Source organism: Rhinatrema bivittatum, unplaced genomic scaffold (assembly GCF_901001135.1).
Source record: "Rhinatrema bivittatum unplaced genomic scaffold, aRhiBiv1.1, whole genome shotgun sequence".
NCBI classification, from domain to species: Eukaryota; Metazoa; Chordata; class Amphibia; order Gymnophiona; family Rhinatrematidae; genus Rhinatrema; species Rhinatrema bivittatum.
The window spans coordinates 12,139-278,492 of record NW_021820707.1 but is presented as its reverse complement, the minus strand read 5'-3'; the positions used below and the strand labels follow the sequence as shown (position 1 = coordinate 278,492).

Genomic DNA, 266,354 nt, shown 5'->3' with positions numbered 1-266,354 from the left:
ATGAGCACTCTGCGGATTGGTCAGAACCAACCCCTTTTTTTCCAAAAGATCCTCTCGCTGTAGAAGAGGACCTTTCTGATGACCAGTGGGCACCCTCGGAGGCCGATGAAACTTAACCAGAATCCAGTCAGGCTCACCCGGATCCTCCTCCTTCCACCTACTTTCCATTGGAGTGAAAAAAATACATAATGCCATAGCAATAGGTAAAGTAGACCCTCCCCAAAAGAAAGAAAGAACATCTTGGCGATGGGAACTTCAAAGATCCGCCCCAGGGGAAAAGACTCCCCAAAGAATTTGTGAAGCCGTACACTGAGCGTCTCCTCCCTTTCAGATACCTGGAATACCTCTCTAGCCTCTGATGAATTTTTTTTCCTTCAGGGAAGACCCCAGGGAACAGCTCTGTCCCATAGCGGAGAATCTGCAGGGAAGGGGAGGTATAAATAGCTCCAGCAAATTTTAGAGTGAGGCCAAAGGAAACAACTGGCGCACTGAAGGAAAAAAACTGAAGCACAACCCAAACAAGGGGTGCTGGCCAGAAAGAAGTCAGAAGAACACCAGGAAAAATAAACATATTAACAATGAGAGACAATCACCAGAGGAATCTGATTTAGTGTCCTGGACACTCTGGAAAAATCCACCTGGCAGGCGGAAGCCATAGGTTGGCAGCACATGTTATCTTGCCGCATTGCTTCCAGGTTTCGACATCTATCATATGCTTCTGCTGTAGCTAAAGAGGTGGGTCCAAAGGCCCTATTGGCAGCCACCTACACAAGGGGAGAGGCAGTTCTCCTTTTGCATCTGAGACTGCAGTAAAAAGGATGATGGCAGGGAAAATTCAGATCAGGGGCACAGTCCAGCAGCTTTAAACCCTTGAAAGTGCCTGGAACAAGGGTAGTACTGCCAAAAGTACCACCCTATCTCCTGGATGACATATTGCAGCCACACTTAAGGAATCTAGGAGAGATTATGTCTGAAATCTCCTAATTCCTTTAGGCATAAGGAAGTAGGACTGAAGTATTTAAAAATCTTTTAATTGCTGGGTTATTATCAACATTCCTGAAGGAAGGCAAGAAGGAAAGGGGTTGTTTAGAGTTTGGGTTTTTCTGCATGCCACCCCTCACAAGGTTTAGTACACTGCGGGCATTGACTGTTAAACAGGTGTTATCATTGCCATCAAATAGGGCACACCAAACGGTGGTGCCCTAAGATAAAATTACCTGCCCCACTTGCCCCTGCCTCACGGTTAAAAAATGCCTCAGCCTTTGCCCCACAATAACTAATGGCGTGACTGCAGGTCATCTGAGTCTGAGAGGATCCAATTTCAAAGAACAACTTTAATCCTCTCCCTATCCCCCAAAAGAAAAATCCCAAAATTTAGTGCCCACAAGGATAACAGACAGATAACTGTAGAATCGGTAAGGAAAAAAAAAAACAATCACAAAGGGGCCCCCACCCCAGGAAGGCATCAAGAAAAACTCAGGGAACAGAAGAGCAGGTCCAACTGAGGATTTTTCCCCCTTGATCTTCCCTTCTAGGATGTTGGTAAAACTAAGAAAGTAAAATAGTGATGAGAGGTGCAACACAGAAGATTGGCCCTCGCATTGAGAATCACACAGGGAAAGGGCCATCCCCCCATCCCTTTGCAGGAAGTGACAGACAAATCACCCTCTTTTCCCAGACTTGTTCTACTATCTCCCCTGGCAAGTCTAAACCAAGGGTGAAGAAGAAGAGGATGAAGTAATAGTTCACGCTTATCCAGCATAGGCTTCTCTGCTACAACGGCAGGGGAAGAAAGAAAAACAAACCACTAAGGGCTGCATAACATAGTCCTGGGTAAATAAATAGTATGGGTGTAGCTTGCTTATTGCGGCGGTTACTACCCCTAACTAATCAAGCTTGATATTTCACTTAGATGCAGCTCCATCACTTGCTCTATGCATCATGGTGGGGTTGTGAAAGGGAAATAGAACCAAAGGTTACTAGGAGCCAAGAGAAACGATAAGTATGAGAAAAAAGAAGTGTGAGGCTTGCTGGGCAGCCTGGATGGGCCGATGGTCTTCTTCTGCCGTCATTTCTATGTTTCTATGTTTCTATACGTACAGGAAATCAGAAACCGAGCTGTTATAAATGCAGACTTTGAAGCCCTTGTCCTTTACATCAGAACCTTTTCCTCCCCCTGTAAAGCACAGAAAGTGGGAGGCAGGGGGGTGATGAGCTAGAGAAGGAGCTAGAGTAGAGCCCTCATTGCCTCATGGCAAGCGGGAGAATCTCGTGAAGAAAGCAACTCTAGAAAATAGAACCTTCCCCGGGTGCAGGATGCTGAGCCATTGGGAAAGGCCAGTGCTACTTCCTTGGGAGGCACAGGTCTCTATCCCTCTTTTCTGCATAAACAGTTAAAACCATAGACTAAGAACATGCCATACTGGATCAGACCAAGGGTCCATCAAGCCCAGCATCCTGTCTCCAACAGTGGCCAATCCAGGCCATAAGAACCTGGCAAGTACCCAAAAACTAAGTCTATTTCATGTTACTGCTGCTAGTAATAGCAGTGGCTATTTTCTAAGTCAACTTAATTAATAGCAGGTAATGGACTTCTCCAAGAACTTCTCCAATCCTTTTTTAAACACAGCTACACTAACTGCATTAACCACTGTATTAACCACTGTATTAACCACTGCATTAACCACTGCATTAACCACTGTCTCGGCCTAAATAATACAGAAAAATGCATTATTTATTTAATGATTTGTTTCTGGTACAAGTATCAGGAAAATAGTTTATTGTAGGGGTTTTTTAAAGACCTTTAGAAGAATGTTTGTCATTCTAACAGAATTCAGATTCTGTTTTTCTGTAAAAGTCTGAATTTGGAATGTGCAGGACCTAGGCTATCCAAATCTACCAACTTATTTTAGCAAGTCTCCAACTGGCTAAGACTTGATTTGAAGGATGTTTGTTTATGGGTAGGTTCCAAGTGAGCTATTTGTTCCAATAAGGCTAATCTATTTTTATCCTTTTGTTTCTTAGTATAAGAGCCTCTAGCAATTAATTTACCAATTAATTTACAGTCCCATAATACTATTGGGGACATATCATTTGTATCATTAATGCTCAAATAATCCTCAATTTCTGTCCATAATTGTGCAACAAAGTCCTCATCCTCCAATAAACTGTTATTAAGCCTCCAAAAAAGTTGCCCCTTATCATAGTTAATAAAATTCAGGGATAACCAGGTGGGAGTGTGATCGGACCAGGTTATAGGATCAATATACACCTCTAAAATTCTATTAGCTAGACCTTTATCAACCGCGGTATATAAAAAACGATAAATAAATAAAATAAATAAATAAAATAAGAATACCCACTCCAGTGTACTTTTGCCTCTTTAGAACATGCAGCCCAATATTGAGAGGTATATATATATCAGAACACATGAGATGTTCATATCTGCTTTTGAGATGTGTCTCTTGTAGCATTGCAATTGAGTTCTGCGATCGATTTAGATCTGAAAGTATTAAATGTCTTTTATGATAGGTATTTAGCCCTTTGACATTCGGAGAGAATATTTTAATGTTTGTCATGCAATAAAAATGTAAGTGAAAGTAATCAACATATAAGCCCCTTGATATACTGAGAAAATATACCTCATTTTAGGGAAAGTGGCAATATTTTTTACAGACTCAGAAGTATAAATTAACCTATTAATGTTATCTCTATATCAAATATTAATGATGAAGCAACCATAAAATAAACTAAATAAACTAAGTAGGCTGTACCGCAATCCACTATACCCTCCCCCCCTCCCAAATGCATCTGACAAGATAAGCTTGCAGAACCATTGCACTGGAGGACTGCTCACCAAAGCCGTCAGACTTTCAGTCCCCCGGGTAATTATAGTACTTACTAGCAATGTATGTTATACTAACAAAATAATATTAGTAAATGTGAAAGCATGAAACGGTAGATCACATAAAATAACAGTAGTTAGCCCAACTATAATGCAAAGAACTGTCACCGCAACAGGAATCAAAAAGAAAAACAATTATAAGCGGCAGGCAGTGTCATGTATTATCTTGTGTAGGAAGGGCTCCTTTGGAGTTCTACGGAGTTGACAGCCTCCAGTACTGACCCTTTGCCAGCGCGGAACTTCTTCCTATTGGTGGATCGCCACCTGAGGCCATTGCACGCTTTCGATGATTTTAAAACCCGCTTCGGTCAGGATCGCTATTGCCTCCTGGAAAGAGTGTGCCCATGAGATCTTCCGTTTATAGAGAAACCAAGTCCAAATGGATGAAGCCAGCGATATCGAAGATTTTCTCTACAGAGAAGGTCAGTTATAGATCACATTTCTTGTCACCTCCAGAGAGTTATTGGAGAAAGATCAGCATATATCATGCCCTTCCCACTGCGAAAGCGGGTGCTTCCTGGCCATGTTAAAGATTTTATCTTTTACAGCATAGCTGTGAAAACATGCAATTATGTCCTGCCTTCTATTTGCACATTTTTGACCAAGGGCACGGTGAGCTCTTTCAATGATGGCTTTGACTGACTGCGAAGGCTCATGGCAATCTGGTGAAAGCGATGAAGTCAGCAAATTCTAACAAATTCTCATGACTCCCCCCGCACAGTCTTGATACTCTGGGGTCTCCGGGGTCCCAGCAAATCCAGCATTCCCCAACCTCTGTTGCAGCACTGGCTTCCTGATACTGGGGCAATCGGTGCAAGGAGTGGAGCACCCCAGGGCCTGCTAGGAGCGTGCACTCGCCAGTGAAGAGGCCCTGCATTTGTTTAATGGAAGATTTTATTGTGGCAGAGAGGAGACCTCGAAGAAGAAAGAGCTGCAGGCCTGGGTGGCAGCAGCATCAGCGCCTTTCAAAGTTTGGCACCAGAAGCACTTGCCCACGTTGCCTATGCCTAAATCTGGGATTGGGTGAGGCCCCCCTAATAACTGCACTGGCTGTTTTCTCCTTCCCATACCTCCCAAGGTATCGCTGCTATTGTTTTCGCCTGTGACCACATCTAGCACCTCCTAGGATGTATTCCAATGTTCTTTCATCTCCATCTTTCCTGCCTTTTCCACTTCAAGTTCCAGCAGCAAAAGCAGGGCTTAATTTGTCAGGGAATGCCCTGGAACATAGTTCTGGCACTTCTTTTCAGAGTTAACAGGCAGATCAGCAGGGATGTTCTGCTCCAGTCCCTCCCATGCAGGCAGTCTACAGGGAAAAGGAAAGGAAAGCAGAAAACAGTCACTCTGCAGCCCCCCCCCCCCCCCCAATTGTTCCTCCCTCCCTTCCTGCTCTGAAGGGAACAGGAGAGAAAGGGGTGATCCAGATACAAAAAGAAGTTGAATTAACACACTTAAAATCTGTGAGCAGTGGCGCCAACTGTCAAAGCTTCAACCTTGGCCTAGATAAATGGCACCAGTGCTCACAACGGTAAGCCTTGTGCTAAATTAATTTCTGGCAGAACGACCAACAACTACATTATGCAACCTTTTTTTCCAGCACCCTTGGAAGAAGTGTAGAGCTCACAAGGTAAAACAGTTCCTGCACCAGGGCTTTATTTGTGGGGGAACGGCCTGGAATGCCGTTCCCCCACTTCTTTTCAGTCTTAAGAGGCAAAACAAGAGGGGTGTTCTGTTCCAGCCCCATCCCTCTAGGCTGCCTGCAGGGACAAAGAGGGTGAGCCTGCAGCAGACAGCAGAGAACAGCCACTCTGGACCTGTTGTTCCGCCTCATCCCCTCCCCTTCTGTTCTGCAGAGAACAGGAGGGAGAGTGTAGTCCTAAAGCAGACACTGCAGCACCTAGAACAGACAAAAAAGGGGTTAAATAAAATGAGTGCAAGTTTAAACGTATGAGCAGTAATGCCAATTGCAAAGACTTCAACCTGGATACTATGCTACTGCTCACAAGTTTCAGACTGGTGCTATTTTGACTCCTTTTTGTGGCTGCTACCTAGGACTAAATTTCTAGTGGAACCAGCTAGAACAGTTTCCTGCCACTTTTTTTCTGGGATCTGAGGTAGTGGAACAGAGTCAATAGTATAAATCAGTTCTGGTGGGTGAAGGAAGGCTGGAGGTTGAACGCTGGAGTGGGCTGAGGATGGAGGATCACTGGGGTAAGGCAGAGGAAGTGTTTGAGAGAGAGTTCCTGGCCTCACCCCCTTATACAAGTCACACCTGGTCTGCTCTTTGCACCGTTACCCCCACCCCCACCCTCACCTCTCCTGTTCCACAGTTCCATTTCTTTTTTGTGTACAAATTAAGCCCTGTCTGACATGGATCATTTCTGCCCCCCTCTCCCCCTCCCCAGCCCCTGAATGAAGCAGATCTGAGCAAGAGTGGCGTAGGTGCTCACTCCCAGACCAAGGCACATGAGGGAATGTGGGAGACAAAAAAGTGAGCGAGCAGATCAGAGGCGCTGTGGAAGGGGGGGGGGGGGAGAGAGTGAGTGAGGTAGGTGCTGCAGGCTGTGAGTGAGGGAATTGGACTAAGGTGGGAATGAGATGATGAGAGTTGGGGGGGGAGTCTGTGAGTGAGGCGATTGGAGGGTCAAGGAGGGAGTGCAGGGAGGGGATAAAGGGGTGAGCGAGGATTGCATGCAGTGCTGCTGCCTTCCTTTCTGTCTCGAGGAGGCAAAAAAAGCAGGCCACGCTTTTGAATTTTAGCTCTCCCTATCAACCCAGTCCGAGGTATTTATGTCATTTTATTTATTTATGTCGTTCATTGTACACCATTTGTTTTTTAGCTGCAAGAGGAATGTTGTTAATACATATGGAAATAAATACAGCAGATAGTACGCATTAGTCTATTCTCATACACGCATGGCAGAGGACAGCCTGCTGATTCTGGCTCAGAGAAAAGGCCTGTGACTTTCTGGCTAAGAAGGGAGAGGAGGAGAGAAGAGGGTAATTTTCCGGGAGGGGGTTCGAGGACTGCCTGGGATTAATAGTGAGTCTTGGGGGCCCTAGTAGGACCACTGGGGAGGGGAGAGGCGGGAATGGAGAACCAGGATCCCCAGGGCAGAAAGACAGGGCTCCATTATTTCTACCCTTCTCCTCATCACCTCGGTGCTGCTCCATTCCCAGCCTTCCAGCGGTGCTCAACCCCCCGCCGTCCTCGCCATCAATGCTCATCAAGCAAAGAATGGCTGGGGGTTGAGCACTAATGGGCACCAGGATAGAAGATCACTGGGATAAGGAAGAAGAGTGTGTGTATGTGAGAGAGGGAGTTCACATCCAGCCCTGGCCCCAGCCCCTCACACAGGAGACACCTGGCCGTGCGCCACCTCCCCTCCCCTCCCCCTTTCAGTTCACTTCTTTTTTTGTCTACAAAATACAACAGTAACCGTGTGGCAGCACAAGAGCCGTTAGCACATGCTTCAGTTCTTTGCATTTACATCTCTTACATGGACTTCCTGTTTACAGTGGAGATGTAATGTGGAGAAGGAGGGGCTGCTGCAGGCCCCATGAGCTCCTGCTCTCTCAGTCCACATGCTGCCAAATTCCTTCAGAACTCCTACAAAGTATATCCTATCTATCCAAGATAACATAAACCAGCTCCACATCCCATTAGAATTACTAGGAAGAAGAAATATGAATACGAACGTACACCATTCTTATGTGTTCTTTGTGTAACAAAAGGCATTAAGGGGAACTCACATCCATTTCTGTTGTGCTCTCACAATGCATTCAGAGCTTCTGTCTGTGCCTTCAGAAAAAAAAAGTAGATCCGTAGAGGTTTGGCTAAGCATTTAGAAACTGAATGCAGCTGTAGGTGTACTTTGTTCACCTACCACTTATTTTCCCCTTGTTTATGTGGGCAGACCTTCCCAGTCTGGCCACCAGATGTCACTGTCCCTGTACAGATCACTTCTTCGAACACACTTTGGGGCCAATGAACATGATTCTTTTTCTTTCTCTTTTTAAGAGTAGATTAATTTTGTACATTTGTTACTTTGATTGTTATACCTGTTTTGCATACCTTTTTATTCTTTTATTTTATTTATTTTATTTATTTAAGGTTTTTATATACCGGCAATCATGAAAACATATCTTGCTGGTTTACATAGAACAGGAGTGCAGTAAATACATCAAACTGGAACAGGGGTGCCCTTTTAATTTGATTTCTTATTTTAATAATATCTCTGTGAACCATTTTGATAAACATTTTTATTTGTAAAAACAGTACAGAAATACTTTAAAATAAATAAATAAATTTTTGTGCAGAAAATGGCGCTGAACAGTCAACACCCGCTTTTTAATGAGCCCCTACCCCCCCCCCCCCCCCCCCCCGTGCATTAATTTTTGAACTGGCTACCATTCACTTATGCGCAATGCTCTGAAGAACGTTAACAAGAAGGCTGCTCTGAACAAAAGAACTTCATATTCAGACCATCAAATACACTCCGAGTACCTTGCCATTTCAACCAAATCCTTGTATCTAATAGGTCTCCTCCTACCTCCCCCCCCCTCGTTCCCTACGCCACCCTGATAAAACTTACTTCACTCTGAAACTTAGCTTCTGAAAGAATGTGAAACCTGCAAGGTGTGCTTTTACCTTGGACAAGGAATATTGGTTAGACTTAGCCCCTGTGATGTATTGCACCACTAAATGATCCCCCGCTGGCCCTCCTGCCCAACCCCTACCCAGCAGAAATCTTGTTATCTCCAGATTTCCGGCCATATATGCTGCCCACGTCGACGGGGCTACCGACTTTTTTTATAAGCAGCCACTCTTCTTCATCCCTAAAGTCCACAGATATTCTGGACACTTCGCCATCATGTCCGCATCAGGAGCCAGCAATCTGAAGACCTTCCACTTAAAATGAGAAAGAGCAACCGCTATAACATTTTCGACTCCTGGAATGTGCTTAGCTGTTACCCTAACATTCCTCCTCAAACAAAGACCTACCAACTCTCTTAATAACACCGAAACCATCAAACATTTAGCAGACAACCAATTGATTACCTGCACTACTCCCAGGTTATCACATCGAAAAGCCACTTGCTTGTTCGCCAGCTCTTCGCCCCAAATAGCCAATGCCACCACAATGGGAAATAACTCCAAAAACGTTATGTTCTTTGTGATATCCTCAGGTACCCAATCAACCGGCTATGGCTCAGCGCACCATTTGCCTTGAAAAAACACCCCGAAACCTGATGCCCCTGCCGCATCCAAAAACAATTCCAGCTCATCATTTGTTATTTCCTTATCTGGCATTATACACACCCTATTAAATCCTTCCAAAAAAACTTCCCACACTTTTAATTCGTCTCTGATTGCCCGCGTTATTCGAATAAAATGATGCGTTGCCCTGATCCCCGCCGTGGCCGAGGATAGCCTCCTGATAAAAGCCCTACCCATTGGGATTACCCTTCCTGCAAAATTTAATGCCCCAATCAGGGGTTGCATTGTTCTCAAAGTAATCTTTTTTGCTCGACTTACGTCTCGCACAAGGTCTCTTAACCTGTTGACCTTGTCCATCGGCAGCCTGGACTCGAGTGCAATTGTGTCCAACTCATTCCTTGGAAAAGTTAACGTTGTGATCGGCCCTTCAGTCTTATCCTGCGCTATCGGTACACCCAGTCTATCTGCCACCTTTAAAAAACCTTCTAACTGTTTAATTCACTGGTCAGAGTTCCCTTGCCCTATGAATAGGAAATCATATTTAAACACTAAAAGCCTCAAAGTAGGCGCATGATATCGCACAACCCATAGGCAAACACTTGTCCACGAAGTACTCACCTTCGAAGGTGAGCCCCAGTAAATGCAAACTACTAGGGTGAATCGGAAGTAACCTAAAAGCCAATTCAATGTCTGCCTTAGCTAACAGCGCTCCCCTACCTGCTGTTTTGACCAACTTTAACACAAGATTGAACGACGTATACTTTACCGAACAATTGCTCCTAGGGATAAAATCATTAACAAATACACCTTTAGGGTAAGACAAGTTCAATATAAGTCTGAATTTCCCTGGAATCTTTTTTGGAATTACAGCCAGTGGGGATAAATGCATTTTTTTAAAAGGTGGGACAAAGAATGGCCCAGCTATGCACCCTAAAGCTATTTCCTCTTTCAATTTATTTGATGTAACCTCTCTCAATCTCGCTACGGACCTAGCATTTTTCATATTGCCCCCCGCCCCTGGCCCTGTATAAGATATTTGAAACCCTTACTTAGTAATCCTCCTACTTTTTTATCTGGGTAAACGCTTAAACTTTTTGAAAGTTCTTCCAAAATTATGGGCAAAAAAGCCTTATCTAAACGCACCTCATTGTTTGCTGCCTCTGCGTGAGGTAGCGCTAATGCTCGCTCTGCATTTGGAGGATGGGTGCCCACCGCTGCAAACTGCGCAAGTGTGCCAGAACTTACATTCTGGAAATAAGCAAGTGGCTTTATTATACCGCCAACAGACGTCCCCTCCACCCCCCGCTGGCTTACTTGTTGCCCCACCTTTTGCCACGATTTCTTGGCTCCGAAGGAACCAATACTTCCACCTGCACTACTCGACCCTCCCCACCACCTACACTTTTTTACCCACTAGCACACTTATTTGTCATTTGGGTAAGCCACAGATTAATATCCTGCGTGCCTCAGGACATGTACCGATTACCCTCCATTTTATCACGGAAGTACTTGTTGTAGTTGAGCCAAGCCCAACCTTCGTAATCCTTAAATGCCCCCAGGATGCTGTAGGCATACACCAACAAAGCCTCATACTGTTGCGGCTGGAAATGGCCAATGATGCTATCCAGCCGCAAAGAAAACCTTACCCAGTTCAATATATTTTTGGACACTTTGGGTCCTGCCTCTCCCTCCTTATTCTTCTTTTTATCCTTCCTTCTACCCTCTAATAACTTGAATATATTAACATATTTGCATTTCCTAATCCTCCGCCTCAGCCGTCTGGGCACTTCCTCCCAAAGCTCAGTTAAAGACGCTAAAGCAGGGTGGCTCATATCCTGCATTGGGCCCAACCTATAACTAGATCTCTTCTCCCTCTCCGAATCGCTTGACGAGGAGCTAGAAGATTCATCCGAACTGCTATCACAATCCGTGCTGGAGTTCCTATCCCTCCTTCTTCTTTTCCTTTTGCCCTTTTTAACTTGAATGCCCTGCGGATCCAACTCACCTGCATCACCACTGTGCAAAGACAATCCTGGCTCCTCTAGGTCAGGAACTCTCGCCCTCCATCTTCCCGCCTCCTGTCGAACTTCCGAACAGGCAAAAGCTCTGTCCCTCCATGCTTTCTGCTTAGAAGTGATACCTCATATGATATTTGAGCCTCTCACAATTTCAATGCAAGTGCTCGCTCCAAAAGTGTCAATAAGTACAGCGTTAACCAAATTGTCAAGAGGTGGTTTAACGCAGACGCAGCGTTAACCAAAATGCTGAAAAATGGTTTAATGCAAACTGACCTTATATTATAATCATTGGTATCAACATTCAGGATTTTTTTACAATTTTTTTGTTTTTGAATATTATAATCGTTAGTTATGAAGACAGATCACTTATCCTTATGCGCAGCGTAGAACGGTGACAGCTTTTTTCTTATAAAACCAGCTAAGACCCGACATGTCTGTGTTTCGTGGACTTCTTCAGGGGTATAAAGTTAAAGCGGTGTCTACGATAAAAAATCAAACAGAATTACTTGCAATCTATATTCACCATTATTGATAATGACCAAAAATCACCAGCGCTGTAGGCATACATTTTAAAGTCTGTCCCAAAGGTATAACGCTATAACGTGATCACAGCTTTAAAAATTAAGCAGGACCCGCCATTAAAACCGCACTTTATTTAGAGGTACTTCAGATATCAACAGACCAATGAAAAGTAAGCAAGAATTGAATACGCCAATCGGCAGCTAGAATAATGATGACCACTCAATGCTGTCATTAAGACCTGCTGGAGTTTCTGTTGCCAGGGTGAAAATCCACCATTGCTCGTGATAGTTGAGGTGACTCATGACGTCACCTCCCCTTTTATTTGTTTGCACCTGTCCCAATACTGTCCACTGAAGTTGATCAAAAGTGTGTGATTGTTGAAGACAATATTTAACAATGGGCGCTTCAATACTGGCAGTGTTGATGCGGCTTCTATGTTCCCGTAACCTAACTTTAATTTGTCTTTTAGTGCGGCCCACATAGAGGATTTTAAAGTACAAGCACAAATTTTGGCAAGAAGAGTTTTTGAGCGAGGATACCCTTATCCAGTTGTATACAAAGCTTATAAACGGGCATACTACTCTCCCCGAGAATCCTTACTTCAATACCGCTCTAGAACACCTGTTACAGCCAATATTTATGTCTTACCACATACTGAAAAATCGCATCTCATTGTACAAAGCATAAAAAACCATTCGCACATTCTTCAACTTCACCCTTCTTTTTCAGACTCACCTTTAATTTCTTATCAACGAAGTAAAAATATTAAGGATTATGTGGTACATGCGTCTGTATCCACTGGTGGATTCCATATTACCAACGGAACCCATAGCAAATGTGGCAAATGTGACATGTGCAACTTGACAATTGAAGGGCATGAATGGCAACATCCCAAGTCATTAAAAATATATACAAAAAATGCCCATACCACTTGTGAATCTACACAAGTGATCTATCTTATTCAGTGTCCATGCCCTCTCCTCTATGTGGGCCGCACTAAAAGACAAATTAAAGTTAGGTTACGGGAACATAGAAGCCGCATCAACACTGCCAGTATTGAAGTGCCCATTGTTAAACATTGTCTTCAACAATCACACACTTTTGATCAACTTCAGTGGACAGTATTGGGACAGGTGCAAACAAATAAAAAGGGGGGGGGGGGGTGACGTCATGAGTCACCTCAACTATCGCGAGCAATGGTGGATTTTCACCCTTGCAACAGAAACTCCAGCAGGTCTTAATGACAGCATTGAGTGGTCATCATTATTCTAGCTGCCGATTGGCGTATTCAGTTCTTGCTTACTTTTCATTGGTCTGTTGATATCTGAAGTACCTCTTTAAATAAAGCGCGGTTTTAATGGCGGGTCCTGCTTAATTTTTAAAGCTGTGATCACGTTATAGCGTTATACCTTTGGGGCAGACTTTAAAATGTATGCCTACAGCGCTGGTGATTTTTGGTCATTATCATTAATGGTGAATATAGATTGCAAGTAATTCTGTTTGATTTTTTATCGTAGACACCGCTTTAACTTTATACCCCTGAAGAAGTCCACGAAACACGGACGTGTCGGGTCTTGGCTGGTGTTATAAGAAAAAAGCTGTCACCGTTCTACGCTGCGCATAAGGATAAGTGATCTGTCTTCATAACTAACGATTATAATATTCAAAAACAAAAAAATTGTAAAAAAAATCCTGAATGTTGATACCAATGATTATAATATAAGGTCAGTTTGCGTTAAACCATTTTTCAGCATTTTGGTTAACGCTGCGTCTGCGTTAAACCACCTCTTGACACTTTGGTTAACGCTGTACTTATTGACACTTTTGGAGCGAGCACTTGCATTGAAATTGTGAGAGGCTCGAATATCATATGAGGTATCACATTCTTACTATACAGCTATTCATTTATGATGTTCCCATGAGTCTATTATTTTGACTATTACATCATATCTATACAGTTCTCATTTATATTTCCTGCTTAGAAGTGTCTGGATAGTCTCCACTCTCTACCTCTGTAGGAAAAACAGAAAAGCCAGGAGCATTGCCTGGATACCTACATTGCGCAGACCCTGCCCAACCTGTTCCCCCTGGAACAGTGCTCATCCTCCTTCTTCATACGTCTTCCATCTTTTCACTGATTCCCCAGTCTGTATTTATCCTGCTCCCCGGCCTGGCAGGGATAACGTCCCTCTCCTCAGAGAACCTGCCCAGAGACTCAAAGGTCTGTGCACCTGTAACACTGCTCTTACACACTCTCTGTCCTTCATGACCTGCCCTGCAAGGAGCCATAATTAGCTCACTCTTGGGAAGATAACTTTCATCCCGAAATCCCGCATACCTGGGCACAACAGCACTAGGCTGAGGATCTGCCTCCCTCACCCTGCTCCACCCTACTGCTCCTGCCTCCCCAGCCTTTATAACAGCCGACCGCTTCTTGCCTCTAAGAGCACTCTGATGTAGCTCTGCATCTGTATCAACTCCCCTCCCAGATACAGGAGGCTCGACTTGCAGCTGAAAACAAACTTTCCTGCTTTTCGCCTGAGCTCTATCCCCAGGGTTTGAACCGCGCACTGCTGGTAACTGACGCACCCTCCCACCACTTGCAACGATCCTAGGCTGCCCCTTCAACACACCTTTCTTATTCCCCTTAGGAGTGCTAACTCCAGACACCTTCCCCCCCCCCCCCCCCAAACATTCAAAGAAATGTCCGGAGGGTCTAGATACTCAGGACTGATGTGCAATGGTGGGGAAGGGGAAGGCCCCGCCTCAGGCTCACTCTCTCCGGAGGCAGAACAGGGGTGGAAGGTGGGGAATGGGAGGGAGTATCAAATACTGCATCAGGACTTGCCTGCTGGGAAGAACCTCTGACCACCGGGGCCTCCGCCTGAGGAAACCGCTGATGAAAGTCGCCCCCTTCAGGACCCTGGTCATCTGCCCGTGCTCTAGACTCACATCCTTTGCGCTGCATAGTGCTGCCGTGAGGAGCCGCGGATGGGCCTGCCTGGAATCTGACTGCAAGTTCGAACAACTTTTTTTTTTTTTTAACACACACCGCTTGCAAACAACGGGAATGAATAATAAAGAAGATAAATTTAAACCCCGAGGCCGAACGCGATGCCAAAACCCTGCTCAGATCGCGCGCCCTCCCTCACTCGTATACCGCACTGACTGCTTCCTGCCGTTATTAACCTAGCCAATAGCAGCGCCGCGATTTGAATCACTGGCTACTTGCTATTGGCTCCCGCCTTCCTACTCGTTCCCCCTCCCAAACCCGGCCTGCGCGTGCCTCTCCCTTTGTTACAGCTAGCGGCGCAGGACAAGCCTGCACCGCTGCTCACATCCATTGACAAGAAAATGTGATGTGGGTTGTATTCTTATCTAAATAATCCTGTGTTGATTTTACTAAGATGTATTGTATTCTTAGTACTGTTGACTTATTTAAAATGTAGTCCTGTTCTACATTTTACCTAGTTTAGTCCGGTCATTGATGGATATCAGATTTAGTCCTTATTGAAGTCTCTTTCAGTCTAGAACTGTATGTTACTGTATGTTGTACCCTGCCTTGGGTGAATTTCTTATATAAAAAAAAAGGTGCGGGTAATAAATCCAAATAAATAATATAACACTAGGGATGGGGCTGTGGGAGAGGGGAAGGGGAGAGGACAGGAGGCACAGCACTCAGGAAGGGGCCATTGGGGAGGAAAACACTTGGGAAGGGACCATGAAGGAAAGGCAGGAGAGAGGAAGTAGCACAGGGAGGACTAGGGAAGGGGACACAGGATGGAGAGGACAGAAGGGAAGGGGCTATGGGTGGGACAAGCAAGGCAGGAGGAAAGGCATGGGGAGGGGAGAGGGCAGGAGGGAAATCACTCAGAAAGGGGTCACATGAGAAAAGTAGGAATGACAGAACCAGAGAAGGAGCTACAGGGAGGAAAAAGCAGGCGGGAGGAAGGGTCTGTAGATAGAGGGAAACAGGACAATAGGGAAGGCACTTGGGAAGGAGCTATGGTGGGGGTGGGGAATAGCACTCATGAAGGGGCCATAAAGAGAGGGCAGTTTATATCAGAAACCATTCCTTGTTTAATATTAAGTTTTATACATTATAGATAATTCTGTTGTCCATATTATTATGTATTACATTAATCAGTTTTCCATATGGCATTTAACTGCATGTAAAAATTAGATACATGTGGGATCCTCAAAAGATTTGGAGGTTGAAAAGGGTCCACACTCCCCAAAAGGTTGGGAACCCTGCCTATATATAATACTTTCTGTAATGTCTATTGCTTTAGAATATCCTTAACATTTTTAGTAGTTTCTTACTGTTTTAGCATCTGCAATACAGTATGTATTTATTTATTTATATGAGTGTTTTATATACCGGAATTCAATGTGAGAATCACTAGGTCACTATGGTGTACAGGTTTAACACTCACAGACAAAGGATGAGTTACAAAGGCAGGCATACATACAGGCAAACATTCATGGTAAACATTCCAAATTTAAGGGTGTACTTCAAAGACAGACATATAAGATGCATTTGTAGATGCTATGTCTCCTCAATGTTACAGTTTATGTTGAAATCAGGATTACCAACTCACAAAAAGAAACAAACCAACATTTTTACTGATCACCAAGCTGGCAGTAGAAATTTGTTTTCAGAGGCTGGCTAACCTGTCTAGCAGACACTGTGGAGTAGGGGGTTAGGGGGGTGCTCCTATTTATGATCAGGACTGCTGGGATGATGGGTCCCTTTCCAAAAGTGAGGCCTCTCCTGGAGGACCTTTCTTCTTCTCCTCTGGTTGTGGTCTGATTTAAATTGAAGTGCAAGGGCTCCATCAGCACTTCCAGCTCCTGATGTCATCAGAGAGAGCCAGAGGAATTAGGTAGTTGAGTTGTTGTAGCCTGCACTTTTCACTGTGGACCCGGAGGGAGAGCCAGAAGACAGGATTTATAGGCAACCTAACCTAAAATTAATTATATAGGTTCTTTTTTTTTACTTTACCAGCAACCAGCAGAATTATAAGCAGTTTACAAACCTGGCTGAAATCCAGACCAGGCTTTTCCATCTTTCCTGCTGGAAAAGGCTGCAGCTTGGATAGGTGTGCGGCTTGCAGGGTGGAGTAGACTGCTCCCAGATAGGGTTGCCAACTATCCTGTTTTCTGTACTGTACAGATTTTTGGGGTCCAGTATGGAAAAAGAGGGAGGGTTAAAATGTTCAGCAATGTCCTGATTTTAGCCCTCCAGCTGCAGGTTAGCATCCAATCCTCCCCTGCAATTGATATAATATGGTGTTCACTTTGGTAGCTACTCTGCATTCACTATGTGTTGGATACATTTATTTTGTGTCACTTACATTGAAGTCAGTCCATAGTTTAATCTACGGCCTAAATTTTATTTACAAAACAGGTGTCCCCCCCCCCCCCCCCCACACACACACACACACACCACTCCCAGGCTGGTAAAAGCAAATCTTTTTCAGAGTAAAGAAGTTGGAGAACTCCAAATGGGTGGTAGTAGTCTCAGGAGTAACATCAGAAAATATTTCTTCACAGAAAGGATGGTGGATGCATGGAACAGTCTACAGGGGAGGTGATAAAGGAAAAACAATAACAGTTCAAGAAAGTACAGAAATACTACAGAGGTTCATTAATTGCAATGAAGTGAAGGGAAAGTCAGAGATCAAATGGGGTCTATGGCAGTACAGCAGCAGGAAGTAAACTTGGCAGACTAGATGATCCTTATTTATTATATTCTATGGTTCTGTGTTTCACTAATGCTGAAGTGTAGCAATAAACGTTGCATGTGCGAAAACCCCCATCAGGGAAGATATTAAACAGCATCTCACAGTGTTGCAAACTTTGACGGCTGAAGCTAGGCCACCCTACTCCCAGACAGAGCTGCCAATTTCACTTATTGCAAACAGGATAGGGCTTTTGGAATTTGCAGGACATTTTTGCCTGTGGTGGGGATCCTCGGCTTTACCATCGCCTCAGACCCTCTCTATTTAAAGCTGGCTTTGCCCGCCACTGCCTCAAATCTGCAGCTGTTGCTGTCACAGCTCATCAGCCAATCAGCGCACGCCTCTCTGCAACCATAGGACTACATTTCCCACTATTCCTATCCGAAGAAACGGGCATGGTGAGGCTGTGTCTCGGCATTGCAGGTCACGTGATATCTCCTCTTCTCCCTTAGAAAGAGGTTGGGCTTGTTTTATAACTCAGAGCTGTTTCTCTCCACCTTCCTTCAGTTGAAATAATCACGTCAGAGGGAACGTAGAACCTGCAGATGTGAGCCTGAATCTGAGTTTATAGTAAGTGGTTCTGTTATGAAGTGGCTATCTTTATTCCTGCTTTCTGTTGCTATCTAAGACTTGTGTAAATACAGCTTGAATAGTAAACTGGTGTGTCTGGTTTGTGCTATCCTTGTCCAGCCCAGGTGTTCGCGAGGTCTGTGTATAACTTACTGTAATCTGCAGGTTACTGAATAGGGTCTCTTAATACTCTACACATTGTGCAGAATTTGTTAGAGCCTGTGTAACGTTTTGGTAGTCTGTGGTTACTATTTTAGGCACTGGAAAAGGGTAGTCTATTCAGTGATAGAGGTAAAGTCTCTGTTTAGCTCCATCATATATATCTATCTTATGGGGGGGTATGCTATGATATTTATTTTGCAATCTAAGTGTGTACAACAGGCAGTGGAGGATAAAATGACTTGCTTAAGGTCGCAAGGAGAGGCAGTGGTGAATGAACCCTGGCTTCCTTGATTTGTAGCTAGCTGCTCTAACCACATGGTGACTCCAGGCCACGGTTTTCCACCTTCCCTGCTGGAACAGGCTGAGCTTGGATAGCAGCCTGCAGGGTGGAGCAGACTGCTCCAACCTCAGATAATCCAGGAATTTAAAGCCTGATCTAGTGCCTAAAGGTCAGAACTGCAGAGCCCATAGACCTGAACCTGATAATCAGGGTAAATAGGGTGGTTCTGCCCCTTGTAACTTCGGTTCTTTTAAAGCAGTGGTTTTTGCAATAAATGTTTTGGTAGCTTCCATGTGTGGCCGTGAGCTCTTGCTGATGGCTGCATTTACAATTTTTATTAAAATCATTGGATATTTTCTGCCAGGTTGTTGACCTGAAACCTCTTTGAACTTGCTTCCCTTTTTTCTATTGGAGTGCATGTGGAGGCCACATTGACTCTGACCTGGTATTTTTTTAAGAACATAAGAACATGCCATACTGGGTCAGACCAAGGGTCCATCAAGCCCAGCATCCTGTTTCAACAGTGGCCAATCCAGGCCATAAGAACCTGGCAAGTACCCAAAAACTAAGTCTATTCCATGTTACCATTGCTAGTAATAGCAGTGGTTATTTTTCTAAGTCAACTTAATTAATAGCAGGTAATGGACTTCTCCTCCAAGAACTTATGCAATCCTTTTTTAAACACAGCTATACTAACTGCACTAACCACATCCTCTGGCAACAATTCCAGAGTTTAATTGTGTGTTGAATAAAAAAAGAACTTTCTCCGATTAGTTTTAACTGTGCCACATGCTTACTTCATGGAGTTGCCCCCTAGTCTTTCTGTTATCCAAAGAGTAAATAACCGATTCACATCTACCCGTTCTAGACCTCTCATGATTTTAAACACCTCTATCATATCCCCCCTCAGCCGTCTCTTCTCCAAGCTGAAAAGTCCTAACCTCTTTAGTCTTTCCTCATAGGGGAGCTGTTCCATTCCCCTTATCATTTTGGTAACCCTTCTTTATACCTTCTTCATCACAATTATATCTTTTTTGAGATGCGGCAACCAGAATTGTACACAGTATTCAAGTTGCGATACAGAGGCATTATGACATTTTCAGTTTTATTCGGCCATTCCCTTTCTAATAATTCCCAACATTCTGTTTGCTTTTTTGACTGCGCAGCACACTGAACCGACGATTTCAATGTGTTGTCCACTATGATGCCTAGATCTCTTTCTTGGGTTGTAGCACCTAATATGGAACCTAACCTAACTATAGCATGGGTTATTTTTTCCCTATATGCATCACCTTGCACTTATCCACATTAAATTTCATCTGCCATTTTGATGCCCAATTTTCCATTCTCACAAGGTCCTTCCTGCAATTTATCACAATCTGCTTGTGATTTAATTACTCTGAACAATTTTGTATCATCTGCAAATTTGATTATCTCACTCATCGTATTTCTTTCCAGATCATTTATAAATATATCGAAAAGTAAGGGTCCCAATACAGATCCCTGAGGCACTCCACTGCCCACTCCTTTCCACTGAGAAAATTGTCCATTTAATCCTACTCTGTATCTTTTAGCCAGTTTGCAATCCATGAAAGGACATCGCCACCTATCCCATGACTTTTTACTTTTCCTAGAAGCCTCTCATGAGGAACTTTGTCAAACGCCTTCTGAAAATTCAAGTATACTACATCTACAGGTTCACCTTTTATCCACGTGTTTATTAACTCCTTCAAAAAAGTGAAGCATATTTGTGAGACAAGACTTGCCTTGGGTAAAGCCATGCTGACTTTGTTCCATTAAACCATGTCTTTCTATATGTTCTGTGATTATGATGTCAGATCGCCCCTGGAGCCCTTTTTATATATCGGGGTTACATTAGCTATCTTCCAGTCTTCAGGTACAATGGATGATTTTAATGATAGGTTACAAATTTTTATTAATAGGTTTGAAATTTCATTTTTTAGTTCCTTCAGAACTCTGGGGTATATACCATCTGGTCCAGGTGATTTACTTCTCTTCAGTTTTTGGGTTAGAAAATTATTACAGCCGAAACTATTTCTTGGGCCAGTCTGGAGGGACCTGTGTTCATTTCTCAGCCAGGCCTTCCACTCTTGGGGTTGCCTGGGGCAGCTTTCACAGCCCCGGAAGGGCAGGACTGTCCTGGGGGGGGGGGGGGGGGAGTAGGGGAATAGAAGTGACCACCTTAGGCCCTGTACTTTGGGGAGGCCCTTGCTCTGTCATGGTAGCCCCGGCCTTATAATTTTGAGTGTTCCATTGCTGTTGATTCACCATGGGCCCTGTGCCCTCCTAGGGATGGCTCTGGGAGAGGGAATGGTGACATTTAGTGATTGGATTTGGGGCTCAAGATTGCAAGGTTCTCAAAGGGGACCTGATATAAGGTCCCTGCTGTTGCCAACATGACTGAACTAAATAAAATTGGGAGGGAAAATGTCCCTGGGTAGCTGCAAATAACAGCACTTGGCTTCTGATTTGAGCTGGGAGTCCAAAAAGAGCAGGAGAAAATTTATGGTGTAAAAAAAAAAAACCTCCTCCTTCCCTCCCTGCTCTCTTCTCTTTCCCTGCTTCTTCTTTGCTATTCAAATGGTCTCTAGCAACAGGAGGCAGGTCTTTCTGTAATGCTCTTCCTCCCAGTGGCCCTGCACCAGTAGGAAAGCATGAGGTGTGAAGAAACAGCCTCTACGTGGATGAGAAGCAGGGCTGGCTCCTGCTGTTCTCAAATCCACTCTTCTTGTGGTGCTGCGTCTGCTACTCCTGCTGATTCTGTGTGAGCTGGCTCTTTCTGGTAGAGGTCACAAAACAATCCAGTGGCAACTGCATCTGAGAAATTTCTGAAGCTGAAGTAACTTAGTAAATATCAGCAGAAAAACATCAATTGGTCTGTCTAGTCTACCCAGCAATCTTTCATTTAAGATTTTGTTCTTAGGGTAATTGTCTCTCTGTGCAAGTTATCCCAGTCAGCACAGATTTTCCTTTTCTTTGTCTCCATTATTTAGCCACTAGGAATTAAACCTTTTTTGGTGGGAAAAAAACCTGTAGAAAAAGGGGTCATAATATGAAGCTCCAAGGGGGTCAAGACAGGACCAATGTCAGGAAATATTTCTTCACAGAAAGGGTGGTGGAAGCATGGAATGCCCTCCCAGAAGAGGTAGTGAGGACAAAGATGGTAATGGTATTCATAAGCCATGCAAAATTAAAAAAAAAAAACAAAAACCCCTTCACATCAACATCTATAAATAAACGTTATTCAATAGGATGTCATCCAAAAGGAGGAAAAAAAAAACCCTCCGAGCCTCTCTCCCTGTTCTCAACAGAACAATATGGTATTCAAGAGGTTGTGTCCATCACAGGTCTTTAAAAAAAACCTCCAGCCACCTAATTTACTTTTATTATTTCTAACATTTTATCATGTTAATTACTTTTTTGTTTTCTAAAATTTTTTTTGAAAACTTCAACACTGATGCTTGAATATATAAACCCGTTGGGGTGTCACATACTTTGTGAATAACTCAATATGTCATCAACAGTTCTTCCAACAAGTGTATCCAACAGCAAAATTATTTAAAAAAAAATAAATTTTCACTTATCTGAAACTTGATGTTAAATGAGTCCATCTTCTTTTAAACTCAAAGAGATCTATTGCCCATGTTGATCTTAATGATAGATATATAAACCAAATAGGTGACCAGTAAGGGGCTTGCACCGACTCAAAAGCCCAGGGGACTTTGTTCAGAAAAGAAGCTGACGTCAGCTGAGCGTTTCACCATGCAAGCTGTGTCAAGGCTCAAACTTAATTATGGATGCAGAGATTCCCTGTTAAAGTTTGAGCCTTGACACAGCCTGCATGGTGAAACGCTCAGCTGACGTCTGCTTCTTTTCTGAACAAAGTCCCCTGGGCTTTTGAGTCGGTGCAAGCCCCTTACTGGTCACCTATTTGGTTTATATATCTATCATTAAGATCAACATGGGCTATATATCTCTTTGAGTTTAAAAGAAGATGGACTCATTTAACATCAAGTTTCAGATAAGTGAAAATTTATTTTTTTTTAAATAATTTTGCTGTTGGATACACTTGTTGGAAGAACTGTTGATGACATATTGAGTTATTCACAAAGTATGTGACACCCCAACGGGTTTATATATTCAAGCATCAGTGTTGAAGTTTTCAAAAAAAATTTTAGAAAACAAAAAAGTAATTAACATGATAAAATGTTAGAAATAATAAAAGTAAATTAGGTGGCTGGAGGTTTTTTTTAAAGACCTGTGATGGACACAACCTCTTGAATACCATATTGTTCTGTTGAGAACAGGGAGAGAGGCTCTGATTTTTTTTTTTTCCTCCTTTTGGTTGACATCCTATTGAATAACATTTATTTATAGATGTTGATGTGAAGTTTTTTTTTATTTTGCATGGTTTGCTGTATCTTCACATTTGCCTGCATATCAATGGAATTCATAAGGATATGGGATAAAGAGAAGACACCTGAAAGGTATTAATAATGCTCAGGAATCTAAAAGTCTGTATTTCACCCCTGTCTCTCCTATCCTCCAGTGTATGCATATTTAGGTCCTTCAAGCTCATCTTGTAACTCTCTTTTTTTTTTTTTTTTTTTTTGGTGTGGACCCCATACCATTTTGGTTGTCTTTCTCTGGACCACGTCCATCCTGTCTCTCTCCTTTTTGTGATACGGTCTCCAGAACTTAACACAGTACTCCAGATGATGCCTCGCCAATGATCGGTACAGGGGCATTATAAAGTCCTTTTACCTGCTTTGTGCAGCCCAGCATCCCTCTGGCCTTAGCTACTGCATGGTCACACTGCTTTGCTACTTTCATTTGGGCTGATTCAGTAAAGTCCGCGGGAGAGTGGGCGCTATTAGGTTCAGCGGGTTGGATGCGCGTTTTCGGCCCCTTACTGAATAACGGGTAAGGGAAACGTGCGTCCAATGGCAGGTTAACAATGTGCTCCGTTGGAGTGCACTGTACTGTATCAGCCTGATTGTGAATTATCCCTTTAAGTTTACCTGCAGTGCATAAGTCGAGAAGTGTTCAGTTTGCCTTCCTAATAAAACCTCTATTGCAACATTATCTTGTGTGCATGTGCTGATATAGCTCAGATCAAGGAGCATCAAGTCACCCTCCAATCATGGTCAGCCAGGGAAGGAGACCAACCGCCATCTTCCAGTTCTCATTTCATTAGACCACTCATACTCTACAATAATAGCAGCTTTCTAACAGAGGTGGCCAGAAGGAAAGGCTTTGAGCAAAAGTGCTACAGAAGCTACAGGTGAAACCTGGGCCTAGCTTTTGCTGTATCTTAAGCCTAACTCCCCATCATCCCTGGTTTGGAGGGAGAGAGGGTCCAGCCCTTTCTCGAAAAATGAATGAAGATTACCAAGGACTAGGGGGAGGGCAATAAAGATTGTGGAGTGTGGCTACTGCTTATTGTGACTCTTGCTTCCATACAACTCAGAGCTCTTCAGTTTTCAATTCAGACCTGTTTGTCTGCCTGACTTCCCCATGATGCAGTTGAACTTAAGAGGGCTACAATGGGGTCCCTGATACCAGTGGGATAGTTTTATCCCATTACATATCCATGATGGCTGAAATGAAATCATCCCTGCAGTGGTAGTTGAAACCATTAATCTTGAATGTGGACTTTCCTCTGTGAGTTGCACCTCCATCTCCACTGACCCTTCCTATAGAGCTGCTCATTCTGTTATGGCTCAAACTCAGGGGACATGGTCCTTTTTAGAAGAGAATCCTTTTCAGATCAACCTACTAGAACTGCTTGCCATTCACTATGCATTGAAGGCTTTCTCTCACCTTTTGGCAAGGAGAATCTTGATCCAGACAGATAATCAGGTGACTATGTTCTACATAAACAAGGGGGCACAGGTACATTCACCCTCTGCCAGGAGGCTGTCTGAATCTGAGCATTGGCTCTCAGTCATAGAGCTCACCTGCAAGTGACCTGTCTGGTTCACAAGAGAGTCAACTACCTTGCTAAAAGGTTAAGCTCATCCTGCAGTTTACAGGTAAGCAAACTTGGTTTCCTGCTTGATGTTTGCAGCTAATTACAGCATTTCTAGAACTGAAAAACAAATAAACTTGTGTCTCTACATGTATGTTATGGATACAGAAGTGATTCCAATTAGCAACTGTACTCTAAAATCAGATAGGGATCTCTTTTAAAGCCATTGCTTTATCTTCAGTTAATACTCCATAGTGATTCTGTATCTTCACCTAAATCAATTAACGTTTCTGTCATACTCTAGTCCTAAATGTGTTTTAAAAATGTGAAAAGCAGCCATCTGTCACTACCCATTAAACTTTAATGGGAACCCTCCAGCAGCTGCTTTGGGACACACTCCTATAGTTAAACTGCTCAGCTCTTCTCCCACGAAGCTGGTTCTTGCATTTTATATTACAGGGCTTAGGGACTTAACAAGAATTTTAATTGGATAAGACAGATTCCATGCAATTAATGTTTGTAAGTTGTGATTGGCTGGACCAAACAGCTAGCGGTCCGTATTTTGAGGGTATGAGGTAAAATGATTGACGGTTCTAGTTAGCCAATTTAATCATTTCAGCAGGATTACTCATAGTACACACTTCTCCCACTACAGTTTAACTTTGGCATTCCTCTTTCCCAGTTAAATTTTAAAACGTTTCTGAGAATCAAAAACCACATAACAAATTGAGGGAAAATACTTTACGTGCAGCTACAGTTTTGTTTCCTGAAAGGAAAGGTGTATAAAACCTCCTGTTGAATAGTTGTTCACACTATACAAAAGTAGTATGGTTGCTGTTTCAGCAAAATCAAGTGGACTATGTTTGCACTCTTATAAAGAAACAAGAGTGAAGAGACCAATCAGTGGCCAGTGCACCATGAATAAAATTAATGTCAGTCTAGCTGAGAGCTGTACCAGCATAAACAGCAGCTTGGCAAGAGGAGGTAAGCTGTTTTCTTCCCTCAGACTGAGGTTCCCTGTAATCGAGGGAGGTGGGGGGGAAAGGGTAGGGAATTCAAGTCGCTCAGGCCATGCCCTCTTTTTTTTTTTTTATTTTATTTTATTTTTTTTTTTAATATATTTTGTCTCTCACTTCTTTCATTGGTAGCAAATACTTCATCTGTCCCTCAAGGGCTTACAATTTAACTTCTAGACTTGAAGGAATGGAGGGTTAAGTAACTTGCCCAATGTCTGTCAGAGCATTGGTGGACTTTGAATTCTGGCCTTCCCAGTTCTCAGCCTGATGATCTAACCACAAAACTACTTCACTCCATATTTGGGTGTGAGGTTGGTGGGAGGGAGTAGGGATCATGCCCCACTAGCCATTTCCATGTAGCTTCTCTTCCAAGGGAAGTTTTAACTTCTGGGTCAGAATAGGAGTTAATTTCCAGGCCAACACATGCTCCTACTCCACACCTCTATTGGGTAGTTCCTCGGGAGGAGGAAAATACCACCTCTTCCTTGGGCTTCTGGCCTCTCCATTTCGCCACCCCAGTAAGCTCCTCAGGGTGGGGGGAGGAAACAGCTTCTTTCTCAGTACTAATTCATCAAAGCTCTGCACATCAAAGGATATCTCTGGGCACTCCAATTTTGTGAACTCGCTTCAATTCTATACTTTTCTACAGGGTCAGGCATAGCCAATGTAGGCATGTGGCTTGCGTGCCAAATTCTGAAGGTGCCCAAAAACTTGGACTCTCTCTGCTTTCCAGGGGGAGGGGAAGGAGCAAATCCTTTAAGTCCTCTGCATGTGGGTGCCCTTATCTAAAATCTGGCCCTGCTTCTCTTCCTTGCTGCATGGTTGATCCCCTGGTGGGGAGGGGGTGGGAGGGAGAAGACCCCCCCCCACACACACACACATATACACACTCTGTAGTCAATATCTAGTGCTTCTCCAGTCCAAAGTCCACGAAGGAGGTGGAATCCTCTCCAATTCTTGGCCTCAGGCCTCTCCCCTTGAGGGGAAGAGCCCCTGCAGGGTTCCACTCCCCTTGGAGGGTCCCTGGGCCTCCCAGCCTGTCAATCACACAGCGGGAGGCAACTTATCCCCACCCTGTATAGGGGAGGAAAGGGCAAAACACCAAAACTTTCCCCCTTTATACCGCCCACTTCTTTCAGCAACCAATAAGGGAATGCATAAACATTTTTCCCAAATCACATTATCAACTGTCTTAGTGTTCACACATCCAGCTTGCCATCCTGTGATCTTTAGTGGTATTGCAGCAAATGGAACATTTTTCTTAAACTTCTTTATGCCCCCAGACTCCAAAAAAAGGCAGAAATAGAGGTGGGGGGGGGGGGGGGCATTTTACATGTGTATCCCTGGCCTAAAGTGCTCTTGGTGGGTGTAGAAGGAGAAACGGAAAAGTAAGGAAGAGGGAAGCTGAGAACTGAACTAGAGCTAGTCCAAAAAAGCTTGTGAAAATAAAATCAACTCAAAATACCAAGCAAGAGGATTGTGCCATCAAACTAAAAATACACTAAAAAAATATAACACAAATTTAAGAAAATATAATTAAGCCCCAACCATACAATCTCCCTGTGTAAGGGACATCTTGCATGCAGTGGAACAGAAACCAAGATTGGGTTTGTGACTAGGAGGGGGAGCCTTGCCTGGTGAGGAGAAGGAAAGACATGTAGGTGTGGGAAGAGGGTAGGATTATTTATAGCTGAAGAGGGAAAGTGCACTTTTCTGATTCATATAAATTGCCTTACTGGGTCAGACCAAGGGTCCATCAAGCCAGGCTTCCTGTCTCCAACAGTGGCCAATCCAGGCTACAAGTATCTGGCAAGTACCCAAACACTAAGTAGATCCCATGCTACTGATGCCAGTAATAGCAGTGGCTATTCCCTAAGTCAACTTTATTTATTTATTTATTTATTTATTTGGGGTTTTTTATATACCGAAGTATAGCGTTTTGCCTTCACTCCGGTTTACAGGATAACAACGTAATACATACAAATATCTTATAACTATCTTTAATATTCAAAGAGTAGAACCTTATTTAACATATTAAATGAGAAAATTATATACAGGAGATAATCTATACGAAGATATAATATATGATATTCATTAGCTATTATGTGGAACAAATAGCAATCTGAGCAGGGGAGGGTTAATGTATGAAATGGGTCTGGGAAGGAGCTCGGGGTATGTTAGGTGATTTCAGGTAAAGACTTGATAAGGTTGTATGAGGGACGAGGGCGATGAAAGGGGAGGTGAGAGGGAAAGAAGCGGGTAGGGGGGGAGGGGAGAAAGTGTTTAATAGAAGGGGATCGTCGAAGGAATGGGAGCGTCAATGTGTAATGGTTCGAAAGGGGGTGGATTTCTTATCCCACGCCATCTCTAAAAGTTTGACTGAATAACCATGTCTTTAGTTCTTTTTTGAATGCTTTGATGTCATGAATTGAGCTTAAATGTTGTGGAATGTTGTTCCATAAGTTTGGGCCTGCTATGGAGAAAGCTCTGTTCCTGGTGTTGGTGAGTTTGGCTTGAGGAAGTGATGGAATTTCAAGTTGAAGTTTATTGGCAGATCTGGTCATTCTTTGAGGTTTGTGTGTTATGATAAGTTAATTGAGAGCTGTGTTGTCCGTTGAATGTATTGCATTGTGAACTATTGTTCACAATGCAATACATTCTCTGGTTTTTCTCTGGTCTATTGGGAGCCAGTGAAGTGATTTAAGAACTGGGGTGATATGGTCAGACTTTTTTTTCCCGGTTAGTATTCTTGCTGCGGCGTTTTGTAATAGTTGCAGAGGTTTTAAGGTGGTTTTTGGTAGTCCAATCAGGAGGGAGTTACAGTAGTCGATGCTGTTGAAGATGAGTGATTGTAGAATTGTTCGGAAATCGTGTTGGTGAAGTAGCGGTTTAAGATGCTTGAGGACGTGCAGTTTGTGGAAACCTTCTTTGGTTTTGAAAGCAATGTTCTGTTTTAGGTTGAGTTCGTTGTCGATCCAGATTCCTAGGTCTCTTGTTGAATTTTTTAGTTGGATGTTGATGTTTTCTATTTGTAGAGAGAGGGAAGTGGAGGATTGTGTAGTGTTGTTTCTTCCTATTAGTATGCATTCTGTTTTTTTCATGTTGAGGCATAACTTTAGGTGGTTCAGCATGTCTCTGATGGTGCTTAGGTGTTTGGCTGCGGTGCTTAATGTTTCTTCTATTGTGGATGTTATTCGGAAGAGGAGTTGGATGTCATCGGCGTACATGTAGAAAGTAACTCCGATGGTTGATAGGAGGTGGCATAGAGGGAGTAGATATATGTTAAAGAGGGTCGCCGAGAGTGCTGATCCCTGTGGTACGCCGGTTTCGAGTGGGAGAGGATTTGAAGATTGGTTATTAATGGTAACCTTGAAGAATCTGTCTTTCAGGAATGATTTGAACCAGTTGAGGGTTTTGCCTGTGAGTCCAATGCTGGCTAATCTCGACAGTAGGCATGTGTGGTCTACGGTATCGAAGGCTGCGGATAGATCAAGTAGGATGAGGATGTGGCTTAGGTTGTTGTCGAAGCCCCTGATTATCTTGTTTGTTAGGTTGACGAGGAGAGTTTCTGTGCTGCGGTTTTTCCTGAATCCATGTTGGGCGTCGTGGGGAATGTTGTTGTCCTCAAGGTGTTCGTTGAGTTGTGTGAGAGCTGCTTTCTCGGTCATTTTTGCGATTAGGGGGAGGTTTGAGATTGGTCTGTAGTTTAGGTCTGTGGGATCTAGGTTCTTCTTTTTTAGTATGGGGGTGATAGTTGCGGTTTTTAGTTCTGCTGGTAGCTCTCCTTCTTCAAGGGATTTGTTAATGATGGCGGCGATTGTTGGAGCGATAATGTGTGCTATTTCTTTCATACTTCGTGTTGGGATAGTATCAAGGTCATGGCGAGCAGGGTTGGTTTTTTTTAGCATTTTTTCTGTTTCCAAGTTTGATATGGGCTTGAATTCTGACCACGGGGATATGGCATTTGTTCCGAGTTTGTCTTCTGTGGATGTGTTGTTTTGAAAGTTGTTTGTTGTTTTGCTTATTTTGTTTTTAAAGAATGTAGCTAGGTCGTGGCTTAGGTTGTTTGAGGAATTTGTGTTGGTGTTGCTGTTTTCTTCAGTGAGGTTTCTGACGATATTGAATAATGCATTAGTTATTTGTTGCGTTCTTTATCTTTTGGCTGTAGTAGTCGCGCTTGGTGTTTGTGATTGATTTTTTGTATATGGCGAGTTGAGTGCGGTGTCGTTGAGCATTTTGTTTTCTTCCACTCTTTTTCCAGTCTTCTGAGGCTAGATTTCAGCGATTTGAGTTGTGTGTTGAACCAAGGGTTTTTCTTATCTCTGGTTTTTCTTAGTAGTTTTGTTTTTTTGAGGTTTATGTTATTAGCTGTTTGTTCTGTTAGGTGTATCCAGGATTGTATTGCTCTGTTGCTGGTGGAGAGGTCCAGGTTATTGAGTTGTTTTCCTAGCTCTTGTTTTAATAGGTTTAGTTGAAAGGGAGGTCTGTAAGTAAATGAGGTGATATTGTTATCATTTGACGGTGTGTTGTCTTGTTTGGTTGTTCTGCATCGTAGTAGGAGGTGGTCTGACCATGGGATTGGGTTGGCTGAGACGGATGTGTCATAAAAGTGGTGACTGGTGAAGATTAGGTCCAAGGTGTGTCCTGCCTTGTGAGTGGGGAAGTTTACTTGTTGCATCATACGAAGGCTGGCAAGCATGTCTATTAGGGTTTGGCTGTTTTGTGATCTGGGGTTGTCATCTATGTGGAGGTTGAAGTCTCCTAGGATTATTGTGGGTTTCTTTGTGTTGATGTTTGTGATTAGGTATTCCAGTAGTGGGGAAATATCATTTTCTAGTAGCTTGGGGGACAGTAGATCAGGTAAATCTGTAGGCATTCTGAGTCGAAGAGAGCGATTTCGTATTTATTGGGAAGGTTGTTGTTGATCCTAATCATTGCGAGGTTCTTTTTTATTATTAAGAGAAGTCCTCCTCCTCTGCGTGTCTTACGAGGGATTGAGAATAAGTTGTAGTCGTTGTTGGTGATCTGATTCAGTATCACTTGATCAGTGTTTTTAAACCAAGTTTCTGTAATTGCTATGAAGTTGGGGTTTGTGTCTTGTATCAGGTCAGATATTAGCATGAATTTTTTTGTCAGAGACTGTGCGTTTAGAAGGAAGAAGGTGAGGTAGATTAGGTTTTTGATATTTTTTTTGATAGGGATGCTTATGAGGTGTCTGAATCCTGTTTGTGGAGGCATCTTGTTGTTTGTGGAGTTGTTTAGAGGTTGTTTGTAGTTCTGGTGTTCTTCCGTGTTCTTGCTTATTTGTTTGGTTTTGTTGGTTTGTAGGCTTTACGTTTAAGTGAGGGAGAGGTGAAGGATGATCGCTTTTTTTGAAACGTCTTGATGGGAGTTTGTGCTGTGTGTTATGAGATGATTGTGTGGTTGCTTGAAAGGTTTCGAAAGAGGTTTTGTTTGGAATTTGTTTGGTCTAGGATAGAGTATGTTTGTTGTGCTGACTGCAAAGGGTTCCTCTGAGGTTTTAGTTTTGGGAGGGTGGCAGGAGGGCACGTTTGTTGTGGTTAGTTCGTCAGAAGAAAGGAGGGATTGAGGGATGGACTGTTATTAGCGTTTCTTGCGTTGGAAGCTCGGTGCGATTTAGAAATTTGATGATGATCAAGAGATTCCAAAACCTGGTTTTAGGTGGTCTGTCGGGCCGCTCTACAGGGCTGCACTAAGGGGCGCACAAAGGGGCAGGCCCCTTTGTCGCGCTCCTTATGCGCGCGACGCCAGGCGCATGACGCCTGGAGACTTGATTAATAGCAGTTAATGGACTTCTCCAAGATTTTATCCAAACCTTTTTTTTAAACCCAGCTGCACTAACCACATCTTCTGCAACAAATTCCAGAGCTTAATTGTGCATGGAGTGAGAGCATTTTCTCCAATTAGTTTTAAATGTGCTACTTGCTAACTTAATGCGTGCCCCCTAGTCCTGTTATCTGAAAGAGAGTAAATTTAACTGGGTAAATGTCATTCTAGACTTCTTATGATCTTAAAGACCTCTATCATATCCTCCCTCAGCTGTCTCTTCTCCAAGCTGAACAGCCCTAACCTCTTTTGCCTTTCCTCATAGGGGAGCTGTTCCATCCCCTTTATCATTTTGGTTACCCTTCTCTGGTCCTTCTGCAGTGCAACTATATCTCTTTTGAGATGGGGCGACCAGCATTGTACACAGTACTCAAGGTGCGGTCTCACCATGGAGCAATAGAGGCATTATGACAATATCTGTTTTCACCAGAATGTTAGGAATTATTAGGAAGGGAATGGTTAATAGAACGGAAAATGTTATAATGCCTCTATATCGCTGTTCACTTGGAGAAGAGACAGCTGAGGGGGGATATGATAGAGGTCTTTAAGATCATGAGAGGTCTTGAACGAGTAGATGTGACTCAGTTATTTACACTTTCAAATAATAGGACTAGGGGGCATTCCATGAAGTTAACAAGTAGCACATTTAAGACTAATCGGAGAAAATTATTTTTCACTCAACGCACAATACGGCTCTGGAATTTGTTGCCAGAGGATGTGGTTAGTGTAGCTGGGTTCAAAAAAGGTTTGGATAAGTTCTTGGAGGAGAAGTCAATTAATGGCTATTAATCAAGTTTACTTACAGGCCGATACAGTACAGTGCGCTCGGGAGCGCACTGTTAGCCTGCTCTTGGGCGCGTATTTTCCCTTACCCCTTATTCAGTAAGGGGAGGAAAACGCGCGTCCAACCCGCGGTACCTAATAGGGCCCTCAACATGCAAATGCATGTTGATGGCCCTATTAGGTATGCGCACAGGATACAGAAAGTAAAATGTGCAGCCAAGCCGCACATTTTACTTTCAGAAATTAGCGCGGACCCAAAGGTCCGCGCTAATTTCTTCCAGTGCCGGAAAAGTACACAGAAAAGCAGTTTTTACTGCTTTTCTGTGCAACCCCCCCCCCCCCCCCCCCCCCGAAAAGTAAAAAAAAAAAATAAAAAATTTTGAATTCGGCCCGCGGTTGTCGGGCCGAAAACCAGATGCTCAATTTTGCCGGCATCCGGTTTCCGAGCCCGTGGCTGTCGGCGGGCTCGAGAACCGATGCAGTCAAACCCGCTGACAGCCGCCATTCCTGTCAAAAGGAGGCGCTAGGGACCTAACATCGTGTAACTACAGCAACGGTTATTTTTCCCTATATGCAACACCTTGCACTTGTCCACATTAAATTTCATCTGCCATTTGGATGCCCAATCTTCCAGTCTCGCAAGGTCCTCCTGCAGTTTATCACAATCTGCTTGTGATTTAACTGCTCCAAATAACTTTGTATCATCTGCAAATTTGATTACCTCACTCATTGCATTCCTTTCCAGATCGTTTATAAATATTAAAAAGCACGGGTCCAAGTACAGATCCCTGATGCACTCCACTGTTTACAACCCCGAATTGCCAAATATTACTGGTAAATGTTCTTGCTATCTTGGAGAAATGTATATAGTTGCATGGCCTGAGACTACTAACCACACGTAGATAAGTGCTGTTTGCTAATAGGATGTCAATGTACATAGTCATGTAGAAATGGATATGCTTATATAGTCTAATAAACCTGTATATATTTGCACATACAGCCAGCCTTGTTCACAGTCCCATTTTGTTTCCTGGGGTGAAGGGGGGGGGAATCCCACCCACTAACACCTTCTTCCCCAGGTAGAGGCACGAAGAACGTGAGGACCGACGGAGTCTGCCCTGGGGTGGGGGGCTTCTGCCAGGCTGGTCCCAGACCCAGGAATGCCCCGCAAGGTAAGCAGTCAAGGGGGTGTTACATGTAGCTTCCTCTTCTTTGTCATTTATCTACTCATTTATGCTTTTTTAAAATCATCTGATTTTTTTTTTTCCCCCCCCTAGGAGTTTGGTAGTAACATAAATCAGAATATTTGTCATTGGAGATGCTGTTACTACATTAATATAATTTATTCTCTGTAATGATAAATTATAAACTGTCCTACCAGCAGGAGTTCACTTTTTCTTTCCTTGGGCTTTATCCAGGGGTGGAAAAATATTTAGAAAAGTTAGACACTGGCCCAAAGTTTTTAGGAGGAAACACAATTTTATTTTTTGGGGTTTATTTTTATTTTATCTTTTTTATTTCTTATGATACCTGTTTTTTTTTTTTGCTTTTCTGTTCCCTCTCCTTCTAAGCACTTCCCATTCCTTTTCTTGCTCTCTTTACAAGCATTTTTTCCTCCCTCTAGTATCTCTTCTAGGAGGTACAGAGGTAGAGGCCAGTCCCAGGTCGCAGTCTTTCTCCTTGGACCCACTGGTGGTGTAACCGTCTCTAATCTCAGAAAGGAGGCCCAGACAACTGATCCGTAAAGATAGACTTTTATTGCCAGCAAGATGCAGCTAAGACAAAGGCTTAGTACAACTGCATGCCCCTCCCCTTCAGGAGCAGACTCTTATGCACTTTACAGTTCTTATCTTTTACACATGCGTTCTAAGCATTGCTGAGCAAGCATATTCCGGCTGAAGGGGCTACTGACCCCCTCCCTAGACACCCTGGAACTTTCGTGAAACTTCTCCCATGTTCTGCAGGAGAGGCTGCTGGGACTTGCAGTTCTGGAAAGGAATTTGCGAGTCTGCAGCAATACAGCCCGTCACATAATACATCCATTGTTCTAATCTAGGTTACAGCAGTGAAAGCTTATCAGAGAATAAGAACAGCGAAGCCAAAAAAATGAAAATGTGCAATGTGCTGACAGAGTTTCTCAATGTCCTAATTACAGCTGTATTGCAGACTGTAAGTAAACCCGTCATGAAGCAGGGAATTCTGGTACATGAAGTCCTGTTTGGCAGGAGTTTCAGGTTGGCCTTTGTTAAGTTGTAGCCTTCAGACCCCTTCATTCCCCCCTTTGATACTTATCATTCTCTATGAAAAGTATCACACCATCACAACGCAGCAGTGGAGCTAAAAGAAACAGAAACAAGAAAAATTAGCAATTTGAGTTCTCGGAGGGCCCTAATTTCCCAAACAGTCTGATGGTTTCTTCACGGGTTTGAGACGGATGGGCCCTATTGGTTCCACCCCCCTTTGTAGCCCGAACTTGTCATGTATGGGAAGATGGCCCAGGATAAAACATGAGGATGGTTAAACAGGTTCTATAGGTTCAGAGGAATACATGTACAGTGACAGGAGCTGCGTGGCTGTTTTGCGTTCAGCAATGTCCTTCATCACCCGACGAAGGCGGTTTGAGCAAGAAAGGAATAATTCAGGGTCCTAAAAGACAAAACAGAATTAAACTGGCTGGGATAACAAACAAGCTCTTAAATCCACCGATCATGGAAAACCAACCACGGAATCCATTGGTCCAGTCCCAAGCACTATTCCACTGCTGGACAGGGACGTGTGCCATCTTGACCATGCGATCAGTGATGTCTTGGATAACCTTGTTTTGGTCATCTACCTGTAAACAACAATTGGAGAGGTTAAATGTTCCACAAACCCTCCTTCCTGGGCCAGAGGGTAATCTAAAACCAATCTATTCTGGTACACTGCAGTCATAATTTTGGTATTTTGTTTTGCCCAGAGTTTAAGAGCGAAAGCAGTCGTTGGTGATGAGCTCCAGGACTGCCTGAAGCCTGATGATTCGATGCAATTAATACTGCTTGGAAGGGTTCCCGAGTTGCCCCTTTTTGCTGCTTCATCTGCTCTCTGATTTCCTTGACAATAGGGTTTGATTTCCTGGTGTGTGCTTTGCAATGCATTACAGCCACCTTGCGAGGTAGCCAAACTGCGTCTAGTAATTCACGTACTTCTGATGCATTGTTCAATTGTTTTCCCTCTATAATGCTCCATGCACTTGAATTGTAAGGAAGGCATATTTAGAGTCTGTATAGATATTTACAGTTTGTCCTTCTGCCAACTGCAGAGCTCGAGTAAGGGCAATTAGTTCAGCTTTTTGTGCAGACGTTCCTGGGGGAAGAGGTTGAGCCTCAATGATTTCATCTTCGGATACAACAGCATATCCAGCAGAACGTATCTCATGAATGATTTGGCTGCTCCCATCAGTGAATAAAGTCCAAGCTCCTTGCCAGGATTGATCCCTCAGGTCTGGTCTACTGGAATGTATTGTAGTCATGACTTCTTCACAATCATGGGCAACTGGTTCAGGTGCCGGCATAAGAGTGGCCGGGTTCAAGTTTTTGCTGTCTTGTATTTGAATTTCAGGTGTTTCACACAGTAAGGCTTGATACTTGACGAGACGTGAATTAGTCATCCATTTTGGTCCATGAGTTTCAAGTAGTCCTTGAATAGTATGAGGTGTTGTCACTTGCAGAGTTTGTCCAAATGTTAATTTAACGGCTTCAGGTATTAATAAGCATGCGGCAGCAATGCTTCGAAGACAGCCAGGCCATCCTTTAGCAACATTGTCCATTCCTTTTGACAAATATGCCACAGGTCGTTCCCATGATCCTAAAGTTTGAATCAATACCCCAATGGCCATGCCTTTTTTCTCATCTATGAACAAATGGAATGGTTTCATTACATCAGGTAACCCCAGAGCAGGGGGTGAAATCAAAGCTTCTTTCAATTGGTGCAAATTTGCTAGTTTGTGTTTTTCCATTGGAAGGGCTGTGATTCTGCTTCTTTGCCTCGTAGTTTGTCATATAATGGTTGGGCCAAAATTGCATAGTTTGCAATCCAAAGTCTACAATATCCTGCGGCTCCTAGGAATGCACGAAGTTCTTTCTTGCAGGTAGGTACAGGTTGATCTCTTATAGAACTAGTATGAGAAATTGCAAGTCGTCGAGTGCCTTCTCTCAGACGAAAACCCAAATATTCTACTTCTATTTCACAAATTTGCGCTTTCTTTTTGCTCGCACGATACCCCTTCGAGTACAAAGTCTTCAACAAGTGTAGGGTTGATACCGCACATTCATGGTATGCTTCCCTAAATATCAAAAGATCATCCACATATTGTACAACTGGCCCATGTGTGACCCGGTACATCTTCAGGTCTTTGGCCAGTTGTTCTGAGAACAGAGTAGGGTAGGCAAGTCCAAGTATATTGCTGCTTTTCTCCAGTTTGCGCATTTTCCCATGTGAAGGCAAAAATTTTCTGACATTCCTCCGCTATTGGAACGGAGAAGAAAGCATCCTTGAGATCAATGATACTGTACCACTTGGAGCTGGAAGAAACTTGAGCCAGGATTGAGTACGGATTTGGCACGAGTGCCACCAAATCTGCCACTTGAGTATTCACTTTTCTTAAATCTTGTACAGGTCGATAGTCATTAGTACCAGGTTTCTTTACTGGTAACAAAGGCGTGTTCCACTCAGGTCTGGTTGCTTCCAGGACTCCCTGCTTATTTAACTACTGTAAAGTGCATAAGAGTCTGCTCCTGAAGGGGAGGGGCATGCAGTTGTACTAAGCCTTTGTCTTAGCTGCATCTTGCTGGCAATAAAAGTCTATCTTTACGGATCAGTTGTCTGGGCCTTCTTTCTGAGATTAGAGACGGTTACAGTGGCAGTGGCAGTAGCCATGTCTGTCCCAAGGCTTTGCCAGCAGTGGCAGCAGCTGTCTTTCTCCCCTGGCTCGACCTGCAGTGTCTTGTACCTAATTTCACATGCCAGAGATGTATCCCGCCCTGGATAACATTCCTTTCTGTCAATACAGTTTCTTTACCTTCTTTATGACGCGTACTTTGTTTTATTAACTCCACTTTCCTTGTACTATGTAATGCTGGTGGAATCCACAAGAGGATGCTGTAGATCTAATTACTATTTACTATTTTTATGCTTGCTTATTGCATCTGGTTTACAATGCAGGCTTCTGTTGAGGTAACTTTTAAGCTTACTATAAAAAATATATAGTGGAGAAAGATGGTTGTTTGCATCTGCATTTTCCCCTTTTTTAATATTTCTGTATTTTTTTAAATTGATGTTATCTACTATGAACCAAGGACCATTTGGCCCACCTAGTCTGCCTGGTTGCTCCTGCATACCCTCTTCTAGCTTAGGATATCTTCCAGCTTTTAGCTGTACAAGATAGACCACTTGAAAGATATCACTCCTTCTCCCTAGCCAGGAACTGTATCTATATCCAGCATACAGCCTTTTAGAAAACTGGCCTACTTCACCTCAAAAATTATTATTATTTTTTTAAATGGGGAGAAATGTCAGAGCCTTCCTGCAGTTTCATGTTTGTTAATCTTGGGGCTCTCAAGATGGGCAAGATGGACAACTGTTCAAGATTCCAGGCCTGGGGGGGGCGGGCATCTCGTCTCAGAAACCAGTGCTCCCTGCTGCCACTCTAGTGGCAGGAGCTCTACAGAGCAGTTACACGGCCACAGAGGCCTAGTTGACTTAGCCATCTCCACCTCTTCTTGGAAACTTGATGCAGCTATACTGTTGCTTTGTGCTTTGTCTCTGCAATTTGAGGGTTAATAATATCATAATTCTTGTCTAGAGTAAACTCCTGTACCTAGGGATTTCAAGCTGTTACTGGTAACTGGTCAATCTGGTGGTGAATATTAATTGCTGCAAGGTTGACCAAACCTCTTTGTGGATGGGGTTATCACTTTTTTTTTTTTTTTTTTTTTTTTTTTTTAAGAATGCCAGCTGTTTATATAAACTGATGACAAATGCTCATTAGCAGGAACCTAATATAGTTAAGTCCACTGAGCTGTGGTCCAAAAATTGATCTGTCTTATTTACAGAGGAAAAAATATTTAAAAGTCCATTCCACAGGAAATGTCACATTAAATTGTAATATGTATTCTGAGCTCAAACAGAACTGGCAACAATCCATAATTGGTCATTGAGGCAATCTTTCTAGGGGACTTGACCAGTTTTAAAAGACAAACTCAAAATCACTTCATGGGCATGTACAGCAGTATATTGAGTTTGTTTCCATGAATTGACTTTAGAAAGGACCAGAAGATTTCAACTTAAGGATCCAAACTCCCTCTCTGTATCTAGTTTGCAAAAATTGCTTAATCCAGAAATGCTTCCTGGAAGGAAGAGATTCGGCACTGCATCTTCTTCCCAGGGGCCTTAAGCTTAGGGCTGGGCTGGCTAGCTGGAATCTTCCAAAGCTGAGGCAAAGAAACTTATGGTACAGTTGCTGTCAACTATCTTCTACATAAAACTAGCTGTAGCTCTGACCAATGTGTTTCATGGAAGATGTGTGCACGCACATGAAAAGAAAAATAGAATGGTGTTTCAAAGAACACTGTGTACATATCTGTATACTATGTTGCACATTATTATTATTATTTTTTTTTAATGCCTGCAACTCATTAAAAAAAAAAAAATAGAGAATGTAAATTCTGAGGTATGAGACCTCTAGGGCCGAGGTTCCCACCATTTCAGGGAACACTGACCCATTTTCAGTTTCCAAAGCTTTCACCGATCCCACCCCACCACACACTTTGTAATTTCTGCATGCTATAACAAAAGAAATAATGATATGCGCTCCAGAATCCTTGATTTAATGTATGGAATTCAATCTAAACTGAATATGGAAGGAGGGCAATTTCCAAAGCTATTTGAAAAGTGCCCTCATAATTGAAGGTTGGCTTTCCAGCTGCAAAGGGGAAAGGGAAGCAAGTTCCAAAAAAGGTCCTGGTTGGCAAATTGGAATGGCCTGGCAGAAAATCAGCACTGGTACTTGTAATCCTGCAATCTAATTTTCAAAGGGAAACTGCCCGCAGCGTTTCCCATTTGAAAACTTGGGCTAGCCAGTGCTTTTGTTCCTGCGTATGTTTTACCTGCTCTGAAGCAGGAGCAAAGTACATGTGTGAAAGTATGCACAAGGATTTCAGAATGAACTCTCTGCATGTATTTACTCTTCTCCAACCTAGGCCTGCTCCTTTTTTCCCCTTGCAGGTAAGTCTTCCTGCTGCTCACAGCATAGGTACTCTTGCACTCGGTGGCAGGGAATAGCAATTTTCCAAGGTCCTTTTACATGGATACAGATGTTTACACACATGGTTTTGAAACTTGCCCTCCCTGAAAATTGACACTCCCCCCCCCCCCCCCCCCCACACACACACACACTTTTAGCTTGCTTTTTTGTTATACTTTATTTTCTTTTGTGATTCTTACAAGCACGTACAGATTAAGTCACAAAATTTAAATTTTAGAAAAAGCAAATCAGCCTTTTTTTGTGTGGGTTTTTTTTTTCTTTGATTCCTTCACTGGGTCCCTCTCGGTGCTTTCCCGTAGTGTCTAATCCAGGGTTTTCGGCGTTACCCCCCCCATAGTGGCAGTGCTTTGGTGCCCACTGACAATAGACGCCTGCTGCCTTTGCTTTCGAATTTGCAGCCATTTTGTTTCACCTATCATGGCCATGTCCAGTTTTCACTGGTGCCTGAGGGAAAATATCTATCACTAATCTTCATGAAGTATGTATCCTCTGCCTGGGGGCATTGCATGATGTCCGGGGTTGCCGCATATGCTTCAACTTGACAAGATGGATCAGCTCTTCGGATCGAGGAAACCCGAGCCATCTGCATCAAGGCACCTTTGGAGCCGCACCGATGGACACCACGCCATCAACATCAGCGGGATCGTTGGTTCCGTCGATGCAGCGGGAGGATAGACCACGGTTGATACAGAGGTGTGAGCTTGCAAATCTGTGTTGGTTACTAATAATAAACAGGCCTGAGGAGTTTCTCCAAATTTCCTTATGGGGGTTACGAGCACATTTGTACCCAATGAATCTGAAATTAAAATTAAAATAACATCTGCTGTTCTCAAGCCAATCATTTACAGATGAGGGTCCATAGCAACAGCAGTCTCTATCTGTCAGAGGTCCGATAATGAATATGTCTTGCACATATTTTTTCCTAGGCTTCATTCTCACCAAAGCAAATGAGCACTGCACGTTTTGGACTGCAATCGAGCCTTAGCCTTCTATCTGGAGTGGACAGATGCCCATAGATGGGCCACCCAACTTTTTGTTTCTTTTGATAAGAATAGGATGGGTGTTGCCTTTGCCAGACAATATTCAATTGACTAGCAGGTTGCATCTCCTTCTGTTATGCCCAGGCAGGACTGCATCTTGGGGTCATGTCAAGGCTCATTCATTCTGTCAGAGCCATGGCAGTGTCAGTGGTCCACTTGTAAGCACTTCCCATGCAGAAGATCTGCAAGGCTGTAAATGGAGTTCTTTCCACATATTCACATCACATTACTGTCTGGATAGGGATGGCTGACGTGACAGTAAGTTCGACTAGTCTGTCCTTTGGAACCTGTTTGAGGTGTAGAGGCCAACTCTCCCAACCTAGGGCCCATTGTTTGGGTTCAAGCTGTCTCTCTCTTTGTTACCACAGCACCAGTGTTGTGCCTGTTGGCACCTGGTTAGGTGTCTGTTGTCCCCTTTTGTGTTGGGGAGCAGGCTTTGGCTAGGTATTCACCCATGTGTGAGTTCTACCATCCTGCTTGTCCTCTGAGAAAGTTGAGCTCCTTACTTGTAAGAGGTGTGTTCTCAGAGGACAGCAGGATGTTGGTCCTCATGAAACCTGCTTGCCGCCCCACAGAGTTAGGTTTCTCCTATTTTTTTTTTATTTTTAATCTTAATTCTATGTTACAAGACTGAAAAGGGACCTCGCGTGGATGCATATTTTGTAGGGCATGCTTAGGGTGCCTAGCCAAAGTTCTAGAAATTTTGACATGTTTTCCCCCATCGGGGCTCCATCTGATGTCACCCATGTGTGCGAACTAACCTCCTGCTGTCCTCTGAGAACATCTGTTACAGGTAAGCAACTCTACTTTATCCAAACCTGGCTGTTGTCTTGTCCTCCCTTCTTGATTCTTGGTGGTCATATTTCCTTTCTTCCCTTCTGGACCATGGTGGCCCTCTGTCGTCCTCCTCTCTCCTTCTGTCCAGCATGATTCTTGGGGGTCCTCTCCCCGATAAGCTATCACCCACTCACACCCTTTAACCAGGACAGTCATGGATTCATGTCCCTTCTTTATCCTCAGTTTCTTCGTTCCTGTCTCATTCGTACTCCCTTTTTCCCCTCCATACTATCAATCCCAGTTCTATGTCCTTCTTTCTTCCTTTGAGCCATTCTACTCTCTATTTTGGTACAGATCTTCTCTCTCTCTCTCTCTCTCTCTCTCTCTCTCTCTCCCTCTCCAGTAGTGGGGAAACATTTCACAATGATGTGATACCCCCAACTTTCCTCCATGTACAGCAGAGGTTGAAAAGGTTTAGACAGCTGCAATTGATCATATTCGCATATATACATGGAGGAAAGTTGGGGGTATCACATCATTGTGAAATGTTTCCCCACTACTGGAGAGAGAGAAGATCTGTACCAAAATAGAGTAGAATGGCTCAAAGGAAGAAAGAAGGACATAGAACTGGGATTGACAGTATGGAGGGGAAAAAGGATAGAGGATATCCATATCCATTAGAAGCAAACTACACTACTGCATGTTTAGCGGAGGTGAAGAATAGAGGCATAAATGATAAATCTCACCGCTGCACATGCAGCAGTGTAGTTTGCTTCTAATGGGTGTGAATGGCCCTTCGCTGTCCTTCCTTCTCATCTGTAACTATGTGGGGCTGAACGTTTTGGGGCCATAATCGACTCTATCACTCTCCTAGCCTGTGGCAGCAGCTCAGGTAATCATAGGTAGGCACACCTGGCAGATGATGGTCACATACATAAAACACTGAACACATGACATCATAGGGTTAAATGTAAGCATCCACAGGAATCTCCTCCCTTCCTTCTCATTCTCCCTTTCCCTCCTCTCTCCCCCTCTCCTACTCTTCTTTCCTTCCTCCTCCCCTCCCCCCAACAGTGAGTGCAAAGCAGAAATAGGACATTTCCTTGTACTACTCACTATACAAAAAAGATTCAGACAAGTGGGATTCATCCCCTCTACCAGCAGATGGAGGCAGTGTGCATCAGTAGACTCTCTGCCCAAGCTGAAGGATATGGCGGCTTCTGAAACTTGACAAAAAAATATTGTGAATGGTATTCATATGTCAGATCCCTAATTAGGAAAACAGGAATGAGCATAATCTCTGCTCCCAGTCCTGTTGTGTCATGTTTTGTGGCCCTTAGGTGAAAAGAGAGAATGCTGATGCAATTGCTTCTTTAATCCATCTAGCAATCGATGCTTTTAAGGCCACTTTCCCTCTGCATGTCCCTGCAAGTAATACAAAGAGTCTGAATATGCATCTCCTTACATCCAGAAATCTAAGATCCTTCTTGTGTCCCTGACCTTGGTCCTTTCTGAGCCCCAGTAAAATATCCCCTTAGTTTACATAGAATTCTGACACTTCTTGTAGGAAGGATGGGACTGTCTTCATCAGGACTTCCTCTTTTTGGAAAAAGACAGGTAAGGGTCTCTGCAGGAAGGGACCTGTAACTCTGAGATTCTTCTTGCTGAATATGTGGCTACTAATAGCACAGTCTTTAATGTTAAGTCATTTATGGTAGATCTTTTAAGTAGTTTGAAAAGAGCTTTTTTTGTAAAATTCCTCATGACAAAGTTACTAGTACCATGGTGGTACCAGTAGTCTTACCGGTGATCTAATATGGCCTACTCCCTTCAAGAAGTGAGCCAGATTTGGATGAGATACAAGGAGGACCCCCTGTAACGTGATATAGCTGCTAGCTGTAATGAGTTCACTTCTAGTCTCTTATCCAATCCATCAGGATAGAGGATAATTGTGCCTTTTTTGGAGTCATTCCACTGTTTCTGCTCCATGTCTTGAGGATTTTCCAAATTCTTGCATTCACTATGGAGGTTGACTTCTTTCCATTCAGCAAGATCATTACCTGTTTTGAGTACACTCTTCTGTCAAAATTTCTCCTTTTAAGAGCCATGTGGTAAGACAGAATTGAGCTGGATTTTTAATGGTCACTGGTCCCTGTCATAGTAGACCTTCAGTCTGAGTAAATCTTAGTGGTTCTTGCTGCATGAGCCTTACCAGTTCTGCATATCATGGTGCTACTAAGACGACTAAACCTGGATGATTCACGATTTTTCTCAGAATATTCCCCACCATGGTGGGAACATGGACATTAATGCTTTTCTGGGCCAACTCTGTTAGGGCATCTCTCCCTCTATTTGCTTCGAATGAAGTACTTTGCCTTATTCTTTTGCATTGCCATTAGATTTCAATGAGAGATCCCCCATCTGATCACAATTTGGTTGAAGGCTGCCTCTGCCAGCTCCCATTCTCTTGAGTCCAATCTCTGGCAGCTTAAGAAATCTGCTTTCTGGTTGAGTGCTCTGGCTATGTGTGTAGCTGTAGCTGATATATCTAGGCTGAGGAATGCCTGGAACAGTCTTCCTGTTTCAGCCCCTCAGGAAACACTGCTTCCAGTGGCCCTGGAGCTCTTTGATAGCTGTTCTAACCGGTACCATGTTTGTTTTGGTGTTATCACAGCTCTTGCTACAGTGTGAGGGTGTCCTACCACCTTAGGTGGTGAAGTCATTATCCCTCTCTTCCCCCCCCCCCCTCCTCACTCATACACACACACACACACACCCCGCAGTGCCTGCAGCTCCAGAGTTCCATTCCACAATGTTGTTCACCTCTGCCACCCAGCGCACGATTCATTCCCTCTTAAAAATGCTGCCCTGATGTCTAACCAAGGCATCCCGTCCACTTCCAGTGCCCTAGGCAGCTGCCTATTCCACCTAATGCCACCTGCCAGCCCTGGCTGGCTACAGTAGGGACACGGTGGGCCCCATACCAATTGCATTTCCTCCCATGCTCCTTACCTTACTTCATGTGATGAGTAAGGGGTGGTGCTCCTGGAGCAGCTGGAACTTCTGGCCATGTCACTGTCACAGGCCTCGGATCACTAACTGTTATTGTGGTGGTACTTTTTTTTTTTTTCTTTCCTTTCCCTTTGTGCTGTTTTCCCTCAACTTTTCAAGGGGAAGTGTTGTCTTTTCCACCCTTCAAGGGAAATCTTGTACCCTGATTGCCCTAGGGGGAGGGAAGAACAGTCATCGCAGCCCCCTGCTTGGCCAAGCTCTCCCTGGGGAAAGCAGCCTATTTAGGAGACTTGCCGCAGGAGCCTGCTTCCTCATTTCCTGCTGTTCTGGACTTCATCTGCTATCTGCTGGAGACAGAACTACTGATGCCTTCTCTGCTGCATCAGGCTATATAAGGAGGAACAATACAAAGGTTTGTGCTCTGTCTTCATCTGCTGGTAGGAGATGAATCCCTCTTGTCTGGACTGGTCTGCAGGATGAGGAGGAATAAAAGTTCAATTAAAAATAAATAAATTGCCTTTTATATTTTGTTTTAATTAACTTGATACATTTCTTGACTACCTTTCAAGAGCTAATAGTCTGCTATATTGGTAGTGTCAACGTTTTGCTCATTTGAATTCTGACTTGAAGAAAGTATTTGCACACATTTTTTTTTCTTTGTATTTCTTGCCCCAAATTTAAATCTGGTCTCTAGTACATAGAGTGCGAAATCTTCTCATTCAGTGAATACATGTTCCAGGTAGCAGGGTGTATCTAGATTGTTATATTTCTTTGTTGCATAGACTGGATTGAACTGCTTTGGGGAACAGAAGCTGAACACAGAAGTGTGGAGTTTTTGGTTTTTTTTTTTCCAGTTGTCTTGCCACATGGGCTAGATTAAGGTGTTCTTTGTTTTTACATCAGCATTTTGTCTTTTCCAGATGGCAACACAGTTGTTTGAAGGAAAAGAGCATGCATCCTTGTATCAGAAGTACAGGCTCCCTCCACCTGATGAGATCCTTAAACTGATCTTCTCTTACCTGGAGGAGAAGGTAAGGGAGAATTACAGTAAATCCCTAACAGGAGAGTGGAGGGGCCAACCAGAGTTAGACCTGGATAAACTTGTGACCTTGCTACAGGAATTCATAATCTGTTCCAAGCCATTTAATTAAAATATTGAGGACTATGTGGAAATGCTTATGTACAAGACGTGTCAAAAGGTCAATGGGTTTTATCCACAAATCAGACATGATCTGACAAGGGTGCCAGGTTTGTAAAATGTGATAGTGACCTGCTCCATTATCTCTCAGTCTTCCTTCCTAACCCCTGGGTGGCATGAGGATATTACCTTGCATAGCCTCCTCTCTACTGTTCATTTCCAGTTTGGCTGCATGGCTCATGTAGTTCTGGTAGGTCCTGCAAAGAATAGCATGAGCTCTGTGCAGGTCATTCAGCCAGACTGGAACCACACAGTAGAGCAGCGAAGGGCAGATGAGATTGTGAAGTGCAGTAGTTCCATTTTCTACCTCCTGGCCAGAGGGTGGCAGTGAGAAGAGGAGCAGCAGTGACCAGAGATTGACAAGGTAATGTGAATGAGGACTGGAAATCAGTGTGGGGAGGTAGATTTAGCAGATATGTGGTGGTGGACTATATATATATATATATATTTTTTTTTTTTTCTTCTGCTGGCTCTGTGTGAACCAGTCCTTCTGTGCTGCTTCACCACCTCCTGCAGATCTGAGCCTGCCTCACTAATTATTGGTGGAGCACAGCTTCTACCAGCCCATATTACTTGCTGACTATGAACATGAGAAAATTCTCCCATCTTCTAGTCAAGCAAAATTCTTGTGGAATCTAATTAAAACATGTGGCTATCTTTTATTTAAAACTTATGAGTCATCTATGCTTAACACACTAGATGTACAAAGACATTTACATAAACTTCGATACAGAATAGCTTAAAACAAAAAGAAAATAACTGCCATGTAAACCACCTCAAAGTGCTACATTACTCAAAAGTAGGCCCGTTGAAAGAGAAGGGTCTTCAATAATGATTTTAAAGTCTTAATGCAATGCTTCAGAGAAATCCAGAATGTAAAAGCAACGATGGAGAAAGCACAACTCTAGTTTCTGTGAGCCGTGCATGTTGAAAGGGTATGTCCAGTAAACCTCTTTGAGACATCTCAATGAATGAGTAGGACAGTAAATATTTCCATTTATTAAACTTATTAAACGCCTAACACAAAGGTCTAGGAGATTTACAACATACATACATAATATTAAAACAACAACATGACAAACGTATCAAAAACATAAATCATCAAGTTTCATAGAAACCACAATCTCAACAATATTATGTAAACACATAATACAAATGTAATCAGACAAAGATAAATCCTAAATTATACCTAACAAAAAGGTATAAAAATCTGTCATGGTCATAAATTCTAGAAAATACTAAAGACCAGATGGAGCAGAAAATCTTTCAAAAGCCTCTTAAATTTCTTTACATTGTCCAAAGAATGCAGCTCAAGAGGAATGAGATTCCATAAAGATGGAGCAACAATTGAAAATGATGTCTCTCTTCTATAGAATAGACAAGCTTGCCGCACAGAAGGAATATCGAGCAAGTTTAGTTGAGATGATCTCAAACTCTAGTTGGTTTATAAATACGTAGCAATGCACTTGCCCAGTGAGAACCATCCAGACTGAGAAGCTTAAACATGATCATTACAATTTTTAAATTCAATGCATTCACGCACAGGTAACCAATTCAATTTACAAAGGATTGGTGAAATATGTTCGGTCTGTTTTGTATGAGAAACCAGCCAGGCAGCAGCATAGCTTAATGATATCAATTTAAAGACAATCATGCATATTTTATATTGGGCTCTTTGATAGACAGGGAGCCACTGTAGATCAATGAGAGTAGAATAAATGTGCAATGAGACGTGCGGTTGACTTAATCAGTAATTGCAAAGTTTAAGGGTCACTGCTGGAAGCCCTAGATATACTGCATTGTGATAATCTACCATAGTTAGAATTGAGGCATACTACTATTTTATGCAAAAGTCATCTTTATGAAATTGTTTTAGGCCGCATAGGATTCTTAGCTTATGAAACCCAGCCTTTATAATAGGTTTAACATGATGGTAAAAGGAAAGATTGAGATCAATCCAGATGCCTACATGGAGAAATATGAAAAGACAGGTCATCAATGGTGGAGTTCTAGAATAAGGACCTCTGTACTAATAAAAACTGTCTTAGGGATTTGAGGTTAATTTGTTGTAAAGAGCCATTTCCTGATTGTGCCTATGCAGATTTTTACATCCTTAACTGTAGATCAAGAAGGTCTGATAGATGAAAAATGGTATATCTGTGTATAGTGCTTATCCTTAAGAGATCAGCAAGGATTTTAGATAGAGGCTAAATATAGATGTTTAATAGCCTAGATGATAAAGCTGAGGCCCTTACATTTTTATGTTGGGACCATTGTGTGCACCTATTATTAATTTACCTGTTATGTTCGTTGAGAAAGATATGATTCAGACCATGCCGGGACAGTCTCTGCTATCCCATAATCTTTTAAATGATACTGCAGGTTCTCATGATCCAGTGTGTCAAAAGCTGACTAGATATAAAGGAAAATACAGCTGTTGGTCCCCATTTAGGCCTCTCTGAAGATGCCCAGAAGAGAGACAATCAGTAATTCTTAACTTAAGATTTCCTAAAACCAAACTGATGGGGATCACGTATCTGTTTGTCTTTGACAAAAATCGTTAATTGTCTTAAACACTATGGTTTCAGAAAGTTGTTAAATATCTGATTCCTTCTTACTGGAGAAAGGGTTGCTTAGGACAGTGGATTTTCAACCAGAAACATGAATACCCCCTAGTTTTCAGGATAACCACAATGCATATGGATGAGATTCATTTTGGTTATCCTGAAAACCTGACTAGCTGAGGGGTACTTGGGACTAGGTTGAAAACTACTGGCCTAGGAGATAGGATACATGGGTATGTGTGCACTCGTGTGGAAATCATTCTTGGGTGGGAGTTAGCTACCTCCTTCCTTTTTTTTTTTTTTTTTTTTTTTTTTTTTTTTTTGTGCTCCCCTCTGCTTTTTGTATTTAGTTTTGTGCTCATGTATCTTGTAATGTCAGTAATATCTGGATCTCAGGGAATGATTAATCCACTCCATGGATGTGGATGTACTTAAACTAGTTGTCAACTTCCCAAGTGCAAGTATTATATTTGTGTAACCCTTAGCGAGATTTTAACCTCAAGGGCACACACAATTTTTTATCTTCAGGGAATACTTCGACTAACAAGTTCCAGGGGGGGATCCTTTTGTAATAGGACCCAGAAGACTAAATAATAAATACTTGGCGAGAAGGAGGCAGACCCATTTTTTTTTTCTTCTTTGTTGCTGCAGTCCCATGGATGAGGCCTGGATGACCTGGGGGGCCAATGTTGCCAGGAAAGATGTCTCAGGAGAGAGAGAGAGAGGTGATGGGTAGCTGTGGCAGTTGTAGTGCTGATTGGAGGAGTGCTGCAATGGTTTGGGGCTAAGTGAAGGAGAGGCCAGAGATTGAAAGGTGCCATGCTGAGTGGGGAAGGCAGTGTCACAACATTGCTGAGGCTCAAGCTCTTTTCTGGTGCATCTGCCACGAAGGCCACCACTGCTCATTTCTCTTGCTGCCGCCAGAGATGAGATGAGAAAAACATGGGAGCAATCAGCTAGCTGGCAGCGAATGGAGGTAATTGTGGACACTATATTGCTGCAGGTGGCGGCATCCTCCCGCACCTGAGCTGCTCGTTGGCTGCTGGCCCCGCTGCCTGCTGGGCCCACCCTTACCAATCCTGCTTGCTGCATGCCGATATCACTGCCGTTTGTCTCTGCACCTCCTGACCCGATGTGTGTGGCCACTGATTCCTGCTGAGACCTGTGATTGGTTAAGTGCTCTTTTTTTTTTTCCTTCTGCCACCGACGTGCTTTCTAATTTAGTAATGGGAGAAGTGGCACTGGGGCCTTGGAGAAACTCTGACACTGCAATTCAGGATGGCAGGCCTACTCGAGGACATCGGTGGGATACCCCTCGACTCGCGAGGAGCATTCATTTTTAATTTAAAAAAAAAAAAAAGTAATATTTAAATACAATATGGGAAAAATAAGTGGTGGCCAGGTAAGGAGATCCTGGTAACTTGACCAACCCCACCCCCACCTCCTAACTTCTAGAAACATTTTAAAAATCATTGTGAGCTCTGATGGGGAAACCTGCCTAATTTGGGGTTTAAAACCACTCTAGGACTTCCGGTGATGCCTGCCTACTGAAGTTGCACTTGGAAGAGCTTTGTGAGGTCTGACTTCATTTTGGCAATTTTTGTGTCCTCTGTTGAATTTGTTTTCTAAATCGTGGAAGACTTTGCCATTATAAACACTGATGGTGGTCTGTTAGTTGGAATGTCTGTGAAATACAATGAGATTGGCAAAAAAATTGAAGCTCTTGGAAGGTAATATGGTGTCCGAACTTGAGAGGAATCTCTGATATGATAGATCTGGTACGCAATATTTCAAAGCTGGTATCAGCAAATTTTGGAGGATCTAAATTGCAATCATCTTTAGATGAGATCAAGGAGGGAATGCAGAAGCACTTTGAATCCTTAAATTGTTCTGAGGCTAACTGCTCTCCAAAAAGACCATGCAATGTTACAAGATATGAACTCGGAAGACCAAGAGAACAGAGCATGATGCAATAATCTACGGGTCATTGACTTGCCGGAACAGGTGAAAGATGATTAACTTGAACATATTTTTCCAAGTTTGGCTGCTTGAGGCCTTGGGTTTGTCCATGGAAAATGAACCAGTCATAGTGGAGCATGCCCATCATATTGACCTGGTGTGAGAGAATACACTATGAGCAAGACCGGTCGTAGCTTGCATACTTAATTTTGTCATCAAGGCTGTTTAAATTCAAGCATATCAAAAGAAGAGGATTCTTGAATATGAGGATCAGAAACTGATCCTGTTTTAATGATTTTTCACAAAGTATCTGAAGTGCATAAATAGATGGCGCCAACTTGTTCAGAACTCTACCAGCAGGGGCATTGTCCTTTTCTGTTTCCAGCTACAATAAAATTATTCAATGGACTTGACATAGTAATGTTTAAAACAAAAGAGCAAGTGCAGAAATACTTTGGTAACAGGTCATGCCTGAGTTTAATTTTTTTTTTATTCCTCTTCTCTGACTCTCTTCCACCAGTATTATTTTGTCTTATGTTTTCACTGGTAAGAAACATTAGAATTGATAGAGAAACTGCTGTATTTAATCACTGAGGCTCTACGCATCTCAGTCGGAGAAAGCTGCTGATATTCCTAAGTTCATTATTCAAAAGCTCCTCTGTGGTCTTTCTATAGGAAGATGGATATCTTCATATGAAGATCGTATAATGTTTTGGGAAAAATCAGGAGAGTTCTATGCTGAATACAGTTTATCACCTCTCAGGGAGTTTAAATTTACCGGGTTTTCATTTTTTATGACTTTGCTTGTCAATTTCATTTTGCAAGGGAATGGAAAATTAATCAGTACCAGTTCTGTACACCAGATATGGTTGACTAAGTTTTGTCTCCTCTTTTTCCTCATAAGCTGCTTTGCATTCACCAAACTCTGATATTCATATGAAATTCCAAACTTATCCCTTATTCCAAAGTGTTCGTACTGCTTGGAAATTTTTAAATTCATGGTGGGGATCAGATTATAAAGTCTCTGGCTATTTATCATTTGTTGGAAATCCTGGATTTGAACTGGGCATGCAAACTAGAGTATTTTTAACCTGGAGTAATAAACAGCTTACAAATGTTTCAGACATTTTCTCTAAAGCAGATAATTACATTTTCTCTTTTGAACAATTTCAAAGATACAAATTGCCTGCTTCAAATTTTTATGCCTATTTTCAAGCTTGATATTTCTTTATAGTTTGTGCCAGAAACAACATCTTTTTGAAGTTACATCAATACATTCTGTGTTTTGGGGGTTGGCAAAAGTAGGAATAAAACTTCTTACTGGTACAAATTAAGACTGGAGAAGTCATCTCTAGAAGTACAGTGACCAAATTAACTAATCAATGGTTTATTGAATTGGGGACTAAGGTAACCAGTGACCAATTTAAAGATTTTAAAGAAATGAAGGTGACAGTCAATACTAAACTGCAGGAACTACAATTCAGTATTCTGCATAGAAGCTATTGCACTGTGACAAAACTTTATCAGATGGGCTTGTTATCCTTCCCTCAATGCATGAAATGTGTGATCTCCCAGGCCAATTTGATTCATAGCTTCCTATTATGGCTTAAGAGTATTTTCTTTCTGGTCTGCGGTACTAGATAAAATAAGTCATAATTGAGTGGCTACCATTCCTGGGGGAAGTATTACTGTTGGCTGATGTCACTTGTGCTATTTCTATACCTCAAGGTTAAAACAAATTTGCACAAATGTTGGCTAAATAAGTAATATTAGATAAATACCTAATTATCCCCTATCTTAGTGTGGATCAACCAAATGAGAGAATGGAAATCCATTGAAGATTTAGATGCCAAGAGGTAGATTTTAAAAAGATTACAGGCAGCAAAACTGGGAGATATGCACAAGTTGCATGGATTTTAAAAGATCCACAGCCATGCACGTACCTCCTGGTACACAGATAAAGGATTTTTGGAAAAGGGGTGGGCTGGTACTGTAGCATGCAGTCAGTTAAGCACACTAACACGTGCCGGGATCCCGCTACCATGTAACTTGCTTCTGCTACGGGCTGCCTGTAAGTAGGAAAAAAGAGTAGTAGCAGGGTTTTAAGGGTCGGAGTTAGTAGGGTAAAAGGGAGGCTAGCTAGGGAGTTTAGGAAGTCCTTTTGTTTACTGGGGCGAACTGGGAGGGAACTAGGAGAAAGGTCTATTGCGTCACCACACACATCTACTAAAATTTGCCTCCACTTGTGCGCTCGAGACAGCATTCGCACTCACATAGATATAAAATTGTGCATATGTGAGCATCAGGTAGCCGATTTTAAAACATGAATGTTATGAAATTGGTTAGTGCACACGTGTAACTTTGAAAATTACCGCTAAAATTGGGGCATAGAGTTGAATGCACACGTATTAGCCTGGGAACAGTCCATGGAACTTACAACTTTTATAAATGATGAAGCTTGGGTGAGAAGTACATCCTGAAGATGGATGAAAGGTGTGTCAATGATTCTGTCTTGTACTGTTAAAGCAATTTTGTTCATAAATATACAAAATAGTAATGCACAGTGAAACTTATCTTTAATGTGATCATTCTTGTGTATCATATTCTTGTGCATTACTATAATAAATATACTTTAAAAAAAAAAAAACTAAAAAAAAACTAAATCCTCCTAAAAGCAGGGAATTTCAGTGATGGGCACCAGAGAAGACGCCTGAGACTTCAACCTAGGTAGCATTTAAAAGATGGGAACAGAGAATTTTAAATATCTACTATCAGCTGTAAAATGTCTTCTTTAAGAAGAAAAGACCTACATAATTGTCCCAGTCTTATAAAAACTATTTTGATAATGTTGGGGGGGGGGGGGGGGGGGGGGGACATGTCTGGACATCTGTAGTGAGAACAAAATTAATATTTTAAGACCAGGGTTAGTGTCCAATCACCTCTAATCAATAGGTGGGCCAAAACATCCCAGAAAACCCTGCAGTCTTAGAAATTCCAAAGCCATATCTGGGGATTCATGATCACGACTTCGCTAGCAACTGGTAAACAGGTCAGAGTAGCAATACTAGAACAATTAAAAGCACTAATCCATTATAAAATATCAGACATTGCTGGACTAAATTAAAATAGAAAAATTCTAGAAATTTAATTTAGGTGCCCCAAGGATTTGAACAAGCTGACCAGTGCTAATTGAAGAAAAACCAAGCTTATATATTAAAAGCCTGATGACATGGTGCCGGGATCTTGGAAAATCAGTTTAGTTTCATCAGAGGAGAGGCTGAACTTCACCGGAGCAGAAGCGCTGTCATAGTGCTCTGTTCAAAAGGCCTAAAAAGGGATAAACAAATTAAATAAAATTAGAGGGGGGGGAAGGAGAACAATGACTTACATATAATTGGGAGTGAATGAAATAGTACACTGTATCCAGTACAGGAAAGGACAGGATAGTTACTATTAATTCTAATGCTGCAATGCAGAAACATTTAGTGGCATAATTTAAGCTAGTGGAAAGGCTGAAAGTGTATGCTGGAGAGAAATATCCAACTTGTTCAGGGGACAAAACAATATTAATATATAGACATAAACTATCTTCCACTGGGTTTGAGAGAATGCATACCTAAAGATTAATTTAAGAGAGTATAGTATATCTCATATATGGATATTCTATTAGTCATATAAATGGAATTTCCAATCCACGATCCAGATGGCGTATATTATTTGAATCATGTAACCGAAAACTTATTGGCACCTACTAGCTAATTTATAATCCTAACCAGACTTATTTATGTGCCTATCTGTAAACTGTTGTGATGGTATACTACTAAACGACGGTATAGAAAAGTTTTTAAATAAATGTCTCCTGATAGCTACAAAACACAGCCGCGTGCATATTAACAGGCACACGCAGAAAGGAACACATCACACCCATTCTCAAACAACTTCACTGGCTCCCTATCTCCTCAAGAATACAATTCAAGACTCTTACCCTCATTCACAAAGCCATACACAATCCAAATATGCTCTGGTTCACAGACACGCTGCATATCCGTCCCACTAGAACGCCATACGTAGCAACTATACACACACTCTCTCGCTCCAAAACTTTCAACTCACAGCCACCAAACAACGCTCTCTCTCATTAGCTGGACCTTCCTTGTGGAACCCAATGCCTACCCAGCTACGCCTTGAGACTTGCCCAAAGAAATTCAGACAAACTTAAGACTTGGCTATTCACACATGCCTATGCTTAACATCCTCACCGCTCCCCCCTCCTCCTAGTCCTCTCCCACATATTTGCATTGAATGCACCGCTTATCCCCCACCTCGCTTTATCCCCCCCTTCTCCTTTTCACCCCTCGCTCCTCTGCTGTATATCTACTCCCATCCTCCTAATGCCGCCGCTCCTTGTCCCCTCCCCTCGCTCCCCCCTTGTACATTGATCGTATATAATTTTGTTGTCATGTATCTAATCTTGTTTTTTGCATTTATTTTCTGTTCACAAATTCCTTTGTCTATCCCTACCCCTTCCCCCCCCCCCCCCCCCCCCCCCGCCACCTTCCCTAGTTCTCATATCAGTTACATTGTAAAGCCACTTTGGCTGAATTCTCGTTGTAGGGAAACAGACGTGATGGTTTTTCTTAACGAATGTCGGTATATAAAAAACTATAAATAAATAAATCTTCTGGAAATTCCCCTTGATGTATGTATTTCCTTGTTTTCACATGGACCTTTGTAATTGATTTTGCAACACCTGTTGGATTCAATTCATTTATAGGCATGAACAGTTTTATATTGGGTATTGTGCAGACTGGTAAAATCCCTTTTTATTAAGTCCATCATTTAGCTATGTATAATGTCACCCTACTCTGAATGCTTGAGTAGCAAAATGGCCCTGGTTGCAGGCAGTGATGGACATACCTTGGCTGCATGCATGCAGTGTTAATTTTGTTCTTCAATGTATTGCATGAGCACTTTAGACAGGAAGTAGTAAGAATGTTCCTGATTAGAAAAAGGGTAAGAGTAAGCTTAAGGCATTTTTAATTATTCATAAGGACAGGATATGATGGAGCAAGTTAAAGTTCCTGGTTACTGTATCTTCATTTATTTAATACCCGCTCAGTAATTTGAGAATAAATTGGGTTATTTTTCTCCATGTTTTTAAAAAGTTCTTTGAGCCAGTCTGGTGGCTCAGTGGGGTTGATTCCCAGATCAAATCTTGTGTGCCCCAGGTTGACTGGAGCTGGGGATGCTGCGGAGGCAGCTTTCATAGCCTCTGACCAGTAAGGGGAAGAAATCAGACATTGTTATGGATGACGTCTAATGATTTTGAGTCCATGATACAGGGTTCTGGAAGGATCCCTGGTTCATAGTTCCCTGTCTCAGGATCGTTGCTATAATGACCAGAGTAGGAACAATGGGAGGGAGAGTATTCAAATAGGGGAAAAAATACCTGGGTGGTTGTGAGTGAAGACGCATGGGACTAGGATACCAGCACTGGGTTTTGATTTGAGCTGGAAGGGGAAAAAAAAAAGGAATTTACGGGCCAAAATAATTCTAGAGTAAAACACTTTTTTTTTTTTTTTTTTTTAAATTTAAAAAAAAAAAATCTTCGATGTGAAATGAGGACATTACATTTTCTATTGCAATTTAATTTTTAACTGTTCTGTGGAAATCTGATTAGTTGTTAGGTACTAGTTAATTTATTTCTGCATTAATTCATTTTTTGATGTATATCTTATTTTACTGAATTATATCAATAACTACTCCATAATTGCATAATATGATAAATTTTGATGTGAGTGACCTGTCTGTCTTCTTGGCTACATCTTTCTTGCACAGAAAGGGAAGCCCTTTGGCCTGGCAGTGGATATTGGCTGTGGGACAGGACAGAGCACTCGTGCTCTGGCACCGCATTTTGAGCGAGTGGTAGGAACTGACATAAGTAAAGCTCAAATCGAAGAGGCCAAACAAGCTTCATGTACAGCAAACACTTCCTACTGGTAAGGGGCTGCTTTCCAAATGGATTTATTAAATTATCAGCCAGAGACAATATCAGGTGATTGAGAACAGTCTGAACTACTCCTGTTTCTCTTGGAGAAATTATAACTGCACATCTATATATGTAATACCAGGACTAGATCTGCTTGACCTTGATGACCTGGGGCTATTTTGTTACCTTTATATTCCACCTCTATTCAGTAACACTGGTATAGAAATTTTTGGAAGTAGTCTGCTTCAGCAATGATATTGATGTTGACTTTCTGAATTCACATATGACAAACAAGCTGATTTTGGCTACTGTTTCCATAATATTTAAGTTTTTACCTTTTACATCTGTCATTTCCATAGTGCGTAAGTAGAATTTTAATCATAAATTGTAAACTTGGGCCTTTTTGATTATTTATAGTTGCATAACATTTCACCTGTCCTATTTATGTAACACTTTTAAACATTAAATAAGTAAAAGGATTATATAAATAACATTTACTGTGAAACAAAAGGCTAAAATCTATTGTGTGTGTATAGTTTAGTCCTTTTTTAGTGTCTACTCTGCTCTTCTTGGCTTGTCTCTCTTCTATTCATTAAATGGAACGTCTCTTGTCACTGTCCAGCAATAGTCTGTAAGCATTGATGGGCTTCATTTGCTCTGATACAGTTTTTCCATTGCTGCAATGTCCTGTGAAATCACTTTGCTTTTGCTCATCACTCGATGTTCCACAGTTTTTAGTGGGAAAAAGTCTAGATGAGAGTCAAAAAAAATGTCTTTAGTGACATGTTGCAGCCATCTTTAAAGATGGCGCTGGGCAGCCAGTGCTCCTACCATGTGACAGGGGCCGGCCAATGGCACGGATACCCTGTCACATGGTAAGGGCAAAGGGCCATCGGCGCCATCTTTATGATTGGCAGCCAACGGCCGAGAACGGGAGATCGCTCCCGGAACCACCACTAGAGCACCAGGTAATTTAAAAATGTTTTTGGGGGATTGTGAGGGTGAGAGAAGCTAAGGGGTCATCTTTAAAGGGTTGAGTGGGCTTTTTTTAATCGGGCCATCTGCGCCATTTTTGAGTGGCAGCCAAAATGGCGCCGATGGCCCGAGAGCGGAAGATCGGTCCCCGCGCCCCCATTGGACCACCAGGTACTCGTAAAAGGTTTTGGGGGGGTTCGGGGGGGTGGGGGAAGGTAAGGGATTAGTTTTATAGGGTCGGGGTGGGTTTAGGGGTTGTTTTGGTGTGCCAGTTTTCCCGCCCTCCCCCCAAATAACTCCCGATAGTGGACACTAACGGGAGTAACTATTTTTCACGATACAATAGAAATTTTCACGATTTATCGCACACTGTACCAATTTTTGACAATTTAAAAAATATCGGACAATTTTTTTAAATCGTCAAAGATTCACATCCCTAGAAGGCATCTATGATCCTGTTCAGACAGAAATCAATCAAACACTGACAAATGGCACTATATGATTTATAGAGCTGATCTAAACCAACTTGTTAAGCAGAGTGATATAAACTGAGTTATGAATGCATTATCCATTCATATGTATGACACAATATGAGCTTCAGATTGCAGCATTCATTGTTGTGCCCAAAAAGCAAATTCTATCCAAACCCAGTCATAGATTTACTCATATATTTAATCAAAGATGATTAATAGTCATTCTAGTTTAATCTGAGATCCTTTCCCTTAACTCACTTTGACTGGGAATTGCAGAGTATAAGGTCATATGTACTGACCTAGTGGTGTATCATGAAAACTAAAGCCAATCAATTTTAAGCATTTTCATTCTCTGTGGTCCAGATTTAGTAAAGTTGGACTATGTTCATTTCAGAAGCATTTTGGCTGTAGACCAGTGTAATAGACATGGGCTTGCAATGAATTTAAAATCCTAAAGTGAATTTAAAATTCCTAAAGTGAGGGTCTCAGTATTCTAGTACTTAATGGTGAGACCTTTTTTATTGGACTAATTATACAAGTCTTGGCTAGTCTGACAGCCATTTAAAATCTTTCAGTTCTGTCATGAAAAAATTGGCATGCAGAGGTGCCATCCTGGTGACATAGCAGTATCCTTAATCTATGATGTTGTATTGAAGCTGAAATAGTTGTGTGTCATGTATAGATCTTTTCATGGCAGAACTAGAAGCAATATTTTTGAATGGATTTAGACTGTCTTTCAAATACTTCTGCTATATTTGATGATATTTGGATGAGACTCAAAACAGTTTCACAATTCTTCTAATGTTTTCCATAATTCAATCAGGTTAAAAATGGATGGCTCCACAGAAAGTTAACATTTTGGATACCACAGTTCCAATGGACAGTGGCCATCTACAAACATCTGTATACTGAAATCCGGTTGGCAGTTATAGCCATTACCACAATTCCAGCTTCTACCCATCATATACATAAAAGTCCATTATACAGAGCCAAGTCGCACTGTATCGCCATATATGTTCTGACCCAAAACACAAGGACAGACCTCTCAAAGTCCTGACTGAATCCTTTAAAGATAGGCCACAACACCAGAATAGTCTCAGGAAGAAAATGCCTGGTCTCTTTCCTCGCTTAAGTGAGCTTGGCAGATTCAGAGTCTCTAATCCTTTTATTAAGAGAACACAGATTTTGATGGTGTGTATAGCCTTAAGATGGCGCATAAACAAGGTGTTTTGGTATTATTAATTGGTTTATGTATGAGCACCAAAGTCTTATATTTTATCCTGGCTCAAATGGCATTTCTTAAAACAATCAGAAATAAACCACAGCCCTTGGATTACTCGAAATTTAAATGGGCCGTTGGTAAATAAATCAAGAACTATAACAAGAATACCAATGTGTCCAATGTATTATCTATTCACCAAAAAACTGTGAAAGTTATGACCATCATAATAGGCTTCATCGTATAGCATTGAAATCCAATTTCACAATCTGCCTTATATTTAATCATTGGTCATGTTAAGTACATTTTTGTTTGATTTTTTTATTTTTCTGATGTGCAAAATATATTGTGATCCTAAAATAACTGCACTACTTATCTTTGCAGTATCTCATATCTAGAAGCCAACCGCTCTGAATTGCAGTATACCTGCTGACTCTGCCCGACACGGACAGTGTTTAGGATATCAAACAATCCTTTTTCAGGGGCTTAATTGCTGTAATAAACAAGGTTCAGTTTAACAAACAGTGTTGACAAACTTAAAACATTTGTAAACTGATGTGAACAAAACAGTCTCTCTTAGCCACGATTTCAACACTTACTTTTTAGGATGATTTTTTTAACATGGCGTGGTAAGTATAATGGGGTCCATTTCCAGTATCCGCGGAAAAGGTGCCATTTTGTAACATATTTAAAGGGCTGAAAACGTCAATCAATGAGGACAATGTGATAAAGGACTATTGGTAGTACCCTAGTATCCTTTCACTGAAAGAATGCGACTCAATTGGGGACTTGTCGGCCATCTTGTTACCAAACACCGCTGATATGAGTATTCACGGTGACACCTTACATTTCAAACATTTGCAGTGATTTGAATTTTGAAAAAAAATTTTGAATTCGACACTTTGCAATTCATTATTTTGTAAAGAATTATTAAAAGAAATTATTGTGGAAGACTGTTATTAATTATTCTTGAAAAAATACAGAGTAAAAACTACACTTTTGTTTCTCAAAATATGCCTAATATTGAACTGTTGTCATAGTTCATAGAATAATTATGTAATACCAGTTCAATGCACTTAATTCACATTGTAGAAGACATCTTGGGGCGGATTTTCAGAGCCCTGCTCGCCTAAATCCGCCCAAAACCGGGCGGATTTAGGCGAGCAGGGCCCTGCGCGCCGGTGAGCCTATTTTACATAGGCCTACCGGCGCGCGCAGAGCCCCGGGACTCGCGTAAGTCCCGGGGTTCTCCGAGGGGGCGTGTCGGGGGGCGGGCCCGGCCGTTGCAGCGTTTCGGGGGCGGGTATGGGGGCGTGGCTATGGCCCGGGGCGGTCCGGGGGCGTGGCTGTGCCCTCCGTACCCGCCCCCAGGTCGCGGCCCGGCGCGCAGGAGGCCCGCTCGCGCGTGGGGATTTACTTCTCCCTCCGGGAGGTGTAAATCCCCGGAGAAAGGTAAGGGGGGGGTGTAGACAGGGCCGGGCGGGTGGGTTAGGTAGAGGAAGGGAGGGGAAGGTGAGGGGAGGGCATTAGAGGATTCCCTCCAAGGCCGCTCCGATTTCGGAGCGGCCTTGGAGGGAACGGGGGTAGGCTGCTCGGCACGCGCCGGCTATACAAAATCGATAGCCTTGCGCACGCTGATCCAGGTTTTTAGCAGATACGCGCGGCTCCGCGCGTATCTACTAAAATCCAGCGTACTTTTGTTTGCGCCTGGAGCGCAAACAAAAGTAGGCTTATTCGCGGAGTCTGAAAATCCACCCCCTTGTGAACACTTTCATTAAAAAAAAATAAAAAATCTCAATGTCAATTAAAAACCTTTTGGAGCAAGCCTATTAATTTTTTTACTCCTGAATAATGGTATTTTGAAGGAATAAAAAGAACATAGTACGTATTCTCTGACTTGCAGTATGGAACACATAGATAATCTGTTTCTTCCATGGCCTTCCACCTTTCATCATGTTCTAGTGTCTGTCCTGCTGAGGAGCTTCCATTTGAAGATGGCTCAGTGGATCTAATTACTGCTGCAGCAGCTGCTCACTGGTTCAACATTGAAAAGTTCTTGAAGGAGGCAAATCGAATTCTTAAACCTAATGGCTGCATGGCTTTGTACAGCTACCATGCATACATGGAAGTTCACTACAAGGACTGTTCTGAAATGCTGACAGCTAACTTTACTGAGGTAAGAGCAAAAAAAAAAACCCCGTAGAATTCTATAAATAAACAGCAAGAAACATAGAACATGATTGCTGACAAAGACCATACAGCCCATCCAGACTGCCCATCCACATCACCTGCTCAGCTTGATAGTTCTTTTCTCTCCCTCAGATGTCCTCTGTGCTTGTCCCATGTGTGGGTTGTTGCGTTTTGTTGTTTTTTTAATTCTAATCTGGTCTTTGTCTCTACCACTTTCATAGGGCGGCTGGTCCCTGTGTCCATGACCCATTCTGTAAAGAAGTATTTCATTAGATTACTCCTCAATCTGTAAAATATACCTATAAGGGACCCTTTACAAGATATATGCTTTTGTTTTCTATGTATTTTATTTTGCCTTTCTAAGCTTAAAGACTGACTCTGTTTCATGGAGACAGGCAATTCTGGTCCTTTACAGATATATACTGTGAGATAGGAACACACACACTGGCATTTCCTAGCTCAGAAGTTAGAAGAAAAGCATAAAACTGAAGGGGAAGGGTGGAATGGCTCAGTAAAATGAATCCTAGTTTAGCTGTGTTAGCACACAAAAAAATATATTATAGCAGGGTATAACTTGCTAGTATGGAGCAGACAAGAACAAGGGTCCTGTTCAAGAATTCTGCACAGCACGGGAAGATGTCCGAACAAGTAACTGCAGATACAAAACTGAGGACCTTTTTTGTTAAATCAGCCTTGACTGCAATTAAAGTCTAAAACTGACAGCCTTGTGATCACGCACGAAGCGTTCATACGATGGGACAAGCTTTCAACACTACACCGCTGAAAATTTAAAACCCCTGAAGAAGTCCATGAAACACGGACGTGTCTGGTTTATGTCGGTATTCTTCAGAAAAGCTGTCACCCTTGCACGCTCAGCATATAATAAGTGATTGTTTTCCATTTTATCTTTAACCCTAGATGAAAAATTTATTTAAAAAAAAAAAAATTGCAAAAGTATTGTTCAAAATCAAGGGACTGTTGATACCAGTGATTATAAACAAGTCTACACAGCGTATAACTTTGCTTACATGTTGCAGTTAACGCTTGAAATATGACTTCATGAGAGCACCCTCTGAGAAATATTGAGAGGCTCTAGACATATATGAGGTATCACAGCCTGAATACAGCTTCACTTGGGATGTTCCTGTTGAATTAAGTATCATTATATACATCACCATTTTACAGTTTGTTTTGGATAATCATCCTATCAGATTTGACATGACTTGCAACATTGCAGTGTCCCTCTGATTGTCAACATTGCAGTGTCCCTCTGATTGTCAGAAGGTTCAGTCATACCTAATGAGGTATTTGGAAGGCTAATTAGCTAAGTTCAGACATCTGATTAATCAATGAAAGAGGCCTAGCACCAGATAGCCACGTATGAGCCAGATGCTTAAGATAACCAGCTAAGCTCTGTCTACAATGACTGCATATAAAATGATCAGCACAGAAATCTAAACTAAGAAGATCACAACAGACAACAGGAAGTGCTGGAAGCATAAGACATTGCAGAGAGTCCTAGCAGCACAACAGCACACCCTGCTAAAGACTTCAATTTGGCAAGATTTCTGAAGTAGCTAAACTTCAGGTGATTATAAATCTTAGATGGGGAGGGGATACCTTTTTTAGGTAGTAAGCTTTTCATAAATTTTGGGTGAATTCCTATTCAAATGATAGCCCAGAGCTGGTTGAAATATTAGGGTAGAGTTACATAGCCTATAATTGGTTTGTATATAGTTTATGGTTTATGACTTTATTTTTCTATACCATCACAACTGCTTGGTCTTCACAACAGTTAACAATCAGTTAAGAGAAATACATTAATATAATAAAGAAATTAACAGCTAAAAATTAAAAAGATAAAAGTACAGAAATCATGTTAGCTATTAAAAGTTTAAAAATATAAATATAATACATCACTCTTCGTAAAAGCAAATATTAAGAATGCTTAAAAAAACATTACTAATTCAAAAAACAATATTTAACTCTAGTAAAAGGCAGAAAAGTTAAGCCAAAACGTAACTAATACTCATGCTCTGAATAGGCACATTTAAACAGCCAAGTTTTTAACTCTGCTTTAAATTTTTTCTTATCTACTTGAAGTCTTAATTGAGTTGGTAAAGTATTCCACACTCACTTTGGGTGTTAGATGTCTTCAGGATGCTTCTGACATCAGAAATGGCTTTCAGAGGTCAATTTTTTTTTTATACTGGTCCAAGTAAAGGAGAAGAAGGCTTTGAAAGTATCTATTGCCAGATGGATTAAGTAGGTGTGAGCATCGGCCTATATTTCTATGGGTTCACAGGTTCTGGTGGGTCCTTGAACCTTATTTCTTTATTTCTATTCACTTTTCTTCAGTGATTCAAAGTGGATTACATTCAGGAACTGTAGGTATTTCCCTATTCCCAGAGGGCTTACAATCTAAGTCGCAATTGGCTTTATGATCTGAACCTTGTCTAGTTTTGATGCACGAGATTTATAGAGCAGCAAGTAATTCATTTTTTACACAGTTGGCAAACATTTTAGACTCTATGGCCAGACTCTAGATATGTTCGTTTTTATAGATAGTGTTTTATGAGCAGGTCTTTCAGGTTCCCACCTCTGGGTATGGAAGCTTTGATACATCCAATTTGTCTGGACTAATCAGGATGATGAGGAAGGGAAAATTTAGGTTCTTACCTTGATAAATTGCTTTCCTGTAGTCCCACAGATCAGTCCAGAATCCCACCCAGGGTTTCTGAAGACTGCTTTATCTTTCCAGCTGTTCTGTATGTAGATAATTTAAATCTTTATGGTGGTTCAAGATGCTTGCTAGGCTCAGCTTGCCCCAGTTGGGGTTTCAAGTTCCTAGAAACTTCATGCTCTTCTGCTCATAGTTTCAAAGGGACCTATAATGCTAGTTGCAATCAAGCTAAGGAAAAACATGTTATATTGAGCAACTGCAGGCAGCACACTGTCTTATGTACAGAAGTAATGTGAAGTGTTTCATCTGTCTCCATCTGCTGATAGAAGAGAAAAACCCAGTTGTCTGGACTGATCTGTGAGACTAAAGCCGTGGCATAGCCAGAACTGATTGGGTGGGCTGTAGGCATGCAGGTCTGAGACCTACTAGTTGTATTCTTATTGATAAATAATGTCATATACTACATCCTACACTGGCTTTCTAAATAGCTTGCAACAGCCATTATGCATCATATGTGAAACTTCAAAACACTTTACCTCAATTGTGTCAAACACTTACCAGAATTAAAAATTCCTTATTAATTTGTAAAAATTTTTTGTATTTATTGCAGTTTATAAAGTGAAGAAAACACAGATCCAATCAATCATGTAATAAAACAAAAATATATTCTTTCATGAATCCTCTTTGCAGAAAGTCAGAAATCATCATAACTACAATAAAATGTCTAGAACCTTGCCATACCATACAGTCACAGCACTGACTCTCAGGATTCAAATTACAGCAACATTTATGAAAAGCAGCAATGCAAATACTACACCAGGCCCTAGAAAATTAATATATCACCTACTGGCATAAACAGAACAAGCTGGACTGTTAGAGAAACTATATGCTAGCAGAAATACTGTACTTCAATCACACACAGGCAAAACATAGACCGATCCTTACCCAATATAAACATAAGAGACTACAAATTTGAAACAAACAAACATACAAATAAAACCAAAATATCCTGAGAAACTAGACTCTGAGTAGTGGAATATTGAAGAAAGTGCAAAATATCAAAATATAAGAAATGCACATTCCCAAGATAGCATATTCAAATTGCTAAAATCTCAAAATAGGCTTTTTTTTTTTCTTCCCCCCCCCCCCCCCCCACATTTTTCCCTTATCGCTTATTTTCTTATTCCTTTATAGTCTCTCTTTTCCTACTCTCTCACACAAGTTCACATTCTCTACACACACGCTCCCATTCTTATACACACAGATGCACATCCAGGCTCCCATTCTCACACCCACACATGCTGGACCTTTTCATTAGGCACAGCCAAAGTCCTACTTGCGCCACTGCAGGGATGGGCTCCCGCGACAGCATTGCATCTCTGGCCATCCTCTTCGCCTTCACGGGAATGGGATCCCATGGTGGCCTTGCTTCTTCTGAGGCTGCCCTCTTTGCCGTCACGGGGATGGGATCCCATGATGGCATTGCTCCAACAGGCCTCTTCCAGTTGGGTGGGCCATGGCTACGCCATTAGACTAAAGGAAAGAAAATTTTCAAGGTAAGAACCTAATTTTCTTGTGTTTTACATACATGCAAAAGAGGAAGCTGCCATTCCAATTTGTATATGCTGCAGACATTCCTCTCAAAATGCAGAGGAGAGCTGGTGGCCTGTACTTGTATGAGTGACTGCTTCTCTTCCTCACATGTACCGAAACAGCAATCTTTCTGAGAACCCACAGCTATAGGTCTGCTGTCAGATTTCAGCTTCTTTTTATTCTGATTTTGGGCTTGGTGTTTGGGAAAGTAAGGAGGTTTGGAAGGAAGCTTCTTTCTATGTAACGCATACCCTGAAGTTAACTTTTTTCAAAATGTTTTGGAACATGCCAAGGTAGGTTTTTCCAGACCTGTCCTGGGAACCTCGCAGCCAGTCGAGTTTTCAGGATATCCACAATGAATGTGCATGAGAAATTTACATATACTGGGCCTCCATGGTATGCACATTTATATCATGCAAATGCATTGTGGATATCCTGAAAACCTGATTGAGTATGGGGTCCCCAGAACAGGTTTGGGAAGCCCTGCACGAAGGTGTGGAAAGGACCAACTTTGGAATAATTTTGAGTGAGTGAAATTGTGGCTCAGCACAAAATTGCCATTTATAATCAAAATGGTGAAATCGCTATCATGCTGCTAAAAATTTGCCCACTGGGCAAAGAAAAGTCTGACAAAGTTAAATTCAATTTGAATATTCCTTCTTGTATTTTCTTTGCAGTACTATGATTCTCTGACTAAATATGCAAGTAAACATACTGAAACTGTTCATTCTGAGTATGAAGAAATATTTAATGCCATCCCTTATCCAGACAAGCAGAGGTGAGTCTCTCTCTCATTCTCTCTCTCTCATTCTCTCTCTCTCTCTCTCATTCTCTCTCTCTCTCTCTCTCTCATATGGAGGACAGAGTTCTGATGTTGGCTTAGAGAAGCAGTGGCCACATCCTCCATTTTTTAATTTTCAGCAGGTTGTAGCTAGTTAAAATGTATTGTCCTTTAGTCAAATGGCTTTTAAAAATGTGGAAGAATGTGTCTTTATGTAAGACATGATAGAAGTTAAATCTGATTACTTTTACATACACCCCAGAGTTGCTTTAGAAGGTGTAATCTTCTCTGGTAATGAACATGTTTAATGCATCCTGTGCACTGTGTAGATTTTATATAATAAATTTAAGTTGAGGGAAGGCCAGTGCTACTTTAAATTGGTAAGATTATACTGTAAATCAAATCATCAGTATGTTATTGCAGCTGTAGGACACCCAATAGATAGAGCTATCAGTGATGTCATCTTAGGGAAATTAGAACATTTTCTTTGCATACAGTAGGGCAGAACCAGATCAAGGACTTTTAGGTGATTTTGAGATCTTTGGAAACCATTTCAGTAGAAGTGACTTCTAAATATTGACCTTTGTGGCTGCTGTCTTTTCTGACTAACAGAACATTTTGGGTACCGTCTTTTGATAGGCCAGAAGAAATAATTTTAGTAGTCCTTATGGACATTTGAAATACCCTATATTAATAGGATTCAATTCATCTATTTCACCACTGGAAAGCACCTGTGGAAAGCAGGAATTAAAATATTTGTTGTTCAGGAAGGTGATTTGGACAAAATGGAGCATTTAATGAATCTGGGGCTTGTCAGGCTCTGAGCCATGGAATGCATTAGCTACCTCTTTATTTTCCTATGCTTCAGCCTCCTCATCCTTTTTCAGACATACAAAGTCACTCCAAGATCTCTTGTCTGTTTTGGGGGGGAATGAGAAAATCATACCGAGGCATGCTCCTACCATTATGTCAGTGTGATTATAAAAGTGGGAAGCCCGGAGGGAGAACTGAGAAGAGGGAGCATTGTGCTATCTGCCCAGAGACTTTGAGACCTGTTGCCTGCTGGTGTGGACGGCATGCTACTCTGGGCCACGCTCTCCTACCTGCCGTGATATCAGCTGGACATATAAGGGCTGCTGCAGTGGCGAGTAAGTTGGGGGATAGCTGTGAGGAGAAGGAGAGAGAGAGTATCTGCCCAGAGACTTTGAGGCCTGTTGGTGTGGGCAGCGTGCTGCTCCAGGCTTCCCTTCTCCGCCCATTGTGATGACATCAGCTGGACCCAGCTCAACATATAAGTGCTGCTGCAACAGAGTGCAGCTGAAGCCACAAGACAGAGGGGTGCCGCTTATAGCCGACGAGAAGGGGGGGAAATAAAAGGAAAAGTAAGACACTTGCTTATTCTACATCAGGAACTATCAAAGACCAATGGATGCACATGTACAGCATGCGGGTGAGTCACCTCTTTTGGACCGTTAGTATTGAAACCTCTTCTTTAGAGGTTTCCTTAAGTCCTGGCATTGTCCAGCCTCCCCCACAACCAACAGGGTCCACCCCTCTGGATTCTAGGCAACCCAATGCTACTCTAGGTGGTATTGCTCAGGCTTCTAGATTTGAGCAAGCTGTAGCTTTGGACTTGGATTCCTCCTTGAATACATCTGACAGAGTTGCAGCCTCTTCTTTCAATGTGACTCTTTGAGTTCCTCTTCCAGCATTTTTTTTCTTTACTGCTTGAGAGTTCTAGAGTTTTTGAGGAACCCAATGTAGTAACTTTGAAAGACATTTGGAAGATTGTGGCTAAATTGGATCAAACCCTTACTTAGACTGTATGCTAGTTAACTAATTTCTCTATTGAAACTAGAGCAAAACTTGAACAAGGTAAATGTTTGAGTTCTTTAGGAAGTAAGTTGCCTCTCTTAATACTACTATTTCCTAGCGTGTAGCAGATTGACTCGGGACCAATGGGTAGAGTGTATTACTGATAGCAGTTGGAGACTGATCAGATTTCAATCTGACGTCAGCCCTAGTACATAAACCCCTGCAGGAAGTGCAGCTCTTCAGTATTTTCCGTCTCCATAGCAGTTAGGGACTACTTGCACGCTCTCACAGCATTAGAGTAAATTTACTGGAGAAAACCCAAAATAAGAAGAAATTTTACCTCCACAGATGAGCCCCGCTCTCCTGCGGTGACACCCTCGGGTCCCTCCCCCAGTTGAGAATTCCTGAGGTGATTTCCACGATCCTTCAGAGGTAAGCCTCGGTCCGGCGGCTGACCCTCGGCAGGGACCTAGCCCCCAATTTCGGCTGCGACTGAGAGGCAGTGGGTGCAACCTCGAGCACGGCGGTGAAGGTATTTTCCCTCTTTCCCCCCGCAGCCGGAAACCGCCCAAAACGAAAGCAGGAAGCGCAGAGACAAGGTAAGGTAGAAATCTTCTTTAAAGACTCCGGTCTCCGAAGCTCGAGGAGTTGCACAGGTCGCCGGTTGGGACCAGTGCCATTGTGTTAATCCGCCCTAGCAGGGCTAGACCCTGGTTTGATCCAAGGGTCCTCCCACGTGGAGACCCCTGTGGTGGTCGCCATATTGTCCGCATGGTCCTCAACTCATGCATATTTCGCATTTTTTGCACATCAGCACGGACTATGTACCCTCATATCACAATTTAGTCCACCCCTTCAATTTTTCTAGATATTTATTCTCGCTTTAAACATGCCGAACATTTACCCACGTCCTGTTGACGAGTTATTATTATTATTATCTATGTAATATTTAATTCTTATTATTATTTATACATATATGTTATGTTATATGCCATATGTTATACGTTATATGTTAAAAAAAAAAAAAAAACGTTCAATGTAACGCCTTTGTTGCGAAAGTTTTGTTATATGTAAACCGACCTGATACGATAATTGTATTGAGAATGTCGGTATATAAAAATCCGAAATAAATAAATAAATAAATGGTCGCAGGCACCATTTTGATCTGCTCGCCACCCGGTCCGCCGCTTCGATCCATGCGCACAAATTCCTTGTGTGCACAACGTCGCACGCTCAAGTACCGTGCGCACAAGATACGCGCGTAACATGCACTTACTGTGCCGGGTGCATAACTGCGATTTGTACACACACCAGCGCGCACAACTTCGATGCACCGGAGCACATAACAGATTTTACGCGCCTATACCCATAGCACCACCGGAAAAGGAGCTAAAGGCTGAGGGCCTCTGCCCAGTATGCCGCATCAGAGCCGCACAACACGAAGAGGCCAATGCCCTGTGTATCCAGTGCGAGGAGGCCCTGGGGGATCCAGCCCAGGGCCAGCCCCAGCCGGGACTGGGTTCTAGCTCCTCAATAAGTACACCAGACCTAGCGAATCCCAGAGGGACCCCCCTCAAACGGGACCCCCCCAGGGACACAGCGCCTCCTAGCTTGGACCCAGCGTCTATCTCCTGGATGGAATTCTTCAAAGGCCTGCACACCTTCGTTCACATGCAGACGGAGCCTCCAATAACACTGCCACAGCCTCCACCAGAGGACCTCTACGCCCCGGGACCCTCTACGCCCAGAGAAGTGAATCCACCACCCAGAAGCCCCACCTATGGGGACACGGACAACTCAGAGGAGGAATCAGAGCCCCTGAAGGAGGGGGAACTCCCTCCGGGGACAGAGCCTCACCGGATCATGAGGTGCTTCTTCACCAAGGATGAGCTTCCAGACCTGGTCACCCACAGCCTGAAGGAGCTTGCTATCCTGGGCACAAGTGCCTCGGGGGAACCTAAGACGAATCCTCTCCTAGAGGGAAATAGCGGGAGGTCTGAAGGAGTCCCTCTGTTACAAGCCGTCCAACAGATAATTGACCAGGAATGGGATGCCCCAGAGTCTACATTCAAAGGGGGACGGGCTCAAGCAGCCGTGTACCCTCTGGACCCGGCGGCCAAAGACCTTCTGACATGCCCAAAAGTGGATGCCATGGTCTGCGCGGTCTCGAAGCGCACTACTATCCCAGTGGAGGGAGGAGCAGCACTGAAAGATGATCAAGACAGACGTCTGGAATCCATCCTCAAACAGTCCTTTGACATCGCCGCTATGTCCCTACAGATAGCGGCCTGCTGCACCGTGGTGACACGTGCCTGCCTATCACAGACCAGGAGCAACACTTCTGGGGAAGCCATGGAACCAGCAGTATCATTCCTCGCGGATGCTGCTTCGATCTGGTGCGCACCGCAGCTAGAGGAGTGTCATCAGCCAGGAGGAAACTCTGGCTCCGAAGCTGGTCGGCCGACGCATCTTCCAAAATGAGACTAACGAGGATGCCCTTCAAGGGATCCCTCCTTTTCGGAAGAAAACTAGAGAAACTTGCTAACAAATGGGGCGAGTCCCCACTGCCGCGGCTACTGGGGGACAGGAATAAGAGAAACCAGTGACTCTTCCCCCAGACTTCTAGGGGCAGAGGTTCACAGCGCTTCAACCCATACAGAAACACTTATCAAGCGCCTCGTCCTACAGGCAGGAACCAGTCCTTTCGGAACAAGCACAACAAAAGGGGAACCAGCTCGGGACCAGGCCCCAACCGCACCCCACAAAGAGAATCAGCTGACCTGTCCAAAGGAAGAAGCCATAGGGGGCAGACTTGCCCTATTCTACCAAAGATGGGTCAAGAACTTCGGACAAGTGGGTCCTAACCATCATTCGAGAGGGGTATTACCTAGATTTCCTCCGAACCCCTCCGGACAAGTTTGTGGAATCCCACTGCCACAACCCCTCCAAGAGGGCAGCAGTGGAAGCTACACTGACCAGATTGCTAGCCCTAGAGGCCATATCACCAATGCCTCCACAACAAATAAATACTGGGCATTATTCCATCTATTTTATCATCCCCAAGAAAGAGGGAATGTTCAGACCCATCCTGGACCTCAAGTCGGTCAACCGTCACCTGAAGATTCCCCGCTTCCGCATGGAAACCCTACGCTCTGTAATAAGGGCGATACAACTTGGAGAGTTCCTCGCATCCCTGGATCTGTCGGAAGCCTACTTACACATTCCGATCCATCACGAACATCAGCGCCTCCTAAACTTCAAAATCCTATACTGTCACTACCAGTTCTGGGCATTACCCTTCGGGTTAGCCACAGCACCCCAGACGATCACCAAAATCATAGAGGTGGTGGTGGCAACACTGAGGAAGGAAGGAATCCTTGTGCACCCTTACCTAGACATTGGCTGATCAGGGCAAAATCCCCAGAGGAAAGTCACCAGGCAACCAACAGTTAAACTCTACTGGAGAGTCTCGAATGGGTGGTCAACACAAACAAGAGCTGTCTGCAGCCCTCAGTCTCTAGAATACTTGGGAGTATGATTCGAAATCAAACAAGACAAGGTCATCCTGACACCAGCAAGGAGATCAAAACTGATGAACCAGTTGCAAACCCTGCTGAGCGAACCTCGCCCCACAGCATGGGATTACCTACAAGTCCTTTGTCTCATGGCATCCACACTGGAAGTAGTGCCATGGGCACGAGCTGACATGAGACCTCTACAGCACTCACTTCTATCGCGATAGAATCCACTGTCCCAGGACTACACCATACGGCTTCAGCTCCCGGGCAGAGTTCGGACCCAACTGCGATGGTGGCTACAAGACTGCCACCTCAGCCAGGGAACAAGACTATCCTCACTGACCTGGATCCTACTCACCACGGATGCCAGCCTATGAGGATGGGGAGCACACTGCGAAGAGCTAACCGCCCAAGGGCAATGGAACATCAATCGCCTAGAAGCCCAGGCAGTTAGACTAGCCTGCCTACAGTTCGGTCACAGACTCCGAGACAAAGCAGTCAGAGTAATGTCGGACAACACCACAACAGTGGCCTACATCAACCGTCAGGGAGGAACCAGAAGCCAACAAGTGTCTCTGGAAATAGACCTCCTAATGTCGTGGGCGGAAGTGGATCTCGGCCATCCACATTGCCAGGAAAGACAACATCACTGCGGATTACCTCAGCAGAGAAAGTCTAGACCCAGGAGAATGGAAGCTGTCGACCGCAGCTTTCCAACTGATAGTGAACCGTTGGGGAACACCAACCATGGACCTTCTGGCAAACCAGTCCAACGCCCAAGTGCCCAGTTTCTTCAGCCACAGGCGGGAACCTCAGTCCAGGGAATCGATACCCTGGTACAGACCTGGTCACAGGAGACTCTGTTATATGCCTTTCTGCTGTGGCCCCTCTTGGGCGCAATCATTCACAAGATAGAGCACCACAGGGGACCAGTACTTCTTGTGCCCCTGGACTGGCCAAGAAGACCGTGGTATGCAGACATGCGAAGACTACTGACAGGGACCCCCCTGCCAATACCTCCACACACAGACCTGCTCCAACAAGGACCAATCCTCAACGAGGATCCAGCTCAATTCTCTCTTATGGTCTGGCCATTGAGAGGACTTGCCTGAGGAAGAGCAGATACTCGGGGGCTGTAATTGACACCTACTCCGAGCACGCACTTTCTCCACATCTCTAACATACATAAGGATTTGGAGAGTATTCGAAGCCTGGTGCGAGGACCATGACATCATACCACGCTCAGGCAAAATTCCTGCGGTCTTGGAATTCCTACAGAATGGCCTACAGAAGGGATTGTCCCTCAACTCCATCAAGGTACAGGTGGCCGCATTGTCATGCTACGGAACCAAGAGTGAGAGCAACAGCATAGCCTCTCACCCGGATGTCTCCCGCTTCCTGAAAGGAGTCAAGCACATCAGACCACCCCTAAAGTGGCCGGTACCCCTTTGGAACCTCAACCTGGTCCTAGATTTCTTAGCAGGAGCCTCCTTCAAGCCTCTCCGCAGCCTGTCTCTCTGACTATTAACATTGAAGACGGCCTTCCTGCTGGCAGTTTGTTCAGCCCGTCGTATATCCGAACTACAAGCACTGTCCTATCATGAGCCGTTCTTCAGGCTCACCCTGGGAACCATCCAGTTACGCACAGTTCCGTCGTTCCTCCCCAAGTGGTGTCTCACTTCCATCTCAACCAAACCATCTCGCTACCATCACCAGATGAGCATAAGAATTTGGAAGAGGCTCGAAGTCTACGCTACCTCAACGTCTGCAGACTCCTATCCAGATACCTGGAAATGTCGGAACCCATATGAAAAACAGACCAGCTATTTGTCCTTCACAGCGGGAAGAGGCAAGGGGAAGCAGCCTCGCAAGCAACCATAGCCCGCTGGATCAAAGAAGTCATTAAGGCGGCCTATGTAGAAGCAGGCAAGCCGCCGCCTCTACAAGTCGAGGCCCATTCGACTAGAGCCCAGGCAGTGTCCTGGGCGGAAACCAGGATGCTGTCACCCGCCAAAATCTGTCTGGCGGCAACATGGTCCTCCATCCACACCTTCTCCAGATTTTACCGCCTGGATGTTCAGGCTCGGGAGGACACAGCATTCGCAAGGGCAGTACTAAGTGGGTCACGGGCAGCCTCCCACCCTGTTCGGGAGTAGCTTTTATACATCCCATTGATCCTGAGTCCATCTGCTACACGCTAGGAAATGGAGAAATTACTTTCCTGATAATTTCGTTTTCCTTAGTGTAGACAGATGGGCTCAGCATCCTGCCCACGGCTGCCAAGCGAGTGATTCACGGGTAAGCCATGCTTTCCTCCAACAAGGACACCCATCCTATCGGGTGTCGACGTTTCTCGGGTGAGGGCACTGGTGGTCTCCAGCTATATCCAATTCAACTGGTCCAAATTGATTAAGTTAACCAAGTTAAACAAGTTTTATCAAGTTATTCAGTCATACATATATCCACAATGCTTTTCGAGGAGAATTCTGAAGAGCTGCACTTCCTGCAGGGGTATATGCACTAGGGCTGACGTCAGATTGAAATCTGATCCGTCTCCAACTGCTATCAGGAGTACATTATATCCATTGGTCCTGAGTCCATCTGTCTACACTAAGAAAAATGAAATTATCAGGTAAGTAATTTCTCCATTACTTCAGTATAAAATGCTGGGTTATCTTCCATAAATGCTAGCTTGAGTATCCATAATCGCTTGGAAACTTTGGAAAATTATTTTACAATCAAAAAACTGAGCACTGCACAGTTTGGATTACAAGCCTTAGCCTTCTCTCTAGAGTAGACAGAAGCCCATAGACAGTGCATCCAACTTTATTTCTTTTGATAGCAATAGTTTGGGAGTTGCCATTGCCAAACAGACACTATTCAGTTGGCTAGCAGATTGCATTTCCTCTTGTTATGCCCTGGCAGGACTGCATCTTGAGGGTCATGTCAAAGCTCGTTCTGTCAGAGCCATGGCAATGTCTGTGGCCTACTTGCAAGCAGTTCCCATGGAAGAGATCTGCAAAACTGCGACATAAGAGTTCTCGCCACACATTCACATCTCTCTATTGTCTGGATAGAGATGGCTGACATAACAGTAGGTTCCGCCAGTCTGTTCTTTGGAATCTCTTTTGAGGTGTAGATCCCAACTCTCCTTGCCTAGGACCCATTGTTTGGGTTCACGCTGTCTCCCCCTCTGATTCCAACAGCCATGGTGTTGTGCCCATTGGTGTCTGTTGGTCCCCTTTTTTGTTGGGGAACTGCCTGTAGCTCGGGATTCACCAACGTATAAGGACTACCATCCTGCTTGTACTTGGAGAAAGCAGAGTTGCTTATCTGTAACAGGCATTTAAAACTGTGTGATATTGTGCGTTATGGCTTCGCAAAGTGTGAAGCCAGCCCACTTTTTTGGAAATCCTGCCCCGGACTCCTCCCCAATCCCTCCCCTTTTAAAAATTTGCATCGCACCGTGCATTATGGCATGTATCGCGTGCGTTAACATGTTTTTGCATGCAAAAATTCCATAATGCGATTTGAACAATGGCCCTATTAGATTGGGAGCCCTCTGAGGACAGAGAAATAACTACAGTACCTGAATGTAATCCACTTTGAAGACTCAAAGCGGAATATAAAAATCTAATAAATAAAAATAAATAGATTTAAATAAATAAATGTCTGCTTCCCCCTATCCTGAACGCAGGATGTCCCGCTGCAGCCTCTGAATTAGAAATGGCCTTGCAAGATTTAGGTCAATCTGGAAAACATCCAATAAAGGACATTCTCTAGTGGACTGAGTCCTACCAGTAGAAAGAATTACTCCAGGAAAAGAATACTTACTATGGCAACACATGGTGGACTCATCAGCAATGCATGTGGATTATCAGTCTTATATATGCCAGATTTACTGGAGTTGGCAGGTGGAGCCATATGGGGTTTTGCTCCTTGTCCCTCTTTGTCCTGGAGGAACAACTGCAAGGATGTGATTTGAGAGGCAGCAAGGTGCTACTTTCTCCTTCAGTCACGCAATATGAATTCCTGGTGCCTGCATTTTTATGTCTAGTGCCATCCCTAGAGTGATACATTATCAGCATTTAAAGAGCCCACATTGGGCTGTGCTGCTTATGCACAGTTGAGGGGCATTTGTGCTCTTTGATTCTAAACAGCAAGCTTTAGAGAAAAAAAGGTAGTGGCAACAGTCTTATTTCAGCCTCCAAATATGTCAATTTGTATATAGCAATTTTCTTTCATGAGTACTGATGCGCATCCCTGTTCAGAGGAGGAAGTATGTAGGGATTCCTCATTTAGAAGGCACTAGGCCAGCCAGTGTGTATCATACAAGCACCTTCTGCAGCAGTCATGTTGAATGTATGAATGCAGAATCACATCTATTATAGTATAACTGCTGGAGATGTAGGGTGTGGGTTAGTGGTGGAGCCTGTGTGACAGATAAGTCTTCAACAGTGTATACCCTTGAATTGCTGACCTATATAGGAGATTGAGGTCATGACAGCAATACAGAGTTTGAGGTTCATATGGTATGCAAAAAAAAAAAAAAAGTATGTAGCTATTGGCCTGTGAATGCTATCCCTACATGGACAGAACACATGTGAATGAAAGACTGACTAAAGATTTTGCAATTGGTAAGAAGTATAATTTTTTATTCAATGTGGTATATTCTGGCCTTGCATGCCAGCAATTTCTTATGCTCTGCAGCTTAAGGCACTAGCAATGTTTTCTGAGAGGCCTGGAGTTTTCCCTATTGATTCCTCAGGAACTGGGGTGAATAAGTGTTTCAGAAAGTATATAAACATGGTGGTTTGACAATAAAAGTCCAGACAAGCATTTTGGATTGCTCGGATATCACAGCCCAGGCAAGCTCATTGTAGTTTCCTTGCCTTTTTTTTTTTTCTTTTTCTTTTCTAGGAGACTAACATCACCAGAGTGACTTTGCATGCCCAAAAAGGGATAGCTAGGCTCATGCATAGGGAAATGAGGCACATAATACATTTTGCAGCTTGGAGACCAGCAGGCCCTAAATATCTCCATTTAATGCTCACTTTTCTCTATTTTCAGTCCCATGCAGCCTCTACTACAGCTTTGAATAAAAACTTTCACTCTCTCCAAATGCTGGCATCAAAATAAGGGAATTAACCCTTGATAATAGGTAGTATGGATATAGAATAGTAAAACTATATTTATATATATATTTTTTTTTTCGCCTCTTGCTCTTTCTGTTCTTATCTTACTCTGTTTATCTCTCACTCTCATCTCCAAGTTCATCAGTTTTCCTTTATCTTTCTTTTGCTTTTCATGCTGTTATATTTCTCTTCTGATTATAACTTTTTCCTGTATAGTTTTCAAATTGACATTTATTTGGCCAGTCTCAGACGTTCCAGTGTGCTTTCATTTATCATTCTTGTAGCAGGACACTACATGAATTAGATTTGACATTTTAGACAATAGCAGTGCATGTAATAAAAAGAAAGTATGACTGACATGAGGTGTGAGATAGCCAGCACTATGATCAATCACTCTTCAAAGCCAAGAGATGACAGATTTATCTGAAAAATTCCGTTCTTGTTCTTAGCATTTGACTGTATTTCATGAAGTCCATAATTTTTAACAAGGCTTGTCATCATGAGTACTTTCCATGTAAAAACATAATTATAATTGTTCTGTTGTGTTACTCTTAATGCATTTCTTGTTTGCTACCCCACCATCATTCCCTCCAGGGCCCAGTTGAAAAAGAAGCTTTTGCTTAATCTGACTTTCTTAGTACATTACGTGTATATGCATGGATTTTTTTTGTTTAGTTTTGTCACATTAGTTTCCCTTCCTGGAAAGGACTAACACACCTCCCTGCTCACACCCATATTCCTGTCACCAGTGTTCTAACTCTTCTCAGTATAATATGTACTTTGCTCAAACACAAATAATCTTGTCACCCAGATGTGTAAATTGCAATAAGCTAGCTATACTTAAATGAATAAAAGTGTTTAAGTTTCTAGTCATTTTTATTTATTATTTAATCGTCTTTACATACCAATAGCCGTTTTTACATCGTATCGGTTTACAGGGAAAAGGGAAACAAAGCGCCTAAATATATGGCAAAACAATTACATGGAAAAGCATAACACATAAACAAATAACTTTATCACATAACTTCATTACATATGACATGAAGTTATTTATTTATTAAGTAGGGCCCCTGGTGTCCCATGATTCTGTGGCTATGGGAAAGACTGAAAGATCTGGGCCTTCCCAGGAATTGCCCATTCGCCACCAGTGGAGGCAGTGGTAGCAGGCCTGTATGTCTTCCCCCCCCCCCCCCCCCCCAACGCAATCCTAGCTTGTTTGCAACAATGCGACAGGTTGTTTCCCCCTACGCACATGTACACAACTCTTGCTGCTGGGCGTGGAGTGTTGTGCTTTGCTCCAGCAGAAGAGCAAAACAGTGCAGCCTGAGGTGCCAGAAGTTGAGATGTGGATCCCTTGCTCCTGGCAGGGGAGGAGAGGGGTGGTGCAACATTTCAGCACTGTGAGTGGGTGGGGGAAAGAGGGCAGCTTACTTTGAATATTTGGCAAAAATCTGGGTAGGGGATTTGGCCTACAAACCAGGGACGTCTACTATATTATGACAGGGGGTGCAGGAATTATTGGCCAGACAGGGCCATGTAAGATGTTTTAAAGGAGGCTATCAGGCTGCTGGCCCTTTTACTTCATTATTTATTTATTTATTTATTTATTTTAATGTTGGCACTACTTAACCGGATAGCTTTTAAAGATATCTGGCCATACAAGAACGGATAACTTAAAAACCTGCCTGGCTATATTGAAATTTAGTTGGTTAGGTTTTAAAATTATCAGGCTACATATAGCTAGATAATTTTAGGCTAGTATATTCAGTGGGACGTCTGTCTACCTAATTTTAACCAGGTAACTTGTCCACTTAACAGCTTATTGAATATTGGCCTCTACATTTTTTAATGTGCAAATAATGCAAAATTATGTAGAATTCCCACAGAATTTTCTAGCTCTTGCCACAAAATGTTAAAAAATCTTACACACCGCTGGGGACACTGGTCATTAAGAAATAGTGAAACATTATTTGCACTTCTGCATTGTTCATACTTGTTTCTTTTCCTGTAGAATTACCAAGATGGTACATAAGTTGCGTATGCCTGTGGCGGATCTGATGGGGTTACTTCAGTCTTTCTCCATGTTTCAAACCTTTCTTCAAAATGACCCTGAGGCAGCAAAGCAACTCCTACAAAAGACTGAGCAACGGTAATAAATGGCATAAACATCGGTGAACAGGTCATGGTTACTGTAGTTACAGTGTAAGGTAGGGTCCCTGTAGAATTCCTTTCTATGGTTGTGCAGACATTACTGTGAGAGCCTAACATCCGATGTCCCACACGTTCTGTGCGTCAGAATGTCAGTGTACTTGGACATATTGTGAAAGGGGAGGGAACCTTACCAGTTACATACTTGCATTCTGTTTATGGGCTATGTCAGTTCATTTTCTGGGCAAATGCAGTTATCAGGCCTTATTTATTTAACCCCTGTTGATCAAAAGGATAGATTATGCCACTCTATGACCGAACAAGAATGAAATAAATTGCATGTAAAATCATCTGGCATTGTAATACTTTTTTTTTTTGTCTATTATGTAATAGATTCAGAGAGTCTGTCTGGTTTTTTTTTTGTTTTTTTTTTTTAAAGCTCAGTTTGAGTTTAAACAGTCACAATAGCCATCAAGAAATCCTGCCCATGGACAAACTTCTTGGATTAGAAGTGGAGTTGAGAATGGCAATTGCAGATTAAATCAGTTTGCTGGTTTCTATTTCTAAGTATATTGGTATAAGCTCAAAATGGAAAAAAAAAAGAGGGCAACATGAGAGATTTTTGTGTAGTACATTTCAGTCAAATTGTAGCCTTTAATCATGGTGTTACTTTGTCACACAGCGCAGGAATGATATTGCAAGTATTTTATGGCAAGTAAAAATTAAGAGCTGCAATCTAGATTGGCTATTGGCTGCATTAAAACACTTCAGATTGTATTTTACCTGTATATTATCAAACTTCTCAAGTGCTTGGGTCATTTCAGACTTTGGACTCATTTCTCACAGCACACTCAAGACAGATTGTAAATGCAAGGTAGAACTTTTATTGTGTGTTATGCTGTTGGGGTAGCAGCAGCCCTAAAGAGATGGTCCCCAAACACTCCTCATATTATCTCAGGATGAAAATAATGAAATGCTCTTATTTCCATCCCTTTACTCTAGACATACAGATGAAAAGGGCACATCTTTCTCATGTCAAATTGTTTTAATAAACCCAAATCCAGTGTTTTGATTTCAAGAGAACGTCACTAAAACTGAAGCATTTAAATCTTAAGTTTATTAAATTAAAAAAAAAAAAATATATATATATATATATATATATATATATATAAATTTTTTTTTTTTTTTTTTTTTTTTTAAAGGTGTGCCTAGTATTTTGTATAATATTTTTTTTTAAAGATCAAGAGCTCTGTTTCTTATCTCAGTTCTGTTTCTCCTTTTCTTTTGTTTGCAGGTTTCTAGAGATCATGGGTGTTTCTTCTAATGAAACCATAGTAGAAGTCTGGGCGAAGAACTTCTGTGTTCTTGCTTGCAAGTCAATCTAAGGAAAAAAAAATTAGGCCAAACTCACAGCTTGAAAAAAAGGAGCAATTAAATTTATAGTGCCTTTAATTGGACCAGATGCCATCATTTTTATACTTATGTATTCATTCTCTGTCATCTGTCAATCAAATTTGTGTGCATTTATGTCTGTGTATAAATAAGGTGGGGTATGGGGAGGAGTCAAGATGGCAGCCTAACGCCGGTATTGCTCTGCTCGGTGCGCTTCTTCTAACTTTGTTTCAGCGAACATATCGTCAAAATGCCGGCGAAAAGAAAGGGGGAAGTAAAAATCTTCCCCTCGGAGCCCCCACCTTTTTCCAGGACAGGAAACGATTGCGCAGTGCCTGGCAATGGCTTCACTTTTGGGGCCGGGAGTTCCAGCTGCTGAGGTGAGTGGAGGAGAGCTCACCGAAGTGTCCCTGAGCCCGCTTGACGTCAGACCGCCACCGCACGAGCGGGAGGGGCCGCGGCAGCTTGTCAGGCAGTCACGGCGTGCTCTCTCTTGCCCCCTGACACAGAGGGAGCCTCTGCGGGGAGCTTTTTGGCTCCAGAAGGGCTGGAAACTGCAACGGGAAGACCAGGACAGTTCTCCCCTGATGAAATATCTTATGCAGCAAGCGGTGGAGTAGAAGGTGAGAGAGGCTGTTGGAACCAAAATAACCCCCCCAAAAAACCCCTTTGCATTGATCCAGAAACCAGCCATAGTTGCTCTCGATTCAATTTGGGACTTTGTTATAAATATGGCCAATGCTGTTTCTGATTGTTCTCTCAAGATTTCCTCACTATCACAGCAGTTAGAAACATTTTGTAAGAACAGCTAGCTTCAAAACCAGGAAAATCAGAAAAAAATGTAATCATATAGAAGAAGAGATGAAAGCAATTAAAGGAGTACAAAGCTCTCTAATTCAGGATGGTGATATCCTGAATAGAAGAATTGAGTACGTTGAAAACAGGCTGAGTCATCTGAATCTGCGTCTTCTAAATTTTCCAAGGATGGTGTGGGAATTGCCACATTTTACTCTGAGATATTTCCTTGAAATTCTTGAATTTTCTTCGGAACTGATTCTCCCCCCTTGGACAAAGTATATTTTTTTCATCTGGTTCAAGATTTCAAGTACAGACACAGGCTGTTGATTTGAATAACCTTACAGATTATTTGGAGTCTTCCAACTATGAAGTAACAGAAAGAGCTACGCTACTGGTTTCTTTCTTAACTGATAGTGACTTGAGTGCAGTTATGAAAATATTTTAAGAAATCTAATGTCTTATTTATGGGACAATCAGTGAGAATCTTCCTGGACTTCTCCAAGACTACTCAAGAAAGAAGGAAGGGTTTCTTAGCCCTGAGGCAGGAAACCCTGGCCCTAGGAGCGTCTTTTTTTTTTTTTTTTTTTCTTAAGATACCCGTGTAAATGTCTGGTCAAGTTTAGGGGAGATAACTTTGTATTTCTCGCACCAGAACAACTTGAAAAGTTTATTGAATCAAGGAAAATACCATCTGCTGGAATCAATGCTCTGACATAAATTTATTTACCTAGCCGTATTATGCCTTGTCATTTCAAATATTTGTTTCTTGTATTCTCCTTGATTTAAATCTGCCTCCCCCTTAGATTGAGGTCTAATGGATACAATGATGTAAAAATGGGGAAGAATAATCCTTTTTTTCTTTGTTTTTTTCCTTTTAACATTGTTGCTTATGTGATGTATCATGTTTCTGTAGCAAAGAGGATTCTTTGTGAAATTATATTTTGAAATTTCAATAAATAAATTTAAAAAAATAAATACGGTGGGGTATTTGTTAATTTGTAAAAAGATGAATCCCTCAGCAAGGACAATGTAAGAACTGATATGAGGCTGAGCAATCCTGGTCTTGGACAATAAGATCAGAACCTTTTCACAACATATTGTATGGATGCTTTGAGAAAATTTTGTGTAAAGCTAGACTAGTTTGGCAGTGTAAAGAAATAGATAATTACAATAATGACTGTGCTGTGCTCAGGCTTGTAGGATTAGAGATTGCACTCATTAGACAAGTAGGACTAGCCAAGGCTGCTTTAAAAAAAAAAAAAATTTAGAACATTATATTTTCCATACTGGGTCAGACCAAAGGTCTATTACGTCCAGTATCCTGTGTCTAATAGTGGCCAAGCCAGATCACAAGTACATGCAGGATCCCAAGGAGTAGATAGATTCCAAGCTGCTTATCCCAAGAATAAGCAATAGATTTCTGCAACTCTACCTTTAATAATGGTTAATTGACTTTTCCTCCAGGAACTTGTCCAAACCATTTATAAATGCAGTTACACTAATAGCTTTCACCACATCCCTCCTCTGGCAAAGAATTCCATACTTTCATTAGGTAGTGCAGCATTGAGACATTCAGTATTGGCACGCGAGTTCCAAGATTCCTGTCTGCAAGAGCATTGTGTGAGTAGCAAAAAGTCCTTCCTCAAGGTATGGTCACACACATTCTGATTTCATCTGGCGTTTTGGCATGGTGACTCCCAGGATATGATGTGATGTGCCATACCAAAACACCAGATGAAATCAGAATATTTGATCATACCTTGAAGCACATCAGTATCTGAAACATGGAGCCGTATTGTGACTATAGGGGCAGATACAAAAGTTTGTTTCATTGCAGATGTGATTCCTATACATCAAGAAATTAAATTAAGATAAGTGAATATTTTATTTTTATTTGAAAAGTTAAAAAATAATAAATGTGGTTTTGAAATGACCCATGATTCTATGTAAGGCAGAAAATAAAGAATTGTGAAAGCATTCTATTGATGATGCCTAGTAAGAGTCACATTTAATTAATAATAATTTTGGAGGATAAGGAGTACTTATGGTGTAATAGCATAATATAACCATCACACAACATTTCAATATTGAGGACTCTCAGATCAGCTACAGTGTACTTAATTTCTGTTGATTTATTGTTAGGTCAAAAGTAATATACTTTTATATTGTATAGAACTAATTTTGAGTAGTCTCATTTTTTCTGACATGTTCTACAGTCAGTCTAGTCTTGTGTCTCTCTCTGGTTATGTGATTTTGTTTGCCCAGTACTAGATTGTAAATTCAAATGTTGAATATGTAAAAATGAATATCATTTCACAGTGCAGATGTACTATTGACATTGAAACAAAAAATAGGAGTGGCAGATTAAAATTGTAAGACCCATCTAGTCAGTTATATTTATTATCACTGTTTTACACTTTAGTTTTAGAATAGAAGATACTTGCCTTTCACTATGGTAATACACTGTTTTTAGAAAGTTCCTTCTCTGTCTATACTTGCTGTTTTTTAAAGTTATCAAATGCAGTGGGGCAGAAGTGTCGTATTAATACTATCACTCTGATGGTATACAGCTATGCATATTAGCCAGCCACTCTCCACTAAATAATTATGCCTATGGCTTAAAGCACAGAGCATAAATCATATACCAGTATGAATGCAGAAAGCATGTTTGTTTTTTGTTTTTAGTAATCTTTCAAATAAAATCAATATAACATGCCAAAGTACTTAGCTGATATCAAAAGTACAGCTGGAATAGGTGCCAACAATGCTTCTCAAGAAGGTGTAGGGAAAATGACTTGACCAAGCTGCAGAGGGCAGGAACTCAAACTGCAACTTGTAGAAACTGCCTGACTTTATCAGTGTTTCGGGGATGGTGTCTCCTGCTTCAGGGGCCAAAACTGGTCAATACTAAAAAGAATAAAAATCTGAAAAGATCCATGCCATATAGATAATAAGCAGTACAAAACATTTCTTATTAAACAGCGTTCAGCCTTACATCACTCAAGATGATTTCATCGGATGAACCATTTAATATACAAGATGGGGAAATAACCACCAATGAAAACATTTTATATTAACTGAATTCAAATTAGACAGATTCTGATTGGATGAATGTAGCCTTAGAGGTAGATTTTAAATACTTGCGCGGCCTCGGAGGGAACTTTCCTTCGCACTCCCCCGGCCCTATCTAACCCCCCCCTAACTTGGCGCGCGTCACCGGCAGCCCCGCTCCGTCCTCCGGTCCTGGGGGCTGGTCCGGAGGCCTCGACCATGCCCCCTCCCGCCCCTTTTCGAAAGCCCCGGGACTTACGCGTGCTGGCGCGCGTGGGCCTCTTAAAATCCGCCCCTTAATATCTAACAAAGTCTGAAAACTCTTACAAAAAGGACATAACACTTTCAACAATCCTACCTCGACAATAGGAAATTCACCGTGAAAATAGGCAATGCTCAGTCCTCCCACTACGCCCTCGCCCAAGGAGTCCCCCAAGGCTCCTCCCTCTCTTCTACCCTCTTTAACATTTACCTCACCCCCTTGTACAAACTCTTATCAGAACTTGGCCTCAAATTCTTTCTCTACGCTGATGATGTGCAAATCATCATACCCATTCAAGACTCCCTATCTGACACCCTTGAATCCTGGGGAAACCATCTCGCTGCCATCAACTCCTTACTTACCAACCTCCACCTTGCTCTAAACACTGCCAAAACTGAACTCCTCCTCATATCCCATCACCCCCTACTAATCCCGCACTCTCAATTGACTCTGCTATCAAGATTCCTCATGCACAGCCCTGCGCAAGGAACCTGGGGGTCCTAATCGACCAACAACTGAACTTCAAAAAACATATCGGTGCCATACTCAAAGAGGGTTTCTTCAAACTTAAAGTCTTAAAAAACCTGAAACCTCTCCTTCACGCTAGTGACTTCCACACTGTCGTCCAGGCTACACTGGCATCCAAGATGGATTACTGTAACTCCCTCTTTCTTGGCCTACCCTACTCCTCCTTAAAGCCCCTCCAAATGCTACAGAACACTGTAGCCAAAACCCTCTCCAACGCTCACAAATACGACCATATTTCCCCTATACTGAAGGACCTACACTGGCTCCCTATTCCCTCCCGCATCCTCTTTAAATCCCTGACCATTGTACATAAAGCCTTATATTCCCATCACTCCAACTGGCTGGCAGATCCCCTCCAATTTGCCTGCTCGAATCGACCGACAAGGACCACTAACAAAGGGGTCCCTCCATGTGCCATCCCTAAAGAAAGCACACCTCACAGCTACAAGGGATCGGGCGCTGTTCATTGCTGGACCTATGCACTGGAACTCACTCCCAACCCACCTCAGACTTGAACCTTGCATCACCAAATTCAGAGCCCAGCTCAAAACCTGGCTATTCAAACAAGCCTTTCCCCAACACCCTTGATGAATATTGAATTGTGATGGATTATGACCTTGTTCTTATGACATTATAGTTCACTTGTTGTTTGTTCCTATGCTTCTCTGCTCCTTATGGTTTTTTGTACCCCTTACCCTTCCCCTGTTACTTGTAATTTCCGTTGCTTTTGTTCCATGTAAACCGAGGTGATGTTTTGACTAACATCGGTATAGAAGACTTTCAAATAAATAAATAAATAAATAAATATAAAAATAAATCAATGTGTTTGTTTTCCTTATTATGCCTCATTGGAGCCACAGTATTAAATGTAAAAATCCACCTATATTCTCATAGGGGTAGACTTTAAAAAGGATGGTAGGGTACATGTGTGCGTGCTACCCGGCATGCACTCATGTACGCCCAATTTTATAACATGCGCGTATATGTGTTAAAATCTGGGGTTAGCGCACGCAAGGGGGTGCACAATTGTGCATCTTGCGCGTGCTGAACCAGCTCTGAGCTGCGCTGCCTTCTCCCGTTCCCTACCCTTCCTACCTTTGTTGATTTCTTTTTATTGTTGCAAAACTTACTTCAGCCCTGGGGCTGAAGCAAGTTGCGCGCGCGATCCCAAGCACAGCGGTAAATGGCCGCTGTGCCTGGAGCCTCTGGCCCCCGACCGCCCATGCCTCGCCACCTTCCCGCTCCTTTTTGCAAGCCCCGGGACTTAGGCACATCACCTGGCCTTTTTAAAAGAGGCCCGGCGCACGTAAGGCCAGTTACACGCGTAAATCCTTGAAAATCTGGCCCAAAGAATCAAAAATTACTACCATGTCAACTCCTGCGGGGTTTCTCCAAAACTGAAAATCATAAATCTAAGGTTTGTTGTAGCACTTTCCAATGTGAAACGAGAGGAATCTCTATGAATTCTCCTCATATATTACTTAGACGTTTCGTTTCATTACATTTTTCTTATGTACAAAGGTGAGAACCCATGGATCCATCCATCCATATTTTTATGGAGCTGGTCAGAAGAGATTTAACATCCTAACGGTGGGGATCCAAAGAGGGAGTGAAAATTTTGCCATTTGATAACCTTCTGTAAACTCTGATTATGATTAAAGCTGTTGATAAAGGTAGAATGATTGTCGTTATGAATGCCAAAGATTATTTTTTAAATTGAAAGCCATCTGAAAAAAACTTTGTTCTGCCTTAACTGATGCTCCTACAGGAGATCTTAAGCAAAAGATAGCCCTAGCTCAAGAGCATCATCAATCTCGAAGACTGCTTACATTTTAAAGAATATCATTTTTTTACAAAAAGTTTCTGGTTTTCTCTGTAATGTGTATTTTGCCAAAAAATCATAAAACTTCAGTTAACCCACCAGCCTGCACAATTATTTCTTCTTGTGGGAGTTTACTGGAACCATTTATCTATTTTTATTGAGAAATGTTTGAATTCTTTTACTCTGCAGTTACTGTTGCGATCCCGGTCACTGCCTCAGTGACCGGGCTTTTACCTGCTCCTAAAGCGCAGCAGTCCCTCGGGTCCCGGGCCTCTCAAACCCGCAAGAATCAACGTTATTTTAGCCAGCAGGATCGATGCAAGGACACGCCCCCTGATGACATCAGAGGCTGGTAGGAGGGACACGCCCCCTGATGACGTCAGAGGCTGGTAGGAGTTTTAAAACAAGTTCCAGGAACTGTACGTTGCCTTGCAACGAGAATCTTTCACTGAATAGCTTGTTGCCGTTTGTCGTCTGGTTTCTGACCTTTGCTGTCTGTCATCAGATTTCTGCCTGCCTGCCTGCTTGGTTCTGATTACTGCCTGATATCTGGGTCTTGAGTTCCTGCTAGTCATTTTGATTCTTCATCTGTCTGATTGCTATCTGTTCCCACTCCGGTCCGTGACTCCATCTTCAGCCTGCTTGCCTCCTGTCCTGACTCCGGTTCCTGACTGGGTTCTTGTTTTTTTTCGCCTAAGTCCCAGCGGCCCGGGTCCCTACGGGCTCCTCCTGGGGGGACCTCGGGCTTCCAGGGTGAAGACTCCTAAGTCCTGGCGATCCGGGCTCCCACAGCTCCTCTGGAGGGGTCGCAGGATTCCAGGTGAAGCCCATCCGCCCAGTGTGATTCTGCCTCCCGGCCGTTTCTCCGAGTCGGTCGGCCTAAGGATCCACTTCTGGATTTGGACAGTCATAACAGTTACCTTCATATGTCCATGATTCTGTGCATATCCTCACTATTTTGAGGAGTTTATCTGGGCCTTTTTAGTGTGCTTCTTTATACTAACCTCCTCAGGATGAGACGATTGAGATCAGCCAGAAGGCTTTGGACAAAACTTGAACCAATAAGCGTACCTACTCACGTCCTATGCCAGTTTGCATCTTTTGCTCTCACGGAGAGTTTTTCCCTGCTTTGATGGAGAATTCCTTCAACAAATTAAAGGGACCATGATGGGTGCCTCAATGGCTATAGACATGGCTAATTTATATGTAGGTGAGTTCAAATATACATAGATCTGAAAATGACTTTTTTTTTTTTTTTTAATTTGATCAAACTTTGGAAATGAGTGATATTTTTATTTTTTTGAGAAGATGACATTCTTTAGAGGTATTTTTTACATGACTGACTTTATTTATTGCTTTTATATACCCTCAAGCTGTAGACAGTCTTAATGGTGTACAGTAGAATTAAGTTAAAATCAAAATACAATTTACAAAAATATAATTATATTAAAATAAAAGTTAAATATAAGAATATATACATTGATGTTACATAATGACCATAAAACGATTCAAAAAGAGCATATCTGACTTAAGTCTTGTGATTCTAATTAGCAGTTTATATCTAAATACAGTGTGCATATTGTGGCCTTTTTTGGATATTACAATCATTCTCACTGCTAGAGGATCCCAGGTTTCCATTTTTTCTGAAGCCTACTGGCAGAAATATCCTATAGCTATTTTATAGTTGTTGCCCTCAAATTACATGCAAAACTACCTTTTGTGAAGTAAGGGAGGACCCAGGAAACAAGACTGTAGTTAGTCCAAAAGAGCCAGGAGGCAAATGTAATGGAATAAGACAAATCTCCTTAGATTTACGACTCCTTTATTTAATAAAGAATCCAGTGTAGAAATTTAAAATATGCCCAACTCAGGCCAAGTTTTGCCCAATCTCGGGGCTGTGTCAGGGACTACAAAAAAAGTTTTAATAAATAAATTAAAGTATAACTATATATCAATTATTATGTGATGTACCATATATGGTACATCACATAATTATAATAAAAATATGCAGACAAAAACCATGTATAAGGTACATACAGAAACATAACAGTGAACAAAAATAATAGTTAAGACTCCAAATTATACAAGAAAAGTGTAATAAATGGAATCAATTAGCAAGGCCTGGCCACATGCATAAGCCCTATATTTTACATGCGGGGGCGTTTGAAAATTTGGCCATCAGTGTTTTATTCAGCATTGGAAGTTGCTTATCTGGCTGTTGTGGTTCACTGGGGAAAGCCCTGATGCATCGCCATGCATAATTATAATAGTCTACCTCCCCTCCGCGCGCCAACCTGAAATCGCACGTCCAAGTGGGCGCACCGGGTAGCGCGCCAATACCTTTAGAAAATCTACCCCTAAGGTTATATTCGTCCAATTAGTATTCAGTCTATATAACATTTGTTTGCTTAGAATTTAGTTAACCATCTAACAATGAAAAAATTGTATATTTCCCTTCTCGTATATAAAATGGTTGATCTCTTGCATCTATCTTGAGTGAGTTAATGCTGAGACCCATTTGTTTAATGAGTAAATATAATTGTACTTTCTGTCTAAAAGTTATCTATATGACCTGTATCTTTTTTCATTATTTTAGTGATGACCATTTTTGGCCCCAGAAGCAGGTGACAACACCAAAACGCTTGCAAGTTGGATGAGTGCCTTCAGGCTGCTGCTTGGCTAAGTTGTTTTCCCTGCATAACTTTGACCTGCCTTGAGTTATTCTTGGCGCCTATTCCAGCTGTGTCATGATACTGTTTCATTGATTTTATGTGCAAGATTATAAAAAAACCCCCAAAAAACCTATATAGGCTGTCTGCATTCATACGGGATATGGTTCTACTTTATGGTTTGTGCCATAGCCAAAATTAGCCTGAAGCATGGTTGGCTAATTGTGCTTAACTTTGATAGCAGTGTGACATTATTAATCTTGGCATTTCTTGTTTTGCATTTGACTTTATAGATAGTGGATTGGCAGTTTGGGCTTTCCTTTAATCATATTTTTCAAAATTATGCAAACTGAGCATATTCTTAACACCTTCCTTTATCCCAAGATTTTTCCCTGTTAGAATACTCATTAACAGGTAGATTTTGAAAGGTGCGTGTGCTTCCTGCTGTGCACCCATGGGCGCGCCAATTTTATAAAATTGGGCCACGCCCACATCCGTGCCAGAATTTGTGATCACGCGCAAGGGTGGGGGTGGGGTAAAGGTCTGAAACTTTTTTGCGTGGCAACACATCCCAGGCTTCCCCATTTCCCTCTGTCTACTCCAAATAAGGAGCAGACTGGGCAGGAGCTTCCCTACCCTAACCTCCTTCTCCTCCCAAACTCGTAATTCCTACCTTTTTTTTTTTGGGGGGGGGGGGGTCCTCCTCCAACTCACTTCAGAGCCCTACCTGAAGTAAGTTGCGCATGAGGCTCTGGGCCCGCGATCAATGCCGCTGTCCCGGCCCGCCCCTTGCAGGAAGGCTGGCATGTATGCGTGGACTGGCCTTTATGCGTGTGGCCGCGCCTTTTTGAAAATAGGCTTGACGCGTGTAAAGGCTGGATTTTATGAGGGGGGTGGGGGATTTAAAATCTGGCCGTAAGTGCACAGTTTGAAATGCCTATAGATCATTCTTTCAACTCAATACACCACATATTTGATTAAAAAGCCAGGAGGAGAAAACATTTCTAAATTGTGTATATGGTCAAAATAAGTTAACTTGTATACTTCACAAATATAGTAGCATTTATTCATCTATATAAACTTTTTTTTTTTTTAAATTCCCCATTTTGTAATGTAATATTTGCTTTCTTTTAATCATCCTAACAAGGCCATTGACAAACTGAAAAACTTAGTCACACTGACAGTACTACCCCACTGCCTTTAGCTGCTGCAGTTCTCACTTGGCCCTTGTACAAAGTATGGAAGTGTTTCAAACCCAACTAAATCAACTTCCTCGGGCAAGCATAAATTCAGTCAGCAGCTTATAGCATCTAAAACTTATAAAGAAGTAAATAAGAGCACTTCTTGGCCCTGGTTTCTGCCTACACTTACTCTTTCCTTTTTATTTTATCTATCCTACTTATCCTCTCTTACCATTCATTTCTCCTACATTAAAACCAAGCCAGCCCTTTAAAGCAGTGGTTCTCAGTCTGGGACTGGGACTCCAAGCAGCATGCAGAAAGATCATGGCGTAGAGGGAGAGGCCAGCAGAATGCTAGCATTGCCCCCCTAAAGCAGCCAAGTTGTGCTTTTTTTTCTTATTCCTTTGGTTTTCTCCTGTCCTCTGTCACTGCAAGAAAAGCAGCAAACTGCAATGAGGAAGCTAGCTTGAGAATACATGTTATTAGTGACAATTCCTTTCCCTAACAATGTTTCATTTTACAGAGAGAGCACCACAGTGAAAGAGAGAAGATAGAGGAAGAACCAAAGCAGAAGGGAGAAAGAAGAATAGGGATGAGTCCTGGCAGAGAGGATGTGGGAATGGAGGAGGTAAAGATCCTGGAGAGATAATGGAAACAAAACATGGCAGAGTGATTAGATGCAAGTCTGATTTTAGCCCAGGTATTGCCCTATGAGGGAGTGGGGGGTGGGGGGGGGGTGACACCTCCTCCATCCTCTTGCTCTCAGGCACTACAGCAAGCACCTGAGCAATCATAGGATATATCTGCAACAACCTGGAGATACAGAGGATTGGTGGGAGGTGCATATGCACAAAATTTCTCACATATGCACACTCACATTTTCACTCTTAGGCACATACATTCTCCCATACAATCAAGTTCAATCTCTCCCACTCCCACTTCCTCACATGCCCACTCACTCCTTTCCCTCTTCTATACATACTCGCATCCAACAGACTGGGAATGCATGTTTTCCCATATCTGGATATTAGCTGGTCAAGAGCATATTTCGGGCAGGGGCCATCCGGTCCATGCGCTTGACTATTCAGATGGAGTCAGTAAGGTTCATTCTCAACTACTCAAAGTCCATCTCGGTCCATCACCTCAATTGGATTGCAACAGAACCCTGCTAGATAGACTCTCTTGCCCCAATGACTGGGAGGGCATCCAAGGCTGGTTTGCCATCTGACCTAGACAAGGAGCAGAACAGAGGCACCTTTCAGTTGCAGGGGAATGCAAACAAATCTACATCTGGGCTCCCCCAGAGGCAGAAAATCCAATTCCTACCCCCTGGTCCAAGGACCACTCGAGTCTGAAGGCTTGACCTGGCCTGTCCACTATCACTTTCTCCATTCTGGCCAGGTACATGGCCCTGAGCACCATCCTGTGAGCCAGTGCCCAAGACCAGATCTGGATCACTTCCTGACACAGGAGGTATGATCCCGTGCCTCCCTGTTTGTTGACATACCACATGGCTACTTGCTTGTCCAGTCTGGATCCAGACAATTTTGTTGAACACCCGATCTCTGAAAGCCCATAGTGTGTACTTGATTTCCCATAGCTCCAGGAAATTGATTTGACAAGAATGTTCCTGAGTGGACCAAAGTTCCTGGGTGCCAAGCCCACCTCCATGAGCTCCCAGATTAGAGAGTACCCGCTACCAGGAAAAAGAATCCCAGAGAGGCGGGGTGACTCATGCAATCCTGGAGGCTCTGAGTGGCTTGGTGTCACTGCGACCTCAGGATACATTGGGCTCTGCGCATGTGTAAGCGTGCCAAGGGAGTGACATAGGCGGTTGCGGTCATGTGACCAACAGCCTCAACGTGTGCCAAGCTGATTCCTGCTGGCTCTGTCGCATCTCTGTCACAATGGTCACCAAGCCTTGTTCTAGGTCCCTTATTTCTCTTTGATTTTCTTTTCCTTCCCTTGTAGTTGTTGTAATTGTCCCTCCCGATGCAGTCAACATGGCAAAACATGGTCCACATACTGCCTATGTATGTTTGGATTAATAAAAATTGGAGGTCCCACTGCCTTTGAGAGATTGTCTCTTATTTTAGAGGACTGGACCCTTACCTCTCCCAGTGCTATATCCTTATTCCAAAGTAAATGTGGATACATGTTTAATTTGATAAAGTTTCTATATACAATTCCAAAAGCTAGTGTCCTTTCTAGAATTCAAAAGTTAAAACAGCTAATGTGTCTTCCCTTCCTTTTTGGGCAGAATTAATTTGATTAAAAAGTTAGTATTGCTGAAATTGTGTAATCCAAATAGGTATGGCAACACCCACATTCTATGCCCCAGGAAAAGAACATTCTTTGAATAAAAAGAACAGATGCCAGGATCATGTTGTGATCTTATTTAAATATGAATGTAACAAATAGAGTAATTTTAGCTCCACCTTCTTCAATGGATATCTCTAATAAAAAAAAAAAAAAAAAGCTAAACCTAAACTATCATGAGATATAGAATCAACCCTTTGATCCATCTCTGATTTTCCCCATGTTTATGAAATGATATGAAGTAAACTTTACTAGTGGGGGATGAGGGGGAAAATAATTCACTGGGGATTTTTTTAATTTCACAAAGATCTTTTTAAATATGCCTAAGGGACTTCCAATTGAATTCCTGGGAAAGTTCAAGAAGCAAAGATTTAAATGCCTAGGGTGGTTCTCTAGCAAATCTACTTTCTGGTGCATCACTAGCTTATCTTGCAGCAACGCACCAGTAAATGATTAAGTTCTTTGTTTTTAATTCCAAATCTTGTATCTTCCCAGAAATTTGCTGCATGGAGCCTTAATGCAACTGTACCTGTCCTTGAATTTTAAAGCACATAGTTTCAAGGTCAGAAGAACACTTTGAAATTGACTTCTCCAGCGTGGTCAAGGGAGTCCAATTAGATCTCAGGTAATAGCAGGTTAGAAGATGATAATCCTAGTTCCAGGCATGCTGTAGTGACAGCAGCAGAGATAAGAACATGTGTTCTTACTTCCGCTTTAGTTTCACCAATTGGTCTTCAATCCATCTGGTTCAAACCTGGCAGGGATGTTCCAATCCCGTCTTCTTGCTCTAAGCCAGTGTTTCTCAACCTTTTTTCTTTTTGGGACACACCTGACAGATGGTTCTCACATGCATGACACACTGACCCATGATCGTCACAGGGCTAGATGTAAATGTACAGTTTGCATCCACGGGAATCCCCCTGGCCCACAATAATGGATGTAAAGCAGAATTATGACATTCCCCATACAACTCACCCTACAAAAAAGATGTTCTGGTGTCATCTCGGTAACAGCAACTCAAACTCCTTCTACTTCCAGGCTCAATAGCCCTACTTATGAAAAGACAGCAGTTTACCACCAATGCATGTCCTCTTGAGAAAACACAACAAATAAGACTGATACAAACGCTTACATGCTAGTAAAATATCGCATCTCGGTAACACACAGAACCAACCTAACATACTCCCAGGATCTGTAGTAATGCACATAAACTAATCTGCACACAGTTACACCTGTGTTATGGAATACATGCAAACAGGAGCAACCCTATCTATGAAAAGGCAACACTACAAATATTAAATCAGGCCCTAAAAACCAATACACCTCTTATTAGGAAAACACAACTAGCAAGCAGCTATAGATCCCCACACAGAAATAATTGTAAAACTATACTAATAGCCGAAGAATGAAAGGATGGAATCGGTTAAAATGGACTTTATTGAAACTTGCCCGACTCTGGTCGAGTTTCGCTCTTCCGAGCTGCCTCAGGGGCTTATTGAACCAAAATCTTGGCTCTATATACTTGCGCTGCTTTTCAAGGATGAAGGAACATGAGTAAACACACCGAATCCTGACTTGTCATTTGCGATTCATGAGTCACTTGTGTGAGCAGTGTTGATGCGATTCTTTGATGAACTAGCACCCGGTCACACACCGCTCTAATAGACGCAAATCGCAAATGACAAGTCAGGATTCGGTGTGTTTACTCATGTTCCTTCATCCTTGAAAAGCAGCGCAAGTATATAGAGCCAAGATTTTGGTTCAATAAGCCCCTGAGGCAGCTCGGAAGAGCGAAACTCGACCAGAGTCGGGCAAGTTTCAATAAAGTCCATTTTAACCGATTCCATCCTTTCATTCTTCGGCTGTCCGCTACATTGGATCGGTTACCGGTTTGTTTTCTTAAACTATACTAATAAGCAGAATAAATGTTTCAAAACAGCTATTAAACATTCTCCATACACAAATAAAATATTTCAAAAAAGCAGACATCACATAATATTAAATAATTAAAATGGCAGTCAATCAAGAAAAATAAACTTAAAAAGCCAACTTTACTTACCCCCTCTAGCAGCTCTCCTACTCCCCTTCCATGCAGGCCGCGGCACACACCAGAAGCAGCAGTAGAAGCTAAGCTCTATACTCATGGTCCTCTTCCTTAGTGCCCATGTCTCTCACTCACACACACACACCATACCATGCCATACACACACACAGGCTTCCCACTCCCATGTTCTACTTACATATATGGGCTTCTCACTCTCATAATCACTTTCTCTGTCACACACACACACACACACACATACTCGCCAGTCTCTCACTCCCATGCTTGTTCTCTCCACATGCACAGACTTCTCATTCCCATAATCACTTTATTTCTCTCTCTCACACACCAAGTCACCTGACCTCTCTCATACATACACACACAGGCTTCCCACTCTCATGTTCTCTTTCAGATATACAGGCTTCTCACTCCCATGCTGTGTCTCACACACACACCCAGGTTTCTCACTCCCATGCTCACTCTTCACATGCACAGGCTTCTCATTCCCATAATCACTTTCTCTCTGTTACACACACACCAATCTCTCTCTCATTTCTATGCTCGCTCTCCACGTGCACAGGCTTCTCATTCCCTGAATCACATTCTTTCTCTCACATTCACTAACACCAGTCTTTCTCTCTCACACAGTCACCTTTCCAACCAGTCTCTCTCTCTCATGCATGCACACACAGGCTTCCCACTCCCATGTTCTCTCACATAATCAGGCTTCCTACTCGCATGCTTTCTTTCATACACACACACACCCCACATCACCAGGCTTCTTACGCCCATGCTTTCTCACATACCCACACATACACACACACACACACACACCAGTCACCTCCCTGAGCAGTCACTTTCATCGTCTCTCACATATACACACACCAGCTCTCTGACCAGTTTCTCTCAATCACACACATGCTCTCAATCACACGCAGGCTGGCTGGCTGCTTCTCTCTCTTTCTCTCACTCACTTCCTCTTTCTCACCCCCCCCCCCCGAGCACAAATAGTAGCTGCAGCACCCGCCTCCTCCAGCCCCCGCAGGCCAAGAAAGAAGAATCCAATCGGCCGTGGGAGGCTCATGCTGCTGTCTCCTTTCCCGATTACTGGCTGCTTCGATTGCTCGGGGGCTGATGCTGCTGCCGCCGCTGCTATTTTTCCACACGGCATGGCTCTTTCTCCTTCCCACGCACCGCGTATCACTTCCTGTTCCGAGTCACGGGGGGGGGGGCGTGGGAAGAAGAAAAGGCCAGCCGCATATGCCACTGCTTCTTCTACCACCGCTGCTGTTCCCACTGGGCTTGAACGTACTGATAGCCCGGTAGCAACTGCAGCAGGGAAGGAAGAGCAGCAGGAGGGACCAGGAGCACACGACACACCTGCCGGTGCTTGGCAACACACTGGTGTGTCACAACACACCGGTTGAGAGGCGCTGCTCTAAGCAATGTCCATAGGAATATTTAAGGAAAAAAATTGTTTGGTTTCAATTTTTATTACTAGGTTTTATTCTAATTTGGGTTTTGGTTTATTTAATGATATTGCAGTGAGTCATTTACTGATCCAAAATAAAAATTGTCTATATTCAGCCACTGGCTCAGTAGGAAAGTTATTTATTCTTACAATTTATAGCTGTATAAACAGTTACCATAACAAAAGTGGTTTACAAATCCACATTCATAATAAAAACAAACCAAGACCATGAGCAAACATCTCTGCCAGTCATGTTTATATCCCTTCACCATCCTACACACACGGGCAGATTTTAAAAAAATACGCGAGCGTGTACTTTTGTTCGCGCACCCGGCGCAAACGAGTACACTGGATTTTAATAGATACGCGCGTATCTTTTAAAATCCGAGGTCGGCGCGATAGGGGGTGAACATTTGTGCACCTTGCACGCGCTGCCTGTTCCCTCCGCCTCCCCCCACCTTCCCCTCCCCTCCCTAACCCACCCCCACCCTTATCTAAACCCCCCCACCTTTATCATAAAAGTTATGCCTGCCCGAGGCAGGCGTAACTCGTGCGCGCCAGCCCGGGAGCAGTTTCGGAGGCCTCGGCCATGCCCACGGCCCCGCCCCTGGATGACACGCCGCCGCGACATGCCCACCCGACATGCCCCCCACACCCCAGGAAAGCCCCAGGACTTACGCGCATCCCAGGGCTTGTGCGCGCCGCCGAGCCTATGCAACATAGGCTCGGCACGCGCAGGGGGAGCTTGGGGCAAGTTTTCGGGGTTTACGCACATATCTTATGCACGTACCCCTTTGAAAATTTGCCCCACAGCCTTTATCCCTAAAAATGGGCTGGCATAGCTATAATTATCAAGGTCGTATAGTCTCTTAAAGATTCTTATAAGGAAATTGATGAACCTTAATCAGCTTCCAAAATTTCAAATAGTTCAATTCACCCATAGAACAAATTTGTGCCAGTCTCTGGGCCAGCTGGTATAATGTTTGAACCAGGAGCTGGCAGGACAGGAGAGAGGATTTCTGTTGCCCCTTTGTACATTGGAGACCCCCACAGATGGGATAAGTGGGGTCAGGAAAGGGGAAATGGGAAGGCTTATGGAGAAAGTAAACTTCACTTCTCAGTTCTTTTTAATTGGCATTGTCAAAAGTCAATAAATAAAACAAAATTCAAAGTAAAGGAAGTTTTTTTTGTTTTTTAAAAAATCAAAATGTTTTATTGCATTTTTAATTTTGTTTAAAAACTAATGCATATCTATAAATGTCTATCATCATGCATTTCTTCTTGCTGTACTACCAACCTTAAAATGATCCAACTTCAAAAGTGGAACAAGATGGCATCTTGCTGACAGGTTTGGTTTGGAACCTCCTTCGTTTGATTTCTGATTTCCTTTTACCCATGCTTGATACTAAATGAAAGGGTCGAGTTCAGGGGAGTTTTCCAGTTTTCTCCCCCACTGACCCATTGCAACAGAGGATTGAAAGTTTTCTCACCCCCACGACTGAACCTTTGGATGCCGGTTCCTTGGCGGCTAATATCAGGCAGCAAGCCGCATTGCTACCGGACCTTCAAACAACTTTTAACTGTGGCGTATCTATTACTCTTCCTTCTCCATCCAGGATAAGATCAACGGAAGAAACTCTACATACTCTTTTCCCTAATTCTCAATGGGGCCTTGATACATCTGGAGTTGCTTCTTCCACTGCTATCGCAATGTCTGTGATTCAGGAGACCGCACAGCGTGACCCACTGCCATTGAATGAGGCATTTGCACTGTTGGGTGAAGTAGTCTTGTCAGATTCCAGCTTCCAGGCTTTGACTCCGGTTGCAACTGGAGCCACCACAGGAGAGCAGTTGTTGAGTGCCCCTGTTAAAGTTATTCCTCAAGCTATCTTGGACAAACCGAAAGTAATAACTTTAGAAACTGCTTGGACTGCATTAAGTCTCTGGAAAAGTCTATTTCTTCTTTAGTGGATGTTTCTTTAGATATGCTTCAACACACTCAGGACTTAGAAGTTGTTGTTGCCTCTCATGTCAAGAAATTTGACGTTATGGATAATCAGTTTCAATCCAGAGTATTCAATGTAATCTAGTTCAAGATGGGATTATTCAAGATAAAGTTTGAAAATGTTGAAAATTCCTTATAGTATTTAAACTTCAGAATGGTGAGTTTTCCTAAAGTTTCTATTCTTACACCTATAGATGTGTTTAAAAGTTACGCTTCTGAGGTTTTAAAATTTTCCCCTGAAGCTGTCATCTTTAGCTAAGGCTTATTTTCTTCCAACTAAATCTCATGGTCAAGATATGGAAAGCGGCCAAGGAGAACCTCTCAATTGGCTAATTTCCTTAAATTCTTCTGACACTCAAGTTTCATCTAGAGGGACATTTTTAGGTTTTCGTTTTTTTTTTTTTGTTTGTTTTCACCCAGGACCATGCTTCTAATATTAAGATTGTTTGCTGTTTTTGTAATTGAGCTACTCTTTTTGACAACCCCCCCCCCCCCCCAAACTTTGAATTTATCCAGATATAACTTGTGTGACTCAAGAACACAGGAAAACATTCCTTGCATTTCACCAAGAAGTTTTGGCTTCTGGCGCTCAATTTTTACTTCATTACACATGTAAACGTGTGGTCAAATATTCTTCTAGGAAGTATTTATACTTTGAATCTTCTCAACTACGATTATTCTTGGCCTCTCATGCAGATACTGGCTAATTTTTGCTGACTTAGGTGTAAATTGTATAATGATGCGGTAACCTCTCAGTTAATACTTTTTTTCCTAGCATGTAGCCAGATGGACTCAGACCAGTGGGTTATGTGCTTCTCTGATAGCAGATGGGAGACTGAGTCAAATTTCAAAGCTGACGTCACCCTAGATATACCTCTGCACTAACTTCACTTCCTCAGTATCTCTCAGTCTCCTAGCAGATGCGGACACTATCCCACACACTAGCACACTGTTAGGAAATTTGCAACAAGAAGACAAATTTACCTTAAGAAGATCGAGCCCTGCTCTCCTGCGGTGATACACCTAAGGGTCTCTCCCCCAGTTGAAAATTCCTGAGGTGATCTCAGATATCCCTCAAAGGTGTGCCTTGGTCCGTCAGCCAGTTCCCGGCGTGGACTTAGCCCCCCAGAGTGGCTGAAAGGCAGCGGGTGCACATCCAAGCGTGGCGGTGAAGGTAAAACAGTCTCCCCCTGCAGCTGGAGACCGTCCGACGCACAAGTGGTAAGCGCCGAGACCAGGTAAGAAGGAAACTTTAAATTTGGGTCTCCAGAACTCTGATTACCATACCGACTCTTCTTCCGGCGAGTTAAAAGGGAGCACCAATCTGGTTGAGCAGCCTTAGTTGGGCTAGGCCCCGATCCGGTGCAAGGGTCCACACGTGGAGACCCTCGGGGGGGGGGGGGGGCGCCATCTTTCCTTCTCGTCTGCGGTACATGCAGGGAATCCAGGGGACGATGCGCATAACTTGTGCGCATCCCATACAGTCGTATACATAGCGGTGCACACAATTCTGAGCCCTGCACAACAGAGCGCGTGCACAAGTTAGCTGTGCACATAACTACAGCCGCACACAAATCCTCACTGTGCGCATAACTATGGCCGCACACAGTTCTTGCATGCAGTGAAGCTAAATACTTGTGTGCCCAAACATAGATTCAATGGCACCAGCGTCCAAGAAGGCACTCTTTGTACAGCCTGCCACATAAGAGCCGTGCAGCCTGAACTGGAGTCCTGCCTGTGTCAGCTTTGTGAAGAAGCCCTGGGGGGACCAAAGCCTGGTCCTTCCTGAGGACGGGTCTGGAACCACTACATACGATAGCTCACCGGACCTATGCAACTCCAAGATGACTTCTCCACAGGAGGGCACCTCAGGGGCCCCTACTCCGACTCCCCCTGGAATTAACATGGATCCAGGGACCTTCTCCTGGTTGGAATTTTTCCAGGGTTTGCAAGCCTTCGTACAGGCTCTATCAGCCCCAGCTGCAACACAGGCTCAACCCCTGCCGGAAGCACAAAATCCTCCCGGCCTTACTCGAATGCCTCGCCTAACTAAGAGACTCCCTGACAGGGACCCGGATACCTCAAATGACAGCTCCCTGGAAGAAGGATAAATCTCTCCAGGCCTGGAACCATACCAAACCATGCTTCATTTCTTCCACAAGGGTGAATTACCAGCCCTTGTTCCCAGACTCTGAAGATTCTGGGTATTCCAGGCACGGACCCCATGGAGGAACCAAAGAAGAACCCCATTTTTGTGTCCCTTCGTAAAACCTCATGCTACTTAACAATGACTGAAGCCATCCAGGAACTGATTGACCTGGAGTGGGATACCCCGGAGGCCAGCTTTAAAGGTCGGGCCTTGGAAGTCTTATACCCTCTGAAACCAAGGGCCAAGGAACGCCTGCGCTTTCCAAAATTAGACGCCATGATCTGTGCTGTCTCAAAGCGAACAACCATTCCTGTTGAGGGAGGGGGCTGCATTGAAGGACACTCAGGACAGAAGATTGGAGTCCATCCTTAAGCAGGTTTTCGGAACAGCAATGCCACTGCAGATTGCTTCCTGCTGTGCACTGTTGGCACGTTCCTGCTTGCTTCTCTCGAGAGAAGCAAATAACTCCAGAACGTATACTGGCGAGACAATGGAACCTGCAGCAGCCTTCCTGATAGATGCAAGCTCAGACCTAATGCGTACCTCGGCCAGAGGAGTAGCCTTGGTAGTGGCAGCCAGAAGACAGTTATGGCTGTGAAATTGGTCTGCTGATGCGACCTCTAAAGCGAATATCACGAGAATGCCCTTTAAAGGATCTCTTCTATTCGGAAGCGAGTTGGAAAAGTTAGCCAGCATATGGGGCAAATCTCCATTGCATCGGCTACCGGAAAACAGGGGTAAAAGATCCTAGTGCCCATCACCCGGAAGAGCCATGGGCAGAGGTTCTCAATGCTTTAGAACCTACAGAAACTCGCAGTTCCAAGCACCTTGTCATTCCGGAAGGCCCCAGTCCTTTCGGAACCGACAGACCAAGAGAGGAACAGGCCAGGGGGCAGGCTCCAGCCATGCCCATCAATGAATAGGGGCCGATCAATCCACAGGAAGAGGAAATAGGTCGACTTTCCCTCTTTTACTAAAGATGGGTCGAGATCACGTCTGACAAATGGGTGCTAAACATCATTCGAGAAGGTTATTCTCTGGAGTTCTGCAGCATTCCTCGGGACAAGTTTATGATGTCACCATGCCATTCCCATACCAAGAGGCAGGCAGTGGAAGCCATTCTGACAAGATTACTCAGTATGAAGGCAATAACTCTGGTTCCTGCACCCCAACAAAATAAGGGGAGCTATTCCATCTATTTTATTGTTCCCAAGAAGAAAGGATCATTCTGGCCCATCTTGGACCTCAAGAATGTCAACCTTCATCTGTGGATACTACACTTCTGCATAAAGACCCTTCGCTTCGTAATAATGGCAGTATAACCAGGGGAGTTCCTGACCTTCCTGGACCTCTCCAAAGCCTACCTTCACATTCCAGTCCATCAAGAACACCAGCGTTTTCTACGCTTTGCGATACTGGGTCACAATTACCAGTTCCGAGCGCTACCCTTCGGCCTAGCAACCACCCCCAGAACATTCTCCAAAATTATGGTGGTCATAGTAGCAACACTAAGGAAGGAAGTTATCTTGGTACACCCTTACCTGGACAACTGGCTGATCAGGGCAAAGTCTTCAGAAGAGAGCCAGCATGTGACCAGCAAAGTTAAGAACCTACTGCAGAAGTTCGGTTGGGTCGTGAACACGGGTAAGAGCAGTCTGCAGCCCTCCCAGTCTCTAGAGTACCTGGGGGCTCGTTTTGACACCAAACAGAACAAAGTCTTTCTTCCTCCCTGAGGAGAAGGAAGCTAATGGAACAGTTACGACGATTGACCAATTTGCGCCCCAGAATATGGGACTATCAAGTCCTAGGCCTCATGGCATCAACCCTAGAAGTCGTTCCATGGGCAAGGGCCCACATGCGATTGCTCCAGTGATCCTCGCTCTCACACTGAAACCTACTGTCCCAGGACTACTCAATTTGAATCCAACTACCAGCAGAGGTATGTTCTCAGCTTCAGTGGTGGCTACAGGAAGATCACCTAAGCAGATGAGTAAACCTATCCACACCAAACTGGATCTTGCTTACCACAGATGCAAGCCTGCGAGGATGGGGAGCCCACTGTCAGGAACTGACGGCCCAGGGACAATGGAGCAAGGAAGAGGCGGATTGGAACATAAACCGCCTGGAAGCTCGTGCAGTCAGACTAGTTTGCCTACGATTCAGCCACAGACTCCGAGACAATGCGATTCGAGTAATGTTGGACAATGCCACAACTGTGGCCTACATCAACCGCCAGGGAGGAACCAGGAGCCAGCAGGTGTCCCTGGAGATAGATCCTCTCATGGCATGGGCGGAGAAAAACCTACAAGGGATCTCGGCCTCCCACATCACAGGAAAAGACAACATCTCAGCAGATTTCCTCAGCAGAGAGAACCTGGACCCAGGGAAATGGACACAGTCAACCACAGCCTTCCAACTGATAGTGAATTGCTGGGGCCTACCAGCCATGATCTACTGGCCACCTATCTCAATGCCCAAGTCCCCAGGTTCTTCAGCCGCAGACGAGAGCCACACTCCCAAGGGATTGACTCCCTCGTCCAGACCTGGCCAGAGGAAGTCTTACTGTAAGCCTTCCCCCCCCCCCATGTCCACTACTGGGCACGGTCATCCGCAAGATAGAACACCACAGGGGCCTAGTTCTACTAGTAGCCTCGGATGGGCCAAGATGCCCATGGTATGCAAAGACTCCTTGCAGGGAGCCCTCTGTGCCTACCTCCATACAAGGATCTTCTCCAGCAGTGCTCAATTCTTCACGAAGATCCATCTCGATTCTCTTACAGTTTGGCCCTTGAGAGGACTCGTCTGAAGAAGCACGGTTACTCGAAACCCGTGATTGACACCCTGCTCTGAGCGCGCAAGTTCTCCACATCTCCAGATCCGTATGTATGTCAGGGATTATTCAAAGCCTGGTGCGAAGACCGCGGGACTCTCCCGTGGACAGCCAAAATCCCCATGATCCTGCAGTTCCTACAGGATGGTATGATGAAGGGGCTGTCTCTCAGCTCACTCAAGGTCCAAGTAGCCGCCCTCTCCTGCTTCAGAGCCACAGTGAACGATATCAGTCTAGCAGCTCATTTGGATTTGACCCGTTTCCTAAAAGGGGTTAAGCAACTTCGGCCACCCCTAAAGTGGCTGGTTCCCCTATGGAACCTCAATCTGGTATTAGACGTCCTAGTGGGGGCTTCTTTCAGACCAACGTGTGGTCTGTCACTACACCTCTTAACATTGAAGACTGTATTCTGGTGGTGGCAATATGTTCAGCTTGTCGTATCTCTGAACTACAGGCACTATCCTGCTGGGAACCCTTCCTTAGGTTCACTCCTGGAACCATACAGCTGCGCACCATTCCTTCCTTCCTACCAAAAGTGGTTTCCGAGTTTCATCTGAACCAAGCCATCTCCCTACCATCTCCTGATGAACATAAGGACTCTGAAGACTCACGCCTTCTTCGCCACCTAAATGTCTGTAGACTCCTGGTGCGATATCTGGAAAGATCAGAACCAATGCATAAAACGGATCACTTGTTCGTCCTTCACAGCAGTAAGAATCAAGGAAAAGCGGCCTCGCGGGCATCCATAGCCCGCTGGATCAAGGAAGTAATCAAGGCAGCCTACATAGAGGCAGGGAAGCCCTTACCACTGCAGGTTAAGGCTCATTCTACTAGGGCCCGGGCAAAAACCAAACTGCTATCGCCCGCTGAGATCTGTCGGGCAGCGATGTGGTGCTCCCTACACACCTTCTCCAGGTTCTACCGTCTAGATGTTCAGGCCCAAGAAGACTCAGCCTTTGCAAGGGCAGTACTAAGTGGGCCACGGGCAGCCTCCCGCCCTGTCCGTGAGTAGCTTTTGCACATCCCATTTGTCTGAGTCCATCTGGCTACACTAAGGAAAATGAAATTATCAGGTATGTAATTTCTCCATTACTTTATACCTTTTTCTCACTTCTAACTTTCTCCACCTCCTATATTTTCCTGAATATTTGAGGGTTATTTCTTTATTTTATTTTTTGGAATTTCTACCTTAAGGTTATTCTGATTACTATTCCTAATGTTACTGTACAAAATTTTCTTGTTTAAATTTCATAAAACATTTTTAAAAAATGATCCAACTTTTTGCAATATTCCCCTCAGAAGGCAGGTTAATATTGGACCTCCTTAGTCACAACTGACTCATCACAATGTTCTCCAGCACTCTATCTTGGTAGAAGGCGAGATTCATGGGCATCAAGAAGCAGTGACATATTGCAATCCAGTTGGACTGTTCTTTTCAATAGTCCCAGTAATGAATCCCATAGATGCCAGAACACCAACAGCTTGCATCACACAAATATCCATTATCAGCTCACAAGGTAATATAGACAGCATAACATCAGCTGGAAAACTGTACAACTTTCTCTTATCCTATGTTGGCAAGATAAAAAAAAATCACCAAAGGAGAAACTTTTTCTGTACCTGATGTAAATCTCTGAGAGAAAAAGGGGTAGATTTTTAAACATACTCACATGCGTCCACATGCAGCGCTACCCGGTACATGCACATGGATGCGTGATTTTATAACATGCATGTGCTGGTGCGTGCATATTTGTTAAAATCCATGGTGGCGGGCGCAAGGGGAGGTGGAATATTGCAATCTTCGTGCAGCGACACGTTCCCTCCCAGTCCGCTCCAATTAAGGAGCAGGGAACTTCCCTACCTCCCTGCCCACACTCCCTCCCGCTTCCCCTGTCCTCCCCGACCCCTTAAAAGCTCCTACCTTTTTTTTTTTTTCCTTTGTTTACAAATTTACATAGGAGAGCATGATCTGAAAAGGAATTATCTCAAATTTTAGTTAGTGATATATTATGAAATATTCTCTTTGAAGTTAGGAAGTAATCAATCCTTGAATAAATCCTTTTTTATTTTGAAAAATTCAAAGTTCTCCATACATTCACAAGTTCTAGTTAAGTAATTATAAAGTTTACTCTTCTATTTTCATTTTGATTGTTTGGCAGGTAATCTAACACTAAATCTGCCACAAATGCCACTTCTCAAAATTGCATGGTTCTGTTTAATTTGCTAAATCAGCTTCACTGTGTGAGAAAAAAAACTATGTTCATAAATTATGAGGTGCAGAGATATTGCAAAAACATCTATTTTTCATTACAAAGATTAACAGAGACCTGCATGAATTTGACTTGAGGGTCTATCTTTAATGTGTTTTAAGAAGGCTTAGCTGGTCAGGGCATGGGCTGCATAACTCTCTCTTTTTTTCTGCGTTTTCTGCTAATAAAATTTTTATGATTTAAGTTGTGTTCGTGGACCCTTGGGCTGAGGCAAGATTGACTCTACCTGCAGGGAGGAGCTCTTCAGGTTCTCAACATCAGCAGGCAGACTCAGGCACAGCAGAGACCAGTCAGGAGTTTCACTTTTTTTCAGCCTACGTTTCCCCTCAGGTTGAGCCTTTGGGTGCTGGGGCCATCAGGACTTAGGTGAGGGTCTCTGCTGATGACTGACGAGATGGTCCAAGGTGAGGCTAAGGCCATAGGCTGATAGTGAATAGAAGTGTTGAGGGAGCAGGCAGCGGTCAGGCATATCCAGAGTCCAGGTGAAGGGCAAGCACGGTATCTGTCCGAGGAAGTGGAGGAGGGATGGAAAAGGGTGAGATAGGCAGGCAAGGATCAGGACAAGCTGAGATGAAAAGAAACAGGCTAGGACAAAGGGATGAACAAGCTGAGAAGCAATGAACACTATTTATGGTAGAGATGAGCTTCGTTTTTTTTCTACCGGGTTGTTTTGAGTCGGACACTTCGGGGTAAAGTTCGTTTTTCCTCTGTTAGTTTTTTGGAAAAACGAACAAAAACTAAACGGGGGGAAAAATGAAACGGGCCCAAAAAATGATGCAGGAAAAACGAAGCTCAAAAAAACCCACCCCAAGCATTAAAATTTAGTATAATATGGGGATCCAAGATGGCGCTCTGAAAGAAGGTCGGGTGAGGAAGAGCTCTTGCGTTGGAAATTTTTCTTCGAAAAAATGCCTCATACCAAGAGAAAAGGGAGAGTCTGTGTTGAAACCCCGACAACCCCGATTCCTACCCTGTCTGAAACGGTAATAGAAGGCTTCTTCACGCTGGTGAATATGTCTCCGGGAGATGTATCTGCGGTAGCCACTGGGCAGGAGTAAACCCCAGTGGCTTTGGATCTGAATACGACCTTAAGCCCTGGAGCTCCCATGGCGCCCCTGCTGCTGAGCCATACACAACCCCTGCTTTCGGGTCAGAATGCTCAGCCCGTGGAGGTGGAAGCAGAAGGCCCTATCGGGGTGGAAAACGGGGAAAATGTTGTAGAGGCAGGCTTGGTATCAGCGATTCCCGGAAACCCTCTGCGGCAACAGCTGAGAGAGGGCGGAATGAAAATCTCGACCGCTTCACCATTAACATCCACGCCAGAGGGGCAGGAAGGCATGGCGGCGGCCTTAGATATTAGGCAGGAATGCCGTCAAGAAGGTCCGGTAAGTGTTATTCTTCCAGCACTTGCGGATCAAATGCAAAAAATAACTTTGGAGAATGTCTGGACTGTATTACTAGAATTAAAAACCTCAATAGCGAATATGTCCAGTATTTTGTCAGCTACACAAACCCAAATTCAAAGGTTGGACCCAGTAGTGATTCAACATACGGAAAAGATAGGACTGCAAGAACAAGTTATTCAAATTAAGGTAGTCCTGACTGGATTAATACAAGCTGAAAAGATTAATACAAGAAAAATTGAAAATATAGAGAATCAAACAAGGTATAAAAATTTGAGTATTAAATTTTCCACGTGTAAAAATGATATCCCCGTTGGAACAATTTGAAGTAGAGTATGGAGGCCAAGAACACACTTGATGCAGCTTTCATCGCAGGCAGGAAGAGAAGGCAAAAAGGGCGGAACCCTCACGAGGCTCTTCCTTTTATTGTACATTCATACAAAGGCAGATGATGTGTCATTACATGATTGGCTACTTTCCCATAGCAACAGACGAGTCCCTACACTATTGGCTTTGGCTCAGGGGGTGTGCACGGATCATTTCATTGGCTGCTGAAATCTATACCTCCTGACTTTGTCCTGCCTCTGACTAGGGAACACCCAGCCCCTCCCCCAGGAATTCAGGGCTAAGCACAAGCCAGAGAAATACATGATGTCAGGTATCCTTTCCTAGGCAGAGAGGCTTAAGCACAAGTGATGCTTTTATTCAGGCAAATGTCAGGGAGAAGGGAAGTTAGTGTTTAACCCTGATGAAATGGCTTGCTGGCAAGCGCATATTTCCCACACGGTTGGAACAATTTTAAAAGTTTATACTGGAAAATGTATTAATATCTTCAGATGTTGTTATTCCTCCTATTGAGAAGATTTTCTATATAAATTCTGGGAAGAAGAAAGAAAAAGGGCAACAGAATATAGAGATACAAGCACAAGATATGGAAAATCTAACAGTTTCTGGAGCAGTCCATGGAAGAACAAATTGAATTTTGGGAACTCTGTATAAGATTTGTGTTTTCTTCAGACAGAGACACTATTTTAAGGTTATTCTTGCGAAATAGAGAAAAACTCTATCTTGGTGAAAAAGTATGAGTTTACCCGGACATAACAAGAGACACGCAACTTCGTAGAAAGAGATTTCTGCAGATGTCCCAGGAAGTAAAAAACCTGGGAGCATATATGGAGATTCGTTATCCTAGTAAATGCGTGTTTAAAAATTAATACTCAAAGATATGTGTATTTTGACCCGCAAGATTTGCGTAGATTTCTTGATTCACATGTTTCTTTAAATAACGCTACTTGAACCAGCTACGGGATTAAGAAAATTGATGTAACTTCTGATTTTAATATAATTATTTCTTGCTTGCTTTGAATTAGAATCTTGGATCTCCCATTTCCTTATAAATTGGATGTATAATCAAGAAATATTTCTTTATGTAAGAGTTAGTATAAGGTATCTTAATAGTTTGGTTAAATGAGATTATATGAATCTTTGCATTGGCATGCATTTTTTTGCTGTTTATGTAAGCTGAAAATGAATAAAGAATAAATGAAAAAAAAAAAATTACTATAAACCATTAAATATAACATCCCTCCCCAAGACTTAAATCTCTGGTGGTCCAGCGGGGTCCCGCGAGCGATTTCTCCCTCCATGTCGTCAGGCTGTCCGGCCTGTCTCGCATCAAAATGGTGCAGATAGCCTTTGACCTACTATGTCACAGGGGCTACCGGTGCCATTAGTCAGCCCCTGTCACATGGTAGGAGCAATGGATGGCCGGCATAAGGGCAAAGGCTTTCGGCGCCATTTTGATGCGAGGCAGGCCGGACAGCCCGATGGCACGGAGGGAGAAATCGCTCGCAGGACCCCGCTGGACCACCAGAGATATTAGTAAGTCTTGGGGAGGGATCGGGATGGTGGGGGGGGGGGGGGGGGTTGTATTGTAGTAAATTTTAATGCTTGGGGTGGTTTTTATTTAAAAAAATAAAATGTGCCCCTCCCCCTGTGCAAACCTGAAAAATGCATTTTCCCCGAAGTTCGGGGAAAATCTGTTTCAGGATTCGAGGCCCCGACCCACGACAAATTAGGCAATTTCATTGAAATTGCCTAATTCGTGATAAACAAATGCGCATCTCTAATTCACGGTAGCTGGACCTATTGCTGAGGTGAGATGCTTCTGGGGAGTTGCCCTTATATAGGGCAGCACTGACATTATCTCTAGGGGCCACAAGGCCTTTCCCACGTGGTCATTTTAAATGTAGGGGATTGATGCGTGTATGCACCTAGGGAGAGGTACGGCATGAATCTGCTGCGTGGTGAGCCTGCGGCGTCTCGTAGCATCGGAAAGCAGTGTCCTGCCAGGAGATGAGTTGGTGGCATTTTCCTGCATTGGTGAACAGTACGGCCGGCCCGGGACCGGAGGTGAGGGCAGCGGTTCATGGAGTTTGCCCACAGCTAATCAAACATAAGACAAGTATTGCAGCACCCCTTTTCCTTCTGATACTATGTGTTACATATGTAACACATATGTAGTCTCCCCATTCAGGTGACTCCCTCTCCTTATATTAAGGAGACATTCATTGTAAATTGTAAATTGTTTTGGTTATGATTTTCTTGTTTTCCCTGTCCTTCCTACTGCCTCTATGTTCTACCCTCTCCCAGTTACATCCCCCTTGTTGAAATGTATTTTCCAATCTTTCAGTTGTTATGTGAACCGGTATGATGTCCCCACTAATACCGGTATATAAAAGTTTCTAAATAAATAAAATATATATACCCACCCAATCTGATTTTAACTTCATGTGGCTTTTGAAATCAAGATGTCGCTCCTGAAAAAATACAATTTATGCACTTTTTTTTTTTAACAGGGTGAATTCTCCTTCATATTTTTATGAGATGAATGGGTAACATTTATATAGCAGTGCAAACTGTTGCACATAATCTTTCTGTATTTTGGTTTTGCAGAACCTTACTTTCCTAACGTGTAGCAGATGGACTCAAGACCAATGGGTATAGTGTGCTCCTAATAGCAGTTGGAGATGGATCAGATTTCAATCTGCTCTTCAGTATCCATCTCCATAGCAGTTCGGAACTCTATACACGCTTGCAGTGTTAGAGTATTCTAACCAAAGAAATCCAAAACAAAGAAGAAATCTTACCTCTACAGACGAGCCCCGCTCTCCTGCGGAGATACCTACGTGTCCCTCCCCCAGTCGAGATTCCTGAGGTGATTTCCGTGATCCCTCAGAGGTAAGCCTCTGTCCGGCAGCTGGCTACTGGTGTGGATTTAACCCCTGGCAACGGGCGTGGCTGAGAGGCAGCAGGTGCAACTTCGAGCGCGGCGGTGAAGGTACCTTTCCCTCTCCCCCCGCAGCTGGAGACCGCCCGGGACGAGACCAGGAAATGCCAAGACAAGGTAAGGTGGAAAATTTCCTAAAAGTCCCCGGTCTCTGAGGCGCAAATAGCCCCACAGATAGCCAGCTGGCTTCAGTGCTACTGGGTTGATCAGCCCTATCCGGGCTAGACCCCGGTCCGACATGGAGGGTCTCCACATGGGAAGACTTTTAAGGTGGTAGCCATATTGCTAGCATGGTCGCCGTCACCATTTTTCTCTTGATCGCCACCCTGTCCGCTGATTCGATCCGTGCGCACAGAGGCGAGCCGTGCGCACAAAATCACTTGTGCACACACCGGGGCTCGCATAAGTGCCGTGCGTACGGCCACACGCTTCACTGTGCTGGGCGCATAAGTAAACCCCGTGCGCACAGCGGCACGTGCATCCGACCTACGCACACAACTTTGGCACACCCGGAGCGCATAACTAAGCCTCCCGGCGTACACTTGAATGCACAAACCGGAGTTTCCTGAAATCCTACACGCATAAACCATGGCACCACCGGACAAGAAGCTCAAGGCTCAGGGCCTCTGCCCAGCATGCCACATCAGAGCTGTGCAGCACGAAGAGGTCACGGCCCTGTGTCTACAGTGTGAGGAGGCTCTGGGTGAACTAGGCCAAAGTCCTCTCCAGCCAGCACTGGGATCCGAATCCACCAACAGTACACCAGATCTGGCTACCCCCAGCATAAGCCTTCCTCAAACGGGCTCCAGGGGGATGCGGCGCCTCTCAATTTAGACCCAGCATCTTTCTCTTGGGTAGAATTCTTCAAAGGCCTACATACCTTTGTCCACATTCAACCGGTGCCACCGATGACACAACCACAGCCTGCCCTAGAGGAACCGAACATCCCGGGACCCTCTAATCCAAGAGAAGTGCCCCTCTGTCTCAAAGCCCCAACTTTGGGGAGACTGACACCTCAGATGAGGATCAAGACTCCCTGGAGGAAGGGGAAATCCCTCCAGGAACGGAACCTTACTGAACCATGAGGCGTTTCTTCGCTAAGGATGAACTATCAGACCTTGTGGCTCACAGCCTGAAAGAGCTCGCTATCCCAGGCACGAGCGCCATTGGGGAACCAAAGACTAATGCTCTCCTCGAGGGACTCCGTCAGGCCTCCTGCCATTTTCCTTTGCTGCAGGCCGTTCAATAGCTGATTGACCTGGAATGGGAGGCTCCGGAGGCCACGTTCAAGGGGGGACGGACCCTGGCAGCCTTATACCCCCTGGACTCCGCTGCCAAAGACCTCCTGGCATTCCCCAAAGTAGATGCCATAGTTTGCGCGGTCTCAAAGCGCACTACCATCCCAGTCGAGGGAGGAGCGGCGACAACTCTGGCTCAGAAGCTGGTCAGCCGACGCGACCTTCAAGACAAGACTTGCGAGAATGCCCTTTAAGGGAAACCTCCTGTTCGGAAGCTAACTGGAGAAGTTAGCCGACAAATGGGGTGCATCCCCAGTACCGTGGCTACCGGAGGCAAAGGACAAGAGAAGCCAGTGCCCCTACCCCCCCCCCCCCCCCCCCCGATCATCTAAGGGCAGAGGATCACAGCACTTCAAACCGTACAGAAGTACATATCAAGCATCTCGCCCCGCAGGCAGGGACCAGTCCTTTCGGAAGAAGCACAACAAAAGGGGAGCTGGCACTGGTCCAGGCCCCAGCCACACCCCGCAATGAAGATCAGCCGACCCATCCACAGGAAGAAGCCATAGGGGGCAGGCTTGCCCTATTCTACCAAAGATGGGTTGAGAACTTCGGACAAGTGGGTCCTAACCATCATTCGAGAGGGATATTATCTGGACTTCCACAACATCCTTCCGGACAAGTTTGTGAAATCTCCCTGCCACGACCCTTTCAAGAGGATGGCAGTGGAATATACACTGGCCAAATTGCTTGACTTAAAGGCCATAATGCTGGTGCCCACACAACAAGAAAATATGGGGCACTATTCTATCTATTTTAGCGTTCCCAAGAAAGAGGGTACATTCCAGCCCATCCTGGACCTCAAGTCCGTCAACCGCCACCTGAGGGTACCTCGCTTCCGCATGGAAACCCTACGCTTGCTCATAAGGGCAATACAGCCAGGAGAGTTTCTCACATCCCTGGATCTGTCAGAAGCCTACCTGCACATCCCGGTCCATCACAAGCATCAGCGTTTTTTATGCTTCGCAATCCTGGACCACCACTACCAGTTTCAGGCACTACCCTTCGGACTAGCCACAGCACCCCAAACATTTACCAAAATCATGGTTGTAGTGGCGGCGACACTGAGGAAAGAAGGAATCCTCATACACCCATATGTGGGCGATTGGCTGATCAGGGCAAAATCCCCATAGGAAAGTCATCAGGCGACCACCAGAGTCAGAATTCTACTGGAGAACCTCAGGTGGGTGGTCAACACAAATGAGCTGTCTGCAGCCCTCCCAATCCCTGGAATACCCGGGAGAGTTTGGTTCGACACAAGACAAGACAAGGTCATTCTGACTCCTGCAAGCAGAACAAAACTGATGAACCAATTGCAAAATCTGTTAAGCAGTCTTCGCCCCAAGGTGTGGGACTACCTCCAAGTCCTCGGTCTCATGACATCCACACTGCAAGTGGTCCCATGGGCGAGAGCTCACATGCGACCCCCTATAGCGTTCCCTACTGTCACGATGGAATCAGATGTCCCAAAATTACTCCATTTGTCTCCAGTTCCTGGAGGAAGTTCGAACCCAGCTACAATGGTGACTACAAGAAGACCATCTGAGCAAGGGAGTAAGGCTAACCCCGCCGACCTGGATCCTACCCGCCACAGATGTGAGCCTACGAGGGTGGGGAGCCTACTGCAAGAGGCTGACCACCCAGGGGCAATGGGACAAGGAAGAGTCAGGATGGAAAATCAAATGACTGGAAGTACGGGCAGTCAGGCTAGCCTGCCTACGGTTCAGTCAAAGACTCCGGGGCGAATCGGTCAGAGTCCTGTCAGACAACACCACAACAGTTGCCTATATCAACCACCATGGAGGAACCAGAAGCCAACATGTGTCCCTGGAAATAGACCCCTTAATGGCGTGGGTGGAATCAAACCTACAAGAGATCTCAGCCACCCACATCGCGGGAAAAGACAACGTCACTGCGGATTACCTCAGCAGAGAAAGTCTAGACCTGGGGGAATGGAGGCTGTCTGCCACAGCCTTCTAGTTGATAGTAAACTGCTGGGGAACACCACCATGGACCTCCTGACAACCTGGTCCAATGCCCAAGTTCCCAACTTATTTCAGTTGCAGATGGGAACTACAATCCCAAGGGATCGATGCCCTCGTCTAGGCCTGGCCACAGGAAATCCTGCTATATGCCTTCCCTCCGTGGCCGCTACTGGGCGGGATCATCTGCAAGATAGAACACCACAGGGGACCAGTACTTCTAGTGGCCCCAGACTGGCCGCGAAGACTACTGACAGGGAGCCCTCTCCCTCTACCTCCAGACAGGGATCTGCTCCAACAAGGCCCGATCCTCCATGAAGACCCAACTCAATTCTCTCTTACAGTCTGGCCATTGAGAGGACACGCCTGAAGAAGAGCGTATACTTGGGCGAGGTGATTGACGCTCTGCTCCGAGCACGCAAGTTTTCCACCTCTCTAACCTATATTCGAAGCCTGGTGTGAAGACCGACAGTCAAAATTCCCACGATTCTGGAATTCCTGCAGAACTGCTTACAGAAGGGGTTGTCTCTCAACTCCATCAAGGTGCAGGTGGCCGTGTTGGCCTGCTACAGAGCCAAGGTGGAGGGTGGTAGCCTAGTCTCTCACGCGAACGTCTCCCGCTTCCTGAAAGGGGTCAAACAGATCCGACCACCCCTAAAGTGGCCGGTACCTTTATGGAATCTCAATCTAGTCCTAGACTTCCTAGCAGGAGCATCCTTCAGACCCACCCACAGTCTGTCCCTCTGACTACTAACATTGAAGACTGCATTTCAAGTGGCAGTCTGTTCGGCCCGTCACATCTCCGAGCTCCAAGCACTGTCCTGTCGAGAACCGTTTCTCAGGTTCACACCTTGATCCATACAGCTACGCACTGTCCCCTCCTTCCTACCGAAAGTGGTTTCTCACTTCCATCTAAATCAAACCATCTCACTACCATCGTCAGACGAGCATAAGGACTCTGAAGAATCTCGCCGCCTTCGCCATCTTAACATCAGCAGATTCCTAGTCAGATACCTGGAAAGGTCAGAATCCGTACGAAAGATGGACCACCTATTCGTCCTTCACAGCGGGAAGAAACAAGGGGAAGCGGCCTCACGGGCAGCCATAGCCCGCTGGATCAAAGAAGTTATCAAGGCGACCTACGTAGAGGCAGACAAGCCTCCACCTCTACAAGTCAAGGCCCATTCCACTAGAGCCCAGGCAGTATCCTGGGCAGAAACCAAAATGCCGCCACCTGCCGAGATCTGTCGGGCAGCGACATGGTCCTCCATTCACACCTTCTCTAGGTTCTACCGCCTGGATATTCAAGCTTGGGAGGACACAGCATTCGCAAGGGCATTACTAAGTGGGTCATGGGCAGCCTCCCACCTGGTTCGGGAGTAGCTTTTGTACATCCCATTGGTCCTGAGTCCATCTGCTACACGCTAGGAAATGAAGAAATTTACTTATCTGATAATTTCATTTTCCTTAGTGTAGACAGATGGACTCAGCATCCCGCCCATGGCTTCCGACAGACACGGAAACCTCGGGTGACAATCCCCGAGAGCAAGACAAACACGGGTAAGCCAAGCTTCCCTCTAAGACACCCATACATATCAGGTGTCGGCGTTTCTTGGTTGAGTGCACTGGCGGTCTCCAGCTATAACCACATCAACCAGTTGAAGTTAATCAAAGTTAACCAAGTTAATCAAGTTGTTCAGTCACACATATATCCACAATTGCTTTTTGAAGAGAATACTGAAGAGCAGAGCTTCCTGCAGGGGTATATGTACTAGGGCTGACGTTAGATTGAAATCTGACTCTATCTCCAACTGCTATCAGGAGCACATTATACCCATTGGTCCTGAGTCCATCTGTCTACACTAAGGAAAACAAAATTATCAGGTAAGTAATTTCTCCAATTTACCTCTTCACAATAGATCTCCCTCTCACCTTAGTATGGCCATAAAACTAGTCCAGGGCCTGCTCCATTTCTCTCATACTTTGCATTTAGTCATTCCCCATTCATACCACTCATTCATACCAAACATAAGGTAAAGAAAACAGAAAAACAAAACTTCCCAATATTGCTATGATTGAACTGTGCTTCCAAGAAGGCACAGGGATATTCTGGAAGGAGCAGTAGTTACATCCCTAAAAGGAAATGGTACAACCTTCAGTGGTTGTGTGCAGAACATGGAGTAAAGGGGCAAAGTGTCAAGTTCCGCAGGGGATTTGAATGTGCATCTACTGGGCAGACTGGACAAGTCATTTTGGTTTTCATCTGCCATCATTGACTTATGTCTTCGCCTCTGGTGTCTGGGCTTTTCTTCTTTCCCTCTGCTCTGGAAGATCCAGGACTCTCAACATTTAATATGGCAAATAAACAAAATGCCTTCACAGTTGCAGTCATGTTTCCAGCATTCTTTTCTGAAATGACTCATTACTGTGTTTAAAATCATTTTTGTCTTTATATTAAAACTTTTAAAACTAAGAAGCACTTCCAGTCCATACATATGATTCAACTTTCGGAGCAACAAACCAACTTTGTAATTTCTTTATCACTGCTGCTTCCTTTCACCACATTCTAGTATGTCTTTTGCAGTTTGAGTGTGGAGTGCCATAGGGTAGTAACCCTTTCTCTATTTACAGTGAATGGCTGGCTATTGCTAAAATGGGGTTTACCAAGGTACAGAGGAGAAGGAGAAATTCTGTTTTGTTTCTCTCCCTATTTTTCTGGAATTTCCAAATGAAAGACCTTAAGGGTTTCACATAAAGCAAAAGAGGATTCCACTTCTTGACCGAGTAACTAGATGGACCATTTGTTAAAATGTTACTATGAAATAGGGGCAAAGCTCACCCAGTCGGTGAAACCCTCTGAGATTAGGATAGGATATGGAAAACCTTAGAACAACAAATTCTCTTTTGCATATCAGTCAGTAGTAGAAATTTAAATACACTGAAAGCATACAGTCATACTACAAGGGGTTGATTTTCAAAACGACTTGCATGCATAAAACTTATTTTATATGCATTTAGTGGTGCTTTGAAAATCACAGAGGGGATTATGCATGCATCATTTATTATACCTAGATCTCATGCCTTGTCAGCAAGCTTAATCATTGAATTGTCATGAAGTACTAATGGTGTGTGACATATCTTTGTTGATTTTCTTTCTAATAAATAACTTCAGTTTTGTTTAAAACTAGTTTCATTTGTGTTAGAAGTAGCTTAATAATTGATATACATTGATATTAGTTTAAGTTTTTTCAATTGTATCATGAATTGGTATCAATATTTGAATGTAGTCTGCGTATAAATAGTGGTTAAGGCCAAGTCCAGCTAGAAGATGACATAGTGACAGCATGCATATATGTTTAAAAAGTGTGGCCGATTAAAGCTGATCCATGCGGAACCTCAGTCTTAAGATCTATCTTATCTGATGTAGTGTTGTTAATCTGTTCTTTATAGGAACGATCATACAGATAAGATGCGAACCATTGCAAAGTGAATTTTTTCCAGACCTATTTATTTTATTTATTTATTTTTAATTTTTATATACCGAAATTCCTGTATGAGATACAAATCAATCCGGTTTACATAGAATGGCAAATCGCCCGGGGTTTACAAACCACCCCAGGCTTTACAAGAAACAGTTAGGTAATGAAACAGATAGTGAGTCAACAAAAAACTTTACATATAACGATTAACAGTTAGTAATAGTATAACAATTTAACAATAGAACAGGAAATTGCTCGGGGCAATAAGTGCAGGTCTGAGGCTTTACATAAATTAAATAACTTGCCACTGATTTCAATTGAAAACAATTGATCCAGGTAGTGAAGAGAGAGCAGAAAGAGTAATAAATGAATGCATTAAGGGAACGATTACCAAAAAGGAAGTTCAACTTTGAGAGGGACGAATATATGAAAGGAGCCGAACGAAGGGGGGAGATCCGGTTGGATTCTAGAGGAGAACAGACTTGGGAGGTAAGGAGAACAATGTCAGCTGAAGGAAGGATCGGGGGGGGGGAGAAAGAGGGGGAGAGTAATAGTACCACAAAGGGGAGAACTGGTATTGCTAATAAAGAGAATCTGCATAGTGATCTTGACGAGAAGGCATTTAAATTAAGGTAACGGAAATTGTCATCCTAGTAGCTTTACTTATCTGGGAAAGCTTGTCTGTCTGAAGAGCCAGGTTTTTAGCTTTTTTTTTTTTTTTTTTAAAACTCTGGTAGGCTGGGTTCAAGTCGTAGGTCTAGGGTGAGAGCATTCCATTGGTGAGGTCCTGCAGTAGATAGAGCTCTCTTCCTTAGGGATGTTTTTGCAAGAGGGGCATACAGTGTACCTTTTGTATGCGCTTCTGATGGGTCTAGCAGATGTATACAGTCGAAGTTGTTTCCTTAAGGTGATGGGCGAGATGTTGTGTATCGCTTTATGAATGATGGTGAGAACTTTGAAAAGGATTCTATATTTGATGGGTAGCCAGTGTAGACATCAGAGGATGGGGTGATATGTTCTCTTTTATTGGCGTTAGTAAGGATTCTGGCGGCGGCATTCTGGACCATATGTAGGGGTTTGATGTATTGGTGGGGAGACCGAGTAGAATAGAGTTACAATAGTCGAGTTTTGTTAGGGTGATGGATTGTAAGACTAGGGTGAAGGAGAGGTTTTAGCTTTTTGAGGACTTGTAATTTATAAAAGCAGTCTTTGGTGGTAGTGTGTGTGAATTTTTTCAAGTTTAGTTGGTGGTTCAGCCAAGCTCCTAGATCCCTGACATCCGGGGTGAAATCGATGTTTAAGCTAGTAGGTTGTGCAGAACTTGATAGGTTAATAAGAGCGTCGTGGGAAATAAGTAACATCTCAGTTTTGTTGGCATTCAGCACTAAATTGAGGCTGGTAAGTAGGTGTTTGATTGGCTGAAGGCAGTCATTCCAGTGAGTGATGGTTTTTTGAAGTGACTTGGTAATTGGGATGAGAATCTGTATGTCATCCGCATATAGATAATGAATGAGCTTTGAGGTCTGAGAGTAGTTGGCAGAGTGGGAGGAGGTAGATATTGAAGAGAGTGGGTGATAGTGATGAGCTTTGAGGGACACCCTGGTCTGACAGGACGGGTTGAGATTCCTTGTTATTTATCCTCACTTTGTAGAACCTATTGCACAAGAATGACTTAAACCAGCTAAGAGCTGAACCTTTGATGCCTATGTTTGCTAGTTGGTTTATGAGTGTTGTGTGATTTACCGTGTCAAAAGCTGAGGATAAATCTAAAAGCACCAGAAGGTATGATTGTTTGTTCTCCAGGCTTAGGAGGATGGTGTCTGTGAGCGAAAGGAGAAGGGACTCAGTGTTTAGTGATTTGTGGAAGCCGTACTGAGCCAGGGAGAGAGTATGTTGTGATCTTCAAAGTATTCTGACAATTGTTTGACAGATTTTTCCATCAGTTTAGCAATCAGAGGTAAGTTTGCAATGGGTCTGAAGTTAGCCAGGTCCATAGGAGAGGCGTTTGGTTTTTTTCAGCAAATGTTTCAGAATTGCTAATTTTAACTGATTGGGAATTATGCCTTATTTATTATTTATTTAAATGATTTATATACCGGAGGTTCCTGTATAATATACATATCACCCCGGTTCACAAGGAACAATAACTGTCGCTACATTTAGCGGTTTATAGTGATGTTAATAATGATTCGGTGTTCATAGTTTTACGAAAGCCAAATTGGTTTGAGGCGAGGATATTGTTTTCGTTAAGGTATTCAGTAAGTTGTTTGTTTACAACTTTCTCCATGACTTTGGAAATGAAAGGGAGGTTTGCTATGGGTCTAAAGTTAGCTGGGTCTGTGGTAGGTAAGTTAGGTTTTTTGAGGATCGGCTTGAGCATGGCTAACTTGAGTTGGTTCGGGACATGTCCTTGGGTGAAGGAGCAGTTAATGATGTCTGCTAAAGGTTTGGCTATGGTGTTGGTGATCAGACTCAATTTGTTGGATGGAATATGGTCTGATGGATGGGAGGATGGTTTTATCCTTGAGATAAAGAGGTGTTGATGATTTCCGCTAGTGGTTGTGCAATGGTGTTCGGGATGGCAGTGAGCAGGTTTGTCAGTAATGGGTCTGATGGGTGGGAGGATGGTTTGAGTTTCTTCAGGGTATTTTCAATCTCTAGGGCGGAGGTGGGTTCAAAGGACTCTAGGCTAATACTCAGTTGGGGCTGGGTTGTTGGGTGAAGTGTTGGTGAGGGGCTGAGAGGTTTTGGCAGAGTAGAAGGATGGGGGGTGTTGACAGAGGCACCCCGGTGTTGGGGGAGTTGTAGAGGTGGTGTTGTGGGTTGTAGGGGAGCGGGTTTGGTTAGAGATTTTTGTCTTGAAATAATTGACAAGTTCATTGGCTTTGAGTGCTTGGTGGTCTGGAATGGAAGGGGGAGATGGTTTGAGTGATGAAACATATGAAAAGAGAGCTTTTGAGTAAAAAATGAAATTGTGGATTCTTTTTGCATTAAAGTCTTTCTTGGTTTTATGGATGGCATTTCTGTAGGTGTTGAGAGTAGATTTGTAGGTGGCATGTGATACAGCGGAGGGGTTTTTCCTCCAGTTTTGTTCTAAATTTCTTAGTTTTTGTTTTAGGGATTTAAGTTCCGGGGTAAACCAAGGTTTTCTGTTGTCAAGTGTAGGTTGTATTACTTTTAGTGGTGGTTAGGCAGATTTGATCTGCAATTTTTTTGGTAAGTTTGATCCAAGAGGTGGTGGCTGTGGTAGCGTCTGAGAGGTCTAGCTGGTTTAATTCTTTGAAGCAAAGTTCACTGAGTAGGTCCGGTGAACATGGTTTCCTGAAATGGATGGTGGTTTTGGTGGAGGTTTGAGGTGGGAGGTTTTTGATCTTAAGGGTCGTGTAGATGACTCTGTGATCTGACCAAGGGACAGGTAAGCAGGTGGGATTGGAGTAGATGGAAAAACTGTCGTTGATGAAGATGAGGTCCAATGTGTGTCCTGCCTTGTGGGTAGGGCTGTTGACGATTTGAGTGAAGCCTAAGTGGCTAAGTGAGGAAAGAGTTGTTTCGCAGTTTGTGGATTGTGGGTGAGCGTCGACGTGCAGGTTAAAGTCACCCAGGATAATAGCTGGTTTGTCAATGTTGATGGGTTTGGCTATCAGCTCTATTAGAGGAGAGGGGTCAGAATCTAGATTTCCTGGTGGGGCGTAGATGAGGCATATTTGTAGTTCCGATTTGAAGAGGGAAAATTCGAGTTTCGTGATGGAGTTTTTATGTTGTTGAGTTAGGCCTAATTGTTTTTTAGAAGCTAGGAGGAGACCTCCTCCTCCTCTTTTTTTTTTTTTTTTTTTTGGGTCTGGGGACTGAGATGAGGTTATAGGCTTGTATGGGTAGCTGGTTCGTTAGTACTATGTCAGAGGGTTTCAGCCATGTTTCCGTGATTGCACATATGTCTGGGTTGACTTCTATAAGATAATCATTGAGGATGTGCATTTTTTTGGAGAGCGACTGAGCATTGAATAGGGTTACCGTGAATAGTGAGAGACTTAGGAACTGAGTCATTGAGGATGTCATAATTGGGATTAACCTTTGTTGATCAACGTGGTGGGATGCAGGCTTTAAGTTTGTTCTTGATTTATTCTTAATAGTGGGAATAGTGTATAGGTGCATCTTTGAGGAGAAGTCGAGAGGAGGTGGGAGGTGGAGTAGTGGGGTTCCTGCTGTGAGGATGGGGAGCTCTTTTAGAAGGTTGCGTCAAAGATGACCTGGGTTTTGTGATATTACAGCTAGAACCCAAGTAGAGTTTGGAATCTGTATCCAGGACTTTCTAGCCTAGCTGGAAACTCTTGCTGGCGGCTCTTGGGGCTGCACAAAGGGGCAGGCCCCTTTGTTGTGCTCCTGCGGCGCCCGGCGCGCGGTACCTGGGCTTCATTTGCGGCCTTAAAAGGCCCTGCGGTCGCAGGTAAATGTGGCCACCAGGGCGCCTGGTCCCTGATTGGCTGCTGCAGTTTGGGGCGTTGGTTAGGCAGCATCGGGACGGCAGCGGTCGCGTGGTCGGTGTGAGCCCGTCGGTGGTAGGGGTGAGTGTAAAGGAGCCTTAACCCGATGGGCTTCTGCGCCGGCTGCGCAGCCCTCACTCCCAGCTCCCTTTCCGGATCCTCCTGGAGGGCTTTCAGATAATCTGTCAAGTAATAAGGTGTGACTTACCGTATCAAATGAGGATGGAAGATCTAGTAATATTAACAAGTATCTTTGTCTGCTATCAAATCCTTTTAAAACCGTGTCAGTCAAAGCAATCAGTAATGCTTCAGTGTTAAAATTTTTCTAAAACCAAATTGGGACGGGAAAAGGATATTGTTGTTCTCTAGATGCTCTGTTAGTTGTTACTGGATCACTTTTTCAGTTTAATTTCACAAGGAAGGAGAGATTCGATATAGGCCTATAATTGCTAAGTATAGCTGGATCAAGTTTGTTTTGCTTTATCATGGGTCTGATTATTGCTCCCTTTAGTATTTCTGGTAGATGTCTTTCCTTCAGAGAATTATTTATAATTGATGCAATACACGGAGCTAAATTATGTGCTAAGGGTTTTAATGCAATTATTGGAATGGAGTCAAGTGGATTTAGTTGCATAATGAGATTTTCAATCTCTATTGTTGAGATTTCATCAAAATTTGACCATTTCGTTACCTCCTTCGGATGCATATTTATTTCTTGTTTTGATGTGGCGTCTATACTGTGGGAAATATAAGCTTTGCCAGCAAGCCATTTCATCAGGGTTTAAACTTAACTTCCCTTCTCCCTGCCTTTGCCTGAATAAAAGCATCACTTGTGCTTAAGTCTCTGCCTGGGAAAGGATACCTGACTGTCATGTATTTCTCTAGTTTATAATTAATCCTGATAGCCTGAAAGTAGGGCTGGGTGTTCCCTAGTCAGAGGCAGGACAAAGTCAGGAGGTATAGATTTCAGCAGCCAATGAGATGATCCGTGCACACCCCCTGAGCCAAAGCCAATAGTGTAGAGATATGTCTGTTGCTACGGGAAAGTAGCCAATCATGTAATGACACATCATCTGCCTTTGTATGAATGTACAATAAAAGGAAGAGCCTCGTGAGGGCTCACCCCTTCTCTTCCTGCCTGCCATGAAAGCTGCCTCAAGTGTGTTCTATGCCTCCATATTCAACATATACTAGATAATAAACTTATTTTATCCTCAAACAAATGTGCAATATCATTACACCTATTTGCGGGCAGAGCTTTTATTGTGAGCTACAGTGTTTGTCAATTGTTTTACAATGTCAAATAGTGTTTTTGGATTGTGGGAGAATTTTTTCAATTTTTCTACTAAAGTAGTCCTTTATACTATTTATCAATATTTTATAATGGGCAAGAAATGAGCAATAATTGCTCAGTGTATAATCTGTTCGGATTTGTAGGCTAGTGGGCCCTTGGCCTGAGGTGAGAGGTAGTACCGCCCATGGGGAGGAGCCCTGCTGAGCCTCACAATCAGGAGGCGAGGTCTAGCTAGGAGTGACACAACCCAGAGGCACAGGAGGAGTGGAGACTGAGGAGAGAGAGAAGGCAGGTTAGCTGGAGTATGTCCCCCTAGTGGTGGAGTACTGGACCAACCCCGAGTAGGGGAAATGCGTGCAATGCAAGAAAATGTGTGCAAGGGTGACCCCCAGGAGGGGGAGCCACCGGGAGAGCCACACAGGTGGAAGACCTAGGTTACCTGAGAAATGGGGAAGCCTTGGAGTCTCTGGTAAAGAGGGAGCACATTACCCCGAGGAGCGGGGTGTGCTGTACAATCACGAAGGGAGGCAAGCGCTGCCCCGAGGAGCGGCGAGCGAATGCATAGCGGGATAGTAGGCGCTGTCCTGAGGAGCAGGAGAAGCGTGACAGTCTTAGTTACTAGTGCAGGCAGTAGTCTGCAGAGCGGGGTACGCCAGTATAAGGTTACAGGAGGCAGAGCGTAGAATCAGTGGGCTCCGGGATGGGGTCCACCACATAGGTTTCCACAGTAGAGTGAATGGCGATGGTTCGCAGAGCAGGGAACACCAAATCACTGGAGAGGAGTCCCTGGACTATCCACAAGTAGCAGGGATAGGCAGACAGCGAGGGGGCATAGGGCCCTCCGAAGAGCGAATAGCCAGAGACAGGAACAAGGCCCCTGAGGAGTGGGTTCCCGAGAATTCTCATGCCAGCTATAGCAGGAAGCAGGGATCATGTCTGTAGCAAGAAGAACAGGATTTAGCAAAGAGGGAACTCATTGCCAAGTCAATTTGAACCAGGCCCCGATGGTGCTTTAAGAGTCCAGGGCTAGTGATGTCATCAAGGAGTGACACCCCTGAGGTTCCCGCCCTGGTGTCCTTAAAGGAGGGACCTGTAGCTCACGTGCACGCCTAGTGAGGCCCAGGAGAGACTTGGCGGTCAGCGGCGTCCTTGCCGCCCTGGAGAGGTCTGTAACGAGGGTCAGAAGTGGCTAGCTACAGCCGCGAGTCTTCCCAGAGGAGAGAGGGCAGTGACACATGAAGTAAGTAATAGCGGTTGCAGCCATCTGCGACCGACAGTCATAACATTCTCCTTTTTTCTGAGAAGTTTTTGTTTCTTCAATTTGTTTGTTATGCCATGGGTTTGTTTTTTTGTTTTAATTGTTTTTATCTTTTTAGGATTTATATTGTCAGCAATGGAGGATGTAATTTGAAACAAAGATTTAATAGCATTTGTAGTATTGAATGAATCAATATCACTAATTTTTTTTATCAACCTCTTTTTGTAAATCTTCAGTCAGTAGGTGAATGTTATTGGTTGCATCGATTCGAGGGAAGAATCAGAACTAAAGGTCAAATTTGTGTGAATTAAGAAATGGTCCAACCACGGAACCAGAGTATACTTAGTTGATGAGGCAATAACTTTATCTGAATTTGTAAAGATTAGGTCTAAGGAGTGTCGTCTTTTATGTGTCAGGTCTGTAATCATTAATTCATAACCAACTGCTGTAAGTGCATCTATCAGGGTATGGCAGGTTAATGAAAGTGGTTTAATGTCCATATGTAAGTTAAAATCACCTAGAATTCTTGAGGGTTTGTTCGGATTCAGAGAAGAGACAAAGAATTCAATAATAGGTGACAGATTATGCTCTAACAGACCTGGAGGGAAATTCAGTAGGGATGTGAATCGTTTTAGGACGATTAAAATTATCGTCCGATAATTTTAATATCGTCTTAAACCGTTATGGAACACAATACAATAGAGATTCTAACGATTTATCGTTATAAATCGTTAGAATCGTGAGCCGGCACACTAAAACCCCCTAAAACCCACCCCCGACCCTTTAAATTAAATCCCCCACCCTCCCGAACCCCCCCCAAATGAGTTAAATAACCTGCGGGTCCAGCGGCGGTCCGGAACGGCAGCGGTCCGGAACGGGCTCCTGCTCCTGAATCTTGTTGTCTTCAGCCGGCGCCATTTTCCAAAATGGCGCCGAAAAATGGCGGCGGCCATAGACGAACACGATTGGACGGCAGGAGGTCCTTCCGGACCCCCGCTGGACTTTTGGCAAGTCTCGTGGGGGTCAGGAGGCCCCCCACAAGCTGGCCAAAAGTTCCTGGAGGTCCAGCGGGGGTCAGGGAGCGATTTCCCGCCGCGAATCGTTTTCGTACGGAAAATGGCGCCGGCAGGAGATCGACTGCAGGAGGTTGTTCAGCGAGGCGCCGGAACCCTCGCTGAATGACCTCCTGCAGTCGATCTCCTGCCGGCGCCATTTCCGTACGAAAACGATTCGCGGCGGGAAATCGCTCCCTGACCCCCGCTGGACCTCCAGGAACTTTTGGCCAGCTTGTGGGGGGCCTCCTGACCCCCACGAGACTTGCCAAAAGTCCAGCGGGGGTCCGGAAGGACCTCCTGCCGTCCAATCGTGTTCGTCTATGGCCGCCGCCATTTTTCGGCGCCATTTTGGAAAATGGCGCCGGCTGAAGACAACAAGATTCAGGAGCAGGAGCCCGTTCCGGACTGCTGCCGTTCCGGACCGCCGCTGGACCCGCAGGTTATTTAACTCATTTGGGGGGGGTTCGGGAGGGTGGGGGATTTAATTTAAAGGGTCGGGGGTGGGTTTTAGGGGGTTTTAATGTGCCGGTTTTGCGATTTTTAGATTTTTCACGATATTTTACCCCCCCAAACGGCAACAATACGATTCCCTCCCCCTCCCAGCCGAAATTGATCGTTAAGACGATCAAGGACACGATTCACATCCCTAAAATTCAGTAAACAGACTTGTAATTTCTTTGAATCATACAGTGCAATCTCATATTGTTGTGCTATGCACGAGGGGAATAATTTGAAAGCGAAATCTTTCTTTACTATGAACATAAGTCCAGCACCTCTATGCTGAGGTCTGGGAATTGAAAAAATGTCATAATTTTTATTAGCCATTTGATTTATAAGAACGGTATCCATGCTCTTTAGCCAGGTTTCAGTTATTGCTATGAAGTCCGGCTTACAGTCCAGTAGTAGGTCGGAGATTAATACTGTTTGTTTGGGTTTTTTTTTCGTAAGTGATTGCATATTTATGAGAGAGAAAGATAAACAGTTACTGAGGAAAGTGGTATTGATATCGGTTATATAAATCAGATTATGATTCTGTGCTTTGCTTACTTCCCCATACGAGCGTTGTCTTGTTTCTCGTAGTTCTCTTATCGTAGTTTCCATTGTTTAAACAGACTGAAATTGAAAAATTCAGATTGGTTAACATTTTGCAAGTATGAAGGACTGTCAGAAATCTAACTTCAGGGCTACACAAAGGGGCGTACCCCTTTGTTACGCTTCTTCGATGCTCGGTGCGCGGCGCCTACAACCCTGCACGTGCACTTATGGCCCCCATCCCATGGCATAAAAGGGGCAGGAGGGATGCCCACTCGCCATCTGTCCCGTCAGTCATCTCTTTAAAATGGCTCCAGCCAGCTCTGAGACAGCACTATTTTGTTGTCATGATGGTGCTAGACTCAGGGCCAACCGGTTCCATTTTAAAGAGTTGATAGAGGGCAGAAGGAGAGTGGGAATCTCTACTACTGCTCTTACTGGCCTGGAAACCCACAGGAGGAGTAAATGCAGGGCCAGGGTTGTTTACAGACCCTGCACTGGCACCATTTTTGGGGCAGGGCACAGGGTCCTTTTTTTTTTTGTTTTTGTTTTAATTTTCGTTTGTGTCAGTAAAGGAACTCAAATGAAATAAACATTAAATAAAATAGTCATGGGAAAAACCCCTCTAAAAACAAACAAAAAAAAAAGAATTGGGGGCTGCACATCCCTAATGGACAGCTTAACAGTTTAGCAATAATTGGCCTTGGGAACTGTGCAGTTTTGAACAGATTCAATGGCACCCTTTGTGCATGCTCAATTTCCAATTCTTTGCATATTTAATACTGTGGTTAATAGTACTTAAAAAAAAAAGTTCACATTAGGACCTTCTGAACTTTCTTGTTGAACTTGTATTCAAATATTGCTCTTGTCTGTTCCCACTAGACAAATCTTGCACTTCACACTGGATAAGATCAGTTTTATTTTACTTTGCAGCTGTAATATCAATTGAGTTTACATTTGTATCAACCTGCTTTAAACAGTCTTGAAACTATTTGACCTTTAAAGTCAAATCAGCAAGGTCTTTCTAATTTTCACAGGTAGTTTCCTGAGTTATCTTGATCATTGCTGTCAGGCTGTCAAGTTTGTCAAAAACAGGATCAGGGCTAGAAAGCAGTGAGCACTCCCTTCCTCTGTCATTTTCTCTGGCGTAAGAGGGTAATGTTTCACACGTCTTGTCCCCGAAGCCCCAGCGAATGCTGCCTCGGTCTTATTACCCTTGCCTCCTGACATGATCACAAATATAGTTGAGAAACAACTGAGCAATTTGAAGTAATTAAAAGGTGCTGAATGATGCCTTGCTCTTCTCAGAGTTCTCCAAGAGCTGAGATGTGACCTGTAAAGTTCTTGGTATTTTTGATTAAAGCCCCATCCATGAGATGTGGATGGGCACACTGGATGGGAGGAATGCTCTAGGGATGTGCATTCGTTTTCAACGAATATGCAATCCGCAATGATTTTTCATTTGATTCGTGGGTTCACAAAACGCATGGTGATTCCCCCAAAAATGAAACACAACATATATTAGTTTCATTCTTTTGGTTTGCAGTGCTTTCTTAGTGGCTGTTTGGAATAGGAGAAGGCCATGTGGGAGTATCCATAGCAACAACCAGCCCTTTTCTGTGAGTCATAAGTGACCTCACAGTCCTGTCATAGAGCAGGCGCGGGGAAAGGCGCTAGGTAACCTGGAACTTGCGGAGGGAAGGGTGCTCTGCCGGACGGCTCTGCGTCCCGTGGGGCAGGGAGGAAGTCTGTGCCTGCCTTCCAATTTCCCCACCCTGGGGATGTCGATCCATCCGGGGCACTGGGTGACCCGCCCGCCCTCTTTCTCCCTTTCGGGGATGCTGGCGTTCCCTCAGCTCCCCGGTGGAATGAGAAAAGGAGGAGGCGGACCCACCGATCGAACACGCTTCTCATCTGGAAGCATGTGGCGGTCGCCAGTGCGGGTTCGTCCCGGCGCCGCGGAAACACGAGGATGGCAGACTCCCTCTCTCGCGCCTCGTGCTCGCGGCGGGTGGCGTCGAGGCAAGGTCTTGTGGTGTTCTTGTTACTATCGTGGTTCCTCAGTGTGTTGGTGCTAGTCTTTTTGCTGCTTTGTCCCTTTATCGGGGCCTTGTGGTTTTTTCTGACACTTTCTGCTTGCTATGTTCCCCCTTCATTGTGCTGTAGGATGTTGAAGCTACTTGTCTTGCCACTTTGTCTGTCGTGCTGCCTTCGAGGTTTCATGCATCTGTTATCGGTGCTCTCTTTTGAAGCTGTGGTGCTCCTCTGTTAAAGCACTCTTGCCACTTCTGGTACCCCTTTGCCCCTTTACAGTGCCTTAGGCTATTCATGCCACTTTGGTGCCACTTTGCCTCAGTCTAAGTACCTTGGAGCTCTTTTCTCGTTCTGATGATTGCTCCCCAGAAGTTTCATCAGAATTGATGATAAAACCCCAATTCTGCAGCCAAAAATAGGCTGCAAATACTCCCTCCCCCCCCCCCCAATTGACTTTAATGGCAAGCGAAAAACGAATGTAACTAATGAACGAATTGTTTTTTTTTTCCCCTATGAAACTAATTTGGGTCCCGGCGAAACAAAAAACAAAACACATTTTCCTTCTGCACATCCCTAGTATGCTCTTTATGTTCTCTGTTTCTATGCGTGGTCTTACCTGTAATATTTTGAGGCCATTTAACATTTGCCAAAGTTCATCATTGCAAAGTGATTTTAAAAGATTTTCCTGAATCCCCCTGAAGACCTCTCTAAACAAGTCTTCTCTGAGCTGCATCACAAGATCCTCAGCGAAAGACATGTTAAACACAGTTTAAAAAGAAATAGGAACTGTGTGTATGCAAGTGCTACCTTCACTCAGAAAGGACTGTTGCATATGTGTGCCAAGCTGTGATGACTTATCCTTGCACTTTTCTCTGTATGTAATTGAACTGATGGTCATACATGAGAAAATAATACACTTTTTTTCTTTATTTTCTTTGTAGTATTTATATACTGTCGCTCCAAAGACAATCACAACGGTTTACAAAATAATTGAGGTACTGGCAAATTCTGAATTTAATTCTTCAACTATGCTGCTATCAGCTACTGGGGCAGGTTTAATAGTCTCTATCCCTTTTCCAGGTATGTATAATGTTGCCCGGGAAGCACATATCCTAAAAAGGATAATGAGGGGAGGAGTCATTCTAATAAGGCAAGAAAATATATTCCAGGTTTCAGCACAAAGAACCCTAGTTGCAAGAATCTGGGTAGATGCACGCCATCCCACGACCTTACTTTTGAACTTAAGGCTGCAAACTTTTTATTCTTTAAATCTTCTGGATATCTCATAACAAGAGCATCTTTGCAGAATTCAACCCTTATTAAATATTCTAGCTTTTCTTAAAGATTATTTTTTCATTTTCTTTCTTTAAATCTTAGCAGTCTCCAATCAGGTATTTTCTTCTATTATTGCTTAAGATAATGTTTTTGAATCCATATCTGCATACTATCACTTTTTGACTCAATTTAATTATTGTAAACATTTTCAATGAACTACTGTTTTGGAGGTTCAAGTTTAGTTCAAGTTTTTCTTTTTCTCTTGTAAGCCTGATGCCTGTTCATTGCCTATTTTCATTTTTCATTAGCTGAATATTTATATTTATTTGTAAAGAAAGTTCAATAGTTGATCTATCCAATAGTTTAACATAGATTAGTACATCTGACTTCATATTGCTATAGCTGAACATTCCAGCTAAACTGGTTTTACCTAGATGTGGTCATCACCTCTGTCAGAAAATGCTTTCTTTTGGAACTCAGCAATAGTTTGCAATCCTTTTAGGTGTTAGTGTGGTCCCTGATGGCTGTGCGACTTTTTGAAGGGAATGAGCATGCATCCTTGTATCAGAAGTACAGGCTCCCTCCGCCTGAAGAAGTCCAAAATCTGATTTTCTCTTATTTAGAGAAAAAGGTAAGCAAGAGGTACAGTAGATCCTCCAGCATAAGAGACGTAGGTACTGCAACAGCACTCAAGAGTTAAATGTGTGAAGTCTTAACTGTTAGCTCATGGTATAATCTACTTAGAATAGCTAGGAGTGTGCTTGGAAAAATTTTTTGTTTTGTTTTTCATTTCATTATCCTTATTTTGTTTATTTCATTTGTTTAATGTTTTTATGGGGTTTTTTTACAATGCATGCTATTTTATGAATATTATGTGCTGAAAAGACAGAAATGACAAATATATTTTTGTTAATTTTTTTCTGTTTCAGATGGAAATGATATAAAACATATCCGATATCATTGATGTTTTCATATCATGTTGAGATGTTCGCACATTCCTAATAGTTGATGTTAAATGTGATGATAAAAGCTTTTTTATCTTAAAATTCATCTTGATTTAGGTTTCTGATTAGGAATCCCTGTTGGTTCTGTTCCATGACAGGCTGAGCCAGTCCTGATGTATCACCATTACATTTGTGGACTGCTGATTTCTCTAAGAAAAGCAAGACTTTGAATTCATGAGGGCAAAATTAGCACTGCATCAGCCTGTCTTGAGAAAAATGGAGCCAACCAGAAATGACTTCTATTGTACTTTTACTATAGCTCCTCACCCTAAGCTATATATGAGAGAGGGCAGATTATAAGTATAAAAATAAATGATAAACCCTCAGGCTGGTTACTAATATGCTTTTTTTTATGTTAAAATGTATGCTTAATGCTCCAGTCCCTCTACTCTACAGCTAATACACTCTAGTGTTTGAAATAAGTTTCCTATTGTCTGGTTTTGTTTTAGCATTCATTTTAAGCACTGATGGATTTATATGATAATTTTAGATGTCACAATTAACAGTGGATATTAATATAAAATTTCTTGAGCTGATAGGTTTTTAAATGTCAGTTTTGGGTATTAATTGCTGTTATATTTATGGTTTAATTTCTTTGGGTGCTGTTTTAGGGGCATTTAACTTTTAGTGCCATCTATTAATGCTGGTTTTGTTTGTTTCTTTTAAATTATCCACCATTGAGGCAGTCTATTAAGTTTGAATAAATAAAATAAAATACATTCTATAAGAGCACAGATTATTTAAATATCTGCAGAGCCTCTTATGCAATCTGTGTGTCACTGTGGGTGCCCCATTGTTTTGCATGGAGTTGCAACAGACTGCCTACAGGTATCTGCAGCGTTTTAGAAGCATGCATTGTACAAATAATCCAGAACCCCTCTAGCTAGCAGCTGAGAAATGAATTTGTTTAGAAAGAAAAGATCCCCAGATTGTCAGCAAGGTGTATCATTGTTGCACTCACCAGCCTCATTGTGCGCCCCGTCGTGGTTCCACCGGCCTCGCTGCCTCCCGGGTCTTCTCCAACACACTGTCTGCCGACTCTCCTCTGCGCTGGGCATCCTCCGGTGTGCTAATGCCGAGCTTGGCCTCAGAAGGCTGGCCCCTTCCTTGCGCGTGTGGCTGCCCCACCTCTTAAAGGGCCAGCGGTAGGAACTTCCGGGACCTCCCCTTGATGACATCATTGGCTCCGACCTATTTAGGCCTGCTTCTTCGATCCTCCTATGACTTGGCATCTAGTCTGCTTCACTTTGGTGGGGTCTTCTGTGCTGCTTTGGTGCCTTCCGAGTCCTGTTCCTGCTCCCATTCTTTGGTTCCTGTGGACAGATATTTTGGCTTCTGACCTCGGACTGGCTTTCGGTGACTCTTCTGGCTTCAACATTGGACTGGCTATCGGCGATTCTCTGGCTTCTGATCCTGGACTGATATTGGATGATTTTCCTGGCTGCTACCACAGTCTTCATAGGGACCCACCTAAGACCAGCCGGCCCCCGCACCCAAAGGCTCAACCCGTGGGGAAAGGGGTTGGTATTGCGAAGGTCCAGCCGGCCCTTGCACTAGCTTGGCCTCTCCTCCTGACAGTGGGGACCTGCGGGGGTTCGCCCTCTCAGGTTGCGCTAACGCTACCTCGGGCAAGGGGTCCACATTCTCGTTCGTCACCTCAACAATCATCCAAATAATTCTAATGTACCTTGAATTCATTAACACTTCAGAAATATATGCGATGAACTTACTATGACCAGATAATTCAGCAAATACCAAACTAAGACATCTGAATCTGCTGTCCATGTTTATGTCTATCTTGCCTTTCCCAATAAAAGGTTAAACTAAAATGGTGCATGACCAGTGGTAGGCAAACTCTGGTACTATTTCCCTGACTGCAGTACAGTTACTATGGTATTTCAGAATGTGTGCCACTCTTGATGACTCATCATAAAAACATAGAAACATGATGGCAGAAAAATACTGTCCATACCAACTATTCAGCTTTACAATCCTTGCCAGTTCCTCAAAGATCCCTTTTGTTTATTCCATGTACAGCATGGTGCATAAGCATGTGCTGCCTCCAAGAAATACTAGCTGCCTAGTCCTGAAACTGGAGCATATCAGCTCGCTATCCATCTTCAGAGTAATATAACTAACGGGCCAATATACAAAAGCATATTAATGGTAACACAAGTGTTATAGTTGAACACCTATATTGCCTATCACAAGACTCTAACGCACCTTAACATGCATAAACTCGCTTGCCTTAGATTTAACACAAAATCTATACTAATGCAAAATAGCTCATCGCCTGTTAACTTAGTAAAAAAGGATGTGAAAATGGAATGTAGATGCGCATCTGCATTAATGCACATACTTTCTTACCTGTAGTAGCACTTGACTCATTTGTATCTCATTAATGCACATACTTTGCCACTTATAGTAGCACATGGCTCATTAGCATCAGTAGTTAATTTACACATTAATTGGCTAATGCCCTGGCCAAGGGTTAACTGTTTAACTCGCTCCCACCCACCCCTAGGCTTTTTTTTCTGATATAGTATGCCTAAATCATAATTGGCAACAAGATTATTTAGTAAATTGGTATTTCCTTAGGTGTTATCCATCAAATAAATGTACCAAAATGAGGACTATCCAATGTAACTATTGTGGAGCCTTTATTCTGAGGGAAATCATATGGAAACTTAGGGCTTGCCCCATTTGTTCAGAACTCTCTTCCTTGAAAAAGGAGCTGGCTTAAGTTAAAGCTGAATTAGCTGCAATGAATAAAGTTTCACCCACTTTACATTATTCAGGAATTAATTCCCCATTATCACAGAAAAACCAAAACTCAAAGAAAAAATGTATTCACAGTGGGCTCAGGTAGGATAAGACCTGTGACACACAAACACCCGTTATTGACAGCCATGCAGCCCACAAGTCTAACCCCCCACTCACAGAGGGGTAGATTTTCAGACGAGCGCGAATAGCCTACTTTTGTTTGCGCTCCAGGTGCAAACAAAAGTACGCTGGATTTTAGTAGATACGCGCGTAGTCGCGCGTATCGGCTAAAATCCTGGATCGGCGCGCGCAATGCTATCGATTTCGTATAGCCTGTGCGCGCCGAGCCGCGCAGCCTACCCCGTTCCCTCCTAGGCCGCTCCGAAATCGGAGCGGCCTAGAAGGGAACTTTCCTTTGCCCTCCCCTCACCTTCCCCTCCCTTCCCCTACCTAACCCACCCGCCCGGCCCTGTCTAAACCCCCATCCTACCTTTGTCGGGGGATTTACGCCTCCCAGAGGGAGGCGTAAATCTCCGCGCGCGAGCGGGACTCCTGCGCGCCGGGCCGCGACCTGGGGGCGGGTACGGAGGGCGCGGCCACGCCCCCGGACCGCCCCGGGCCGTAGCCACGCTGCCGACACGCCCCCGCAACGCCGCGCGCTCCGGCCCCGCCCCCAACACGCCTCCCGACACGCCCACTCCGAAAACCCCGGGACTTACGCGAGTCCCGGGGTTCTGCGCGCGCCGGGAGGCCTATGTAAAATAGGCTTCCCGGCGCGCAGGGCCCTGCTCGCGTAAATCCGCCCGGTTTTGGGCGGATTTACGCGAGCAGGGCTCTGAAAATCCACCCCATAGGGCATTAAGGAACTCAAACAGGATTACAGAGGGCTCTGGTAGAATTGGACCCGTGATGCGCAGACACATGCTGTTTCAAGTGACACAAGTACATAAAGCCTTCTCTGTATTTAATGCTGAAGAAAGATATTGAAGTGTTATCTGAAAAGAGAAGAAACCCAATACATACAGAAATTCCATAATACAATCAGTAACCAAAGGAAAAAGCTCATTATGCTGGGTGACTCTGTCATCAGAGGCACTAATCTGGGAACTCTCAGCGAGAGAAACACTACAGTTAAAAGCCTCCCAGGATCATCAGCCAGCAGAAATGCTATTCAAACAGTCAGTGACAGTAGGACATTAGAATGTCACCCCCCAAATACAAATAGAAATGCAATAAAAAAGGGCAAATTGGATAACAAAAGTCAGCTAAATAAGTCACAGAGAGAGTCCAAGAAAAGCATTAACCTATACCAGAATCCCAGACCTGCAAGCCCTAATGGTGGAGGTGGACTTGGACATTGTTGCTGTCACGGAGATGTGGTTCACGGATTCACATGATTGGGATACTACCATACCGGGATATAATTTATTAAGAGAGGACAGAAGATTGGGGGGGGGGGGGGGGTGGATTCACGTGATGCGGTGAGCAGGACAGGACGTGTTCTGAAGGGCTCCGGGTGCCGTGCTCCAACTTTTACTATTTTGACCATCAAGCCTGCCTCCTTTTACTACAGCAAGGGCGGGGAACTGTAGGTACATGTCCATAACAACTTATGAACCTCTCACCCTCTGGAATGCCAATTAGGTCCAGGAAAAAGAAAACCAAAAACGGCGGATCCCAAGATGGCAGTGACCCCAGAACTCAGTGGCACTATGGATCTGTCTCCCGCTATGTCAGAACACCTAAAGACTATATTAATGGAGGCCCTAGATGTAAAGTTGGCGACCATCTCCACCCAGCTGACTGAGGTACACTCTGCCCTCTCTGACTTAAATCAATGCTTTGAAACGCTCGAGAGGAGGGTCAGGCTCCTGGAAGACAAACAGTCTAGGCCTCACCACCAAGATACAGGTGCTGGAAAAACGTGTGGAAGAACAATCCATCAAGCTCGACGATTTAGAAAACAGGATACACAGATCTAATATTCATCTGCTAGGGCTGCCTGAAACGCTGTCTGAGCGCAATCTGGGGGCTTTCTTAGAGCTGGTTACCCGACGCATTGCACCTCCCGGAGCTCATCTTGGTTCTTAAGATTGAACGGGTGCACAGGTTTGGCCAGAAAAAAGATGGGGATACATGGCCACGCCTGGTTATAGCCAAAGTCTTAAATTTCACCCACAAACAAGAGATCCTGCAGGCCTTTCGCAAGAATCCAGATTTAGCCTATGAGACGCATCACATACACATCTTTCAAGATTACTCTGCAAAGGTCTATTTGTTGCAGAGGGGGTTCTCTTCTATCTGCTCAGCATTCTACAATAAGCAGATGCGATTTACCTTACAGTTCCCAGCTCGCCTCAAAGTATGGCACGGGGATCAGACCCGGTTTTTTGATACCCCCGACGAAGCTCAGAAATGTATTTCTATGGTCCTGCGCTGAGGTAGGAAGGACTACACATCCAGCTTTCCTATGGGCCATTAGTGCCCTAGTTGGTATCGGGCCTGTTATGGTTTATGTTGAGCTGTGCACTGGGGTGATCGAGCAGTTGCTTTTTTTTTTTTTTTGGAGCCAGTCACTCGCCTGTATGACTGTGGGACTCATGGCTTTGTATGGGCTTTCTAGTTGATCTATCTGGAATTATCTCATCTTACCTCCCCTTTGGATGAGGATTATAAACTTTATTTATTTATTTTTTTGGTTACTGTAAGCGGCTATTATTCGTCCCTGAGGGGTGAACTGGTCTAAGATGGTGACAACACCTTAATGATGCACAATTATCGGAGTTGTTCATGAGATCTTTCTTGCCAGCACAGTAAAGGATTGAATGAATGGAGGATTACGCCAAATTCAATTTCATTACATGGAAGATTGAGCGACTTTTGACTGTGACTTTCTGCTTGATGGCCCTCAGGCTCAGATGCACGTTTCCTTTTCACCCTTGGTCTTTCCCGGGACTTGGACTCTGATAGGAGGAAATATATGGGAGTGCGGTACCCGCCCGCATCTGAACGTGATCTCGACCCTAACTGAGGGGCATGGATTGGTTTGATTTACTGTGGAAAGGGGGGGGGTGGGAGGGAGGGGTGAAGGGATATGGGATGTAGGGGAGGGAAGGGGGGGGATGGAATCAGAATGCTCGATAGGGAAGGGGGAGGGACCGGGTGTCAGGTTACACAACAGAGCAAGATGGGAACAAGGAGCGGTGTTCATTACCAGGGGAATTCGGTCAGAGCTGCAGACGCACTGGGTTGGCTGTATGCCTTAGGGGTAGCAGCTCCACTCAGAACAAACGTGGACATGCGGTGGGGCTTTAGGAGAGGTGGTTTTGAGTCTCATGCCTATGTGGATTGGGTCTCTAGGCGAATGGTAGTATCGAGACCTATACTTGCCGAGATCCCAACCTTTAACTCTCTCACAATGGGAGATAAGACCAGAACTATCTCCTGGAACATAAACAGCTTGGGATCTCCTGTTAAGAGATATAAAGTCTTTCAGCATCTAAAAAGACTGGCGCCCACAGTTGCTTGCCTACAGGAGACACATCTTTCAGATATTGAATGTCAGAAACTGACAAGAAACTGGGTGGAAGCGTGCCATTACACTCCGGCTAAAGGGAAGAAGGGAGGGGTGGCGATCTTAGTACACAAAGCGGCCTCCTTCCGAGTCTTTAATACTGTCCAAGACGCGGACAGTAGAATGGTCATGGTAGTAGGTAATCTAAATGGCAGAGATGTTACAATTTGCTGTTTATATGCACCTAACACACATTTGCAGGCATTTTATACTTATGTGCGTAGCCAGTTGGTGTCGCACACCCACGGATATGTGATCGTTGCTGGGGACTTTAATTTTACGTCTGACCTGCGGATTGACAAGACTCCCCCTGGCCAATGCAATCCAAGCTGGGAGGGGAAGGGGGTACCCTTTCTATGTTTGGAGTTCTCCCTGATTGACTCATGGCGTATGTTGCATCTGACGGAGAAAGATTATACCCATAAGTCCCGAGCGCATGTGATGTCGAATTGATTGTATTTTGGCACCCAGAGATGGCTTTCATGCCCTAACCAAGGCAGTCATTGGCCTCCAAGTTATATCCGACCATGCACCTATATGGGTGGAGCTACAATTTCAGGTGCAGGAACCCTGCGAGAGATTCTTGCGCTTCCCAGGTCATCTTCGTGCAGACCCTGAATTCCTTAGCTTTCTCCGTAAATGCTGGGATGAATATGCTATGCATAATCACCTGCATACCTCCAATCCCCAATTATACTGGGAAATGGCCAAAGTGGTGATGTGGGGAGAAGTTATATCCTTTGTGACCTCCCGTAACCGCAGGCTTAATAGTCTGATTCTTAGCCTGGAGGCACACCTACGTACCCTTAAGGGGAACCTGGTAGCTCATCTCAATCACAAGACACAGACTGAGTACCTGAGTACTCTGCAGGATCTCAACTGCCTACTTGATCAGAGAGCCCAAAGGTCCTTTCAAGCTACGAAGAAGAATTTTTTCCGATTATGGCAATAAGGCAGGCAACCATCTGCCAACCTGGTTCAGGCACATAGGAGTAAAACTTTCATTCTGTCTATGACTATGACACAGGGCCAAAGGGTGAGTTCCCATAAGGACATATGTGAGATTTTCTGTATTTTTTTATGAACAGCTATATACGGATGATGTCCCTGGGGGAACCAAAGAGGAGGAGAAGTTCTTTGAGGGCCTACCTATACCAACTCTTTCTGATACTCACCTCTCCTTTCTGAATCGTCCCCTACATCCTCTAGAAGTTTCTACTGCTATCTCTACCAGTACAACTGGCAAAGCCCCAGGGCCCGATAGCTTTTCTTTTGACTTCTACAAGATCTTAAAGGATCAATTGACCGGTCCTTTGACTTCTTTCTTTGAAGAGGCGGTCCACACATGACAACTCTCTGCACATTTTAACATGGCCTACATTACAGTGCTCTCTAAGCCAGGGAAAGACCCTTTACATCCAGCATCATTCAGGCCCATTTCCCTGTTAAATTGCAACCTTAAACGTCTAGCAAAAATTTTAGCAAATAGGCTGGGTATGGTCCTCCCACAGCTTATCTCCGAACACCAGGTTGGGTTTGTGAAGAATAAACCTGTATGCACTCATATTATTAAACTCTTAATGGTAATGTCAGCTTCCCTCCATACCAAGTCATAGGCACTAGCGATCGGCTTTGACTTCGAGAAGGCCTTCGACCATGTGTCATGGCCCTACCTTTTCTCAGTTTTGCAACGTTACGGGATCAAAGGCAATATGTTGACCTATATATCGTTGCTGTATACCGCCCCTGTTTCCCATATAGTGGCTAATGGCTTTAAATCAGAAGTGGTTCACATAGGCAGGGGGGTTCGACAGGGCTCCCCACTTTCCCCATTGTTATATATTGGCTATTGACCCACTACTCAGCAAAATAGCTCAAACAGAAATTAAAGGATTTGGAGAGGGCCCTCATGAGTTCAAAATCGCAGCATTCGCGGGCGATTATTTTGATCTTTCTCACCAACCCGAAACAGTCCTTAGATCAACTGCTAGGGATCCAGGCTGAATATGGCAAATTTGCGGGCCTCCATATCAATCAGGACAAATCTAAAGCATTAGATGTGGGAGGCTGGGTAAAAGGAGTATGGAAGGGGCCCTTTCCTCTTAAATGGGTAGAGTCTACCATGAAATATCTAGGTATCAAAATCCCTAGCACATTGACGGATCTACACAGGGTTAATATCAGACCACTGCTGAACTCCACAGCCCATCTCCTAATGAAATGGAGGGGACTACCATTGTCCATCTCTGGCAGGATCCAGCTCTTCAAAATGATGATCCTGCCAAAATGGCTATATGTGCTACAAATGACCCCACTGTGGCTTACAAATAAAGATCACCGGGAGATTAGTTCCTTACTTTGCAACTTCCTCTGGAATGGTCGAAAGGCACGTATAGCCCTAAAGGTTCTGATGGAACCGGGGACCAAAGGGGTTCTGAACTGCCCGAATATATGCACCTACACCCTGGTATGCCTCCTGAGACGTATTAGGGACATGTTTGGTGGGTTCCTCTTATTTCACCCCATAAACTAGCTTGAAGGCTTGGATGGGGATGCCCTCATTTAACCCGGTAGTCCAAGCCCCAGGGGGAACACTGGCGGTGGGAGTGCACACCCAGCCCTTAATTCAGGCTCGTTGTAAAGCCTGGGCCTACCTGTGTAGAAAGTCTGTCCCACCCAATTTATCGGCGCTCCTTAGTATATGTGACCATCAGTTCTTCCCCCCCCCCCCCCCCCCCAGCTTCTTCTATCTCGCTATTTCATAATTGGAGGGACAAGGGACTGATTATGGTCTACCAGTGCTTTTCCAAAGCTACAGGGCAGATGCTCACTTTCCCGGAGTTAAAACGAGCATACATGCTCCATGCATCCGATCACTTTTCGTACCTACAACTACGACACTTTCTCAGGAAACACGATAAAACGCTCTTTCCTACCCTACAATTCTGGGTCCTATACCACATAGTGATGGCCGCTATCTCACAGAAACCCACCATTGCTGCCTATCGTAGGGCCCTGCAAACCTCCCTGGCACTTGATGCGGTAGCCGATCTTTTTGCCACCTGGAAGCAATGGCTGGTGTTTACGCTGTCCAGGCAGAATCTCTTGCAGTGTTTCCAGGACATCCCCGAATGGTTGGAAAGCATCCTGTACTGGAAAATACAGTAAGTTTTTGAGGCAATTCTACATGACTCCAGATAAAGTGTTTAAAGCCCATGTGATTGACTCCCCGACATGTACTAAATGTGGGACAGCCACTGCTTCCCACATAGTTTTTGGACCTGTCTGAGGATTCAGTTCATGTGGCAGCAGATTATAAAATTGAGCAGTCATATGTTAGCCGTCGCCTTGCCAGCTGATCCCATGCTCTGGCTTTTTGGCGTTAGCCCCCTTGGCTTAAAGGGGGTAGACATATATGGCATACAATTTATCCAAAAGGTGAGCCTAATGGGAAAGAGAGCAATTCTTGCTTGTTGGATCTTGACAGAAGTCCCACACCCAGATCATTGATTTAGGCTCCTTACCAAACTCTATTCCTTGGAATACCTGAGTATGAGGATGACATCGGTTAAGCGGCGGACTGAATATGACAAAGTCTGGAAACCCCTAGATAACTACCTAAAACCCACGACATAATCGACTGACACCTAAGTGTATGATGACACTTATCTGCTTTTCTGATTTTGATTATATAGCTCCCAGCTCTGGCTTTAAGAGGCTGCTAACACATTTATTTATTTATTTATAGCTTTGTTATACCGGCATTAGTGTGCAGATATCATACCGGTTTACATTATAATGGCACAGCTTGGAAACAAAGTACAATGAACAGGGCGGGGTGGGAGCAATAACGTGCAGATTGCACGAGAGAAAAGCAGAGCAGGAGGAAGTATAGTGTAACTCAAAAAATGTAATAAGTTGAACAAGAGGGCAGAAAGGTAATTATATATAAGGTACAAATTGTATTATATACAAAGAAGCGGCAATAAACACAGTTCAGGTATCAAGCAAGATTCATGTATAGAGGGAGGTCTGAGATCCAAATAGCCATTGGGTTGTATAGGAGTAGTGTGTAAGGGGGAGGGTATGGGAGGGCAAAACGGAAGGATCTAGTCAGGGTAGGCTCGTCGAAAGAGCCAAGTCTTTAGTTTCTATCTGAATTTGGCGTAGCATGGTTCAAGTCTGAGCAGAGTAGGAAGGGAGTTCCATTGCCTGGGACCCGCAACTGAGGATAGCATGGTCCCTTGTGGAGGAGAGGTGGGCTTTTTTGATGGAGGGTACTATGAGGGTTCCTCTGACGGCCCTGGTGGGTCGATCAGAGTGTGTGAACTGGAAAGGTTCATCTAGCCAGTTGGAGTCATGACAGATGGATTTTTGAATTATTGAGAGGGTTTTAAAGATGATGCGTGATGAGATGGGGAGCCAATGTAGGTTTTTGAATATAGGAGTAATGTGGTCAGATTTCCGTGTGTTTGTAATGACCCTGGCTAAAGCATTTTGGAACATTTGTAAGGGTTTAATAGTGGAGGAAGGGAGGCCAAGCAGGAGGGAGTTAAAGTAATCGAGCTGGAGGATAGGGTGGCCTGGATGACATCCTCTAGACTTCCCCTCCTCTAGATGTTCTGCACATCCTCTAGACTTTATGAATCCACAGTGTTTATCCCACGCCCCTTTGAAATCCTTCACAGTTTTGGTCTTCACCACTTCCTCCGGAAGGGCGTTCCAGGCACCCACCACCCTTTCCGTAAAGAAATACTTCCTGACATTGGTTCTAAGTCTTTCTCCCAGGAGTTTTAAATCGTGACCCCCTGGTTCTGCTGATTTTTTTTCCCAACGGAAAAGTTTTGTCGTTGACTTTGGCTCATTAAAACCTTTCAAGTATCTGAAAGTCTGTATCATATCACCCCTGCTCCTCCTTTCCTCCAGGGTATACATATTTAGACTCTTCAATCTCTCCTCATAAGTCATTTGATGAAGACCATCCACCTTTTTGGTCACCCTTCTCTGGACCGCCTCCATCCTGTCTCTGTCCCTTCGGAGATACAGTCTCCAGAACTGAGCACAGTACTCCAGGTGAGGCCTCACAAAAGGACCTGTACAAGAGGATAATCACTTCCCTTTTCTTACTCGATATTCCTCTCTCTATGCAGCCCAGCATTCTTCTGGCTTTAGCTATCGCCTTGTCACATAGTGTCTAATGATCTGAAGACGACGAAACAATCACCCCAAGGTCTCTCTCCTGCTCCGTACACATCAGCCCTTCATCCCCCATCGAATACATTTCTTTTGGATTTCCACACCCCATATGCATGACTGTGCACTTCTTGGCATTGAATCTCAGCTGCCATATCTTGACCAGTCTTCTAGCTTCCTTAAATCCCATCTCATTCTCTCCACTCCTTCCGGCATGTCCACTCTGTTGCAGATCTTAGTATCATCCGCAAATAGACAAACCTTATCTTCTATCCTGTCCGCGATGTCGCTCAAAGATATTGAACAGGACCGGTCCCAACACCGATCCTTGCGGCACTCCGCTCATCACTGCTCTCTCTTCAGAGTAAGTTCCATTTACCATCACACATTGTCTTCTGTCCTTCAACCAGTTTGCTATCCAGGCCACCACCTTGGCACTCACTCCCAAATCATGATAGTGTAGGAGGGGTCTGAGATTTTTTAGAACGTTAAGCTTAAAGCCTTCTTTGAAGATCGAACTTATGTATTTTTTTAGGTTTAGCTGTTGGTCAATGATGACTCCCAAATCTAGTTGGGACAAGAGGTCTTTGAAGGCTGGGTCATTGGCAATCAATGGGTTGAGGGGTAGGTGTTGGGATATGAGGAGGAGTTCCGTTTTGGATGTGTTTAACACATGGGGGGGAGGATGGGAGGGGAAATGGTTGTTAGTGTTATTGCTTTGTTTTTCGTTGCTTTGACATGTTGCTCGACTGAGATGGGTATTACGCACATATCAATGGTTGTCATTTACTCTGGATAGACTGATTGACATGTATTATATCTATGTGACGACTAGCAGATATGCATTCAATGTCATGGTTTCTATGTTGTATTGACAGTTTCACCTTTGCGTGTATAGTTGGTATGCAAAATTAAATAAACATATATTACAAAAAAAAAGAGAGAGGACAGAAAAGGGGGAGGAGTGGCTCTTTATGTCAAAAACAATATTCAAGCATCCGAGCTGCAAGGAAGGTGGGGTAAAGAAGAAGCTTTATGGTCCGGCCAAAAAAGGATGGGGCATCTATTTTTATTGGCGTGGTTTATAGGCCTCCAGATCAAATGGAATTACTGGACAGAGATCTGATTGAAGACATCCAAAAGACGAGCAAGAAGGGAGAAGTGGTGATTTTTGGAGATTTTAATCTACCGGTTGTAAACTGAAGAATCCCTTCTGCAGAATCTAACAGTAGTAGAGAGATAGTGGATGCCCTGCAAGTGGCTCTGTTCAAACAAATGGTAATGGAGCCTATGAGGGAGGGAGCTATACTTGATTTAGTGCTCACTAATGGAGATAATGTCTCTAATGTCCAGGTGGGAGCCCACCTCAGCACCAGTGATCATCAAACAGTATGGTTTTATATCACTAATACGATACGGAGAAGTCTCACAAAGACCAGGGTTTTGTGTTTCAAAAACACAGACTTTGCTGAAATGGGGAAGTACCTGGAGGAAGAACTAAAAGGCTGGAAGAAAACAGATGTGCAACAGTGGGCCAAACTAAAAGGAGCAATTACTGAAGTAACTAATATATATTAGGTTTCATTCTTTTTTTGCTTTTCTTTACTTTTCTATGTGGTTCACAAAGGAGGTGGCTGATAAAATAAAAGATAAAAGAACAGCATTTAAGAAATATAAAAGATCCCAAAGGGAGGATCACAAGGAAGAATATCTGGTAAAACTGAGAGAGACGAAGAAAGTAATCAAGAAAGCGAAAAGTCAAGCGGAAGAAAGGATTGCCAAAGAGGTAAAGCGAGGAGACAAAACATCTTTCAGACACATCAGTGAAAGGAGAAAAGTCCAAAGTGGTAACGTGAAATTGAAAGGTGAAAAGGATCAATGGGTGGAGACAGATGAAGAAATGGCAGAAATATTAAACGAATACGTCAGTTCGGGTGTTCACTAAAGAAGACCCCGGAGAAGGACCATTGCTAGTCAACAAGAAACTGGAGGGGAGTGGAATGGATGAAACTCCGTTTACGGAAGAGAACGTATGGGAAGAGCTAGGAAAACTGAAAGTGGACGACAAAGCCATGGGGCCTGATGAGGTTCATCCCAGGTTACTGAGGGAGCTCAGAGATGTGCTGGCGGCTCCGGTGCATGACCTGTTCAACAGATCCCTGGAAATGGGAGTGGTGCCGAGTGATTGGAGAAGAGCAGCGGTGGTCCCTCTTCACAAGAGTGGGAGCAGAGAGGAGGCTGGAAGCTACAGGCCGGTTAGCCTCACCTCGGTGGTGGGAAAAGTATTGGCGTCACAGCTGAAGGAAAGAATAGTGAACTATCTACAAGCAGCAGAATTGCTGCTTGTAGATAGCATGGTTTCACCAAGGGAAGGTCCTATCAGACAAATCTGATAGACTTTTTTGATTGGGTGACTAAGGAATTGGATCGAGGAAGAGCACTTGATGTCATCTGCTTGGATTTTAGCAGAGCTTTTGATATGGTCCAGCACAGGAAGCTTGTGAATAAAACAAGAAGTTTGGGAGTGAGTGCCAAGGTGGTGGCCTGGATAGCAAACTGGTTGAAGGACAGAAGACAATGTGTGATGGTAAATGAAACTTACTCTGAAGAGAGAGCAGTGATGAGCGGAGTGCCGCAAGGGTCGGTGTTGGGACCGGTCCTGTTCAATATCTTTGAGCGACATCGCGGACAGGATAGAAGATAAGGTTTGTCTATTTGCGGATGATACTAAGATCTGCAACAGAGTGGACATGCCGGAAGGAGTGGAGAGAATGAGATGGGATTTAAGGAAGCTAGAAGGCTGGTCAAGATATGGCAGCTGAGATTCAATGCCAAGAAGTGCACAGTCATGCATATGGGGTGTGGAAATCCAAAAGAAATGTATTTGATGGGGGATGAAGGGCTGATGTGCACGGAGCAGGAGAGAGACCTTGGGGTGATTGTTTCGTCGTCTTCAGATCATTAGACACTATGTGACAAGGCGATAGCTAAAGCCAGAAGAATGCTGGGTTGCATAGAGAGAGGAATATCGAGTAAGAAAAGGGAAGTGATTATCCCCTTGTACAGGTCCTTTTGTGAGGCCTCACCTGGAGTACTGTGCTCAGTTCTGGAGACCGTATCTCCGAAGGGACAGAGACAGGATGGAGGCGGTCCAGAGAAGGGTGACCAAAAAGGTGGATGGTCTTCATCGAATGACTTATGAGGAGAGATTGAAGAGTCTAAATATGTATACCCTGGAGGAAAGGAGGAGCAGGGGTGATATGATACAGACTTTCAGATACTTGAAAGGTTTTAATGAGCCAAAGTCAACGACAAAACTTTTCCGTTGGGAAAAAAAATCAGCAGAACCAGGGGTCACGATTTAAAACTCCTGGGAGAAAGACTTAGAACCAATGTCAGGAAGTATTTCTTCACGGAAAGGGTGGTGGGTGCCTGGAACGCCCTTCCGGAGGAAGTGGTGAAGACCAAAACTGTGAAGGATTTCAAAGGGGCGTGGGATAAACACTGTGGATTCATAAAGTCTAGAGGATGTGAATGAAGAGAAGAGGCATGGGGGTGGCTTGCGGGAATGACGGCTACTACCTGATGATTGATACCCTTATTCAATAAACATACACATGGTTAATGCGACTCCAACATTGCTCTATGCTTCAATGGCAAGAGGAAATGTGGGAAAAAGGATTTGCATTCACAAATAAGCGTGGGAGTAGCTTGCTTGTTATGGCAGTTAATACCCCAAACCAATTAAGCCTGATACTTCACTTTGAATACATATACAGTGCAGCTCACTGCTTCAACGGCAGGGGGAATGAAGAAAAGAGGATTTATATTCAAACAACCAACAAGGACTAAATTGCACAGGCTGGGTAAGCAAGCGTGGGAGTAGCTTGCTTATTGCGGCGGTTACTACCCCTAACCAATTAGGCTTGATGCTTCACTTTGATACAGCTCCAGCACTGCTCTCTACATCATAAGGGCCCTGACCTCAGCAGTCAGAGTAATAGATAAATATGAGAAAAATAAATGTGAAAGCTTGCTGGGCAGACTGAATGAGTCATTTGGTCGTCTTCTGCCATCATTTCTACGTTTCTACGTTGAATTTCTCTATGAAAGGTAAAAATGCAAACATGCTCACACTGAGATTTACGACACTCTCTCTTCTAATAGTGAACTTTTTCACTTAATATCTCTCCTTCATCCCAGCAGTTTATACCCTTTCACAAGAACTAGACTAATATAAATAAGGAATACACTGAAGTCTTCTGTATATTCTAAGCATGGCAAATTACACTATTATAGAGAGATGTCATCCAGCAAATGGACCTGCTCTACTTCTTCTCCTATATTTCCCTTCCAATAGTCTGAGGTCAGGTCTGTATTGGTTTAAGTCTAATCTGGTAGTTCTGAATCTCTGTGTGAAGGGCTTTACTTACCCAAACCTTCAAGAGAGTTACAAATTATAGATTTCTAAGTTATGTATCCATTTTTTTTATTTCAAATTGGGAATTTACAGCCCCTGAGGATTTGGAAGTCTCAAGTGATTTTTCAGTAGTGATCCCTGATGGCAACTTAGGGTCCAGAGGGAACTGGGGTTTCTGAAATATGCCCCCAGCCAAGGGTTGCCATTATGATAGCTGTGCAAAGTTGAAAGTGGGATATAAAAAAAAATCCCCTGAGTAATTGCAAATATAAGTTTATGGGGGGTGGGAGTAGGTGGGACCTGATATTTATTATTTGGACTTTGAAAAACAAAAGAATGCTTTTACATTTGGGCATGCATTTTCCTAGGCCTTTGATAAAGTTAATTGTATTTGAATGTACAATATGTGCAGTGGTTTGGGGTCCATGAGGGGCACTGGTGCATCTTCTTAAATACCTCTTCTCCTCTTGCAGAAAGGGAAGCCCTTTGGCCTAGCAGTGGATGTTGGCTGTGGAACAGGACAGAGCACCCAAATTCTAGCCCCTCATTTTGAGAAGGTAGTGGGTCTTGACATCAGTGAAGCACAAATCGAAAAAGCCAAACAGGATTTGTATGCAGCAAACATCTCTTACTGGTAAGTCATTAAAGTGTTAGTCCTTTTGCCGCTGTATTAAAAAGGGCAAAGCAAATGAATCAGGAAGGATAGAAATAATTTGAATTGATGTTTATTTCTGTGGTGACCCCCTTGGGATAAGAACATAAGATATGCCATACTGGGTCAGACCAAGGGTCCATCAAGCTCAGCATCCTGTGGCCAATCCAAGTCACAAGTACCTGACGTATTCAAACATTAAATAGATCACAAGCTACTTTTGCTTATTAATTACGTCTCTTCCTCATACTGAGGAATCATATTTTGTTATCCTCTCTCCTCTTCACTTCGAGGATCCACGTTAATGTTAATGTTACTGTTACTTCTCTTCTATTCTATTTCTTGTTACCCTCCTCCCAGTTTTGACTCCCCTGTTAAAATGTAATTTCCAAACTTAACCAGTTTTTGATGTAAACCGGCATGATGTCCACAACTAATGCCGGTAAATAAAAACGTTTAAATAAATAAATAAAAAGCAATTTATAGATTTATCCTCTAGGAACGTATCCAAATCTTTTTTAAACCCAGTTACACTAATCGCTGTAACCACATTCTCTTGCAATGAATTCCAAAGCTTAACTATGTGCTGAGTGAAAAAAGAATTTTTTTCAATTTGTTTTAAATGAGCTACTTGCTAACTTCATGGAGTACCCCCTGGTCCTAATATCTGAGAGAGTAAATAACCGTTTTACATTAACTTTTTCAATTCCTTTCATGATTTTGTGGACTTCTATCATATCTCTTCTTCTTCAAACTGAACAGCCCTAACATATTCAGCCTTTTCTCATAGGGGAGCAGTTCCATCCCCTTTATCATTTTGGTTGCCCTTCTCTGCATTTTCTCCAGTGCAGCTATATCCTTTTTGAGATGCGGTGACCAGAACGGCACACAGTATTCAAGGTGTGGTCTCACCATGGAGCGATACAGAGGCATTATGACATCCTCAGTTTTATTTTCCATTCCCATTTTAATAATTCCTAACATTCTGTTTGCTTTTAGGATCGCCACAGCACACTGGGCGACAATTTCAATGTATTATCCACTATGATGCCTAGATCTCTTTCCTGGGTGGTAATTCCTATAATAGAACCTAACATTGTGTAACTACAGCAAGGGTTATTTTTCCCTATATGCATCACTATGCACTTGTCCACATTAAACGTCATCTGCCATTTGGAAGCCCAATCTTCCAGTCTCGCAAGATCCTCCTGCAATTCATCACAATCCGCTTGAGATTTAACTACTCTGCATAATTTTGTGTCCTCCACAAATTTGATCCCCTCACGCATCATACCCCTTTCCAGATCATTTATAAATATATTAAAAAGCACCAGTCCAAGTACAGATCCTTGAAGCACTCCACTGTTTACCCTTTTCCACTGTGAAAACAGACCATTTAATCCTACTCTCTGTTTCCTGTCTTTTAACGAATTTACAATCCACAAAAGGACATCACTAGATGGTTCAAGTTAAGACTGTGTAGGAAAGGAGCATACCACATCGCTACAGCATTGGTGTGTGGTGGTTGAATGGTAGGCTCCTGCCAATTAAGTTCAAATAGGTTCAGAGATCTGTATGACTTTCTGAGTTAGTTTGGAGAAGGAGGAATTTTATATTTTTATATTCTGTATTCTCTGCATATTACCTGAACAGAGGTCCTTGCTGAGAAATCCAAGGGCCAACTTCAATTCCAAGGGCTTAAGATGTCCAAACTTCCTATACCGTTCATAAGCCCACTACTTTCAAGGATTCCCTGTCAGGGTGGGGGGTGGGTGCTATACTCTCCAAGGCCAGGAGCATTATTTTCACATTCTTTAAGATATACAACAATCGTCACGCTGGATGAGGAATGTGGTTCCAACATAACTTTACTAATAATTGATTTTAAAGTGAAGTAAAAGATAACTTAAGTCCTTGTTCAATACAGTCCATACATAATCCTCTTCCAATAAATTTATGACTCTATACTGATGGTTTAATCTGATCATTTAGTTTCCACATACCATCCCAATTTCAGGGGCAGTTTTGGAGCTTTGTCCCAAAATGATGGACATGATACGTGAATTATTCTATTCAAGAATAGGCTTCTTTCTTCTTATTGAAACTCCTCCCAGATAATCCTGATGATATGGTAGTGATTAACATCAAGTGAGTGTCACTGTTCTCCTCTCTTCCTGTTCTTTCCTCCTTCCAGGAATGATTTAAAATCCATTCCATGCATCACCTCTGACTGAGAGACTCCTTTGAAAACTTCTTTTTCATTGACGGCACTTAAATTCCCTTGGCCAAGAAGAATTTAGTTGGCTGGTAAAAATAAATCCAAACAAAAATAAATCCAAACAAAAAAATAAATCCAAACAAAAAAATAAATCCAAACAAAAAAATAAATCCAAACAAAAAAATAAATCCAAACAAAAAAATAAATCCAAACAAAAAAATAAATCCAAACAAAAGGAAGGAAAGGTGTAAAAAAAAACTTCCTTCAACAAAAATGGCACAAAAAAACCCAGAAGGAAATAATAATCCTTGGAATTGGGGAAAAGGCACCCCTTCTACCTCTTTCTATACCCAGGCCTTAATCCGTAAAGCCCGAAAGGGTCCTCTCCCAAAAGCAAAAAAAGAAAAATGGACAGAACAGAAACATCCTGCCTCCAAGACAAGATAACTAAAAATCCACACTCTTTCTAGATGTTTCCCTTTTTATTAGTAAAAAGTAACCAACAGGGCAGCCTACATGAGAGCTGTAATCCACTTGATATGCTTTATCTGTCATACACAGATGTTATGCTCTTCTTAGTAGAAGTCCTCTACAATGGATTCTAGGCCTTGGTGTCCTAGTTACAAAGTACAGAAAGTTGATAGTTATCCACTTAACCTATCAGATATGTTGTGTATTATCACAAGTTTTGAGTTGCATGATTTTTAAAAATCATTTTTGGAGTTCCCTGGTGAATCCCTAGTCCTGACTTGGGAAAGCTAGTATAGGAAACCTGCTGACTTCATCTCACACCCAGTGGATGGACTGTGGTGTGACTTGCCACATGGTACCCTCAATTTTGAATTTTTCTAAATTTTTTGCCTTTTGGGTTGGGAGGAAGTTTTTGTCACCATCCTTTCTGCCCATAAGGTGGGACAAGAGAGAAATCTTTCCCAATGTGCAGCGAACTGAATGTTTGTCCTCTGAGATGTTAGTTTGCCATCTGGAGAGGAGAAGTAAAAGTAAGAGTGTGTTTTCATCTGAAGACCTCCACTGTTGTCTTCAACCTGAGTCCAGAAAAGAAGATTAGGAACAGTGAAATGTTTGGAATTCCCTTGGGCCTCGGATATTTACAGGAAAGTGAACCTGACAGTCTTAGGAGACCCCAAGCCTATCCTAGAAGAACTGCTATTCCAAGTCCTGGAGTGTATAACATCTCAGAATCTGAAAGGTTATCTGCCTACTTTACCAGCAACCCACAAGAAAGGCTGCCAGAGGTCACCATGAGCAATCAAGGCTTCAGGCTGCACAGCTCTAGATTCCAGAGGCTCTGCACCCAGGGCCAGCAGGAGGTATTAGGTAGCTGCCTAGGGTGCCGGACGTGGACAGGGTGCTGTGGCTCGATATGAGGGCAGCATTTATGAAAGCAAATGAGATGAGTGCTGGGATGCAGAGGTGAGCAAAATGGGGCTCTGAGGTGTGGGCCATTTGAATCTGGTGGAGATAGGTAGTGAGAGATATAACATGATGGCCTGATGTGTCCAGCCACCTTAGGCGGTGATGTCCCTTGCACCAAACTGTCTGCACCTCTTGCAGTAAAAGAGGACTGGAAGGATCATCTGCATACCTTACCCAGCAGCCCCTTTTATTATAAATTTACTACAGCTTGTATACAGAGAGAATTTAATTCAAAATGAGTTAATAAGGTGGGTAACTAGATAGATATAACTAAATTAATTGTAGTGTTTTGAGGGTCATTGTCTGACAAATATAAAGTAATTCAATAGAATAAAAGTACTTTAGATTATCTTTACATCCCTACTCCTTTACAAATTTGAACTCAATAATAAATCATCAAAATTAAGATGCAAAAAGTAGTCCAGTTTCGAGAGAGAGGCTTTCCGGTCTTTTGCATTGAGTGCCACATGTATGATTATCTCCCAGCTGGCAAGAGGATATATGTGTGCACTAGGTGCAAAGGGCTCTTATCTCTCAGAGAATGAGTCCAATTTTATTTTCTAAAGTGTTATCGTGTGCGTTAGGGCCCTAATGCATGCAATGATATGCAAATTAGGGGGAGGGGAGGAGTCGGGGAAGGGCGGAGTCAGAGGTGTCTTCGCTGCCAGTGATAATGTTACATTATCATTGGCAGCACGCTGAATAGCACCACCTTTCACGGTGGCGCTATTCGGTGCGAAAGCCGGCGCACCGCCATGGTGCGAAGGCTGCGGGTTTTCACAGGCCCGCCCCCCGTTTTCGCAGGATTTGTCATTCTGCGAAGAATGATGAATCCTTGCCTAAGGGAGATGGAGAGGTGTATTGAGGAGACCTTTAAGGACAAAGTAGAGAAGTCCCACCTTCAATCTGGCAGCCTCTGTGTTGCCTTGCAAGAGAAAGATCACTTGGATTGAGAGCATCACCTTGGTGAGACAGGAAGCAATCCTCTGGCTAGGACCAGCCCTCAAGGTGATGTAGTATCTTCTCGCATCAAGGATAGTCACCAAAGGCACATGCCCAGGAGGGAAGGGTTAGGATGGTCACTGTAGTTGGTAATTAGATTATTAGGAAGGTAGATAGCTGGGTGGCTGGTGGATGTGAAGATCGTTTGGTAACTTGCCTGCCTGATGCAAAGGTGGCAGACCTTGCGCATCACATAGATAGGTTCTTAGATAATGCTAGGCATGAGCTGGCCGTCTTGGTATATATGGGTACCAATGCCATAGAAAAGTGCAGTAGATAGGTTCTGGAAACTAAATTTAGGCTTTTAAGTAGAAAGTTGAAACCCAGAGTCTCCAGTGTAGCATTCTTGGACGTGCTCCTTGCTCCACGTGCAGGACCCCAGAGTCTTAATGCATGGATGAGACAATGGTGTAAGGAAGAGGGATTTAGGTTTGTTAGGAACTGGGCATCATTTTGGGGACACGGAGGGGCCTTTTCTGAAAGAATGGGCTCCACCTGAACCAGAGTGGAACCAGGCTGCTGGTACTAATCTTTAAAAAGGAGATATTGTAACTTTTAAACTAGATGATAGGGGAAAGCCAACAGTCACTCAGAAGTGCATGATTGGGAATGATGATTCTTTGAAGGATACTAAGAAATACCTACAGTACCTAAATGTAATCCACTTTGAAGCACTGAAAAAAGTGTAACAAGCGGGATATAAATCTAAATAAATAAGAGAACAGGGAAATTAGGGCATCCCAGGAGAGAGGCTGCAATAAATGCTGAAGTGGACTGGGTGCCTTTAAGTAAAGAGCAGACCAAGCAGAAAGATCCCAAATTACCCCTGTCAACCAATAAGCATACTTTGAAATGTTCATGCACAAATGCTAGAAGTCTAAAATATAAGATGGGAGAATTAGAGTGTATAGCACTGGATGAAGTGGTAGATATAATTGGCATCTCAGAGACCTGATAAAAGGATGATAAGCAATGGGACACTGTGATACTAGGTTACAAATTATATTGAAATGTGGTGGCACTATATATTAAAGAGGGCATTGAGTTAAGTTCTGCATGAAACAAAATGCAAATTTGAACCTTTATAGATAGAAATTCTAGGTGAAAAAAGGAATAAAATAGCAGTGGGAGTATTTAGTATCCACTTGGACAGACTGGACAAACAGATAATGAAATGCTAAAAGAAATTAGGGAAGCTAACAAAATTGGCAGCACAATAATGATGGGTGATATCAATTACCCCAGTATTGACTGGGTGAATGTCATATCTCAGGATATGCTAGAGAGGTAAAGTTCCTAGATGAAATAAATAATTAATTCATGGAGCAGCTGGTACAAGAACCAACAAGAGAGGAAACTATTTTAGATCTAGTCTTTAGTGGAACACAGGATTTGGTACGAGCAGTAACAGTGTTGGAGCCATTTAGCAATAATGATCACATGATCAAATTTTACTTAATAACTGGAGGGAGGACACTAAAGAAATCTACTGTGACAGCATTTAACCTTCAAAAAGGTGACTGATAAAAATGAGGAAAATGGTTAGGGAAAAAATTGAAAGGAGCAACTACAAAGGTTAAGAGTTTAGATCAAGCATGGATGTTGTTTATACATACCATTTTGGAAGCCCTGATCAGATGTATTCCATGAATTAGAAAAGGTGGAAGGAAGGCTAAACAACCACTGACATGGTTAAAAGGTGAAGTGGGAGAGGTTATAATAGCTAAAAGAACATCTTTCAAATGAAGGAACTAGGAAACAGCATAAGCAGCACTGGCAAGTTAGATGTAAAGCATTGATAAGGAAGACACAGAGAGAATTTGAAAAGAAGCTTGCCATGGAAGCAAAAATATAACAGACTGTTATAGGTATACTTAAAGTAAAAAGCCTGTGGGAGATTCAGATTATTAGATGATCAAAGGATAAAAGGGGCACTTAGAGATGAAAAGCCATATCAGAGAGACTAAATTAATTCTTTGCTTCATAGAAATAAAGAAATGACAGTAGAAAAGGACCAAATGATCCATCCAGTCTGTCCAGCAAGCTTATGATTATGACAGTATCTGCTGCACTGTGCAGGTTACCCTCAAGCTTATCAGTTTCCCAGACCGTAAAAATCAGGGCCCTTGGATGCTGTTTGAATCCAGTTTCCCTTAACCCTTGCCGTGGAAGCAGAGAACAATGTTGGAGCTGTATCAATTCAAAAGAATCAGGCTTAGTGATTAAGGGTAGTAAAAGCCGCATCAGCAAGTTATTCCCATGTTTTTTTTTCTACAAACCATAAAAGTTGGTGTCCTCATCGGTGTTCACTGAAGAAGATGTAAGAGAGACACCCATATCAGAAATGTTAATCAAAGGAACTGAAACATAGAAATGACAGCAGAAAAGGACCAAATGGTCTATCCAGTCTGCCCAGCAAGCTTATGGTAGTACCTGCCTCGCTGTGCAGGTTACCCCTATGCTTAGCAGTTTCCCAGATTGTAAAGGTCGGGGCCCTCGGTTGCTGTCTGAATCCAGTTCTCCTTTTCCTCCTGCTGTTGAAGCAGAGAGCAATAGAAGATGTACTAGGGAAAACTAAACAGTAGCAAATCACCTGGACTAGATGATATACATCCCAGAGTGCTGAAAGAACTGAAAAATGAAATTGTGGACTTACTACTGGAAATTCGTAAACGATCATTAAAATAAGCTATAGTACCTGAAGACTGAAGGATTGCAAATGTAACATCAATTTTTAAAAACAGATCTAGGGGTGGTACAGGAAACTACTAGGGGGTGGGCATTCGGGAGAAACAAAATAGGAAATTAGGAAAAATTATCTATTTTCATTTTGTTATCAAAGCAAAATAATTGAAAATCTGACAATTTCATTAGTTTTCAGGTTTTGTTTTGAAAACAAAATTGAAACATTGGGCCTGGGCCTGGGCCTGGGCCTGAGCCCGAGGCCAAGGCCTTGCCTAGATATAGGCCACAGCCCAACCCAGAAATTGCAGCCTAGACCTGAGTGACACCAGGTTCTCAGCCAAGGCTCAGGCCAAATGCCAGGGCCTTGACTGAGACCCTAAAAATGAAAAAAAATGTAACTGCATTGTCGGGGATCTAGCTGCCATACATCAATATATAGTACCCTCCAATGGAGAGAAAGTGCTGTAGTTAATTAACTCCCGCACCTCCCAAGTGGATTGCATCATTTAAGCTAAGAAGACAGAAGAAAGAAGTCATCATGGAAGATCTTAGAGGACTGGGTGTTGGGCCTGGGTCTGGACAGAGGCCCCAGCGCTGGGACCCGCTCTCAGAATGGGCCACGATTGGGCCTAGGACCCAGATGTCAGGACATGACCTCCAGGTCAGGTCCCAACATTGGGGCTGGGTCCAAGCCCTGGCCTAGGGTAAGGCCCAGGCATCAGGACCCAGCCTCCAGGTCTGGTCACGGCATCAGGCCTGGGTCCGGGCCAAGGACTCGGTGTCAGGTGACTGTTTCTTGCCCAGGTTGTGGCATTGGGTCTGGACCAGGGCCCTGGCCTCCGGGTTGGGTCCTGGCATTGGGCCTGGGTCTGGGCCAAGCCCCTGGCATCAGTGCCCATTCTCTTGATCAGGGCTGTAGTGTTGGGCCTAGGCATGGGTCTGGTCCCTGACCTAGGCCGAGGCCCAGCTGAGTGGTCTAGGCCTTGAAACCTGGGCCTTGACCAGACCGAGATCACGGTGACCTACCACGGTCTAGACCTATGCAAAGCTGAGGCTTCAGCCTGGACCTAGGCATTGGGATCATCCTGAAACTTAAGTCCACACTGAAACTCTGGCGTTCCATAGGCCTAGGCTGCGGAACATTGCCATGTCTTCAGCCTACTCCCTAAGGAAGGCCTATGCTTTGGCCTGGGCCTAGGCCTCAGCCTCAGATCCCCCTGACCAGGTACATGAGGGCCAGGGAGGATCCGGCCTCAGCATTTTTTTGGGAAGGAGGAATGGATGGGGGTTTGGGAGGGCCAATTTTGTGTTTTTGTTTCAGTTTTTGGGTTTTTTTTTTTAAATGTTTATTTCATTTTTTAATGAAATAAACACTGACTGAAATTAAATTTGTGGAAATCAAACCCCCAAACATGAAATGAAAAACAAAATGAATACTTTTCTTTTTCTCCATCCCTAGAAACTACAGACTAGTGAGTCTGACATCTGTGCCAGGCAAAATGGTAGAAACTAACATAAAGAACAAATTTGCTCAACAGATAGGCATAGTTTAATGGGACAAAGCCAACATGGATTTAGCCAAGGGAAGTCTTCCCTCACCAATCTACTACATTTTTTTGAGGGCATAAATAAATATGTGGCTAAAGGTGAGCCAACTGATATGTATCTGAATTTCCAGAAAGCATTTGACAAAGTCCCTCATGAGATACTTCTTATGAAATTAGAAAGTCATGGGATAGTGGGCAGTGTCCTATTGTGTATTGCAAACTGGTTAAAAGACAGAAAATGGAGAGTAGGGCTAAATGGTAAATTTTCACAATGGAGAATAGTGAATAGTTGGAATGACCCAGGGGATCTGTTCCAGGACCACTCCTTTTTAATATATTTATAAATGACCTGAAAATGGGCATAACGAGTGAGGTGATCAAATTTGCCAATGACACAAAATTATTCATTGTTGTCACATCACAAAAGGATTGTGAGAAATTGCAAGAGAACCTTGCAGAACTGGGAAACTGGCAGATGAAATTTAATGTAAGCGAGTAAAAGATAAAGCACTTAGAGAAGAATAACTGAAATCATAGCTACACAATGCAAGGTGCCACATTAGGAGCCATTAGGAAAAAATTCTAGGTGTCTGATAATACGTTGAAATCTTCTGCTTAGTGTGCAGCAGCAGTCAAGAAAGAAATTGGAATGCTAGGAATTGTTAGGAAAGGAATCAAGAATAAAACAGAGAATATCATAATGCCCACTGTATTGCTCCATGGTGCAATCTCATCTTCAGTATTGTGTGCAGTTCTGGTCACTAAAGATGTGCAGATGTTTGTAACGCAATAGGAAATATCATCTATATTTCCTATTTTGTTGCATTTCGGGAAGCAAAACAAAATAGGACTCTCTACCTAGGTAACATCAAGCTAGATTGAGAGAACATTGCACAAATCTCATCTTTGAGTGAGTTTCCTCACTCCGAGGGTCATCAAATCTTCACAAGAGAGCACTGTTCTGTTCGTACATCTCACATTGAATGTCAAAGTGGCCCCTAACCCCCTACACTAATACCTAAACCTCACCTCGAGTTACTAGATGGGCCTCCCATAGAGATATAAATACCTATCTAGGGTGAGGGCATTATGGCTAGTCTCTCCTTCTCTCCCTCCCAGGACTATGCTCCATGATCCTCACAGGCATTAGAGAACACATCACACAATGCAATCAGGGCTTAACACTACTGAAAAAGGTTTAGCTAAAATCGGTGTTAAAACCATGCAATTGGGCTTCACAAAATGGTAAACCCAGCCCACTCCCGCCCCTAACTCCTCCTCTTTTTTGGATTTGCATCGCACCATACGATATGGCGCTTTTCGCATGCAAAAACGCCTTATAGCATTTTGATAAATGACCCCCATAGACAGGAAGGTTGGGGAACTGAGAAATGGATGTAACAAAGACTGAAGATTCGCAGCAATAAAATCTAATTTTGGAATAAAACAGCAACTAGATGTTGCTGCAATTCAGCAGAGTTCTTACAGATTAGGAAGCGAGAAAGTAGGATAGAAGTTATTGTGGTTGAATGCCGCAGCTGATGATTTAAAACAAGGAGACTTCAAGGTAAGATGGCTGCTCATAGGCACTTGCCTACTTTGCCAATCGGTAAATCTTCCCCTGAGCACACTGACTTGTTTAATCAATTTAACCCTGTACCAACTTGGTATTACATGTAATAGAGGTACTATGTTAAAGAAGAGAAGTCCATCTGCAGAGGTGTAGCACTTCAAGGTAGAAAGATATCGTATGAGCATGCAGGAATTCCATTAACAAAACCAGTAGGAGAACCAGCCATAGAGGGATTAAGGAGATCCTTACCGATTAAGTATATTGTAGGTGTGAATGAAGAAAAGATTCTTCACCTCAAATACATTGTATATCAGATTCTTTCTATTGAATAAGTTTTGTTACAGTAATTCTATTCTGCATTGTGTCTTCCCAGAAATCACACCCAGAGGGCCTAGACATTGAGCTTCTTTCTGCTTGGCAATACATCATAGCAGTAACCCCATAACCAGATTAAATAGTGAAAGTCATCATGAAAATATCTGATAGATTTGCTCTTTTTTTGGTTATTTATTCTACTTTTTTCCTCTAATCCATTTCGATTGGAACTTTAAATTCTCCTCGTCTCCTTGATTTTTCACATAAGAGTTTAAAAATGTCAGTGACGCCCCTAGACACTGCTGGTGTGTTTTACCTGCTCTTCACCCCCACACCTATGAAATTTTGATACCTCCCCTTTTCACTGCAAACCTTGGATTGGTATCCTATTTCACTCCTCTCCCTATGGGCCTTGTATTACTCCCCTCATCTCTCCCCCACATCCATGGTCTTTCAGTCACTGGCTCTTCCACTGTGCATCTCTTCCTCCTCCTGAATTTTTTTATCACTTTCCCACCCACTTCATACACTATTGATCAGGCCCTCCCCCTCCCCACCATCAATATTTTATCTCTGGCAGTGGTGGCTGTATCAATAGTAGCCATAGGTTAAGTGAGCTTGGAATTGAGTCAGCCTGTGCTCACAGTCACAGGCCCTGCCTCCTGCATGGATGCTTATTGATGGGACCAGTGAAACTGTAAGCGTCAGTTGGCTTATTATTCACGTTCACTCAAACTGTTGGTAATAGCGCCAGAGCCAGGAGGTCAGGAACGGAAATGGCATGAGGAATCAAAGGATCAAGAGGAAGGATTAGAGATCTGTATAGTGTGTGTTGGGGGGAGAGAGGTATGTGCCCACAGGTCTACAGAGGAAGGAATTTTGCTGTCTTATGTACAGGTCTAGTGTGTACATCTAGACTTGCATGCAGAATGTGGTATGAATGAATGACTTTTTCATTTTGTAATTGACATTACCACAAAAAACTTTAGATTCTGTACATCCTTAGAGAAAATGGTCCCTCATGATGGCAAGTTTAAGAAGATTCCCTATTTCATATTACAGTTTGTCTTCCGCTGAGGAACTGCCATTTGAAGATTGCTCAGTGGACCTGATAACTGCTTCTGCAGCTATTCATTGGTTTGATATTGAGAAGTTCCTGAAAGAAGCAGATCGTGTTCTGAAACCTAAAGGCTGTATGGCATTTCACTGCTACAATACAAACCGGACCGTTCACTACAGAGACTGCTCTGAAAGTCTTACAAATGTCCATTCTGAGGTGGGAGTTAACAATTCACTGTTTTTAAAGAACAGTTTTATATCAACAGCTAATTGCCATGTTATTTACATAAAATACGACGTAAAATGTTCCATTTAACAAATGCAATTACTTTCCTCCCCCTCATTTCCCCATCCTTTCCCATTAGCGATAGCTAAAGCCAGAAGAATGCTGGGCTGCATAGAGAGAGGAATATCGAGTAAGAAAAGGGAAGTGATTATCCCTTTGGTACAGGTCCTTGGTGAGGCCTCACCTGGAGTACTGTGTTCAGTTCTGGAGATCGTATCTCCGAAGGGACAGAGACAAGATGGAGGTGGTCCAGAGAAGGGTGACCAAAAGGGTGGAGGGTCTTCATCAAATGACTTATGAGGGGAGATTGAAGAATCTAAATATGTACACCCTGGAGGAAAGGAGGTGCAGAGGTGATATGATACAGACTTTCAGATACTTGAAAGGTTTTAATGATCCAAAGACAAACCTTTTCCATTGCAAAAAAATCAGCAGAACCAGGGGTCACAATTTAAAACTCCAGGGAGGAAGACTCAGAACCAATGTCAGGAAGTATTTCTTCACGGTGTGGGTGGTGGATGCCTGGAACGCCCTTCCAGAGGAAGTAGTGAAGACCAAAACTGTGAAGGATTTCAAAGAGGCGTGTGGGATAAACACACTGGATCCATAAAGTATAGAGGATGTAAATGAAGAGAAGAGGCATGGGAGCAGCTTGCGGGAATGACTGCTATTACCTGGAGATTAATATCCTAATTAAATAAACGTACACACGATTAATGCGACTCCAACATTGCTCTATGCTTCCAACGGTAAGAGGAAATGTGAAAAAAAAAAGGATTTGCATCCACAAAAAAGCAGGGGAGTAGCTTGCTTGATACGGCGGTTACTACCCCAAACCAAATTAGCCTGATACTTCACTTTCAATGATATCCAGCATAGCTCTCTGCTTCAACGGCAGGGGGAATGATGAAAAAATTTATATTCGGACAACAACCAACAAGGACTGAGTTGCACAGGCTGGATAAACATGTGTGGGAGTAGCTTGCTATGATGGTTACTACCCCTAAACAATTAGCTAGTTACTTCACTTAGATGCAGCTCCAGCACTGATACTTCACTTAGATGCAGCTCCAGCACTGCTAACTACATCGATGGCGGGGAGGGGAAAAAGGGCAATAGATTGGCGGGGGTGGAAGGGAAATAGAATAAAAAAGTCACTTACAAGGGACAAGAGAAACAGATAAGGGGGGGGGGGGGGAAGTGAAAGCTTGTTGAGCAGACTGGATGGACCGTTTGGTTGTCTTCTGCTGTCATTTCTCTGTTTCCCTTAATTCCCTCTTTCCCGCTTTTCTCTCTTCATTTCCTAACTTCTCAGAGAACATCAACAGATGCAATGCAAATCTTTATTATCTATCAAACCTTTAACAAACACCTGTGCAAATCTGTTTTATCGAGGGCAATTTTCAAAGCCATTTACCCGACTGAAAATTGTTCCACATATAGCAACTAAAGAGTATGCTCTGGTTTCCCAACCCATGTACTTCTAGTCACATTAAAAAGAGGCAGTCCCGGCGGGAGGGCATGCTTAGGATGGGGGAGTGAAATTCATGTGCAGAATAGCATGCTCAAACCTAAGCACATAAGAACATCAGAGATGCCATGCTGGGTCACCAGGAAGTACCCAGCGAATCCCAAAAGGAAAATGTATTTCTGATGGAATTTTTCTCCTGTCTGACCCACTCTGCTTGTTCATGGTCAGAGCTGGGGGTGTGCCATGTGGACATCCCCCATGCCTCCAGGAGAAACACTGACTGTGAAGCAGAAATGACTCAGAACTCTTCTGTGGTAGAATACAATAATTATTTACTTGGGAAACTGGAATAGAGGATTAATAAATATTATAAATATAGTTACTTGGTTCTATACGTAGTAGTATGTTATATTTACATTTACATTTTCCTTTGAAAATTATTCTGCAGCTTTTTAAAATAAAAAACATAGGCCTCATTTTAAAAAGCATTTCCATGTTTAGAATTGGGCGTGTAAATGTGCTTTTGAAAATTGCTACAATATATGCCATTGAATTGTCCATAGGATTTACCTGGGTAAGTGCACTTTATCGAGTAGATTTTCAAAACGTTGAGCGCGTGGCCGGGCCTTGCGCGTGCAGTGTGCATCTTCACAGGGGCCCAGCCACGTGTGTAACCCCAGTTACAAGCCGAAGTGCCGGACCCAGTTAAAGGGGTGGTCAGGGAGGGGTGGGGCTGGAGGCGCCGGTACAGTGACCATTTGCTGCTGTGCCGGGGAAGCACATGCTGGCAGCCTCCCAGTGTGCACAAGGTACTATTGCTCCAGGGGAGCAGCAACTTTAAATAAATAAATAAATAAATAAAATAGGTAGGGTAGGTTTAGGGGGTGGGGGTAGGGAAGTTCTCTCCCACTCTGCTCTTTAATTGGAGCAGACTGGGAGGGAACTGGGGAAGCCTGGGATGCAACGCCATGTGAAAATTGCATTATTCTACCCCATTGCGTGCGCCGCACGCCCATGCGCACGGGTGGATTATAAAGTCCGGTGCGCATGGCGAGCAGATTATAAAATCTGGGATATGTGCATGCAGCCCACCGATTTTATAACGTGGGCGCCAGCGCACGCATGTTATAAAATTGGCACGTCCATGTGCGCGCGCATATATTAAAATCTACCCAATGTGTGTAAATGTCTTTTGAAAATTGTTACAAGTGTTACATTTACATGCACAACTCCTTTGAAAATTCAACAAAGTTACACATGTAAGTTCACTTTGAATATTGATGTAACTTGGATGCATGACAGCTCACAGATTTATACAGTCTATTATAAACTTATCCCCTTAATGGACAAAGAAACATGGCCACATTTCCTTCCTCTATTTCAATGGCCTTTAGCTTTTTACATTATTAGTGGTGCCTATCAACCAAAAATAGCATTTTTTTCATGTCTGGCATTGGGATTTCACAGTGCCTGCTGAAAGGAGAACTCCAGGGAGGAAGACTTAGAACCAATGTCAGGAAGTATTTCTTCACGGAGAGGGTGGTGAATGCCCTTCCGGAGGAAGTGGTGAAGACAAAACTGTGAAGAATTTCAAAGTGGCGTGGGATAAACACTGTGAGGTAGATTTTAAAAACATACGCACGCGCGTACTTTTGTTTGCACACCAGGCGCGAACAAAAGTACGCTGGATTTTATAAGATACGCGCATATCTTATAAAATCCGGGGTCGGCGCGTGCAAGGGGGTGCACATTTGTGCAACTTGCGCGCGCCGAGCCCTGCGCGCACTGCCCGTTTCCTCCGAGGCCGCTCTGGCGCAGCAGGCCGCGGCCGGCGTAGCACCAGAGGCCTGCTGCGGCCTGCTGCGCCAGAGCGGCCTCGGAGGGAAAGGGCAGTGCACGCAGGGCTCGGCGCGCGCAAGTTGCACAAATGTGCACCCCCTTGCACGCGCTGACCCCGGATTTTATAAGATATGCGCGGCTATGCGCGTATCTTATAAAATCCAGCGTACTTTAGTTCACACCTGGTGTGCAAACAAAAGTACGCGCACGTGTATGTTTTTAAAATCTACCGCACCGGCGCAGCAGGCCCTGACACAGGCCGCTGTGTTGGGCTACTCGGCCACGCCCCCGGTCTGCCCACATACCCCCGGACACGCCCCCGACCGCCCCTATTTGCAAGCCCCGGGACTTACGTGCATCCCGGGGCTTGCGTGCGCCGCCGAGCCTATGCAAAATAGGCTTGGCGCATGCAGGGGGGGTTTGGGGTAGGTTTTTTTTTTTTGGGGGGGGGGGGTGTATGCGCGTATCCCTTTGAAAATCTATCCCTGTGGATCCATAAAGTCTTGAGTATGTGAATGAAGAGAAGAGGCATGGGGGTGGCTTGCAGGAATGAAAGCTACTACCTGGTGATTAATACCCTTATTCAATAAACATACACACGGTTAATGCGACTCCAACATTGCTCTATGCTTCAACAGTAAGAGGAAATGTGGGAAAAGGGATTCACATTCGCAAATAAGCGTGGGAGTAGCTTGCTTGTTATGGCAGTGACTACCCCAAACCAAATAAGCCTGATACTTCACTTTCAATGCATATCCAATGTAGCTCTGTGCTTCAATAGCAGGGGAATTGAAGAAAAGAGGATTTATATTCGGACAATAACAACCAATAAGGACTAAATTGCATAGTCTGGGTAAACAAATAAGCGTGGGAGTAGCTTGCTTATTGTGGCGGTTACTACCCCAACCAATTAGACTTGATACTACACTTTGAATACATATACAGCGCAGCTCACTGCTTCAATGGTGGGGGGGCGGGGATGAAGAAAAGATGATTTATATTCGGACAATAACAACCAATAAGGACTAAATTGCATAGTCTGGGCAAACAAATAAGCGTGGGAGTAGCTTGCTTATTGCTGCAGTTACTACCCCTAACCAATTAGGCTTGATACTACATTTTGCAGCTCCAGCACTGCTCTCTACATCAATGGCAGCATGGGGGGGGGGGGAGGCAGGGAGGAAAGAAATTAGAACCAAAAAGTTACCAATAAGGACCCTGACCTCAGTGGTTAGATTAACAGATAAGTATGAGAAAATAGTGTGAAAGTTTGCTGGGCTGGGCAGACTGGATGGGCCGTTTGGTCGTCTTCTGCCGTCATTTCTATGTTTCTATGTGCTTTCAACTTGTTGGGATGTGACAGCTCATTTGTGTCACCAGGGGACATTTTTCACTTTTCATTGCTGTGTTTTCAGATGCGGAACTTTCTTCTAAACTATGCAAATGAAAAATATGAAGTTGTTAAAACAGAATACCAAGAAGTACTTGATACCATCCCTTACCCAGACAAGCAGAGGTAAGGCACTTACAGAGGGGTAATAGTTATAATCTGTAGTAGCAAAAACAAAGCATAGGTTGGTGGCACTTGTAAATTTATTTTTTGTGAGTTAAAACTGGCAAATAAAATGCATAACTGCATTTGCAAAATTTTGCGCATGTTTAATTTAGTTTGCAAAAACAAAATGCTAAATGAGTTGAAAAGATCATGTAAATCTGTTAATTAGCAGTGCAATATTAGCTAAATTAAAGGTGAAAATTTTGCAGAAGTAAACATTTTTTACAAACTTTAACTTGGGGAGATGTAATTTTTTTTTTTTTTTTGCACAATTTTGCATGGACATTATTGCAAAAAAGATGCCATGATTTCAATTTACATATTTAAAATTTCTGTGGTGCTGACTCTGTGGCAAAATATTTTGCTGTTTAATATATTAGCTTCTAAAAGATTGAGAGGGATATTTTTAAAGGGATTTCTGTGAGTAAAAATTTTTTTACCCACATAAGAACATAAGATATGCCATACTGGGTCAGACCAAGGGTTCATCAAGCCCAGTATCCTTTTTCCAACAGTGGCCAATCCAAGTCACAAGTACTTGGCAAGTACCCAAACATTAAATAAATCACAAGCTTCTCTTGCTTATTAATTAATAGCAATTTATGGATTTTTCCTCTAGGAACTTATCCAAACTTTTTTTAAACCCAGTTACACTAACTTCTGTAACCGCATCCTCTGGCAATGAATTCCAGAGCTTAACTACATAAATCACCTGTCTGAAAATTACCCATCCCGTATGCAGATAACAGTACATGCTTAGTTCCACAGGGAATATACTTTAACCTGCTTTTAAAGTGGAGACATTCCTGAGGTGGAGTTAGGTCAGGAAAGAGAGCTACATGCACAATTTTGGATATTTGAGCCTAACTTTCAATCCTATTTTTGGTACCAGATTTGCACGCATAAGTAGATGTGTGGAGATTTATCCTAGTATTTTATAAACTGTGCAGTAGATTGCATAGGTTGGGTTGTGGCATTGGGCCTGGGCGTTCTCTCATCCAAGGCAGGATCCCATATACACCCAAGGCAGTAGATTGCTGCACAGTTTATAAAATACAGTATAGTTCTGCTCTGAAAGTACATGCATATTTCAATTCATGTGAGTATTTGCAATATAATGAAAGCTCTTACTTTACTTTATAAACATATGCAGATATATTTTGCATGCTAAAAAAATATGTACATGTAAAAAACCCAGATTTATACATGGAGGCAGGTATATTTTAAAGTGTTGCCATTTAGGAAGTAATTTTACACGTGTAAATGAAACATTGTCACAATTTTAAAAAGTAATTTGTGCACATAAAGTGCAGTTACATGTGAATATCCTATGGACAATTCAATGGCATATATTATAGCAATTTTCAAAAGCTCACTTACACGAGTAAATTTTAAGTGTGTAAATGCTTTTTAAAATTGGGCCCATACTGTCTGGAAAATACTTGTATACATACTTGAAATCGCCAGTTTGCCAATACCTTCACTAGTTCACCAGTCCATCTCCAGTTCACCTCGATCCTCTAGCGCTTCACCTTGAACCCCCCCCCCCCCCCACCAGTGTATCCAGACCTCCCACCCCAAAATTGCAGTCTATTTCAGTTGTGCTAGTCTGTTAGCAGATGTAAAATTGTATGAATAAGTTGGATACTTTATAAGATTTATACATAAATTAACAACTTCCGCACATACCCCTTGACCTCACTGTCTCTAGACTGCCCCTTTTTTGAGCTGATAAATATATGCATGAAACTGAAAATACACAAATAGTTTTGAAGTTTATAAAATAGCATATAATTCATGACATACTACTTATGTGCGTACATACTACTTTTCTGTCCGTAACCCCTTTGCAAATTTAGACACATGCATGGGCTTCAGTCTGACCCAGAGCCAGGTCACGACACCTGGGCTTCGGCCTGGAACCAGGCCTGACACGGAGACCCCACCAGGACCTCAGCCCGGACCCAGGCCCAATGCTGGGGCCTCAGCTAGGAGGCCAGGTCCTGACATCTGAGCCTCATCCCAAGGTCAGGCCCAGGGCTGAGAGCCTCTTCTTGGTCCTCTTCAGTCTTCAGCACTTGCAAGCCAAATGATGCCATCTTCTGGGTTCGCACCAGAGTACACATTGCTGTACATCAAAATGGAACCTTCTACTGGAGTGAATGCGTTGGAGTTAACTCTAGCACGACCCCAACAGACTGTGTCATTTGGCTTGCAAGTAATGAAGAACGAAGAGGACCAAGAAGAAGCTCCGAGGCCTAGGCCTGGACCTGATCCTTGGCCCAGGCATCGGGACAGTCTCCTGACCGAGGTCCCAGCGTCTGGCCTGGGTCATTAGGACCTGGACTCTGAGTTGGGTTGTGACATCCAGGTTGGGTTACGGCATTGGTCTTCCTGTCTCTCGATCTCTCTCTCTCTCGAAAGTAAGCCTGGAAAGATTAGGTTTTTCATAAATAGGAGCAATAAAGGAGACCTCACCCTCTGATTGCCCCCCAATGATTTTAGTGCCTGTCTCCACAATAGAATTGTATGTGCTAGAATGGGGCTAGTCCAGCAAGTTCTTCTACTATAAGGGGAGCACCCCAAGATTGATCACCTCAGCTTGAAGCTTCTCCAGCTGTAGCCACACTTCATATTCCAAGCTTGACCAAGCCTTCATAGAAATAAGCCTGGCTGCCCAATAATAGATCCGAAGATTAGGTAAAACCATATCTCCCTGGGACTTGGGCAACCAGAGCTTCTGCAACCCCAACCTGGCCCGTTTCCCTCACCAGATACATTTCAAGATTTTTATTCAATTCAGTAAATACACCTATAGGAATAGAACAGGATACATGCTAGAACAAGTAGAGAAGTTTTGGAAGCAGAGTCATTTTAAGTTAGTAATCCTACCAGTCCAGGAGATAGGCAAGGACTCCCACATCTGCATTGGGAGGGAGCTGGTTGGACCATTTGATGACCGAGGGGGTTAAATGGGCTCTTAGGGAAGATAAGGTCATTACAGAAATAAATTCTTTGTTCTATGTTTACTAATGAGAATGTTGAGGAGAGAGTTCCAGAGATGGTTTTCAAGGATGATGATTGAGATTAACTGAACCAAATCACTGTGAACCTGGAAGATGTAGTAGGCCAGATTGACAAGCTAAAAAGTAGCAAATCATCTGGACTGGATGGTATGCACCCCAGGGTTCTGAAGGAACTAAAAAATGAAATTTCAGATCTATTATTTACAATCTGTAACCTATCATTAAAATCATCCCTTGTACCTGAAGACTAGAGGGTGGCTAATGTAACACCAATATTTAAAAAGGGCTCCAGGGGCGATCCAGGAAACTATAGACGAGTGAACCTGACTTCAGTGCCAGGAAAAATAGTGGAAACTATTCTAAAGATCAAAATCACAGAGCATATAGAAAGACATGGTTTAATGGACACCAGTCAGCATGGATTTACCCAAAGCAAGTCTTGCCTCACAAATCTGCTTCAATATTTTGAAGGGGTTAATAAATTTGTGGATAAAGGTGAGCTAGTTGATGTAGTGTGTTTGGATTTTCAGAAGGCATTTGACGAAAATCTCTCAGGCTTCTAAGGAAACAAAAAAGTCAGGGGATAGGAGGCTGTGACCTTTCGTGGATTACAAACTGGTTGAAAGACAGGAAACAGAGTAGGATTAAATGATGAATATTCTCAGTGGAAAAGGGTAAACAGTGGAGTGCTTCAGAGATCTATACTTCAACTAGTCCTTTTCAATATATTTATAAATGATCTGGAAAGGAATATGACAAGTCAGGTAATCACATTTGCAGATGATACAAAATTATTTAGAATAGTTAAATTACAAGCAGATTATGACAAATACCTAGCTGGAGGACTTTACAAGACTATAAGTTTTGGCATCCAAATGGCAGATGAAATTTAATGTGGACAAGTGTAAGGTGATGCATATAGGGAAAAATAATCCATGCTGTAGTTACAAGATGTTAGGTTTCATATTAGGAGCTACCACTCAGGAGTCATTGTGGATACATTGTGGAGTCATTGTGGATACATTGAAATCATCAGCTCGGTGTGCTGCAGCAGTCAAAAAAGCAAACATTGTTAGGTAGGAAGAGAATGGTGAATAAAATGGAAATGTCATAATGCCTCTGTATTACTTCATGGTAAGACTGCATCTCGAGTACTGTGTACAATTCTGGTTCCTGCATCTCAAAAAAGATATAGTTGTGATGGAGAAGGTATAGAGAAGGGTGACCAAAATGATAAAGGAGATGAAACAGCTATCTAGGAGGAAAGGCTAATGAGGTTAGGGCTGTTCAGCTTGGAGAAGAGATGGCTGAGGGGGGGATATGATAGAACTCTTTAAAATCATGAGAGGTCTACATGGGTAAATGTGAATCAGTTATTTACTCTTTTGCATAATAGAAGGACTGGGGGCACTCCATGAAGTTAGCAAATAGCACATTAAAAACTAGAGATGTGAATCGTGTCCTCGATCGTCTTAACGATCGATTTCGGCTGGGAGGGGGAGGGAATCGTATTGTTGCCGTTTGGGTTTTAAAAATATCGTGAAAAATCGTTAAAATCGTGAGCCAACCCCCTAAAACCCACCCCCGACCCTTTAAATTAAATCCCCCACCCTCCCGAACCCCCCCCCCCCAAATGCTTTAAATTACCTGGGGATCCAGCGGTGGTCCAGAACGGCGGCGGTCCGGAACGGCCCCCTCAATTGAATCCTTTTGTCTTCAGCCGGCGCCATTTTGCAAAATGGCCACCGCAAAATGGCGGCGGCCATAGACAAAAATGATTCGACGCAGGAGGTCGTTCCGGACCCCCGCTGGACTTTTGCGGCGGCCATTTTGCAAAATGGCGCCAGCTGAAGACAAAAGGATTCAATTGAGGGGGCCGTTCCGTACCACCGCTGGATCCCCAGGTAATTTAAAGCATTTGGGGGGGGGTTCGGGAGGGTGGGGGATTTAATTTAAAGGGTCGGGGGTGGGTTTTAGGGGGTTTTAGTGTGCCGGTTTTCCTGCCCTCCCCCTTCCCCCGATTTACGATTTTTTAACGATAAATCGGGGGAATTGGTATTGTATCGTGGCCCTAACGATTTTTGACGATTTAAAATATATCGGACAATATTTTAAATCGTCAAAAAACGATTCACATCCCTATTAAAAACTAATTGGAGTGACCTTAGGTTTGGATAGGTTCATGGAGGAGAAGTCCATTAAGTACTATTAATCAAGTTGTCTTAGAGAATAGCTACTGTTATTACTGGCATCTGTAGCTTGGGATCTACTTAATATTTTGGTATTTGTAGCCTGGATTGGCCAATGTTGGAAACAGGATGCTGGGCTTGATGGACACTTGGTCTGACCCAGTATGGCAATTTCTTATGTTCTTATTGTTTAAGTAGAGAAATAGCAGGTGAGTAATACCTTCCAAAAAGGTCTTTAAAATTCCAGGGAATAAATATCCCCAAATATACAAACCCCAAGTCCACCACCAGAAATTATTTTAGTGAAACTAGGATTGATGTTTTTGGGTCCAACAGAAACAGTTCCGACTTATCAAAGTTAACTTTATATCCTGCAAGGGAACCATAATACAATAAAAGCTTAAGAAGAGCAGGCCCAGATGTTTTTAGAGAGGTCATATAAATCAACACATCATTGGCATACAAGAATATTTTATGAGATCTATTCCCCATACAGAGCCCAGAAATATCAGGATATTTCCAGATAGCCTCCACTAAGGGCTCAATAGCTAATAAAAAAGCAGGGGAGACAAAGGGCAACCCTGCCTTGTTCCTCTAGTTATGATTAAAAAAAAAGGGAGATAATAGGCCATTAATATTTATACGTGCCCTTTGGCTTCTCATACACACCCTGCACCCATGCAAGAAAGTGGTCAGGCAGACCAACCACTTTCAAAATGGCAAACAAAAAGGGCCAATTTAGATGGTCAAATGCTTTTTCTGCATCAAGTTAGACTACAGCCCTCATCATCCCTTTCAATCTGGCCAAATGAAGGAGATTAAAGAGTCTCCTAGTGTAAGATGTAGAGTTCCTTCCTTTCACAAAGCCAGTCTGATCAGGGTGCACTAAATGGGAAAGGAAAGTCTCAAGACTCAGTTGTCACCTTAGCAAGTATTTTAATACCTGAATTGAGCAAGGAAATTGGCCTATAGGAACCATACTCTAAAGCGTCCTTGCCCTTCTTATATATATAAGCATCTGCCATGGTCCCCAGTGATTGATCAGACTCCCTAGGCCAGTAAATACCAGGATAAGAAATTGAGAAACCTGGGCCAGAAAGTTCTTTAAAACATCTATGCCTGGGCATTTTCCTCCAGGCAAGGCTTTGACAGCAGCCTGAATCTCAAACAAGGAGGTGGGCTCAGCCAACATATCTCGTTGGACATCAGGAAGAGATGGTAACCCTAAGTTATTTAAGAATTCCTGTATCTCAAGCAAGTAACAACTGTCTGGCTTCTGGTAGAGGTCAGAAAAGTATTGCACAAAAGCATTTTCAATGGCTTGAGGGTTGGTAGTAAGTTTCCCCTCTGACTGCCTAATTTCGATATGTGACTTGCATGCTCTTTTCTTAGCAACTTTTGCCAAGAACGCTCCAGGTTTATCTCTGTGCTCATAAAAACTAAGTTTATTAAACTTTAGGATTTTCCCAATCCTGTGTACTTCCAGGGATTGCAGATCTTGCTTATATTTCTCTAGAGCTTTAAATGTTCTAGCAGACCTCCTGCAGGTCGGATATGTTGTTTGTGCTCTTTGGAGGTAAGTGGTCTCTAAGGCCACCCTGGCCTGCTGGATAAAATACTATACTCCATTTAAGTTGGCTTATGTGCTCAAGGGAAAAAACCTCCGGAGTTGGAATGCACCTACTCTACCTGGGTATAATCAGTACCATGGGCGGAGATGCACGCTCTGGCTCCTGCTGACATTTGCAGGGTGGCTATTTGGTCCGTTTCTGAATTCTTTTGTCAAGCGTTATTGTCCTGACATGTTTGCACAGGAGGAATCTACTTATGGGGCGAAGGTTCTGCATGCTGCCTTTGCTTCCTCCCATCTGGGAAACTGAAGCTTTGGTACTTACCACTTGTAATGGCTGGACTGGTGTAGCAGGACAAGATGGAAGGAGACATTTTCTTACCTGCTAATTTCTTTTACATTAGTCCTACTTCACCAGTCCAGGACCCACCTAGGAAGCTTAGTTGTGTAGTTGTCAGATAATTTTTGGTTGGGTTGAGATTGAAGCCTGAGTTGAGGTCTTTGCTCCTATTGTGGTTTTTTTCCTTTATTTCCTTTTTCTTCTCCTCCTAGAAGCAGGGAGAATTAGTTTCAGTAGTTTGGTGTTGATGGGCAGGGGGTGGTATCTGACCTGAAGCTTTGTCATAAGGATTCTGGTTTTCTGCTGCTAACACCACCTCCTATGAAATGGCTGAGATGTCACACTGGAAAACAGTTAATCTGATTTGTTTATCCTGAGCATACTGTTTAGAGCAGCGGTTCTCAACAGGTGTGTCGCGACACACTAGTGTGTCACCAAGAACACGCAGGTATGTCGCCACACTTCCAGGTCCCCCGCTGACCCAGCTGCTCCCCCTACTCAAGCGAAATAGGTCCTCCGCCCGGGCTTAATGCTGACAGCCTGGGTGGAACAAGGCAGAACAGCTAGAGTCAGCGGCACCGGCATGCTCTCTTCTTCCCACCCCCACCCCCACGGCCCGGAAGAGGAAGTGGTGAGCAGCGGGTGCGTGCATGGGAACTAAAGACCATGCTAGTGCAGGCAGGATCGGCACGAAGAAAAGGAGAGGCGCGGCCTGAAAAATGAGCCGCGCATGTCGGAGTAAGATGAGGAACAATGTTGACCCTCACTACCAATGGGACTCTTTTCTCCGCGAGGGCTGAAATGAAGGAGGCTGCTGCTGCCACTAGTTCGGGGGGGGGGGGGGGGGAGAGTGAGTGAACGAGCAAGCATGTGTGTTTGACATCCTGGGTGCATGTGTGTGTGAGAGCATGTATGTGAATGATTGAGAGCCTGTATATGTGAAAGGAAGTATGTGTGTGATTGAGATACTTTGTGTGTGAGAGATCATGTGTATGATGGTTAAGAGCCTGTGTGTATAAGTAAGAGAAAGCATGTCTGTCTGTGTGAGACTGAGAGCTGGTTTAGATGAAGGAGCATGTGAGTATGTGATTGAGAGCGTGAGCGTGAGAGAAAGAGAGGGAGCATGTTTGTAAGCATGTCAATGATAGTCTGTGTATGAGAGAAAAAGACATGTATGTATGTGATTGAAAGCCTGTGAAAAGATAGGTAGCATGTATGTAAATGTGTAATTAAGAGCTTATATAAGTGAGAGAGAAAAAGCATGTGTATATGTGAGCAATTGAGAGCCAGTGTGAGAGAGAGGAGAAACTTGCAAGCAAACCATCCCTCCTCCTGCTAATTCAAAACAATCTCAGGGCACCTGTATATCAAACATTCCCAGGTATGCAGATTGGTGACGTTTCTTTTTTTCCTTTATTACACTGCATACAGAGACTCTGGCTTGTTGCAGTTTCCAATTCAGTTTTTGTCTGCATGCTTCTAGTTATGCGTTTTGGTCTCTTTATTCTTTGTTAGGTGAGGGTCAGCACATGTCAGGTGAGGTTTTCTGCTGGCATGTAGTTTCTGTGTAGGGCTCTATAGCAGCCTGACTTGGTCCATTTTCCTAATAGGAGATGTATTGGTGGCTTAAAGCCTGGTGTAATATTTTCAGTGTTGCCTTTTCTTAGGTAAGGTGCTTACTGTTTAAGTGCTGCAAATTGGTGATGTTTTGGTGTGGGCTGTTTACTAGTTATGCAATTTCTGTTCAGACAGAATACGTATCTTTTATTCTTAACAATAAAAATAATACTGGACCTTTATTTTTTATTTCCGCCCTGAATTGTAATGAGCAGTGTGTCACACATGTGAGCGTGATCTGTCAGGTGTGTGGTTGAGAACCACTGATTTAGAGGTATCAGCCAGCTCATGTACCTATTTATTGAAATTGATACTTATTTTCTGTGCAAGTTTCTTGTGCATTATACATTGCTCATATGTAGTTTATTTTTGTTTTTTTTGCATCTATTTTTTCCTGTTTCCTCTCATGTTGTAAAATTATTTATAACACTGAGTTGTGTGGCATTATCTTAGGGGTAGATTTTCAGACCGCGCGAATAGGTGTACTTTTGGCGCATCAGGCGCAAGCAAAAGTACGCGGGATTTTAGTAGATACGCGCGGAGCCGTGCGTATCCGCTAAAATCCGGGATCGGCGCGCGCAAGGCTATGGATTCTGTATAGCCGGCGCGCGCCGAGCAGCCTATCTCCATTCCCTCCGAGGCCGCTCCGAAATCGGAGCGGCCTCGGAGGGAACTTTCTTTTGCCCTCCCCTCACCTTCCCCTCCCTTCCCCTACCTAACCCACCCGCCCGGCCCTGTCTACACCCCATCATTACCTTTGTCGGGGGATTTACGCCTCCCTCTGGGAGGCGTAAATCCCCGCGCGCCAGCGGGCCGCTAGCGCGCCGGGACGCGACCTGGGGGCGGGTCCGGAGGGCGCGGACACGCCCCCAAAACGGTGCTGCGCTCTGTCCCGCCCCCCGACACGCCCCCCTCCGAAAACCCCGGGACTTACGCGAGTCCCGGTGCTCTGCGCGCGCCGGTAGGCCTATGTAAAATAGGCTCACCGGCGCGCAGGGCCCTGCTCGCCTAAATCCGCCCGGATTTGGACGGATTTAGGCGAGCAGGGCTCTTAAAATCCGCCCCTTATTGTGTGGTCTGGAAGAGCATTGCCTATAAAATCCCTGATGGGATGTACTAGGATTGGTATTGGGGAGGGGGAATGTTTCACCCCCCCCCCCCCCCCCCCCAGGTTTCAGGACCTGCACTGTTAATAAAATTGTTACTTTTAGGGTTGGCCTTCCCTTCCTTGTAGCGGGGTAAATCTAACTACCTCAGTGAGGGTCACACAAGATAAATGGTTCTTCCATAAAAGCCAAGCCACTAGTTGTACAATAAAGTACACAGACAGGCAGCAAAACTAAAATGAAGATATAGCAACAATTTAACCTCCCTTTGCACCCAATAATTTACAATAACAAGAAGTATAAATATGTGGCTATGTCCTAAATTTGCTCCTATGCCACTAATTCTCTGTTCTTTTACCCAAGTTCAAATTTGGTCATTTAGCCTCTACTTTTAGGTAAGTTTTAGATTAGAGAGATAACATCAGCTGTCTACTACAAACTTACAAGATGTTATAACTGACAAAACTAACTCCTACTGCACTTACTAATCTATTTGAAAGCAGTCACAAACTTTGTACTAGGCATGCTACAGAAATGATCTATAATGAGCTGTAAATGGATAATTTTCCATTTCATTTTCTCATTTTGCAGATTAGACAACGTAGTTCTTAATGTTTCCATGTCAGTAAGAGATCTGATGGGTTTTACCCAGTCCCTTGGTATGTACCAAACCTTCCTGCAAACTGACATGAAGGCAGCAAAAGAGCTTATACGAAAAACAGAACAAAGGTAAAAAAAATAATAATTGAAAAATCATACCATGAACTTTTTTTTTTTTTTTTTTTTTTTTTAATGAAGAGCAGATTTCTTGGGATCACAAGCACAGATCTATGGTTAAATCTTTTTATTTATTTCCAACTTACTATCAATCTGGCAGAAACTCTGATGAGATGACAAAAAGAATGGAGTTTGCCACTAGTCAGCTGCATAGCCATCAAGTTTTGGAAGGATTTCTTTCACTCTGTGTGACCCCGCTTTCTTTGCTGATACCCTCAGATGGTTTCATGCTCTGGGAGATAATCCTATCATTTTGGGAGGAGACTTGAACATGGTTTTTGACCCTGGTATGGACAGAGCTCATTGTGCTGCAGGTGACCAATTTGTAAGTCACAATGGAGTCCCCCTACTTTGTGATCGCCTGGGCCTTTTGGATGCGTGGAAAATCCTGCACCCTTTGGAGCGGGATTTTACACATCTCCTGCATGCATGCTACTGAGTCCTGGATTGATTATTTGTTAATCTCTGGGAAGATTTTTTCTAAGGTCACTCAAGCAACTATTGGCCCCCTGGAGATATCAGACCAAGTCCTTATATGGGTGGATGTCCGATGGACTTTGGTAGGTTCTGAGAGAAGGAGGTGGAGATTCCCTGCCCAGTTTATCGAGATAAGGGATTTCAGGCATTTCTACAACAAAATTGGCAAGATTTTCATGACATAATAAGGGGCATATGGATGATCCTGTCCTTTATTGGGAGACAGCTAAGGCTGTTATCAGGGAAGACATTATAGCTTGCTTGAGCTGGAGGAAAAAAGATTTAGATAAGAGAATCATTAAATTAGAAAATCTGATTCGACAAGATTGATTGTTAATAGAGGGATCACCTACAGCCAAGGATAAAGCCAATTATATTGCTTCACAGGTTGCTCTGAATTCTCATCTTCACCAGAGAGCGCAAAAATTAATGTTTTACTATAAATACCAATAGCATAAATCTGGTAATAAACCTGGTAAACTTTTTGGCTTCTTTGGTCAAGCGCAGAGAAGGAGCTAAATTCATAGTGGCCCTACAAGACCTTCAAGGTAATATAGTGAATTCTAAAGAGGGGCTTCAGAAGGTATTATGAGATTATTTCCATTCCATATATGCCAAGGATGTTCCCGATTATGGATAAGCAAAATAAGTATTTCAAAAACTTACTCTTACCTCAGTTAATGGCATCTGAGCTGGAGGCATTAAATAGCCCTTACAGGCTTTGGAGATACAGGCTCAAATAAGGAGAGCTGCTCTATATAAAGCCCAGGTCCGGGGGGATTTTACAAACTGTTATGTGAACAAGTTGCCTTGCTTCTACAAGCCATGTTTACTCAACTGGTGGAGCAACAAAGGTTCACTTTCAATACAAATAAGGCATTGATCTCTCTTTTGCCTAAAAAATAAGGTAAAGATCTGTTATCCCCAGCATCATATAGGCTGATTTCACTACCTAATTTTTATCTAATACTTCTGGCAAAACTTTTCACAGATCATTTAGCTCTATTCTTGCCAACTCTTGTGGCTGAACATCAGCTGGGTTTTGTGCGGGGATGACATTCAGCCTTTAATGTTAAGAAAGATGTGGTCCTGTCATATTGTCAATAGATCTTCCATCTCTACTAATTAGCTTTGACACAGAAAAAGCTTTTGACCATGTTGATTGGAATATTGGCTTTTTGTTTTGGGAATGTTTGGGATCTTAAGTCTTTTTTGTAAGGTGGGGCAAATACTATACTCTCATCCCAAGGTACTAATTATGATCAATGGGCAGACTACTGAGGAGTTTTAGATCGAGGGGCACGCATGCCCCAAGGATGTCTTTTTTTTTTTTTCCCCCTTTATTGTTCATTTTAGCCTTAGAACCTTTATTGTAATTAGTCCAGGCTAATGAAGTGATAATGGGAATCCCAATTAAAGGAAAAATTTTAAAATTGTAGCCTTTGTCAATGACTTGCTTGTCCGTCTCTCAAACCCCTATGTATCCTTGTTGTTAAATGAATTTTTACATTATGGATCCTTTTCTAGTTTTAAGCTTAACAGAGATAAGTCAGAGGCATTAGTGTCTTCTCCCACAGTAAAGGCAATATGGGGCAATGCTTTTCCAATTAAATGAGCACAGGAATCTTTTAATTACCTGGGTACAGTTCTCATGCTAGACCTGGCTCTGTTTTATGATTTAAATGTTATCCTATCTGTTGAAGTGTATGAAAGATAAGTTGTTATGGAACTTTTCTGGTTTTCATTGTCTAGGAAAATTAATCTCTTTAAAATAGTTTTATGCCCACAGTGGCTTTATGTATTGCAAGTGTATTGCCATTTTATTGTCAAAAAAGGGATATCAAACTGGGATATGCTATGCTTCCTAGAATTCTGTGGTGGGGATGTGGAAAGAGGGGCTTGGCTATTCTTGAATTGAAGACTATAACATGGCTTGTGTGCTGAGGCATTTAAAAGATTGGCTCTTTGATACTTCGGTTTCTCCTGTCTCTTTGATATACTTTACATGAGGCAGGCACTGCTCTCCCAGTGCATTTAAAGAGGAATTGGATAATAATTTCTATATGGCAAGCTTGGTGCTATCTCTGCGATCAGTTTCACCATAGTTATACAAAATCAGTTTTCATGCCATTACAAGGTAATCTGTCCTTTACTCCTGGGATGCAAACAAAAGCCTTTCTTGACTGGGCGTGATGTGGGGTATATCATATCGTACGCATGGTGGATGCTGACGGGATGAGTATCTCCCGCCACGAGATGGAAAATCAATATAGGATGGATGTGAGGCAGTATTTCACTTATAACCAACTCCAACACTATATACCGTCTCTTCCCAGCACAAATTTGGTGGAAAGTTTCAAATTACAGGTTGAGGAAAGGGAAAAAATTGATGAAAGGGAAAAAAAAAGGGTGTTTATAGATTATATAAAGTTATGCTGGCCCTTTGAAGTGTTAATAAATATGGTAATTTGTCAGCCAAGTTGAGAGCAGAATTGTCTATTTCCCTAGAGAAGAAGTATATAAATCTTATTTGTCATGAATTCCATAATTGGTGGGTAATGCTGTTCTGAGAGAGAGAGAGAGAAACAAAATATAAATTTGATATGAGCATATTTATCCCCAGTTCGATTGTTTATGTGATTGAGAGAGGAAGGGGTGTGTGTGTATGTAAGTATGTATGTAAGTAAGAGACTGGGAGCATGTGTGTATATGGGCATGAGGGTGTGTGTTTGTGTGTGAGAGAGGGAATCTGTAAACAAGACTGCTATCCTGCATCATCGGCAATTACATGCATAAGGAGAACCAATCACAATAGAGCTTTACCATACCAAATGAAATAAGTAAAAATTGCCATCTGGTATGTCAAAAAATTAAATAAAGTGCAGATGTTGTAAAAATGTACAAATATGTTCTGCTGCTTTGGCGAAAACAGAAACATCACCATAAAATCAAGAAGAATAAAACAATCATAATAGTAAAACTATGCTAATAAAAAGAATGCATATTTCAAAACAGTTGATGAATAGAATATCCAATAATTAAAAATTCATATAAAATTTTAAAAAATTTCCCAAACATTATTAAAACATTTCAAAACAGCAGATACATCAGACATCCAACAATTAAAAGCAATAATGATAAAAAAATCCACTGCTCTTAAATAAATAAAATACCTCAGAACTTTTGATTCCAGAAATCCTGAGATAGTCAGGAGTGGGGGATGTTCACAGACTTTCTCCTCTTGCTCTCATATACACACATACTCTAATACACACACACTCTCATACACTCACTGATGCACAAACACACAGCACTTACACAAACACGGTCACATTCTCACAGAAACACACATTGCCATGTTCAGTGACTCATACACAAAAATGCTCAGGCGTGCACACAAAATCATACACGCTCTAAGTTATGCACACACACTTGCTCACACTTTCACTAACACATACGCTCAAGTCATACATACTTTCTACATGCTCACTAACACATGCAAATGCTCAGTCTCACACACACATTTTCTCACACATGCACACTGAGTTACACACTGTCACTCACATATAGTCACACAAACTCACACACTCACTGACTTACACAGACTCTGACTGGAACACTCACACACATTTTCTCCCCTCCCCCCAAAATGCAGAAGGAGCAGCAGCTGCCTAGTATTAAAAAAAAAAAGTTTTTACTCACATCGGTGGTTAGGGGGATCCAGGCAAAGCATGGTCCCAGTGGTCTGGCTGGCTGCCTGTTGCTGCAGGGAGGAGGTGTCCCTTGCCTTAGGAAGGAGCAGGCTATAAGACCTCGACACTCTAGTCTTTTATTTTTTCTGCTGCGGCCCAAGGATGAGGGGGCCCCCAGGCCAAGTAGCAAAAGGCATGGAGCAAGCAGTGAGACAGCAGTGGGAGGCCTATAGCCCATCTCTCGCAGGGAGAGACAGAACCTGAGCTGGTGAGGGGAGGCAGCTGCACTATTTGTTGGCTCTATGGTTAAAGATTAGAGAGTGAATCAGAGACCGCAGAAAGCGGAGGACTAGGAAAAGTCAATGAGGAAGAGCCTCTGTGGAGGATCCCACTGTGGGAGAAGTGTGACTGAGGGCCCATTGTTGGTCACAGTGGCCCCTCAGGCATGGGCCACTGTGACCAACACTAACCACGTCATTGGCTGGACTAGCCCATCTGGGCATCACCGAAGCTCTGCTAGGCCAATCTGTCTCTGGGGGCAACTCAGAGCCAGCATCAAGAAATATTTCATCATGGAGAGGGTGGTGGATGCCTGGAATGCCCTCCCGAAAGAAATTGTGAGGACGAGAACAGTAAGTAAATTTTAAAAGGGCATGAGATAAACATTGCATATCCCTAAAGGCTTGAGGTTGATAATAAAGAAAAAGGTAACCTATGTTAGTGTAACATTTCTGCATGGGGTAACCTGCACATAATAGCAGCTTACAGAACACATGAGGGTGGACTGCATGGCATGGCAATTACTGCCTTTAACAGAACACATGGTGTAACCTGCATGATGTAGCAGTTACTACTATAAACCACTTGCTGGGCAGGCTGGATAGACTTTAGCTGCAGTCATTGCTGTTTGTATGTTACTATATTTATTTCTAAATATATAACCAAAACCTCTTCTGGCGGGAAAAACTACCAATCAGAAATATATATAAGGATTTCCCACTTTGTATAGAACAATTACTATTTTCGTTTTTTATTTTTTAGCAGCCTTCATATGGCACTAGGTTCCCGAACCCAATCAGAGCTGAGTCAGCTTCTTAGTGCAGTCTGGTTTAATCATTAGTTGCTGCAAAAGATAAAGTTAGAATGATTCTTAACTTTAGAATTGCTGTATGCTGCCGCGGTGAACACTAGATTTCAAAGTGCTCGCCTTGTGCCACGATGTATTGTAGTTGAAGTCAAGGTCCCTTTCAGGTACGTGGATGTGTACCCCAGCCGGGGCTACCAATTTAAACATCCTGCACTGGGGTCCCTTTCACGTCCTCTTTCGCCGCTCGCTGTCTCAACGTCTGACTCTGCAGGGTTTCTGATCACCATCCTTCTTCAGGGGTGCAGCAAGCTAATGAAGAGTGGCAAATCTTTTAAATACTGTAAAAAAATACTTGCATGGCATCATGTTATAAACGGCAGACACTTATGGCATGAATGTCATTGATCCTCAAGACATCGTAACTGTAACAATTCTATTCTTAAAGGCACACAACATATGGATTCAAAAACACAAAGCATGATTCTTAATGTTGAACTGCTTACAACTCTGTGTTTTAACTTCAGCGCAAGGAAAAATAATAATCTTCCCGTCCAAACGGGGATCACTACTGCGTCTGACGTGCGCGGTGCATGCGCTGTCCCTTTAAACTCAAAAAAGCCCGCGAAATCTCGGGGTTGATTTCTATCATTTGTGGAGATTATCACACTTGTTTATTTTAAATGAATGATTTGACAACAGGAAAGTACCGCCTTGTATTGATGATAGGAGACATTTACCATCAAATGACTATAGTATTTGTAAATGCTGATAATCAAAAAAATGTGTTTTTCTTGTGTGCCATACTGAATCTATTTTTAAAGACACTCTTCTTATGAATTCTGATTCAAAAGGCAAGATAGATAATGATGCACTCTATGCCAACTCTGTATCAGCTTGCCAACTTGGTATTTAGCATCAGCGCAAAGGAGAGGGAACTTCCTATGCAAACGGGTATCACTACTGCGTCTAACATGCGCAGTACACACAATGTATTTAAAAGATGTATGGTTTCCTCATGACATTGTGTACCATTCTATCTTTTCATTCAGACCTACTGGTTCCACTGTTTGTAATTTGAAAATCCAATAATTCTCTCTGTAATTAAGTTTGATTTTACGATCCCCTCCTCTTTTAAACACAGGGATGTTTTCTAAAATTGTCCATTTAAATTCTGCAAATGTATGCTTTTTTTTTTTTTTTTAGAATGCTGTGTGGTACTATTGGAGCCTTCATATCTTTGGTATTTAGGCAGCTTCGATGTTCTATGAGTCTTACACTCATTCTCCTCGAAGTACGTCCTATGTAAATTCTGGGACATGGGCATTGCAAGGCATATACAACATGGTCAGTGTTACAATCTGTATTCTTTTTGCGTTTGACCATGTTTCCCGAAACTGGATCTTGCCATATTAAACCAGGTACAGTGGTGTTGCAAAAGTCACATTTCCCACACCCTTGATGTCCATGTACCTCTATCTCTGAATGGCCATCTGGAATGGCCGCTCTCACCACATGTTGTTTTATATTGGTTCCTCTTGAGTATGAAAACATTGGAGTCTGGTTAAAAATGGAATGTGTCTGTAAGACATGCCAATTGTCTTGAATAATCTCTTTGATTTTTTTTGTAAGGTTACTATGTTTCAGCACACATACAATTCTTTCAATTTGTGAATGTGTTTTATACTGGAGCAACTGGTCTCTATCTGAGTATTTGGCTCCGATAAATGCTTTTTTAATTACTCGTCCGGGGTATCCTCTCTGTTGGAATCTGGAGGATAATTGTCATGCCTGATCCAAAAAGTCTTCTTTTCGAGTACAAATCCTTCATGCTCTGAAAAATTGACAGACAGGAAGGCCATTTTTAAAATGGGTCGGATGATGGCTCTCAAAATGCAATAGGTTGTTCTTGTCTGTCTGTTTCCGGTATAGTGTGGTCTCCAGGGTATCACCTACTCATTGAATTTAGATGTCCAAGAAAGACAATGTCTCTTGGTGATAAGTGATAGTAAATTTGAGATTTGGATCGACCCAATTAAGCCAGTTGTAGAACTCCATGAGTGTCTGTTCTGTATTCACCCAAATCAAAAGATGTTGTTGAAAGTCTTACGTATTGAAAATATATAGATGGATACACATAGGTTTCTTCAAATTTTGCAACATACAAATTTGCCACATTGGGGGCTACTGGAGAGCCCATGGCAACTCCATGTTTTTGCAGGAATATGTCTTGTCCAAAATAGAAAAAATTATATTTAAGTACAAGTTCTGCAAATTGGATAAGGAACCTCTGATGGAATGCGTTGTGGTTTGGCATGTCTTTCAAGACACTCGCTGACTATATCTAATGCCTCTTGTTGAGGAATATTCATGTACAGTGCTTCCACATCCAAGGAAACCAGAAAAGCTTCTGAGGGCAAAGGATCAATAGATGCCAGATTCCTTAGCATGAGTGCTATATCTTGAATATAAGACGCAGCTTCTTGTACATACGGCTGACAAAAAATGTCAATCAACTTGGCCAGGATTTCTAATATTGATCCATTAGCAGATACTATGGGCCTATATAGGGGATGATCTAATGTTTTATGTATCTTCAGCACTCCATATATTATAAGGGCCCAAGGGAACTGAACTTGAAGAAATTTTAGTTCCTTATTTGTTAGAAAACCCTTGCTTCTTGCTTGTTGTAAAATGGATTAGATTTTGTTTTGCAGCTCCTATGTAGGATCAAAATCTATTTTCTGGTAGTACTTCTCATTGTTCAATTGGTGCTGTAACTAAATTTTAGTCATTTGTGTTCATGATGACAACCGCTCCTCCTTTGTCTGCTGGCTTGATGATTTGTGTATTTGCAGACAAGGATTTAAGTGCTGCTTTTCAGATGTAGAAAGGTTATAGAATGTGTGTTATGTGTAGTTCTTGAGATAGGGCCTGTAAAACTAAATTCTGAAAGGCTTTTATCTGCATGTCTATTGGTCCTGGAGGCATCCAATGAGATTTGTTCTTTACAATGGACATATCTATTACTCCTTCAGTGGACAAAGGAGGAGCGGTCGTCATCATGAACACAAATGACTATAAAATGGAGTTATAGCAACTATAGTCATTTGACGGTAAATGTCTCCTCTATCATCAATACAAGGCGGTACTTTCCTGTTGTCAAATCATTCATTTAAAATAAATAAGTGCGATAATCTCCACAAATGATAGAAATCAACCCCGAGATTTTGCGGGCTTTTTTGAGTTTAAAGGGACAGCGCATGCACCGCGCATGCCAGACGCAGTAGTGATCCCCATTTGGACGGGAAGATTGTTATTTTTCCTTGCGCTGAAGTTAAACACAGAGTTGGTAAGCAGTTCAACATTAAGAATCATACTTTGTGTTTTTAAATCCATACGTTGTGTGCCTTTTAAGAATAGAATTGTTACAGTTACGATGTCTTGAGGATCAATGACATTCATGCCATAAGTGTCTGCCGTTTATAACATGATGCCATGCAAGTATGTTTTACAGTATTTAAAAGATTTTCCGCTCTTCATTAGCTTGCTGCACCCCTGAAGAAGGACGGTGGTCCAAAACCCTGTAGAGTCAGGCGTTGAGACAGCGAGCAGCGAAAGAGGACGTGAAAGGGACCCCAGTATAGGACGTTCAAATTGGTAGCCCAGGCTGGGGTACACATCCACGAACCTGAAAGGGACCTTAACTTCAACTACAATTCATCGTGGCATAAGGTGAGCACTTTGAAATCTAGTGTTCACCGCAGCAGCATACAGCAATTCTAAAGTTAAGTATCATACTAACTTTATCTTTTGCAGCAACCAATGATTAAACCAGACTGCACTAAGAAGCTGACTCAGCTCTGATAGGTTACCCGTTAAACCCATTGGGAACCTATGTGCCATATGAATGTTGCTAAAAAATAAAAATCAAAAATAGTAATTGTTCTATACACAGTGGGAAGTCCTACTATATTTATTTCTGCAGTCATGCTAGCAAATTTGTAAAGAGGGACAAGTTGAGAAAGACATGAAGACAACTAACTGGCATATCTGATTCGATACAGATGGGGCAGAGATACCTTAAGATTCAGAGCATGGAGTTTGGATGCTATTGCTTTTAGCTGAGAGAGAGGTCCCAGATTCATTCCAAACTATTTTGCTTTCCAGTACCTGTACCGATAATTACTGTTCAGTTCATGGATACTATGGTGTCTTTGCAATAATTATAGACTAAACATTGTGGTAAAATGTACATTTTAGTAATACATTATATCTAAACAAACCTTGGGTGACATAACATAAGTGAGAATCATGGCTTTGGTGTAATCTCTCCTTAGCAGTAGATCGTTTCTATTTCAGGCAGGCATTTTGTGATATCTAAAATGACTAGCCTTAAAAAAAAAAAAAAAAAAAAAAAAAAAAAAAAAAAAAGCTACATACAGCATAAACATGGTCCTTTATCTTGGCTCTCTGTTTTTTCTTCTAATTGCAGATTCCTAGAGATAATGGGTGTTTCTTCCAATGAAACCAACGTGGAACTCTCGATAAAGCATTATGGTATTCTTGCCTGTAAACCCTCACAAGGAAGGTCTTCTTGTGCAAAACCTCTAATAGGATGAGGGAAGGGACTATCTGTTCAAAAGAGTCCGGCTCATCATGGATCTCATCACCTTCAGTATTGACAATATAGCAGGCTTCAGGTCCTGGAAACTATTAGGATTGAACAGAAATGAACATCCTATGGTAAAAGAAGTTGTAATGAACTACTTTTAAAGAGTAACTAAATCATGGAAAAGTTTATTTTGATAATCACATTTTTTTATTCTTGTGATATATGTCACTCTAGCAGAAGCCATTGAGTTGTCAACTCATTAAATATTATTTATATATCTATCTACTATATCTATATATATATATATATATATATATGACAATTCAAGGGATTTGATTGGGGGAATCTATGGGGATTTTCCTACATAAACAGAACACTAACACTTCATAGTTCAATGAATAGACAATAGGACCAGATGTACTAAAATGTTGTTCCCATTTTGTGTCTGTGGAAAACATTTGCAGTACATCTGGACTAATGGTAGATCTGATGCTATTGAAAGGAATTTCACAACTTTTCAGATCTATGGATCATGTAAGCCCCTTTCTCAGGTCCCTCCCTGTAGAAGGTTGGGGGACCACCTTCAGATGCTGCAGAGGAGAGGGCAAAAGCTAACTGCAACTTCAGATCAAACTTCTCCAATGGAGAGCCAGTGAAAGAAGCTTCAAGGCTCAAGGGGATCACCACAGAATCTCTCAATAAAAAATTCCTCACACAGTGGGTTGTTCCACAAGACAAATGTACCTTACTGAATTCAAAAATTAAGTAAACCAATACAGAAATCCAAAAAATACAAGAAACAGTTTTTCACCAAAATCAATAGACAGACTGACCCAAGTAATCAGTAGAGAAAAATCACAAGAAGTCAATTTCATATGCTGCTTGAGTAAAATAAGTGGGATTTAAATTTTTGATAGTTCTCCAGGCTCCTTTCCTCCCAATAACTTGGTCTGAACCCAGAACCTTTCTTTCTCTTCCCCTGATAGCAGCGGGTATTTCTATACCTGGTTATTGTAATCAGCCACATGGATGAGTCTCCTTTCCCAGTGGACTAGGAAAAGTTAGAGATGTGAATCAGAACCGGAATTGGTTCTGATTCCGGTTCCGATTCACATCGTGGGTTTTTTTTCTTCCGGCCCGATCGCGGTTTTGTTTATTGGCTGCGCCCGAGCCGATAAACAAAAAACCCACCCCGACCCTTTAAAACTAATCCCTTAGCTTCCCCCACCCTCCCGACACGCTCCCCCCCCCCCCCCCCCAAAAAAAAAACTTTTTACAGGTACCTGGTGGTCCGGTGAGGGTCCCAGGAGCGATTTCCCGCTCCCGGGCTGTTGGCTGCCACTAATCAAAATGGCACCGATGGCCTTTGCCCTTACCATGTGACAGGGTATCCGTGCCATTGGCCGGCCCCTGTCACATGGTAGGAGCACTGGATGGCCCGCGCCATTTTTAAATATGGCGCCGGCCATCCAGTGCTCAGGTCTGGCAAAATGCATCCGATGACACCTGGTATGACAGTTAATTGTATTATTATCCTATGAGAATTATTGGTTAAGACATTCAAGACTAGATGTACTATTCTTGAATGTGGAATATATGGTTTGTTGATCAAGAGGACCTATTGCCAGGGTGTGTAGATGTACGTGTGGCTGAGACTGTGATTTCTAATTGACTTTATTTTCTGTATTGAAAGTGCATTGAACAAACGTGTACCCTTGTGTGATTTTCCGATACAGTCAATTTTTACCAGTAAAGGATTTTATTTTGAACACTTACAGTGGTGGTATGTGTGTTTCCTACTGGATTGTTGCTAAAGATTTCCAGAAAAACCCTAAGGGCCTAGAAAGACTTGTCCTTGTCCCCTTGCAGGGGAAGAACCAGCAAAAATGGTAGTTGGCATGGCCCATGATCTCCCACTTTGAAAGCCCCTGTCACCGAGGAGAAGTTGGGGCCAATGGCTGTATACTCTATACACCCCTGAAACTTGCCATTGCTGCAATTTTTCTCAATCTAACCTATGGTGAAGGTGTGAATCCCCTTGAATAATTCCACCCAGGAAAGCGAAGCAGGTTCTAGCCTTAAGGGCACCAGGTCTCCAGGGTTCCCTGGCTGCTCACCGCGGCCTGCTAGGTCTGGGGTGTTCCCTGAGGAACTGGCAATTAATCTGGGCTGGGACCGGCCCTGGCCCGGGACTCCCAGGGCCTCCTCACATTGGGCACATGGGGAGTCAGCTTCCTCGCTCTGGGGTAGATTTTCAAATAGCGCGAATTGGCTTACTTTTGCTGGCGCATCAGGCGCCAGCAAAAGTAAGCTGGATTTTAGTAGATACGCGCGGAGCCGCGCGTATCTGCTAAAAACCTGGATCGGCGCACGCAAGGCTATTGATTATGTATAGCCGGCGCGCGCCGAGCCGCGCAGCCTACCCCCGTTCCCTCCAAGGCCGCTCCGAAATCGGAGCGGCCTCGGAGGGAACTTCCTTTTGCCCTCCCCTCACCTTCCCCTCCCTTCCCCTACCTAACCCACCCACCCGGCCCTGTCTAAGCCCCCCCCTTACCTTTGTCGGGATTTACGCCTCCTAGAGGGAGGCGTAAATCCCTGCGCGCCAGCGGGCCTCTTGCGCGCCGGGACGCGACCTGGGGGTGGGTACGGAGGGTGCGGCCACGCCCCTGGACCGCCCCGGGCCGTAGCCACGCCCCCGTACCCACCCCCAAAACGCTGCCGACACGCCCCCTAAACGCCGCGATGACCGGGCACGCCCCCGACACGCCCCCCTCGGAGAACCCCGGGACTTACGCGAGTCCCGGGGCTCTGCGCGCGCTGGTAGGCCTATGTAAAATAGGCTCACCAGCACGCAGGGCCCTGCTCGCCTAAATCCGCCCGGATTTGGGCGGATTTAGGCGAGCAGGGCTCTGAAAATCCGCCCCTCTGTGAGGCTCTGAGGTGGCATGCTGAGCAGAGGCCTAGAGCTCTTATGCCTGATTCTGGAGGTGCCAGCTCTGCGGACGCATGGGCTCTCATAAGCTCCATTGCGTCTGTTATCTTTATGCTCCGGTGTGCTCCCAGCCGAAAGTATGCGCCTTATAATATGCGCGAAGACGTGCGCCTATGAACGTGGATAACAAAATCCTAAATTACAGACGTATGACTGGAAAAGTCCTACATTGGAGAATTCTGAATGAGAGGGGGATTTGTGAGAAAAATGTACTGAAAAACAGTCCTAGAAAGCAAACAGATTCTCAACCTGAATAACAAGGGGAGTCAGACCCTTGGGTACCCAGTTCTTAGACAAGAGAGGAAAAAGGCCAGGCAGGATGGAAGGGTATGCACATATTCTCTTTCCATGGTTCTGCCAGGGTCTTGGCCTTTTGGCTGAGAGAAGGTGACTCATCCAGGCTGGGTAACAGCTAATGACTGGCTATGAGATTAGCAGAGCTAAAATCACTGAATGCTGAGACTGTGGAGGGCCTGAATCACTGAACACTAAACAAGCCATGAGCCTGGTGGCGCTGTAAACCCAAGCTAGGGAAAACCCTCCTACCAAGGGAGAACAGAAGGACAGCAGCAGATCAAGAGGTGGAGTAGTCCCCCAGGAGGAAGGGGACCCCAGCAGCAGATTGGGAGGTGACCCTGGATCCCTCTTGAGCAATGGTCCTAAGTGGCAGATCAAGCAGTCCCCCAAGAGGGTGTGGACCCCAGTGGCAGAGCAATTGGTCCTCCAGGAGGAAGAGGACCTCAGCAGCTGATTGGGAGGTTACCTGAACCCCAGCAGGAGATCAAGTGGTCTTCCTGGAGGGTATGGACTCAGTGGTAGATTGAGTGGGCCCCCAGGAAAAGGGGACACCAGCGGCAGGTCCAGAGGCACAGTTGGGTTCCCCAAGAGGGTGTGAATGCCAGTGACAGACTAGGAGGTGGAGTCAGTTTCCTAGGAAGGCATGGACCTTTCAGCAGAGTGGAAGTGGTACTGAGGAGATGGCAGCAGTCTAGATACAATGGACCCCCCAAGTCAACCCTTCCCACCAGCCTAGTTGCGTCTTTTCAGATGGGTGAGACTTGGGAAAAAGGAGAAGGATAATAACACTTGATTATGTGGGAACTCAAGAGGTCCCTTCTATTCTATATGGTGGTATACTGTGGAGGCCAACTACCCCAAATTGCCAAATATTTAATGATCTTGCTACCTTGTAGAAATGCATATAGTTGTTTGGCCTGAGACTATTAATCATGAGTAGATAAGTGTGCTGTTTGAATCCTATTAGTGATGTATATAGTCATTAGAGATGTGAATCGTGTGATCGATCGTCTTAACGATCAATTTCGGCTGGGGGGGGAGGGAATCAGATTGTCGCGGTTTTGTTTTTGTAAATATCGTGTAAATCGGGGGAGGGCGGGAAAACCGGCACACTAAAACATCCCTAAAACCCACCCCGACCCTTTAAAATAAATCCCCCACCCTCCCGAACCCCCCCAAAATGCCTTAAATTACCTGGAGTCCAGAGCGGGGATCCCGGTGTGATCTTTTACTCTCGGACCTGCGGTGCGTTGTAGAAATGGCGCCGGCGCTACCTTTGCCCTGTCATATGACAGGGCAAAGGTTTTAGGGTTGTTTTAGTGTGCCGGTTTTTCCGCCCTCCCCCTTCCCCTCCCCCTTCCCCCGATTTATGATTTTTGACGATAAATCGGGGGAATTCCTATTGTATCGCGCTTCTAACGATTTTTGACGATTTAAAATATATCGGACGATATTTTAAATCGTCAAAAAACGATTCACATCCCTAATAGTCATGTAGAAATGTATATACTTATATGCTCTAATAAATCTGTATATATTTGTACATACTGCCAGCCTTGTTCATAGTGCCATTGTTTTCCTGGGGTGAAGGGAGGGAAATCCTATCCACTAACACCTTCTTCCCCAGGTGGAGGCACCAGGTGCCAATGACGTGAGAATAGATGGAATCTGCCATGAGGGGGGGAGGGGAGGGGAAGGGCTCCTGCCATTTTGGTTCCGGACTCAGGAATGCCCCGTGAGGTAAGCAGTCAAGGAGGTGTAACAGTTAGGTGGGCTATTCTAGTATTAAATGACTATTTTGTTAGCTGGTTTAAGTTTTAACTGTTTTATATTAATGTAGCCTCACTCAGGAGTGTGTCCTGTGTAGTAATGGATTTCCCCTCTGTGAATACATTTCCAAAGGAACTGTCCTTGTGAAACTTCAAACATACTTAAATAAAATAACACTAAAGGAACTGTCCTTGTGAAACTTCAAACATACTTAAATAAAATAACACTAAAGGAACTGTCCTTGTGAATCTTCAAACATACTTAAATAAAATAACACTACTTGATTATTGTAGGAACCAGGACTACATTAAAAGCTGGGCATGAAAAAGTTAAGTGTAGATACCAGTGCAAACATCCATAATCAGTATAAATAATTTTAGATTAATTAAATACATATGCAAGTGCAAACTTCCACAATCAGTATGTAACCGTCTCTTGGTTTTGGGCCACCTAATCGAAGTGTTATAGCAGAGTTCCAGGGTTATAGCTTCTCTCCTGGATCTTAAACAGCTATCACATATCAGATAATAACCCTGGGGGGCTGGGTTCACCGGGAAGAACGCCAGGGCCCTTTATGCTGTGGTGGGGAACTCAGTCTCATGTACACTCACTTTCTCGTTAACTCAGCCACTGAATTATTGGTCTTCACAGAGCTAGAGATCGCTGGCTGGAATCTCTCTCAATACGGCTGTGTGGAGGCAGACATGGTGTTCAACAAAAATAAACTGTATTGAAGTTTGAAAAATAGGATACATGCCAGTATAGTGAAAATCATAGAGAGTACTCCAAAAATCCTAACAAGCAAAACAGTGTCCTTATCCATCCTGGACATCCTTCTCAATCTGTGTCCATAAAACCCTCTCCAAAAAGGGTAAGAAAATTGTTCTGTCTCTGCAGCAGGAGCCAGAGGAGAAAAGTCCAGAAATCTCCACTGTTTCTCCACTGAATAACAAACATCCCAAACTCCTCAGGAACCTTTCTTCAAAATGCTGTACAACAAAAAGCAGTCCTTAGACTAATTGCTGCCCACTGTTAACTGGTCATGGATAACAACCCTGACAGCCTGGTTACATCCTCCTCTAGGTTTCTAATTAACAAAAAAAAAAAAAATCTTCACTAGGTCACTGATTTAGATTTTTTTTTTCTAGCAGCATCTCTGCAACATTGACTATTAATACCAATATATGTGAATATTCAAGGTCTAAATGCAGGTGTAATGTTTGCCACTGGGTGGAGCTCTCACCCAATGAATACTATGGCCAGCATTGTAGTACAGTGGGTAACATACATAATACATCATTGTATTTATTATAAACCGACATTTATCTGAGATATCACATCAGTTTACATTCAGGTACTGTAGGTATTTCCCTATCCCCAGAGGGCTTACAATCTAAGTTTTGTACCTGAGGCAATGGAGGGTAAAGTGACTTGCCCAAGGTCACAAGGAGTGACAGCGGGACTCAAACCCTGGTCTCCTGGTTCATAGCCCACTGCTCTAACCACTAGCCTATTCCTCTTCCCCCATGTATGAGAAATCACATTAAACATAAAATAGCATCATGGGTCTTCTTATATAACTGCTATAAACCATTAAAAGCTCTCAGGGAAGAGCTCCCAATCTCTCTGTACTTCAAAACTAGGGGTGTGCATTCGGATTGACCGCATTAGTAAAACGCAACTCATATTTTTTTTTTACTTAAAAAATTGATTCGACATAAACGATCGGATTTCCCACATATCGAACATAGATATGTTCGATAAGTGGGAAATCGCGATTGTTGAGCCAAAATAAAAATATAAACCCCCTCACCCTCCTTAATCCCCCCCCCCCCCCCCCCCGACTTACCACAACTCCCTGGTGATGGAGTGAGGAGTGAGGACGCCATTTCTGCAATCCTTGGCGAGAAGCATGTGACGTCGGCGGCACGTCGAGTGACGCCGGCGTCACGTGATTCCCGGCTCGTTCGCGCCGGATGGCTCGTTTGGCCCAAAAAGAACTTTTGGCCAGCTTGGGGGGGCCTCCTGACCCCCCCAAGCTGGCCAAAAGTTCTTTTTGGGCCGAACGAGCCGTCCGGCGCGAACGAGCCGGGAATCACGTGGCGCCGCGTCACTCAGACGCGACGTCACGTGATTCCCGGCAAGTTCGCGCCGGACGGCTCGTTCGGCGCGAACAAGCCGGGAATCACGTGACGCCGACGTCACGTGATTCCCGGCAAGTTCGCGCCGGACGGCTCGTTCGGCCCAAAAAGAACTTTTGGCCAGCTTGAGGGGGTCAGGAGGCCCCCCCAAGCTGGCCAAAAGTTCTTTTTGGGCCGAACGAGCCGTCCGGCGCGAACTTGCCGGGAATCACGTGACATCGCGTCACTCGACGTGCCACCGACGTCACATGCTTCTCGCCAAGGATTGCAGAAATGACGTCCTCACTCCTCGCTCGATCACCAGGGAGTTGTGGTAAGTCTGGGGGGGGGGGGATTAAGGAGGGTGAGGGGGTTTAATTTTTTTTTTTGCACATATGTACATATACCCAACTCATTGGATTTTTTTTATGTCCATATTGGCCGCAAGTGGGACCCCCTTTCGGACATAAAAAATATGAACATAAAATTTTGCTCTGCACATCCCTATTCAAAACCTCTTAACACTATTGTCTCTCAAACCAAAGGACCATTAGCTAAGAACAGCAGTAACCAATCCCTCCACATCTGAGGGAATTACCCTCAGTCTAGGCACAGGCCCTTCTATTAACCCACACAGGGATCCCTATAAAACACCAATGCAGAGCTAGCAGGGAACACCACATAAAAAGACAACATCCCCTTAAATCCTCATCCCAGTGAGAATATGGCAACCACATATTCCATGGCAGCAGGAACCACCACAGTTTAAATTAACCTTCAGTGCAATCCTTGAGGGAGATCACATACAGAAAAACTCTAAAAAGAGAATACTGATTGTTTGATAGATTTTCTGACATTAAACAAATATCACACTATAAATTAGTCTATATCATGCAGGCGATCTTCTGATATACATAAGACAAAAATGTGACTGCAATATGTTTTAAATTAATAGTACTCTGAGAGGAAATCAGAAATAATATTTAAACATATTTTAGGTGGACCATTATACCACCCTCTGTGAGGGTTGGGACTAGGGATGTGCAGAGCAAAATTTTATGTTCATATTTTTTATGTCCGAAAGGGGGTCCCACTTGCGGCCAATATGGACATAAAAAAAATCCAATGAGTTGGGTATATGTACATATGTGCAAAAAAAAAATTAAACCCCCTCACCCTCCTTAATCCCCCCCCCAGACTTACCACAACTCCCTGGTGATCGAGCGAGGAGTGAGGACGTCATTTCTGCAATCCTTGGCGAGAAGCATGTGACGTCGGCGGCACGTCGAGTGACGCCGGCGTCACGTGATTCCCGGCTCGTTCGCGCCGGACGGCTCGTTCGGCCCAAAAAGAACTTTTGGCCAGCTTGGGGGGGCCTCCTGACCCCCCCAAGCTGGCCAAAAGAACTTTTGGCCAGCTTGGGGGGGCAGGAGGCCCCCCCCAAGCTGGCCAAAAGTTCTTTTTGGGCCGAACGAGCCGTCCGGCGCGAACGAGCCGGGAATCACGTGACGCCGCGTCACTCGACGTGCCACCGACGTCACATGCTTCTCGCCAAGGATTGCAGAAATGGCGTCCTCACTCCTCGCTCCATCACCAGGGAGTTGTGGTAAGTCGGGGGGGGGGGGGATTAAGGAGGGTGAGGGGGTTTATATTTTTATTTTGGCTCAACAATCGCGATTTCCCACATATCGAACATATCTATGTTCGATATGTGGGAAATCCGATCGTTTATGTCGAATCAATTTTTTAAGTAAAAAAAAAATATGAGTTGCGTTTTACTAATGCGGTCAATCCGAATGCACACCCCTAGTTGGGACCACTTTTGTTAGTTGCCCAATTTTTTCACGTTAGGGTCTTCTTTAATCATCGGTCCTTTTTATCCACAGAAAAAGTAATCTCTTAGTAATTTTTGATTGTAAAATAAAATCAAGATACTTCCTCCATTTAGGGACAGTCCGACACGAGATCCCGTTTCGCATTTGCTGCCTCAGGGGCTATCCTTGTTTACTCTCAAAGCCAGGAATTTGTATCTCATACAATGAGTAGTTGCTCTAGTTTAAATATTGCTGTATTGAAGCGCCGACTGGAACTGCTCACAGACACCGTCAGATGTTCCACTTAAAATATGTTTAAATATTATTTCTAATTTCCTTTCTGAGTTCCATTAATTTAAAACATATTGCAGTCACATTTTTGTCTTATGGATATTAAACAAATATCTCCATAGCAAAAAATATATCAGTGAAAAAAGTTACTTAAGAAGAGTAGCATAAGGCATTAAATAAATATACTGAACACCATGATTAGTTTTAAAGTTCTGTGCATTTTTTCTATTTTTATGACAATTTTTTAAATGAACACTAACAACATATCTTCATCTTACTCTGAAGGCAGTATTTTAGCACATCAGTTATTTTCTCAGGCCATCAACACCACTAGCAACTTACAAGCAACTCTAACCATTCCTATACCTTTTTCAATTGGAAACATAAATAACCTCCCACCCACTCACAGTAAAGTATGTGTCCCTAATTAATTCTTAATACAGCAATGGCTCTCCTAGCATTTCTTTCAACTTTTCATTGGCCCTTGATATGCCAAGTGGCACGTGCTTGAAGTTGAAGTAGATGGTTGTAGAAATCTGTAAAAAAGCAGAGTGACAAACATAGCCTCCCACAAAAGGCAAACCACAGAAATAGTACATTTCTTTTAAATTCCAAACACAATAGGAAAATAAAAATCAGCAATATTAGACTCAGCTCAAAGATATCTCAGTCAGCTTACTATGTGCCAGCTCACTAAAATGACAAGTACTTACAGCGAGATGAATACTGCTATAACTTCTGCCCATCAGTTCACCCTAGCAGGTCTCTGGGGGCCTCTCCTGAAGCCAGCATCTGATCCAGTTCCTCTGGGTTCACTGAAACAGGGCCCTGTAGATCGGTTCTGAGCTTGCTACTCCATTCCAACTGCAGTGAGGCTCCTCCAGGGGCAGCTCTCTGTCTCCTGACTGGCCCCAGAGTGAGCTCTTTTAAGGAGCTGGGAAGAAAAAGGAGATACCATCCCTTTAAAGCAGCTCACTCTTCCCCCTCCTTTTTTCTGCTACGATGGTGTGGCTGTACTCCCAGGCTACTGGACCTGCCTCTCCAATGGAGCTCCTCCAATACTGGCCACAATGCAGGGGTTGATCTCTGCAGAAGCTTATTTTATTTTGGAAATCTTTCTATTCCAGCACTGCTCCCTTTCTTCCTCTGCTGCAGTAAGCACTGTGGGGCAAACAGCTTGCAATGTCTGTCCAAGCTGCTTCCACTCTCTCTTGGTCAGGCCCTTGCACCCACCCGGCTTTCTCAGCCACCATGTCTCTCCCCTCTATAGACCCCGCTTTTTCCCCGCAGATGCCTTCAGACCCACAGCCATGGAAAAGGCAACAGCGCAAGCAGACTGCAAAAACCGCAACTCCTCTTGCCCGCAGGAGGTAGGTGTCTGCTCCTCGTACAGTGGCATGCAGCCTTTTCCCCCTCCCTCCAGGCTGGTAAAGGGAACAGCCCCTTGGCAGTAGAAGCTGGTGCCTCCTCTGCAAGCCATGCTACTTCTGATGATTCAGCCAGACTCGACTCACCCCTCTGCTGACATCACTGGGCTCTCCTGAGGAGAGTTTGAGCTCCTCCGAGCTCCATGGAACTCGCTCAGCCTCCCAGAAAGGGGCAGGAGGATTTTTCTTGCTTTCCTCACCCCCGTTTGCAAGGCCCCATTGTAGTCAACAAGGAAATTTCTTACAAAGTCCCCAAACTGCATCATAGTTCACAAAAACTTGCTTTTAACATCTGTCTTCACATAAAAATGTTCCACTGCCACCACACGTGCACCTATAGGACCCTGTTCCAGGCACAATCTGTAACTTCCTCTTGGTTTTGGGCCACCTAATGGAAGGATTACAGCATAGTACCAGGTCATAGCTTCTCTTCCGGATCTCAAACAGCGCTCACACAGATTAACAGCTCTGGGGGCTGAGTTCACCAGCAGGGAGAGAGAGGAGCCCCTTATGCTGTGGTAGGGCTTCTGCACTCACTCTCTCCTTCACACAGTCACTGACTGCTTGGTACTCTCAGAGGTAGAGATCACTGGCTGGAATTCCTCTCAATGAGGCAGAGATGATGTTCAAAAAATAAGCTTCACTGAAGTTTGAAAAATAGGTGAAAATCATAGAGAGTACTACAAAAATCATAACAAGAAAAACACAGTGTCCTTATCCATCCTGCACTTCCTTCTCCTTCTAGCTGGTACCTCTAGATTGGTGTCCATAAAATGCTCTCCAAAAAGGATAAGGAATTTGTCCCATCCCTGAAGCAGGAGCCAGAGGGGAAAAGTCCAGAAATCCCCGCTCTTTCTACACTGAATAACAAAAATCCCAAACTCTTCAAGAACTTTTCTTCAAAATGCTGTACAACAAAAAGCAGTCCTCAGAGTAATTGTCACCCACAGTTAACTGGTCGTGGATAACAACTCTGAACCAGCTACAGCCCACTATTAACTGGACATGGGAAGTAACTGTTCCTCAAAAATCTCAATCTTTTCTCCCAACTCTAAACTCCAAAAATTCTGTCTCCTTTGGCCTTGTCCACTGTGAAGCAGGCAAACTCACATCATCTGGGCAGTCCACCTGGGGATGGCAAAGACCTTTTGCACATGCTCACGCATCCTTATGTTTAATCCTTAAACCCATCCCATAAGGAGGAAGGGTAGAACAAGGAGGGAGGAATCTTCCCCCCTTCTGGAGGCTATACCAGGCCAAGATATAGTAAACACCAAAAACTCACAAAGACCAACTGGTCCTCTCTTCAACAAATCAAAACGTAACAGAGGATCCTATATTTTTTTCTTCTTTATGTACACTGACGTTTGGTATTTTTCATTAGGCTCAACCATAATTTGGTGACAGCCTTACTAGTACATATATCATTTTTAATTTTTTTTTTAATTTTTCTTGCATAATTTAAAATTCTCTAGTTTTGCTGATTGACCATCCATAAATGGTATCCCTCCACCAATAGCATTTGAATGATATGCATAAATCAGCTTTCTCTTACATGGTCTCCATCGATCGCCTATGTTAACAATATTTTATACTTGGATGACTGAGTGGGAGGGTTTCCTCTCCTTGTAAAGTCCATTCAGCATTGCGAAATTGAAACAATCAGCCCGACACTGGCAGTGTTTTGACCATCCCGTCTTCATCAGGGACTGAGAGAGATTTTTTTTGACTTGAACCCGAGAGCTGATTTAGCATATCATTCAAACGCTATTGGTTGAGGGATACCAGTTATGGATGGTCAATAAGCAAAACTAGAGAATTTTAAATTATGGAAGAAAAATTAAAAAATTAAATTAAAAATGGTATATTTACTAGTAAGGCTGTCACCAATTTATAGTTTAGCCTAATAAAATATACCAAACATCAGTGTACATAAAGAAGAAAAAAATATAGGGTCCTCTGTTTATGTTAAGATATGGTAAACCCTGACAGGCCTGGTTACTAGTATAAACATGTTTAGAGTAATTAAATATATATGTAAAAACAAACTCCCATAATCAGTATGAACAGTTTTAAAATAATATTCTGCCTTCAAACTAACCAGTAATATTGTAAATCTTGTATTGAAAACAAATGGTACACAAAAAGATAGATAAAATAATGTTTTTAAAAATGTGATAAAATATTACAAATTTAATATCAATAAAAGCATATTTACAATAAAATAAAACAAAGTTAGAACATGTTGGATCCAATATACACGACATGGCCATGTTTTGACAAGATGTATGCTTCAGGGGTGGTTATATTTGAAAGTATAAAATCTATCAAAGAGTAATTCAGTGGTTAAAATAAAGATGGAAGAAGGGTAACTTTTTTTTTTTTGTTAAATATAATAGCAGAGAAAATGCTTTGAAACTAAAATTTATGCTAAAATTGACTCTCCCAGTATTGGGTTTCAGGGTTCCTATCCCCATCTCTCAGTAAAAGCTGTCAGCTGAATGGGGCTGTCAGAGATCATGCTGGAACCTAGGAGCTCTGAAAAGTGACAGTGTACTCTGTCAATGGTAACCCAGGTGCTTCATTCTAAGCTGACGGGACAGTTGAGTCATGATCCAGACTGTGAGTGAGAGATTGGGCACGATGAAGGCAGAGGTGCTTTCATCACCTGTTTCTCTTCAGAGACTGCCTGAAGTGTTTGTATTCAGTAATTAAAAAAAACCCAAACAAACTAGAGGGAATATTTATTGGCACATTTCTGAGTGGATGAGAGTGTGTGATTGAGAATTTTAGTGCCTGTATTTGGTATAAGTAACAGCTGTCAAGCTAAGATGTCAGGACAGGGACAGTGATTGCTGGGCTGTGGGTTTAGTTTACCAGCCAGTTAGGTGCGGTGAATGAGAAATACAAGTTTATAAAGGAAAAAAACATAATTTTACACCTTGATAAACAATTTTCACTAAGGAGAAATCAATTTCTGTACAGTTTTTTTTTTTCTGTATGAACAAATTAAGGCTAGGATTTGAGAGAAAATCCTAACAGACCCTGTTGTCAGCCTGAGCCTATTTAACTGGGAATTGTGCCTTTTTTTTAAATTTTTTTTTTTTACTCACCTGAATTATTTCCCTGTTAAACTGGAGGTGCTTTCTCCCCTTTGACATTCAGAGTAAAAAAGGGAGAGTGATAGAAGAAAGGAAAATAAGAAATCTCTTGTGTTTCATGAAAGAACATGGGATAATTGTGTAAAGAGAATCTCAGATGAACAGTGTAACATGCTGTAATTGAATTAAAAATGGAAAACAGCATCTAATTATTAACCTGGTTAAATACCAAACAATATTTCCACACTCAAATAAGGATGAGAGATAATTGTCTTTCTAAAGATACCTTGCAGCACGTGTGAGTGTAAATAAGCAAAATTCGGAGAGAGTGAGGGTGTGACAAATACCTCTGGAAGAAGAAGGATGATATATTGCCTCTGTAACATTAAAGATAGGGAGGTATAAATTATAAATTTATTTTTCCACAACGTGTATTCAAGTTCAACTAGCCTGTATGGACCACACATAGCAAAATAGTAGCACACCTGGCGGAAGGTCACCGGGGCCAATGTAATCAGTGTACACATTGTTGTTTTCTTTAAAGTCAGAACAAACTTTTGGCTTCTGACAGCATCTATTCCAGAGAAGGCGGCTTCATCTAGATGCTGCATGGTCGGAGAGTACCCTGTGGCCACTCAAGCTGCGATCACCAGCTACAAGGACTCTAGCTACATACGCCAGGGGCGGCATGGGATGAAGAACCACTGAAAATAGATGTGCTGGCACCAACACTAACTACAATGAAATGTTAGACATTTTTAACAGTAACTACACAAATATATAGCTGAAGCTCAGTGATAAAGAGTGAACACAGAGATATTGTGCACACATATAGGGAATGTCCTTAATAGAGAGGACACTGCAAATACAGAGACCAGAAGTAGAAAGAATAAACTAAAGAAAGCAAGAGAAAGAGAGTTTATATAGCCAAGACATGTAAGCAAATGAAAGAAAGGTTATACTTACCTTTGGAGTTTTCATCAAGTATCCTGGGAATGCTGGAAAAAAAATATAACCAAAAAGAATCAAATTTTTTAATATTACAGTTTATTGCTCATATAATAAAATTTAAAAAAGCATATTATATTGTAAGTTTTTATTTATTTTTAAGATATGTATCTGATTTGGCGGTGTCTATACAGAGCTGTTTCTGAGTATAATTTTGGGGAGACTATAGGAGATAATAGAAAAGATTGGGTTAAATGCTCCAGCCGCCTGCCCTGACTTCAGCTTGTTCCTGACCTTGTCTCCAGCTGCCTGCCCTGACTTCAGCTTGTTCCTGACCTTGTCTCCAGCTGCCTGCCCTGACATCAGCTTGTTCCTGACCTTGTCTCCAGCCGCCTGCCCTAACTCCAGCTTGTACCTGACTTTGCCTCCAGCTGACTACTTGGACTTGGCCTTTCTTAGGCTTTTGCCTACTTACAAGCCCAGACTTAATGTGTCCCTGATTCCTAGCCTGTTTCAGGCTGTCTGGGCTTCTGGATCCAGGCCTGGTCTTGAACCAGCTTCATTGGACCCTGTGTCTCCACTGCTTCCTGGCTCCCTGCCTTGAGCACCCTCCATGGGATCAACCACATGGAGGCCCACCTAAGACCAGCCAGCCCCGGTACCCAAGGGATCAACCTGCAGGGAATGAGAGCTTGTATTGGCGAAGCCCTCCGTATCCTGTTTTGTTCCGCCTCCCGATGGTGGGGACCCATGGGGAAGCCCCAAGGGTAGCGTAAACTCCACCTCAGGCTAAGGGTCCACCTCCACAATAGATTGCCAAGGCCATGGATAAGGCGGAGCCATCCGCCCTCCAGGCCATTCCGGGCTTGGCCTTGAAGATCCAGGAACAGCAGCGGTTCTTGGAGGCGTTGGCTACCTCCATTGAATGCCTCAATGCCCGTTTGGACGCTCATTCTGGTTCCGTGGCTTCTGTGACTGCACCAATCAGCTCTCAGGTACTGACTACCCCAGCCAGAGCTCTGCTTGCCTTGCCCGCTGCACCCCGTTTCAATGGGGATCAGAAGCTCTGCAAAGGCTTCATCAATCAATGCTACATGCAGTTTTGTCTGCAGCTTTCTGTCTTCCAGGACAACCTTATGAAGGTAACCTTCATCCTTTCATGCCTAGAGGGCAAGGCATTAGCATGGGCATCTTCTTTATGGGAGCGTGCGGACTCTCTTCTCCAGGAACGATCACATTTTGTGACTACCTTTCGTTGGACCTTTGATGATCCAGGGAGGCAGGCTACAGCTAGTTCAAATCTTGTACATTTGCAGCAAGGTCACCTTGAGCAATCATTGAATATACCATAGAATTCCAGACTTTCAGTATGGGCTAGCAGGAGGATTGCCTCCAAGCCATTTCCCTAGATGGCCTGTCACCTCAACTCAAAGATGAACTTGCAGCCTCTGAACTACCCTCCTCTTTCGAGGACCTCATCAACCTTGCGGGTTGCATAGACTATTGCCTTCAGGAGTGCCACCTGGAGGCTTGGGTACCCTAGCACCCCACTGCTGAATGTTCTCGCTCGCCACCTGCAGCAAGCCCTGCGTCCTGTGGAGTCCTACCATCTACTAAGTTGAAGGAACCCATGCAGTTGAGATGTGGATGCCTCACCCCCAAGGAGCACATATGGGTCTGTGCTTGGACTGCGGAGCTGCAGGACACCACCTGTCATCATGTCCCATCCATCTGGGAAACTCTCTGGCCTAAGTTCAGTAGGGGTCTTGAACTTGGGCACTACTACTCCGGCCCCCCCAGCTAACATTACCGGTTACCTTGTCTTGGAACTATTCTTCTTTCCCCACCTTGGCTTTGGTCGATTCAGGAGCCAGTGGGAACTTCCTTGTGAAGGATTTGGTCCAACTCCTAGGCATCTCTACCCATCCCATTGAGAAACCACTACTTATTGCCTCCATCCATGGCAACCCTCTACCAGGAAGAATCTCTCAAGTCACTGTTCCTGTCCACCTCCTCACTGGAACTCTGCACGAGGAGGAGGAGGTAGAATTCTTCATCCTGGATAAATCCATCCATCCAGTGGTGTTAGGGTTACCATGGTTTCATCGCCACTCATTCCACTTTGATTGGGAGACCCTACAACTTGCCGAATGGAGTTCTGCTTGTCATCACACTTACCTCTGGAGAATAGAACCACCTTCAGTGATCCCACTAGTGGTTACTGTCTCTGGCCTTCCTGTGCCATTTGCTGACTTTGGGGTTGTGTTCTCAAAACAGAAGGCTGATATCCTTCCACCACACCTTGAGTTTGACTGCCCCATTGATCTGTTTCCGGATACCACACCCCCTAGGGGCAGAACCTACCCTTTGTCTGTACCAGAGACTCGAGCTATGTCGGACTATATTTGTGAAAACTTGACTAAAGGCTTTAGCAGTCCCTCCACATCGCCTGCTGGTGCAAGCTTCTTCTTTGTCACCAGGAAGGATGGGTCATTACGATCATACATAGACTATCATGGCTTGAATGTCATCACTCGCAAGGATAAGTACCCTCTAGGGATGTGAATCGTTTTAGGACGATTAAAATTATCGTCCGATAATTTTAATATCGTCTTAAACCGTTATGGAACACAATACAATAGAGATTCTAATGATTTATCGTTATAAATCGTTAGAATCGTGAGCCGGCACACTAAAACCCGCTAAAACCCACCCCCGACCCTTTAAATTAAATCCCCCACCCTCCCGAACCCCCCCAAATAACTTAAACATTTCCTTGCCAAATCCTACCTCCTTCAATCCCCCACCCTCCCGAACTCCCCCCCCAAATGACTTAAATTACCTGGGGGTCCGGAACGGCAGCGGTCCGGAACGGGCTCCTGCTACTGAATCTTGTTGTCTTCGGCCGGCGCCATTTTCCAAAATGGCGTCGAAAAATGGCGGCGGCCATAGACCAACAGGATTCGACGGCAGGAGGTCCTTCCGGACCCCCGCTGGACTTTTGGCAAGTCTTGTGGGGGTCAGGAGGCCCCCCCCAAGCTGGCCAAAAGTTCCTGGAGGTCCAGCGGGGGTCAGGGAGCGATTTCCCGCCGCGAATCGTTTTCCGTACGGAAAATGGCGCCGGCAGGAGATCGACTGCAGGAGGTCGTTCAGCGAGGCGCCGGAACCCTCACTGAACGACCTCCTGCAGTTGATCTCCTGCCGGCACCATTTTCCGTACGGAAAACGATTCGCGGCGGGAAATCGCTCCCTGACCCCCGCTGGACCTCCAGGAACTTTTGGCCAGCTTGGGGGGGCCTCCTGACCCCCACAAGACTTGCCAAAAGTCCAGCGGGGGTCCGGAAGGACCTCCTGCCGTCGAATCCTGTTGGTCTATGGCCGCCGCCATTTTTCGGCGCCATTTTGGAAAATGGCGCCGGCCGAAGACAACAAGATTCAGTAGCAGGAGCCGTTCCGGACCGCTGCCGTTCCGGACCGCCGCTGGACCACCAGGTAATTTAAGTCATTGGGGGGGGGGGGGTTCGGGAGGGTGGGGGATTTAATTTAAAGGGTCGGGGGTGGGTTTTAGCGGGTTTTAACGATTTTAACGATATATCACGATATTTTACCCCCCCCAAACGGCAACAATACGATTCCCTCCCCCTCCCAGCCGAAATCGATCGTTAAGACGATCGAGGACACGATTCACATCTCTAGTACCCTCTGCCCTTGATTAATGAGTTGTTCGATCACCTCCAAGGGGCGATCATCTTTACCAAGCTGGCCTTGCGAGGAGCCTACAACCTGGTCCGTATCCATCCCAAAGATGTCTGGAAGACAGCGTTTAATATCAGGGATGGACATCACAAATACCTTGTGATGCCATTTGGCCTTTGCAATGCCCCTGTGGTGTTCCAACGCATGATCAATGAAATCTTTCATGACCTCCTCTATGTGAAGATTGTCGCCTACCTAGACAACATCCTTATTTTTTCTAAGGATCTTGCCACCCATCGTTTGGATGTCTGCACGGTGCTGCAGCACCTGCGGGAGAATCACCTATTTGCCAAGCTAGATAAGTGCTTGTTTGAAAAACAGAGCCTACCCTTCCTGGGTTACAACGTTTCCCGACTTGGCTTCTCCATGGACCCCAGTAGGCTATGAAGCATCCAAGACTGGCCCCAACCTAAGGGACTTCGAGCACTTCAGCAGTTCCTTGGTTTTACCAACTACTACTGCCACTTCATAGCCAATTATTCTCTAGTTGCCGCATCTCTAACGGCCCTTACCCATAAGGGTAGTGATATGACGAATTGGACTCCAGAGGTGATTGTTGCCTTCCAAGCCTTGAAAGATGCTTTCTTGTTAGGTCTCTTCCTGCGTCACCCAGACCTGAACTGCCCCTTCATTGTTTAAGTTGATGCCTCCATCACTGAAGCTGGGGAGATGCTAAGTCAGCATTCCCCAAAAGGGGTTCTGCGTCCTTGCTCCTTCTACTCCCACATGTTCTCCCCGTGGAGTGAAATTATAGCATCAGGGATCGAGAACTCCTTGCAATTAAACTTGCTCTCGAAGAATGGCACCCTTGGCTGGAGGGTGCCCAACATTGGTTTACAATCTTCACAGACCACAAGAACCTTGAACATCTCCAGCACGCCCAGTGTTTATACGCTTGCCAGGCTCGCTGGGCATTATTCTTCACCTGATTTGACTTCAACTTTCAATACCGTCCTGCCAAGAAAAATCTCTGGGCTGATTCCCTGTCTCATTACTTCGAACCCGAAGACTCCCAAGAAGAACCTCACCACATAATTGATCCTGCCTGTATCGCTTTGTCCACCACCGTGATCGTATCTGTAGGGAAAATGGTGGTGCCCCGCAGGCTTCGTGAAAAAGTGCTACAGTGGACACACGATTCTAGAGTAGCTGGTCATCCTAGATGTGCTTGGACTTTGTCCCTCTTACAGCACTTCTATTGGTGGCCCACCATGTCCTCTTATACACGTGCCTACGTAGACTCTTGTCCTAAGTGTGCCCAACAAAAGTCTCCAGTGGGCTGACCGTGGGGCTTGCTGCAGCCTCTACCTGCCCCTGAAAGAACCCTGGACTCACTTGTCCACCAATTTCATGGTGGATCTTCCGATGTCAATGGGAACACCGTCATCTGGGTGAACATGGGCAGGTTCTCCAAGATGGCTCATTTTGTGTCACTTCCTGCATTGCCTTCAGCACCTGAACTTGCACATCTGTTCTTCCTCCATGTTTTCCATCTCCATGGGTTACCTGTAGACATTGCCTCCGATAGGGGGCCTCAGTTTGTCGCCTGCTACTGGCGCTCTTTATGCAGAAAATTTGGGATTTCCATCAGCCTGACCACTGCCTACCATCCCCAGGCCATCAGACAAGCAGAGCAGATGAACTGCTCCCTCAAGTGCTTACTCCAACGACCAGCAAGACATCTGGTCCCAACTACTCCCGGGGGCTGAATTCTCTCATAATTCCCACATCTCTGCAGCCATGGGTGTCTCCCCTTTTTCTCTGGTGTAAGGTAGACAGCCATTTTATTTATTTATTTATTTAGCATTTTTTTATATACTGAGGTAGAGCAGAGTAGCCTTCACTCCGGTTTACAGATTATAACAACATGTTACATAAAACTAATTGAAGACATTGAAGAGAAAACAACAATTAACAATCTGAGAACTGTCATGTCAAACATAAGAACAGGGCAAGATATCCCAAAGGATAAACACATTGAGCATAGCAGATAAGATGTACCAAAGGATAGGTACATTAAATAGACTGAGTTCAAGTATAATGAAAAAATAGACTTAGATATCTGTAGGAAACAGGGAGATTAGACAGAGGGGGGAATGAATGACAAAATATGGGAAGCTGTGGGATTAAGTTTTGAGATTGTTGTGCAGGCTGTCAGTATGAGATTGGCAGAGGAGCCAGGCTTTTAGTTCTTTCTTAAAAGATTTTGGGTTTTCTTGGGAGGTGAGGAACTGAGGTAAGGAGTTTCATAGTTTTGGGCCGATGATAGAAATGGCTCTTTCTGGTGGATGAGAGTTTAGCATGAGGGAGTGATGGAATCACTAGCTGTAGTTTACTAGTTGATCTTGTTGTGCGTGGAGAGTACTGGATATGAATGATGTCATCAAGTGCGGTGTAGTCTGCTTTGTATATTGCTTTCTGTAAAGTTGAGAGGATCTTAAATTCGATTCTTTGTTCAATTGAGAGCCATTGTAATTGCTTGAGTACGGGTGAGATATGATCAAATTTTCTTTTACCCGTCAGGACTCTGGCAGCAGCATTCTGAAGAAGTTGCAAGGGTCTTAGGGATGATTTAGGTAAGCCAATTAGTAGAGAATTGCAATAGTCCAGACCAGAGAAGATAAGGGTTTGAAGGGCGGTTTTGAAATCATGGGGGTGAAGCAGAGGTTTTAGGTGTTTGATTACATGTAATTTGTGAAATCCTTCTTTTATTTTTGAAGAGATGTGTATTTTATAGTTTAGATCGCTATCAATCCAGAAGCCCAAGTCCTTAACGTTGTCTTTGAGTTGGATGGTGGTATTGTCAAATTGGAAAGGTGGGATAAGTTTTGGTCTGACATTATTTCTGGCGATTAGAATGCATTCGGTTTTGTTCATGTTTAAGCATAATTTGAGCTGTAGTAGCATGTTTCTGATTGAATCAAGGAGTGATGCAGCACTGGACATAGAATCTTCAATGGAGGAGGAAATTGGAATGAGAATTTGAATGTCATCGGCGTACATGTAATAGGTAATATCAAGTTTGGATAGGAGATGGCATAGCGGAATAAGGTAAATGTTAAACAGAATGGGAGAGAGAGCTGATCCTTGTGGTACACCAGTATTGAGGGGGATGGCATTTGAAGAAGAGTTGTTGTAAGAGACTCTGAAAAATCTATTTTTCAGGAAGGAAGAAAACCAACTTAGGGTTTTTTCAGCGAGACCGATGGTTTCCAGACTAGAAATAAGCAAATTGTGGTCCACCGTATCGAAGGCTGCGGAGAGGTCTAGAAGAATCAGTAAATATCCTTTTTTGTTGTCAAGACCTCTTAGAATTGTATTGGAAAGGTTGAGTAGGAGGGTTTCAGTGCTGTGGTTTTTTCTAAAACCAAATTGGGTGGGGTAAAGGATTTTGTTGTCATCCAAATGATCATTGAGTTGTTTCAGTACCGCCTTCTCAGTCAATTTGGCAAAGAAGGGTAGGTTAGAAATTGGGCGGTAATTGTTAAGGTCGTCAGGGTTGAGGTATTTTTTCTTTAAAAGAGGAGTGATAGTGGCAATTTTAAGCATGGGAGGTAGCTCACCTTCATCTAGGGATTGTTGATGATTGCTGCAATTGGCATGGTCTCCTTTGCTGATTCCTCCATCAATGCTGTCTTCAGCAGCCTAGGCAACTGTGGACTCCCTTCAGGCATTATGGACGCACACTAACTAACAATTGCACCAAGCGGCCACACGTGCCCTTCGCAGACCTGCTCCTGAATTTCAACCAGGGGACAAAGTGGCTGAGCACCCACCATATTCATTTGAAGCTCCCCTCCCAGCGGTTCGCTCCCAGGTAGGTACATTGGGCTTTTCATGGTTACTCGACGCATTGGCCCAGTGACCTACCAGCTCTGTTTGCCACCTACGCTGGGAGTACACAATTCCTTCCATGTCTCACTACTCAAGCTTTTAGTGCTCTCTTGGCCTTCCTGTAAGGATCCTGTACCTTCTCAAGTCTGTTGCGTTTCCCGGCCACAGCAGGTCTGTAACTAGCTCTACTCACCCCCCGATGCCTGGGTCCCAGACCTGGCCCTTCCTCTTTGGCAGCAGTAGGCATTAGCAGTCACCTACACACTTGCTCTCCTGCTATGCTCCCGGGTTCCTCTGGCAGCTCCATGGCCTCCTCCAGTCCCAGTCGGGTCTCCTCACATGCATTGAGGGGAGACGCCACCACCACATAGTTTCAACCTGTCTTGGCTTCTGGATACAGGCCCTGTCTTGAACCCAGCTTTATTGGACCTTGTGTCTCCGCTGCTTCCTGGTTCCCTGACTTGAGCACCCTCCACGGGATCAACCATGTGCTGGTCCGCCTAAGAACAGCTGGCCCCGGTACCCAAGGGCTCAACCTGTGGGGAACGAGGGCTGGTATTGGTAAAGCTCCAGTTGGCCTCCGCTTTCTGTTCTGCTCCGCCTCCCATCAGTGGGGACCCATGGGGGCTTCCCCACGGATAGCGTCAACTCCACTTCGAGCTAAGGGTCCACCTCTGCAACAAGTTAGGTATGTGCTAGTGAAGTGTCCATCTACTAACAGAACTGATTTGCTAGCTAAGCAAAATAAAAGGATAAGAAAACATTCCCTAGCTTGAAACTTTTCTTGAAGGAAACAGCATACATTTGCTTTTACAAAATTCCAGCCTTCTCGCTATTAAAGATAGGTAAAATGACACTGCATTTCAGTCCAAATATTTATAGTTAATGCCCGGCCTCCTTATCTTGGCACAGGGAAAGTCAAAGAAACTTTTCGAGCCTCTCTCAATTTCCAAAGGGAAACTCCAGTACTGATATAATAATACTTTCCCCAGCTGTTCCTCTTTTAAATTGGTGGTTGGATGCTTTACATTGTCTTTTTTTTTTTTTTTTTTTTTCTTGTGGTTGGCCAGAGCCAGAGCAGCACTCCTGCCCTTGTCCAGCCAATCTCCTCACTCATTTCTTTTTTTTATTTTTCAAAAATCCTTTGTCCCCAGTGAGTGGATCCTTGTTCTGATGACATTACAAAAGCAGTACCACTTTAAAAGTTTTCACAGAGCTTAGCACTGTGCTGATCAGGCCTTCTCCATTCCATGGCATAGATGTCAGCCACTTCTAGTTAATTGTTAACAATTTTTTAAAGTGACTGTGCTGTCTTAAAAATCACTTTCTTCCCTGGTGTTTTTATGCTGTCCATTTCATTACTATAATACCACAAGGATATTCCTCGAGCTAGTGTAATCACCAGTGTAACTTCCCCTTATGTTCAGAGTGTGTGTGTGTGTGTGGAGGGGGGACAATGAACTAGAGGTAAAACATGGACTGGAGTCCCGTGCAGACAACAGATCTGGTGAAGGTGCCTTCCTGCTCATAAAAAATGTGCCCAAATAATTTTCTACAGATGATGAGGGGATATATCGGGCACTTCATCACTCAAATTGTTCAAATCAGTGGCTCAGACACACCCAGTCAAACAAAGATATACACACACAAATATATTTTCTTTTGAGCTGCTGTTCATGAGCTTATTCAATAAGTACCACCTGTTCCAGCACTGCCACATCATTAACATTATGGCCTCCACAAACTCCTTTTAGCTAGGGACAGGCAGTTTAGCATAAAAGGGAGGCAGCATTTGCTACAGCTCCTCTCTTTGAGGGAGTTGGATAGTCATTCCCTGGATGTTGTTTAAGTAGCTCTCTACTGAGAAACTCTGGGCAATGCTTTGAACTGGAGTTAGGTGGCATTTAGGTCCAGTGTGAGTATCCAAAGAGATGGAAGAAAAGTATGAGGAGGCAGATTAGGAGAGGATTGTTGACATCTAAATTCTATTCAAGCATGGACTGAGAGGAGGGTATACCAAAGTTTGAGGTACCAGATAGGCCTTAGTTAGTGGCTTTATCCCATGCACTCTGAATATTCAATATGGAATGTTTTACCTTATACTAAAATGTACAGAGTGGTTGGCTGAAAACCCAGAAATAAAGTTAAGTGTTTTGGTTATATCTTGGAGTGGTGTGACTGTTACATAAGAACATAAGAAATTGCCATACTGGGTCAGACCAAGGGTCCATCAAGCTCAGCATCCTGTTTCCAACAGAGGCCAAACCAGGCCACAACCTGGCAATTATCCAAACACTAAGAAGATCCCATGCTACTGATGCAATTAATAGCAGTGGCTATTCCTTAAATAAACTTGATTAATAGCCGTTAATGGACTTCTCCTCCAAGAATTTATCCAAACCTTTTTTGAACCCAGCTACACTAACTGCACTAACCACATCCTCTGGCAACAAATTCCAGAGCTTTATTGTAAATTGAGTGAAAAAGAATTTTCTCCGATTAGTCTTAAATGTGCTACTTGCTAACTTCATGGAATGCCCCCAGTCCTTCTATTATTCGAAAGTGTAAATAACCGAGTCAGATCTACTCGTTCAAGACCTCTCATGATCTTAAAGACCTCTATCATATCCCCCCTCAGCCGTCTCTTCTCCAAGCTGAACAGCCCTAACCTCTTCAGCCTTTCCTCATAGAGGAGCTGTTCCATCCCCTTTATCAATTTGGTTGCCCTTCTCTGTACCTTCTCCATCACAACTATATCTTTTTTGAGATGTGGCGACCAGAATTGTACACAGTATTCAAGGTGTGGTCTCACCATGGAGCGATATAGAGGCATTATGACATTTTCCATTTTATTAACCATTCCCTTCCTAATAATTCCTAATATTCTGTTTGCTTTTTTGATTGCTGCAGCACACTGAGCCGACGATTTTAAAGTATTATCCACTATGATGCCTAGATCTTTTTCCTGGGTGGTAGCTTCTAATATAGAACCTAACATCGTGCAACTACAGCAAGGGTTATTTTTCCCTATATGCAACACCTTGAACTTGTCCACATTAAATTTCATCTGCCTTTTGGATGCCCAATCTTCCAGTCTTGCAAGGTCCTCCTACCACAGTCTGCTTGTGATTTAACTACTCTGAATAATTTTGTATCATCCGCAAATTTGATAACCTCACTCGTCGTATTCCTTTCTAGATCATTTATATATATATATATATATATATATATATATTGAAAAGCACCAGGCCAAGTACAGATCCCTGAGGCACTCCACTGTTTACCCTTATCCACTGAGAAAATTGACCATTTAATCCTACTCTCTGTTTCCTGTCTTTTAACCAGTTTGTAATCCACAAAAGGACATTGTCTCCTATCCGATGTCTTTTTAGTTTTCATAGATGCCTCTCATGAGGGACTTTGTCAAACGCCTTCTGAAAATCCAAATACACCATATCTACCGATTCACCTTTATCCACATGTTTATTAACCCCTTCAAAAAAATGAAGCAGATTTGTTAGGCAAGACTTCCCTTGGGTAAATCCATGTTGCTGTGTTCCATTAAATCATATCTTTCTATATGCTCTACGATTTTGATCTTGAGAATAGTTTCCACTATTTTTCCCGGCACTGAAGTTAGGCTAACTGGTCTATAGTTACCTGGATCGCCCCTGGAGCCTTTTTTAAATATTGGGATTACATTGGCTACCCTCCAGTCTTCAGGTACAATGGATGATTTTAATGATAGTTTACAAATTTTAACTAATAGATCAGAAATTTCATTTTTTAGTTCCTTCAGTACCCTAGGATGCATACCATCTGGTCCACGTGATTTGCTACTCTTTAGTTTGTCAATCTGGCCTACTACATCTTCCAGGTTCACAGTGATTTCGTTCAGTTTGTCTACTCATCACCCCTGAAAACCATCTCCGGAACTGCATGAACCTTTGTTAAAACCAGCACTAATAGAGAAACATAGGGATCAGTTCATGGAGGGGAGAATTTCAAATGTACTCCCTAACCAGCTGAGGGAAACTGAGCTACCCTGCTCTTACTCACAGGGTCCACGTCACCATCTGCACAACCCAGTTTCTGAACCTGTTATGATTCCTGGCCATGGGACGCCACAGCTGGGCTACTACCTCTCTCCCTGCCAGCTCCGGGCTGACTCCCGGCAGCCCCCCGCTCTTCCTGGGCCACAGCTCAGCCTCTTTGCGGCGGCGGCGTCTCCACAAGGGATATGCTGCCGAGCTTCTGCACTTCCTGCTTCAGCTGCTACCCTGCTCCTTAGGCGCCCACACAGGAGCTGACAATTTAAAGGGACCAGAGCGGGAAAACTAACTCCTCCTCAAGAAGTGATGTCAGATGCTCCCAGCTATTTAAACCCTGCTCAGACTCTCCTTCTTTGTCTTGCAACGAGGTTTGCTCCCTTGAGCCATCTAGTCGCTGTCTTCATTCCTGCTTCTTCCTGTTTCTTCCTGTTCCAGCTTGTTCCTGATTCCTGCTCCGTTCCAGCCTTGTTCCTGTTTTCAGCCCATCCTCACCTGCTTCTGTTCCTGCTTCCCCTTGGCTCGTCTTCCTGGCTCCTGACTCCGGTTTGTTCTTCAGTACTCTGCTTCGCTGCCTCTCTTGACTCCTGGCTTGGCTCTGGTCTCTGCTGTCTGCCACCTGCCCTGACTCTTGGTCCGTTTTCACGTTTTGCCTCTCTGCTGCCTGCCTCAACTCGGATTTCTCTTTGGACACCCCTTTCCAGGAGACCCCACCTAAGTCCAAGTGGCTCGGGTCCCCAACAGCTCCTCCAGGGGGGACCTCGGGCTTCGAGTGCTGAAGATCCTGTTGGTCTCCTGGCTCCGGCTTCTCTCTTGAGTCACCACTTTTGGGATTCTCTTTGGACTCTCGTCCCCAAGGGATTGCACCTAAGTCCAAGCAGCTCGGGTCCCCAAGGGCTCCTCCCGGGGAGATCTCGGGTCTCCAGTAGTGAAGATCCTGTTGGTCTCCTGGCTCTGGTCTGCCTCCCGGCTACGACTCCGCTGTGGGCCTCCCCTCAGCGCTGCATCACCATCTTCTAGCCGGCCGAAGGGTCCACAATCATAACAAACCCACTAAATAAGTTTTAGAGTCTGGCCCGTAATCACTATTCTCATTATTTTATGTGCCTTCCCTCTTTGATGGGGAGAAGGTTACATTTACAATGATAAAAATATGAGGTGTTCCCTGGATTAGGCAGTAGAGCTGTGCAATATCATTCAGAAGACTTGTGTTCAAGTCTGCTGTTCCATACAGTCGGCAGAGTTTGTATGTGCTGCAAAAGTACCAAATTTGTGCTCAGGAGAGGGGAAAATACTTGCTGATACTGTGGTAATTCCTGCTGGCCATAGAGTAGAACTGATGGATAGTTATTAAAGAGACTTCTCTTCATTTCTATGACTTACAAAGATACCTAGCCATATTATCTGGGATTGCGATTACATGAAAGATGATGAGAGAAAACGTGGGGAGAAATTAGATTTAAAAAACATGTGTAAGGGGATTCAAATTTTGCTCCCTACTGGCAAAGTTTGCCTTTAACGTTAATGGTCGTAGTGGTCTCCACTGACCTGGTGTTCCAGTAAGATTGTCAGTGGCCTCAATAAACATAGCCCCTGTTGTAAGGCAAGAGGAAGTAAATATGTAAAGAAAGTGTATAACTGCTCAATGGTAGGGGTTTTTAGTGATGCAGGGGAAGTTATGCATTAGAATCCCAGCTGTTGGAGTCTTTAGTACCTATTTTTCAACAGAGGGGGTGCCAGTGGACCTGATTTCTTTACTGCAAAGGATTTAGCAGAGACACAATTCTATTCCAGCCTAGGAAAGGTGCCTGGAGCCCAGAGACTGGATTAGCCAGGACTTACAGAGAAGAAAGTCTCAGAATTCTAAAGGAGAGAATATATAGGAAGAAGGTATGTTCTTGATGAGAGGATGTCTTTGGTGTAGAGAGGATAGAAGAAACTTTACTCACTCCTGAAGAAATTATTGGAAACGTGATTCCACAGGAGACTGGTCTTCAGTGGGAGTACTTGGAGAAAGGGGGTCTACCTGCCATAAGATAGGTCCTGCAGAACTTCCTGTCAGACATAATAGGTTAGCCAGGAGCCTCACTGAGTGACAAGCCATAGAAAGAGAGAAAAATAGTTGCCCCACCAACACGTTCTATGGAGGGACTCAGGTGAGGAAAAGTCCCTGACCCAGGAAGCAGACTCGGGATTTTCCTGAAAGATACTGAGTATGTTTTTGTACCTTCTGTGACTTGTTTGCTGTGAGGTGAATTATTCACTAATGTACCAGCATTTTTTTGGCATTTGTGCTGCCCCTCTTCAGTGCCAGTAAAAGAATCATTGTGTTTGAATAATAAATCTGGTTGTGTGGTGATTCAGTGATGAGTGGAGGAACGCCAGTAAGAAGAAATCCTAAGGACCCTTGAAAAGAAGATCATTCTTCCTGTGAACCTCTGTGCTCAGGTCTGGATCAGGCCAGGGGTTACAAATGCATTATAAATAAGTGAAATTAATAACTGGAATAAATTTAGGTAAATATAAATCAAACGCCAATAGGAAGTGGGGATGATGTGCGGTTTACGTTAGTGGTAATTAATCATAAGTAGAAATGGTACAGCACTGAAGGATTACGGATTCATGTGGTGAGTTAATGAAAAAATCAAAATGAAGACTTAAGGCAAACGTTTCCACCTTTTATTCAAGGATACTTAGAGTAAAGTTTTGGTCCCCCTCTCTGTTTCCTAAGGGAAATCAAATACATTTGAAATAGAACAAAATGAGCAGCACATCTGAAGAAAAAAACAGAATGTGCAAATGAGGCATATTTCAGTATACGAAGAAATCACAATGGATGGTAAATCATGAACTAATTTCTACTTTAATAAATACTTTGCATTGGCCGAAACATAAAACAACTCCCTAATCTCCCGCTCCGCCATTTCTAAGGGGATTAGACTCAGACCTGTAGTAACCACGGCGTGGTCAGTGGACCCCTAGCCTGAGTTGGGGTTGATGCTACCTGAGAGGGTAAATCCCCAGAGGTCCCCAACATCAGGAGGCGAAGCTGGAGGAAGACAGGGGCCAGCTGGAGCTTTGCCAATACCAGTGCATGTTCCCTACAGGTTGAGCCCTTGGGTGCCGGGACCGACTGGACTCAGGTGGGCCCCTGAGTCGTGGTATTGGTGTCAGGTCTGGAGCTGGAGCAGGAACGAGTTTGGAGTCAAATGGCTGGCAGGCAAGACAGGCAAAGTTCAGGTTCCAGGAGAAGGAGGCGGGCGCCTGCCTAGAGTCAGAAGGCCGACGGCAGGCTGGCCAGGGATAGCCAGGACCCATGCTTCCGCTGGAGGGTAGACGAGCAGCGTGAGACCCAGTACGAAGCTCAGAGGTAGGCGGCAGATGAGCAGAGTGAGGCTCAGGCCGAGGATCAGAGGCAGGCGGCAGATGAGCAGAGTGAGGTCCAGTCCGAGATTTAGAGCCATGTGTCAGAAGCAATAATCCACTATTGGTGTTTAGAAGTACTCTCTTGGGGAAAGAAGCAGACAACATCAAAAGTTGTAACCAGGAGCATCAAGGAAATTATTGCCCTTGATGACCAACCCCTGCAGCTTGTGGAGACTATGCCCTGCAAGTGGTAGTGCCAAATTATAAAGACCACTTTTAGCAGAAAGGTCATCCCCAACCTGTTCAACCAGTGCCATAGTTGCATTTGGGCTCTGCTAGCTAAGGCAGAAGGAAGTAGTGTTCATTTCACCAGTGACACCTGGACCTTCTTGAATGCAACACACTCTTATATCTCCCTGATGGCACACTAGTGGGAACTGGCAAAGGCAGGGGCAGGCAGAGAAACTATAGTGGAGACAGAGCATCACAGTGCAGGTGGGCTTTGCTGAACACTAAGGGCCAGATTTTAAGATCTACGCCCGATTTTATAACATGCGCGCGCAGCTGCGTGCATGTTATAAAATCCGGGGTCGGCAAGCACAAGGGGGTGCACGCTTGTGCATCTTGCGCGCGCCGAGCCCTAGGGGAGAACCGATGGCTTTCCCCATTCACTCCGAGGCCGCTCCGAAATCGCAGTACACAGGCCGCGCCCCGTTCGCAGCAAAGATGAAGGCCTGGCGCACCATTCACAGCGAAAAGGGAAGGCTCCCATGTGCTGCGAATGGCGCACCCAGGACTTCATCTTCGCCGCAAATGGAGCATGTCTCGCGGCATGCCAGTGAGAATGTGTGTGTGAGAGAGGGGAGGGTGACAGAGAGCATGGTTGGTGAGAGGGGGGTGGGGAAGGCAAGAGAGAGCAGGAGGGTGTGAGAGAGAGCATGGTTGGTGAGAGGGGGGTGGGGGGATGCTTGAGTGTAGGTTTCAGAGAAAGGGAGCCTATATGAGGGGAAGGGGATGCCGGTGAGAGAGAATGTGTGTGAGAGAGAGGAGAGGGGGTGTGGGGGAGGGTGAGAAACAGCTTGGTTGGTAAGAGGGGGAGTGGGGAGGATGCTTGTGGGTTTCAGAGAGGAAGCCTATGTGAGGGGAGGGGAGGGTGACAGAGCAGGAGGGTGAGAGAGAGCATGGGAGGTAAAAGAGGGGGGCTGGGGGGGATGCTTGAGTGTGGGTTCCAGAGAGAGGGAGCCTATTTCAGGAGATTGTGAAGGAGTGTGTATGTGTGTGTGAGAGATTGGGAGCTCGTGTGTATGAAAAAGGGATTGTGTGTATGTGAGTGTGCTAGCCTGTGTGAAGGGATTGTGTATGTGAGGGAGCCTGTATGAGGGTGTGTGTATGTGTATTATAGAGAGGGAGCATGTGTGTGAGAGAGGGAGCCTGTGTGAGGGGCAGTACTGAGAACAGGGTCAAATTCTGGGAGTAGCAATAGAGTGGAAAGGGTTGAGCCTAGAGGTGAAGGGGAGAGATATTGGCAGGTGGAGGAGTTGGGGCCTGAAAGGGCAAAGTGGCCAGAGGAATAGGGAGAGCGAGTGGAAGGGACACTCTTACAGTGAATTTCTAGGGAAATTCTGCTCAAAATATTTAAAATTCTGCAACTTTAAGTAACAACCTTTTTCTGTAATAATTTAAAATGTAGTTACTTAAAGACTGTCATGTAAATTGTTATTTTGACTAATAATTGTGTTATTTTGACCAATAAAAAGGAACTTTAGCGCAAATAATGTAACTATAAACAAACTGATGATGATAACAACTTTCCTACTAGTGAATGCCCAATCCGTAACGAAGAAATTTCCAATAATCTCTGATCTACTTTACTACACAAAACCTAGTTTCATTGCAATAACTGAATTATGGTTAAAAAAAAATCAGGCACAATTATGAAAAATAAAATAGCACATAAAAACTACGATGTTTTCTCAATCCCAAGAGCAAATAAAGGGGGGGCTACTACTACTCAATCATTGACTGCAGACTCTTTATCTGCTGGTAGTAAGTTGGACTTGCTAGGAAAGAACATCAAACATATAAAAAATACGTTCTTAAAGGGTTACACTATTATTGGCTGGGATTGTTGTGTGTGAGTTTTTAAGGGTAGTAGTAGTTTGCCACTGTTATGAATTGTGTGTGTTTAGAATTAGGACTTTGGGTTAATTTGTGAACTTGCAGAAGTTAAGCCTTTGCTTGTAAGTATTAAAGCTGAAAGTGTGCAAAGGTCACTTACTTGATTTGAAAAGATGAGAGGGACTGGTTCTTGGGCAACTAATCACTAGTTTGAAATGCCTGTATACAAATGCTAGAAGTCTAAAAAGTAAGATGGAAGAGTTAGAATGCATACCACTGAATGAAGAGGTAGATATAATTGCCATCTCAGAGACCTGGTGGAAGGAGGTTAATCAATGGGACACTGTGACACCAGGGTACAAGTTATATTGCAATGAAAAGGTGGATCAAATTGGTGGATGTGGCACTATATGCTGAAGAGGACAGAGGCAAACAGGATAAAAGTTCTACAGGAAACAAAATGCACTGCAGGGGAATAGAATAATAGCTGGAGCATATACCGCCTACCTGGCCAGAATGACAGGTAGATGTTGAAATACTAACAGAAATTAGGAAAGCTAACAAAAATAGCAACATAGTAATAATTGGTGATTTCCACTACCCCAGTATTGACTGGGTAAATATCACACATGATATGCTAAGGAGATAAAGTTTCTAGATGAAATAAATGACTGTTTCATGGAGCAGCTGGTACAAGAACTAAGAAGGAGGAGAACTATTTTACACCTAATCCTTAGAGGATGACATGATTTAGTGAAAGAGGTAATGGTGTTAGGGCCACTTGCGAATCATGGTCATAACATGAACAAATTTGATTTGATAACTGGAGAGAAAATACTAAGGATATCTACTGTAATAGCATTTAACTTTCAAAAGGGAGATTACATGAGAAGCAGGAATGTCAAGTAACATCAGAAATGTTGGCACTTTCTCTTAAACATTAAGTTTTAGCTAGTGAATTTCTTAAATTAAATATTAAGAATTCATTCTTTGTGGTGATTCTATTTTTTCCACAGCTTCAAAAGGATTGTGACGGTTCAGAATCCTGTAGGTAAGCACTACGTCTTCCTTTCGTCCTCTTTTCTGTGTGTTACTATGAAAGTAAGAACATGCATATAAATAGTATGTCCTTTTTCACTTAATCTATATTTCTGTGTTTCTCCTACTTTATTTTCTATTTTTATGACTGTCTTTGTCTCTTTGTGTGCGCCCACTTATCTTGAACTCCCATGAAGTCGTTGCTTGGGGATGTGGCTAGATTACATTGTTGACAATCAGAGCATCTACTTAACCCAGAGACTTTAGAGAAACTTTAGCTGATAGGATTCGATGCTAGAGTCCACTGTTAGTGAGCGAGGGAAGGAACCAAGTCTCTTCTTGACCTCATAATCTTATCTGTAATGTACCTACTATCCTGACTGAACAAGCTCAAAAAGAGATTCTAACTTCCTTTCTCCAATTATCTTCGGCAGACTAAATGTAATTTTTGTGTGGTCCTGAAGACTAAGAGGTAGATTTTAAAAGGTGTGCGCGCGGTTCCCGGTGCGCACACATGGATGCGCAGATTTTATAACATGCATGTGCATGTTATAAAATTCATGGGCCTCACACACATGCATACCGGATTTTATAATCCGCATGTGGGGGGGTGAATTTTAGCAAATTACATGCAACAACCCAGTTGGGCCTCCCCCAGTTCCCTCCCAGTCCACTCCAATTATGAAGCGGACTGGAGGGAACTTCCATACCCCCTGCTTAACCTTCCTTCCCTTTCACCTCTCTACCCCAACCCCTACCCCCTACCTAACTAAAATAATTAAAAAAATTTTTTTACTTACTGCTTCATTGGATCAGAAGCAACTTGCATGCACCAGCCAGCTGCCAAAGCGCACTTTCCCAGAACAGCAGCTAATGGCCCTTGTCCCAGCTGGCCTTCAACCAGCCCCAGCTCACCCCTTTTTCAGGGCCTGGCACTTTTTTCGCATATTGGCACTTACGCACGTGGCTGGGCTCCTTTGAAAATGTGTGCGGTGTGCGCAGGGCCTGGCCACGCACGTAAGTGTCGATGTTTACACGTGCGGCCATTTTAAAATTTTCCCATTATTGTATTTGAACACTGATATATCAAAAGATAACTGAGATTATCCTGCTTAATGAGAGCTGGAATACTATAATATGGAATAATGTTATCATGTAATAGGATTTTTTCAACTATGAGAAAGGATGTCCAGAATAAGTAATGTGATTAAGGTGATGACAATTACTAATAAGTTCTGGAGCCTCTTTTTAATCTTGTGATTGCATAAAACTTTTAAGAATAGTATGAAATGATTTATACATTCTACTCGCACACATTGACAGTTATTCTATTCAGCGTTCTCTTAGAATTCCTACAATCTCCAATAATGCACGAAATTAATAAAATATTTCTGAGCTCTTAATTACCACCTGAGGATTTTATACCCTGATTTAATTAGCATGCGAGAAGGACACTTCTCTTGATAGTTCATGTTCAAGTCAAATATTAAAGAACTTGAATAATTCTGTAAAATAATTTAATTTTTGTGTTTAACAGGATTTATCTTTCATGGTAGCGCTTCCTGGATTCGTTTAAATAATTTTCCACTAATCCAAAGTCACTTCATTAATCATGTGCATTCACAATCAAACCTCCCAAAGAATTCTTTCTTAAACTATTTATAAAACATACATCACTATGTTAATGTAGGATCATTATAATAAGCACTTCTGGTCACCCAGCCTTCATTGCTTTATTCTTAATCATCAGTCCAAAAATTATGCAACATTTTTTTGATTTCTTTTTGCAAATAAAATGGTTAATGGTTGAGTTCAAAATCTGATTTCATTATCACAACATGAGTTGTGTTTGGAGACAGTCTGCATCAAGAGATAAGAACTTTCAACCAATGTTGGTTCATTTGTCAAGTCTATAAAGAAACACAAATTAGTACTAAAATAGAATACAGCTTCTAGCACAATAAGTAATGGCGTGATCTCACCATTTATACTTCCATCATCTTCCTCGGGTTCGAATCTCCCCTGGAAGTAAAAGTTACTGCTTATAATCTAAATAATTCTGTTGCGTCCGTCGGTCGCAGACGGCTGTGACCGCTGTGCCTCACCTCTCTTCTACCCTTTTCCTCCTCCCTGGGAAGGATGGCTGCCTCTGCTGCTGTTTGCCGAAACCCTCGGCGTCTCCGAGCCAGCATGAGCACCCCCGTCCGCCATGCTTCTTCCTGAGTCCTCCTAAGGCACGCGCGCTCATGCTGCCTATGTTTAAGTATATGTATTGGCGGGAACCTTGGGGGCGGCCCCACTGCATGACATCAGTACCTCCTGGAATTTAAACCTCCAATCCGCTCCAGTCAAGCGAGTTAGCAAGGACTTCGGTTTTCCTACTCTGACCGCTTCTAAGCTGCACGCTTGGATTCTACTTCACCCTCCGGGGTATCTCGCTCCAACAGAAGCTCTGGGTACCCGCTCCTCGGGGGCCTCTCGCTTCTATTTCGCCCTTCGAGGTGCTCTACCTAACAACCAAGACACCTGTTCCTCGGGGGTCCTGTCTGCTCTCTTTCAGAAAACTCGGTGCACCCAGGTACTCGCTTCTCGAGGGCCTATCCTGCACCTTGGACCATGGGTCCCTTCACTTCATCCAACTACCGAAGGAAATTACCAGCGCTGCTGCTCCTTGAGTACCACTACACTCCAGCTCTCTTCATTCCACCCTCCTATCCCATGCTGTGGAACACTACCGGACCTTTGATACTTCTGAGTGAGACCTTCATCTATCGAGACTGTCTGAGCTTACTGTGATATCTGGACTACAGTACTCTCCTTTCCCTCAGGCAAGATTCAACTCATCAATTGCAGTATAATAAAGCTTTCCTTCCTCAATATCTGCTTACTGAGTCTAGCCAATCATTGTGGTTCCCCAAGGGGCCCCTCCCCGTGGAAGGAGTCATCGCCACTTTGACCAAGAGTCTACAAATATGCCACAAACCCAACATATTGCTAACTCCATGGACTCGGCTCAGCTCGCAGCCTTCCAGGCCATTCCTGGCCTAGCCCAGTGGATCACTGAGCAACAAAAGTCTCTGGAAAGCCTGGCTGCTGCCTTCAATCAGTTACATGCACAACTGAATACCTCAGCAACTCCAGTGAAAGAATTGCTGTCTCTGGTGGTGACTGTCAAGACCACCGTACCGTTATCCATGCCTACCCATTTCACGGGCAATGCACAGATGTGTAGAGGGTTTGTCAACCAATGCCATATGCATTTTTCCTTGCAACCTACCCTCTTTCCCACAGAAGCTGCCAAGACCTCTTTCCCACAGAAGCTGCCAAGATAGATATCCTATCTCTACTTGAAGGAAGAGCCTTGGCTTGGGCTTCACCATTATGGGAACGTGAAGATCCTATCCTGAATGACTTATCAGGATTTCTAAAACTTTTTTTTTTATTCTTTATTTATCATTTTCATTTCACATATACAGAAAAAAAAACAATTCAGATACGTTTAGTATACATATACTGAAAAATAATTAAGGATAATAAAAATGTTGAAAAATCCTTCTTAAATGTTGTATATCTGAAAACAACATTCTGTTAAACTCTGAAAATATAGAGAAAATAGAAAAAAAGAGAAAAAGGCGAGGCTGAATTAAGGAAATTAAATATAGATTAAAGGAGATTTTTTTCCTGAAAATTAACCATGAAAAAACTTTACATAATCCAACTGGCATCATTTCTATATTCCCTACCATAGCTACTCACTTATTGGTAAAACACTTGAAAGAGATGATTCTGCAATAGGCAATTCTGATACAACAGATTGCTGGGCTTCCACAAATTGTTGTATCTGATCTACTTGATAGAAAACATATGTGTGTTCTCCCTTCTTAAGTTCGCATCTACATGGATAAAGTAGAAAGAAAGTGAACCCTAATGAAATAATCTGTTGCCGCATAGCGAGAAATTCTCTAAAACTTTTCAAGTCTGTCTTTGATGACCCGGCTAGCTACACCATTGCTGGATCCGCTCTGCATAAACTCCAGCAAGGTAATAAGCTGCTAACAGACTACGTGATCGAATTCAAGACTTTAGCATCCGGAGCAGCTGGAGAAATAATTACCTTTGAAAAACCCTCCAGGAGACTGGCTGGAATGTTCCTTTACTTTGGGTGAGTTTTTAACTCACTGAATTGCCTTTTGCTGTGACTCTGACATCAGTGGGAGGGGCCAGAGACTACCTACAAGATCGGCACTTCTGCACCCTTTGTTTGAGCAGCTGGAGAGATAATTACCGTTGAAAAACCCTCCGGGAGACTGGCTGGACTGTTTCTTTACTTTGGGTGAGTTTTTAACTCACTGAATTGCCTTTTGCTGTGACTCTGTCAGTGGGAGGGGCCAGAGACTGCCTACAAGATTGGCACTTCTGCGGCACGCCACTGCCGCCTGCCAAAGCCGGCGTGCCTAAGGGGCACGCGGCTTTGCCTGGCTTCGTCCGGATTTGTCCGGGTTTTGTCTGGGGGTTTTACTACTGGATCTCCCAGAGATCTAGTATATGATTTCCTATACTCTGGGGTTGCCCCTGCAGGCGGTATAAATTTGAATACCGGAACTTTGTAAGAGAGCTGTTTTAGGAATTGAAACTTTGTTTGTTTGTAATTTCCTTAAACATTATGCCTCATAAAAGGAAGGCTAAGGTAAGGGTTTTCCCAGCTGAACCTAATCCTTCTTCTCAACAATGTCTCATACCTGAATATGCCGTTCCGACAGTAACACAGGGTTTGGTTACACCCATTGGGGAGATTGTGGGAGGAACACAACTGTCCCCTGGGGAAATATCTTTGAGTCCCCCTGTACCTCGCCAGTTGATTATAGCTTCCCCTCTAAGCTTTCCCTCAGTTGCTGGTGTAGTTGGAGATACTTCTACTATACTATCCCAGCCAGCTGGAAACTGTAAGGAATTAGTAGAGATAGCTAGGACTTCCACTCCAGATTTGAGATTAAATTTACCTTGGGGAATGGAAACTCCCCTAGAGGTTAATGCTTCTAGCAGTCAAGATCAAAAACACATTCTGGGGGTGGGTAATATCTTCCTAGCTGGGATTGAAGAAAAAACAACTGTAACATTGGAGTTCTTAGCAGACTTAATGAAGAAACAAGCAAATAGTATTCGGGATCAATCAAAAATATTACAGCAAGTTTCTAAGAAGCTTGATTCTGTAACGCAAGACCATCAGCGAATTCTTACAGAACAATGTACACAGATTCTATCCTCAGAAGGGGAGGTAAAGGGTTTAAATGATTTATCAGAGGTTATTACCCGAGAAAGATTTGCTACATCTAGGAAAATGGAGTTCTTTGAGAAGACAATTAAACATTTGAATATTTGAATATTAAATTTTCCTAAGGTGAAAGAGGAGAGTTTGATTACCTTTAAAAAAAATATCTGAAGGAAACTTTAAAAATTCCTTCAGCCAATATTCCTGAAATAAAAAAATTACATTTACCATTTAAGCAAACCCCTATAAGCAATAGTGTTCCTAGGGAACCCATAGATTTTCAAAATCTTACCCAATACTTAGAGGAAACACAAGTTGAGATTGTGGAACGAATTACTCTTTTAGTGACTTTTCAGACCCAAGAAGAAATGAATTCTGTGATGCAGGCATATTTTAACAATATGGGTACATTATTTCTGGAAGGTTTGGATAGGATTTACCCCGACCATGCTAGAAATACACAGATTAGACGTAGGGCTTTTCTATCGTTAAAGCCTAACGTTATTGCTTTAGGTGCAACTATGATTATTAAATATCCATGTAAATGTGTGTTAAAACTGCATGGGAATGTATATACTTTCTTTGAAGTCACTCAGTTACAAGAATTCTTGAATGCTAGATGCTAGTTTCTATTAATGATGGAGGTAATTAGATTGTTAATGTTGGAGCTTTCTGTGGTAGTAAGTTAGTTGATATTACTTTTTTCTTTAATCCTCATTTACAATGTTTAATCTCCTGCACATTACCTCTATGATGAAAGCACTGAATATCTGTAAAAAAAAATTTCAAAAGAAAAGTTAAAAATTTCTTCTGTTATCTGGTTAGATTAAGATAACAAATGTTCAGCCTATTATTGCATTTGCAAAGGTCATTTCTTTGTAATTTTTGATAAAAAAGTAATAAAGATAAAATTTAAAAAAAAAAATTTTAGCATCCGAGTTACACTGGGACACAGGATGTCTATGTGCTATCTTCATGGAGGGCCTCAACTCTCATTTAAAGGACAAATTGGTGGCTCACGATATGCCTGATACACTTGAGTCTCTCATGGAACTGGCTGGGAGAATTGACCGCCGTATTCGAGACCAAACTCAAGAGACCAAGAGTCCTCGGAAGCCCGTTCTGGGAGCTAACCATCCTAAACATGTGCCTATTGCCTCAAGCCTACCGTCTGTTTCCTTTGAAGAAGACAAGCCTATGCAACTAGGACGAAGTCATTTAACTTCCAAGGAATGACGATTCCGCAAACTCATGGGGCTATGCATGTACTGTGGCCAATTAGGCCACGCCATCCAAACCTGTCCCATCTATCCAGGAAACTGACAGGCCTAGGATCTGCAGGAGGACTCCTCCTAGGCCTCACCACTTCAACTCCTCCATTATCTCTACCAGTCTTTCTCATTCACGGGAGCTTTGAGTTTCAGACAATTGCCCTCATTGTTGTGTCCGTCGGTTCCTGACGCCCTCTCTCCACCTTCCTTACCTCTTTGGCAACTCTCTCTTCGACCGCGGGAAGATTGGCTGCTGTGGCGTCCTTCTGCCAAAGTTCCTCCGGCGTCCCTGGACTGGCTAGACGCTGCAACCCGCCATATTTCCTGGAGTCCTAAAGGCGCACGCATGGCGCGGCCCCAACTGAAGTACTGGCAATGGCGCGAACATCAGGGGCATCCCCCTGAGATGACATCACCCACGACGGATATATAAGGTCTTAGAATTTGCTAACAGATTGAGTTAACAAGGATAGGGTTTGGGTTACTCTACCTAAGCTACTCTGCCTCCTTGGACTTACCAGGGGTACCCGCTCCTCGGGGGCCTCGCTCTCTCCTTTGTTTTTCAGGTGACAGTCTGGAACCGGTACTCGCTCCTCGAGGGCCCTCATTCCCAGACTTGCTCCGTATTCTCTTCTGCCTGGAAGTCATCACTGCCAACTACATCAGTGAGTTACCATCGCTCTCTCAGAGCTTTCCCTGGAACCAGGTACTCGCTCCTCGATGGCCTATACATTCCTGCTCCTGGGCTTCTATGAGACATTGTGTGAGTATTACCATCAGGTTCGGTACATGAACTCTGCATACACTGCCTACTCACTATATTTCAGTTTCTCTACAGCTCAGCCTCCAGGGATTGCTGTTCCAGTATCTGAGTGACTACAGCCCAGCCGGGCATTCCAGCTCACTATTGCCACCTCTGGTGGTTCAGGATACTGTCTAATAAAATAACTAGTGTGTGTCTGTCTCCATACTCTGAGCCTGACCAGTGGTCCCTCTCGTGATCTTTCCCCCGGGGGCATGGTCATCTGCCACTGGTCCAAGGATCCACCCACAACTCTCCTAAATAACAACAGATTGCTAACTCCAGCAGATTGCTAACTCCCTAGCAGACTGCTAACTCCCTAACAGATTGCTAACTCCATGGATCTGGCACAACTTAATGCCGTGCAGGCCATACCGGGCCTGGCCCAGTGCATTGTGGAGCAGCAAGACTCCTTGGAGAAACGTACTGCAGCATTTCATCAGCTACACACTCAGAAGGTTCAAGGCACAGCCTCCAACCAAGAAGGTCAGTCAGCAGAGGTAACTTTGAAGACTGCTGTACCACTGGCAGCTCCTATCCGCCTCTCCGGAGAAATCCATAAGACCCGGGGCTTTTTGAACCAGTGCTGCATGCACTTTGCCTTACAGCCGTCTCTATTTCCTACAGCTCTCTCCAAGACTACCTACATCCTTTCATACCTGGATGGTAGGGCCCTGTCTTGGGCATCCACCTTGTGGAAACGCAAGGACTCTATTTTGCAGGACATAGAAGGATTTATGGCCATACGTCCCTACAAGGGCCTGACCTGAAAAGCTGTGCCTGTCCATCCACCGTCCAGGCCATACTTCCCCACAAGGGCCTGACCTGAAACGCTGTGCCGGTCCATCCACCATCCAGGCCATACTTCCCCACAAGGGCCTGACCTGAAACGCTGTGCCTGTCCATCCACCGTCCAGGCCGTACGTCCCCACAAGGGCCTGACCTGAAATGCTGTGCCGGTCCATCCACCATCCAGGCCGTACGTCCCTACATGGGCCTGACCTGAAACGCTGTGCCTGTCCGTCCACATTTGGAATGTAAGAACATATAAAGCTGACTTAAGATGTTTGGAGCTTGCATATTTCATATGCTCAATATTTTTCATGACCTTGCCAACAGTAATATTTCTAGTACTATTGAAAACTGGTGGTAGTTGCACTCTAGTTCATCCTCTGTGTTCCCATTGTTTACAGAGGCACTGTGTAAATCACAAAGTCAACATAGGTTGATATTGTAGATTTGGACTTGAGTAGCAGTTTTCTTATTTCTGAGAGCTCTTCAAGTTCCTTTGTCATCAGCTGAAGTGCATAAGTACAGTTAAAAGCTTCTGGGTATTCAAAAATAATCTCCAGCTTAGTTCTTGCTTCACAAATGGCAGTCTATATTGCTTTAAAAACATCCTCTGTTGAATTATCTTTCAGAAATGAAAAAGATGCCATTTTCTTCTGGCAGTGAACCAGTTCAGGAAGAAGTGACAGGTCAAACCACAACATATCTGCACAAAGGAAATCCTCTAATGCTGTGCCTGTCCGTCCTGGCCTTATGACCCTACAAGGGTTTGACCTCTGTCCTCGACTGCTGTGCCTGTCCCCCCAGGCCTAATGTCCCTACAAGGGTTTGACCTCTGTCCTCGATTGCTGTGCCTGTCCGTCAAGGCCTAATATCCCCAAGTGGGCTTGACCTCTGTCCTCAAATACTGTGCCTGTCCGTCCAGGCCTTATGCCCCTACAAGGGTTTGACCTCTATCCTCGACTGCTGTGCCTGTCTGTCCAGGCCTAATGTCCCCAGGTGGGCTTGACATCTGTCCTGGAATGCTGTGCCTGTCCATCCAGGCCTAATATCCCTACAAGGGTTTGAACTCTGTCCTCGAATGCTGTCCCTGTTCATCCAGGCCTTATGTCCCTACAAGGGTTTGACCTCTATCCTCAACTGCTGTGCCTGTCCGTCCAGGCCTAATGTCCCCAAGTGGGCTTGACATCTGTCCTGGAATGCTGTGCCTGTCCATCCAGGCCTAATATCCCTACAAGGGTTTGACCTCTGTCCTCGAATGCTGTCCCTGTTCATCCAGGCCTTATGTCCCTTTAAGGGTTTGACCTCTGTCCTCAATTGCTGTGCCTGTCCGTCCAGGCCTAATGTCCCCAAGTGGGCTTGACCTCTGTCCTCAAATGCTGTGCCTGTCCATCTAGGCCTTATGTCCCTACAAGGGTTTGACCTCTATCCTCGATTGCTGTGCCTGTTCGCCCAGGCCTATTGTCCCTAGGTGGGCTTAACCTCTGTCCTCGAATGCTGTGCCTGTATGTCCAGGCCTAATGTCCCTAGGTGGGCTTGACCTCTGTCCTTGAATGCTGTGCCTGTCCATCCAGACCTTATGTCCCTAGGGGGGCTTGACCTATGTCCTCAAATGCTGTGCCAGTCCATCCAGGCTTAATGTCCCTAGGTGGGCTTGACCTCTGTCTTCGATTGCTGTGCCTGTCCATACAGACCTTATGTCCCTATAAGGGTTTGACCTCTGTCCTCAATTGCTGTGCCTGTCCGTCCAGGCCTAATGTCCCTAGGTGGGCTTGACCTCTGTCCTCAAATGCTGTGCCTGTCCATCCAGGCTTTATGTCCCTAGGTGGGCTTGACCTCTGTCCTTGAATGCTGTACCTGTCCATCAAGGCCTTATGTCCCTACAAGGGTTTGACCTCTGTCCTCGAACGCTGTGCCTGTCTGTCCAGGCCTAATGTCCCTAGGTGGGCTTGACCTCTGTCCTTGAATGCTGTCCCTGTTTGTCTAGGCCTTATGTCCCTACAAGGGTTTGACCTCTGTCCTGGAATGCTGTGCCTGTCTGTCCAGGCCTTATGTCCCTTGGTGGGCTTGACCTCTGTCCTCGAATGCTGTGCCTGTCCATCCAGGCCTTATGTCCCTAGGTGGGCTTGACCTCTGTCCTCGAATGCTGTGCCTGTCTGTCCCGACCTGTGTCACTACAAGGGCTTGACCTCTGTCCTCGATTGCTGTGTCTGTCCATCCAGGCCTTATGTCCATTCCTAATGGCTAAACCCTCGTTGCAAAGGGAAATGTCAGTCTCTGGCAATTCAAACTAGTAATCCTTCACAGCATGGATCCTTAAATAAAACAAACAATTTTCTTTAGTTTCAGGGCAGAGAAGAAAACTCCTCCATCTTGCTTATGAAGTCATGATCTGTTTGCAAATGCTTAAATCCTAACAATTTGTACCATTATACAGTCTAGGAGCCAACCCATTCCAGGGAACCCTTTCCTGCTCAAATGAAAGGGAACTTTCCTTTGATGTAGCAGCCTATTTCTTAGCACCTGTTGACCCATGTTCAGAATGAGAAAAGAGCTCCAAGGTACTTAGATTGTGGCAAACACAGTGAGACCCTGCTCCACCTTGCCACGCTTTGAAGTCTCATGCTCCACTCTAGGGACCAACCCATTCTGGGGAGCCCTTCCCTGCTCAAAGGAAAGGGAACTCTCCCCAAGTGTTGCAGCCTATCTTTTAGTACCTGTTGACCCATGTTGAACCGCTGTTCACATGGCACCCTGCTCCATGTCGCCATGCTTTGAAGGCTCGTGCTCCACTCTAGAGGCCAACCCATTCCGGGGAACCCTTTCCTGCTCAAAGGAAAGGGAACTCTCCCCGGGTGTAGCCAGCCTGTATCTACCCTCTGACCCACGTTGAACCACTGTTTAGATGGAAACCTCCTCCGCCTCAGCCTTGAAAATTCTCGATTGTATATCTGCTAACTCCACCAGATTTTAAAAGACCAGCGAGAACTCACTAGACACCAATGGAAATACCCCACTCTCGGGGCAAACCCATTCTAGGGAGCCCTTTCCTGCGCAAAGGAAAGGGAACTCTCCCCAGGTGTAGCAGCTTATCTCTTAGTACCTGTTGACCCATGTTGAACCGCTGTTCAGTGAGACCTCCTCCACGTCGCCATGCTTTGAAGGCTCGTGCTCCACTCTAGGGGCCAACCCATTCTGGGGAGCCCTTTCCTGCTCAAAGGAAAGGGAACTCTCCCCGGGTGTAACCAGCCTGTATCTACCCTCTGCCACTCTGCCTTGCTGCCATACACCAGATGACTCACTCAACTCCTTGTGGTTTTCTTGCCACTATCATAGTTCCTCAGTGTGTTGGTGCTAGTCTTTCTGCTTGCTATGTTCCCCCTTCATTGTGCTGTAGGTTGTTGATGCCACTTGTCTTTCCGCTTTGCCTTTCGCACTGCCTTCGAAGGTTCATGCATCCGTTAACGGTGCTCTCTTTTGAAAGTGTGGTTTGTTTTTGACACTCTCGCTGCTGCTTTGCACCTCTATTAAATCACACTTGCCACTCCTGGTATCCCTTTGCCCCTTTAAAGTACCTTAGGCTATTCATTCTACTTTGGTGCCACTTTGCCACAGTCTAAGAACCTTGGAGCTCTTTTCTCGTTCTGATGATTGCTCCCCAGAAGTTTCATCAGAATTGATAAGCAAACCCCAATTCTGCAGCCAAAAAATAGGCTGCAAATACTTCCCCCTTTTACTTTAATGGTAACCGGAAAATGAATGCAACGTATCAACGGATCGGGGGCGCCATTGAATGAATGCAACGCATTTGCCCGCCGATGAATACGAATACCGAATCGGACGAATCCGTACCCTCTGCACATCCCTAGTGTGCCTGATCTTTGTCACTCAAGGCCTTTCCTTCAGAGAGGTTCAATAAAACAACTAAGGAGAAAGAAGAGCAGGACTGAAGACCCTCCAAGGGATCTTCCCCCTAGGATACAGGTGCAGGCTGGGTACCTGTTTGAAGACTATTGGAACTCAGTAGGGCTATTTAAACCTCTAAGGAGACTCCCTCACAGCACAGGAACCCTCCAGAGTTGGGGACCCTGAAGCTCTCATTCGAGGAGACTTAAGAATTCCCCAGGAACCTGAGTCACCAACCCTTAAACAGAGAGGAGAAGGACGCTCATCTGTAAAACCACTTATTTCTTGAATACCTAGACCTGGGTTTTGTGTTCTTTGTCCCTGGCAAGTATCAGCACCACACTACATAGCTGCATAGAGAAAAGGGTTTCACCTCACCGCCCGGGCCACAAGCACTAGCTTCCCCCCCACAGAAAGGACTCACTACTCAGGTATTAATATTGGAGGGGACAAATGGCAGAGGAAGACAGCCTCTGATATATACATTATTTTGTGTGCCCTGGAAGAATATATCCTCTTCAAGAACCGGGTTTCATAGAGAAAAGAAGCTGTTACAATAAAACATTTCAAGCCATCCAGTTATGCCCAAGTGCTTCTTCAGTGTAGGATTCATCTCCTCTAGCAAATAAAGAATGTTGGTACTGTTGTTTTGCTTAACACATATTCACACAAGAAACAGTAATCCAAGCCTATGTCCTAGATCCTTAAATTGTGGTCTCATTCTTAAGTAGCACTTTTATCCTTGTACTGTAATCATGGCTAGACTGCATATGATGAGTAATATCCATACCTTCTGATACTTCTTGTAAACTAAGTAGCTTATTCCAACTAGAAATATTCTGCATTTCATGCTGGATAAAACCAAGTTTCTTATTTAATTTTGCAGCTGTAATAGTGAGTGTATGTTTTATTCACCTGCTTTAAACAGTCTTGAAACTTTTGACCTCTAAGGTCAAACCAGCAAGTTCTTTAGAAATGATCACCTGAGTTACCGTGATCATTTCTGTCAGGCTATCAAGTTCGTCAAAAATAGGATCAGGGTTAGCAGGTACTCCCTTATACAGTACCCTTTTCACCAGCGAAAGGGGATCACAATTCATCTGCTTCATCCCCAAAGTCACAGTAAATGCTGTCTCAGTCTTACTGCTTCTGACTTCTGATATTATCACTATATAGTTTGTTTATTTATTTGATTTATATTCTGCTTTTTTGGCACTTCACAGTGGATTACATTGAGAAGCAGCTGGCAAAATTGAAGTAATTAAAAGGTGCTGATGCCTTGCTCTTTTTAGGGTTCTCCAAAAACTGATCCTCTATGTGACCATTTTCTGTAAAGCTCACTAGTGCTACTCTCCTGAGTTCTCAGTGTTTTGATGACAAACTCATCCATGCGTGGTCTTAACTATAATATTATGAGGTCACTTAAAATTTTGCCAGAGTTCATCATCACAAAATGGTTTTAAAAGATTTTCCTGGGCCCCCTGTGAGGAGCTCTCTCAAAACACATCTGCTTCTTTGAACTGCATTACATGACCCTCAGATAATGGCATTTTTAGATTTTGGGCATAACATAGTTTAAAAGGGAATAGGAACTGTGTGTAGTGCAAGTGTTAAGTTCACTCAGAAAGGACTGTTGGGTCTGTGTTATACTCAAACACCCACCCCCCCTGCTCCATTCCCTGAGGCCGGAGGGCCTCTGTCGCTGCAGGTACGGGGCCTCCGGCCTGCAGGACACTGCCGGTGCAGCCCCCAGCTGCTTCCTCTCCTAGGCGCACATGCGCACCTCTGCTAAAGATTTAAAGGGCTCGCGGCAGAAAGTTGCCGCCAGCCCTTCCTTTGGACACCAGGGCTCTGCCCTATAAAAATCCTCTATAGCACTATAAATATGACTCAAGTGTGGCTGAAAACAAGAATCAATCACAATAATAAAAATTCAACTATGGAAAGAGGAACTCAATGGGAAGTGGTATCTAGCAACCGTCATATATTGCCACAGTGGACTATATGGCTTATATATAAACCACGCAATTCTCATGGACAGACTAACCGACATCGGAATCAAAGGCACAGTCCTTAACTGGTTCAAGTCTTTCTTGCACAACAGATTCTACAAGGTCAAAATCAACAATTATGAATCACACCCAGTCTGTGCATCTCTAGGAGTTTCCCAAGGCTCTTCCCTATCCCCCACCCTTTTCAACATTTACCTTCTTCCACTCTGCCAGCTCCTATCTAAGCTAAAACTAACACACTACATCTATGCAGATGATGTGCAAATTTTCCTTCCAATCACAATTTCTCTACAAAATACCCTAGAATTCTGGAACAAATGCCTTCAATCCATCAACAACCTTCTATTGAGCCTTAACCTAATTCTCAATACCAACAAAACAGAAATACTTTTGATAACACAAGACGATAAACCTACAAACCTACAACAATCAACCATCCTTTTCAGCTCAAGTCTGAAACCTTGGAGTCATCCTAGACAAACAATTAAATCTAAAAAAATTCATTAATAATACCACAAAAGAAGGCTTCTTTAAACTGCAAATCCTAAAACGGATTAGACCACTCCTCCGTTTCCAAGATTATCGTACAGTTCTTCAGGCAATTATCTTCTCAAAAATCGACTACTGTAATTCTCTTCTACTCGGCCTCCCGACTAATACCATTAAACCCTTGCAAATGCTCCAAAACGCATCAGCAAGAATTCTATCCAAGACCAAAAGAAGAGATCATATTACACCTGTATTAAAAAATCTACACTGGCTCCCAATTAAATATAGAATCACCTACAAAATATTAACTATCATACACGAATCTATACACAACCTCATTCCTCTGGACCTCAATATACCTTTTCAATTACACATACCATCCAGACCAGTAAGAACAGCATATAGAAACTCTCTTCGCTCCACCAATCAAATCCTCTCTAAACAAAAGAGCTTTATCCACAGCAGGTCCTGCAGAATGGAACTCCTTACCACCAGAACTAAGACAAGAACAATGCCTGAACACTTTCAAAAAGAGACTAAAAACCTGGCTATTCGAACAAGCATTTGACTAAAGCCAAACAACTACTCCTTTTCCTCATTTTAACATACATCAGACTTTTCTCCCCGCTTATCCTAGTTCACTCCCCTGTTGTAATGTAATTGCATTCTTATATGCTTATTATTGTTTTAATGTAAACCGAAATGATATGTAACTTTGCTACATGAATTGCGGTATATAAAAATGTTAAATAAATAAATATTGTCAAGCCCGTGGAACACTGGGCTTGACAATATAAGCCATAAACACTGGGCTTGACAATATAAGCCAAAAAAAAAAAAATCTGTGCAACCTATGATTAGACAAGCCCAGTGTTCCACGGGCTTGACAATATAAGCCACATAGTCCACTGTGGCAATATATGACGGTTGCTAGATACCACTTCCCATTGAGTTCCTCTTTCCATAGCTGAATCTTTATTATTGTGATTGCTATAAAAATCCTCAGCAGACACTCCCTTGGTGACTTGGCAGCAAGTCTGCCTTGCTGCATTGTGGTGCCGCTCTAGTTCCTGCTTTCCTGTTGTTCTAGCGCCTGTTCCTGTCTTCCTTTTTCTGGTTCCTGTGTTCCAAGTCCCTGTTCCTGTCTTCCAGCCTGGCTCCTGCTCCTGCTCTTCTCCTTCGGACAAATTCTTCTGGCTTGTCTTCGGATTGGACCTTACGCTTCTCGCTCGCCTCCTGCCCCGGACTTCGGATTGGACCTCACGCTTCTTGCTCGCCACCTGTCTTGGACCTTCGGACCGGATCTCTCATCTCTTGCTCGCTGCCAGCCCTGGAATCGGATCCTCCTTCATCAGAGTTTCATCACAGGGGCCCACCTAAGTGCAGCCGGCCCCCGGAACCCAAGGGCTCAACGGGGCTAGTAGTAGTGAAGCCTCAGCCTCCGGCCCCTGTCATCTGTCAGCCTCTCCTCCTAATGTTGGGAACCTGTGAGTGGTCTTCCTCCCAGGATGCGTCAGTCCCAACTCAGGCAAGGGTCCAGAACACCAGTCAATGTCAGAACAGTCTGTGTGCTAAGCTGGGATCACTTGTTCTTGCACTTTGTACTTTATTGAACCGATGGTCAAACATGAGAAAATAATCCAATTTATTTGAGTGAGGTACTGGCAAACTCTCAGTTTATATTCTTACTCTTTGCTGCTGTTAGTTGTTGGGGCAGGTTCAATAATCTCTCTCCACCCTTTTTCCAGATATGCATGATATCATTAGGGAGTCACATACTCTAAAATGGATAATGAGGGGAGGAGACATTCTAATAAGGCATGGACATATATTCCAGGTTTCAGCACAAAGAGCCCTAGTTGCAGGAATCTGAGTAGATGCAGACCATCCCATGACCTTACTTTTGAATTTAAGACTTGAAACTTTTTATTCTCTGGATCTTCTGAATATCTCAGAACAAGAGCATCTTTTGCAGAATTCAAACCTTATTAAAAATACTAGCTTTTCTTAAAGATTATTTGTTCTTTTACTTGGAATCCTAGCAGTCACCTATCAGGTATTTTCTTCCAATATTGCTTATGATGTTTTCAAATCCACATCTGCATGGGTACATACACTTTTTGGCTGAATTTGATTATTGCAAGCTTATTCTTTGAAATACTTGTTTTGGAGTTTCAATTTTTGTTCAAATTTTATTCCACTCTTGTCAGCCAGATGCATGTTCATTGCCCTTTTTCATTTCTCACTGGCTGATTATTTGTATTTATTTATTTGTAAAGAAACTATGACAGACCCTATGGTCTAGCTGAAATAATGGACCCTGGGTGAGCCTTTATTTCAGCTAGAGAGAGAGTGCAACTTAGTTGTGAAGGGAGAGATTACCATTCAAATGCAGCCTCTTCCTTTGAGGGGTCTGGAATGGCCGTTCTCCTGAGTCTATAGAGCAGCTCCCTACAGAGAGCTTTGGAGGGGGGGGGGGGGGGCGCAGTCCCATTAAGTTTGCTGAGAGTTAGGAGGTAGTTTTGCTTAGCTGCTTTTATTCAGACCGAGTTAGGGGAGCCAAGCAAGCCCTGCTGGGTGGTCCTGACCAGGGTTGGGAGGGGTTTCCTTATCCAAACCACTCACTGGCCGGATAGGATTTTCCCTCTGGGCCTATTTTTCAGGTTTAGGATTTTAAGTGGTAGGAGCATTGTACACTGCCTGGGCTCAGGGCAGGTTAGGGAAGACCTGTCCTCCAGACCCTCCACAAGGAAAGGAGGTGTCAGTGACAGCTGCAAGGAGGAACTCTGGTGTTAAATTCTATTGGGGAAACAGACTTTGATATCAAGATCCAGGAGGAAGTTTGAAACAAAGAGAGCTGCTTGATTCAAGGGGATCCCTCTCATCAGGGATCTAGAAAGAAGAAAGAAAGAGCCTGTGTAAGATCCAAGGAGATCCTGAAGCTCTGCTAATCGTGAGTAAGGGAAACAAAAAAATCACTGTGGACACTCATCCTATGTTTCACTACCCTGGGAAGAGAAAGAGAAAATTTACTCTGTGCCACAGACTCTTTAACATTTTTATCAGATTAGAGGGATTTTTTGACCAATCTAAAGAGACCCTGCCCACTTGGAAGCTCCAATTAACAAAGCCCTGGAGAGTGGTTGTTTCCCTGGTTCTATAGATAGAGGTAAAGAAACTGTAAGAAAACAAGATAATTCTGAGAGGCATCAGTTTGAATTATTGTGCCATTCAATACCATTGTTTGAACAGTAAAGATTAATTTTGGACACTAACTCAGTGACTCCAGAATTTTTTTTTTTGCACTCGCTGCACCCACTACAAGGACACACAAAGGAGAATGGAATATGTAAAAAAAGTCACCCCTGTTACATTGGACCCTGGAAATAAATCTTCCTCCCTCTACCACCACCACCACCTATAAAGGATCCCACCCTGGAAATAAGTGAGATTGTGAAACAGCTGGGCCGGTGAGTGGTTCCAACCCTGAAGAGAAACAAATTATTTGATGTCCCCTCCCGTGCAGGATAGACACACCGAGGTGCGGTTACAAAAGTTCAATAGTTCTCAGCCATCCAATTATGTCACATAGATCTCGTTTGATTTCATAATATTGTAGTTGAACATTCCAGCTGAAATGATTTCACCTAGATGTGGTCCTCACCTCTATCAGAAAATGCTTTCATTTGGAACTCAGCAATAGTTTGCAATCCTTTTAGGTGTTAGTGTGGTCCCTGATGGCTGTGCGAATGTTTGAAGGGAATGAGCATGCATCCTTGTATCAGAAGTACAGGCTCCCTCCGCCTGAAGAAGTCCAAAATCTGATTTTCTCTTATTTAGAGAAAAAGGTAAGCAAGAGGTACAGTAGCTCACCAGCATAAGAGAGGAAGGTACTGCTATAGAACTCATCAGTAAAACGTGTGATCTTAATTGTTATCTCATGGTATATTCTATTTAGAATAGCTAATAGGGGGGTGCATAGAAACATTTTGTTTGATTTTTTTGTTTCATTATCCTTGTATTTTGTTTCATTTTTATTTTTTCATTTGTTTCATTTGCTTTGCTATTAATGCTTGTATTTTTTTTTTAGCAGTGCATGCTAATTTGGCAATATTATGTGCTAAAATGACAAACTGACAAAAAATATTTTGAGAGGTTTTTTGTGTGGTTTCAAATGGAAAATGACACAAAATAATACAGCAAATATCACTGTTTTCATTTCATTTTGAGATGACAGCACATCCTTAATATTTGTTAAATGGGATAAGAAACCCCTCTTTTCTCCTTTTAAAACTCATCTTGATTTTGTCTTTCACATGGTATCTGATTTGGAGGCTGTGTTGTTTCATGGCAGGTTGATCTAGTCCTTTGTTGCCCCATTACATCTGTGGACTGTTGATTTCACTAAGAAAAGCAGGACTTTGAAATCATGAGGATAAACGTAGGACTGCATCAGCCTGTCTGTGGAAAAATGGAGCCAACCAGAAATGTGACTTTTATTGTACCTTTACTATAGTTCTCCCTGGACAATATATGAGAAAAAGGGTGGCTTATAAAATAAATAAATAAAATGTACCCTCAGTCTGATGATTGATATACTTTGACTTTTGGAACTCAGCAATAAAACTTTTGGAACTCAGCAATAATTGGAGCAGTAAGCATGCCTGCTCTGCCCCCACCCCCCAGACAAATGATCTGCTGACCCGGCAGTGATTGCATCGGGGAGGCCTTGGTTTCAGGAGATGCCAGCGCTGGGAGTATCTTGCAGCACTGCAGCTGGAATGGTTGCAGTCCTACGCAGCACGTGTTACCGAGGCCAAGATGGCGGCCATCCTAATGTTTCCCCTAATGGCTTACAATGTGGGCTGGCTTCTGTGAGCTCTTGCTTGGCACCTAATGGCTAACTTTGGGAGACGCTGCCCGTTACCTCGCTCCACTCAGCCAATCCCCCGAGAAGGGGTATTCTGAGCCCTACACTGTTGTCGGTGCCATAGTCTTCAGAGGCCAGGGCTTCGATCCCAGGACCCTCAAAAGCGGTGCCTCTGAAGTGACCGTGACGGGCGTTAGGAACCTGAGTTCCGCATTTTGGTTCCGCGACTGCAGCCCTTCCCCCCCCCCAGTGACAACTGACGGACTTTCCAGTGCCACGAATTGGGGTCCTTCCGAGTCCCCGGGGCCTTGGTCATACTAGTGAAGAGCGGGCGATGCGACAGAGAAGTGCTCGCAAGAGTGTTGCTTGTCATCCCCGTGCCACCACCACCATCAAGATGGCGGAGGTTCCAGCGGGCCCAAAAGTCCTAGATTCTCTCTCAGTGGACGCTCTGCTCCAGATCTCTCAGAGCGTCACGGCAGTCCTGGATCTTCACCTTACCAAAATACAAGCCTCTATGGAGGACATCAAGTCAGCCCTGGAGGGCCAGACTAAAAGACTGGATGAGGTGGAACATGTTTTGTCGGATCATGGCGACCGATTAGTGGAATCAGAGTGCCACATGGCTACCCTGCAGGCCACTCAACAGGAACTGTTGGCAAAGATTGAGGATTTGGAGGACCGGAGCCGACGGAATAATATCAGGATTATTGGGCTGCCTGAATCCGTCAAGGAGGGTGAGCGTCCCACTTTGGTGGAAAAATGGTTACCAGTACAGATGGCCTTAGAATTTTGCCTGGATCTTTTGATTTGTGAGTGGGTTCATCGCATTGGGGTACTGCGAGAGGGCACCCCTAGACCCCGGCCGGTGCTGGCAAAAATACTGAATGGGCCCACAAAATTAAAATAATGAGGGTCTTTAAAAAACAGGCGGCCCTGGAGTACCAAGGCTACAAAATTCTTCAATTCAATGATTTTTCTCCTCATACGACTGCACAACGGAAAGCTATGTCACCGGCATGTACCGTGTTGCATAAGCAGGGTATTAAGTTTGGCCTACTTTATCCTGCTAAGCTGCGTGTTTTTCATGAGAACAAAGTCCTCTTCTTTTCCACTAAAGAGGAGGCAGAGAGTTTCATTGCTGCATTGCCACCTGCTGGCGGAGAGTAACGACCACTGACATGCTGGTTTTACTTGCCTCATTCGAGCTACCGGGTTGGTTCATGGTGTCCCCTGCAAGTTTTCTCCAGTTCTGTTGATTTTCATGGCCTTTTGGGTTGAGGCCTTTCATCCATGCCTGCACGTTTGTAGGTTGCTGAAGGAGGGACTACGAACCTTTGCCCCTTAGTATTGTTGCTGTTGCCTACAGCGTTGAGACTTTCTGGATTGGGGGCACAGAAGGTCAACTGTGCGCCTGGACTTTTGAACTGTTGCATTATATCATCTCATGGCCATTTGTGTGGGGGTTGGGGTGGGTCTGGTGGGGGGGGGGGCCGGAGGGGAGCCTTCTTCTACCCTCTGCTACATGGTGGGGGGGGGGGGGAGCGGTTCCATGCCTCTTGGGGCATGATTTGGTGTGATTTGGTTTGATTAGGTACCAACATTGTTAATCAAGAGAGCAGTGGGTTACTCTGGCTGACTAACTGAAGTTAGACTGTATTTCCCAACCCTCCCACCCCTTGCCCACCCACCCCTAGCTCACCCTTTAATTTATTGGCAGGTGCCACTTTCACAAAATATAAAACCCAAAACAAACTTTATTGAGAGTTTGATCATTCCCCTGTAGGCCACTGTTGTGAGTGAACTGTTTAGTGGACCCTTGGGCCGACCTGTAAGAGACTGGGGAGAGGTGTACTATAGTCTCTGGTGAGTAACTATAGTCTCTGGTGAGTAACTTAGGATATTTCTAGCTTTTGGCTACTTTTATTTTAATATACAAACACTCTAACTTCTACTTTTTAGCTGCCTTACATATTATTAAAAATAAACACACTAACTACTGCTTATTAGCTGCCTTACTGACTGGCTATTAAAAAATATAAACAGTCTAACTTCCGTTTATTCCCTGTCTTACTATTAAAAGCACAAACACACTAAATAATATTCCCAGATAGTTAACTTCACCCCAATACTTTTAAAAAAAATTTCCCAAGCAAAAACTTACGGATTCCTTTCAGCCACCAGCGAGGTGATCCTCTCCTCTCAGTGCTCCCTAGCTTACTCCCATGTACTACTTTGAACCAACTTTCAGCAGGAATATATGGCTTATATCCCAAAAGTACAACTCACTCCTTCACTTGATTCACAAGTGGGACAAGGGGCTCACTTTCAAAAATCACTCCTCAGGATCACTAAAATATCCCACACATAGTACACCCCTTTCCCATCTGCTACTCATATAGAGCTCCTTTAACGGAGTACTCACACTCTACTGACCACCAGGTCCTTTTCCCATAGGTCCTGTGTCCATCTCGCCAGTAGTGCTTAGGATTTCTCCTGTCTCCTACACACTCTGGTCCTCAGTGGCGGCATTCCTCCTTTTGGAAAATCCCTTCTTCTTCACTCTCTCTTGATCCCTAGTCATTTTCTCTAGGGGAGAAAATACCATCCACTTCAAGCTGGGCCTCTCCCTTTGAGGGGAAGAGGCCCTGCAGGGCTCCCTCCAGCCTCCTACATCCTGAAGGCTTCTCTGACTTGTAGAGACTGACTCCTGCCAAACCATGACCCAGTTATATACCTTTCTTTGGCCACATCTAGAGATGACCATCTTTCAGCTCTCTTAAGGGGAAACCCACACTAGAACCCCTTAAAGAACTGAAACTAAACATTTCTATTAAAACACTCTGCGGTCAATGTTCATATCTGGCCATTTAAGTAACTTGGCCGGATATAACTTATTTGGCTAAGTTACATGGTATATTAAGTGACACGACTATGTCACTGAATATACGCATATATTTGCACTTAGCCGCATAAGTTAACCAGCTAAATTATATGTTGCATCAACATAGTTGCTTCATTTTATGCTGCTAGCATACATTAATATGTGGTGCGTTATTTTTTCAGTTTATATATATATCCCGGTTTCCTGCAGCTTCCTTTTTGACAGTGTGTCAGCCGTGGGAGAGAGAGGAGAGGAGTGCTGGTGAGTAGAGATGTGAATCAGAACCGGAATTGGTTCAGATTCTGGTTCCGATTTACATCATGTTTTATTTTTCGGCCGGCCCGATTGCGCTTTTGTTTATCGGCTGCGCCCGAGCCGATAAACAAAAAACCCACCCCGACCCTTTAAAACTAATCTCTTAGCTTCCCCCACTCTCATGACCCCCCCCCCAAAAAAACATTTTACGTGTACCTGGTGGTCCAGTGGGGGTCCCGGGAGCGATCTCCCGCTCTCGGGCCGTCGACTGCCACTAATAAAAATGGCACCAATGGCCTTTGCACTTACCATGTGACAGGGTATCCGTGCCATTGGCTGGCCCCTGTTGCATGGAAAGAGCACGGGCCATCCAGTGCTCCTACCATGTGACAAGGGCCGGCCAATGGCACGGATACCCTGTAACATGGTAAGGGCAAAGGGCCATCGGCGCCATTTTGATTAGTGGCAGCCGACGGCCCAGGAGTGGGAGATCGCTCCCGGGACCCCCACTGGACCACCAGTTACCTGTAAAAAGTTTTTGGGGGGGTCAGGAGGGTGGGGGAAGCTAAGGGATTAGTTTTAAAGGGTCGGGGTGGGTTTAGGGGTTATTTTTGTGTGCCGTTTTTCCCCACCCTCCCCCAAAATGATAAGAAAACTCCCATGAACAATATTGTGGGGTTTTCCTATCGTTTGGGGGGAGCCCCCGATTTATGATGATTTTGAAAATATCAATGATATTTTCAATCGTCCAAAGCCCGATTCACATCCTTACTGGTGAGTGGTTTAGTGGGAGTAGAAACTTTTTATGATTCTATTACCTGAGTGTGTTGACTGGTCTTCTGTTGCCATCTGTTTCCCTTTACCTTGGTCTTTTGTTTTCTTTGTTGGAATGAAAGTTTTTGTTTGTCAACTTTGTCTATCTTTTGGTGTGGAGGAGTAGTGATGAAGGAACAGAGGAATGGTGTTTAGTGTTGGTGGAGGAATAAGGAGGAGTGTTGTGAGTGGAGGAGTGATGAGGAGTTGGCAGGGTAACCCCGTTCTCTAAACCGTTTCACTAACAAACTTGCTTGAACTTCAAATTCTTCTTTTGAAGAGCATATCCGTGATGCCAAGGTGATTCGGCAGGTATATAAGAGACCTACGTACAGTGACCATGCTCAACTTTTGAAGTACCAGGTCTGAAAGGAGCAGGATCATCTGGTATATGTTTTACAACAAAGTATTTCAACTTCAGTGGTTATCGTGTCAGTTAAAAGGCACTGGCATGTTTTAGAGCTTCACAGCGTGTTTAAAGATCTACCCCTGTTTACAACCAGTCGTGGTTCTAACATTTATGACAAGGCGGTTCGTGATAATTTTGTCAGTAAAGTCAATTGACAAAAAACCACGGGGGACATCGAAAATGTGGTGCCTGTTCACTGTGTAAGAATACGATTGAGGGCAACTGTTGGGTTGACGCCAGTACAGGATAAGAAGTGAGGCACCAGTTTTGGACAGACTGTACCACGAGCAATGTGATATATACCATTGTATGTGGTTGCCCAAAAGTATACGTGGGTCGAATGAGAAGAACCTTCAAAGTACGTCTGATGGAGCTTAGATCTAGAATTAACAATGGTGTTTTATCAGCACCGTTGGTGAGTGACTGCATGGAACAGGGTCATGCTTTTGAAGAATTACAGTGGACTGCCGTCGAGAAAGTGGTGAGCAACACGCCGTTTGGTAACATTGCAGCACTTTGAATTACAGAGAGCAGTATTGGATCTTTAAATTGAAATCAGAAGCCCCGGCGGGACTAAATGATCAGATGGGACTGGCTTTCGTTACTTTAAGGTTAGTTTAAAGGATAGGCTGGTCAGCATTTACGCCAGGTAGGTGTCACGTGATGGAGTCCCTTTAAATGAGGATGCCGTGAACGGGAACTTAGGTCCACCATTTTTTTGAATAGATGCAGCACACTGCTAGAATTTTGAATCTAAGAAGAAGTTCATGGATTAACAACGTTGAAGAGCTGAGAGGAGCAGTGGTTAAGTGGTTCCCCTGATGAAGAAGACATTCAAAACTTAGCCTTGTTGGGTATAAATGCTCTTGCTGAATGGATGTCTCAGCGTTTTAGTCTAAAGCAAAGTATGGTTTATTACTAACAAGTTGGTGGACTGTTCTTATTCACGTTTGGGATGAACTTTTCACAATATTTTATTAATTCATAAATATTATTCAAAAAAAGTTTTTTGATACTTAAAATAATAAATTTCACATAGGGTGGATGGTGGTGTTCATGATTAAAAAAAAACGAGGTTAACCTGGATGGTACCTTGAATGAATTTTATGAAACATCACTTTCCTCTCTAAAAGTTTTTTATTGTGAGAAGTGGGTTACAAGGTTGACCATACATCGGTGGCCGGTGTTCGGTATGTTTTTAATAAAAAACAGAAAAAAGTAAAAAAGAAAATAAAAAATATATTTGATGCAGGTTAGGCAGTGTTAGTAGGTTGAGTTACCCCCATGTTTGTGGATTGATTGTTGCTGCTTGGGACTAGGCAGACTTCCACAGACTGGCTGATAGCCCTGTACTGGTATGGCTTGGGGTTCTGTATAATACGTGTAAGGTAAGGATGACCTTACAGGTAGCATTCAGATCTTGAAGACAGCCTAAGATGTATACAGTCAAATTAAGGCCTACATGGCTAGAGATAAAACTTACCAGCAGTCCCAGGCCACTGAGCTCACATCCACTCCAGCCACCTTTTCTTCCTTAGGTGCAACCATCTCTCCTTCTTCTTGAAGTCCTCAATCTATAAAATTAAATTTCGCAAACCTAAATGTAACACCACTTTACAATTAATGCATGAATAATTTAATATAAATAAAACTATGGCTTTTTGCATAAAGTTCAAAACTGATACTAATAACACACCCCATGTATAATATTCCAACTCACACCCCATGCAGTATAATACAAATGCTGGCCCCTAAAGCCTCACTGAAGGTAGTAAGTACCCACCCCATGCACAACATTCAAACTCCCAACCCGTATACATCCCATCCCAGGCATTAAGTACTCAGTCTAAGCCCCTGTAACCCTTAACCCAGGCACTACTTACTCCACGTGAGTGTGAGGCTCCTCTCTTGAACCCCTGCTGAAGTTTCTCCCATTCTTGGGCCATTCTTCTCAGGTTGCGTCTCTCACCAGCGGGTCTATATAAATTGACTTAGTCACCACCAGGGATGCCAAAAGAGCGCATCTCTGGTGGTAAAGTTTGGCTGGCACACTGGTGGAGGCATTGTGGTGATTGGAGACACATCCAAAATAACCAGAAATTTCCACCTTCGTGGAAGTTAGTATTAGCACAATGTGCATTCAGAAGTGCTTAGCTAGCCGTGTATCAGGATGCTTGGGCACCTAGAAAAGCACCCAGCTAAGCTGGCTGCTTGGATGCTGAGATAGGTGCCAAGCTAAGTTCCTTTCAGGGTGCTTGGGCGCCAAGATAGTTGCTAAGCTAGGTTCCTTTCAGGGTGCTCGGGCTCTGAGATAGGCACTAAGCTAGGTGCCTGTCAGGCCGCTTAAGCACCAAGATAGGTGCTCAGCAAAACGCCTAGAAAATGGACAGATTGGTGATTGCCTAGGTGCCCTGAAAAGGATCTAGCTGAGCGCCTACCTCAGCGTCTGAGTGACCAGCATAGCTAGGCACCTTTCTGGGCACCCAATTGACCTGAAAGGCACCTAGCTGAGCACCTATCTAGGCGCAGAACTAAGCAGGATTCTGGCACCTTCTCCTACTCCTCCTCCAATACTAACCCCCTTCCAATTGTTACTTCCACCCACCCCTTTCTAATCACCCTTTTCCATCCTCCTTCCCCCTCTCAAAAGTCCTCCAACCCCTCTACTCTCTCTTGATTTATCCTAACACCTTCCTCTCCCACTCTCCTAGTACCAACTCCTGTTCCCACTACTACCTCCACTAACCCCTCTCAGATCCCCTCTTTTTCCCATCCTCCCTCCACCTCCCAAAACAATGTGGAAATGTCTAGTTCCTATCACACTAGTATAAGAGTACTGGTATCTGAACCTAGAGACTTCCACCCCTGTGTTAAAGCTAATTCACTGCAACATAGTTGCTGAGCTTGGCAGAAGCGTGCTATGTGTGTTGACTGCCAAGCTCTGTAAACCACTAGACCCTAGAAACTAGACTGGCAAACCCCAAAGACCACCCACATCAAGAACAATATTCAAAACAGATATAGAACATTTAAAAAACAATTAATTCAAAAAAACATAAACTTTTATTATCATAACAGTAAAAATTATTTAGAAGAACACATTTCCAAAAATTTCTGGAATGGTGCTGGTCAACCAAAATAGTCTGTGATGACCTTTCATCTAATTTCATTCCCTTTCACTGCATTGTCAATCTCTGGAGCTGGAGCGCACATCTCTGGCTCTATTTCCAGGTCCAGATTCAGTTCTTGCTCGATGCCATTATGAAGGGCTAAATTATGGAGCATACAGTGAATATTGAGAGCCCCTCCTGAGCGGTCCAGATACCTGGATCTACTTTTAAGAAGGCCAAATGTGTGCCCTATTATGCCCATTTTCACATGCGCCTCTTGATATTTTATTTCTGCAGCAGTACAAGGCACTGGCAATGGAGTCAAGAGCCATGGCCTACATCCATAGCCAGCATCACCTGTAGAACAAAAAAAAATTAATATATTTTCTAAAACAAAATATTACTCAGTTATCTGCCATCTTTACCCACCCCTTCAAAATAACCACTAAATCATTTTATTATGCACACTGCCTACCCTATAAACCCTTACTATTCTGCTTTAGATGGTCATCACTGCATGCTGACTGACGTGTGGCAAATTATTAGGCATGAAAGCACCCATGTAGCATTCAACATGTACAATAATGATATAACTAAATATGACTGTAGGCATATTAGTGCATTCTAGGGGTGTGCATTCGGATTGACCGCATTAGTAAAACGCAACTCATATTTTTTTTTTACTTAAAAAATTGATTCGACATAAACGATCGGATTTCCCACATATCGAACATAGATATGTTCGATATGTGGGAAATCGCGATTGTTGAGCCAAAATAAAAATATAAACCCCCTCACCCTCCTTAATCCCCCCCCCCCCCGACTTACCACAACTCCCTGGTGATGGAGCGAGGAGTGAGGACGCCATTTCTGCAATCCTTGGCGAGAAGCATGTGACGTCGGCGGCACGTCGAGTGACGCCGGCGTCACGTGATTCCCGGCTCGTTCGCGCCGGACGGCTCGTTCGGCCCAAAAAGAACTTTGGCCAGCTTGGGGGGGCCTCCTGACCCCCCCAAGCTGGCCAAAAGTTCTTTTGGGCCGAACGAGCCGTCCGGCGCGAACGAGCCGGGAATCACGTGGCGCCGCGTCACTCAGACGCGACGTCACGTGATTCCCGGCAAGTTCGCGCCGGACGGCTCGTTCGGCGCGAACAAGCCGGGAATCACGTGACGCCGACGTCACGTGATTCCCGGCAAGTTCGCGCCGGACGGCTCGTTCGGCCCAAAAAGAACTTTTGGCCAGCTTGGGGGGGTCAGGAGGCCCCCCCAAGCTGGCCAAAAGTTCTTTTTGGGCCGAACGAGCCGTCCGGCGCGAACGAGCCGGGAATCACGTGACGCCGCGTCACTCGACGTGCCACCGACGTCACATGCTTCTCGCCAAGGATTGCAGAAATGACGTCCTCACTCCTCGCTCGATCACCAGGGAGTTGTGGTAAGTCTGGGGGGGGGATTAAGGAGGGTGAGGGGGTTTAATTTTTTTTTTTGCACATATGTACATATACCCAACTCATTGGATTTTTTTTATGTCCATATTGGCCGCAAGTGGGACCCCCTTTCGGACATAAAAAATATGAACATAAAATTTTGCTCTGCACATCCCTAGTGCATTCTGTCAGATACACATTTGCTCTGGTAACTATTATTCATTTAAACATGTCAGCTTGAAACTCCCAGGGTATAATGTTATAATCTTTCTCATGCATAGGTACTAAAATGCAAAGCAAAAGCAACACAAGTGAACTTGGAAGTAAATAACCAATTTAAGATGGCACACATAACAGAAAGAACATATTACTAACTAGACTTTTATTCCCTCCTCTGCACACTTGCTTCTGTCGTCACCTGCACACCCCCATCCCCACATAGCAAATAACAAAAGAATCCATTTTTTATATCTTACCAAGCAAGCAGCCTTCACCATATTTCCCTTCAGAGAATTGCTGTGTCAGTACTGACTGTGCTAGGATGAAAGAACCATGGCTGCTACCAGGGGATTTTTCCACATTGCTGAGAACACGCTGGTCAGCATTACAGACCACTTTCACATTGCCAAATGAGATCTGGGGCATGTCTGATTTTAAGTTATTTAGGAAAGCTGTTAAAACATTTTTATTTTCAGAGGCATTTTTAACTTGATTTGCATTTTTAACTATGATATATACTGTTATGTTATTGTATATTTTATATGATTCTGTATTGTATTTTGATGTTTGTAATCCACATAGCATGATAAGATGGAATATAAGAATTTAAAATAAATTTAATAAGTAACATTTAGAGAAAACTGGGAATTTCCTGGGTGCAAGAAGTCTCTGCGATTGTTCAATAGTGATATCTGGTGGCCAGATAGCTGGGTTCCAGAGGGGGAGGTGTGGTTTCTGAAACATCCCTCTAGCCTAGGTTTGTCATTATGATAGCTGTGCTGAGTTGGAAGTGGGATATAAACAGAGAATAAAACATCCCTTTGGTAGGTTGCAAATGAGAGGTCATGGTGCTGTAGTCCAATAGCAGCTGGTTCTGACTGGTTGAGCTGGAACCCCAAAGAAGCAAGCACAAACTGCCATAAATAAAAGAAATTGAGATTTATTATTTGAACTTTTCAAAATGAAAAGAATGCTTTTACATTTAGGTATAGGTTTTCTTTGGCATTTGATGAAACAAATTGTAATTGAACCTACAATGTGTGCAGCAGTATGGGGGTCTGTGTGGGGTACTAGAGTATCTTCTTAGTACCTATCCTTAGCAACCTTTCCTCCTTCTGTAGAAAGGGAAGCCCTTTGGCCTGGCAGTGGATGTTGGCTGTGGATCAGGACAGAGCACCCAAATTCTTGCACCTCATTTTGAGAAGGTAGTGGGGCTTGACATCAGTGAAGCACAACTTGAAAAAGCCAAACAGGATTTGTGTGCAGCAAACATCTCTTACTGGTAAGTGTCCGTCTCAATGCAGCAAATAAATCATGTGTGATAGAAATAACTTAATTTTCTGTTCTTTGGTAACCCTCTTGGGATCACCATGAGATAGCCCTAATCAAAAACTTGGATAGAGAGTGTAGGAAGGGAGCATACCACTTTCATCAACATCCCTGTGTGATGGCTGCAGTGGTTGGCTCTATCTGTTGCATGTAGGCAGGGTCAGAGATCTGTCTGGCATTATGAGTTAGAGTTTGGAAAAGGACTTTTTATTTTTTGTTTTTCCCTATTCATGGGTTCTAGGTCTTAGTGTCCTGATTCTCCATCAACAAGCAGGGCTGAAATAGCCATGACTCATGGGTGACGTCAATCGACAGTGCAGATTGGACCCATGTCTCTAGCTCAGTTGAATTTTCACTAGTAAGCATGCACGGGAATTCCTCTAGCAGACGATGGACCAGGGAGTTGAATTGGTGAAGACTTTCTTTACCTCATTATTGGTCAGTGACAAGAAGGACATTCAATCTCTCCTATGAAAGGCAGGCAAGTGGGACTCCCACAAGGGGGAGTCCCACTTGCCTCCACACCTTGGGAGCTCTCGTTAGAGGTTCCTGTGATGGTATCTAGCCCTCATTCCCTCTCTGCTGATAAATCCAGCCAGGCCAAGGATGGAGGCTGGAACACCATCATCTGGAATATGCTCCACCTCTCTGAGATGACTGAGGACTCTTTCCTGATTGCCCTTGTCTTCATCAGTGTCCATGTCCCTTCACCTCTGGGCTTGGAGGAAGGGTGTACAGGATCCCATCAGACCTCTTACCTGATCCACTGCAGTATTCATCTCTGGAAGAAGACCTCTCATACTCTAAATTCCTTGGTGAAATTGGATAAGGTGATCACAATGTCTGTAAAGACAAGGATCCCTGCACAGAGGTCTTTAGGATACTGCAGATTTTGGAAACTCCTGCTGAGCTGGCAGCAATATTGATTCACTCAGTCTTGCAGGATCAGCAAACGAGAAGGTGGGATAATCCAGTCTCCTGACCCCCTAGAGTGCAACAGTCTCTAGGTTTAGCTGTGAAGTCAATGTTGAAGCAGGCTGAAAAGATAAGGTTTTTCTCCATCACCACCCCAGGCAAGGATTCTAGGTTGTTGGACAGATTTGGGAAAAAAGTCTTTTAGAGCTTGTAGTGGGTGGAAGGATGGGGGGTTTTTCTTTGTAGTCTCGATCACACAAACATACTAGGAAAGTAATGACATCTGGCTATGGTTTACATGAAAATATGAAAAGCTATATTTTCTGTATAATAAATGCACAAAACAGACGCTTATAAGAACATCTCAGTCACAGAACAGGTTATATATCAGCACAAGAAGCAAGAGTAAATATCTTTCCCCAACTAATAGGGAAAATTATATAAAATGGCCTAGCAAAAGCTATTACTTTTCTGGATGGGCACCCTCTTATCTCTCCACTCGATGGACTCCAGCATTATCTCAGAGAAAGGATGAAAATGGTGCCGGAGAATCTTATTTTTCATTGTCGAGATGGATCTTGCTGGAATGATCTGTTCAGCTCTCAACAGAGGCTCTGCCCAGCCCACTAGGTTCTAGGGCATTAAGTCTTTGGGTTGCACATGCACTGAACAGCTCTCTTTGGGCCTCATTTTCCAATATCGCATTGGTATCGCATGCGATACCAAAGAGGGGGTGTACCTTATGCTAATAAGCATGTGTATTGCAAATTGCACTATCAGCTATGTGAAAGGCTGTTATTGCAAGTTGCACTATTAGCCCAATTTGGGCTACATTGCTAGTATATTACGGTGTCTCCTGACAGGCCTGTTTCAAAGAGAGTGCCATAGTGTCCCCTCACTAGACAGGTATTTGTATCCCTATAGGAGGCCCACCTAGTAACTCGAGGTGAGGTTTAGGTATTAGTGTAGGGGGTTGGGGGCCACTTTGACATTCAAAGTGAGACGTATGAACAGAACAGTGGTCTCTTGTGAAGATTTGCTGGCCTTCGGAGTGAGGAAACTCACCCAAAGATGAGATTTGTGCAATGTTCTTTCAACCTAGCTGGGCCAGCAAATCTTCACAAGAGACCACTGTTCTGTTCGTACGTCTCACTTTGAATGTCAAAGTGGCCCTTAACCCCCTACACTAATACTTAAACCTCACCTCAAGTTACTAGGTGGGCCTCCCATAGGGATACAAATACCTGTCTAGGGCAGGGACACTATGGCAAGTCTCTCTCTCTCTCTCTCTCAGGCCTGTCAGGAGCCACAGTGCAGCATACAATAAATCCACCCCCTGAATACAAAATTAAAAATTTGCATTCGCAAACCACATTAACTGCTGTTTGCGGAATTATCACATGTGGTAACTCCTTGGAAAATGAGGCCCTTTGTGTCCTAACTCTCCTGAAATGTTGCCAGACTAATTGATAAGGAAAACTGTTGCATGTGTACCCTGAAATGGTGAATGTCTTGCAGTTTATTTTCTACTTCTAATCTCCATTTTGTACAGATCTTCTCTCTCACATGTGAAACCACTAGCTCTTCACTTTCTCTAAATCCAACATGTTATGCTGGGCACCCAGAATAATAAACATAAATCTGCATAGGAACATAAGATATGCATACTGGGTCACACCCAGTATCCTTTTCCAACAGTGGCTACCCCAAGTCACAAGTACCTGGCAAATACCCAAAGATTAAATAGATCCCATGCTACTAATGCCAGCAACAGCAGTGGCTATTCCCTACTGATTAATAGCAGTTTATGGACTTTTCCTCCAGGAACTTATCCAAACCCTTTTTAAACTCAGCTACACTAATTGCCTTAACCACATCCTCTGTCAACAAATTCCAGTGCTTAATTGTGCATTGAGTGAAAGAGAATTTTCTCTGATTTGTTTTAAATTGATGTAAGGGCCCCTCCCATAAATTATTTATATGTTGACTAGTTCATCATATTATATTATGTTATCTGTTATATGTACGGGCACTGCCCAATGGTTTTTTGTTCACTGTGAACTGATATGATGTGCGAACGGATATCGGTATAAAAGAAATGTTAAATAAATAAATAAATAAATGTGTTACTTGCTAATTTCATGGATTGCCCCCTAGTCTTTGTATTATCCAAAAGAGTAAGGTGGACCTTTGGCCCGAGGTGGGGTTGACGCTACCCGTAGGGCAAGCCCTAAGGGTCCCTACCATCGGGAGATGGACCCGACTAGGCCAACTGAAGCTTTGCCAATACCAGCCCATGTTCCTCACAGGTTGAGCCGGGGCCGGCTGGTCTTAGGCGGGCCTCCAGGTAGCCAGGGACCAGCAGAGGTATCAGAAAGACCGAAGCAAGTCCGGACGAGGCAGGGATCCAGAGACCTGGCCGCTGGGGACGGCCAGGAGCAGGAACAGGTGACACCCAGGTAGTAGAAGGCTGGAGCCTGAGAAGGCCAAGTCCAGGACAATACCGAGAGTGTGGTCAAGAACAGGCTGGCGCCAGGGCAGGCAGCTGAGTGATGGTCAAAGCCGGGGGTCAGTCCAAAGCATAGTCAAACGCAGCAAGGGTCAAAGCCAGAGATCAGTTCTGAGCATTGTCCCGACGTAGCATGGGTCAAGCCAGAGTTCAGTCCTGAGCGTGATCCAGACCAAACAAGGGTCAAAGCCAGAGGTCAGTCCTAAGCGAGGTCCAAAATGTAGCAAGGGTCAAGCCAGAGATCAGTCCAAGCAGGGCTAGGAAGAGACCAGGAACAAAGTCAGGAACAGGAACCAGGAATGAAATCAGGAACACGCAATGAGCGCATGACAAGCGTGGAGACCTGTTGCCAAGGCAAGGAACTAGGGGCGGGCCTTGCCTTAAGATCAGGGCCCGGTAATATCATCATCCGGGGCTATGGGTTAGTTCCCGCTCGGCCCCCTTAAAAGTCGGCAAGGCATGCGAGCACGTGCCTAGAGGGCAGAAGGACGCTAGACGGTGGCGTCTCCCTGGGGCACACGTGGTAAGACCCACTGGGAGCCAGGGAGGTCCTCAGTGGAGCCAGGAACAGCCAAGGTGGCAACGGAGGCTCGGGAGCATAGGCAGTTGCCCACAGCCACGAGGGAGGACGGGCCAGGTCCGGGAGCTGGGTGCCAGAGGTGAGTAGGCCCGGTCGCAGGCCTGCCGCGGACAGGACATGCAACATAAATTTATATACAAGACTCTCACCCTCTCTCTCTCTCAGCTTGCAATATGAAAATAACACAGGGCAATAAATGTAGCACACATTGTAGAAAACCACCAATGTGGTACAAGGGAAATTAGCCTAACCATACCCCTTTTTATCACAGGCACTATTTCTGCAATATTTATTATTTATAGCATTTTGATGAATCTAGGGGTATATTTTATAATTTATGATGTGGCTTTGACAGTGGCCAAAGCTACCTGCTTGTTCTTTTTGACCCGTTGACCACCTTTGACACAGTTGATCACGTTTTGAAGAGCTTGGATAACTGGTCCTGTCCTCAAATGGTTTAATTTGTTCTTTACCAATCATACTTTTCAAGTGAGAATAGGTGGCAGTGTGTCCAATACGGCCCCAATTAAAACTGGTGTTCCCCAGAGTTTGTAACTTTCAGCCTCTCTCTGCAATATATGCTTAGCCCCCTTATTTTAGTTATTAAGAGGACTTGGTTTGAATTATCAAATATTTGCTGATGATGTTTAATTTTTCATATCAGTCAAGAGTTCTGTCACCAGCGCATTCAAATACTTTGAAATACATCTATCCACCATCCAAAAATGGTTATTCCATAATAAACTGTCATTAAACATCTAAAAAATTGAGATCATTATATTAGCTAGTCAGACAACAAATAAAGATTTTTCACCCATTCCATTTTGATGGGCATAAGATCGTAATTTCATCTGTAGTTCACAATCTGGGTATGTTATTGGGTAGAAGGTTGAATATTAAGTCAAATATCTGTAACCTAGTAAACTCAGGATATTATAAACTCTGGATTCTTATATGTTTTAAACTTCTACTTGAACCAGAGTATTTTTGAAAAGTACTCCAGTCACTATTTTTTGCAGGATCGGATTACCATAATTCTCTTCTCCTAGGTTTCTGGCTATTTCATTGACACCACTCCAATTATTGCAGAGCCTGGAACTCTAAGAATAACTCATATTTCCCCAATATTATTTATGCTGCACTTGTTGTCTGTCCAGTTTTGTATTCAATACAAAGTGTTACTACGTATCCACAAAATAACCAATAGTAATGATGCTTTATGGCTGGGGATATCTTTACACATTTATACCCTTCTTTGTTCCTTAAGGTTAGCCAACAAATGCCTACTGGTGGTCCCCCAAGTCTATTTGGGCAAAGTCGGAAATCTTGCTATATCCGTAGCAGGTCCATTAATATGGAAAAACTGCCTGAACAGTTTAGAAAACCTTTAAAAGAATCACTAAAAACATGGCTGTTTCAGCAAGCTTTTGAAGAGCGCAATCAATAGAGTGAATTGCAGGTTTATGCTTCTTTTTATTCATATTTTTCTGTTTAATTTTATTGTAACTGATCAATGATGAGAAATGTACAATTTTATGTAAATTATGTATTTTTTATTTTGTAAACTGCCACGATCTTTGGAGTGGCAGTAGATAAATGATTTTTTAAATAAATAGTAAAACTAGCATACAATATAAACAGCCAGTAATAATGTAACCCTCCAGGATTTTTTTTTTTATCTCATGATTTAAGCACTTCTTCCCAGCAAGTCCAAACTTACAACCAGCAGTTGATACAGCACTTCCTCTGTATCAACAGCAGACACAGGTTGAGTGAGCATGGGGTTGAACCAGACTTTGCTCACAGGCCCTGCCTCCTGCATGGATGCTCTTTGATGGGACCAGTGAAACTGTTAGCATAGACTGACTCATTGTACACGTTCTCTCAGCGATTTGTTACTAGTACCAGAGCTAAGCAGTCAGGGGCGGAGGTGACAGTAGGAATCAAAGATTCGAAAGGAGGAATTAAGGGATCTGTGCAAGGGTGAGAGGTATGTGCTCACAGATCTACAGAAGACCACAGAATTTAGCTGCCCTGTGCACAGGCCTGGAAGGCCTGTGTTTAAATTCAGACTTGCCTACATGACAGAGCAGAATATGGTGTGAATGTGTATGACCTTTCTGCCTTTGAAATTTGCATGACTGCAAAGCACTGTGGATTCTGTACATCCTTAGAGGAAATAGTTCCTCAGAATGGAAAGTTTAAAGGTGTTCCCTGTTTCACTTTACAGTTTGTCTTCCGCTGAGGAGATGCCATTTCAAGATTGCTCAGTGGACCTGATAACTGCTTCTGCAGCTCTTCATTGGTTTGATAGGGAAAAGTTCCTGAAAGAAGCAGATCGCGTTCTGAAACCTAAAGGCTGTATGGCATTTCACTGCTACAATCCAAACAGGACCGTTCACTACAAAGACTGCTCTGAAAGTCTTACAAAAATCAATTCTAAGGTGGGAGAACTAAGTTCACTGATTTTTTATGAACAGTTCAATTTAGTTTTGGGGGCTTTTTGTAATCAAAATTTTATTTTATTAATAATACTTATGTCATTTACATAAAATATGATGCAAAACTTTCCATTTAACAAATGCACTTACTTTTTTCTCCCTTCTTTTCCTCAATCCTTTCCCTTTCTCTTAATTCTCTCTTCCTCACTTTTTTCTCCCCAGTTCCCAACTTCTCAGAGAAGATCAACAGATTCAGTGCACAACTTAATTACTTATTGAACCTCTTATCACCACTGGTGTAAATCTATTTTATTGAGAACAATTTTCAAAACTTTTTACCCGACTGAAAATTGTTCCCTTCAGAGCAACTAAAGAGTACACACGGGGTTCACAAATACATGTGCATTTAGCCATATTAAAAAAGAAGCAGTCCCAGGGGGCATGCTTAGGCCAAGGAATAAAATACATATGCAGAATAGCATGTTCAAATCTGCTTGCATACATAAGGACATAAGATGTGCCATGCTGGGTCGGACCAAAGGTCCATTGATCCCAGCACCCTATCTCCAACAGCGACCAATCTAGGTCACTAGGAAGTACCCAACAAATCCCTAGAGGAAAATTCTGCTTCTCCTTCTCCGGTACTGTCTGACCCCCTCTCTGTTTGTTCAAGGTGATAACTGGGTGTTTGCAGCTGGGACCCCACCCCTTTCAGGAGAAACACTTACAGGCCAATACTGTAAGGTCTTCCCCTGTTCCCTCCCAGGCCGCTCCAATTTAGGAATGGCCTGGGAGGGAGCCTTCCTACCCCTTCCCCTAACCTCCCCCCCCCCCCCCAAATTTTTAACTTACCGCTTGTGCCTGCCTTGGGGTAGGCGCAGGTTGCATGCGCCCGCAGCCTGCCAGCATGCGATCCTCTGACACAGTGGCAAATGGCCGCTGTGCCAGAGGCCTCTCGTCCCGCCTCGCCCCCACCCTGCCCCTTTTCTTTGGCCCCGGGACCTACGCACGTCCCGGGGCTTTATGCTCATGGCCTGGCCTTTTTAAAATAGGCCCGGCGCGCGTAAGGCTTTTAAAATCTGGGCCTTACTGTACAAGGGAATAATTCAGCGCCTAACTGAGAACTAAAATGATACCTGGGCCCGCATGGAAAGAAAACGGAAGTATGCCATCACTTTAGACTTCATGCCTAAGCAGGCAGAGCAGGGGCATCCTTAGCCTGTGCACATGGCACCTTTGGCAGCTATTGGGCTGAGAAGAAGGAGTGGTCTATCAAGGCCACCATGGACCCCATCCTGTAGCGGCTGAAAAAAAGGACTCTCGGCAACCCGCGCACCACAACCCACTGGTGGCTGAAATCAAGAATTCTTAGATTCCATGAGAGAGAGAGACCTGTGAAAGAGAGAGAGGGAATGTCTGTGTGAGCATATATGTATGAGATGTCGGGAGCATGTGCCTGTATGTATAAGAGAGGAGGAGGAGAGTGCATTTGTGTGAGAGAATGTATGAGGGAGTGGGAGCGTGCATGTATATGAAAGTCTGTGCATATGAGAGAGAGGAAGATTGTGTGTATGTCGGCTTGTGCATATGAAAGAGAAGGATTGTGTGTGTGTGTGTGTGTGTGTGTGTGTGTGTGTGTGTGTGTGTGTGTGTGTGTGTGTGTGTGAGAGAGAGAAAGAGAGAGAGAGCCTGTGTGCTTATGTGTGAGCCTGTGTTTATGAGAGAGAGGGAGCTAGGCAATAGATGCCCAGCAGCAGACCAAATGAAAACTTGCTGCCTGCTGGTAGATTTTCCGTTCCTGGCCAATAGGAGGAAGAAGATGAAGACCACCATGAGGAGGGCAGGGGGCAGGAAGGGTGAGTCATATGGTAGGTTATGACTGAGAGGGAAGGGATATGGGGGAAGAAAAGGGGATAAGAGTAAGGAATGGTAAGGAGGGAGAGGGGTGGAGTGAGAGTGATGAGTGACTGAGAGGGGAGGGAGTGTTTTGAGTGACAGAGGGGAGGGAAGAAAGTGAGAAAGAGGGAGGGGGGTCAATGAGAAGGATGGAATGAGTGACTGGGAGGGGGTAAGTGACTGATAAGTTAGTGAAAGGGAGATGGGGAGTGAGAAGGAGAGGGTAGAAGGGTGCTTGTATGTGAATAAATGTGTTTGTGTATATTTATGAGACAGCGAAAGAGAGATTTTTTTGTGTGTTTCCTCTTCTGTCTCTCCACCTCCCTTCCATTAATCCAGAACAATCTCAGGATGACTGAAAATCAAAGTTCCTAGGTATGGAGAGGGGAACTTTTTTTTTTTATCCTTATTAGTTTTAATTATTGGGTGGTGTTTGATGTGTCTGCTATTTTGAAATATTTAATTGCTTTTTGGGAAATGTTTACAATTGTTTTTATCCTTATTTATTAGATGCTCTATTAGTGTTCTGTTTTGAAATACTGTTTTTTTATTAGTATGGTTAACTGTTATGATGGAATTATATTTCTTGATTTTGTTTTATAAGGAATGGCGATGTTTCTGTTTTTTGCATCATTCTACTGCTGAGGACTGGGAGGGGAGAGAGGGCTGGGGAACAAGACTGCTGAGGCCTGGTAGGAAAGATACTGAGACTGCTATTGCTTCTATTTCTCTAAGATAAAAAGTGGGAAGAATTTGTTTTTCTCTCTAATTTTTGGAAAAATGTTCCTCTGAATATTTCTATATTTTTACAGTACAGGGAAAATGTTTTTTATTTCTCTGGTGTTATACTGCAGGCTTTTTGGTCCAGGTTAGCTTTTGCCTCTGTTTCTCTTTCTAATTTGTGGTCAGTATTCTGCTTTTAGTGAGAGAATATTGTTTTTTATTAGTATGGTTAACTCTTATGGAATTATATTTCCTGAATTTGTTGAACAGGAAACATTTTCCCCAGTCTCAGCTAGAGACTACAGTAGTTTTCTAAAGTAATCTTAGGTTTCAAGTAGCCTTTTGTAACAGTTTCCTTAACCCAGGGCTTCATCCAGCTAAAGATGTCTACAGGCTCAGCACTTTATAAATATGTATGTATGTATGTATGTATGTATTTATTTATTTATTTATTTATTTATTTAGTGGTTTTTATATACCAATAACCGTTTACACATCATATCGGTTTACATGGAACATTGAGATTATAACATATAGAGTTTCAAGGAACATTGTGAATATAAGGTAACGCATAAACAGATATAACATATGTAATGTTTACAATAAACATTGCGATTATATAGTAGTGGATTACAAGAACAAAGAGGTAAGGAGGTCTAGCATAACTGAAAATATAATGCAAACCATTTATATTTACATATATTTACATAGGACATTTTACGTTTATAGCATGAAGGGAAAACCAATGTATATGAATTGTGCTAAGCTATAGTCATGTTAAGAGGCGAGGAGAAGGAGGAGAGAAGATTATAATGGGCAAGAGGAAGAAAGAAGGTAGGAAAGGGAGGATGACTAAGGCTGAAAGGAATGTTTAACACATGTTTAGGGTGAAGGCAAGAGGGGCATATAGGAAGACTGGGGGGGGGGCAGGGAAGCAGAGAAAGGGAGGGAGGTAGGAATATGGAGAGGCGAATATAAGAAGGACGTCCCAAAAGGGGGGAGAGACTAACGTGGCATGAAGGGTGCTTAATAGAAGGCTTGTTTGAAGATCCAAGTTTTTAGTTTTAGATGTATAAAAAAATATTTAGGACCAGTGCTTAAAATATGGACTAAATTAAGGAAAAGAGAAAAACACTCTTTAGCCGTTGACAGTGGCGTAGCCACGGGTGGGCCTGGGTGGGCAGGTGCCCACCCAACTTAGACCCAGGCCCACCCAACTGGCACCGGAACTGCAAGGCTGTCGCGGGATCCCATCCCCGCGACAGCGAACAAGAGAACCCACGCCTCGCGCGCCATCACGGCACACGTGGGGAAGCGCTGCTGCGGCCGTATGGCCAACCGGTCTTCCTGTTCGGGGGGGGGGGGGGAGCGGAAGCGCCGCGCGCAGCTTCCGCTTCCTCCCCCAATGCAGGAAGATCAGCTGCCTCTCCTGCTGCCACCCGTTCTCCTGCTATCTTCGGACCAAACGGCCTGCCGAACTTCCTGTTTGGGGGTGGGGAGCGGAAGCGCCGCGCACAGCTTCCGCTTCCTCCCCCCAAAGCAGGAAGATCAGCTGCCTCTCCTGCTGCCACCCGTTCTCCTGCTATCTTCGGACCAAACGGCCTGCCGAATTTCCTGTTTGGGGGAGCGGAAGCGCCGCGCACAGCTTCCGCTTTCTCCCCCAAAGCAGGAAGATCAGCTGCCTCTCCTGCTGCCACCGGCCTCCTGCTATCTTCGGGCGTCAGGCCGTACTGCCCGCCGATCTTCCTGCTTGGGGGGGGGAGGGAGGAAGCGGACGTTGTGCGCTGCGCTTCCGCCCCCCCCCCCCCCCCCGACAGGAAGTTCGGACGCCCGAAGATAGCAGGAGTCCGGTGGCAGCAGGAGAGGCAGCTGATCTTCCTGCTCTGGGGGAGAAAGCGGAAGCTGTGCACGTGCTTGAATGTGTATGTGTGGATGAGAATGGGAGTGTGTGTGGGTGAAAACTGGAGCCTGGGTGTGTATGTGGGTGAGAATGGAAGCTTGAATATGTGGGTGAATGGGAGCTCGAATGTGTGTATGTGTGGTTAAGAATGGGAGACTGGGTTTGTGGGTGGGTGAGAATGGGAGCTTGAATGTGTGTATATATGGGTGAGAATGAGAGCCTGGGTTTGTGTGGGTGGGTGAGAATGGAAGCTTGAATATGTGGATAAGAATGGGTGCTTGAATGTGTGTATGTGTGGGTGAGAATAGTACCTTAAATGTGTATATGTATGGATGAGAATGGGAGCTTGAATATGTGTGGGTGAGACTGGGAGCATGGGTTTGTGGGTGAGAATGGGAGTCTGGGTTTATGTGTGTGGGTGAGAATGGGTGCCTGGATGTGCGTCTGTGTGTGCATAAGAATATAAGCCTGGGGAGGGGTGAGAAAGTGAGAACTTGAATGTGAGCTTGGTGGGGGGGGGGGGGGGGAGAGCATATGAGAGTGAGAGCTTGAGTGTGTGAGAGGGAGTCTGTGAGAGAAAGCGTGTATGTGTGTGTGTGTGTGTGTGTGTGGAAGGGAAGAAGACAGTAATAGAAGAAAGACACTGAAAAGGAATTAGGAAATGAGCTATAAGGGAAAAAATGGGAAAAAGAGGCCAGGACCAACTGATTAGAAAAATACAAAGATCAGACAACAAAGGTAAAAATATATATCTATATTTTGAGATGTTAGCAATTTAAATATAAGCAACACAACCGCTCTCTCAAAATTTATGGACAGGTAGGAGCCGTGTATAAAATCGTAATAATAAGAAGGCTAAAGTACCACAAATCACCGTGAATTATGTTTGTATCATTAAGTAAACCTCATACTTAGGCGTAGATGTGAATGCTAAGCTGCATAATTTGGCATTATTTATCAGTAAAAAAACAACTAGTAGACCTGCATGCCTACAGCCCACCCATGTTAACCTTGTGCCCACCCAAAAAATCAATTCTGGCTACGCCACTGGCCGTTGAGACATGACAAATAAGCACTAAAGTTGAGAGATCCAAACATACAGGGTCATTTATCAAATCGCGTTAGGGCATTTTCACAGGCGTTAGGTCAAGAGTACATTGTGCAAATCTCATCTTTTTATACCTTTCATCACTCCAAATCACATAAAATCTTCACTGATGATAACTATACTGTTTGTACTTCTGACTGTGCATGTAAAACTGCCCCCCAAAACCTAGCCCACCACCAAAACATCACAGAGTTACTAGTTGCCCCTCTTAAAGTGATATAGTTTACTTATATGAGAGCCTTACAGAGAGTCTCTCTCTCATATATATATATATATATCTATATATATCTATATATATGCATATTTAGTTAACATTTTGTTATTGCAAGGCTATACATGAGATATTGTATGTCACAGAAGATTTTATTGACAGTGTCTTTGTAATGTTGTAAGGCCAAACTGTTTCACCTTTACAATGGTAAACCTAATAATGCCACAAAGGATATTCTTTTAGACAGCAGAATGTGAAAAAAAAACAAAAACATGGCTGTGCAGACTTTTGCAAATACATTTTGTAAAACATTTTCTTTAGAACATATTGGGGCAGATTTTAAAAGATACGCGAGCAGCCTACATTTGTGCGTGCTACCTGGTGTGCACAAATGTACGCCGATTTTATAACACGCACGCGCAAGGGGGTGCACACTAGTGCACCTTGTGCGTGCCAAGCCCTCAGGGAGACCAGCTGGCTTTCCCCGTTCCCCCCCCACCTTCCCCTCCCATCCCTTCCCCTACCTGTCCTGCTCCCCAGCCCGAAAAAAAAAACCCCATAGCTTTGTTTTAGAAGTTACGCCTGCCAGAGGATTTATGCTCGTAGGTCTTTGAAAATCTGCCCCATTATGTATTTGCACACAGTTTGGAAGTTTAATAAATAGATAGCACCCATCCAGACTAAAAAATAATTTTTTTAATTGCTTCGTTTACATTGAATTATTATAAAATATGTGTGACTTGATAAATGACTAATATTTTTCATTCCCCTTTAAACAAATGCATGTTTTCCAAAATGGGGCATGGGGAGAGAATAATAATTATGCATGGAAGTGAAAGGGCACCATCGGCAAAAACTTTACTTAGCACATACAAATGTTTGGAATTTTTATGAAAGTTGGCAACCCTAGCACCCAGGGATATGGCCATTTTATAACATACATATGTTTATGCATGCATGTTATAAAATAGCCTGGCCGAGCGCACACGTGCACCAAATTTTAAGTGGGCATGTACATGTGCGAGCAAATCTCACTTCAACTGCATAAGACAGGGGATTTTAAAAGGCCTCATTTCCAACAAGAAGAAAGAAAACAGAAGATCTATGAAGAGGACATCTGAGGCCTGGGCCTGGCCCTGGGCCCTAGCCTAGGCTGAGGCCCAGATGTCGGGATCCAGCTTCCAGACCAGGCCCCATGTCAAGCCTGGGTCAGGACCAAGGCCCCAGTGTTGAAGTGTTAGAATCAGGCTTCCAAGCCTCGGACTTGTATAGAGCCTAGGGCAAGATCACAGTGACCTATTGAGGCCTCAGCCTATGCAAAATCGAAGCTTTGGCCTGGGCCTAGGCCTTGCCAGTGGATCCCCACAGACCGGGTAAGTGGGGGCTGGGGGGGATCCTGACCCCTGCATTTTTCTGGGTGGGAGGGTTGGGTGGTGGGGACAGGAGGCCCTATTTCCTTTTTTTCTCAGTTTTTTTTTAGTGTTTGATTTGTTTTTTGTTTGGGTTTTTTTTTCAAATGAAAGAAATAAATTAAACAGTAATCAAAAAGAAATTTGTGGGGGGAAAAAAAATCTCCTGAAAACAAAACGAAAAACAAAACACATTTTTTACCACTACATATCCCTAATTTACATTTTGTTCTAATTAGGGATGTGCATTTGTTTGAAACAAAACAGGATATTTTCTTGTTTTATTTCGTTTCATTTCATATTGAAAACAAAAGGAAATAAAATCATGTTTTGCTTCAAAAAGGTATGCTGGCAAAAAAAAATTCACTCTGGGCCTTCCTCCTGATTTCCCCTTCTCCAGAAACCTCTTACCAAGTTGATGTTCTTCACAGGGTAGAAGCGACTCCTGATTGCTCCTTCCCAGCCAGTACTGGATTAAAGATAACACTGGCAAACCAAGACTAACATCATTTAGCATTTCTTCCATACAAATGTGCTGACTTTGGCCTGGACCTGGCTTGTGCCATTTTGTATGACAAAATTAACAATGATACTGGCCTCGGTCTGCCGATATCATTTTTAATCTCAGTAGCAGCAGGACTGCCTCATAAAGGACATCAATTTGGTAAGAGGGTCAGGGAGGGGGTATCTGGAGAAGGGCCCAGAAATGTTTTTCTTGGGGGAGGGAAGATGAGACTGACTTTTTTTTTTCGTTTCTTTTGGAGTTTTTTTCCATTTTAAATAAATGAAAAGGAACACAACAAACAAAACAAAAAAAAATTTCTGTAAGCTGCTTAGAACATGAGATAGCATGGTCTAAATTTTTTTTTAATTTAAATAAATAAATGAAAAAAAATGAAAAAAAAAAATCTGCGCACACTAGGGCGGATTTTAAAAGCCCTGCTCGCGTAAATCCGCCCGGATTTACGCGAGCAGGGCCTTTTGCGCCGGCGGCCTCGGAGGGAACAGAGGCAGGCTGCGCGGCTCGGCGCGCGCCGGCTGCCCAAAATCGGCAGCCTTGCGCGCGCCAATCCTGGATTTTAGCAGATACATGCAGCTACGCGCGTATCTACTAAAATCCAGCGTACTTTTGTTTGCGACTGGTGCGCCAACAAAAGTACGCGAACGCGCATTTTTTAAAAATCTACCCCACTCTTAATTTTACTCCAAAAATATCTATACAAAAATGAGGTGTAAGTGCTCGTGGATACTTTTCTCCTGAGCAGTTTTCAAGGAATTTTTGTCGGTAGCATTTGCTTTACCTTATAAAATACCTGTCTGAAAATTGCCCTCCCCTGTATGAGGGTGAAATTACATGCATAGGCATTCAGCTTTTGTTGGAAAAAGCATCTGCAGAGAAAGTAGGTGCAAATCTCTGCAGGCATATTTTTTTCCCTGGGTAAAAGAACTTGAAAAATTTGCAGGAATTGGGGCAGTTTGAAAACTGACCCCAGCAAAGGTAATTTTCCAGGGGATTTCTGCAGGTAAAGTAAGACTTTACCCACAGAAACGGCCCTTTAAAAAACTGTGCAAACAACACATGCATTAAATTACTCACATGCACACTGTGGGGCGGATTTTAAAAGCCCTGCTCGCGTAAATCCGCCCGGATTTACGCAAGCAGAGCCTTGCGCGCCGGTGCGCCTATTTTCCATAGGCCTGCCGGCGCGCGCAGAGCCCCGGGATTCGCGTAAGTCCCGGGTTTTTTTGTCGGGGGCATGTCGGGGGCGTGTCAGGGGGCGGGGCCGACCGACGCGGTGTTTTGGGGGCGGGACATGGCGTTTCGGGGGCGGGCCCGGGGGCATGGTTTCGGCCCGGGGCGGTCTGGGGACATGGCCGCGCCCTCTGGAACCACCCCGGGTTGCGTCTCGGCGCGCCATCGGGCCGCTGCCGTGCGTGGATTTACTTCTCCCTCCAGGAGGCGTAAATCCGCAGACAAAGGTAGGGGGGGTTTTAGATAGGGCCGGGGGGTGGGTTAGGTAGAGGAAGGGAGGGGAAGGTGAGGGGAGGGCGAAAGAGAGTTCCCTCCGAGGCCGCTCCGATTTCGGAGCGGCCTCGGAGGGAACGGAGGCAGGCTGTGTGGCTCGGCGCGCGCTGGCTGCCCAAAATCGGCAGCCTTGCGCGCGCCGATCCTGGATTTTAGCAGATACGCGGCTACGTGCGTATCTACTAAAATCCAGCGTACTTTTGTTTGCGACTGGTGCACCAACAAAAGTACGCGAACGCGCATTTTTTTAAAATCTACCCCTGTATGCATGCACTTTTACATGCCTGATGGAGAGACTTTACAGGGGCTGGAGCCTGGTCGGAATTTAGGGTTGCCAACTTTCAGCCGTCAAATATTCTGTTTAATAGCTTTGCTGATGGGGTTTTCACACTTGCCACTTTCACTGCCACTCTTCTTCACCCCAGGAAAATTCAGAAACGTAGAATAGAGCCCATCAACTCTGCCCAGTTTTACTTCCTGCTATATTGCCATTAATTCCAGTGGATCTCTGACTTTGCCCTCATTTTCTCATTTTCTGTAGTTGTTCCTTGCTTTCTTGAACTGTTATTGTTTCTCCCTCTGTCACCTTCTCTGGAAGCTTGTTCCATGCATCCGGAACCCTTTCTGTGAAGAAATATTTACTGATGTTACTCTTGGGTCTCCTCCTTCAGACCCTTATATCATGACCACTGGTTTTCAAACGTCTGTACCCTGGAAAGATTTGCATTTAACAGCTTAGGAGCCCAACTACTGTTTTGTAAAAGTTTTTAGGCCTCTGATTAAATTATGGACTGAAGTCTAAGCGATACATGAGACATGTATCCAGCATATACTGAATATAAAGAAGCTACCAAAGTGCATGCTATATTCAGTGACCTTTGTTTTCAGTTTTTATTTTACCTTTCCTGGGAATATATCAGTCTTAATACAATAAGAACAAAAATAGGAGTACTCAGTGGAAAAAAATGATAGCAGCCAACAAAATTATGTAGCCTGATATAAAATAACCTCCTTAATGAACCAGGAGGCATGGCTAGATTTCCTTTCACTATTTATATTGCCTTTTAGCTTTTTCCATCATTGTGGAGCCCCCTAACCAAAAATAACATTTTCTTTCATGTTTGAAATGGGGATCTCACAGCATCTGCTGATAGAAGAACATTAAGTTCCTCTGCTTTCACCTTGTCACCAGGGGACATTTTTCACTTTTCATTGTTGTGTTTCCAGATGTGGAGCATTCTTAATAATTATAAGGTCTATTCAGACTTTGAAATTCTTGAATTTGATTACCAAGAAATATTTGATGCCATCCCTTACCCAGACAAGCAGAGGTAAGACAATTCCAGTGGGTAGCCATTCTAGTCTATAGTACCAAAACAATACAGAGGCTGGTGGCACTTTATAGACTAAGGGGGCCAAAGAACTAAATGGTGAACAACTTTGCAAATGTGATTTTGCCAGATAAAACTGGCAAGTAACATGCATAATTGCATTTGCTGAATATTTATGTATGCTGTTTGCCATTTAAAAATGCCTAAATTAATGCTTGCAAAGCCATTTGCAAATAAACTAAGAGGCTCATTTACTAAGCCATGTTAGGCCATTTACTGTGTATTAAATGCTGCTTATTGCATGGTAAATGGCCTAATGTGGGCATAACGAGAAGCATTTGTGTTACTTTAGCCCTGACAATGTGCATATTTAAATGAGCTGATTAGCATGCAGATGCATAATCAGCTTATTACCAATCAAACCCATGCAAATCAAATACCATGGCTTGCTGAAAAAATTGCAGGCCACATTATTTGTCTTGGTTAGCTACAACTTGAGAATTGTAGTTAACTTCCCCTGGGAGCATCAGATGTTGACACACAAAGTCTGGCCCCCTGGAGGCTGGGACCTCAACCACTCACCCTAGCCCACCTCTGGACTCCTCCCCACTACTCAAAAAATAGGCCCTGATGGAGCCCCCCCCCCCCCCCCCCAGACTCTGGACCCAGCAAAATCCATATTTCAAAATGATGCCACCTGGCCTTTGCCCTTATCACAAGAGTATTTTTTTTTTGGGGGGGGGGGGGGGAGGAGTCCAGAGGGTGTGCTGTAGAGTAGGGGTCCTGGCCCCTGGAGGCTGGCTTTTTGTTTTCAAGGGGAGGGATGGGAAGTTGGACAGGGGTGGGACCTGACGGCGATTGGTAAATTTTTTATTTTATTATTTTAACTGTGAGCCACTTCCAAGGGCAGTGGAGTGTAGGGGTATGGAGTCCATAGAGACACCCGGGATTTTATGAAACTTGTTTTGTGAAGTGATTTGGGACCATCGGCCCCTTTAAGTGATGGTGTTCCCATAGTCCTGGGGCCACCATCGCACAATGTAAGGGGGTCATTTACTACAGTGCTAGTTTTCCCCATGGAATTTTACTGGGGGAAAAATACCACAGAACTCACAAAGCAGGAGGATTCATTTACTACTGCTTTGTGAGTCTGGCAGTATTTTTCCCAAGGGAAAATTTACCACCTTGAATGATTGAAGTGGAGATGCTCCCATGGAGGAGTTGGGTCAGGAAAGAGAAGTGCTTGCATAGTTCTAGTCTTTCAAAAATCTGTGCATAGTTTTGGTTGGAAGAAGTATCGGCAAAGAAAGCAGGTGCAAATTCTCTGTAGGTACTTTTTTTCCTTGAACAATTTTCAAAGTGAAAGCCTGTGTGTTTCACTTTGAAAATTGATGCACAGATAAGGGATAAAAAGTATGCACCGACTTTGTACCAATGTGGGCAATTTGAAAATTTCATCTATATTGAGGTATGAGCTATTGAGGACTGGATTCCACTTCATCATGTATATTTAGAAACTAACCATAGGAAAATCAGAATGTGGTTCCAGTTCTCTGCATGTTTGTTTCTTCTGTAGAGAAGAAAAATGAAGTAGGCATAATGTATCTCACATGAGATAGGTTTGGATCAGGCATATGACTAATATTATATAAAGATGATATTAGATCATTGAAGTACTATAGCTGGAATTTTATGAGCATGGATATTTGAAATTGCATTGCTAAAATAATTATTTTTATTTATTTTATTTGCTTTTTTATACCGACATTCATTGGGGTATGTCACATTGGTTTACATGCTAACAAGAATAATAAGATTACGGGATCTTATTATTTTTACATTGTAACCATATAACTCAATCTTAATATGTTGTAGTCATGTAACTCAAAAATCGTATTATTATTACATAGTAACCATAAAACCATTAAACATGGATAATTATATAACATTGTAACCATAAAAACCATTTTGTAGCATTTATGAAAGTTATATAACATTGTAACCATAAAACCATTAAGCATGGAAAGTTATAAATTAGCACTGACATCTCTAATGCATGGCTCTTGATAAATATTTTTATGATGGGCTAGTGTCATTTGAAAACATCATGCTTTGAAGGTGTTTTGTGGTATAGGACCTATGTGCTAAAGCTAACCTACATGCTCATGTAGAATGATATGTGTAAAGTCCTTCTGGTCACTTACTAAATTTATTTATTTATTTATTTATTTATTTATTTAAATTCTTTTACTATACCGATACTCAAGACGCGGACTTATCGTACCAGTTTACAATAGATCAGGGGAAACCAATTAACAACTATATAGAAGGTAAAAAAGTTACATCAAACAG

At 43.7% G+C, this 266,354-nt stretch overlaps 3 protein-coding genes across 5 annotated transcripts; all 3 read left to right on the top strand.

Moving 5' to 3' along the window:
- The first annotated feature begins 22,910 nt into the window (after positions 1–22,910).
- Positions 22,911–81,593, top strand: LOC115081982 (putative methyltransferase DDB_G0268948). Of its 2 annotated transcripts, none has more exons than XM_029586222.1 (7): positions 22,911–22,929; positions 45,109–45,219; positions 55,748–55,908; positions 60,528–60,741; positions 65,709–65,809; positions 78,292–78,429; positions 79,723–81,593. In XM_029586222.1, exons 2-7 carry the CDS (start codon positions 45,109–45,111, stop codon positions 79,811–79,813), a joined length of 816 nt encoding a protein of 271 aa, XP_029442082.1. In that variant the 5' UTR covers positions 22,911–22,929; the 3' UTR covers positions 79,814–81,593. The 2 variants fall into 2 exon arrangements, with proteins under 2 accessions (XP_029442082.1, XP_029442081.1); XM_029586221.1 differs by lacking the exon at positions 22,911–22,929 and adding an exon at positions 33,205–33,231.
- Positions 81,594–90,171: 8,578 nt separating this feature from the next.
- On the top strand, positions 90,172–185,352 carry LOC115081983 (putative methyltransferase DDB_G0268948). 2 transcript variants are annotated; one of them, XM_029586223.1, is made up of 8 exons: positions 90,172–90,759; positions 128,763–128,816; positions 129,599–129,727; positions 146,524–146,684; positions 158,542–158,755; positions 163,550–163,650; positions 174,129–174,266; positions 184,063–185,352. In XM_029586223.1, the coding sequence occupies exons 1-8, from the start codon at positions 90,724–90,726 to the stop codon at positions 184,187–184,189; spliced, it is 960 nt and encodes a 319-aa protein (XP_029442083.1). In that variant the 5' UTR covers positions 90,172–90,723; the 3' UTR covers positions 184,190–185,352. The 2 variants fall into 2 exon arrangements, with proteins under 2 accessions (XP_029442083.1, XP_029442084.1); XM_029586224.1 differs by lacking the exon at positions 174,129–174,266.
- A 31,384-nt stretch (positions 185,353–216,736) lies between these two features.
- On the top strand, positions 216,737–264,002 carry LOC115081981 (putative methyltransferase DDB_G0268948; the record flags this gene model as incomplete). Its single annotated transcript, XM_029586220.1, has 7 exons — positions 216,737–216,827; positions 217,082–217,116; positions 232,794–233,697; positions 235,361–235,489; positions 246,746–246,906; positions 253,188–253,401; positions 263,899–264,002. Coding segments are annotated over exons 4-7 (590 nt in total), but the record flags the coding sequence as incomplete, so codon positions are not given.
- Between the last annotated feature and the right edge of the window lie 2,352 nt (positions 264,003–266,354).

Excerpts from the sequence above, each read along its gene's own strand:
- LOC115081982 (XM_029586221.1), top strand. Across the intron at positions 60,742-65,708 it reads TGACAGCTAACTTTACTGAG|TACTATGATTCTCTGACTAA; the intron begins GTAAGAGCAAAA and ends TTTTCTTTGCAG. Across the intron at positions 65,810-78,291 it reads CCTTATCCAGACAAGCAGAG|AATTACCAAGATGGTACATA; the intron begins GTGAGTCTCTCT and ends CTTTTCCTGTAG.
- LOC115081983 (XM_029586223.1), top strand. The coding sequence starts at position 90,724 with ATGAGTCCTGGCAGAGAGGATGTGGGAATGGAGGAG. Across the intron at positions 129,728-146,523 it reads TCTCTTATTTAGAGAAAAAG|AAAGGGAAGCCCTTTGGCCT; the intron begins GTAAGCAAGAGG and ends CTCCTCTTGCAG. Across the intron at positions 146,685-158,541 it reads GCAGCAAACATCTCTTACTG|TTTGTCTTCCGCTGAGGAAC; the intron begins GTAAGTCATTAA and ends TTCATATTACAG.